The 258,213-nt window shown below is 37.2% G+C and overlaps 2 protein-coding genes and 4 long non-coding RNA genes across 13 annotated transcripts; 3 read left to right on the top strand and 3 right to left on the bottom strand.

Moving 5' to 3' along the window:
• Positions 1 to 76,592: 76,592 nt before the first annotated feature.
• On the bottom strand, positions 76,593 to 79,530 carry LOC148655628 (uncharacterized). The gene is made up of 2 exons (XR_015940759.1): positions 78,736 to 79,530; positions 76,593 to 76,959 (listed from the first exon to the last, which is right to left on the bottom strand). It is a non-coding gene; the product is annotated as an uncharacterized LOC148655628 (long non-coding RNA).
• A 2,149-nt stretch (positions 79,531 to 81,679) lies between these two features.
• LOC148655627 (uncharacterized) lies at positions 81,680 to 85,711 on the top strand. The gene is made up of 2 exons (XR_015940758.1): positions 81,680 to 81,887; positions 84,778 to 85,711. It is a non-coding gene; the product is annotated as an uncharacterized LOC148655627 (long non-coding RNA).
• Positions 85,712 to 95,522: 9,811 nt separating this feature from the next.
• LOC148655626 (uncharacterized) lies at positions 95,523 to 108,631 on the bottom strand. Its single transcript, XR_015940756.1, has 2 exons — positions 102,850 to 108,631; positions 95,523 to 102,715 (listed from the first exon to the last, which is right to left on the bottom strand). It is a non-coding gene; the product is annotated as an uncharacterized LOC148655626 (long non-coding RNA).
• Positions 108,632 to 122,305: 13,674 nt separating this feature from the next.
• Positions 122,306 to 124,758, top strand: bhlhe22 (basic helix-loop-helix family, member e22). The gene is made up of 2 exons (XM_088642347.1): positions 122,306 to 124,183; positions 124,598 to 124,758. Exon 1 carries the CDS (start codon positions 122,864 to 122,866, stop codon positions 123,674 to 123,676), a length of 813 nt encoding a protein of 270 aa, XP_088498473.1. The 5' UTR covers positions 122,306 to 122,863; the 3' UTR covers positions 123,677 to 124,183; positions 124,598 to 124,758.
• Positions 124,759 to 137,193: 12,435 nt separating this feature from the next.
• Positions 137,194 to 210,235, bottom strand: cyp7b1 (cytochrome P450, family 7, subfamily B, polypeptide 1). Of its 7 annotated transcripts, none has more exons than XM_088642341.1 (7): positions 206,250 to 206,385; positions 205,787 to 206,026; positions 152,072 to 152,208; positions 147,547 to 148,146; positions 146,886 to 147,092; positions 141,860 to 142,038; positions 137,194 to 140,839 (listed from the first exon to the last, which is right to left on the bottom strand). In XM_088642341.1, exons 2-7 carry the CDS (start codon positions 205,867 to 205,869, stop codon positions 140,546 to 140,548), a joined length of 1,500 nt encoding a protein of 499 aa, XP_088498467.1. In that variant the 5' UTR covers positions 205,870 to 206,026; positions 206,250 to 206,385; the 3' UTR covers positions 137,194 to 140,545. The 7 variants fall into 7 exon arrangements, with proteins under 7 accessions (XP_088498467.1, XP_088498469.1, XP_088498470.1 ...); XM_088642343.1 differs by lacking the exon at positions 206,250 to 206,385 and having other exon boundaries at positions 137,194 to 140,561; positions 140,718 to 140,839; positions 205,787 to 206,173; XM_088642344.1 differs by lacking the exon at positions 206,250 to 206,385 and adding an exon at positions 192,728 to 192,794 and having other exon boundaries at positions 205,787 to 206,171.
• A 162-nt stretch (positions 210,236 to 210,397) lies between these two features.
• Positions 210,398 to 219,377, top strand: LOC148655623 (uncharacterized). Of its 2 annotated transcripts, none has more exons than XR_015941074.1 (3): positions 210,398 to 210,500; positions 214,989 to 215,229; positions 217,904 to 219,377. It is a non-coding gene; the product is annotated as an uncharacterized LOC148655623 (long non-coding RNA). The 2 variants fall into 2 exon arrangements; XR_015941075.1 differs by having other exon boundaries at positions 210,406 to 210,500; positions 214,989 to 215,030.
• The last annotated feature ends 38,836 nt before the right edge of the window (positions 219,378 to 258,213 follow it).

Below are 258,213 nucleotides of genomic sequence, written 5' to 3'. Positions count from 1 at the left end.
TAGCATGTGTTCACTTTTTTAGGGTGAAGTTTTCTTCAGTTATTTTCCTACTGTATTTTGTCTTCACTGATTTTTTTTTGTTTTTCCTGGGAACAATTATTTGAGAACATGTGGTTTTCTATTCTCTTTAAGTTTGGCAAAAAATTACATTGAAGTAGAACAACTCATCATTATTTTGATATTACAGTTTTTACGAGAATTGTAACTGCAATGCTACTATACTGAACAGTGTATGAAGAGGCCTTTGTAGAAAGAAAATAATGCTACTTAGTAAATTGGTCTACAAATAGAAAGTTGAAAAGAACAGAGTAAATCAGTAGGGCCAGTACTGTAAGAATTTATGTAAGAACAAAAGAACGATTCCGAACAAGAGAAGGCAATTCAGCCAATTTAGCTTCAAACCAACTTTCAAAGTAGAATGTACACTGCATCTGTACCATTTCTGGAACATTCAAGTCTTTAAACAATCCACTGCTGATAATGAAGGGCATAAATAGAGGTCAAAAGAAGGTCAAGGTTATTTGTGAGTCTTTGGATTAGTTCATGGTAATATATTTAGATTACTGTGGCCTTTTGTAAAAAATATGGTCATGTCACTGCATTGATATACAGTTTGAACACTTCAGTATTTTCTTGCTGTACCATCAAGATGAATTCATGTTTCATTGTATCGCCATACAATGTATTTAATCACTTTAAAAAATATACATATGTATTCAGTCATAAAATATTTAAATTATGCAAACTAATAATTAGACCAGCATTTATTTATTATATTAAATCAGAAAAAGGTTATTATTTCATACATGTAATAACATACAGACGAATGCACAGCTGCATCTGTTATTAATTAACATAAAATACATGTTCAAATATATATTCAAATATGTCAAATCACTACTCAAACTTCATGCAAGGAAAATGGCAAATAAATTCAATTTGAGATAAATCAGTAAAAAAAACATTAATACTAATTGAGTGAAACTAAATGAATGTGGCAATAGATAGAACAATACAGTACATATCGATTACAGCATTAAGAAAGCTAAAAAGACAGCTTTGAATACATTTTATGCTCATACTATTCTCAGCTTGTACTAAGGTATTCCAGTAATTCTCAGAATTCTTTATTTAAATGGAGCTTACAATTATAGTTTAGGAGGGAGGTCAGCAGCAAAGTACAATTTGCCTCAGCTGTCTTAATCGTTTCTGACATACTTTCTTTAATTTTAAGTTAACTATAAATACCATAAGCAAGCCTTTTCTCCTCAAAATTGTCTTTGCAAATGCCCCCTGGTTCACTCCTCACTCAGCCTGGGGGTCCCAGCTTCCTCGTCCTACAGCCTAGGGGCTGGACCTTAGCCAAGCGAATTGGTCCACATCTTACTCCGACTAAGCGCTCAATAAACATTTTTCAGTACATTTAATTCTTGGGTGTTGATCTTGGCAAGCGAGAGGCACAAGTCAGGGTACACCCTGGACGTGACTCCAGTCCGCTGCAGGGCAGGCACACAGACACAAACACAGACACACTCACGTTTAGGGCAAGTTTTGTGTGCCACCGTGCTCCCTCATGAAATACACACACACAAACAAATCAAAGGAACAAGTAATAGGTTTATCCCATGCTGAAAAGAGAAGAAAGAAAACACAACGTTTCGGCTATGGAGCCTTCTTCGGGTGTAAAGAAGGCTCCACAGCCGAAATGTGTTTTCTTTCTTCTCTTTTCAGCATGGGATAAACCTACTGTATTACTTGTTCCTTTGCAGCCTACGCATGCTGAACAAGCTACCTACTGTACCTGAACTATATATAAATCAGTTAACTTATTGTCCATAGATTTTCTTGAATCATGGAATTTCCTTTTTTTTTCTTGGAATTACAAGGTTTTTTTTTCTGTGGCCTGGACAAAAATGATTCAATTTCATGTTGCTTCAAAACTGAAGGGATCAACAACAAATCAAAACAAAAGCAATTCCATTGCTTTGTCTTTCCCACGCACGTGCATCACTCACTGGGGGCCTTTAGCCCCACGGTCTGAGCTTTAATATTAGACAATGTATTCTTTAAATATTAATTTTGATTAGAACACTACCTCTAGTTACAGAATTTACAGTCATGGGGATTTTGAATGATTAAAGCACAGTTTTGGTTCTGTGGGGGGTGAGAAAGAGTTTAGCTCATATTAATCTCTGCTGTGAAGATCTATCCTTCGCCTGGTAGGGATTCCTCAGTTCTTATACAGAACACTTATGCATGCTAGCTGCTGTGGAAAATTAAAACTCTTCAGGAAAAGCTTTACACTTAAGATATTAGATTCACATTTAAGAAACAAGTGAAGAAACAAAACAGCAAAGTAATTTAATTATAGTTTTTCTGAATATATGTGGAACGTATTCCATGCCAGTCTCACAGCTAAAGATTCAGGCAGTGTACGTACAGTACAGTATATGTGTATAAATATTAGTCTTAACTGTTCTTCCTGCATGCGTGATGGTTTGACATGCTCCATTACTGTTGCGACCAGCCTTTTTCAAAGCTTATTTTCTATTTATAGAATAATTCAAAGAACTAGCTGTCAGAGTTCCTTCTTAGTGAATTGGAATAAGTGAAGGAATAATTAGCCTTGGCTACCCAAGAAAGGGGTGCTGATCTCTAGCAAAAGAGCTGATGTATACTCCCTGGTATTCTCTTTTTCCTTGTGTTTTTGTGCTTTTGAACACAAACCCTCCCTATCATACCAGGAAATGAAAAACAAAAATTCTCCTTTCTTTACTTGGTAAAGATTTAAGGTGGAACTAGAGTCAGCACCTGGCAGAGTGCGAGTTGGAAATGTAAATTGGATTTCTAAGCAATCAAAAATGATTAGTATTGGACTTCCGAGAAATCAATCTGTCTTTTGGCTATTTTGGACATTTTGTTTAGTATGGACGCCCCTTTTTCTGTATTTCCTCTGAGGTTTGTACTCTGTGAGGCATAACAGAATATCCTTCCTTTTGTAAGGTAGGAATGGACACTGGGATCCTTCTATCTCATCTCCTTCCATGGACTCATGTCGTTTCACCATTTATTTCTTTTCTTTTCAGATCCCTGTCTGCAACTTTCAAACGGAGAAGAGAATGAACCATTTGTGAAGAATTACGTGTTAACATAGACACGTTGTACAGGCAGGCAACATAAAATTAGAATGCAGAACTTAGTATAGCTAAAAGTATAGAATTCAAATAGATGTTATTTTAAAAGTGCGCACGATGCACAAGCAATACCTCATTTACAATATGGTGTACAATTGTGGTCAAAGAAGATACTACAACATATTACAGTTATGCAATCAGTTCATAGAAATTCAACCATCTCCATTTTTGGGCCAAAATCAATGTCCTGTATTTTCTAGCAAAAATAATTAAATCTTTTCATTTTTGAACAGAGAAAACTATTAGTACACATGATTTTAGCATTCAAAATCATCAAATGCATTATACACACCCATTCTATTTATGTCTTCAGAAACAATAGTGAAACATGAAACAAAGGACACAAGTGGAAAATTCATTTAAAACTGAGAATAGAAGGCACTTATTTACACAATAGTTGTCCGGGACAAACTGTCCAGCAATGTTGATAAATTATGATACACTTTTTTCACTAAATGGTTGGGTGCAATTCTTGAAGCAATTCCCTGCTGAAAAAAAATGAAACAGTATTTGTAACCACCTGCGTATTCATAACGTCTCTTATGTATTTAAAATGTATTATTCCATCTGGCATATGTGCAATATGTTGTATATATATAGAAACAAGACAATAAAATAATACCTTTGAAGTATGGTTATATTAAATGTAATAGAGAGAGATATAAATATATATATTGAGACAAAATGATCACAAACAGAAAATGTTTTCACGTTTTTCATTATGTAAAAACCAGAGTGAAACTATTATTGTGTTTTATAAAATACAGTGATTTTCGTATGTTGAACATTTTCTTTCACTAAAAAAATGTAACATGCCCACCTTTGTGGTGTGGTGTTTTTACAGTGGCTGAAGTCCTGGCTGCTTGGTCATTAAAGAGCCAGGGCAGTGTTCGTCAGAACAGTTCACCCCCATGTACTCCTTGAATTCCCCACTGGGATTGCACAGTTTGGTCCTCCTGAAGTTTACCTTAAATTCAACTCGTAAAGCAATTCCTCATTTCTCCAGCTGCTCTGCTGTGTACTAGAGACTGCACAGACATAAAAGCTGTCGTGTGTCAGTCATTTGGATGCTGCACCTCAGAGGCAGGGGAAGTATGGCCTCTCTGATATGTGCAGTGCTTTGGAATTCTTTGGGGTGACACTTTATGAAATGTTGCTTGTAGATAAAGTAATTTAATGGTGGCATTTTGTGGACCTGCCCAGAGTTCAAGAACAAATCTGCCATTTCTTAAAATCCACACGATCAGCACAATAAATAAATAAAAAAATCCTTGTCTTTCTTGCCAGCAGAGGAAAGGCATCTTATACTGTACATATGGGTGTGGGGTGAAATTATTTGAGCATGACTGGAAAGCATATTCAATCCAGAGTCATTTTATTTTCAAAAATATCTTCCTACTTAAAATATTTTCCTCCCTTTACAAAGGGCTGTCACCTAAAAAAACAAACATAAAGGGGGACTCCAACAGTGTGGTCACTGTATCAGGAAGAGGGAAGTGAAGGTAGCATTAAGGTTACACGGATCGATCATGCATCAGATCTTTAAATGGTGCGAAAGAGTAGGGAGAAAAAAGGCTGACTACTACTGTGACTTCTTTGAGGCTTTGTTTTATAATTTATAACAATCTTCCCACGGCAGCCCTTAGTTTCCCTGTACTCCCACAGCAGAAATACAGGCATACACAGGAATCTGCACCTTGGCAAAGCTGTCTCTCTCCACAGTCACTCTTTCATGAGAAGTTAGCTGTTCAGTTCTGTTTCCCAAACGTACATGTTGCATTAATGTGTTTTTGTTTCTTGGCACACTGTGAAAGCTGTAAAGATTAACTCAGGAGTGATAAAAAAATGATAGCGCGAGTCTTTGGCAAAATTCGCCAGCTTTTTGCTGACGAACTTTCTGATTAATGTGGCGATGATGCAGCCACAGCCCTGCAAAGGAATGCTCCAAATAACCTGGACGAAGCTGTCATGACAAGAAATTACTGTCATGATAAGGTTTGATAACTATAACAAGGAATTATACCCCAAATATCAATGTGTAAATATTGTAAGACAAAAACAACAGTTGTGGGAGTTTGCATTGGTTTTTTTTAAGGCCACACCTGTTGCAACGGTTATGCAAATATTCTCCCATAACTGTTCTGAATGATAGAAAACGTTGATTCTTTTAACCGTATAGCTTCCTGGGTTTTCTAAAACCAAACCCAATATAAGCACCCAGGACTGTGAGACGTACTGTAGCTTAACATCTCTGCAGCATTGAAAAAGAGAATGCTCTGTTTTTTATCTGCATTGTTTTAGTCTATTTGCAATAATATACTGAGACAGTTTCTGTAAATAGGAAAGATACCTTGAAACAGTTGTGATCTTTAGAAACCAATACAAACTCACCTTGTGTACAAGGAAAAAACCCAATCACGTTCTCACTGAAACCCAATGCCTGTGCCCTTCTCTCTCATGTGACCTACAGTACTTTATACAAGGAAGTAAATATTATTAAGGAGTAAGGAGATGTGTCAGAAGGCTGCAAAACTAACACATTGAGACCTAAAGTCTACATCAGCTCTAGACAGACTCTTGTTCAGGTGTATTATGCTCTTGTCTCACACTCCAATAACATGGGAAAATGGCATAAAAATAAAAGTGTGATAATAAAACATTTCATAACACTACATTATAATATTTGAAATTATTTGTTCTGGATTGCAGTAATAGTACTTACTGTATCTGCCTGCCACCAACTTAGAATTACTGTAATCTGTTTGATTTTGAAAATGTTTATTAAGAGAAATGGCAAAATTCAACATGCATAACTGGTATCAGTGTTTTTTACTTCATAGTTAAACTAAAAAAATAATTTATTTTTTAAGGTAGAGTAAATCTCATGAGTCAGATCTTAAAATAAAATCAGCAGTTCTCCAGAATCAATCAATACAACTTCTGTTTTTTTATTTTATTTTAGAGGACACAGTTTTATTAAGTATATGAAAATGGACCATTATAACATTTACATCTTGATATATCTCTTCTATATCTTTATTCCCTCATCTTTAATATGAGATTAACAAAATCTCTTATTTCATAATCTCTCCAAGTATTTATTTCAGTTTTTATCATATCAGTACAACTAGTGATATAATAGTTCATAACATTAATGGGAATTTAAAGGAAGAAATCAAATACTGAGAAACTATCCTAAATGTAAATATTTTATGATTTACAGTGGTTTTTTAACACCAACTGAATTTTTTATTTCATCATTGTAAAAAAGAAGAAAAGGTGCTTTAAGGTACATATTTTGAGACAAAGCGCAATTTTCCTTTCATTTAGTAAAGACTTGGATTGACAAGATATATAACATATTTCCCATTTATAAACAATGAACTTGTATCCACTGCTGTGTCTTGCCTTGTGAGAATATGCACATCATACTGCAGCAGCTCTTTAGAGAATAGTTTCCTTTCTATCAGTTTCAGATTTACAGGTATGTTAAATAAGCCAGCCTCTGTGGAGAAATGTTCATTAATGGCAATAAACTGTGACCTCATCTAGAGCCCACCTAGATGAAAATTAAATACAGTAAATGAAATAAAACAACCCCATAAGAATGTTTTTGATAAAGCACTTTTAATCCTGATTTTAGGTGAATATCATCATTAAAGCCCATGCTGTAGTTGTTGTAATAAGTAATAGAAGAGACAGTGAGCAAAAAAAAAAGACAGGAAGCCTTTAAAACCAAAAATCCTGAATAATTACAAAAAGACTGCTGTGAAAATTGTGGAGCAGCTTAAGAGAGTTTTTTATTATAATACATTAATCTATGGCAAATGTCTAATCAGGGTGTTTGAATTGTGATAGTTTGAACTGTGTTATTTACTAGCTCATATAAAGATTTGAAAGGTAAAATTAAATGTGTACTTAGTACAATGAGAATTAAATACATAATGGATGTTTTTTTATGCGATTCCATAGACATATTTCCAGAGATGCTGTTCCTATCTGTTAATTTCAGATGTTCTGTTATATGTTAATGTTAATGATAAAACGTTTTCAGTTTTTAATACTCAGAATTTAACACTTCATGTATAATAATAATAACATTTTGCTTCTAAGCCATAATAAATAAACAATTGTATGTGTGCATACATTTTGAGAATGTATAACACTGTTTCTTAATACTTACTGTTTTAATATCCAAATGACTGTAGCCCCTTGTCAACATACTACTGTATCTGTATTGATATTTGTTAAGTAGTCTTAAGGACGAAATTGTGTTTATGTAAGAAAATGTTTTTTGTATTATTTTCTCATCAATATATTTACTAGTTATATTTGATGTCTTTCCATAAATTCCCATGAATCAAATGATTAATATGACGTTCAGCATATGATACTGGCAAACAATTGCTTACTGTAAAATTCTGCATTTCACTTTCAAATTTGATATCATCATCTTCATCCTTCTTTATTGCTCGACCACAAGACAACTGTCTTCCTAAGATTTTATGTATTTATGAGAATGCATTTATGCATATTATCCTTTCATTTTTTCCCCAACACAATTAATAAAAAAATGCCTTCTTATCTCTATATACGTGTGCAACTGCAGTCTCCAACAAACATGCATGTGTGCATTAATGGGAGGTGCACATTGTCTGCAGCAGTGACACAGCATGGTCTGAATCACGGCACAAACTGCAACAATAAGAAAAATAGCACATATGGTCTTTCTTTCTCTGGTCTGCACAGCATAGAAACAGTATACAGCCTGGTTGCAAACAGAGTGTATAAAAATGTTTATCCTAATCACTCCCTAATGACAGAGACTTATGTCCTTAACACAGTTGATTTGTTTCCTGGGTTTTAAAAGTAGATTATTTCCATGGTACAGATTTAGCATAAGCCGTTCAGAAACCACAAGCACTGCACTTCAGCCTCGGTTTGGGATTTTAGCCAAGGCTAATCTGATTAAAATGGCATTTTTTTCTTTTTTTTTTTTAAACATGGCACACTGCTTTCAAAGTTCTGCTTGGGCAGATAGCACAGGGCCAAAAACAAATTGCTTTTAGTCAAGGCTGACAAGTTGGTCGAGAGAAAATAAAAGGTTGTTTTGACCAGATTACTTCTGCTTCACAGGAGTGCATCCAAAACAACACATTGACTTCAGCTGCATTCTTGTCACTGCGTTACAGAAAATGCACTTTTATTTCTAGAGTAGAGAAGCATTTGGTGATTATTTAGAAGCTGCAATGCCAAAAGCCCCAAAGCAGCAGTCTTGCTCTGATGCAGACAAATAAAGGAATAAAATAGCATAAAGCAATGAATATTGCAAATATCTTGAAGTCTTGTGAATGTAGAGTTTGTAGTATGTAGTATAATGTAGTATCTTCATGCATTTTGAAAATACTTTGTTGAAATCTAACTAAATAAATTGCGTATTAACATATTTTTTCAACAATGTGTAATTGTACGAGAAGTGTCACACTAAAACAATGGTACATGAATGATGTTTCCCCACTCATTCCCTTTGACTATATAGGTTAATATTCCTATATGTACATCAATAATACATACAGTATCAAGGTACTCTCAGTTTTCTTTTAATATTTATACTAAAATATCTAGTGCAGTATCTTTAAGATATAGAAAAACAAATCCACAAACCACATTAATCAAAATTGGCTTGATGGACAAAGTATCTTGGAGAATAATGCCCAATGCCAATACACTCTACAGCATTTATTTTTCACCTTGTTACCATGTCATGGCGGGTAAAATATTGTTCAGTTTGCATGTATTTATTATAAGTCAATAATGCTGTAAAGAAAAAAAAACATTTTTAATAGAACAAATTGACCTAAGCCAGCTCTCAAATACAAGCTTTACAGTTAATTTAATTGATTATTTAGAAAACGTCAAAACATTTATTGACTTTTTCTGTTGAATGCACACATACCTTTTCCTGGTGCTGCCAGCTTAGTAAGTTTTAACATGTGCTGGAGTCTAACTGTAAAGAAAATACAGTACATACAGTAGTAGAGTTATAACAATAAGCACAGTTGTCCCAATAGTAACAGATCTACCAAAAGTCCAGAATACATCTGATTTAGAAACTTTCACACTTAATTATAATCTTGCGATTGTATTACAACATTCACTTAGTATATAATTATATTCTGCAGATTTGATTATCTTTTATGATCTTGTATTTACTTTTTATATAGTTTCCAACAGCACGGTTAATTTAACCAGGATTGTGCAGTACTATCACATACTGTACAAAAGCAATGTACAAACATTCTCCTGTTGGTTCTGTGAATGACTAATTTAAATTCTATAATTAATTTCTTAGAATGTTTTTTCACTGCAGTCTATAATGTTATGTCCCTTATCTGGAAAAATCAAGTTCCTTGTTGATGCATACATTTGTGTTGGTTTTATGCAAGCACAGTGCTTATGAGTCTTATGGCTATCCTATAGCCTTGTGTTCAGTCTTATATGCTGTGAAGCACATTTTTTATGGAGAACTAGTAAATAGGCAACGTTTCTACTTGGAGATGTACAGTAAGTGAAATGCTTTTTACTTAGTGTCACGTTTCCACTGGTTTGTGTTGTCTGAGTGAGTGTCAAAGCCAAACTTCATGACTGGCTCTCAGTAAGACAATGAAAGTGACACTAGGTATTTTACCGATCACACTGACTTGAAAGAAATAATATATAATTCTAATGTCATAGGATAGCATTAATTTTTTTTTGGCTACACTCTCAGAAGAAATAAAGCAGTTCAGCATTACTTTTGCTCATCCAAAACCGGATGAAGGGACTAAGTGTTTAAAAAAGGAGTTCTGAAAAGGTATGACACTAACCTGTGACTCTGGTTTTAAAGACTGACCTGGATCCTTCAGCATGAATTAAGTGAACAATGGTGATGCTGAGGATGATGGCTTTGCTTGCCTTTGAATCTCTGCATTATGAAACAAAATTTAAAAGGGCGGCCTGCCACAGTCTTTATAAATCAATCACATTTACTTAGCCCCAGGGCTGTTGAAAGCTGGATTTAAAAACATAATAATAAAAAATCCTTTTAGTATTAAAAATAAAATAGAAAAAATAATCAAGTCTGCTGTGGCTCTCCAGATTTAGTTGGCATTCATGCTGCAAATTTCATAAATACTGTTTGCATTGATTTGTGACCAAAGAATCTGTAACAAGAAATGGAACGTGGTAAGACTCCTATGGAAAGAGCTGTGATACGTCATAAAAGGCAATTCTTTTCCACCTGAGTATTCATCATTAAACTGACACTAACTGTTGCCTTGCTTTCAAATTTATAGGCAAGAACTAGCTGAAGATTCATAGTTTAGATATAGCAGAAGAAACTCCTCAAGATTGAAAAAATATGAAGTTATTACAGTGTTCATTTTTTTAGAGTGAAAAAATATCAGCTCAAAAAATTACCTACTCTGAACACACAGTGAAAAAAGGATTCCTTTATGGAATAAACCTAGAGAATGAAAAGCTGATTTCTATAGTACACTATAATATAAAGTACACTTGCACTCTCCTTTCTAACATAGTAATAAAATGTATATAATTACAGCACTGTGAAATGGATCATAGAATGAGCTTAGAGTATCTAAATTTGCAGCCAAAAATATAATCAAACAATTAATAAATATATATTTGTAATTATCTAAGATGACATTCCATATTTAACATATCGCTCGGGCCTTTTTGGAGATGAATTATGGAGGTAAATACTGTCGGTTGTAGCATCTCTCCTTTTTGACTGCCCGGTAAAAGAATGTACTAGAAAAGATATTAAGAGAAATTTCGCATTTCACTATTTTTTTCCCCAGAAAACAGGATGTGCTATTGATGTCTTCCAGACTAAATCTAGATATAGTATATTAATCAGTGAATTAGCAGACACACTGGCTTTGATAGAAAAACCACACCTAAGTATATGCCATCTACTGTACTGTATTAAAAATGCAGACAACGCAGTTGTTCATTCAGTTGTTGCAGACAGACAGTGAACAATAGTTCTTAAACCTTGTGAAAGCACATTTTTCATTCCCTCGTAATGGTAAACGCTAACATTAAAGCTAAAAACACCAGATTGTACCACTTGTTATGTGAGGGACTGATTCAGAACAACAGGACAGTACAAAAGTCTCCTGTCAAAAGATAATATTCTTTTCTACTGCTCTCAGCTCTGGGTTACAGCATCCTTTTATGACAGGACTGACAAATACTGTACATGTACTGTGTTTTTAATAGTTGGTGTGATGGTCAGAAAGCATTTTGGTTTTCAAAGTCAACAACAATATACTTAAGCTGGGAAAATGGATCTTTGTACTTCCATTTTGTTGATGACATTTGTGGTTGATTTTCTGTCTGGAAACAAAATGGGGGAAATGTCTGATTTTTATCAGTTTAATTTGGTTAGTACAAACAGGTATCTCAGTAAAACTGAGGACTGGTAACATACTTTAATAAATTAAACGACCAACACAATTATTGAAACTAAGACAAATGACTATAACTCATGAATGAAGTAAGCAATGATCATAAATAAATAGAATTACTCTGATTCATATTTATAATTGTTTTCACAGTGGATAATTGTAGATCGGTGTTTTGCAGTTTACACTATTTCTTAAATTACTGAGACTTTTGATAAAATAAATGCATTGGCATTTTCTTTCATTGCTTTTTAATCCTTAAGCAAAATTAAATATGAATAAATTGTTTTCTTTTCACATCAAAAATTAAGAATATAGCATGTCTTAATATATATCTAAAGAAAAAAGCTATAAGTGGTATAACATACTGGTGATTCAGAAATGATGGTGTAAATATTATACAAGCTCTGTGATTCTGCTTGGGAAACCTCAACTTATCATGTGAAATTTGTTGTCTGTTGTTGTAGCACAATGCATGCAGTAATGCTGTGACTGTTAAGCGTGGATATTCAAACCTGTTAATGTTAATTGCATGCAAATGAAAGGTTATAATGCTTAATCAGTTTTGTAAAGGGAGATTGATATGCATACATATAATAGCAGTGCAGGCACTATCTTGAATATCCACAGAAAGTCAACATCACAAAGAAATATTTTTAAGTGTATTTTACAAAGCAAGCTGGTATATTTCTAGATTATGTGTTTTCTAAGAAGTTTGAGGAAGTGTATGAAAAATTCAATTTTACCACACCTAAATATCCTAAAAACAAAACAATAAATTATGAGAATTCATAAAAATGAGTGGCATCAGCAAATGACACCACTACGCTCTGTATAGGGCAGGTGGTTAAAACCCTAAAACGATGCTCCAAAAACACATCGATTTTCATCACAAAATTATTTAAATAATTGAGGAGCATAATAAATATCACTTATTTAATTTAATTTTTTAATAAATACTCCGGGAGGCCTTATTTTCTGCAAAGATTTACAAAAATGTTAATTTCTTCCTTGTCTCACACAACAAACTATTTTGTTGATCTGCAATATAAACACAGTATAATGTCTCTTCTGCCGACATGCAAAAACATAAAAAAACGTTAAAATAGATCTTGACCCAGTATTGACCCAGTCAATAAGTAGGGATCCCAGCTGGTCAATCTGCTGGCATATTGACTCAGTTCAAATCCATTCTTTTGTATGACCACGTGCTCATTCTTATAATGTCTTCATTAAAATGCATGATTTCTTTTCTTTTGAATAACATTTCTAGGCTGGGTGAAATTCAAATAAATGATTGCTTAAATATCAAACCACATAAGAACACATTAATTTTTATATTTATTTATTTTAAAATATTGTCTATTTTAAAAAGACCCTGTCTATAAGCATTGTAAAACAGCAGATGACAAAAAGCTGGTCTGAATATTTATAGAAATTAATCTAATGTGCTTGAATCTATATGTATGCTATCAGCTTTTAAAAACAAATGAAACAAATTACAGATTTCCTTTATTTTAATTTAGTCATACTTGTTATTTTATTGACCTCTATATACACTCTATACTGTATTCACTGGGTAGATTGTGGTGATTATGCAAAAGACTACAACAACCTCAGAGATACTATGTGACAATTTAAAAGGACCCACAATGTTTCCCTAATCACTAAATGATAGGTATGTTAAACATATGTGTGTTATTTTCAGAATCAGTGGTTGATTTTTTTAAAGGTTGTAGCCCCAGAACATGTTTTTGTCTTATATAAGGATCAGTGCCAGTGGTATATCAAAACTTAAATTAGGAATCTAAAATGCAGAACGTTATTAGAATAAAACACAACAAACAAGTTATTTTAGTAAAAGTCGATAATGTTAATAATCTCAGAAATCATAGTTGAAGCTATAGAGATATTGATTTTAGGTATAGACTCACAGTACTATACTGATTCTTTGCTTGTGTTATTTTTTTGTGGTTTTAATTATCCACCCAATTTAACACAGCATCAAATCTACATCTATTTGGGTCAAAATGGGGGCTTATTTATTTACAGTGCAGCTCTACTTTGAGAAAACAGTTCTGCTCAGTACCTAAGCCTCACAGTCACTCCAGGCCAGTAAGAAACCCAGGGCATGTTTTATCATTTTCTTCCTTTGGTGCTGCTATTGAAGACCTGCTGAGCTCTCAATGTTGACCAGAAACTATCCTCCCGATTCCTGCACTTTAAGATTGCATGGGACTTCTGATGGTGTTTAGTGTAGCAGTATTGTAAATGCATAAATATTGTAGCGTGAGTGATTGAAGTCGACTCCTTGATGTACAAAGAAAAAACCCTTTTAAAGTGCAGAAAGCGCAATTCCCAAACCCATCTGGTAACTTGGTGAGCAGAACAGTCTTTTCTCTGCTGGCCAGTTCTGGCACGAACACATACAGGTCAGTGTGTTTCCCTCAGTGTAAATACATCACCTAGACAAACACACGCTTCCAACTGCCCCTCCTGAAGATACAGTATAACTGCCCCCTGCCACTCCTTAAGCATCCTCGCCGAGCATCTCTCCCTGAACGGTTTGGGTGCATGCAGCAGTGTACCACGCAGATGGTCATCTTAGGTGGCTGCCATGCTGTGCCCTCACCAGTGGGGATCTCTCCAGCTCTGCTTTTTGGTCTCCTCTTCCAAGGTTTCGTGGCTAACTCCTGCAGGGCTGAAGTCTGGCCAAGCTTGGCAGGGAGCCATCCGATCCTGGTGGAGCACCACTGACCGGCGACAGTCTCTTCAGCACAGGGCCCCTTTGACGAAAGAGCTACTTCAGGGCTCAGCCCCTTTATACACTAGGGGTAGAGCACCCACACCTGATCCCGTGGACAAAAGGGCTGCTTCCTAGCCTTCAGGTCGTAGTACCTCTTCTGGTGGACCCCCACCTCAGTCAAGTGCTCCATCGCAAACAGATGGGCTCTCTCCATCCTCTTTTGGAGGTTCGCCAGATAGTTGAGGAACTGGCCTGAGGATACCAATTTGGCGCCACTTTAAATGTCAGGTCTACAGGGGTTTGGAGCTCCCTCCCAAACATGAGGCCCGCTGGGGTTTAACCAGTGGACTCCTGCACCACTGTATGATACGCCAGAGGAGAAAGGGGGAGTTGATGGTCCCAGTCCTGATGCCATGATGTCATGCAGTCAGGGTGGTGAGCTGCGTGGCCAGGGTGCATGGCCAATACACACCTCTGCCTGGAGCACGAAACTGGCCCTTCCGAGCCACAGAGATGTCACAAGTGCAACAGAAGATCTAAATCCTTGCCATTTTCTTCTCACCTGAAGGGGACCCCCTTAATCGTCTGCTGGAGCAGTGGGTCAGCCAGGTCCAGGAACCCCCAGACAAACCTGCAGTAATAGTAATACCAGGCCTTTACTGTGCTGGGGTATGGCTAGGTCATCACTGCCTTCACCTTCTCTGGGTCAGTGGAAGTAACCTGATGATTTACCATGTGTTCCAGGGACAGCGCCTCAGTCCACAGGAGGCTGCACTTGTTTGGATTCAGCTTCACCCCAGCCTCCCGGAAAAACTAGAACAGCAGCCGCACCAGAACACCCAAATGGACCAGGAGGTCATACAAATAGACCAGGCATGCTAACAGTGGCACTTTTGCCAGCACTCAACATCAGCAGCTGGATGGTGGCCAGAGCATCACACAGGCCAAAGGGCATGAACGGTAACTCCTACAGCCCGCTCACTTGGGAGAATGCAGCTCTTCGGCCAGTGCCCCAGAGCCAGTTCCACTTGTCGACAGCCACTTCAGCGGTCCAAAGAACTGAAATAGCAGGATCAGCCAACGTGGTCACGGTCTCATCAGCTCTTGGAAGTGGGGAAGCATCCTTCCTAGTCCATGCTGAAAAGAGAAGAAAAGAAACACAACATTTCAACTGTGGAGCCTTCATCTGGTATTACAGCAAAGACATTGTGTTACTTTTCTTCTCTTTTTAGCATGGAATAAACCTTTACTTGTTCCTTTACTGACATAGCTACCTACAGAACTTGAAATCCTTCACCTGGTTAAAGTCCTGGTAGTCCACTAGGTCAAGAACGAGCTTGCCTTCTTCTGCCAGGTTTGATAATACACTGGGGCTCTTCCTCTGCAGTCTGCCTCTAGGCCATGTCTAAATGTCGGGGGAGCAGGTGGGTGGGTGCAGCCCCTTTATCAATATGGTGTTGCACCAGGCTGGTATGAGCGCAATTCTCATCCTGAGCTGCAAAGGTGCCCTGCAAACCTCACAAGAGCTCTCTAAGCTTCCACTGCTGTCCTGGACTGATGGCGGTGCTTGCAACTACAATTGGCTGTAATTGCAAGTAGTGTTACAATTATAGCATATGTGGATATTCCATAAAGAAGTGTGAAAGCTACATTCATGGATAATCCCATTTGCAACCTTTATATTAGCGCCCATCACCTCACAAAGATAATAGCTAAAAGTGGTTTTAGTGGATATACAGCTTTTAAGCGTTCAATTAGAAACTTATTTTTTTTTATCTTAGTTACCCTGGACCTATGTCTAAACTACGTCTGTTCGTGGCTTCCCGACTAATTTCAGTAACGTTTGACCCCAGTTGCTCATTTTAAAACAGTTTAGTCTGTATGTGGGACACAGTAGAGCTTGTGTCTTCACTTGCTGGATTTTGTTTTGTTATTTTATACAAATCTAATTTTTCTGCTTCTCATTAAATAAAATAAGATGGGACAAGCTCTGCCACTAGCCGCCCGTACTAATTCAAACATGTGTTGTGTTATTGATTTGTAAGTCCTTATTGAGTAATTAAGTGCTTTCTTGAGGCCTTGCAGAGGATTCCCAATTCACCTTCCTTTGGAAGTTTGCTTTTTTTGTAGATAAAGACAATGTGTTCTAGATTGAGCAAGGTGCATTTACTGTTTACTAAGCAAGCAAATGTATGCATACGATTTTACACTATTGTAGATTGGACACAAAGTTTCACTTCAAAGCCTTTTATCCTTTATAAACTGGTCAGAATGACATAAACTTGAAACCAATCATCCACCTTCATTCTTGCAATGATAATGCTAATGATTTGTCGTGACAGTGCTAGACCATGAGAGACTGTCCTACTTATAGTAAAAGTAAAATGATTTTACGTATTTAGCACACATAACTCAACAGATAAAATTAACTTCTTTAAACATAATTAATAACTGAGATAGAAATTCCAAACTGAAAATCCTTCATTTTTACCCTCTGCCCCCAATTTGTATTGAAAGCTTTCAAAATCACATTTTCATTCAAAATTGAATTTTAAGCAAATACTACAAATATTAGAAAATATTGTAAATAGCACCAGTAATCGAGAAAAAAATGTTAATGGTGCGGGTAGCAAAACGTGCTTTTTTAAAAATGTTAAGAATATTAATTTTGGTGTTCTCCAAGTGTAATTTTATACCTGTGAAAACAGACACCATGTGCTATGCATTGATTCTCATTACAAACCTCTTCGTAGACAAAAATTGAATAATTTCTTGATAAATTAATATATTTAAAGCTCTCAGCTTGTGCCCTTTGTGTCATCCCACTGATTTGTTTTAATATGAAAACCTAATCCATGCCAGCAAAGCAGATTATACATGTATTAAATTCTTTAAAATTAGAATATTTTAATACCACATTTGTACTAGAGTGCAATGCGAGTAGATGAATTAAATAACCAAACACTGAGAAAAATGAATTTAAATTGAGGAATACTTTCATTTAAAAGGTATGAATATTTATCACACAGTGAATTTAAATTTAAGTTTTATCAGGATATTGCTGATTTTGACAAATATTTAGATTCCGTTAAAGCGATTGTGATCTCATTGTTTAGTGCAACGGACACTCATTGTTGTGGAAATGTAAACAGTGTAAACATACATACTTTATATACAGTGTAATAATAATTCAGGCTTGGTAACAGAACAGCCAAAATTTACATTTTTAGTAAGAAAAAGTACTTTTGTAATTATATACCTTAGTGTACACATTATACAAAAGCAACATTTTGACTTTTATATACTGACATTGTGCTAACAAGAATACTCAACCATCACTATAACAGAGATAGTCCGTTAATGGTGAATCACAGCTGTAGAGGAAAGTAGAATATTTGCTACATTATAATGAAATTGTATTAGGGCTTCAGTGTATTTGTATTCAGAGTACAGTGCCCATTGCTTGTATTTAACAGCAAATTATAAACTAGAAAATTACATTTTGCCCTTTAATGAGAATGTTCTCATCTGCATTTATACCTTCCTTTTTTTCAAAATTCTGAGTTTTATCCCTCTGTGATAATGCAGTACTACTGCCACACTTGCTATGAATTTGAGACTTGCCTGCATCCTTTGAGAAATGTCCTGGCTTGATCTCACTGACAATACAGAACCAGCAAAGATGCAACAGAGCTGTGGTACTATCTGGAGAATAGACACAGCCCTCCCAAGTCCAACAAGCTTCTTGTCATGAAATGAAGGTGACTGCTGGATATGAGGATTCTTCCTCATTCCATTTCACTCCATCTAAACTTGGGTGTTTTTCTTTTATTCACTTTTAATTATGTGAAAATGTCAGGCTTATTACTTAAGATGTCAGAAAGGAATACAAATTAGAAATACATCCACGAGAGAATACAGTTTGTGATTTTAAACTTGAGGTAGAAAACTACTTCAAAGCAAAATGCTTTGTTTCCAACCCCTCTTTAAAACAGTGTGTGTATATATATACTGTATATGTTTGAAGATGTATTAAAATAGGAAAAAATGTGTATAAATTAAGGTGATGGATTGCCAGTATCGTGGTCTGCAGTGTGACAGGACCAAGCAAATTATTGTGCTGGCCATAAAATCCTATGAGCAAATCATCTTTAAATTAGGAGCTGCAGGAACAACACACTGTACGGGCAGTTAATATTCAATCTCATTTCTGTTGTGCCTACAGGCTGTCCCTGTCTTTGGACTATATTAACCTATATGTCCATCACTGGATTCTTGTAATGGGAAAGCTCAGGTTTATAAGTCAAGCTGTAACATAAAGCTGCACTAATAAACATCTCCTGAATTGCAAGAGTTATTAGATCCCCCACCACACTCGTGATGACATATTGTTAAGTAATGGTTGCATGTCACTTTTCACTTTCAACTAACAACATTCAATTTGTTTAATCAATTCCATAAGACCTATGTTTGTTAAAAACATGGTTTTAAATTATTTCTTTCAGTCCTGGTGATTTCATAAACCATAAAGGTTAGCTCGGGCACCTGCTTAGTCAGTATCAACACAGGTTGTACTACGAGAGGAGAACAGAGGAAGAGGACACTGCCCCAGAGCATTAACATCTGAAAAAATGTAAACTTCACAACACCCCTGCTTTCCAGTCATAATCACAACACACTAGCTGAGACTTTTGGCTAACAGTTCATCTGACACTAGAGCTACAGTAGGAGAATTTAACACACTTCCCTTAAATGGCAAAACAAATACTTTAAATAAATAGGCATGTTGTCACTGCAGCAATTCTGAAGAAGCAGAAACATCACAATAATGAAAAGCATGAGGCCACTTGTCTCTCTTTCCAGAATTAAAATCAAGGAAAAGCCAGGGGAATCAATACTGCAATTTTCAGACTGGTCTTCTTCTTCTAATAATAAGTGGTCACTAGTGATAATAAAGGAGTTGGTATACCCAACTTATCAACAGAACAAAGCCTTCTTGCCGTTGATATGTTGAAGAAACACCTCAGTTCGGCTCACTATGTAAAAAAGTTACAATATAGGCAACTATAGCATTTTTACATAGAAAGCCTTGAGATTTATGTGTAGATTTATGCTTAGGCCACAGAATGCACACAAGATGGCTGCATATAAGAACAGAACAGAGGACACCTTAGTCTACATCAGACGATAGTTGTTCCACGAACAGAAGATTCCCACGAGCTTATGCCCTCAAACATATAGTATATTCATACATTCTGGTCTCTAAATAGAGGCATACATGTAGGTTTAAATCCCACTCTAACACCAAAAATGTTACACCCCAGAGTTGTGTGAAGGTAGACATGGGTGGAGAAAACATATCTGCCTGCTGCAAATGATGGATAAGCCACAAGTAGCATTTGAGTGCAATAATGTTTAATGATTCACAGCTCCCCCCAGAAATAAACAAACATAAAGAAACACCGGGTAACAAAATATTTACAGTGTCGAGTATATACAGTACACACTATACAAATGAAAAGAAAATCCCTTGCATGGGATTTTCTTCTATGTGTAGGTCTTACGTATAGTATTGCATACACTCTGTGTGGCCTCCCACAATTAGATAAAAAAATGTCTATCTTGTGTCCAGAGAGGAGGCTCTTTTCAACACTAGAGCATTCTTTTTAGGCAGGCATCTATAACGACAGCCTACTGCAGAGGCTCTGCTTCTTCGGGGCTTAAGCCAAGGGAAGTAAAATGGTGGAGGTGGTTTGTTAGATATGTAAATATGTTTTGGGTTAACTTTTGCAAAGGTGTGTATGACTAACTACAGTACATGCACCCGTGAAACAAATTGCAGGACACAAAATAGTTAGTGAAAAAAATTAAGTGTTTGTATATTCAAATAGTGACGTAGTTGTGAAGTGCACGTACAGTACTTTTCTGTGGGAGTGCTGCAGTAAGCAGGGGACAGAGCATTCTGTCACACTTACTGTACTATGAGTGACCAACAGAACACTGGTAGAAGCAGCAGGTAATTGCTTTTTCATTTTTAATTGGGTGATCATATTTTTCAAGAGAAGCCCTGATCAGGAGGTTCGAAACCTGATCACCAATTTGAAGTGCAGCAGAACATGTACAGGGAGCCCTGAGAACTATCAGAAATTATTTCAAGTAGGGAGCTGCGTCAGCATGTGTAGGCTTCAAAGGAACAAGTACCAGTTTATTCTGTGCTGAAAAGAAACACAAAGTTTCAGCTGTGGAGCCTTCCCAGAGGACACCCTAAGAAGGTTCCACAGCCGAAATGTTGTGTTTCTTTTCTTCTCTTTTCAGCCTGGAATTAAGCTTTACTTGTTACTTATCAAAGATTATTTCTATAATGCACAGTACAACAGGGAGGCAACAGGAAGAAAACAAGTTTTAATTCCCTTCAATTCTAGTTTATGGTTCAAGAAAACAACAGTAAAAGATACTAGACCTTCTCGTTTAAAAGGACACTGAGATCAGGTTTTCTCAGTCAAACATTGAATCAATATGGGAGTGGCATCAAATAGCACAGAACTTTTCTTGGAACCACCTGAAAGCCTTGATAAGGTACAATATCATGATGTCGTGATATGTGCCATGATTTTAAAAGCTTGACAACAGCACGTGCTTAAAGGAGTTATGAATCGAATGTCGTGCCTGTATGTTCTCCATGAACGTGTGTGACTTCATGACAGTTGTTATCTGTTCAGAGACATTAGATTCATACACAATATACAGTAAGACCCATGCAAACATAAGAAAGTGAGAAAGGTTAAACACAAGGGGAAACTATTTCATGTCTTACTGTTATACACCAGCTTCCACCATTTTACTTACCCTGGCTTAGGCCCCAAAGAAACAGAGCCTCTAGAGTAGGCTGTCTTTATAGGAGCCTCACTAAAAAGAATGCTATTTCTCATAAGAAGGGCCTAGTGTTGAAAGATGGGTGCAAGATACAGTAGATCAGTTTAGATCTGGGGGGGGAGGGGGGGGGGGTGGGGTGTATATTGCGTATACACATTATGGGAATTTCTTTTCATTTGTATTCTAAAGACACCTTGGGTTAATTGTTTCAATTCTAGAATGAAGTAATCTTCTCTGTTCAAGAAAAAAAAAACAGTTCCATTGTTTTAACTTGTAGTTTTAGGACTTTCCTTTAGTATATGTATTGTATCTCACTGTATTGACTTCCATAGCAGAAATGTTTTTCTAACATGGGGATCAAAATGTTAGACAAAATATTTTACTATGTAGACTAATAGTATTGGTCATTTTTGTGCAGTACTCTACTCGTGCACATTTTGCTGCAGTTTGAATGTCAGAATTTAACTACATGTGACACATATGTGCCTTTAGCAACTTGAAAATTCAGAAATGCTCAATAGAATTGTCATATTTCCTGGGATGCATTAAAATTATTCACAAAGCTTTTGATTCTCTTTAGGAAAAGCATCAAAATAATCATTGGTTGCACAATGGCAAGAGCTGCTGCAGTTAGCACCCGGGTTAAATTCCAGGCTCAAATGTTTGTCTGTATGGAGTTTGCATGTTCTCCTTTGAACGGATGTGTGGGTGTCGGTTTCCTGTGGTCCGGAGACATGCTAGCTGTGTTTAATCGGTTACTCTAAGTTCTCTTCTTCTTTGTGGTTTAAAGGGTTTAAAGCCCCTTCTGGGAGGAGAACAGCTGTAAGTGCTCAGACACCCTAAGCTTCTAGAATAGGCTTGTCACATGCTTCATCGAGATAATTGGCTTTGTGATAATGGATGTATTAAAAATTCGCTGATGACTAGTCGGTATAATGCTTCACCTCTTCTTTTCTCTGGTTAGCTTATTTAACTTCATAACACATATTGTATGGTCAAACTGAAATGGTAATTGCAGAAGTACAGCAGGTGCTGCTATTAGCGGTGCTTAAGCTCAAAGTCTTGTTTGGTACAACCTAAGTACCACAGTGAGAGGAAAAATAATACTCTATGTCTATTGTCATACAGCATTTCTGCTTATTTCTATTTTCTTCTTCTGTTTTATGAACTTAATTCTTTTCAGAAGTTAAATAGTTCATTTATAGCAGGTCTCGCAGGGCTTGTGTCTGCTCAATGAGGTCCACTAAGGGATCTTGTCTCTGACATGTCTTATTGAAGAGCAGAATAATAGTAACATTCTTTATTTTAACTCTAACTTACACTCTGTGCTGGTTAAACAGAAAATTCAAGATCGATGCCGAAAAAAATAAGTATAGAAAGACCTTGGATTAAATAAAATACAATTATTAAATTATACAATTAAAGGAAGGAATTACATGTTTGATCTTCAACATTTTCTATTTCAGTTTTAATTTAATGAATCTTTATGATCAGACCCTATACTAGCCTAGTGCCATGTAATACATTTAAATGCAATTACATTTACAGTACATGTAATACATAAAGATCTTATGATGTTTTAAGGTAAAACGCCAATGGGATATGGCACTGACACATTTTAGGACAGTTGTGCCAATGAATTTCACTGATTTGTCTGTTAAAAGTATTTGGAAATTATTGCTTAGAAACAAACTGACATTATGTTTTTGTAGCATTCATAGTCTGAGATAATTGCACAATTAGGCACAATTTGTTTACAGCCAATCCTACCTCACTGTGTTAGGTACTGTATGTTTTGTGGGTCTGCAAAATGAAATTCACAGAGTGTAACGTGAATTTTCTGTGTCTAATAATTACAGTATATCATCTTCACGTTTTCTCAAATGTTTTGAGACTGAGTACTACAATGGCATGGTTATCTTAAAATTATTCCTAAATTAGGAAAAGCAAGACAATGCTGTCATCATGAGAGTATCTCAAATATGTTGTGTTGAATATCTCTAAAATAAAGCATTAGGAAACTAGAAAAAAAGTCATTAAGAAGGCCTTTATCTGGTGATTTCAGCAATGCACCCTTCTATTTCAATGTGTTTGATTAACTTGGAGGGGATATTTTACTTGGCTTTAAAAAAATATTCTCTCTTTCCTGATATGAAATGGGACTCTGTTGAGATAAAGAAACAACTGGACCCCATCTGCCTTTCAGAAAAAAAGATGACTTTGAGAAAACGGATGCGATCACCTTTGACCCCTAAGATAGCTGCTCAGACACATGGCACTGAGGATGGTGATGACAGTGTAGAGCATTGACATCAATGCTGCCCAGGGTGAGATTCAGGGGGTCTAGTGCTTTCATAGCAGTGCATTTCATCAAATATTTCATCAAATTGGTCTTCATACAATTCAAGGAAACCAAAAAAAATAACATGTTGTGTCTTTGAAAAAGGTTTACAGATCTTTTTCATTTTATAAGCAATAGGGAAAATATTTTTGATAGCCATAATGCCAGAAACAAAATGGATATTGTTTTGATGCAAATCAGTTTGAGACATGAACTTACCATGAGAGCTTCTATATGAACAGAAAAATCTGATGACATTATTGTCTGTATCAAAACTGTTGTTCTATTACGGATTTGAAGAGTTCATCATTGAACCTTGATAGCTGGATCTGCTGCATCGCAATGACAAAATAGCATGAATGCGAAGGTTTTGGGGAAAACAATCTGGGGATGTGGGTGGGGTGTCCAAAATCCAAAGGCTCTTATAATTTTGTTTTCCTTTCTGTCCTTCCAAAAGTTCCACCTTAAGATCTGATTTAACGCCGGCCTACTAAACCAAATGCGCATCCTGGGCCATGTCATTTCCAATTTTTACAAAGAGAGATTAAGTGCCTTGTCAGCTTTTTCAGCCCTGCGGCTTGAACAAGGCCTAAACCAATCAGATAGAAGTGCTGCAGTTGCTAGCCCAACACTAGCCCCCCCTACTCCCCAGCTCCCGCCTGCCCCCCCCAACAGCTTTTGGTAAAAATGGTGCAACACGCATGAGCTCACCAGCGGATCTGCATCCGTAAAGAAAGAATAATCCCAGATTACACTCCCCACACGAAAGACGTTCTAATGCACAGCTATCTGTGCACCTACATTTGGGGCTCAGCAGCTCATTCGAAAAGATTGCCGAGTGATGGGAGGACAATCTCGAGGGCGACCGCTGAAAATGTATTATCAAGATTAGGTTAAAAAAAAAATGTAATACCCACACCCATACAAATAACATTCTGTTAATATATACTGATTGTGTAATTTCTGGCTATTATTATGCCTGCAATACCAGCATGCTGTGGTTTTTAAGTATTTTAAATTTTGAAATAAACACCCATGGAATATTAATATTATTACTTCTTCCTATTATCAAAGCTACTATTCTGACAGTTTCTTCACATTCTTAATGTCTCATCAGCAAAATTCTTTTTCTTTTTACTCATTTATCTCGCTGCCACTTTTAGCAAATGCAACTGACGTTTGCACTCATTTATATATTTATTCATACAATGTATAATATCGTTTCAAATATATAATATACTCAACATGTTCAGCAAAGTTATTCAATGATTTAATACAAAGTAGGAGCAACAAGGACAAGGTCTATCAGTGCTGTAGTTTTCACTGCAGTTTCTCACGATTATTGACAATATTGGAAAGAAAATCTTGGTTGCCTTACACCAGTGATGCCAAAATTAATTAATGTACAACTCCAAGATCCATAAAACTGACACTTATAAAGATCCTCCCAACGAGACCAGGCTGGGAATGTTGGCGCATAAAATAGGTACTGTATTTCTTGATAACAGAGACGTGACGTTCAAACACATAATTAACATCTATACATTTAGTATATAAGTATATTTGGTGGCATTTAAAAAATGTAAATAGCTTTGTGTTCAATCGGTCAAAGGCTCTCATGATGAAGGTTTCAATGTTTCCCTCAGAGGAATTTAAGCTGATGGGAACCACAGGGCTCAGGGTCTCCACAGTCTAGGAATCTGCTGCTCAGTGATGCACAGTACAGTAGAAGGACCTGTCTTCTATAAAGCCCCTCACACTATAGTTTTTCATGATCTGTTTAGTCTAGTCTTTATTTAATTAAAACTGTTGACAAAGCCTTGGAAACCTGCAGTAAAGGAAATAGTATATATTTTGTGACCTTTACAATCTAATGACTATTTTACGTCATTTAATTAGTAAAAACCAATTATTTTAGTTTGACAAAAAGCGGGATGTGCTGTAATTTGTAATTTATTTGAGGTAAATATCAGTCAGTACTTTGCCAAATGCACCACACAAAATCTAAGTATATGAAACACATATATTTTTTGCACCCATGTTTCACGTACAGTAGCGTCCACATATGGAATTTAGAAATTAATTATCACAATGATCACAGATGTGTCATTTAGAGAAACAAAGAAATGTAAACATATCATTTGAAGTCACAATTTATGTCGCAGTTTCTTGTTTTTCATGTATTCTAATAAAAAAAAATCAATATGTAATCTTTCCAGGGAGGGTTTTTATGAAAGCAAATTGAAAGGCACTACAAACATTACGACACCACAAAAGCTAAGACTATTAGAGACATTGGACAAAATAAAATACAATCATTGGCAGATCAAACAGTATAGAGTTCAGAAGAGAGGAAGCAATCTTAACTGCATCTTTACATTTTTTAGTTCAGTTTCAATTAAATGAAAATTTAAGGTAAGCTTTGATCAGACCTTTACTAGCCCAGTGCCACTTACTACATTTAACAAAATGAACACAGTTTAAGGCAGTCGTGCCAGTGAATTTAATGCGAATACCATTGATTCGTGTAGATAAGAAGCTGATTTGTTTGTTAAAATATTAAAACGACGTTCATTATATTAATTCATACACCACAAAGTGATGTGCTGGTTGGTAGCTGGGAGTCAACACAAATGCACTGACTTCAGAATAATTAAATTGAAATATTAATGACAAAATGTCTTTGGAAGCCCAAAGCTTGTGATCAATTTATGGCTAATGAGTCATTCATCTCAATAGACTTTAAACCCTTCCATAGCCTCTGCAGGCTCTCAGGGCAAACAATGCTAGAGGTCATCCATCAAGCATTTGCAAATCATCTCTAAAACTAAAGCAATCCATTTTAAAAGTGAATTTTTCATTTGTAGACATGATGTTGCATACAAAGTTTGATGGAAGTGTGTGTGAGAGTGTGGGGCGGGGGGGAGGGGAGAGGAATGTAATTTCATTGTAGAAGTGTGATAACAGCAAAAATCCAATTGCTTGAGTCGAAACCATGTTTTAAATATTGAGCACTCTTAATGCATGGACAATGAATATTCTAATCGATTTCACAGATCGCTTTTCATTTCAAAGCATGTCAACTTGCCTTATCAAATCTTTTGAAGTCCTTACATTTTAAAAAGGGCAGTGCGATACAGTTGCTAAATAAAGTCATGGCAGACTTTTGAACAAACATCGACTAGTTACTGGATACTCCAGGGTTCAATGTTGATAGAGGATGAGGCACATTTTGCCTGCTAATGTTCCAGTTTCCCTTTTTTGATTGTTCTCCCTACTGTATGTTCTTGTTCAAATACAGCAATGTGAATTGGGCATTACCTTATTTTTTTATTTTCTTATGAGTGACACTGCATGCATTTTTGTTAGCTTGAATGTGCCCTCCAACAGGGTTTTCTGATTGAGAAGATCCTTTGAGAAACCTGCTTTGGCAATTATGAAGAAGTCTTGATCCAACTTATTGTGGGAGTTACGGCATGAAGTTGTCACACTGAGCAATGAATTACCATAGTTTTTTACCAAGAATACAGATTTATGTATTATGTTGACAAACTGAAAATAGTGGGTTAAACGCAATGCTCAGTGGCTCTGAGGTTTCAGGAGCTTTGCCAGTTCCATTCATATTGCCCAATCATAAGCATGATCACAATAAGTCTTTTGGGCACTTCTTACCTGATTCCGTATTGTTGCTGTTATGTTTTGCAGTATACTTTGGCTAAACCAACCCTCTGCAATCTAAACAGACTTATTGGAACATCAAAGGACCCTTGAAGTAGTAGTTGGGCCTGCAGCCATGGCCTCTGTGAGCTTAATTACCATACAGGCATGATGGGAGCCCGGAACGTGAGCAAGCAGTTCTGATGTTCCTCTATGTGTGGTTGCTCTCCTGTTCCTACTGTATTGTTCTCTTAATACGCTGATGTTTTGTGGTGTGCAGCACATTCAACACTTTGTTGTTCAGTGTAAATGGGGTACTTCACACTGAGGCAATGGGGGGATTGGTGACTGAGGGGTGAACGCAAATCGCACGATCTGTGGATCTGGGCTGGTGGTTCCTCTCTGATGGAGCTGCAAAGCTAATGCACAATGGCTTTAGCTAATAAATCAGCATCAAATGTGAATGTCTTTGCTGCATCTTTTGTCTGCAACACTGTCCTACAATATGCTCCATACACTATAAGGCAGTGTGTTTACACACTTTGAATGGCCTTAGAGACCACATTTATGCATGAATCAGATAGAAACTAATTTCAGCCTAGGTAAAAACTACAGTTTGGTCCTAATTTATAATACTTACATACTTTATACATAACATAGGTAATTATATGGAATACCTATTTTATTGCATATGTGTATGAATAGGAAGAGAAACACATTTCACATTGATTACACTTCTAACTTCACTGATTACAGATTAGCCTAAGGTAGATCACATTTTTTGTGCATTTAGAGCTATAATATTAACTGCAACTGATTATTGAAAGCACCTAACCTACAGTAATTGCATGCAGTAAACCATTTATTATTGTACATTTATCATACCTCCATGTAATAAAAAATTAAGCAAGCGTTTGCAGCAGAACAGGCAAATCTTTCCTGAATCAACGCATCATGAAACTGACCTTGCAGTGTCTCGCAGTGCTTCAACTTATTCAACTTATGGATCCACTTCTACATCTTCAACTGGCATATTGCTGTGCTGGGCAATGGGATCAATGATCAGTATGCTTATGCTGTTTATTTTTTCACTCTTCTCTGGTGGAAGTTATGTGTAACTTGTGTAACTGTGATTTGTAAGACAGAGTTTTATTATGGCAGAGGCCATCTCGAGTTATATACTGCTGAAGCTCATTAAAAGACACATTAACTCACCTCTGTGCTTAATATCAATGAATAGAGATACAGCATATACAGAAATACATACATCTACATATGTAATATAAAAAGAGATCATACACTCTACGCCCTTAAGCATACTAAATGACCCTGTATTGGACAAAGCAGTTAGAAAATGGAAAAAATGGATGGACACCCACAAAGAAACTGCATGGAAAGGACTACGTACAAAGAAACTGTGTGGTAATGTGTAAATAAATGCACAAAAACTTGAAGGCAATTTCTTTTGAGTTGGTTTCATGGTGACATCCATACATTATTCAAAGCCCTATATTTTGGTAGGGGTCATGGCAACCTGAAGGCTATCCCAGAGGCTTGAGGTGCCAGCAACACTTTTAAGAACAGTGACTTACTTTTGTGCCCATTTATGCACCTAAACATTTTACTGAAGCAATCTAAGTTATGTACCTTGTGTCAGGGTGCTACAATACAGTCTCACCCAGGCTTTAAAACCACAAAATGTCTCGTTACAAGGTCAGTGCCCTAGCCACTAAAAACTGTTGTCTACCTGCTCTCACCCTATTTGACATAGCTGTCTTTTGAAGTGCTACATGAAAAGGACAATTTAGATGTTTTTTTATCCTATCAGACATATAATAGATATATATATATATATTGGCTGTGGGAGGAAACTGGAGCACCTACAGAAAACCCTTTTGAACATAATAGTGTATCTTGGGCTATTTTCAGATTTCACATCAACCACACTGCACTCAGAGGAACGAAGAAGGTATAGATTAACTTGCAGTGACAAAACCTTCCCCTCTGTCTCTCCACGATGGACTGCAACAAGAGTGAAGTCAAAGCTGATTTCCAATGCTGAAAATGTTTATTTTACGTACTGGTTTTCCATTTCTAAACCTGTGCTCTCTATAATCCTAAAATAAACTACATGAAGGCTTCCCTTAACAAAAATTATTCAGTATGGAGGAGATAGATTTTTTTCTCCTTAAGAGCAGGGAGACTTGCTGCTCTTAAGTCTCCCTGCTTAAGTTCCAGCATATTAGTAGGAAAAAACTGCAATCAATTTGTTATAAGGTCTTTTAGTTAACCCTTTCTATGCCTTTATTTGAATATGCATTACATCCCATAGGGCAGACAACTTAATGAATATTCACACTTAACCTATAGCCTAAGGCAGAAATGCATTATTCAGATACTTGTCGTGGTTTCCTGGCACAGACGTGTCAGCCTTGTCACAGCAAATCATTGCAATGAGTGAGTTTAACCCCTTGTGTGCTTCTTTTTTAGTTTCTTTGACTAGCATACACAAACTGTGTGCTCTGGACAGGGGACACTGAAGGCTTGCTTAAAATACCACAGAGATGTCAGATTAAATGTTCCTTACAAATCATTGTGAGCTGATTTTATGTTCCGTAAACAGCAGTCTGTATTATTGGTATACCAGTTCTTTTTTATTTTTTCTGCGCTATATACCTAATAGTTTTTCCGAATTTGGTACAAAATGCTCCAAAACATTAAATCTTTGAAATTACACCCTTTTCCTATGTCAAATTTTACATGGACATTTTTGGGCATAGTCATAAGCATAAATAATCAAGCAGTCTTGAATTCTGTGTATGAATATTATGTTAAATCTGCAAAAGCAATGAAACTAATATTTATTACATTGTTATTATTATGCTGTATGGACATTGTGCATTACAATTGCAATTTATATAATAAAATGCAATTGATATTTTGTATACAATGAATAACATACAGTATATAAGAACTAAATAAATATATAACAACTAATTATAACTGAAATTGCTGAAAACAACAGACATAAATAACACACATCACTGTTGCAAAGAATACCTGTATGATCATCATGCATGTTTAACAGAAGAACAATAGTAAAAATAACCATAATAATTGTTAACTTTCAGTGTTATCATATGTATTGATGAATAAAAAGTAATTCCTCAATCATATATATATAATTATATGTTTAAAAAATACATTAATTGTAATATTAAAAAATCATTATTACCTTAAACATCACTTAGTAAACTAATTACTCACTTACATAATCATGTATTGTACACAGAGCCTTGCCAATATATTCTCAATGATGAAACTGTCCCATGGCACACACAAGTCTAGAGCTCGGATTTGATGTCTTTTTTTATTTAGAAGAAACTTAAAAATCAGGACTTTTATAGGCTTTTAGTTACTTATGTGGTAGAAAAATTGATTGACACTCTAGAAATGGTCTCAGAGTTTCAGTTTTAACCTGCTGTATAGGATCAGCCTAAAAGCAATGTGTAGCCCCCACCTGGATGATGTGATGGCAGCCATAGTGTGTCAGTACGCTCACCACACACCAGCTCTCAGTGGGGAGGAGAACAGAGTGAAGAAGCCAATTTATAGATGGGGATTATTAGGTGGCCATGACTAATAAAGGCTAGGGGGAAGTTTGGCCAGGACACCAGGGTAACACCCCCTACACTTTTCGAGAAATACCCTGTGACTTTTTAATGACCACAGAGAGTCAGGATCTCGGTTTATTGTCTCATCCGAAGGATGGTGCCTTTTTTACAGTATAGTGTCGCCATCACTATATTGAGGCATTAGGACCCACACATACTGCAAGTTGAGCACTCCCTACTGGTCCCACTAACAACTTTTCCAACACTGACCTTAGCTTTGCCAGGAGGTCTTCTATCCAGGTACTGGCCAAACTCACACCTTCTGAGCTTCAGTAGGTTGCCATTTGTGAGTAGCAGGATGATATAGCTATATATACACAATTAACATGAGATTTTATTTAACTAGGATATATATTTATGACATTCCTGAGCACTATTTCCTTTGAATCAAGAAGCTTGTAAAACCTTGATTGTTACATTTTCTGTTGTGGCCATTAGATTAAACATTAGACCTACTGGGTGTTTGTTTCAAGTAATTAGCCTACAGCTCAGTGCAGGTACTTCACTTAGAAATCTGTCTATGCTTTGGTCTAATTCAGGGTTCCAGCAATATGTATGCATTCCAATTTTAAAGTAACAGAGAACATCTCCATCATAATGAAACGGTAATGTTTACACAGGCAATGAGTCACGATTTGACTTCTAAGAAATAATGATTGATAGAAAATTTAACATTTGCATCAAGCCATTTTATATGACAGGCAAATGAAGGAAACTAAGGTATTATTTCCATATTTGAAATTTGAAGACAAAATTAACATTCCAAACCTCTGCCTTTCTATCTACTGGTATATAATTAGAGGCACATTTGCATTTGTTAATTTCGTGTCAGATGAATACCTCCTAATAAGTAGATATTGTTCATCCTCTGGTTTCTTGGGAGGGTAATTTTTTGTATTTAAGATTCCTTAAATTAATTTAAGATATTCCTTTATTGGTGAGAAGATAGTGAAGAAGTCAGCCGCATAAGGAAACAGAAAACATCATAGTAGAAGAGTTTTGGTTTCTCATATATTACATAAGGGGTTACATTTAGATACCATTGTGTTTTCAAAATTGACAAAACATTTCAGACCACCTTGTTCCCAATTAAAATTAGAAGTCTGTTACTGGAACAATTTATCATCATTTAATCGACTAATTATATAATTTAATTAGCCACATTCATTTTGTATTTATTGCCTTTCCACTATTTTTTGTGATTTTAAACCCTCCTCAGTTGTGCTTGGCGAGCTTTTACAATTTATGTGATAATACCAGTGATCTTTGCCTATGTGTCTGATGTAGTTCCAATTGTGTTTTTTTCCTTTTTCTCATTTTGCCTCAATTGAGTGTTTGGAGCAATTCAGATCATTATAGCCCGGCTGTTATATTTGCCAGAACTTGTCTAAGTGTCTTGGGCACGACTTTTCAAGCTGAGCATACCGAGGTCAGAAATTAAACTTCTCAGACGTAGGAGTTGTTATATTAGAATATGAAATAGAGATCAAAGGCTTAGCACAATCTTTTCTCAAACCCAGGCTAAAAGAATCCTTGGACAAAATAATTATTAAATGCTTACTAAAATTTCATTTGATAGGTGATATTCTAAACTCTGTACTCTTCTCTGACATCAAACCTCTATTAATCCACTTATAATTTGTTTTTTCTGTTTTATATTTAAGTTTCCATATTTGAAATTTGTGAGCTTCTTAAATTCACCTGGCATTAATAATGATGTACAGCAATAACCAATTTTACCCTGCTGCAGTAGTATTCAATTGTGATATGATGTTATTTTTTCATCAATACTATTTTAATTGTAGTTCATAAATCTGGGCACTTTTCGCAGGCAGGCATTTTTAGGAGTATATTCTTCTGCAGAATGTATCATTTAAGTGGATTTTTCTACTTGTAGTGTCAATAAATCAATAAACGGATGTGAAGATTGGAGATGTAGAAAATAAAAATAAGAACTACCACTTTCACATCCATCCATTTTCTAACCACTTTATCTGGGGGGGCTGAGCCTACAAACAACAGGTGCCAGGCAGGATACACCCTGGATTGAATACCAGTCCATCACAGGGCACACACAGAGTTACTCTAGGGCCACTTTCCCAGAAGTCAATTAAACTAGTACTATGTCTTTGGATTGTAAGACTTTAGCACCCATAGGAAACTGGCATAAGCACTGGGAGAACATACAAACTCCATGTACACACTGTAGTACACCTGGAATTGAACTGAGGACCCCAGCACTGTGACGCAGCAATGCTAATCACTGCACCACTGCACTGCTAACTGCTTAATATGTTAAATATTATAGCAAGATTATAGATAATCTAAGAGAGACTACAGAGACATAAAAAGATCCTTGATGGAGGACATGAAACAATTTCTAGTTCAATATACACAGATTTAAAACATGCTGTAAAGATCATAACAAGTTCTCACAATGGTAATACATTAGAATTCTTCATGTAAAGAAAAGCAGCAATCTGTTTACAAATATCCTAAACTTGATATACTATTTATAAAATTTAATTCACGTAAATTTGAGGAAAAATTTTCATCACACTTCAGCATTTCTAGAAAAGGGCAATAAAAGATGCGTCTGAAAATTATTTTAATCTGTTTCACAAAAACAATGGCAAAATTCACAAAAGCATATTAAAGGCAAGCACTTAAAACGTAAATATAAAAATTATATGGATCAATCACTAAAGTGATTACAAGAAACAATTTAATTAGTTTATCAATGATCAAAAACATAGCACAATCTTAAGACTGAGAACAACTATCTCTGTCTACATCTTGTCTACAAGTTTCAGATCCAGATTGCAGATACTGCACTACTTTGCTCCAGTTCCAAAGCCATTGGTCAACAATTTAGTCTACTTATGTCTTACCTGTTTTGAAAATAATAGCCTGTTATTAAAAAAATGTCTTGGCTGGGACTGAAACTCTGACATTGTCTGGATTGTGCTTGATAATTCAATAAGTAAATAGTGGGCTATGTCAGAGATATTTTTTTTCCATGTACAGTATGGCATACATTTTAACAATAAATAAATAGTAGTCATATTTTTTCAACATCGTATATTGTTGGTTTGTCTTTTCTTTTAGTATGTTTATGTCATTTAGACCTTTATTTCACTTTATCATTATTATGTCCACTCATTCCATTTTCTGGCTTACTACATATAAATGTGAAAATACTTACATCTTCTGTGTAATACAGATGTTATGGATGACGTATATTTCATAGGAACCCAAGCTATATCATGGTGCCTAATTATCACTCAGTGATACCTGACAATGTTATTTGCATTACGACTCATTGCTAAAATGTCAGTCTGCGCAAACTGGTGCAAATTCTCAGACATAAGCAATTCAGACTTGTACAGTATTGCAACAGACTTTGAAAAGCCACATAATCATTAGTAGTATTAGTAAAAGTAGGATTGTTGTTGCTGCTCAACAATTGTTTCATCCGATATTATATACATTTTGTATTCTCAATTCTGTTGAATTTAATAGCATTGTTTAAACGTAACAAAACTGTTAAATACAGCACGTCTTCAAGGTTAAAAAGAAAATCTGCTAAGTTCTCCAAACCTTGTATAAAAAATCACCGATATAACAGGAATGCAAATCTATTAATTCAATAATCTGATACTTAAAATGAATCATCTTCTTGCCCTTCAAGTAAGATGAAGAGTTTATATATTCTTCGTTTTTAATTTGAAATTACAAAACATCACTTTGTTTTGTATTCAGGATCATTCACCTTGTCCTGAAATTTGTCAGCCATTAGGATAAAGTGGTTAATGTGTCTTTTATAGCCTTAAGCGGTTGTACATTCAGTGTGCTGAGACAAGGACTAATCTTTTCCATTGCCTTGGGTTGGGTGGTGAAATCCCATTTAACAGAAGTACTGTGCTGATCTTGCATTGCCTCATTGAGTTGGGCCCAAAGCCTCAGTCAGCATTCTGACTGTCATCCCACAGATAGCGTCCCTTTGTGGGACTGGAGTTCATAGGTTTTAGCTCTTTATGAATAAATGCCCTTTTAAGAACCTTCCCTTCAGGCATAGATTGAAGAGAAGACATCTCTTTTGTCCTGGAATTCATCTTGAAGCAGGGCTTCAACCAGTCATTTTAGAGTGCATGTTAAATAACGCACTCTTTCATCTATTCAAGTTTTCCTTCCTTTTGTTTGACATGCAAATGGGTGTTGCCTATCATTTGTGCACCAGTGTACAATATATAGATTTAGGCGGCACAGTGGCGGAGTGGTTAGCATTGCTGCCTCGCGGTGCCAGGGCCCTGGGTTTAGTTCCTGGGGGTGCTGTATGGAGTTTGTTATCCCCGCGTTCATGCGAGTTTCCTCCAGGTTCTCCAACAGTCCAAAGACATACTGGAAGGTTAACCGGCTTCTGGGAAAATTAGCCCTGGCATGAGTATGAGTATGAGTATGAGTATGAGTATGAGTATGAGTATGAGTATGAGTGTGAGTGTGAGTGTGAGTGTGAGTGTGAGTGTGAGTGTGTGAGTGTGTCTGTGTCTGTTCTGAGATGGGCTGGTGTCCTGCTTGCTTTCTGGGTCAATCTCCACCTCTGCCATAACCCTGTATTAAAGAACAGATGGAAGTACAGTATGTAGAGTTGTAAGAAACAATATGAGTATATAATCATACATATGCATCATTGTATAGAAACATACACATTTAGGGGTCTTAAAATGGAAACATGCCTGTCATACTGTTGAACTCCATTGTTGGGTATTTGGCACCAGCCATTCTTATGATTGTCAATACTACTATAGTTACATCTCAGAAATTATCTAAGAACTGTATTACTGAGTGTTGGCGGTATCTGTGTGGAAGAAAGGCCTGGCAATCTATTTCCGTATCTTGCCCTGAAAAATTAATGGATAGTGACGGTGGAGCTGTCTACAGGGTCGCCATGAGTCCATACCGACTTGACGGCACTCAATCACCACCACCAACTATGACACCAGAGTGTAGCACCTCTCAGAAAGTACTTTCTTAATGAAGCTACTGTGGTTAATTTAGCTGGGGCTGTATTGCTCAGGTACAGTATACAACCAGTACTGATGTTCAATATCTCTTTCGAATTTTATATAGTTTATATTTATTTTTTAATTTTTTAATGGAATGTTTTTTTTTTTATTACATATTTAAAAGTTCATATCAACAAAGCATAGTGGTACAAAACCTTAAACATCTATTGCTTATTTGAATAAACTGACAACTGATTGAAGAAAAAGGGGCATTTCCAGCATGCTTTAACTACTTTGGGTGTTTATGTTAATTATGTTGGAAAGTTGATTAAAATAAATACTGTAGCTAGTGGGAAATAATACCAATTATAATTCGGTATAATTGGTTTTTACAGAGGTTAGAAATATTCATCTAGGTAATGTTAAGGAGTAACAGATTTTCCACCTGAGGGACACTTTCTTAAGTTTTGTGTGAACCTGGTAATGAAAGGAAAGACATTTCTTCAAGTATAATTAAACACACTTATCAAAGAATGAAAACAACACTCATAGTCAGTCATAAATAAACTTAGACGGGGAGCTAATAAGGTGTAACTTTGAAATTAATGAGAATGAAATATTCTTTCTTTATATTTTCATTTTTTGCTTCCTAATTTCTCGAGTGTAGATGAAGGACTCGATAAGGCTGATAAAATATTGAGGATGAGTGTATGAAATATAGAGTAAGAGTGGAAGTGAAAAGGTAATGTCAGCTGAAAAGCAACTTCACTATAGAGATAATGATTCTGACAATTAGTATGTTTCATTTTAATAAACAGTATTCTAGACTTTTGGATATGTTTGAATTTTTAAATAAATAGCAGTTGCCCAAATAAAGTGAATCATTACATTAATAAACAAAAGGAACAATTTTACACGTAGCTTATTAGCTGAGCATCACCCAGGAAGTGGTGTTAAAGATTTTCTAGTGAATGAAGCAAATTTGTTCTACATAATCATAAATAAACGTGATTTTTTTATAATGTCTGCGGTGATTAGAATTCTCTATCGTAACTTTTGAATTAAAACAACTTCAAGGCTGCTTCTTAATTTTTCCATGGAAATAATGTATGGAAGTATAGTGTGATGCCACGTGAAGATGTGCTTTGTGAGCTGTGACTTTCTGTCTGTTTCTTTTTTAAGCTTCCCCCCACCCGAGATGGCCACACCCAGATCACAGGTCATTTGACAGGGGCAGCAATCAGTTGAGCTGGGTCAGCTGTGCATCCTGATCCAGACAAGATAAACAGAGTGCCATGCATAAAAAAAAGATGATGGTAATGACCAGGAACAGAGGTCAAGGATAAACTCCACAGGATAGCTCCAGCCTCTGCCCTGGAATGGCTGAATCTGTCACCTGGCTGAAGCCTGCCTATGTTTTCCAGTGTGAGAGCTGGAAAAACACTTGAATCTTATTCCCTGCCTAGGCAGCTGGAAAAGCCTTAGCCTGCCATTGCAAAAGGCTGGTATTTTTGCCCAGCATGGGTAACTGCTTAACTTCCCGGGAGTGGACAAGAAAATCATTACCATTGAAATGACTGTGAAACAAGCGAGTTTGTTTACCGGCTACAAGCTGGAATGACTTTTTCTTCTAGAGCTCAGGACTGTTTATTTTCCCCAGTGTCCCACCAGAAGTCCCCCTTCTCTGCCATAGTGCAGGGCTTTTTATTTCCTTTTCTCCCCAGCATCCTGTTGGAAGAGCCCTTTTTTGCAGTGCAAGGCTGTTCAAATTTACCCAGCATTTGTCTGGAAGATCCTTGTTTTTGGCTACTGTAAATTATATTGAATGAAAAGCCTTATTTTTTCCTGTTGTGTGTGCTGTGGGTCTGTGTTTGGGACCCACTTAGAACTTATACCCCTATGTGGCATCACAATCGGTATCAGTGTATCTTAACATTCTTCAGCAGAACAATAATCAATGACAGTGCTTGCACAGGTGCTTTATTGCCTCAACATATTTAAATACATTTACATTGGCAAGTCTTGTCAAATAATAAAAGTAAAACAAAGTGGCCACAGAAGTAATGATCTAAAGATGTGCTTTTAATGGGCAGGTAGGAGAACCTGTTTTCTAAAAGTTCCCTCTGAAAGTTTTATCAAATTTATTTTTAATGATGATGGGTTTTATTAAACATATGCTAAGGGTAAATATTAATTTTACAACAATGCATTTTTCTTTGGGGACACACAAATGTTGAATTTACCTAAGCCATCATCTCTACTACTACTTACAGCATCATTGTTATAAGCTAATACTGATATATGACGTTAATGCTTGACTTTATGTTTTTTATGAAGCATTTCAATACACAAAAACAAAGACGTACTCATTTAAAAACTCCACAGATGGTGTTCCAGGTGTCCAATCAAGCTGTGGTGATAGCTGTTTTCATCTTTCATTTGACTTTTCTCTTTTTAACCTCTTTTGTTTGGATTTATACAAATCAAATCTACATCTTAATTTTTTCACCTTTCAAACAGAACATGCTGGGGATCAGTCTTGCGGCTCATATTGTTCCATGTTAGTAAGTTAGAAAAAAATGAATGCCTCACATGAAAGTGTTTTGACACTATCTACCTCTTAGAAAACAAAATAAATGTCCTGTGCAGTCATCATTTCAATTTTTAACATTATGGATCAAAGGCAAATATTAAATAATTCTGAAAGCTTCTTCCTGATAATTCCTAAGACTCAGGTGCCAGAACAATCAGGCAAATCACAAATCAAAATTTCAAATTGCTTAACCCATCAGCCTGCTAGTACAGTATGTACTGTAATAAAATGAACTGTGACATACTTTAAAGTTGTATAAATAATGAGACTTAGCTAATAAATTCCTTCCTTAAGACTTCAAGGAGAATTGGACCTGGGAGGGTTGTGTCTATTTTTTGCTGCAGAGCACATCTCACAGGTCATGGGTGGCATTAAGCTGCTTTGTTTGGTCATTGCACTTGATAACTGCCAGTGAGGAAAAAGGTCTTTTGAACAAACCACAAAGGCACGTTGATGAAAATGGCACAAGCACACCGAGTGCCTCCTGTGCTAACATTGCATACACAGAATAAAGACCCGATATTTTCTTCCCTGAGAGAGGAATTAGCTTGAGTATCCTATTACTCGAAAACCTTTTCTTTGGGCTTCCAATCAAGATTGCTATCTTTAATCAACTGTTCACAAATACTCTTCACAATAACTTTTAATATATTATAATAATTAACAATATTTCTAATTTTCACATTTAATCCTCAAATCGTGCAAGGCATGGCAATTTTCCCGACCCACCGCTGTGCCCCAACGTACAATATAAAAAAACAATAGACGTTAGAATACAGCCAACAGGACATAGTGCAAACAGTGCAGTACCTTAAAGTGCTGGTGCTAATTTGAGCTGTTTAAGATGCGGACTGCTTGGGGGAAGAAACTGATTTTGAATCTATTGGTCAGTGTTCTGATACTGTCATACCTCCTACCAGAACCCAGGGGTGAAAACAGATCATGGCCAGGGTGAATTGGGTCCCGAAGTGTAGCTCGAGCCCGGTTGTGGCAGCAGTCGAGATATTTCCAGTCGACGGAGGGGAGCTCGGTCCCAATGATTTTCTGCGCGGACCTCACAACCCTCTGTATGGCTTTTCTGTCCTGTACTGTGGCTCCACCATACCGTACTGTAATACCACAAGTCAGGACACTCTCAGTCGTTTTGTAGTAAACATTGGTGAGTGTTGTCTTGCTCATCCCCCACTTCCTTAACTGTTCCATGAAGTTAAGGCACTGGTGGGCTTTAGTGAGGATGGCAGCAGTGTTCTCTGACCAGCTCAGTCTCTCAGTGATCTGGAGGTTGAGGAACCTGAAGGTGCTGATAGTTTCGACTGGAGCTCCATGAATGATGAGGGGTGTGTGATGTCCTCCTTGCCTCCTGAAGTCCACCCTAATCTCTTTTGTTTGACTGATGTTAAGTGTGAGGTTGTTGTTGTGGCACCACTCCACTAGCTCTGCTACCTCGCTCCTGTAGGTGCTTCATCATTGTTCCTAATAAGACCGATTACTGAGGTATCATCAGCAAACAGGGGCCGTTAAATCTAGCCACACAGTCATGTGTAAATGGAGAATACAGCCATGGGCTCAAGCAGCAGCCCTGGGGGGCCCCTGTGTTGAGGATCAGAGGGGATGAGGTTTTGTTTCCAATCCTCACTACTTGGGGTCTGCCTGTCAGGAAGTCCAGGATCCAGTTGCAGATGGAGTTGCTGAGGCCCAGACCCCTGAGTTTGACCACCAGCCTGCCTGGCACAATTGTGTTGAAGGCTGAGCTGAAGTCAATAAATAACATCCTGGCATACGTGTTCCTCTTGTCCAGGTGCTCAAGAGTGGTGCGAAGTCAGACAGCATCATCCACTGAACTATTATTCCTATAAGCAAACTGCAGGGGGTCCAGGGAGTCCGGGACAATACTGTTGATGTGTCCCACCACCAGTTTCTCCTTGCACTTCATGACTACTGAGGTGAGTGCCACCAGGCGGTAGGTATTCAGACATGACACCTTGCTTGCTTTAGGCAGTGGCACGATAGTATTTCTTCTTTAAGCACAGTGGGACAGTAGACAGGGGTAGTGACATGTTAAAAATTACAGCTATGGCAGGGGCCAGCTGTGCTCTGCATGCCTTTAAAGCACAGGAGGGGATGCCATCAGGGCCGGCAGCCTTGTGTGGCTTCACCTTTCCGAAAGCTCTCCATACCTCCTGTTCAGACAGCTGCAGCACAAATTCCCCAGGCTCACTGGGCGTTTTGTGTGAAGGGTCCGTGTTGTGAGCATCAAACCTCGCATAGAAGTTGTTTAGTTGGTCAGGCAGTGAATATTCAGCTGTTGTTATAACACTCATTTGTCCTTTGTAATTAGTGATAGCCCTCAGGCCATTCCAGAGGCACATTGTGTTAATGCCCACACATTGTGATTCAAGCCTGTTTCTGTAGTCCCTTTTTGCATGTCTGATGGCCCTGTCCAGGTCATACCTGGCTTTCCTGTACAGCCCAGGGTCTCCTGGCCACAGAACGATCCATCAGCTTGGTTTTGATGTTATTGTTTTTGATTGGGGTATGACTCAATGAGGTGCCTGAGGTTTAGGGCTGCTATCCATACATTCAACAGCATTAGTGCTCTTGGTTGTCCTTCTGCTTTGAATAGGTATAACATTACTGATGATTACATAGCACAAAGGGAAGGTGGAACTAGGGAGAAGACAGTTAATATTGGAAGCAGGGAAGTTATAGAGAGGGGGAATTGATAATGTGGTATGTTTAAACATTATACTGTATGTATGGCTTACTATACTTAGAGGACTTAGTGAGAAAAGTGCTCACGGCAGCAAAAGTTGTGAAAGAGAAACCCAGACTGGACATGGACTTAGCTACTGTATAGTCCACTTAGGATGCAGAGCAGGAATGAGCATGGCGTGGAAGTTGTGTCCAAGGCATTCAGGTTCAGGTGACATGTCTGGCTTAGAAAAAGATGCATTTGTTGAAGAGACACATGACTGAAGGCGAAATCAATGGCTGGGAAAGTTACCAACAAACCGGTGTAGCTGGAGAAGAAGACAGAGGTCAGTGTTAGAAAACCGATTGTTGGGAGACACATAAAGAAGACAGTGGAGAATTTCAAATCAGGCTGGAGTTTGTTGGCTGGCTGAATCAGTAGGAATGCTGGAGTCCTTTCTGCACATGGAAAAAGATGAAGCCACATATAGTATTGGCCAGAAAACTCTGTATATACCCAGTCTTTTGTTAGAAACTCCATTATAACTATAGCTACGTTTTGATAGTGACAATGATTTTTTTTTGGCGCAATCCAAAACCAAGAAACAGAAATGAAGAATTAAACAGATGATTCATCCGAAAAAAACAAACAAACAGAAATGCTATCATTTCAAAACTATTCAAATCCTGTACTATGGCAAACCTTAATTAATTTAGGTCAATAAAATGACCTCAACAAGCCACATACAGTAATTAGTCGAGTGATTCCTGTATCTGTGCAGTAATAGTGGTTCACATGATTTCACAATAGATATATCTATCTCTGAAAGGCCCCTTGCTCGGGAACTGAATGACAAAAAAAGATTCAAACACAAAGGCTTTCAAACCATAGCTGGAGTAAAGCTGTAGGTAGGCCCAGACCAGAAGAAAGGTATAAATAATTCCCAAGAGACTGGAATACTGCCAACAGAGATATTGAAAAGGGTAATGAGTTCAATGGCTGAAAAGGGGGAAAATGTCCATAAGTCAAAAAAAAGCCTTTATGGGAGGGTGGAAAAGAAGGATACTATTACTGAAAAAAACATCAGATCCATTTAACAGATATTGCAAATATGTGGCACAAAAGATTTTTGGTCGGACAAGACAAATTCTGGTATGAAAGCAAAGCATTACCCCGGAGACATGATGGAGGTGGCAGCCTCATATTATAGCCCTGCTTCTCATCAGCGGGGACTGGGAAGCTAGTCAAGACTGATAGGAACAGGAATGGAGCAAAGTACAGTAAACCCACCCTCCGCTGTGAGATTTCCCCCAGCACGGGGTCGCCATACCGCTGTCAAAAATAAAAAGGGACCCGAAATTCCCCGAACTCTGAAGTTTCACTACATCATGGCGGTGCCTAAACATGACTTTGCAAAACTGGGTTGCATTTCTCATATCGATTTTCCCTGCATGCCATTCTCAGGCTGCATTGTGACACTCCCTGCAGCCCAGTCCTGGCTCACCCTTCTCTTGCACTTGCGGCTGCAGGCTGGGATATCTGCAGCTTCGCTTGAAGCGAATGAGCAGGTGACGGAGAGATTGGATGATTAAGTGAGTGGTTGCATTAAATATTGATTTATCTTGTCGATTAAGTACATGAAACATGAAGGATGCCTTATGTATTTATTTTTTGTTTTCATATGTATGCGTTATTACATTCTCTTCATTTTTTGCCTCCAGAAGGTAAATAAAATAAAGCACTGGGGATGCTTCATTTTGATTTATTATGAACTGTTAGTATCAGATATACTGTACATGCTATTGCTTACATCGCTTTATTTTTTGACTTATTAAAATGTCATTATACATACATTCCCCTGTCCCCAATTTTCCCATAAGCTATTAGTTTCCTCTAGCACAGTGTATTGGAGGAATGTAAGCCCCAGGTTGGAGAGAAACTTACTGCGCTTAGATTAAAGATCTCTTTAGACCTAAAATTGGGACAAAAATTCACCTTTCACCAAAAAAATGATCCAAAGGGCAAAGCCAAAGCTACAGTGGAGTGGTCGAAGAATAAGAAAGTGAATGTCCTTCAGTGACCCAGTCTTGACTTACTGTAAATCCTACTGAGAATCTGTAGAAAGACTTGAAAGCTGCTGTTCACACGCGATTCCCTAACAACTTAAGAGAGTGTGAGCAAATCTAGCCAGAATAAGGGCAAATACTACAACAGGCTGGTATGCAAACTTATTGGAGACTTTCCCAAAAAGACATGCAGCTGTAATTGCTGCCAAAGGTACTTCCACCTAAGGTATTGAGTTCACTGTTTTAAATACATTTTCAATCAACAGTTTTTTTCTCTTTAGTTTTTAAGTTAAAAAATGTGTATGCATCCTTTTGCAATTTCAAAAAATAGAGTGTACTAGAAAGGGTCTGAAATCATTAACAAATAAATAATGATAATTAATTTTAGTTTGTTTTACTATTTTACTATGTTGAGAATGAGAAACGTTTCTCTCTGTGTATATAAAGAAGAAGGTTAAAAGTCATGGAGAGCTGTTTCACTATTATTATGTCTCATCGGCAAAGCATGGCTAACTTTGCCTAGAGAAACAGACAAATATACAGTATGTGTGTTTATAAGGGATGGCAAACTAGCTTTTCATGGGTGCTCACTTAGATTTTACATACAAGAGGCAGAATCAGAAGTCGTAAAATAGTGAGCACTAATTAATATTCATAATTTATTGTGACTGCTTGTTTTTAAAACACATCTTAACCCTGAAATGTGATCCTTCTAAAATGTAGGTATATATAAATTGTGGTACATTTAAAGCATTTATGCAAAAAGCAAATAATGGTGAAACTGTTGCGATACAATGCAATTTAATAAATGATGCAACCATACGAAATGATAGCTTTCGATTTTTAATAATATATATTAATTTTTAAAAACAGCAAATGAACTGCCCATATAATACAATACATTAACAGAAAAATGTAATCACACATGGATTTGCTCTGCAGTGCTCCAGATTTAATCCGAATGCCAACTTCATTGATTCTGACCATCCATAGACTGCATCTGGTCAATCTCACATGCCTGTGGAGGAAATCACAAATACACCACTTATTTTATCTCAGCCTGTTTTGCTTGGGGAATCTATTGCTTTTTATAATGAGATGCTATCACAAATTCTAGCTCATCTAGGTACTACTAAAATTCATCTAATTTCTTGTGCTCGTTGTTTCCCTTGGCTCACAAATGTGCTGTGTTTAATGGAGGAAGCAGGATAATGCATTGAGTGTTTGTGAAAGAAGCTGGACCTGACTATTCTTTTAAAAGCTTGTGAACATTTGTGCCAGATCGACCTTTTTATTCCAGTCTTATCGAGGAGGGTCTTGGTAATCCTACAGTCTTTTTCCACCATCAAGAAAATGTTCCACTTAACATCTACTTTTCTTCCCCTCTACTGAACAGCGTAACACGTTCTCACCACAAACTACACAATATTAACAATCAATCGCTCATCTCACCTTCTGCAATCAGGTCAGCTACGTCTACTCATGGTCTTATAGATTCTTCCATTTTACTGCTATGGATGCTACTCATGTGATGGAGGTGGAAGCTAAAATGAAACTGTGTATTGGATTTGTATACAGTACCATTACTCAAAGCTGGTTTCTCTGCATTTTGTACATTTGTTACTAACCTTGTCAACGTGTTCTTGAAATCAGCTGTTGTATCTGTAGGCTTAAAGTCTGCTGCTATCACACCTGTGTTAGAAAATGGTCTGGACCCTTAACTGCTTAATAACTGCCATTCAATTTTGAATGTGCCCATTGTTGTAAAACCTATGAAACTAGTGGTTGCAACTGCTGTCTAATGCAGTACAGTCTTGCTAATGAGCGGTTTGAATATTTCCAGTTTAAAGAGAAAGTTACACTAGCCCTTGTTAGGGTAGTTAATGGCTTACTTAATATTCTTCTCCTTCTGGATTTAAGTGCAGCCTTTGATACTGTCAATCATGGCATTTTACTGGAGTATATGGACAATTATTTAGGGATTACTGGTACTGGTACCAATTTGTAAATCCTGACAGTTTTAAATCTGCTGATGTTTTCCCAAAAGTTTCCATTGCAATTTTTTCCTGACATTTAATTTCTTTCACCCATCAAAAGTATTCTGTTTGAGCTTTCAAATTCTGATAAAAACAAAATATGTACTTTAAAAGATCTGCATGCTTCATTTCTAATTCAACAGAATGAGCCATCACTGGAAGGGAGTGAATAGTTTTATAAGGCACTGTATGTTTTTTCTCGTGGTCATATTATTCTTCATTGTGATTTCATCTTTGATGCTGGCTTCCTGCATGTTTTCAGCATATTGTAACTACCTGTCTGATATTAAGACATGCATATAAAAGAACCTAATACAAGCGTGTAGAAGTTATACTGGTGTTGTTCTTCTTGGCTAGCGTGAACACCTGTGTAACATCATAAAAAAAAGGTTCTCCAGCTACAGTACATCCAGATAAAACTTTGTTAAAGCATTTTCAGTCACTGAGTTTGGCCCTGGTCTCTAAAACATGACAAGGGCAGAAAGTCCTTTAAGTATTAAAATACAAAATCCTTGGGCAGAATTGTTCTATTTACTGTGCATGTGTTTGTATAAACACAAACACAGTGTGAGTGTGTATGTCTGTTCTGTCCTTTCTTCTTTGTATACTGTACTTTGGTGCTGTTTTTCTTTTAATGTGAGTGGATTCATAAAAATATACAACACCTCAATATGTATATTTGTTTGAAAATTTTCAAAAACTGTCTCTGCCTGGTAATTAAGAAGGACAATTGTTAAAGGACTACACACTGAACAAATTATTACCAGTCAATAATTACAATCATACTGGAACTTCATAATACTTTTCTTACATAGTTTTATTGTGTCCAAATATGTCTACTTATATCAAAGTAAAAATTTGAAATAAAAAATAAAATTAAATGGACATTTCCATTATATGCTGTTTTATCATATATCCATTATTAGTCCAAAATAATAGTCCAAAGTAGAAACTCATAGAAATGTGTTTTACTGGTGCACATTTACAGAAATGCAGATGAAAATGAAAATTAGAACAAGTCATGTCACCTTATGAACAACAATATACACTTAAAAAAATCGAATCTAAGTCATTTTATGACACATTTCACATATGTGTAGCATTCTATATAATAGGGAAACGGCAAAATATAGAAACACAACATACTGATGGAGGGTAATAAGATTGTAAGTATTTGAAAGTGCAGTTATGGTCACCACATTAACTGCTGGGTTAGTATTTCAGTGAACTCTGTGATTTGCTGGTGTATAGAAACATATTCCATTACACATTTACTCTTAGAAATAGTTTAAATTGGCATTTGATTGAAGAATCACATACATACTGTATAAGACAAGAAAAAATGAAACATTTGAACCTTTAAAATTTTCATTTTGTTTAAATTGTTGCAACATGCAATGGGACAATTTCACAGGAATTGCACAATTAACAGTCGCTCGTGCTGATCTTCGACTTGCTCTGGTCTTTTAAAAAAGACTCGCACTGAAACAGATGTTTGAAAACCATTTCTTGACTAAACCAACGTGCCGCTGCTACTGCAGTTTCACTAGAGCGCTGTGTCTCACGCCTGTTTTCTGCCACATTCTCTCTTTTTTTTTTCCCAAAAAAGGGAATACTGCATCAATAAATAGGTCAGAGAGCTTCCTTTTTTTTCTCTAAATGCTTTTAGCCTCAGCTAGGCAAATTGAACATAATAAAGGCCCAAGGCAAAGGTTGCACTTTCCTTAAAATAGCAACCAAAATAATGTGAGAGGCAGAATGGACTGATGCTTAACATTTCTGTTCAGGGCTTGCTCAAGAGGATGAGAAAAGACAGCCATTACAACACCCAATTTCAACGCCATCTCAATATTTTGAGTATTTCGGTTTACCTTTAGACCTTTTATTATATTTTTGCCAGAGCTCAGTATTCACCTTACCCTCTCAATGTTCTTAACCAATTTTATACATATGTACACAATGCATATGGTATTATAAATAATTTGCTGTATAAAAAACCTGTATTATTGCTATGTGTGTGTGAGAGCGAATCGAGTACATATTTGTGTATTTGTGCAAGTGTATCTGCATGGGGCTTTAGTAGAGAGAAGAATGAGCTCCAGGTAACTCAAATACATGGAACTGACTGTAGCTGGGTCAGGACTGTCAGGTTTAAGCATTATGGTAATGACGCAATCAGATTATGGTCAAGCAGGCAAAGCAGGATGAAGAGAAACCTCATGTGCACTCCACAAGCACACCGGATAATCAGTCAGCAGAGGACACAAAGACTCCAAGACATGCAATGTAGGCATCCTGTGCAATCATGCTCCGAACGTTAACCTTCTGTTCCTTCAGATGTGTATTTCAACTCTCTGGCACACCGTATTTTGATCTTTCAAAGATGAGAAAAAAATATCCTTTGTTTAATAATGTGAAGGAAAATTTGATACTGCTAAATCTACTCTAGAAAAAACAATGCTTGAGATTACACCTTGTATGTTCTATAGCTTTGACAACTTTTTTGCACACGGCAAATAAACACGACCGTAAGACCAAGAAATCAACTGATTAGCTGTTAAACTCGTGATGTGAACATACGTTTTTGTTTAGGTAGTGTATATACTGTATATCGCCCAGCACTATTATTTTTTTTTCCATTTCCTTTATGGAGCTCGTGAAACAAATCATTTTCACCCAAAAATGTCCTTTCAGAAATGAGAATTGTACGTGGCTGTTCATATTGATATTCAGGGTGTTTTTATATCACGTAAAGCTGTGTACAAAACCATCACATGCACCAGAATAATACATAAAAAGGGGCCGAAATGATGCCTGAGGAAGACTCCACAGCTGAAATGTTTCATCTTTCTACTTTTCAGCGTGAAATTAACCTCTGCTTGTTCCGAAGGAAGAAGATGCAAGAAATGGAACCAAGAGGGAAACAATTTCAAATGGTATAATGTAAACCTGCCTAAGATACTGTAGCACCAGAACGGAAGGTGGAATATTACAGCAGGATAAAATAACAAGAATATGGGAAGCAGTATCAAAAAACAAAAACTAAGGGATTCATTTTCTTCGTTGAGTCTTGTACAGAAGATGATTTTCTGACTCTTTGAGTTTGTATAAGGCCAGCGATGGCTGATCAGCAGCAAGGGGAGTGCAGGGGATTTTAGCTCTGTTTTCAGCAAACCATGCTCTCCTAAGCATGCAGGGGATCATGAAATGGTTAACCACTGTATATGGATCAGGATAGTATAGATTTAATATAATATCATCAAAATCACTGAAAGAATGGATTGATGCTAATGCTTCACACCTACAGTAATCTCTGCTGGTTTCCTTTGATTTTTTTACTAATGCAAAAATGTTGACTAATTTCAGTGGAATAATACAGTGTGAGCATTGTTTGGATTTATTTCCAATTATATAATGCAAAAATATTCCCTCAATAATAATAATAATAATTGATGATTATTATTAATTAATTAATGTGATAATAATAAAAAATAATAATGTGATTATTAACATATCCTATATAAAGCATATAATGGCAGCCTGGAGCAGCTGGGTTTGTAATGTTTAAGAAATCAGAAAAGTAACTAGAGCATGTGTAATTTATTTTCTCCAGCATGTCGTTTTTTCCTATTTGTGAGGAACCCTAACAGCTGATGCAAACTGTAAATTGTATGCTTTGTATGTTTACATATGAATAAACCTCTGTCTTTCATTACAATTAAGAAAGTGACTTATTTTATTATAACGTTCCTCTAACCCTTTTGAATTAGAAAGTACAGTGAATTTAAAAAGAGAATACAGGAGATATCATTCATTGTATCTTTTAATACCAAATCATATCTGTATGTTTTTATACAATGGAATATTTCACATTTAATTATGTTTTATTATTTTTTATTTACAACTGAATTTCTTATGTTTTGTTCATTTGAGGGGCAGTCCATGCTCTTTTTCAGTACAGGTTTTTCATACAAAACTGGAGGTGGGCTTGTACTGCAAACCATTGTGCCATTGTCCTTTAGCTAGAAAAAATGATTTCCTAATACATTATTTATTTACAGATTTATGAATTACTGCATGCTATAGAAATGCTTTACTTTGAACAAGTGTATGTTAGAATGAAGACACTCATTCAGGTAATAAAGACATTATTTTTATAGTTTTGGCATTTGTGGCCCCTTGTAGATGGGGGTAATTTTGTTTTAAAACAAAGAAACCAGCATTGCAGAATTCCCTGCGAGAGGGAGACCCAGTGGGGCTAAATGCCTTTTCTTCAGTCTCATAAAATTAATGGAGGGAAATCAGAACCTAGCAGGCAATATCCTCCAAGGAGACTGAAAGCCCTGATTAATATGCAACATTATTAACTATCTCTGAGTGTCTGACTTAACACAGCAGGATAAAAATAGAAAAAAAGAAGACTTTATTATTATTATCTTTATTAGTTGCAGTATTTTTAGGAATACAGAAGGTGAACCATGGAGAATATGAAGGCTAAAAAATAGTGCTCAGAGAAACAACAGATTTCCAGATGGGAATACATTTGCTTTGTATGAAATTCCTTTAATGTGGTGTGCAGGCTAACTCATCTTTTTATTCTCTTGGTAGCAACCCCCCTCACCCCCCCCCCCATCATACACACAAACACACCCTTCCATCTTTATCTCTCTTTTCTGCCCTCCCCCCAGCCCCGGAGAAGCAAGTCTTCTTGGGATGATCTGGCAAGACCCCAGCAGATTAGAGCTGTGTGGATTGAACGTGCATCCAGAAAGAAATTAATCGAAATTTAAACAGAATGCAGGATTAACTTAGTAGGTAAAGTCCTGTCATCACATAATCATCGGCAGTGTATTATTTGACTTTCATCAAATCAGTTTCAGTGAAAGCAGTCGGGGATAATGACAGAATAGAGAAACAGCTGCTACCCCCTCCAACCCCCTCCAACCCCCTCCCCATCTCTCCCCTCTAGAATCCCCACCTTCTCTGCCTCTCCTGTGTTCTGCTGCCTGCAGTCTGACACTACATATGTGCTGAAACCATAATGTGACCTACTGTATACAGCCAATTGCAGAAATAGAAGAAATACTGTTGAGAAGACCTAACGTGAATGTTTCTTGCCAAACAGAATATTCGTGTGATGATACAGAACATCAATATCTGGTTCACGGACTTGATGGTAAATGATTGTGTTCAGTCTGTTGAACATCCATATTTATTATATAACATTTTGTTCCACCAGAAAATATTTAACTTGCCCGTACATTATTTTCATTTTTCCAAAGAAACACTTCTATATGACAGTCATGTTTCGAAGATAGAAAATGCATGTGTAGTACCTGTAACCAAAGAATATTTTCTTTTTCGAATTAGAGGGAAAACATTTGAATCCAGTAGAAATCATGTAAATGTTTTTTTTTTCTTGCCTATAATTTGACTAGTCATAACTGGGTTAGAAAATGTCTCCTTTATCTAAAACAATGCATTGTTTTCGATTGAATGTAGATTGCAAATTGTAGATATTTAGGATATGCAGACTGGTACGTTGGTCTTGGAATTTCCTTAGTGAAGGGAAATGCACCTCATTCTGGCATAGTGATCCTCTAAGAAGAAACATAGCGATTGAAGGAGTTCAACCAAATCCTTCAGATTTTTGCGAGATCTGATTATGCTCACAGGGCAAACATTATATGAATAGATGTTTCCTACATTTGCATAAGCAGGAAATCAATCTGTCAGACATGAAGTTCCACTCTGATTAGATTGACCATGTAAAATGAAGCAAATGAGGCAAATGTTCCCTTACCGATCAGCAGTGGTCAGTGAGAGGTGGGGTTGTACACAGTGTGAGGATTTCTACATAGACACAAACAGTGAGGAAGCCACTGCGACATGATATCTGACACACCGGAGCAAAACAATTGACTCCCTGAAAAACTAAGATGCTTGTTGTCATTCTATATACTGAATTTCTTAAAGACTGTGAAATCTCCAAAAATCTATCCTTTGGAAATTAATTTAATTTTAAAAAATTTATATATATATATTTTTTTTTAAATTCGTTTGGAGTTTGGCAAGCTCCTTCCAAAAGAAAAAAAAAGGTTTCACAATGTTATATGGCCCACTTCCGAAAAAGACAATTCCTTTCAGTATGATATGCCCTTTTTAAGTTTTCGAGGACATTTTAATTCCCAAAAATGTAGATTTTATGCGTCAATAAAATGTTATTTAAATTTAATGACAGAAACCAATATAGATTTATACATAGCAGACAAAATGTTGATAAAAAATAAACATTTCTGCAAAAATAATTCTTAGTTCTTACCAGGGGTTTCATATACTGCATAGGTATGTGAGTATGCCTAGAAAACAGTTATGGTAATGATCCCTCCTTAAAAGAATAAATCAAATTGAACCACTTCAATTTTGAAGATACCATCCTTGAATTTGTTACACCTCATAAATGCATACAGATAAGAAAGATTTTTATTGCTGACATGATAATTTTTGTGTCATTTTTCATCAGGTGAGATTTAGCCTTATTTTGTCAGTTTCAGAGATCAAGAAACAGGAGGGTTCATAATGCAGCTTGATTTCATCCCAAGGAAGAATGACCTCAGCCTGTCTTGAGTCAATGTCATCTATTGCCTGCACCATACTGGCTGTTTTTTTTTTTTTGCACTTGTATGTCCTTTGGCAGTTTTTACTTGGATAGTCTGCCAACTAAATTGGCTGCACTGTGGCAGATGGACTCTGAAAGCTCAACAAGTGTGAACTGCCAAAGGAAGGAAAGATCTGGTGTTTCCAGTCAAGAAACACGCTGGATTGATATAGCTCTGGACATGCATGGCATACTTCTGCTGGATGCAGACAAAATGCAGAGGAACATTGCAGGATACCTGCACAGATGGCTAGCATTCCCAGAGGGATATGCTGTCGCGGCTCTTTATGAGCCAAAAAAAGCCTCAACTTCCAGAGACAGCAATGCTATGGCAAGGATAACTGCACCAAATGTGCAACCTGTGTGAAGCACAGGACGAAATGTAGGAAACTGAATTAAGCAGCATTATCAATCTTAACACTTAAAGACAAGGTATGCGTTCAGACTTTCAAAGTTTACTTCAACCCACTGCCAAGTCTCCAAAATTGGGAAGTCCAGAAACTCATATTCATAGTTAGGGAAAATGCTCTTTTAAAACAAGTCACATATCACTGACAAAATCCTGAGGAATTCTGTTAAGATCATCTTTCTGGTCTCTTATTAAGAAAAGAAATAAAAAATAAATAAACAGTTGTACATTTTTCAAAAGGAAATCTAAACGTTGGTATATTTTGCCAGACTTTACTAGATTAGACTGTTAAAGTATTATCCCTTAGAAAATTTCCCTCACAGTGAAAAACTTTTAGAAGCCAAACTGAAATGTGGAAAACCTGGAACGAGGAAGTCTGAAATGAATGCAGTATATGTGGCTTCAGGGAAGAATATACCAATATTAATTCACCCAAAAGAAGGGGCAATCAAGGAGATAAATTGTAAGGAAACTCAGTTTACTTACATTTCATTTTCCTTTGCAGACAGTACTATGAAAGATTACATGTATAGTATTCTGCCTTTGTAAAATACCCTTCTCCCCAAAGGATGTATACTGTAGGTGTGGATACACGCAAGCAAGGCAGCCATTCTGCACCAGGAGCTGCAGCGCACAACAGATCAGGTGGAGAAGTGAGAAATGAGAGAAGAGAAAGACTTGCTTTCAGACCAAAAGTAGCTCTTTAACAGGGAAAGTAAACACCAATAACAGTAATCTTGGTAAAGGTCAGACACACAAAAAGATAGGTGGCAGCAAGTATCCTGAATAAGATGTTTAAGGCAACTAATATCCTATTCATAATCGACCAAATAGATTAATACTCTACACATCCTTTTCAGTGCACTTGTATTTCGAATACTGCTCATATTCTGAATGAGGTATTTCCTGTACAAGACTCAGCTTCGTCTCCGATTCTGATTATTCCGGATAATAACACAATGTTAGCCAGTGTGTCATGGTGTGTGTTATAATTAATGTTCATATACTGTACATGTTCTAAAAATTCAAGAGAATGGAGGTGAATCAAACAAAGTAAATGGGAAAAATAACCCTTGGTCAATGTTTCAAAAGTTATTAAAGTCAGGGCTTCATTGTCCAAGGATAACAATGGAAAGACTGGAATTAGGGATCTGCACAATCTTTATCCCAGAGATAATTATTATCCTAAACATAGCAGGTGCACTCCAGACATTTATGTATGATCAGAAAAAAATGCTTATTTTATTCTGTTTCATACAATCAGTAAAAAACCAAGCATTTTACATACAAAGGCATTACAGGGAAAATTGAGACTTACAGATACAAACATCAAATAATAAAGGTTAAAAAGATAAATGAAAAAGCTTAGATCTTTGGCAACCTATTCAAGTAATTACAAAATTAATATGATTTGCTTGTATTTGTATAGAGAACACATTTTACCGATATAAATTAATTAATCTGGTACAAATATAAAAAGCCAAAATTAATCAACAAAATCTAATTTTAAAAATCAGAGGATAACTTTGGAAAAGACATTTGCAAACCACACAATATTGATTGAATACAAATGTATTTTCTCATCATTCTATCTTCTATCTATCTAGGTCAATACATAAAGGATTATTTTCCTAATCTATTATTCTGTCCGTTCTCTGATCTAATTCCTCACATTTTGCTGAGTTCAGGGCTTTATTGGCTGAGTCTTAATTTATGCATTCTTAATTTGAAAGCCTGGAAGGCAGTTGTGCATCCAAAAATTTGCAATACAGGTATAACTACAAGTGACCTGAAGCCTCTAGGCTAACCTGTCTTTTTAAATTGAGATACTCAGACACAGAAAGTGTTCAATTAAGGTTACTGTGACCATTCTTCTTTATATTTATTCCACATTATAAAGAGAAATATCTTAGTAAACAGTGACACACTGTTTAAACTTTACAGCCTCTCGGTTACAGTGCAATTTAATTATAAAATGCATTTGTTTTTTTCTGGTTTTTCCAAGGCAATTATATTTTTCTTTTTCATGAATAAAAATTATACAATTTGTCCTAGCTTTAAGTGTATTTTTAAATGTTTTTATAATTGTATTCACAAGACACAAGACAGAAACAGTATAACTGCCAGCAAATAATAATCAACAAAATTTACCATTAACAAAAAATTAGCAGACAGAAAAATGTTAACCAGGGGACAAAATAAAGTGTAAGGATCATTTTTAAGGGGACCAGTATAACAGTAAAGAGGCAATTAGTGAAAGTGCAAAATACTGTAAAAAATAATATGTCTTGCTAAAATAGCAGTATCTGTTTATTTCTTGTAAAAGGTCCAACACAGACTAGGTTTATTTCAACGATCGGTAGTAAAAATGTCTGACAAGACTTGCCAAGTCTAGCAGGTTCAACCTAAATTAAATTCTGAGTGATACTGAAGTCTATTACAGGAAATTAGAAAGAACTAACATCTCAGCAAGGTGATCACTCACTTTTATTGAGTTTTATCTGTAGCCTTTTCTTGGTTTGTGTGTACCTGTCGATAAACTGCAATTCATTGTTGAGGGTTGTGCTGACAAATTGCTGCACATTAAAGTTCTCCTTGGCTGCCCAGGGCCACAGCACCAGCAGGAAACAATGGTTTGACTTGTTAAGTTCATCTTCCGCTTGGAACACTGCATGAAAAAACACTAAACCTTGGGCCGACATTTTGAGCCAAGTAAAGCAACAAAAACGAAAAATAGAGCATGAATTACAGCAACAGAATAAACATGATGCTTCTGAATCTGGATCCACTCATTGAATTTTTTGTCCTTTTGTAGATTTTTAAAAATCTTTTGTTCAATTAACACCTCTAATTTTTCTAAAATAACAGATTTTTTTTTCACTTACTCATAAGAGTGTAGTTCAAATTAAGATTCGCTTTGTTGCTCTGAAGCACCAGCTATGATACAAAGATGACTAAAAGAAAAAAAGGAATCATTCAGATTACAAGCTCTCACACCCTTTTTTATTTAACAAGGCGACTGATCGACTAGCATCAGAGTTAAATCGAAATCTGGATCTAGCGCAGAAGGGAAATGTATGACACCCACTCCCTCTACATATTTAAATAAAAGTCTATTATATATACATGTAATGAGTAAATGACCACTTTTTGTTCATCAGGCAGTGCACATCCACTCCCAGCTGTTTTTCTGTGCTCCAAAAGGGAACACAAGTTAATTTCTAAATAAACTCCTTTAATTAACAGAGCTAGTTTATGCAGTGTATCTATAGCACGCTAATTAAGTCTAGGTGTAAAAAAAAAACTAATAAATATAAGCCAGTACCCAAATATATACCAAGCACAAGGAATGGCAAAAACATGCTTTCTCAGAACAGGTAAAGATGTAATTTAATTGAAAAATTAAATTCTTCTGTTTAATGTTTAAAAATCAATTCTCAGAATTAATGTGTGAATTTAACTGTATCTTATTTTACATGAAAAAAAGCATCTGCTTCAGCCACGTAAATAACAAAAGTGGCAAGAATTTCTCACTGCTCCACAGCAGAACCTTTTTATCTGTTGTTTAAATGCAAACAAAGCAAGACTTCCTCCGGGCTCCTCTTTCCAGATAAATTAAAACCCTTACATCCTGGGGCCTAAATCAAGTCTACAGGCCTTCCCCAGACAAATCCTTCATAAACCTGAATCTTTTCACTGCACGTGCTTCTTGTAAGATAATTTTGCTGCAGCTAATCAATAATGCAACAGTAAATTGCATTTAAATAAACATTAGCAGCCCATCTTAATGAATAAAACCTCATCTGCAATTTGTCAAAGTCACAGAATTTTACCCCTTTGATGTACACAGCAACACTGAAAACTGGGGATTTGACAGGATTTATGTACATTACAATGATCTTTTTCTTGTAAGTTTCATCATCATATTCTACCTTGAAATACAGGCTCACTTTGTTTGCTTATGGAATTGCAAGACGTTGTTTTTTGTTACTCAGGTGTGAAAATGATAGACCTCATGAAATCCCAGTTCAGAAAATGTGAATGAAGCAAAAGGAAAATGCTATAATTAAATAAAAAACCTCTCGTTAGGACAGAGCACAGACCAGTTACTGAAGAGATTATGTATATCAACGTGGACATGAAGGGAACAATGAAGAAAACTGCAAACGTTTTTTTTTTAATCCAACATAATTAAGAGGCACAATCCTACTTTAATTATTCACATCCACTAAAACTCCAAATTAATTTTCAAATTATTTTTTTGTTGGACTGAGATACAATGTACAACGTTTTTTTTTCCAAGGGTCCCTTTCTAAAAGTACTGCTCACATATTTCATGGAAACCTTGACATTTATTTACAGCAGTTAATTGGATGTAAAATTGTTTGTTTCATTAACAAATTGATAATGTTCCTTCTACACACAGAGCCTGTTGTATTATTGACCTTGATCTGAATAGGAAACAAATAACATAACCTACATTTTACAGATATTTGATAGCCTCTGTTTTAATTGAAATACTTGTCACAAGCTATTAGTTTCATTAAATCTTTGTTTTCCTTCAATAAATTGTTTTTTATATTTTATCGTATGCATTATCACAGTGAGTGGCATCACAAAGTGAGTACAATGAGTCATACTACAGTAGTCATAATGGGTAACTGAGTCAGTGTGCAAAGGAACAAGTATACGTTAAAAGAGATTTAAAAATGTGCACGGCAGTATTCTTGTTTTTTTTTTTCACTTTTCAACATGAAATGAACTGCTTATCCCTTATTACAAAAGCGCACTGTAAACATTTGGTGGAAAAGTTGGAAGTCAGTACAGTAATCAATAATCAAAACCTGTGAGTCTTAAACAGGGGGAAGAATGATGGAGCAGAAATGTCACAGCAGTTTCAAGAAAGGTAGCAGGAAAAAAGAAATACCCTTTCTTGTTATGACGGGCAGGTCATCCTATCACTCACGATTGTCTACAGAAATTCTTTACATAGTGCAGGGACAAACTGCTCGAAAAAAGTAACCACTTTTTATATTAACTGTAATTTATTTTAGGCAATAATTATATTCATTAATATTAATTAATTGTTATGAATGTTTTACACATGTAATTTCTGTATAGTCGTACACGTACAACCTTTTTTGACCGGAGTTGCACAAGCACTAAGCCAAATTACACTTTTCATATTTTTAATGACAAAATGGTTAAATATATTTATGGGATTTTTACAAAATTAGTATTTCATCTAAGAAAAATCTTTACAGCATAAACAGTGGTATCTGATGTTCAGACTCATTGCCTGGGACATGCTACAGAAAAGGAACATTTAATTTTGTGAAAACACTACACAACAAATAGGTGTTGTGAGGAAAATGAAATCTATTACAAATGTATGTGGCCTTCTGCTACAAATGTATGTCTTTCAAGAATAAGCTCCTACTTTTATTCAAACATAAAGCAGCATTTACAAAATACAGTATGCTCATATTACAAAGACCTGTGAAATAATATTAATTAAACTATTTGTACATTTTTTAAATGCAACAGTGTCATCGTTACACCACACTCTTATGACAAAAAAGGAGCAGATCTCTTTTTTAGCATTGCAGTATTATACAGAACACTATAGCAGGCAACAATGAGGCAGACCTCTACATTAGGCCTACAGAAAGAATGTGGTTCTGTCCTTTTTTGTCGTTCTCATTTACTGTAGTTTCTGTCTGACATACTTTAAAGTGTTACAAAGAAATTCATACTCTAACAGTTAATTAATTCTTTAAAAAAACTAACAGTGATCTTTAAAATAGGCCTTTGTATAAAGTGAGATGTAAATAGATTTTAAAAAATCAACGTGCTACTTTAATTCATTATAGAGGTGGTGGTGAAAATCTTTAGTTAACACTGTTACTAAACTGTGTTTAATTTTTTGTTAACACTGTGTTTAAATATATTTTAAGGAAATGAAGAGTAAGTGTTTTTGATTTGATCAAGTAGAGACAGGAAGGTGGAATCAGTGTGAAAGACAAAAGGATGATGGTTTTAAAGAATGGTAACAGGTTACTGCCACAGGGTGAATATTAATTGCTAAACTGCAACACAATTAATTAAGCATTTAGCTAAATCATATAAAACTATAAATAGCATTATTGACATTTGGTTTCAGATACAGTGTCAATAATTTACATTTTCATGAGATCCTCTAGAGGCAAATGGTTTGGGGTCTTATTGAAACATGAGAAACAGACTGACTATTTTACATCTAGTTAACTAAAAATATATATTTTACATAATGTAAAAAGGGACACAAATATTCGAAAATTGTTACACATGATGTTGTTTTTCTGCATTATTGCTAACAATTTTTTTTCCTTAACTAAATATATCTGACAAGTCTGTTGTTTCAGAGTAGGTTTTACCATTGAATCTTAAATTCAACAACAGATTGTTTTCAACTTAAGGAGTTATTCATATTGAGTTGTTATTATTACAGTAATTCAATTAAAATCATTCTTTGAATTTGAAGTATAACACCCTCATTGAAAATTCACTGAAAAATCAAATCAGAAATTTAAAAGACTAGTTTGCACATTTTAATGAAGAAATTCACTTTAATTTTGTTATAGATCATGTCTTTTTTGGATTTTGAACTACAGTTTTATGAAAATATGTTATTTAAAATGTGCAACGAATACTTTTATTCTAATTGGACGATAAATATGAGAGGAAAAGAGGTTTCTATCTTTTGTAGATGACTATGAAAAGTTGAAAATGCTGGTTTCAAGCAAGAGATATCTGAGATATGACAGCATGAGGTAGCAGCCTTCTTAAGAACTGACATCTCCTATAGTCTGAAGAAGTAGCAGAAGGGATATCAGATTAAAATATTTACATTACTGTTCAATTATCTTAACTATACTGTATAACAAGAAGTCTCAAAAATGAATTAATTGCAAACACTTAGGTGTGTAAACATATTCTTTAATTAATTTGATTTTGTTGGAAAACTTAGCATAATTGGAGATATCATTGGTCAGGCTTTAGTTATAACATCTTTGTGGATTAATTATGATTTAATTAATATACAATATAATAAAATGTAAATATATAATTTGACTAGTACTGATCAAGTTTAAATATCTGTGTGAAGCTGAAATGACATATTTGGTAGGGAATAATTACGAGTGAACTGAAATACTTTAGAGTTTAAATTTGTGAGGACAAAGGCTACAGTGTCAAAACTTTGAACAGAATGGCCAAATCAGGCACAAGATTCTCCTGAAAACAGGAAAATCATCCCCAAAAAGTTACTGTTAAGCAAACAAATACTCATAAAGTGACCTGAAGTCAAAGGTGCATTCAATAAAGTTTATGCTTAAAATGAACATTAGGTGAAACAGGATATTCTGTAAATGGGCATATCTTGCATACTGTAACACAAAAAGCAAACATCACAGTAATTGCAAAATTGCATTTTAACACATGGTGAGCTTATAAAGAGGAATAAGGAAATAAAAGCATATGTAGTCATTACAAATAGATCATAAATACTCGTGACAAAACGTATAAATGTATAGACAGCGTGTCCTGTATTGTTTTACTTTCATTATGACCTCTCTCCCACCAGAGGCGCGGACTTGCTGTAGCCTCTTCTACATCACCTTCAGTCAGGAGGAGGGAAGTGCCTATGGCCAACCTTACCATCCCATAGAGACTCTGACCCACACGAGGGAGGGGTGGCAGTGGTGGAAAACAGGCTTGAAAAGGGAATAAAAGAGATTTTACAACTGCACACACGTGCCTGTACCCCATATTATTTTCATACTACTGGCGATGAATCAACAAAGACTGCAAGAGGGCTCTAACAGCTTTAAGTGTGCTATCATGGGAGTCTCTTGTGCCTTGCTTTTTTATTTGCTGTAGTCAGGTTAATGAGCCCACCAGCCCACTTGATGTTGAGAGGCCTGCAACAAAGAAATCTCTCATTAGAAGCTGCCTGGCACTGTGCGTTGAGACAAAGGGACATTCAGATCGTTGAATGCCTTTATGCTCCTTGTTGTAGCCAGCCTGCGGAGCCTGGCAGTGGCATCAATCCCACACACGTCCTGGCAGCTGTCCAGTGACACTCCGACCCTCTCCCATATGCGGGGCACTTGCCAGCCCAGGCAACAGCAGTGCACAGATACGCAGGGCACACGGCAGCACTGGCACACTGTCAGCCGCAGGCAGCGAAGCAAGGGTTCGCTGTGCTTTAGTGGCATTTTCACAAGGTCTCTTCCGCCTCCATCCCGTGGCGTGTCTCTACTCTTTTCTGCACAGTTCCTTCCTTTCAGTCTACTCAGCAGAAAAAAAAAAATGAAACAAAATTGCAACTGCTTCAGATTATAATTAGCCAGTAGCTTTAAGACCTGGAACCATTCTCCATCGAATGTGGCTCAATAACTAAGGCTTGACAGTGACTCTCTTTCCCATGTCTTGAGAGTGTTATCAGCGAGCTAGCAGGTGTGTCTCTTTAATAAGAATCTTGCACTTAGCAAGGCATTCTGGGTAAATGGACATCATCTTGAAATTCAGCTGGTTTTTCTGCATTATTCATGAGATTCTGTGTTTTTATGGCTGGCGTCCAGCTCTGGGGGCACACGCTTTCTCTTTCTAACTGAATTACTTGGGGATCTAACCTTAACACTATTTGTATAACCTTACAAAAGAACAATTAACAAGGTCTTATTCACACCTGCTCAGCCACAAATTGTCAAAACGTCCTGTTTTATAGCTTTTGTTTTAAATCGATAAGCCTTTCATTTTAGAATGTAAATTCCATTTTCTATCTGCTTTTCTTCATCATAGCGATGAAATCATGGGAATCAAGGACATTCCTTAAAAGAAAACACTAAAACCAATGGCAACAGCGCCACAAATATTTTTATTTATATGTCTCTCTCTCTTTATATATATATAGGTAAATATACCTGCATCAAAGTAATCTCTTTATACGACATCTTTCCTTTCCCAGAATAGCGAGACATTTTTTTGGAATGGGGTCCGAAGAGTTAAATTTTCTCTGCATAAGCAGTCCCCATTTTTCCAGACTATTTATAGAATGTATGGAGAAACAGCTGAGCTGACTGCAGTGATGTCACATTTGCTGATGGAATGCTTTGTTCCCCAGCATGTGCGCAGGCCGCCTGGGTTTGCTGGAGATGCTGTGTGCAGCCCAGAGCTGTAAGATGGCATAAACACAGTCGGTTATTCGGCTACACCAATCAATACCCTATTGATGACTTCCAGATAACCTCTAACCCCCACCACACTGCAGCAGCCACCGTCTTGCACCCTGGCACAAGCGACACAGAGCGAGCATGTTTCAAATAGCAATTATTCTGCCCATCAGAAGTCTTTTTTTGAGATCTGTCAACTGACATAACCATATTTAAAAGGTCACTGGTGTTTTATCTTGTGTGGGGTAGGCTCTTTGGTTGATCCAGTGTTTTCTATAAGTGTGTTGTGGTGGGAAACTTTGTGTGTATATCCTGGGAGGTGGGTGGGTGGGGGGGGGGGGGTCTTACATTCATATATATTTTTAGCAAGCCTTTGGGCATTTTCAGTGTCCCTAAAAGAACATGGTTGCATAGCAACCATTATTGTTGCCATGGAGATTTTACGTGTAAGCAGCTGCTGCAATCAGCATTAACTCCAGGCACATACTCTCGTCATTCCAACACACAGACAGTGGCAGGCAAATAGGACAGCACTGTGCTCTGACCAGGAAGTCACCAAGACGATAATCATGGAGAAACATATGCTCTATTAACTCCACTGTCTTAGAACAGCAATGATATCAAAAAGCGAATCATGACTTTGTGCAGAGATGTCGCTGTTGACAGCATCGCAAAATGGCTGATTCCACCCTCAGATGTGGCTCTGGATATTTCAATTAATTTAAAGTAGACAGTATATATATATATTACTGTATATTTCATTTCTAATACTCTGCCTGCCTTCCAAAAAGAATATGGATTTTTTTCTTTAACTGAAGAGTGCTGTTGTGGAAGTGGAGATAGTAATATAATATGCAACCACGAATTGCATATTCGAACCGGTTCAACAGCTCTCATCCGGACAGCTGGGAGGAGGCTGTTCCATACTCCCACAACACTTTGGGTAGAGAAGTGCCTCCTGTTCTCAGTTTATTAATAGGCTCCATCACTCTGCTCTCCTCCCCACTGATAACTGGAGTCTGGTGAGCGTACTGGCGCACTATGGCTGCCGTTGCATCATCCGGGTGGGGCTGCACACTGGTGTTGGAGAGCAGAGCCCCCATAACCTGTAAAGCGCTTTGAGTGGAGTGTTGTAAGAGTTATTCTTTTTCTTTTTCTGCACTTGCTTGTAGTTTCCATTTACTGTACGTACACCAGCTCGTGTTTCACAGGTTTCCGCAGAAGTCTATTGGGTTGGCATTATCAGTGTCTTTGAGCATCTTGGAATCCTAGATCAGGATCAGGTGCATTGGTAGTCTTCTCTCCTTAAGACTAAAACCGTTCAACCTTGTAGCCTGGTCAGTGCAGGACAAAAATTTTGAGCACAGGGAACTATCAGGTGGCTTTTGTCTATACTGATTCCAGATAAGCAATACCTTTTCTATATTGGGGTAACAAAACATTGTACACACTATTCTAAATGAGGCCTCAGTGCATTAAATATTTTGAACATAACATTTAATCCCATGATTTAAATTCTACACTTTTCACTATGTAGTCTAACATTTTGTTTGGTTTGTTATCACTTCCACACAAAAGGTAGAAGAAGTTTTTTATAAAATATAAATATATAGGTATATATATATATTTCTATAGCAATGCTTTCCATTTTGGATTTATAATTGATGCCAGTCTTAAATTTTATCTTTATCGTTTATGATGAGTTTCATCTCTTCTAATCCTCATAAATTGGTATAATCTGAAAACTCAACTAGTTTACTAAGTAGACCAGAATCTAGATCATTGATATAAATTATGAAGAGCAGTGGTCATAGTATAGATATCTGTGGTACTACACCAATTAAAGTACATAAACCCAATTTGAACATTCACCCTTTATCTGGACTCCATTTTCTATTCATTAATCAATTCTCAAGTCAAACACTTACAGTATGATTCTCTGAATGCTTTCCGTTTGTAGATTTGCAAACTAATAGGTAAATTTAAAAAAAAGGTATTAAGCTGACCTTTAAAATGACAGATGCAGTTATCATTTTTCTTAGTCCTAAGCATGTTGCAGATAATCAATATGTAAACAAAGTATTCATAAGCCCATCATTACCTTCTTAACTTGTATTTGTCAAGAAAATACAAATTCCTTCCCTGACCCTACCTTCAGTCTGACAAAAAACAGATCACATTTATTTGCCAATTCAAAGCAAACTAATTTTGTACTTTGACAAAAGCTTTTTGGCAATCAACAATAATGTTTCTAATTATTTACATCACTACAACTGGGTTGTTAATTGTTATAGAATAAGTAATAACCAAGTAGTGTAAAAACAGACATTTTCAGCAAAAATGAAAAATGTTAAAGCTCAAGAATAAAACATCAACCACAAAATGACACAAATAAATACAGAAGAAGAAATCATCCAAAAAAAAAAGCAGTGTGGTACCAGGTATTACTGACAAATCAGAAAAGGAACTACAGCAGAAAATGTGGTTCCAAGCATTGAACATCAAGCCAGATTTTTAAAAATTGTTTTAGCACTTCAGTAAAATCCCCAGATTAGGGCACAAATATGTCAACAAGAAATTAGAGGAAATACTCAAAGCATTTATAAACAAATACTGGGTTTATGAGGGGACCAGACTGAAGTATTTAAAAGCTGCTACGTTAAAGTCAAACCAATAAACTTCAGAATGAACTGTGAAACATGAGTATTTTTTACACAGAAGGTTGTGGGAGACTGAATCAAGCTACACTTTTTATTGTGGTTGAAGCTGATATTCTGGGTTCTTTAAGATCCTTGAATCAATTAGATGCTCGAAACCAAGCAAGACTACATGAGCCAAGTGACCTCCAAACATCTGTAACCTTTCTTATGGTCCTGTGCTCTCATGTTCACTTGTATACGATGTTTGTTGCAAGATGATATACTGTAGATTTCGTTTCCTTCCTCGAGCACCTACGAGCTCTACTGTATATATTATATATATAGTAGAAAGATCAATGAATTCTGCAAAATATGAAAAACATTTCCATTCTCCTATGACCCAATGCTAGAAAACCCTTAGAATAGAAATTTATATTCCAGAAAATAATGACTCAAACTTTCTTTAAAGCATATAAATTGATTTCTGAAAATAAAAGATGATTGCACGCACGGAATGGAAATCTCAGCATCCAGATTGGAATCCTGTCAAGATGCTTTGGGTGCACAGAGGCAGTTGCAAAGCAGAAATCAAAGAAGACTGCACAGCCCAAAGCTGGATGAGTTTAAGGATGAGCGAAATATCAATACAAATACAATGAAATTGGTTCAAAAACAATGTAAAGGCATGCAAAAAAAACAAGGTGAGATTGCCCATATAGTGTTTTGAAAATTAGAACTTATTTTTTTGCTTACGTTTTATTTGGTGCATTGTTTTGTAAATCTCTAATCTACAGAATATCTTCCCATAGCCCAGCTGAAATTTTCAGAAACCACTTTTTTCTTATTTTTAATAGCCCAATTTTGTCTTTAAATCATTGGGTATTTCAATGTGTGTTTATCTTATTTACATTTAAATTATAAACTTTACAAGTGGCACAAGTACTATGTTGTACAGTATATTCCAAATAACCCATTTTCATTCACAGTAAAACTGATAACTCAAAGAATTCTCTCAAACTTTAATATTAATTCCAATGCATTCCTGTGCCATTTTATCTACCAGGTAATCTGGCATCTTGAAGATATTTTCATTTTTATTGAATCATGTTAAGGCTTTGGGTGCTGAAGCTCCAGTTAGCTACAATAATCTCTTAATATCTTAATATTTTATTATTATCTTAATATCTACTCTTTCTAAATATAAGATGACTCATTAAAATGTGAGATACAGGAAAAATGTTTTTTTCAGGAACACCTTTGTCTCCTTTTTTGCGGACATTAACTTTTCAAATTTTGCAAGATAAATCTAAAAATCTTTTAATAGAGAAACAAATCCAAATCAAGAAAGGTTATTAGGTTCAGTATCAAATGAATCAATACTCCATCTTAGTATCTAAGTGGAAATCGAGATATTTATATTATAAGTAATTTTTGTTGTTACTGTATATAGAAATTCACAGGAAATGTTTTGCTAAATATCACTAATTTCAAAAAGTAGTAATGAAGGGGTTAGAAATAATTTTTGCAATTTACATTTATTTTTTATTAAGGAATCTTAAAAATATGAATGTGTCTGTGTCAATATATGCTTGATAGCAAACAGAAAAGCATGCATGTACTATAATGGATTCATTATGGCAGCATTAAAAGGCTGTCTGAGACATCTGAAATAAAAAAGATCAAATTCTGTTTTTGTAGGAAGACAAAGCCAGACTTCTATGGAACTGTATAATTAGTAGAGGAAGACTGTTAACTAAAACGATGTATATGTTACATGCAGCTCTCAAAATAAATTAAAGATACAAAGTATATAAACATTGAAATGTATGCACTGAGAGCAGAAAAAGATAATCTATTAAGGCTAGAAAACTTTAACACACCATTTTGACAAGATTTTGTGTGACACAAAACATGCACTGAATGAATGTAAGAAAATGTCTACCTATGTAGTCGAACACAAATCAAGAAAAACACGTGTCAAACTTTCATAAAATAATAGGATTCATATTAAGCAGAGAGGTGTTTGTAGTTTTGTGAGAAAATGATTAAATCTGTTTTGACAAAATTACTCTTTTGTTTTATGTGATATTGTTATGTTATGTTTTGGAAAAATTGTAAATGATCAAAAATTCTATCTAGAGCAAATCCGACCCATGAGGACAAGATAAATTGAATTTAGAAGCCCAAAATAATATCAACTGATTTTAGCAATACCATTTAAAGAGGTTTTGTTTATCATTTAAGTCACTTTCTAATGCATAATGTGTTTTTAATGAGATAGGGAGCGGAATGACCTTCTTTAGCTAATGTGGTCTTCAGGATCCTAGGTTTAGTACTTTAAAAATTTGATTAAGAGAGCGACCAAGGTAAGGTCTGTTGTATCAGCAATCACTTCCTTGTTCATTTAGTTTTTCTTGTTACTGTTGTTGTTGCATGCTTAAGACATCCTACATAGCTATTGCAAACAGTGCTTTGCATTGTGTGACTAGATAGTCACTATAATAGGTTTTAGCATGTTGTCATCAGTTGCGTTCATGTAAATTAAAAAAACATATCTTGCAAGGATATGCTACATAATGTAATGCTGCAAGTGATAACATTAAATTAAACAAAACTAAAATAAAATTCCCTTCTCTCAATGCTCATTACGAAAGTAATAAAAATAATAATACATATTCTTAATGAAAAATAAAAGCTCTGGGTTTGACTTTGGGTTTGACTAGTGTCAATAACACTTCTAATTTCAGAGTGCTCACGTGGAGAAGTGAGTCTTTTGGCACATGCCGTTAGTAACGGAGTAGCCCACTGTTAGTGATATGGCAGTCCTCACTGTATGTGAAGCAGGTCTGGCCGCAAAGTCTTATGCCTGTAGACTCAACCTGAATGATCCAGTGTCACTCCTTTTGGACAGCATCCCCATAACTCTGTAGATTCTACATGCTGTCAGATACCTGTCAAAATCTTTTCAATCATGCTCTGTGGTCAGCAAGGCTGGGCCATAGGTGCCAAAGCTAAACGTGAATATTCTTCCTGGGGAGAGGCCTATAAGAATCATCTGCATGGACAGTGTGGCTGCAGAAATCTAATGGATAGCTCAATGCAGTCACCTTTAGATATTTACTGTGTAATATGAATATATTGATTTCCACTTAAATACTGAGATTTAATATTGATTCATTTGATAATGAAACCAGTAACCTTTCTTGATTTGGATATGTCAAAGTCAAAACGTTTGCACCATACTATCTGTTCTGGTAAAAAACAACAACAAAGTTCTCTATTTCGTTTACACATAGCACCTGTCACCAAAAACATGAACATTTGTATTATTAGGGGGCACACACAGAGACACAATCAAATCTTATGTGTAGGATGTTTCCGTTTCAGATGGATCCACAATACAAATAGTTTTATTTTGTTTAAATAATGCATTTTTTCCTCAGTACAGCAACCAAAACAATTTCTTTGTCACACATATTTCAAGAGGTCCATTGAGAGCTTTGACCCTGTCTTGGTAAGTCCAATCTACAGTATATTTCATTTAAAAAATGTATGCCAACCCCTGGAGTGGGTTAAAGACTAATCAGGATCTAACTAATCCTGATAATAATAGCTGATGGCTTTATACAAATATATACATTATCTCCTGGTTGCAGCCCACCTTAAAGTATCTTGGTTTATATCTTCCTTTATAATAAGGAAATGCAGGTCATATAATGCATTTCTTCTTTTTGAAAACTGGCTGTGAGAGCAATGGAAATGCATATGTCCCTTCCCCCAACACACACACACCTCCCCCATTCGAATGTGAGGGATGCAGTTTCGGCCATTGGATGTAATTGAAAGTACATTCTATTCTTTATCAATATATCGAAGATTCTCCCACAGAAATGTCTGACTGTGTATACCGGCTGTGCAGCACAAAGATACAGGAGGGGCCAGGGTGTCACACTTTAATCCTAAATGAGCACAGGCAAACGCATCCCTGGAAACCCTTCAACAAGGACTCCCATATACACATTTTGTTCTATTACCGGGCTGCAATCTCGTACACTAGCCCTGCTGCGTTCATTGACTAAAGGAGTTGCTGTCTTGTATGTGCCATTAGTTCCCTGCATGCTTTTAGAATACAGCAGCATTCCTTCCAGTCTTCAGTGACAATTTATACGGGTCTAACCTGTGTTTTTCAGACTTCATTTCGTGGGCAGGGTTAACTGAGGCCTGTATTCCCTCCTGCAACTAGAACAAAATTAAAAAGCAAACAAACAACCATGGCAAAGGTCTTGCACCAGTTGAGGTTTTAGGTTGAGACAGATGTACAGTGGTTTCAGGAAATTCAGGTCCATAAACCTACAGTAGGTTTATGTTAGGTTTTTCTGTTCCTTAAAAAATAATCTACAGTATTTACCCAAAAAGAATATGTGCATTTTTTATAAAGCATTAATATATATCATTAATTAATCTTAATACACGTCTGTCACTCTTTTTTTCTGGATGTACTCGTCGGTTAAAAATAAAGCACGACAGCTTTCAGGTGCCCACCTTTGGTATATATTTATAAACCTTTATAAAACCAGGTTTTGATTTCACTTGATTGCCTAGCTATTTAATTCAGCTACCTATTGCCTTAATGGGAACTGTAACAACAGAAAGGCAGGATCTTAAAATGTTTCTGATTTGAGGAGACCGTACAGCCTACATGGAGTAGTACTGTGAAAATTAGACCCACTCTGCATGTTAGCATTTTTCAACAGTGGATAATTCCTTTCTAATATTAAAAGGAAATTGTTTTACTTGAAAGAAGAGCTGTAAAAGAAATAAATGGAAATGGAATACATTTCCTGGTTTTGAATGAGACAGGTAAGGTCATCATACACTTTTAAGGGAATTGTACATATTTCAAAATCTTTAAAATAAAGCTTTCAGGGTAAAATCATGGAAATTAGTGATATGGCTATTTATCATAAAGCTCTGGTAAGATTCTTTACTGGCGTGTCTTACACCTGTGTGTTGTGTTATTGGATATTGACATGTTTCTGGCATTTGGCATGTAGCTCACTATATCCTTTCATTATGCATTCTTGTAGTTGCTATTAAACAAATACTACACACATTTGCACATTCATTTGTATTTAACTTAAAAGAAAAATGCAATGGGATTCACTAATTTCAAAGCAGGCATTCTCTTTTCTGATGGGCACAGGGTTTAGTTACTGGATCTCACAGTTGAATCATACCTCTCTCTCGGTTCATCAGCTGCTCCCCAGCCTAGTCATAAAATACACACAACCCCTGCAGCTTTAAAATAAGAACTAAAGAAAGGGCTGCAAATGAGAGGGGTTGGTTTTGTAGTTTCACCCATCATGCTTGTTTAGTAGTTTAGTAGCTGAGTGAATCTAAAATGTTGTCTAGCTCTTTCTTGAAGGTGCCCAGAGTCTGGGCCTTGACTGCCTGTCTGGAAAGCCTGCCTGGGTTACCCACTTATTTTTCAGTAAAAAGTGTGTCCTTTTCTCCATCCTATATGGTATCTCCTTTAAGTTTCCCACTGTGATCCTGTGTCCTTGTTTCACTGTCGAGTATGAACCAGTCCCCTGGGTTGAAGCTATTTGTAGCCCTGTAGGATTTTGTATACATATATCAAACGTCCTCTTATTCTCCTCTGTTCTAGACTGAAGAGATTTAGCTCCCTCAGTCTGTCCATATACAAGAGTCCCTTAAGACCAGGAATAATTTTGTTGCTCTTCTTTGAACTCTTTCTAAGGCTCTGCACTGCTTGTTGCTATGGTGTTGCTAAGCAGTGGGGAGGTAGACTATTGGTTTTGAAATGTAATGGTGCAAGTTTAAATTCATGCGTTCACTGACACAAGAATACGGTTGTCGTTATGCTAATCGGTTCAGAAAAAAAAAGTGGCAGATTGAGATGGAAGAAGCTTTTGAAAGAACCAAGTCAGTTAGCCAAGTTCAATTTAGAAATATAGTATAAGAGAGAAGCTGGCGAAAGCTAATTTCAGAATGTGGGTCAGAAAATATGGAGGCATTTTCTATGAAAATCAATAGCTTGTATGAAACACACGTAACGGTAATATTTTTTTTTTCTGTGGGTCTGAATATAAGAATAAGTACATAAGAAAGGCTGCCAATGAGAGAAATTCATTCAGTCTATCTAATACTTTTACATCAGAAGTGGGACACGACTGGAATAAGGTCAATGTTTTTTTTTTCTCCACATGATCTAGTACTGTGTAGAGGTTGTATGTTCTCCCTGTGTTTGTGTGGGTTTTCTCCAGATGCCCCGTTTTCCTCCCACAGTCCAAAGACATACTGGTGGGTTAATTGCCTTCTGGGAAGGTTGGCCCTGCTGATAGAGTGAGAGAGTTGGTGATGGTGTGGGTGTCTGTGTGTGCCCTGCAATGGACTAGCATCCAGGGTATTTCCTGCCTAACACCCATTTTTTTTGGCAGGATAGGCTCTGACTCCCCCACAACCCTGTATTGGATAAAGCAGTTTAAAAATGTACACTTACAAGATATTGAATACTGTTTGTTTTCAAATAAATAATGTCAAAGCACCATTTATGTGTTATTTATCAATTGAGGCTAGTTCTACCTACTATTAGGACTTGCTGAAGATTCGGTGAAGGTCAAATACTGTATGTCTAAATATGTTAAACCACATAAATCTGAGAGGAGTGTATTTTTTTCACCACACTGTACAAGACCAAATTCTTATGACTGAAGAGTGTTAACACATAATAAGATTGTCATACAGAGGGAATTTACCATGGTAAAAACAAAGACCTTAAAACAGCTGAAACAGTGTTTTTCCAATGGAGACACAAACAACTGATGGGACACAGTTTGCTTAATGTCTGGGAACACACAATACTGTAGGTGGAGACGGTAGGTAGTGGACGGAAGACACTTTGAATGCTATTATTCTGTGCTTAAGTAACATCTCTCATGTCCTGTCTAAATTAAACATTTAACCATGTTTGCTTATTTTGAGCTGCCTTTGAATTAATTAATATGTGGTGCACATTTTTGTTCAACTCGTTCAATGATGAACTATACTCATGTCCCGGACAAAGGAATAACTTGAGTAGATTCTATTAATGAGATCTGCCAAGAGTGTGAAAAGTGATGATTTATGACGATTTTTGTTCTCCCATATGCCAAAATAGTCTCCAAAAGTGTGTTTAGCATGTAGCAGTTGTAAATACTGTATGCAGAACTGATGCAGCTCTTGTTGTGATCTGACCTGGGATGTAACAATACATTCAGTCATAGGTTCCTCCTAAGAACAAATAAGGCCACTATGTAAAAAGGCTAACCTACAGTACTACCACAGAAGACTTGCGCACCCCTGGGAATTGTAAATACCCATTTTTTATGACTAGATTTTCAGTTCATAATGTCAAGTCTTAAAAATGGGGGACTGAAATGTAGTATAGTTAAATACTAAAATCATGGCTTTTACTAATACAATGAAATACGTACTGTATAATCATATCTAGAAGTCAGTGGTCGTTTAACACAGCCAGAGGTGTTGAGTGCAATCATTTGTGGATTTTGTATTGTATTTTACATTGCTTGACATACTCAGCATTAAAACTCCCACATTTCTTTAAATATGTATGGTTTGGACTTTCACTCTCCTGGATCTGTCACATGTGTTGTATCACATTAAAAAAATAGCTGAAGACTACACTTTGCCAAAACAACAACAACTAAAAAAAGATTTTCAGAACTGGATTTCCTACACATTGAATCTGATATCAGAAAAGATCTCTGAACCTGCAGGATGTGTTAAACTTCATGCAGCCAACAGAAACAGAAAACACATACTTCAACAAAGCATGTTTTACACTATTACATGGAATGAAGAACTGTACTGAATTGTCTTTTTCTAAAATGAACATTTGTATAGTCCAATGACCCCTCCCTGTATTAAAAATGTGAAAATTAATTGCGAAATTAAAGCATTAATTTATAAAAAACATTTTTTTCAATTACTTTGAAAGTAATATGTAATAATCAAAATTAAAGAATTAAGGAACACCTCAAATAAAAGACTGGTCTGCCAAACACTGTGGCCTTGAGTCTTTGGGGATTCTGATATCAGTCATCTACTGAAATATGTGACCACTCATGGTTTTCTCACAAGACACGAAATCTGCAAGTTATGGATTTGACTCAACAGCTGCTACTGGTCTGAATTTCTCATTCTGTCCGTGTGTTACTTCTGCTATTTGATGAATTAACACATGAGACAGGTCTGCTGTTGCTTGTACCAATGCACCAAGGGCAGGTGTATCAACAATCACGTTCCCTGTGAGGTCAACAGCACCAGCCTATGTTTAAAAAACAAAGTGCACTGAGGAAACGTCCTGGTTTGCTGCTACTTTATAATTCTCATGGTTCATGGGTCATACCATATGCTGGACTATCCCCTTTACTTTAGACACAGTCTATATCTCCTGTGGAGGATAATATTCCTGAATATGTTAGTAAGGCAGCGACTTGAGAGGTAGACGTGGAAATGGTGCAAATGTGAACTGCTTCATCTTAAAGAGCTAACCATATCACGCCCCCCTCCCCCCAGTCAATATAATAAAAAACTAAAAAAAAACTTAAATGTACATAAAGACTTAAATTGTTATTATTGCTTATCTTTAAATATCCCACATTTCTGAAGTAAAGAAAAAAATAGAAAGTAGAATGGTCTTCATGTTTCTGTTTCTGATTAAATTCATACTTAGCTAATCATCAGAAAATGCAAAGCATATTTGCTGAATCAGTGATTATTAATTTTTCACTATAAAAAGTACTGGATCATTTTATAACATTTCTTGTATGTGTATGTGTACTCCTTAGGAACTGTATGTGTAAGAAAAGTTAATAGCGCAAATATATATTTAAATTAATTTAGAATAATGGACCTTTCTGTACTAAGAAGTATAGGGTCCTGTATGTTTAAATAGAACAAAACATTCTAAGAAATTTGAATCAATCATTTAAAATATGAATTATTAAAGATCATATTTTTGTAACTTTAAAATTATAAATTAGACTTGTAAAATGTGTATTTTAAGTATACTTCTGGCCTTTTAACTAGGAAATGTAATTTTGCCCATATTATCTCTCACATTGGTTTAAGATCTCTTTTAAACGTAGCACACAAGTTACAAGATAGTTAAAAAGTAGCTAATATACAAAAAATGTAAACTACAGTAATTGCTTGTGAGGTCACTTACATCTGCCTGGGTTTGTTAATTCTGATCATATGTCATTGATGGTAAATGAGTGGCTTGACTGGAGACTGAAGGTAATCCATAGAATTGAACCTGCAGCGATCAATTGGTTTTCATTTGGCTTACAATTTGACTGACCATCTGCATAGTGCCAGGCAGAGAACCAATTTTCCAAGCAACAAGAGACAAGCAGCATGGTCAAAGGTGAAACAGCACAGAGGGAAAGTAGACAACATTTCTGTTAACACCATGAGCTATAAAACCTTCACTTTCAGACTTTGAAATGGACACTGCTGTGACTTTCTTTTGTTAATAGCTCCATACATTACATTTCCTTGTCATGTCTTTAATTGCTCTACAAGAGAAGAAATGGAGCTGGCAGACCTGGAATCCTGGTGAAAATCTTATAACTCTCCCCTTATTCTTGCCTCTTCTGACATTTAACATCACAGTGTGAGAAAAACTGGTGTACCAGGTGCCATACATGCACATTTGACCCCCAAGGATGTTAGAGACAAAGTCCCACACACATGCCTTGTTTCTCTACCTCTGTAGATCTGAAAGAAGAGGGTATGAATAGGAAAGCTCTTTAATGGATAAAAGTGTGGGGCATTATTAAGAAAGACTGTAAGCCTTATTCTTTTCACAGTAATGATAGGATCAAGCTAGGCTAATATAGGGGCCCGTTGCAGCAAAAGCAGGTTCACCCTATTTAATCCTCTTAAGTCCTGGTGGTAAAACTCTACTGTTCTTTGAGCAAGTGTAAATTTGTGTAATGTGGGTTTGGTGTAAATTGTCTGAAAAAGATCACTTTCAAAAATATGTGAAATATGGGGTTACTGATAACCACTTGCCTTTCAGGGTTTATTTTGATCATCATTTATCTCTTCCTTTCTGAAGAAGTAAATACTAATAATAGAAAATTAAGGAGTCTCACCTTTATGACTTGTTTTTTTCACCAAGGGAATGAAAGAAATGTTTATTTATTACTTTCTGAAGGTGGAAGAGTGTTCGGTTACATCCCATATATTAATATTGTAAGGTTGGCAAATGTTTTAATCACTCTTTTTATGCTAGTATTTATATTTACCCTCTTGAATAGATTGCCTTACCTCAATGCCCTGCAGGTGATAAATGTACATTTTGTGGCGATGGCTTTTTTTAAGTACATAAGCAGAAATGTACACTGGGATTAAGGTTGATTATCCATATAAATGATTTATTATAATGAAAATACATTCAAATCACACTGTCCCTAACATGTCAAAATAAGAATCTTGGTTGAGGACACCACATTTTATTCATTTTATTTTCTAATTAAAACAATCCTTGTTTTTGTAAATGTCCTTGGCCATGTCTTGCCATTAAATCAAAAGTATCCATTCTCTAGAATATTTAATCAATGTCAGCATGATGAAGTTGAAAAGCAAGGTACTTTTTGAATACTGTATACATGACAATGAGAACAAAATACATCAAAATAAACATACTGTAAAAACAGTGAGAGAAAAGGCTTCCATAAACTTAATCTCCTTAATTATTTATTGGTTATTTCTCACACTGCAAACCACTACAGGAAGAATACATGAATCTATGCACAACACCTCAGATTCTCAAGCGGTTTAATACAGTACAGTATATGAGCATTACCAAGGGAAATTACGGGTTCACCTGTAAATCTAACTGAACTTCTGTGGTGTTCTTTTTTGCTCTTTCACAAATATGCCTTTTATTTTTACCGTGCCTTCTTTAAGATGCTCCAGGCCGTCGTGTCATCCTCCTACCGGCACTTTTGTAAGCGGAGTACCACATTTTGACAATGCCTGACTCCTGTTTCACTTTTTATATACAGAACTGTGTGTTCTCAAAGCATCCCTGTCGACACTACACACTCTCTCAGGGCGCGCCGTCTGAGACTTTCTTGTTTAAGGCCCATTTTCAATGGGTTCGCCACCAGAATGTTTCTGCCTCTTGAGAAAATATGTTCTTTTGATGTGATGAGATTTGGTGTGAAATTGGAACCACCAGGAAGTTGAATGCTGCTTGGGAAATGATCAGCTATGGGCATTCAAACAATCTGTCTTTCCTTAGATGTCATTTCTACTTCTGTATGTATAATGTATATGATATATGTAATGCATATGTACAATATATGATTAGCCGAAGGCATGACTTCATGTGGCACTAAATCAGTACAAAATAGTGATGATGATAATGATTATGATGAAGGCTATGATGATGATGATGTTTACATAAACTAAAAGTACCATCATTCCAAAATGAATAATTCATGATAATTCTTTAATAGCTAAAGTCTTTATAAAAGGTCTGAATAAAACACAACAGTGGACCTTTCCTTTGTCATTAATAAAGCATGCTGCTGAATAATGCATTTAAATCTCTGGCAAACATTATGAATTTCACTTTGAATTCATATAAAATCAGTAAGTGTTTTAGACACCAGAATGGCAAACTTTCAATTCCATGAATATTAATGCATTGCCCGCCCTACAAGGGCACCATGTATTACACACCATTTCAGTGCAGGAGAACACATTACATCCAGATGAAATAGAACATGATAAATCACTGTCCTATATATATAGCATGTTGACCAAAATATTTAGACATCATATACAGACATGAATTAATATCATACTGATATCACATAATATAATATAAATATTATATGACATTCAAAAATCTAACATTGGTATTTAATAAATGTAATGGGTAGTTTTCATCATCATCATCCTCCCACACCTAAAACAATATTTCGTGTTTTGGAAATGATGCAGAAAAACCACCAGCTCTTTACATAAATTAGGAAACAAACCGGCATATTTTGTACGTTAAATAACGCTAAAACTGTTCTGATGAGTTGTTAACATGTTGTCTATTTCAGACATAGAAGCCTCGGTTGTAACCCGATACACTACTAACAAGCTACTGAAGGCGACTCTCGTGTGGATATCGCTCAACGTACAATTAAAATGTTAAGACCAAATACCCCATGGTTTACAACAAAATGGTTCTCAAACTTTAGAATACCACTTTCGCAAAATACTGATACAGTTTGTGAAACAAAGGAGTTTATTTTCAAATGGCCACAACATGTACAGTAATAAAATTTCAGAAAATTCAACGTTTAAATGTGCATGTACTGTAGTTTGCCTTCCAAAGTAATATGTTCAATGTTGCTTCTGAGGCTATTACAGTTGTGTAGCTTTTTTTGTCGATTAATGAATGCTAATCAATTTATTCTACAATACAACATTGACTGTTAGTGTCCGGGTTCAGTAAAAGGTGTAAAGATACAGTATGAGCAGCTGACTCCAGAGCGATAGAAACATTTTGACTTGCTGGGAAGACATCATGTAAGGAATGACCTCCCATACAACAGCCCAAAATATAAGTACAGTTGAATATAACACGATGTATCCTGAAATTAAAAAGACAGATAACACTTAGAAATATCCCATCTCAGAGGTAGTTAAATAGCTACATTTTATACCTTGCACAATGAACAAATAATATTCATATCAATATTTAATAACGTCGAGTGTAATGCAAAAATGCTCAGTTCACCTGTCTTTTTGTGTGTGTGTGATAACTATGCCAAAACGTGAAGAACTATTATCCGGTTTGTATCCACCATACTGCTTATGTAACGAGTATATCCTTTAGGTACAGTATCTTCGCAGAATCCGCTATAATACGTGTTTTTTCGGTAAAACGCGTTTTGTTTTGTTTTTAAATCGCACCTTTTACTACACAAAGTACAGTAAATAAACACATTTAATCGTATTTTGTTAATCGGTGCTTATTGAAAGATTATCCTCCTGCGACTCGGAATTAAGCAATGATTTTAAAATCAATATTATGACCATGGTTATGACAGATGTGTAACGACATATTATATTCAAATTTATTCTTCTTGACTTACAAATTGTGTGACAAACTAAATTAAGACTGTGTTATACCACCACTAATAATCAAAGTATAAGAATATGAGTGATAATTTATGCGTCGGTAAACGGTATTAACATGTTAAAAATGTTTTCAACCTGATAATATTAGCTCTAATGTTTAATACCTGGTATAGTCCTATTAGAATGTATACAACAAATATCTGAATTTCGAAGTTAGAAATTAATATCAAACTTTACCATAATAAAACATTTAAAAATTGATCAATAAGACGGAATGTGGATATGTCTAATATCGCTTCCTTTGCATAGAAACTATAACGCTCTAAAACTACGGACTATTAGAAATATAACCCTATATTTAAATAATAAAGGACATACAGTATATTACGTGTAGCTAGTGTCACACGACACTCGGAGCATATCCTCACTTTTTAAATATTGCTTGTTCTCTAGGTGTCAGTAGAAGCCATGACGATATTCCAGCTCTGCACCTTATGCTGCAGTTGTCTTCATTGTCATTTTATATAGGAGTCCCTCTATGTATTATTGTGTATATTATTACATACAGAACACATACACGTAACCTTATAACCACAAACATACAAATGCTAACTCACAATATCTACCCACCAAGACCGGATATATTTCGTTGTGCTATCGTGACGTTGAATGAACTGTGCGTTAACCATTGAAAATAGGTCTAAGACCAAAGGCCTTATGAACTGAAGCAAATCTGAACATTAATGTGAAGCGCACAATATGTACGCAACATTAACGAACCCAGTTCATCGTAACTGAATTAACTGTCGTACAGTTTAATACACATCTTAATGTTTATTTTAAATGTAGAGGCCACTCTCATTGTCACCGGGTCAATCTCATACTGTAGCAGCAACGCTTATAGTATGGTGAAAAGAGAGGCTATAACAAAAACATCTTTGCAAATGTTACTTGGTTTTTCCTCGAAGGAAGGCACTCGGTTTCAATTCGTTCAACATAGATTATGCTTTCTACAACTTCTTAAAAGTCTCAACCCATCTTTCTGCAACGTTGTAAAATCAACATCAAATGCTTTGTGCTTGGGATATTATGACACAGTATACACAGCTAGACTTTGCCTAGTTGTCGGGTTTGATATTGACTTGAATGTGGCTTTATGGAACATGTATAACGTTATCTATACTGCATGATCTATACGAGGTACTGTACAGTATATACTGTACATACAAAACAATCTTCGACAAAACAATTCTTGCTAAATCAAATTTCCAACACAAATATGCTACCTTGTGCATTGTTTTTGGTCCTAAAAGTATTCCTTACTTGACGCGGCGTTCTTCTTCATCCTCTGTGTGAGAAGGAATCCCTTTTAACTTGTAAAATGTTTTATAACAAACTTTTGCTAGCCGAACAAGTGGCCCTAATGATAGCTCTCGCATCTGGAGTGGCTGATGAAGCATTGCTTTTTTTTTTTCTCTCACTCCGTTGTAGTCTTCTCTTTTGGCCGAGGGGCTTCTGGTCAGTGCTGATTAATAAATGTTTTTTTTTCTGTTCTGAAGTACGGCACAATGGGGGTTGCCCTGTGACCCCGCCGAGCCTCGACCTTGTGCGTGTTCATTGTGGCGAGCTGGGAAAAGGGCTCTGGGACGAAGACCCCAGGCAATGACCCGCACACATCCTGTGGCTTCCCCATTCATCCCTAGACCACTGCAGTCGGTCACAGCTCCAATTGTTTCAACCGCAACAATGGAGTTTTTTCCCAGGGAAAGTAAGCTCTTTAAAATTCCTTTAATGTTGTTTCCCTACATTTAGCTAACTATCATTCATCCCGCTTAACACCTTAAAGTATTTCGCTTGCATCTCCGTGTCGATGATGGCATTGTCTTGAAGCATCAGGTTTCTTAGTATCGAGATCAAGAGTGCTAGTGTTATTTAAAGCAATTGCGGCGGCAAAGCAACTGTGTGATCGCAGAATTTTAAAGTGGAATATTGAGATGTCTGATGCTTCAGTAAATACAAAAATGTCGTATTTTATGAAAAAAAGCAATCATGTCAACGTCTATTGAGCGAAATACGACGGCCTTCCTAGAAGACAGCCTTCTAAATACTGTACATGTAGTCCTATAGCCTGATTTAATTTTGAAAGTATGCTATTGTTGGAATTGGGTCTGTCCTTAACTTATCTGGTGTCGTTATAGGCATACCATAATGTATAAATAAGTATGATATGTTTATAAATAACTGATGACACCAGGGTCCAAATGACAATAGTACAGCACATAAAAATCCATGGTAAGGGTAAAAAATGAAATCAGAACTAAATATAAAAGAACCTCTTTTACCTAAAAAAGTGAAAATATTGTATGAGTGATAAATGTATATACATAGGACCCAAGTGGAACAGGAAAAACTGTGCAGTAATACATCTGACAAACATGCAGCCCTTTTAAGTTATCGCGAGGTGTCCTAGATTGGTTTGGTTTATAGTCGGTCAGAAGTCTCCTCACAGAATGCTGCGTAAAGAGCAGTTTATGATGCGTCAGTTGTTTTTTTTTTTTCAGTCGCAGCATAGCGATAGGCTATGTGTTTGCACTAAAAACGTTACCCATACGAAACAATATCAAGCAGTAAAATAAAAAAGGTACATTAAAAGAGCCGATGGTGGCAGTTACATCAATAAATTATTAATTCACCGCTGCGCCGGCTTTATTTTTGTCATTTTTCAAATCCAAAGCATTGCCCTTTTCCCATCTTTTTCTTTATAAACGATAACGTATATTACGTTTCTTTAAATAGCCTTCGTTTTATTTAAAGAACTGTTTTGCTTGCGGGACATCTGACACGCAATATTTTCTGTTTACAGTATAAATAAATATACTGTATTAAAGACAGCGCGAGCGTATACTTTGATACACGTTTGTTTTAATCCGTAAAGTGACAGAATTCTTGTGTCAAAAATTAATGATGGAATATACAGCATTTCACCACTTCTCTTTTACCGGTTTTAGCATGCCTCTAAAATCATGGGCTAGTAATGTTTTTGTTTCATGCTCGTTGACTCAGTTTTAAAATTCCAAGACGGCAGTGTAACATTTCTAAATAATCCTAGCAAAGATGTATTTTCTCAAATCCTTTGGCGAGTCAAAAATCGACTCTTTTAACGCTGATTTAAATTAAATTCAGTGTTTCTTTTTCAAGATATAACAAAACATGTTACATTTGTATTTGAAATTCCTTTATGAAAAGTAGTGTTATAAAGACAAACTGTTAAACTGCCAATTGCATTGAATGCATAATAATACAGTTCAAAATATGTACTGTATGATTGAAAAAAATATTATATAATTTGGCTACTTTAAACGGAACAGTTCGGAAATGAATTAATTGAGAGAACTTTTGTTAATGAGAAGGAACATATGACATGAATAAACATGATATAAATTGATTTATATATAAAAACGATGATTCACATTGATATGACTCAACACAGAGAAGATCATAGTAGAGATTTATACTTGATTTACGGGTCACTCTAAACAGACATACTGTTATAGACTGTGGGGTAGGTAGGTGAGATGGTAGATAGAAACTGATTTAATATACTGAAAAAGAGACTTTATACACGTTCATAATGATTCTGACAAAAAAGTATAATAGAAATCTGTGTAATCGCATTGGATTAGATTCTTTCATTTCCTTTACTAATCCAAAATAAAATGCTATTTAGATGTTATTAATCTCGTCGAGCGCAAGATCTCAATCCTTTTGGACAAATTCAGTTGGATTTAACAAATGTCCATCAATATTTAGAAAATTTTCAAACACGGCTAATGGAACTCGAAGAGGGGGGTGAATTGTTGATTGACAAATTCATTTCTTAACCAAATTATGACATATCGGGATAGTAAAAGGTACTTGACAAATTACCTACAGAATTAAGGTGCAATGATATCAGATTAGCATTGGTAAAAGAGACAGACCGATCATCAGGAGGCACAAATGAAGCACTTTCACAAACTAAGCGAATCTGAAACGTTCAATGACTTCACAGTTAGACAAAAAAAAATCACGAAAAATTGTTCAAGTCCATATAGACAATAAGGGGTTGATAGCTCCACCTCACATACCATTTTAGTGATGTGTGTGAGTTTGAGGGGGGTTAACTCATTGTAATGCATGCAACGACCTGCCCTCTTTTGGAAAAAAAAGCAGCCATGCTTTGCTGAGCCCAAAGCTCCTGACTCAGAAGCACAATCTGCAAGTCGCAAAACCAGGGGGTTTGTCTTTTATGAATGTGAAATGTGTCCGCAGAAGACGTAGGAAATGCAATTGATTCTCCCGAAATAAAATTTATAAGAAAACGCTATGGATATGGGATAGACGACTACGCAGGATTAGCTAGATGGGTATGGAAGATCTAACTACTAATCCACTGCCCGTAAGTACAGATTATTCCTATTTATATTATTTTCAAATCGAGCAAATGCTCAGGCGGTTTCTTCGTAACTGTGCGTCCTGGTTTGAAATTGCATTCTTCAAAACGAGACAGACACCGAGCTTTGATGAAATATTTGACCTTTTACAGATTTGCGGTGTGTTGCATCGAGGGTAGACCGCCCACGTTACACTTGTCCCGGTTTTCTAGTTCCACGAAAAAAAAAAAACGAGATTGGCGAAATGAATGCTTCAGATGTGCAATTAACTGGTTGAGATTAATTAACGTATGTTTTCATATTCAACGTAAGGGAAGTCCATGAATCGGTTTTGTAACTTACCAATGTGGCTCAATGCATGGTCCTTCAGGGTGAAGTATTTCTATCGCTTTTAGTTGGCGGACAATAAGAAAAAAAACATTACTCGGCCAACCGAATTTCTTTCAGTGCGTTATAAAATTTCTGACATTTTTTTTTTACATGTCTGTTTATTGGAGACCAGCTAGTGATCTTTAAATCTGTAGATCGGCAGGTTTGTCTTTGTGAAGCCTGAGATGCTCTTTTTTTAAAAAAAATGGCGAGGGCTATTGTTTTCCGACCATTTTCTTCCGGTCATCTCATTGCCTATCAATATTTCTGTATTACTTATCATTTAAAAATATTACATTCGAATGTGATAAAGCGTATTCTGTTTTGTAATTATCTAACAATACGGTAATTTGTTCACTTAAGTAAATATACAATTTTATCTGTGCATATATATACCTTAATTATTTAATTGCTGGTACCTCTTTGTGGAAATGTGACGATATGTATCTAAAATGTGGGAACATAAATGTAAATCAAAATGCAGATTTAAATCAATGTACTTGAACTTTAATTTTTCCATCTTAATATATTTGATTAATAAATATTTAAACTAAATAGGTTTAAATAAGATGTATATGGCAAAAATAGTGAATACTAAGCTATATCGTTTTAAAAATGGTAGCCAATAGTTTACCAATAAACATAATAAGTAGACGCTCAAACATATAGTATACGTGCTAATCTTGGTTTTCCCAGAAGACTGCCGCTTGCAGCTTGGCTATAACAATGTCAACTTAAAGTGATGCAGTCCTTCATCCCACATGATCATACTGGAGAAGTCTTGAAAGGCTATGTACGCATACATTATTATTTTTATGATTATTATTATTGATCAGAATGATACCCCAAAAATATATGTGTATTTTCACCATCTTCTCTTTTTAAAAGCATCTCATAAGTTATACAGCTGACGTATGAGCTATCTTAAATAACACATTCTCTGTGAGATATAAATATATATGTTTTGCTTAGTTTGGACCTTTTTCCCATTTCACCGAAAGTGTTGCATTGTTGTTGTTCTGAATGTCACGGGGAGCTTTTCAAAACCATGGACAGCGAAACGCAGTTAAACGAAAAGCCAGGTCTCAAATGTACGTGAACGAAAATGTTTCGTCGTGGACAGTTGGGTATTCAAATAATTATCCATCTGAATCATTTAAAGTCCAGTGCAATTAAACATTTTCCATGTAAACCGTTAAACCAAACCATATTATATATGGAATGCACTATACCGATATTGCTATATAATACATAGGCTGCGGATGCAAAAAACACCACTCTTCCATGTAGTTTTCTGGAAAAAAAAACCATCCACTCTCCACTTGCCACACGTAAAATACGTAGCATACATTTAAGCATGGCTGTTGAATTCGTCACAAACACAAAGTTCAGGGGTGGTCATTTTGTTTTTGAATTCAGATACAAAACGTTCTTTGTGGCCTTTTTGATAAGCACAAAAAAATGCTGAAAAATTGGCGTTTTGTGGGGTTGGGGCAAGTTCGCTGTCATTTGAAAATCTACTTTAATTTCCCTTTTCTATGTCTGTAACATCGAATTTGCCCGAAAACTGTTAACTTTAAATGGATTCCTTTTACCTCCAGTGCAGCCAAGCTGAATAATTGCTGATTTCACATTTCTGATTTTTATACGTGCATAGTCACGTAGACATACATTATTCTACATAATGTTAAAATGTTTAATTTAATATGTATCTGCATACACACGTTACCTTAACCTTTTGCAAGTATTCTGGTCTTTGCATGGGTTTAAGAGTACCCTGAGCAGGTTGAAATAAGGATTTGGATGAGCTCGCTTTAGTTTCAAGGACACAGGGAGATGATCGGGACTTTGGTAGCAAACATCTGTCTGCCCGGTGACGTCACCAACCCCCCATGTAATCCTCTTGTGCTGAAGGCAGATGCCTTATTTGTTTGCCTGGAGAGCCATTAATCCCAAAGTCTGGATCAGCAGGCAAGGGGAAAAGACGGGACAGAGACTGAGCCTAGTCACATAAAAAGGTCTCCAAATGGATAAGACGTTAATGTACTGCCTCAGTGCGAATACGGATTGTGGGGAGAAAACGTTGCTTTGAGTGTTTTATACGCCTTGTGGATGGAATATTTGTGGAGCTGGGTCCGCGAATGTGTCTAATTTGAAGCAGAAATGCAGAATGTTGCGTTCTTGGCAATCACAAACCCTTGCTCGGGCTCTCGATTTCATTTCAAAATGATTTTCCAAATTCCTCAACTCGAAATTGCCAAGTCTTATTTAACGCGGTGCTTTCGTGCTGATTTTTCGCCCCGCACAATGTGGCTCGGTAATGAATTCGGATTTTGTGATTGACGTTTTTCCAGGATCATTAGGAAAACTGTATTTTTTAACCCATGAATGTCTCATGAACCAGTGTACTGTATTTGCGTGTAGGTCATAATGTAATTCTTGCTAACGCTGTTTACGGAAGCAGTTACATGCAACGGGTGCTTTTCCGCCTTAATGAAGCTTTTTTTTTGTCTTCTTTTTTTGTAGGTCCTTTATGGGAAATACACGAGTGAACCGTCTCGCTGATACTTCTTTGCCGGAGCAGCCATCCTTTGAAGCGCATCGGCTGGACCGCCCCCTTTCCCCCAAACTGGATTCGGGGTGTCTATAATTTTCAATTGAGCTCCTAAGATTCAGTACTGGTGATGATGACTTTAACTCTTCAACACTTGGAGCTCAGCCTGTCCGGCCCCAATTCTACTGCCTATCATTAATGGTCTTTTAAAACGGGTAATCCCCGTCTCACATCTGTTTTGCTTCATCAGACACTTAAACAAAGTAATAGTGGGATATAGCGGGGAGTTTGACCGTTTATTGCGAAGTAAAACAAATGCGAGGCCAGATGGGCTCTTGGTAGCCCCTTGGGATAGAAAAGGGCTATTAAGTTTATTCTCTGCATTACAAGGAAATATGATATATCGGTTTCCTTTCGTTCTAGAGTCTCAGGGAAATAAAACGAAACGATACGGATTGACGTGACTCTTTTCGTTCTTCAGTGCCGCAGACGGAAAGCTTGGGACACCTCGGACGTTCGAGAGATTTCGTGTTCTCCACAAACTCGGGGATTCGTGTATTTCCCACTCAATGTGCTGTATAACTGTGCGAGACCTCTCTGACCCCTCGCACACAAAGAGGCAGCACTTACTCTAATGACGCAGAGACTTGCTTTCATGCCTTAAGATTTGAGACTCTGGCTCTCCGTGTTCACAGCGGACCTTGATTTAATGTCATACAATTAAGGCACGCGGTGAATGCCAAGAGCGGAGCCTTCACCCTCCACCTCGGGCTCCTTAAAACTTGCCACCAAAGAGACACCAAAACGCCTTTGAAAGGACGTGAGACGATAGTCCCGGTTTTTTTTTTCTTTCATTTCTTCTGTAAGCCATGGTCTCTCTAAATAAAATGAAGCATGGAAATATGACGATTTTTTTGTCTGCAATTATTACGAGTAAGGTATTTTAAAATGGGCGAGCTGTTTTAATGCCCTTGAGAATTAATTCATTCAGTCCCATGCTGCGTTAATGACAAAATATTCATGTGGTGTTCATGTGTAGAAAAAACAAGGACGAGGCAAATATGTGTCGCTCGGCGTTTGTTCGGCAGGAGGCTGTGGCCTTAAGATCTGCAAGTGCAAAAAAATAGCAGGCGTGATATACAGAATAGAGAGCTGTCCCCGTCTCTTGGTGCTGAAACATTTATCGACGAAATGTTTCTACCGTGTAACCATTTTGAGCAGGATGCAGTAATCCGTCTGAGAAAAGAAAACTAACATATACATGTGATATAATTCTAAACACTAATATATACGAAATGTCTGAAAATATTTAATGCTTCAAAGGAGCGTATAATGCGCTTCGCAAACCCACTTAATAAGAACATGGTATCTAAGTAGATTTAGATTTTGCCGTTTCTGAGGTTTACAGGTTTTAATTCCCGTTATATAAAAACATTTTTGGGGGTGTATTGTAACATGTAAATATATATTAAATGAAGTGGAATAAACAGGAGTACAGCTATTTTAGACTACAGTGGTAGTACTTGTTAATTTTAGGATTGCAATCTGCGTCAGTTTATTAAACATTTAACCACGTTTAATCTAAATAATTTTAGATTTGTTTCTCTTAGAAAGGTCGCATCTGAGGAGTAAAATATAGCTTATGATTAAAAATAGAACTTTAAATAATAATACTATCCACATCATGGTGTACAGATGCTATAGTAGATAGTATGTTTGTTACAGACTTACACTTATATAGCGCTTTTTTGGACACTCCACTCCAAGCACTTTACAGGTTGTTGTAGGGCATCATTAAAATATTCCATTGTAAATTCGATTATTTTAAAATACTGCAGCTGCTCTTGCATATAAGTGTTCAGTATCTGTGACGTAAGTGTCAGACCAACATGCAGGCGCAGGCCTTGTTATTGGCATCGACCAATGCATAGAATATGTAGGATCAAACAGATTAATATGTTTTATTCGTTGTATAAAAAACATCCCCCGTATTGATCTGTCCTGAATGAGTGTGGAACATATTGACTCCTCGCAAACCCAAATTCCATTTCTCAGCAGTACTATTGCTTATTCGATTAGATTTATGTTGCGAAGCAATATATTTTAAACTAAATTGCTCAACTGCAGTTGCTCCGGTCCTTGCAGAGTAATATTGTAACCACGTCTGCCACCTTGTGGCAATTAATAAAAAGCGGAAGAAAGGTGAAGACGGGCCTAAAGTCGCAATGACGGTCTTCGCCAACGATGATCTGGGTGAAATGATTCATTACAATCATTAAAATAACACAAATATTCAACTGACGATAATTATTTTTGTTAACATTAATCAATTATAATTATGCACCTTTATAATTAAACCATATTGCAGACTACACTGTATTTTTTTATATAAGCTTTACATTATCGGAAAGAAAGCATTAAATATTTCGTTATTATAGTGTTTTCAATAACCATATCAACACTTATAATTAAAGAAAATGGGAAAAATGCAGTTACTCTAGGATACACTTTATAACGGGGAGTCTCTCCAATTTATATTAATCTGTGTCGATATGTCTATAAATACAATAAGTATTTTGTCGCTTTTTATTATAAAATAGCATTGTGGAAGTGGCTTCGGTATCTGTCGAACCAGCCTCCCCTATGTGTAGTAGCATTGTTTTGTTCTGTAATTTAGTTACTTAACCAATAAAGGAAAACCAAAAAATATTCGATGTACTAATTGAATTGTCTTAGAACTGGAATCGAATTTTGCAATCCACAGTTGTTATCTATTATTATTATTATTATTATTATTATCATCATCATCATCAGTCATAAATAACACAGCCGCCGATTGCCGTTTTCTGAGGTTTAACAGATTTTGTTTTACAAAATGTACTATTTGTGATTTTCCATTTATTGTTTAAGGTCTGACGTACACAAAGCAGCCGAGATCATTTAATGAAGTTAACATACAAAAGAAAATAAATCAAGAAGTCGAATATGTCCTGAAATGTTCAGGAAACAGACCGCTTAAATTCCGTGAAAAGGATAAAAAAATATCTGACTTAATCAAGGATTTGTTACGCTTGATAAAAATGGTTGTGAACATAACGTGGACTGAAAAAAACAATTCCTGGTCATTGTATAAGACGCATATTTTTTAGTAATGCGTTGGCTTTTTAGTGTAGCGGTAAGACACCATTATCCGTTTCATTTGTGACAACAAGCAGCATATTCATTTGAACAGCATTTTGTATTAAATTATTATGATGATTATCGTTATTACTATTCTTATTACTCCAACTACTCACGGAGATGGAGGCCGTAAATTGAGGTGTCGAAGGTGCTATAATACTGATTAATGTTTTCATACAGATTTTTTTAAAAAAAGCTTTGAAGCGGTATTTGGTTTTTAAAGTTAATCGCTGCACGTTTTCATTACAGTATCTGACTGAATCGTACACGAGAATTTAGAGAATAACCACAACACGAGAAAATATCCTTCCTTTCCCAGTACAGCTATTTGAAATGTAAGTATCACCGTCCAAAGTAATGAAACACGTTAAAATGGATACATTCAAAAGAGACATCAGAGGAATATAGACTCTGCTTCCAGAAGGTGCACTGAGTGTCTTATTCCGATTTTCCAACAAGCTTCTGAATTCCATTTTTGTCCAGATTTTGTCATAGTTAACGGACGTATTCTTTAAGGGTGGTCTCATTAGCGAGAAGTAGGTATGTTAATCACAGCTGCCAATCAGGGTGTTGTCAGATGTGCTCTGTGTGATTCAGGTTCAGTCTTTTCCAGAGAAATTAAAGATGCTCTTTTGTCACATCCGGGTAGTTATTGTTTTGGCAGTATGGCAGATGGCATTTTTCGTAGAGTTCGTGCATTTCCTTAAAAAAAAATAACTTGATGAAGCAATGATAGCAGTGTGTCCTGCAGAAGAGAAATGGTATCCTTGTGAGTAAAGGAATTGCTTTTTTATTACCAAGCTGGTTTTGAATGGACCCAGACAAGAACCCTAGAGAGTACTGAATACCCACATATGAAACCTCAGTTAGAACGTTCATGACAAAACGCTGTGCACACCCTGAGGGAGAAAAAAAGAAAAAGAAAGAACCAGTGCTGTAATTTGAAAAGTTGCTGAGAACGAATGAATTTCATATTACCTATGTTTCTCAATGTTCCTCAGCCTGAGTGATCCAGCAAGGACAAGCTGGGCAAAACCTCAAACTCTTTGGGATATGATTGCATTTGCTCAGGCGACAGGAAGTGCTGACGTGAAAATGGAGTTATTTGGGTTCATCTTGCAGGGTATATAAAGTAAGCCCTGGAGTGGACTGAGAGGAAACCAATTTGAAATATTTCAGCCCTACAGATTGTTCATGGGGGACAGGGATGGCAGGCAAGCAATGTCTCTGTTACACATTGAGATCACCCCCCTGTGGTGAATAAAATGTGCCTGTGATTCTCGCACCTTTGGTTCCTGCACTGTGCTTCTCTTCACCTTGGATGGGCTCTACAGTTGATTCTCAGGCCAGCTTTGTTTTGTGAGGTGGGGGAAGGGCACAGGAGCTATGGAAAATTCCTTTATTTTTTTACTGAACTGCAGAAGGAAAAATGCAATCTTGCAATGTTCCCACATTTCAAACTTTGCATTATCACAATAACAACCTGTTTACCCTGCTTCATCCGAAAACCGTGATTACCAGCAAAAGATGAGCTGCACTGCATTGTGTTCTGCTATCAGCAGTAAACAACATTCTGCATGTCTTCAAAAGCAGTGCAACAGATTGACAACATTTACAGTGTAACAAATCCAGTATGTGCTACACTTAAAGTTGTAAAATACCAAGATGTACAGCAGACAATAACAAAAGTCAAATAGCCAATGAGCTGGCATTGATTCGTCAATCATCTTTTCTATAGTAAGTAAATACTAACTTCCGCTGTGTACTAGGAGTTCCAATGGTGTTCTAAATTCTAGAACTGTTTCAATCTGTGTGCAGTGGGACCCTATGTAACACATTTCGTTTGGAATGGCCATTATCTGATCCTCATGAAAATGTTATCTTGTACATCGGAGATAACTGTACTCTTAGTAAAACAGTCCAACGCTATTAATTCTGCCCTTACTAAGAAGTTTCCCTGATTAGGTACTGCATATTGACTGTAGTAGTTCAGGTGGGTAGCTGCTTCAGCATGCGTAGGCTGCAAAGGAACAAGTGATAGGTTTATTCCATGCTGAAAAGAGAAGAAAGAAAACACAACGTTTCGGCCGTGGAGCCTTCTTCAGGTGTGAGCACACACCCTCACACCTGAAGAAGGCTCCACGGCCGAAATGTGTTTTCTTTCTTCTCTTTTCAGCATGGAATAAACCTATTACTTGATTTATTGACTGTTTGAAAATATTACCTTTTGTTATTTTCACAGCAAGGTAATTCTTTGTGTTTCTTAACAAATTGAAGATATTAGCCAATTTAATGTCTTATGAATGATCAGACATGATTTTATAAATTATATTAAAAATAAAGTGTAAAATAAGATATAATAATATATGAAGCCACTGTTTTTGTATTTAAAGTCAAACATCTGACCCATGTACACAGTTTTTGTCTACAGATGTCTCGGGTGTATAGGCTTAAAAAGCAGTTATTTTTTCATATCACACAAATGTATAAATCTATACAATACCATGAGTTTTAAAACTTCATGTACATTACATAGTGGATGGTAGAGAGAGCAGTAGAATTCATTCTTCTTTCCTGTACTCCCTAAATTCACTGTTATCTGTGCAACACTGAATAGATATCTGTCTCCTCATTTATAATGTACTGCAGACACTGATGAGGATGTTGTCTCAGTGTAACAGTGGTCCAATCTATTCTCCTTTTACCAGGAAAGAACATAAGAAAGGTCACAAATGATACACGGCTATTTGACCCATCTAACCTACTTTGTAGTTAGCAGTTAATTGACTTCAGAATTCCTTTCTTGAGAGAAGACAGGGCATTGTTTTAACAACATGGCTGTATCAGACTCCATAGGACTTCCACAGGAGGAAGGGTCTCCTGGTCTTGGTTTTAATTCATGTCCGCATAACGTAGGTTCCACTTACAGTCAATAAAGAAAGTTGTTCATTTTAAGATAGTGTGGGAGTGTGTCTTCATAAATTATCTGATGATACTTGCAGTATTTTAAATATGTTCGTTTTGCTAAACATGATTCCTGCACTGTGTCCTATTTATTGTAAAGGTTTGCAAACATCATGTACAGGGTATCTAGGGCAACAACTATGCCTTTTCTTCAGTAGACTAAGAAACATGACAAATCACAAGAAGGCAGTTCATCCCATCAAACTCATAAGGTAAATTCAAGGATCTAATCCAGTCCTTCCTTGAAAGAAGCTCAAATTTAATCTAAGACAATGTTCCTGAATAACCTGTTGCAAATCCCTCCAAACCTTGTGTGAAGAACTGTGTCCTGAACTCAGTTTTAAATGCTTATTCCCACCTGTGTTCTCTGGTTCATGATTCACTGTTTAGTCTGAAGGAGTCCAGTAGACATTTGTGGATTTTAATTCTTGAATCAGGTTCCATATCATTCTTCTCTATTCAAGAATAAAAGGGGATCATTTTTCTTTCCTTCAGTCTGTCAGTTAAGGGCATTCTCTTAAATGCCTGAATGTATCTGGTCACTCATCTTTGAATGAATTCCAGAGACATTATATATTTTTTGTCACATGGTGACCAGATGCTTATAGTGCTTAAAAGAGTCTAAATGAGGCTGTGTCAGCACATTATGCAATTTTAACATGACATCCCTTGATTAAAGTCTATGCTTTTGACAATATATCCTAACATTTTGTTTGACTTTGCTAATGGCACCCCACATTCTCTAAAAGAAACAAATGTTGTGTCTACAAAACATTAGGTTTCTTTTTCCGTAAGTACCATTTTTAACTCGGCATTTCCTATTTTATTCTTTAAAATTATGATATTACTACCTGTATGCAAAACTCAGTCTACATTAAATATTATCTTCAGGTGTTTGTCCAGTCTTGACTTTTATCCAAATCTTTTCTGATTAATTTTAGTTGTTGTTTCTGGTGTTTGATCATTTTTGTCAATATATATTTTTTCTAAATTCTACAAACCTGACTTGTTTACTAACTTTATCAGAATCAAGATAATTGATATAATATATTAGGAAGACCAGTTGTCCACATATAGATCCCAATGGTAACCCACTAATTAAATTACCTCAATCTGAACATTCATCCCTTATCTGTATGCTCTGTTTTATATTAACCAATTCCCAATACGAATATATGCATTCTCCTGAATGCCTACCTCCTGTAATTTGAAAATTAATCTTTTATGAGGACTTAATCAAAAGCCTTTGGGAACTATACACACCAAATCAAATCTGTGTGTAACCAATATTGTTATTGCTTGTTCAAAGAATTCTTAGTTGGTTAAGAAAGGCCTATCTTTTCTAAATTTCTGTTGACTGTTTCCTAGGATGTCATGATTCTCTAGTTCAGCTCTAATAATCTAGTTAAGCTCTTCATAACCTTATTGTAGTTGGCCCCCCTTAACTTGTATTGTGACGTTAGATGATCTATGCACCTTAAGCGCCTTTCATATGGTCAATGCTCCTTATTTGCTACAGTATATCCTGAATATTACAAGTCTGTAATTGTGAAAGTTGGTTTGAGGCCAGGCCAACCCTGATGTAAAATCCTTTCCAACCCTAACTTGGCCTGTGCCTGTTCTTGCCTCACTGGAATCACCCGAAAACATAACCTTAATGAAGGGAAAGCAGTACTGTTCTTCTATCATCTAACCTATAACCAAAAAGGAAAGCAAGCCTGCTTTTCCGTTTTTAACTATGCAAGAGCTAACCCGCTTTTCTCTTCTTATTTATGTGTGTCAGTGCTTAAAGTACCTGAAACACTTTTGCCTCTTCTATGCCAAGACTGTTTAATAAAAAGAATCCTTGTTCTTACACTACCTTAGGAATGTTGTTGTCTTCACCTGAGTGAAATATTTATGTAGTGCATCAGCCATTTCTTTCTCCCATTTCCCATTGCTGTCTCTGATCCATTTTGCTCAATCCTTAATGGCTGCTCTAGTAATGAAAGAGAAAAATAATGATTTTTTTTTTACTTGTGCTTACAATTCATTGTACTTATTTTCTTTAGCTGTAATCCTGCTGTTTATTAAGCATGTTATGTGTGTCTTCTTTCTCCTTATATTTATCCTAATTGATATGTTGAAATATTTGGAATGTTGTGCTTTAGTTTTTGATTTACTCACTCTTGTGCTTCAAGTGGAATCTGCTTAATCTGTTGACATCCATTCTCTTCTAACTCCATATCCATGTTATTCCATTTTACTTCTCCTAATCTGTCTCACTCCTTCAAAATCAATTTTCTTGAAGTTGCAAAGTTTTGGTTTGGTTTGCTCTTCTGTAAGTATGGAATTATTTCCTTCTACATAAGCAGACAAACAGTTTCTGTAAACTTCCGGTTTCATTCTGGTGTTGCCTTTATTAGTGACACTATTAATAAAGACAAGAGGCTCAGTTCCAGAAGATGCCATGTGTGCCCACCCCAGGCCTGGCTTCACAGATGAGGTGCTGTTATTTGGAGCACCTCCAGTTCCTTTCTTTCTGCACACTTCAAACTTTCTGTTGCTTTGGTATTCATTTATTTTGGTCTCATCCGTCCATAAAACTCCTGGCTCATCCCGGTACTGTCACGCCCTCTGTAGCCAGAGGGCGCTCCTTCTCTGTCCTGTCCCTAGTTTCCGGTCTGCTGTCCTTCCGGTCGCTCTCTTTCCCTTGGGTTATATATTTCTGGGTCTTGCACTCTGTCTTGGCTCAGCATTGACGTTCGGATGTCCTGAGACCCGCCTAGCACCGGGGCGCCCCACGCCCTCTCCCTGAGGGCATAGGTTTCTATACGGCATTCCTGAACTCTTTGCACTACGAGCCCGGGCCTTTTTCCCGTCTCGCCGCTATGCATATGGGTCTTTTCCCGCTCTCCTGCTCCCCACGGTTAGTCCCTTTGGACATCCGTGACAGGTACTTATATAACTGAAGGATTTACTATTTTTCTATAGCAAAACAATGCCTTTTCGATACAACAAAGCTGTTTAATGGACAGTAACCTAACCTATCTTGAATGGATTTATTAGACTAAATATTGTGATAATAATCATATAAATCTTGTATTTTCAGTGGACATGATGCTTTGGGTAATGTAAATAATTATTACTAGTTCATAGGAGTTATTTCAAACACTTAATCTCTACATCATACTGACCTACAAACCTCAATATAGATTTTCAAAGATTCTTATAAGTCCTGAGCACTATGCTGGGATAAGTCCGTTAAATAACTTTAAAGATATTATATCTTTATTAAATATAAAGTATGTTCTATGTTCATTGAAATATTAACATATTGTGGTGGGCAGCATACTGGCACAGTGGTTAACATTGCTGCCTCTCAATACTGGGGCCCAGGGTTCAATTCCAGACCTGGGGGGCTATCTGTGTGCACTTTGTATGTTTCCCCTGGGCTTGTGTGGGTCTCCTCTGGCTGCTCTGGTACAGTACCACAGTACATAAACATTCTAGGTTAATAAGCTTCTGGGAAAACCGGCCATAGGTGTGAACGTGAGTGGGTGTGTGTTTGTGTCTATGTATGTGTCCTGCAAAGGTCTGGCATCCATCCAGGGTGTATCCTGTCTTGTGCCCGTTGCTTATCTGCTCCCCAGCAACCCTCAATTAGAATTAGTAAGTGGATGGATATCTCAAGGTTGATATTTCTCTTCCATCGGACGGTGATTGATAAGTCCAATACGGACCCACAGAATCTCTGGCAGGTTGAGCCATTGTGGTCCCACACAATATTAGAATCAGTAATGTATTCAATTGAAGGTTCAACACAAAAAGTCAATAAGACCTTCACAGTGCTTGGACAAACCGAGTAATAAAGCGATCATTAGTCATGTCTACAATTTCAGTCGGAGCTACTGATGTCCCTGATGATGATTTTTCCCCAATCTATGTGGGGAATATTAAAATTTCCCATTAAATCTACTTCTCACATCCTTGGTTCAATTATATAAACGTGCTTTATAATGGATATCTGAATCTGGCGAACTGTAGCATACTCTTGACACTAAGCACTTTGAATATTGTTTATAATTTCTTCCCTAGATGAGCAGCCAGTACCTGCAGTATCTTTTAAGAGGAGATGATTAGATGAACATGCAAGTATGTTTTCCAAGTGGACATGAGAAGCACTGTGCTAAGAGACCACTAATAAAAACAGGGACGCTATTGCAACTGGTGTGATGAGCTATTAGCTTTTCTCTGGATCAGTATGGTTACAGGAGACACTGCTGTAGGAGGTGCTATTCTTTGAATAAGACATTAAAAATGATGTTTTGACTACTTGGTATATGATCTCATGCACTGTATAGGTAGTGGTATATTCCACATTTTATTTGAGCTGATGAAGTATTTTCTCACTTCTCCAACCAATCTGTTGTGTAGTGGGGCTACTGGCACATATGGCAGCCGCGAGTGATCTTAGTAATGGATGAAGTTAGTCCCTTCATGCAGTATATGTGAAATGTACTGGGATCTTTTCGGATGAAAATCCATATACAAATTCATTCTATTCTCATTCTTGAAGAAGAAAAATTATTAGTTTTTGGATCCCTCCTTCCACTTTTATTTCAAGATCAGTGCCATTGAGCTCAGTTACAAATATCTTACATACAAAACAACAAAGAAATATTCTTTGAAATGCCCCATACAAAATCACCTCCAAAATTGTCACCCTTGATAAAAATGAGCAAGAAACAACAAGTTATAAAAAATCCACACAGATAATGGGCTCTATAGCAAAATAGAATAGATTTTAACTTTAGTAATGATGCATTGGAATCAACCAAAATTACATATTTCTGAAATTATTATTTTTTTTAATTCCACAATTGTTGGCTCCCCCATTTTCAGCGCTTCATGCAACCTCCCATTGTTAGGATAACAGCACAGCCTTTTTTAGAACATTTTACAAGATTGGAGAACACAGTGGGTGTGATCTTATACCCAATAAGATCACACACAAACTTGGACTGGAGCACATTACGCGGAATCTTATACAATACTTCCATAGAGAATCTTTACAGATCCTTGATACCTTTTGGTCTGTGCTTATGGTATGGTCAGTACCTGCATCGGAGGTTGCTGCTGGAAGAGGTGTTAGTGGGGCCAGCAGGAGGCGCTCACCCTGAGGTCTATGTGGGTCCTAATGCCCCAGTATAGTGACGGGGACACTATATTGTAAAAAAGGCACTGTCCTTCGGATGAGATGTAAAACTGAGGTCCTGACTCTCTGTGGTCATTAAAAGTCCTAGGTTGTTGTTTCCCAGGTGTAACCCCGGGATCCCACTGAGAGCTGGTGTGTGGTGAGTGTTCTGGCGTACTATGGCTGCCATTGCATTATCCAGGTGGGGCTACACATTGGTGGTGGAGGGGAGTCCCCACTACCTGTAAAGCACTTTGAGTGGAGTGTACTTAGTAGAGCCAATGACCTCAACAAGGGGTCTAGGACCAGTGGAAGCAAAACAGCTCCATAACATCAAAGACTCTCCACCCCTGTTTTACAGTAGGTATAATGTTTCTGAATTCACATCCTACTTTTGTATGAAACCCACCACTGGTGTACATGGCCAAAGAGCTCTTTGGTCTCATTTGATCATAGAACCAGGAGGCCAAAGCCTTTTAGCAAAATCCAGACATGTATGTTTACTGGTTGCTCTCAATAGAGGTTTTTCTCTAGCCACCCTTCCAGAGAGACTTTTCTTTGGCTCACAAACCATCCTCCACATCATACTGTATATCAAATTTTCTTTTTCTGAGGATTGTGGCTGTTTCTATTGCATACTATTCTAATGGGTACACACTCTTACTGTTGTCATTTAAAGTGCAACTAGAAGAATAACTGCAGCCAACATTTAATGGTTCTTGTAACCCCAACACTACACTGGCCTAGAACAGATAATCGATTAACATTTTAACAGTGCATTATATTCAGCTGATTGAAAATTGGCCTAAAGAAGATAGATTATTGAAAAAGATGAATTCACAAGAGTTTTGACTATTTTACACTCATATTTTTGGTTTGAGAAAGATTTCAAATCTGAAGACTGCAGGACTAAAGAGACAGCTTGCAGAACTGCTCAGTTGAAATCATAGTTAGAGCTAGAGTTAGGGTTATCATTCCCACACTACTTAGACATTTTTTTACACTCGGTGCTGGAATTGGGGGACACAGGTCAGCTTTAGGGTGAGTGAAATTTGCTCCTGTTTTTTTTTGCATTTCCGCAATCTATATCTGAGCCTCTCTGGGCATCAGATTTTGACGTCTTCTGCAAACCAAAAGCTGCTAGTGGGAAACAATTCAGACCATTGATCAAAACTCTTGCAATCAAATGAGATTCGATAATGCTCGGTGACAACTTTTGATCCCACGACTCAGTTTTGGGATACAATTACAGCACACTTCACTGCGCCACCCAGACCCCAGAGAGTTTCTGGAAAAAAAACAATTCAGATAGGACTACAAAACCACCCGTCCTAAACCTGACTTGGGGCCCCAAAATCCAGCACTGAGCTTAAAAATTGTCTAAGTAGCGTGTGAAAGCTAACCTTTACCCTATCTAGGCTGTCAACTTGAGCAATTCCGCTTTCTGTATCTGAACCTCTCTGGGCATCAGGTTTTGACATGTTCCCCAATCCAAACAGCAGGAGTGGGAAACAATCGAGACCCTTGACCAAAGCTCTTGCAAAGGAGCTAGTGTCAAAAATGCTTTGTTATAAATTTTGATTTGACCGTCTCAGTTTTCAGATATAATTACTGCACAGTGCACCGCACCATCAAGGACCCTGAGGGTTTCCGAAAAAAAATAATTCAGAGGAGAGCAAAATAATCAGCGTCCTGAACTTCACTTGGGACCAAAACTCCAACGCCTAGCTTAAATTGTCTAAGCAGTGTGTGAATGCTAACCCTAATCCTACCTGGGGCGTCAACTGAGCATTTTCACGATCAATATCTGAACCTCTCTGGGCATCAGATTTTGACATGTTCCCCAAACCAAAAAGTATGTGGGAAACAATCCAGACCATTCAGAAAAGATCTTATAAGTTAATATGATTCAATTCTGCTTGGTCACAAATTTTGATTTGACAGACTGTTTTAGGATACATTTACCATGTGGTGCACCACGCCATCCAGCCCCCTGAGAGTTTCCCAGAAAATATTCAGATATGTGTAAAAAAATAAAAATAAAAAAAATAATCACTCATCCTAAACTTGAATTGGGACCAAAAATCCGGCGTTGAGTGGGAAACAGTCGTGTGTTGTACATTTATAAGAAAAACCACTGGGACAATGCTGCCATGAAGGTGTGGCATGAGTTTGTACATAATAACCAAAGCTTTAATTACTGTGATTTGGTCTCATTTATTCATGCATTGTTCCTGGAAGGCCTATACAAAGCTAATTGTGTAAATACAGTGGCCCTGAAGTTGGAGTCATTTATTAAATTGAGATTGAATTAATTTGCGTATGCAAATGAGTTTTCATAATTAATTGCCACTTTCAATAATCAGAAGCCTTAAAATACATCTCAGCAAGTTACTGAAATATTTTGCTCTTTAACACTTACTAATAATTTACAATACAAAAGTACAGTATGTCAAACAATATCTTTACCTTTTCTTAACATTAAGTAATGACCACCACGTCGTTTGCCATTGACAGGCTGGGGATCAAACATTACCATTTATATGATATAAAAAAGTAACGAGAAAATAATTCTCCATTGTTGTTCTCCAAGGTTATAACATACTGCACTAAACATCAAATATCTTTGTGAAATAACCATATTTCCTTGTAACTGTATAACAGTTGCAACTTGTTGTAACAGGAGCCGGGCTTGGCTCCCATGTAGTGCATAGTTTAGGACCCCGTGCAGACGGTATAACCTGGAAGAGACTGGAAAAGGGCTACTGGGAAAACACGGATAGGAATGGAAGGGATGGTAAACGGGAAGGTGCTGACAGTGATCAGGTGCAAGGGGGAAGCGCAGGCCAACAAGTCAAAAACAGTCCAAGGGAGAAGTACAAAATCCAAAGCCAAGTGATCCATACAAGACAAGACAAGGTTAAAATCCGGAACGGGATCCAGAACGGGAACAGGGGGGTCAAAACAGAATAATGAGGGCAGGCGCTCCGAGCCCCGGACTCAGCTGGGTCAGGACACCGATCAGAAGCCTAAATCTTCAAGCCGCAGATGTAGGGCCACTTGATGCTAGGCAGGGCCTCCATCTTCCAATGCAGAGCCCTGAGCTTCCGGAGCACCGGGTTTAAATAATACAGTGAATCCAAGGTGTACGTGATCATGAAACTAAAACATAAAAGGGTCGGAGCGCCGCCTAGAGGAGGGATGACGATCGTGACACTTGTAACATACATACAGTACATCTTACCATTTTCAGAAACTTCCTCGTAATAAGAGGACACTGGCAAGCCAGAATGAGCCCTGGGTTTGACATTCTGTTGTGGGGCACATACGCTAGCACACAGCAGGGCAAAGTAGAGTAGTTAATTAATTTAATTATCTATGGCAGCATGTCTTTGGATCATAGGTGAAAACCAGAGGACTCAAAGAAAACCTATGTGGATAATAGGAGAGTCAAAACAGAAGACACCCCTGTCTAAAATCAAAATCAGGACCCAAGAAATGTGAGACTGCAGGACTAACTCCCACAGCACAATGTCACCCAACGTGTGATAGAATTCTGAAAAACAAAGTATACATAATGAGCATGTAAATAATTGCATGCAGTTTCAGTGCACTAAAATATTATTGGTTATAAACCATATTGCAATGTGTGTCAAATATAATCTAGACTTCATTGTAACATCGTCTTTGTACCTTTTTAACAATTTATTAAAGGACTGAAAATGCATAAAATAATTTGCATTTAATCTTGAATGACTTAACGAGGTCCTACTGGGTTCTTCTTCACCAATAAAAATCTCCAATTTAGAAGTTTAATGTTGAGAGCAAGAAAAGAATGACTGTGAGAGCTTGTAACACGTCTGAAAAAGAAATAATAAAAACTAAATGATATACTGTAGAGGTTCCCCACTGTATTTGCAGTCCTGTATCAACCTTTAGAATATTACAGGAAATACTGAGTTGAATATTTGGTTAGGGGTATATACTCCTTTGGCTTCTAAATATAAGTTTTTAGCATGAAAAAAAAATTGAGACTAGAATTGCATTATTCTTTAAACTATTGTTACTTAAGCATTGTTACAAACAGGTGTGGGGAGAGGACAAAAAAGATTAATAACAGGGAAATGAATGAGCGGATTAATCAATAAGTAAAACAAATAATCCTAACCCAATTTGTAAAGATTTAGCCAAGATTATACCTAAGCAGTTTGTATAGTAAGAGGCATGTGAATTCTTTATCCTCTAGCACAGCTTTTGTGAAAAGAGTAATAATTAAGGCACACTTGGTAAAACAAAAACTTATTAAAAAACACTATACAGTACACAGACTAAACAACACACATCACAAAAATACAAGTTACTATATCTACAGGTTTACAGACAAGGCTTTCCACTAGCCTATGTCTAGACCAACCAGAAATGTCCCAGACCGCTACCAAGTATTCAAACTCATAAGGTCTACAAAGACCAGAATAAGATAAAGCAACTTTCTACAATAAATAGATACAGTTTGTGGTTTATTTTGTCTCTTCGTAAACCTGGATGCCACAAAATGAAAGGGAACTTGTCTCCCTATTCTAAAATGCACCCACAAACCAGGAGAGGCTTTATTTAAACCAAGGGACTTTTCCCCGATTCCCTAACAAACTCTGAATAGCAATCTCGTTTAGGAAGGTTCAAATACTTAGCTCTAATCTGCTCTTTATGGATATATCTGGATGAGGACATCTCTCCTGGAACATATTTTATGTTCTGTCCTCCTGTCTCCTCTCTGTTCGCTTTAAGATAAGATCACTTTATTAGCCCTATACAATTTCTTGCATTAGGAATCTGTCTTTTTCGCATACCCCAGCTTGTGCTCCATGAGATGCAGACACACTAATAGGGGGAGAGAAGCCTGGGATCAGAGCGCAGGGTCAGCCATTTATACAGCGCCCCTGGAGCAGTTGGGGTTAAGGGCCTTGCTCAGGGGCCCAACGGAGTAGGATTCCTCTGCCGGCCGCGGGATTTGAACCAGCAACCTTCCAGCCACAGAGCCACCACTGCGCCGTTTCTTTTTCTAAAGACTTTCTCTGCGTCTCGGTCTTCTATTCTACCTTTTGGACACACTTAATCATTTACTCAGAACTTAACTAACCAGAAGATTCTTTTGATCAATGTATCTCACACACAGTACAACTAGCAAACCCTTGGATTGAAGCTCTAAGAAGTGGAATGTTGACACTAGTTAGGACCTACCCACTGTCTCTAGATACCTTGAGACACTTCCATGGTTACCTACGGTACCATAGTCAGCAAAAATCCAGTTGTTGTTTTTGTCTTGTGGAATACATTATCATGCAGTTCACAATTCCTATTTGAATACAACATATCTTACCTGGTATGTGCAACTCAAATATCCAGTGCCTAAAACGGACACACTACATTTGTTCTTACTCCAGAATCCTCATTCATCAATCCTGATGGTTAGACTAAATCACTGAGAAACAGATTTCAGCATATGAAGGTACATGTGGTTTCATGTATTTTTCATGAACTGTATTAAACCAAGCTCATAAACAAAATCATTCATATGTTTGTCCCGTAGTTGAATTTTCTGTGTGTTATGTGCCATCATGTGGCAGCAGTTGGTTATTGCCATGAGAAAGGTCTATAGGATTACAATTTCCTCCACGTAAAAGTGTTGGATTTTTTAGACAAGCATAATTCATTTGAATCATGCTTCATTAAAATAGAACAGGAAGCACTTCAAAGTGTTGTGGGAGTATGGAGCAAGCTAACAAGCCATTTGGTTGAATCTTTTACTTTGGCTTTCTTCAAGAACCAGCTAGGTGACGTATTTAGACGTTGAGGCCTTTTGCTTATATGGGTTATCAAGCTTAATTAACTAATAATTATAACTTACAACACTAATATTTTTCAAGTTCACTTAAAATACCTTAACATTTATTTTTCCTATATACTGTATATTCCTAGGAGATAAATCTACTTCCTTCTTGTTTTCATTCTTTTTGATATCTTGTAATTCACTTTGGACCTTTACTTTTTATTATATCACCATTTTGTCATTTAGCTATGTTCATGAGAGTGCTAGACTGTTTTGTCTATTTCCAATCATTTTGTCTTTCATGTGCTCCAATCAAATTGTTTGAGTGGTCACTGCATAATGGGTACATATACTGTATGTCACTTGTGATGAAATGCATACACTGTAAGCCAAGTACATTGTTACATTGCTGTCAGTGTTTGACTGGTGGACGTGGTTAATATCATTTGGGGTTTATAAACCCACCCTTACCTCATGCAAAACGGAAGTAGGAAAGCAGAAGAAAAAGAAAATATCCACCAGAGGGCACCAAATGCATACCTTGAGGGAGACTTCATGAACCCTTCTGTTCTATAAGGAAAAAGAGTAATATCTCCTTTTTTAGACAAGATGCTACATGTAAACATTTTAACATTTTCTGAGTTGTATTGATTTTCAATAGTCTGTAGTAATCAAAAAAGAAATTACCGGCATGGGCATTTGTCCTCTCTTTCAAGCCTAGTGAAGAGAAATTGACCTTTCATTTTGAAAAAGGGGAAATGTACTTAAGAGTTCAAATTTAATTTCACTCAAGTCAGTTCTGGACATGACCATATGGGCCAAATAGCCTCCTCTTGTTTTCTAAACTTTCTTATGTCCTTATTTTTATCCTTAGTTTTTTCTTGTCTGCTATTTAACAATCTCAGTGTTAACAAATACAGAGTTGTGTATCAGACAGGAAAAGTAAATAGTACATTTCAGCCTATCAATTATAAGGTCAGCCTTGCAAATTACAGACAGACCACAATATCATACAGCATGAGTAAAACTTAATATGAAAGGCAAAGCCTGAAATGGAAACAAGATGTATAGTACATAGTCTCTTATTCCTTTTTAATATGCATGAACCAGTTTGAAACTATTTTTTCATTGTTTTGTTTCAATTACTAAAGTTAAAACAAAGGTGATATATATATATATATTTAAATCGCATTAACATCATTTACACAGATTAAAGTTTTGTAAGTCAATCTATATTTTTTTAAAGCAACTGTGATCCACTAAGGGGACTTTCTGCAGCAACAAGAACATTATAAATGTTAATATCAGGGGTTTTAAGGTTGACAAGGGTGATCTTTTACCTTTCTAATGTTGTATCAGAAGCATCTCATCTTTGTATAAGTCTCACAAGCCTAAATACTTACAGTCGGCCACAAATCATGCTAAATACAGTCACGGATAAAAAGATGCACCTCAACATTTGCTTTCAAATACAAAAAAAAACTACATTTAAATATTTCCATCTCTAATATTGAAAGATGCATTAGAAACTTCACGAATGTGAGACTGTCCTTTAACCCATCGGGCACGTTTGGTTGCTACAGTAGGGGAGTGGAACCTCAAAGAAGAGAGACCGACCAGCATCAGGAACAGCAGTTAGAGTCCAGATTGACATACTGATGTAGAGACGTGCTTAGATCAGTCATATAAAGTAGTTCAGTCAACAGTGCCCTATAAACAGAATAGTCAGCATGGGATTTTAAGCTATTGCAACTCAGGGGCCAGATGTTGGCAGAATGGGGCCAAGGGTGAAAAGAGAAGACATCGGGGGCAGTGTGAACAAGAGGCTGTATCTTAATGGAACTATTTCTTGTGCTACAAACCTTGCCTGCTTGTCTCGACTATGATCGTGGAATGCCTTCACTGTGCTGTACCTCTGTCTCTCCAGCTTTGTACCACACTTTGCTTTTGACCAGAGATCTGCACTATTTGCCTACATCACAGCTTACCTGCATGCACATCACCCCTCTGCCTGTGTCACAAACGTCACGTAGAACATAATTCACAGCATCATTGTAATTCTTCCCATGGCACAATGCTATGCTACCTCCACCCAGAAACCACTTACAGTTGCAAGAAAAAGTTTGTGAACCCTTTGGAATTACCTGGATTTCTGCATTAATTACTCATAAAAATGTGGTCTGATCTTCAACTAAGTCACAATAATAGACAAACACAATCTGCTTAAACTAATAACACACAAACAATTGTACTTCTTGTCAGTACTGAACACTGAATTTAAACATTCACAGTACAGGCTGGAAACAGTATGTGAACCCTTGTATTTAGTAACTGGTAGAACCTCTTTTAGCAGCAATAAGCTCCACCAAATGTTTCCTGTAGCTGCTGATGAGACTTGCACAACAGTTATGAGGAATTTTAGACCATTCTACCTTACAAAACTGTTTCTGTTCATTGGTATTTCTGGGATTCCTTGCATGAACAGCTCTCTTTAGGTCATGCCACAGCATCTCAATTGGGTTGAGGTCAGGACTCTGAGTTGGCCATTCCAGAACACAAATGTTCTTCTTTTTAAGCCATTCACCTGTTGATTTACTCCTGTTTTGGGTCATTGTCTTGTTGCATCACCCAACTTCTAGGCGCTCCGTCACCTGAAGCTATCTTGAAATTCTCCTGTAAAAGTTCTTGATACAATTTTGAATTCATTGTTCCCTCTATGATAACAAGCTGTCCAGGCACTGAGGCAGCAAAGCAGCCCCAAACCATGATGCTCCCTCCACCATGCTTCATCGTTGGGATGAGAATTTGGTGTTAGTGTGCAGTAGTTTTTTTCCTCAACACATAGCGTTGCACATTTTTACCAAAGAGTTCAACCTTTGTCTCATGCGTCCACAGAACATTGTCCCAGAGGCGTTGTGGAACATCCAGGTGGTCTTTTGCTAACTTGAGACATGCAGCAATGTTGATTTTTCTAGAGCAGTGGTTTCCTCCATGGTGTCCTTCCATTAACACCATTCTTGGTCAGTGTTTTACTTATAGTGGACACATGAACAGAGACTTTGACAAGTTCAAGAGATTTCTGCAGATCCTTTGCGGTTACCCTCGGGTTCTTTATCACCTCCTTCAGCATTGCACGCTGCGCTCTTGTCCTGATCTTTGCAGGACGCCCACTCCTAGGGAGAGTGGCAACAGTACTGAATTTCCTCCATTGGTAGACAATTTGTCTTACTGTGAATTGATGAACACCCACGTCTTCAGAAATGCTTTTGTAGCTTGTTCAAGCTTTCTGCATCTCTACAATTCTAAGATCCTCTGATATTTCTTTTTGATCAGGACATGGTTCACATGAACAGCTGTCTTGGGTAACATTCATCAGAATCTGAATGTAAGAGATCTTCGAGATGTTCTGTTTGTAACTTTGATCTCCTTTTCTTAGAAGTCGGTTATCTTTGTCTTCTATTTCATATTAATTTTGCTTTGCAAATGCCCTTATCCAAGGCAAACAAACACCAGTCTCTATTATCTGTGTTCTCTTTCTTCTTTTTTTCAGCATGGAATAAACCTATTACTTGTTCTATTATCTTTATTTGTATTTCATCCTTTATTGCCAATCACAAACTAAACATATTTTAGAAGTGAAAGTGATATGAAAATCAGTTCTTCACCTGTGTAGTGTCTGACTACAGAGAACAGATCTGCAATATAAATGACAGGTTTTAGTCTATAGTCCTGTTCAGAAAAACTCCATACTCCAAAGGTTTTTAAATTGTACTTTTGAATGTTGCATATCCTGTTCATGAGCAGACAAAGCATAAAATCATGTGACAAACTCATGACATTTGTTTCCTGGTAATACAACTTTAGAAAACTGGAAGGAGGTGGAAACCTACAAAAGGTGAATAAAAGAATTAAGAGCAACAGAGGTGTGCAAAAGTCTTTTCAGTGGCCACGGACACAATAATGGCAATGCAAAAAGCCATTCTCAGGCCAAACTAATATCCCAGATAAGCAAGTTCATTGATTAATAACAGACACATGATAGAGCTGTAATGCCTGTGCAGCAGACAACAGCTGAATCCATTGAGTGGAAAGCAACATGCATAGAAGGAATCATTAACTTACATTGATTTACAAAAAAGAGAGAATGCCATTATCCAGTTGATGGTAAACATTCACAGCATTATGAAATAGTTTAAGGATACTTTATTTAGTTTCTAATTTTAAATTCCTTAAAACTGTATATAACCCTTTTTATCCTGAATGATCAGGAAACTCTTTACATGTAAGGGGTGACCCATTTCATCCCATACTGATTGATGTACAGCATCCATCAGAGTGATGGATGGTTGTCTTTCTGGTCAACAGCTTTACTACACATCAGATGAGGAAGAGAGGTGAGAAATGTCTTGACTGAATTAAAAAGTGGACTACAGGTATTTCATATTGTGCAAGTCCAGAGTGTACTTTAGCCATCTCATATCGTATTTTTACTTTGTAAAAACGAGAGAAGACAGCCTTACTTTCGACCACTAGATGGCAGCGTAATCAAGACAGATTTCAAATATGCAAGGAAAATAGTTTTGTGTTTTTTCTAAAAGGCAGAGGAAATCAAACATTCAGAGAGGCCACCCTTCACTATCTACTGAAGATCATTTTCATGTTTTTCATGACAATCAGATTTAATCCGAAATATTTTAGCTTATTATCATGATTTGCCAAAAAGAACATGTATACAGTACCCCAGTGAATACATTGGACACTTTGTAAAATACACTATCAATTTCTGAAATCAATTCAAAATTAAAATAATGAAGATATTTAGACAATTTATCCTAAATAAATCTAAGTGTGGAAGAAATAGCAAACTTGATTTACATAAACATTTTCTATTCTGATCAACGTGTTCTGCTTGGGTACATTAGGTCAATTGCAAAGATAAGCAGAAAGCAACATCATAAAATGATCAAACTAATTGTAATAAGGAAAAAAGAAGATGTAACTTCAGACTCGTTGGATGCCACTTTACAGTGGTCTATAGCTGGATTTGCAGTAAGGAGAATTCATGATTTTGTTAAATTGGCTTAATTCATAGTGCTACTGCTTCCAGGTGCCTGGGAAAAGCTGTGAAAGCACAATCTTTTACCTGAATGAGGATCATTAGAAATGTAGCTAGCATTGCTGTTATGTAAGATTTATGTTCACTTGGAATGAACTCAAGGTAAGAACTGCTACCCAGTCTAAAGATTATTAAACAAGGGGATTAATGTAACTCGGCAGGGACACACACGTACACAGGGAGCCCAGATAGACACACACTACAGTACAATAGCCTGTAATGTAAATACAGCAATGCAACCAATAAATCAGATTCACAGCCAGTCTGCGAGCTGACAACAGAAATCATGCGCACGCTTACTTTGAAACCGACGATACACAACGACGAGATCAGCACAGCAGAGACCAATGAGCACCCTGTTCGAGCGCATTATTTCAAGAATAGCAGGACACTCCCGATTCGCGCAAGTCCATTGCAGTCAATAGAGTCAAAACAGTCCATACACGGCATCGACGATGAGATATTTCTCTATGTGGGTTTTCAAGAAGGGATCAAACTCGCTGATAACTTCGAGGACACCCATGAAGTTCCCGTTGTCCTGGCGCCCGAACGTTTCGCTCTGCTAAAAACTTCCAACACTGCAACCACCCTTTCCAAGACGTTAGTCCAATATTCATATTCACTGTCAAACGGTATTCTTAGTTCTGAATCTATTAGACCATTATCAGCACAGCGCATAACGTATGCAACCATACCCTTTCTATGGCGCTCCGACACTTCGTGTTCAGCCAAGCGTGCGGCGGCGGCATTTCTCCAGTCACTATAGCCTGCGGTCAGTCCGGACTGATCATCGCTGTCCCCAAATAATTTACATGCGAAACAAAGCACTGCACCTTTCCAAGGAGAATATAGCAGCCATTCTCCTGACACACTCGCCATTTCCGAGTTTCCCTTTGAAGAGGGCTTTAGAGAAATACCTCTTTTGGAGTTCGTCGTCTTTCCGACGCTGCAACACCAGCGTCTTGGTTTTGACACGATTTCGGGCCCCATCTAGCCCAGTATGCCCGCATCTGTCCATCTATTGTACCCCAGCATGCTGGGTCCGAGCCGTAGGAAGCGGCAGCTGCTGTTGCAGCCTCTGTTAGCTCCACGGCAGCAGGTGCAACAGCCATGGCTCCGACTCGGACACGGCTCGTTGGTCTTGTGGGGATGGTGGTGGCGTTTCAGATGGCTCTGCCTCTGACTCATGTTCCTGTGATCCCGTTGCGGGAGCTGGCTCGTCCTCATGAGCGGCGTGGATGTAGACTGCGCCCAGGCTCGAGTTCGCTGCAGCTCACTTTTTCAACCGCGGTTGTCGTAGCACTGGCCGCAATGTTAGCCGTAAATTCAGGATCGGGGTCCGGCTCAGCAAACTTGAAATAACCAGTCAATCTGGGGATCTTTTTAAGTAGATCCTGCTCTTTCAACCGCCGTGCTGTTCGCACATTTTGAGGCTGGCTACCGTAAACTTGCACCAGAGATCACTCGATGAATCCGCCAAAATAAATTTGAACTGCAAACCCATTGCATCTAACCAATCATTAGTTCACAAATTATTCAACGTTTTTATGGACCAAGGGGGGCCCACAGGTCCGTTTAAAAAAAAATATCCCGGCCAATCAGAGGCCCCTGATCAGGCCCAGAGGTCCGTTTGAAAAATACTCTGGCAAATCAGGTGCCCTGATCAATCCGGGGCCCCTTGGCTACAACCTATGTTAACCTATGCGTTAATCCGCCCCTGCCTGTCAGTTTCCCCTGGCAGAGCTCTCTTTTTAGCCAGATAACAGAAATTAAAATTCTCCTTCCCATGCAACTTACTCTTCCAGCAGCTGGATGACTTTCCTTTCTCGTCTTTTTGTTATCAAAAACTTAATTTGAAGGTGCTTGCAGTCTCCGTGTTATGCCAGAATGACAAGGGCATACATATTGTTAACACAAGATGTGATGCAAACAATTTTTTACAGATGCGAGGTCATCCTTGCTTTGAGTAACCACTGGGATACACATCAAATGCAGGAATAAGTTTACAAGTAACTTGATTGCTATAATTTTAAGATTATCATGGTGGTACATAAAATATATTAAAAAAACAATCCTTCACTAGAAAATATGTTACATGGCTCACTATGTAAGAAATAAAATCTGAAATTCAGCTCCAAATCTCACTGTGGTATTCACTTAAAACAGGTGAAATGCAGTCTTGAGATTTGTTTCTTGTTATAATACAAAGGACATCATTCTGATCATAATACCATCACCTGCCTTTAAAAGAAAAAAGTACAAAATACAAAATAGGATAGAAATCTATTCCAGGTGTGATGAAAGTAACCATTTTTTCATCATTGGGAATGTCAAACAAGAGTCTTTGTAACACTGCAAACATGAGTCCAGAAGGTTACGTTGACAATGACATTTAAAATGGTCGTTTACTACAAAAAAACTCACTTATACCCTAATCTATGCTTCCTAAAATCTTTCTGTAAACCCACAATTACATGACCAAAGACACACTTTAAAGAGCTCCATATAGCTACAATTTTGGTTTTTGATTAGTTTTAAATTTTTTTTATCTCCATTTTAAGATAATACCTGAAGCTCATCTAGTCCGTCCAGATCAGTCCCACTCCTGCCTGACATCCCATTTTTTTCACTACCACATATTTATTGTTCTCTACAGCGTATACAGTATATTGTTCTGGCTGTTACTATTTATTATGTACTGTAGCATTTTGTAATGTACTTTCTACATTGTGTGGTGTTGTCCATTGTACTGTGCATGTCCCAAGAGATCGGCACATATAAGAATTCTAATGTATATGTACATATACAGTATATGCCAATAAACTCCTCTACCTCTATCTCCAACAGGCATCGCACCTCACCCCCATCCTTCACCTTGCGGGCAGCAAGCCCATTAAAAGGCTGGGTTGAGGATTGCTCTCTCCAGGTGAGGGGGGAACAGCTGCCCCAAGAGGAGCAGTTTAAGTACTGCAGGGTCTTGTTCACGAGTGAGAGCAAAGTGGATTGTGGGATTGACCAGCGGATTGGTTCAGCAGCTAAAGTACTGCTGACTCTGTACCAAACTGTTTTGGTGAGGCAGGGGTTGAATTTTCAGACAAAGCTCTTGGTTTTCCAGTCGATCTACGTCCCTATCATCACCCATGGTCACGAGCTTTGGGTAGTAAGTGAAAGAATGAGATTGCGGTTACTAGTGGCAGAAACGAGGTTTCTCTGTAGGGCTGCTGGGCTGACTTTCTGTGATACGGTGAGGAATTTGGTAGTCCAGGAGGACCTTTAGAGTAGAGTTACTGTTCCTCTGGATCGAGAGGACCCAGCTGAGGGGAGATGAGTTCTCCAGGGTGCCTCCCACTCGAGATTTACCAGGTATGGTCCACTGAGAAGAGACCCCAGGGCAGACCCTAGAGACTCTGGAGGAATTATGTCTTCCAGGTGGCTTGGAAGTGCCTGGGAATCCCCCCAGGAGACTTTTGGGGAAAGGGAAGTCTGGTCTGACCTGATCAGCCTATGACCTCTTCAGCCCTCATCAGGTATAAGCAGTTAAAAATGAGATGAGAGGTTTTTACCATTTAATCCAAAGTACTTACATAAAGGGATCAAGAATTAGAATTTGCTGAAAATAATCATTTGTATACTGACATCACTCAGTATTACCTTACCCAGAAGCTCCAACAGTTGGATCCTTGTTAATATCATGCTACCAGGATATAAAATCAGGATAAACATTTCTATAAAGGATATAAATTTGCCAGCAGCTACTGTATATCGCCCCGCAATTCACAATAATCCGAGTACAGTTAAAGACTTGTTTTTATTAAATATTGCTCAAATCACATCCTGCTTATTTATGTCTGATGATGAGTACTTATCCACATCTTTGTTTTTTCTAGAATCAGTCAAAAGTCTCCAGTGCGGGCTCATGTCCTCACAGTCAGTTTACCCTGTCACTTCTCTGTTGCAATCACTGCACTAGTTACCTGTAAAACAGGATTCTAAAATCTATTAATTTACCAAGGCTTTGCAGAGAGATCATTTGAAGACATATGCTCTGTCTTTCACACCTTATGGTGAGCAGCTGCTATTCAGCTGTTCGTAACACAAATTAGGTTCAAAACTATGGGTAAGCAAGAATTGTTTTCTGTTTATGTACATAAGCCATGAAATTCTTGTCCAAATTTAAAATCAGTAAATATTTTTAAACTCATCTACTTTTATTTTATGAAAAATCATTAAACCAATCTTAGTTTTCTTGTTCTATGTAAATACACATTCTGTTGTTTTAAATGCATTTTTAATTACTTTTTATTTTCTGTATTCCTTACGGCACTTTAGGATGCAGGTTAGGAAATGCCACCTCACAAACAGAATTTGATTGGAATAAACTTACAAGATAGTCCAGGATAGTAGAAAGGAAAGCATTAAAACCTTAGGACAAAACATATGAAAAAGCAAAGACAAAAAATGATATTGTTCAGATTTATGTTAAGGAACTTTTAAAAAATAATGATTTTGATAAATACAAGAAAATGTTTCTAGAAATTATTTTGCTAACAAGGATGTTTAAATCCCCACTGCTGATTATTGAGGCATTATACAATAGTTTTTAGTGCTCACGTTCCTGCTTCATGCACTGCTGTTATGCCTTCAAACAAGGTGCTTCACTCTAATTGCTCCAGTCTTCTCAGCTGTGTGAGTGGTTACTGGCATTGCTGGGAAATCCACGCTTTGTCCCTGTACCACATGGAGGGATTACACCATGCATTTATTAGTTAGCTTAGCTTTGAGATGAGGTCCAGCCTGAGGTGCCTGGATACTTACTGTATGCATGAAGAGTTATTCTTATCAAATCGGAAGAATTACCATATACCTATATTCAAGTTTTAATTTACATTTTTGTTGATATAGGTAATAAAACCGCAACAGAACACCAAAACGCACACGAGAATGCTGCCAGCTGTTAATTATTCTGCCCAGTGTAAAGGGTCTTTGTACAGAAACAGTTCCTTGAAATTGGACTGTGACAAGATGGAGAAACTTTGCTCTGGAAAATGCTTCACAAATGAGATTTTTCGGGAAATCCCCAGGAGATGTGTAGAAAATTAATGAATGACAAATAATAAACCATGTAGCACCACTCAATTCTTAGAAAAATAAAACAATGCTTCAGGGAACCAGATAAGGAACCATGATAGAGTATATACAGTAGTTATATAATATACATTCAGTAGTTATTCATTGGTTTAATTAGTTACTTAATTTTCAAGGCTTTCCTGTGTTGTGGTCGCCACGATAAATCGCTGCCTCACAATTTCATTTTACAAGATTTTACAAGATTTTCATATTCTTCTGGCTGACAGTAAAATGACTCTGTGACTGACTTTAGGTGCCGTGGAGGTGCAAAGATAGCAAACAGTGTTGTTGGGACTTAATTGCATTCATTTCCTACTGCTGGGGACCTGTGTTAAACCTAAAAAAAAACCTCCTCTAGCTCATGTCATTCAGTTCCTTGTGGTTTGTGATCAAATGTTGCTCCATATGGCTAGGTCACATTGCATCATTTCTAAAAGGAATGATGAACTGAAGGAGCTGAATCACATTTTGCAAGTCAAATATGATGTACTTTTCATTCTATAATCTTTTCTTCATCACAAACCTTTCTACAAAATGGAAATATACTTCTAAAATTACTTAAAAATCTGCAAACAACAAACCCAGTAAATATGAGCTCACTGCCAAACTTATACACATATCAAAAAGATAAGCGACAGTCTGTATGCTGTTCACATCCATCCTCCGTCTGTATTCTCTCGCTCACGGACCCCAGTTACTTAAAACCAGTGTGCCGAAAGAGAAATCCAGCATGGATATTCTCATGAAACAGGTTACTATTCTGTCCAGTAACCCGGTGGGCCTCCGTCTCCAAAAGTGAAGAAAAGGATGGAACTACATCCATGGATGGTCCTTCATTTTGCCAAAGCGTCCTCTCCTGTCACGACTGCCTCTTGTGTTTCCCCTGTACCCTGTTTCTTGGAGTCCAAGTAGGGGGAAAGAGGACAGGGTGCATCCCCTGGACTGTAGCCCTCTAGGTCTGGTTAGAGGCGCTGGTTATAACAGGAGCATCGGAGGCTTTAACTAAAAGGTAACTGAAGACACGAAAGGAACACATCAAACCTGTCAAAAACAACGGTCATTACAAGCACCCTCGAAGTCAGTTTACTCCCCACGCTGCTGCCTTCCGAACTACAAGCTACTGCTGCAGCCACTCTTCTGTTTTATTGAACTGTCTTGGTTGAATTCTGGTTCAAAATGAGCAGTCTGATAAAACAATTCGTTTTGACAGGCCTTTTTTTTTTAATTTACATGTCGTCACAGACTTTTAAAATTACAGATATTTCTATTTAATAAAATGCTCTCTAGTTTGTACCAAAGCATAAATTATCTTTCCTAATAAAGCATTAAGTATGGCACTAATAGTTTCCAGGCTGCTAAGATGGAAAAAGACAGTTTGCCTGTGACTGCTGTTTCACCATCTTGCCCCATCTTGTCTCATTAGCAGGGACTGATTGGGCATGAAGGTGTTCCTTTGCTGTCAGTAGATAAAGTAGATGCCTTTGGCTCTCATCTGTTCATAATTCTCTTTATCTCATCATCTGTGCAAGCAGAGACTTTCACTACAGACACGATATTATACGATTAATTCAATCTGTTATCCTCTGACTAAAAGTTTAACCTTGGATATTCTGTTTAAGATAATGATTAGCACTAATGTGCATGAAGAACACTTAAATAAAGAGGACTGCAGTTCTGAGAGTGTATTGAGGGGAAAAAAGAAAGGGGAAAATGTTACAGTGATCATTAGTTTCACAAGCCTTAGGAGTCTCTGCTCCACGTCATAATAACCACGATGTTCAAAGCCACAACAGGCACCATCATTGCCTTGTCATATACTATAGTTCAGGTGGGGAGCTGCGTCAGCATGCGTAGGCTGCAAAGGAACAAGTAATAGGTTTATTCCATGCTGAAAAGAGAAGAAAGAAAACACAAGGTTTCAGCTGTGGAGCCTTCTTCGGGTGTAAGAAAGATAAGGCAGTCAGCAAAGATAATATAGGATGGAAAACAAAAGCCAGGAGAGAGGAGGAGGTGGGAGCAGGGGAGAGAAAGAGTGGCCAATCGGGTTGTGCGAGGTCGAGAGAGGTGAGGAGAGGTGTGAAACGAAACCTACAAATGAAGAGAGAGAATTAGAAGCAAACAAGTCTGTCGTTGAGAGAAGGGGGAAGGTGTGAAACAAATTTCAGGATAATTTTAGTTTCTGATGTCTTTCTGCTATGGGGGTTAAGAAACCCTTGTTTGAGAACGCAGACGGAGAGATCAGTGTGATCATGATTGTTAGAGGTGAAATGAGAAACTATGGGCTTGGAGAAATCTTTAATCTTCACAGCCCTAACATGTTCTCTGAAGCGGTCTCCGAGTCTCCTTCCTGTTTCCCCAATGTAGATGGCTAGGCATTTACCGCAGGAAATACAGTAAATAAGGTTTACTAACTCCAGTTTACTAATTTTATTCTCATAGGTTAATCTGAGGTAATTCAAATAAAATATATTAAATAAACCAGTTATATTAACAAATCAGACGCCAGGGAAATCAGCTCATTTAGCTTGTCATTAGCCACAAAACCACAAAAGAGAGTCCATAAGAATAAAATGGGCATTACTAAGTTGAATTACTAGGCATGGATAAGGAAGATGATTTCAGTAGTAGTGCGCAGTAATATAAAACTTCCATCCTGTTTTTCCACATGAAACATAGAGCTAATAAAACATGTTTTAAAATGTATAGAACTATACCATAGGTGTGAGTCTTTGTGGATATACTTCCCCAATTTTTCCACAGAGGGCTGATGCAATTTACACACATTCGTCTCTGCAGTCTTTCTCAGTCTTTGTCAGTTTGGTTGAGGATAATTGATGGACAGCAATTTTCATGTCTTGCCACAGATTTTCTATGAGATTTAAGTTAAGACATTGGTCAGGTCACTCAACGACATTCGCTTTCTTGTTAAGCCACTTCAGAGTAGCTTTGACCTTGAACATTTATCTTTCCACAGATCAATGGTTTATTGTCCCGTGGAAAGATCAATTTTCTTTCCCGTTCTTGGTCTTTAGCGGACTTACGCATAATTTCCACTACGATTTGCCTGAACAATATTCTGTTTTCTCCTTCAGTAGTGATAAGCTTCCATGTCCCTACTGATGAGAAGAAGCACCATAACGTCACACTGCCACCATCGTGCTTGATAGTAGGGATGATGCTGTCTTAGTGATGTGTGGGGTGAGGTGACTGGGTTGAGTTTGTGTCAGATGTTACACTTGCGACAGCCCAAGAAGTTCAGATTTGGTCTCATTTCAACATACAGTACAACCTTATGCCACATATTTTTTGTATCCTCAAATGGGTTTGTCATTCCACAATTGAGGGTAGATGTGTGGGGTAACCAGGATATTGTTAACTCATTGACATTTTATCCAAACCCAGTCATTGAACTATGCAACTTCTGTAAAGGTATTGTTTAACCTTATAACCTCCCTAACCAACCAGTTTCCTCCTTGCCTGGTGGCTTGGTTTGGAGGGATACTCTGATCTAGGCTGTGCCTGATTGTGGCGATACACCCTCCACTTCTCAGTGATCGATTTCACCATGCTCAAACAGACAATCGGTGTTTTTGAAGTTTTTAGACCCTTCTCCTGATCTTAGCCTTTCTGCAACATAATAAATGACTTGATTTGAAAGCTCCTTGGTCTTTGTGGTTAAACATGTGCTTGAAATTCTGCACAATGCTACAGGGAAAGGTGCGTTTATTCCAAAATTGTGACACACTGTTTCTGCACACAGACAGAGGCCATTCAAATAAGAGTGTGACTTATTTTTATGCACCTGAACTAATTTAGGCTTACTGTTGCAAAGGGGCTGAATACTTATGCAATCAACATATTTTATTTATTTTTATTTTTATTTGCATCTTTTTCTAATATTTAAATAATTTCACTCATAAAAGTGTTCTCAGGTTCTGCTTTGAAATATTCATGTTAAATTAATGTGTACACTTTTTTGTCATTTAACAAAATGGGTAGGAGAATTAAACACAATTCATTGTTTTAAAATAAATCAAATTAAATTAGGCTGTTATGTTTCCAGATACACTCAATTCCATGCTTGATGCTAACGCCAAAGGTCACATTTTACTAATTAAATCACTATTAAGTGATGGCGTTTGATATATATGTAGCTGGTTGAAAATTAAAGGTTGAAAATACCTTATTAATAAGATCAGAAACACATGATATCCCTGTTTATCAGATGCACAGGGTAATGGAAATGAGCTTCAAACTATTTTAATTGTAGTAAAAAATGTAATAAATAATATAATGGTGAGTCAATAATATTTTTCTTAACTGTCACTGTTGGGAGATTTCAAAGCTTAAATTATTTTGATTGATTTATGGAAAACTCAGCTCCAACACTTGAGCACTGGATTTGAGCCTGAAGAGATGCACTTAAAGTCGAAACTCAATTGTCAAATAATACTGTGTGTACAGTAGCTCTTCTGCAGCCTGGCTCTCATAATTGCCCAGAGAGGCTAAATATCCTTCAATAGACAGGAGGGGTAACAAGACCCTGAACAGTTCTATATTGTTAAATCACACAAATATAAAAACGACAAGGTTGTGCATTACACTCTGTAGTAACAGACAAAAGCTAGCTTCCTTTACTGCAGGACCCATGATCTGAGCTATGGCTACTGGGAAATTGAAGTACCTTCTACATAGGGTGGAAGCTGGGACAGATGCTGTATATCAAACCCCACCACATTTGAATTCCTAATGAAATGTTGTTGGTTAGAACGCTCTGCAAATATTTGTTATTGACCGTGTGCTAGTATATACAGTATACTGTAACCACCTTCAATGCAGTGCTTTTGCAGTCCACAAGTGATGCTGTAGAGACGCGGATTGACTAGCCTGAGTTCATCTTCAACAGTGTCACTACACAGGCAGTTAAGATTTCAAACCCTCTTCCGTATCACTAAACATTTGTGTTTCTGGGACTCATCTACTCTCCTTGCTGCTTTGTGCAGCAGTTAACTAATACCATGATGAACATCTGTCGACGTCTGCAAAAAGACAACCCCTTCATTTGGAAAGGAGACACAGACATTCTGATGCCACAAACCACTGATCAGGATTTGCTTCTAAACATCAATGCTTGAGATAAGCTGAGCGCGTGCTTCCATCTTTGCTTTAGCTTGATGGGCTGTATAACATACTATAGCTTTCTACAGAGCAGATCTCAACAAGGACTAAATACAGTGGTGCTGTATCACTTACACCACAATCTTTAACTCTCTTCTCCAGCAAGGCTTTGGGAAATAGCAGAGATAGTGTGGAGAATAGAGTGACCACCTGTGCATTTGGCACAGAGTCATAATGGGTCTCGTTTATTCAGAATCTCTTTTATACCAGCCTTGCGTGACAGAAACCAGGGAACTGCTCTCGTCTGTGGGAGACCCCTGAGTGAGACATCTGGGGAGGGGGGAAGCAGGCATAACAGGAGGATTTAGACCTGATCCTAGCAGGGTATCTGCTTTCACAAAAAAAGATAAGACCCACCTACTCCAAAAGAACGAAGAATGAACACATCTAGATGGCTGAGAGTTGAGCTGGAATGAAATCCTGCAAATTCACTGACCCTTGATGCCCACCATTGCAAAGCAAGGTTGTAAGCTGTCTGCAGACATCTCTCTGAAAAGAGCTGATGCTGTAGTTTATGGGAACAAAAGGAACAACAGACCTAGGAGGGGTGGCAATAGCTGGGAAGAGCATTCCATTTGTGATTCCTCACCTCCCCCAAAGCTGTCTGTGCAAAAACTGGACACGTCTTCAGCAGTGGCACTAGAGGGGTGGTGTGCTGTAACCAGGACTTTGGAGTTCAGCCCTTGGGAATTCATTGCTTAAAGTCACAACCACCATTGTGCAGAATGTTTCAACAAACAGTAATACATTAGCCAATGAAAAACCCCCAAACTGTACTATTCCTGTACACATGCTTGCAGACTTTAAAATTAAAAGCCATATGATACCTCTTGAGTCTGTGAATTGTCTATACCAAACACATGCAGACATTCACTACATTATTATTGTATTAAAATACAATAAATAAATAAGTAATAATTGTCTGGGTCATACTGTTTTACAGCAAGTGTTTAGCTTGTAATGTTATAGCACTATTTTGCAGCATCCTTTGCTCAACCAATGCTGTAGCTGAATAAACAATTCATTAGAACTTTGGACTTTTTTTCAATTTTTGCTATTTGAAATATTTAAAACATTTCTCTACATCAATACAAAACGACTCAGTTTGAAAGAACAATTTCAATAACTACGACTGAGGTCATTCCTTGATTTTTTTTTTGCTTGAATTGGAAGAAGCATGAGAAACTGAATTGATGGGTGATTACTGTGTAGCAACTTACAGAGCCCAGAACGTTTATAAGTTTGCCCAGAAGGAGGTGCTATAATTGCAAGAATACGCAAGACAAAAATATTTCAGTAAATTGCTCGTCATGTAATGCATTCTAGTTTTCACTTTTTGGACTAACTTTTACTTTGTTTCTGTATTTTGTGCAATGGAATGAACTCAAGCAGCTCTTCTATCCTGGCCTTTGAGCACACCGACATGAGAACTTACAAATCTAGAGAAATAAAGTGTTAAAATGGCCTAATTAACCAAATAATGAGTTCCCTGAGTTCAGCTCGGTGAGAAAATAATTAGTAAAATCAGGCAATTAAAATCTCAGGTGGAGTGGAAGTCAGAAGTGTCTGCAGCCCTCAGGGATCAGAGCTGGGGAAAAAAACTTAGTAGATCAATTTAATGTTTCTACTTTTAAAAAAGCCTTTTCCTGGGGGGAAATATACTAATTCTGTAACAAGTAGATCACAGGTTACATGAGCAAAAATGTTTCTTCTTGTCAAGAATGAACGAATGACATTTTGTTGATTTTTTTTTCCTTAGGCAAGTCAGTTTGCAATAAAGAAGGATTTCAATATTTCTGTTACTCATTTAGGTTACTCAGTAAGTTCAGAACTTCAGCAGGTTGTTAACATATATTATTTGTATAGCCCAGGGCTTATTAATTTGTGTTCATGTGACATAAGAATGTAAAAATGATTAATCCAGCCGCTTTTTAAAAAGACCCTAGTGTCCCAACAAGCTGGGATGCCTGTTCACAAGTCTTTGGGTAAAGAACTGTTTCCTGTTCTCCGTAGTAAATATATTTTTACTTTCCTGTTGTGGCCTTTGTTACCTGTTAGGATTTTATATACTTCAAAAACATCCTCTCGATTTATTTGTGTGGAACTGAAGAGATTTACCTCCCTTAACCAGTCCGTATGCGACTCCTGCTGAGACAATTATTCATTCTCATTCCTCTTTATTATAACCCCCCCTTTATTATAACCGTATCTGCTGGTTTTGTTGAGATAATTTAATTGAATTCATGATAATGTATGAATTAGACTTTTTTATTTTATTAAATCCTATAAATTGAATTTAAATGTACATATAAAAGCATACACGAGTAACTTAAAGACAGCAACTTTTGAAGAAGGAAAACAGTTAAACAAGTCGTACTGCGTCAATTCCGTTAGTTCAATTGAGCAACCGACAGACCAGCTTGTATGAAAACCAGCTGATACTAGGGTAGTGAGGACCTACCTTCCTTAGCTGGTAATTACGTATTTCAATCACCGCTGACCTGCCGTGTACTGTTCTTGCCATTAGATGGCGATATGGGTTTAAATAATGGAAATTTTAGCATCGTACCCTCTTGAGTTCTTATTACAAAGTGCAGTAAAAACTATCAGTAAAAGCAGTGACCAAAGAAAAACGTTTCTTTTGGTCCGAGATGAAATATTTTTGGTTACATTGTATGCTTATTGTTTATCTCGAAAACTGTCCCTAAATTTCCACACACACACAAAAAAAAACATCAAGATTTTAAACTGAATTTCATAACAAGAGGAGATAAGAAAGGTAACAAACGAGAGAAGGCATTTTGCACAAGAGATTGAACTAGCAATATTGGTGTTTTTGCTCTCATTCAGCCATATCTTGAAGGAATCCGGAGTATGGGCTTCAACTCCATGCCTTGGCATGTGTTCTATACTTAACCACCCTTTTTCAAGGAGTAGTGTCCTTTTAGATTCACTTTAAGATTCACTTTCTGGGATTTTCCACTTGTGTCCATCTTCATCATAGTAAATATCAGTTCTTCTTACATTTTGTATTCTTTTCAAAATCATTCCTTTAGCTTTGTTCTACAGTACTTCTGCCACGTAATAACAATTTTAAAGGTCTGTAGTAAGAACCCCTTTGGATTTGCAGACATGAGAGATGGCCTTAACACTCGCTTTTCAAACGTCTGTTACGTTTTGCAACTAAATACGTTTCGTAAATATTCAGACTTTTGAGAGAACAGTTTGTTTCAAATGCAATTCTCTCGGTTGTCAATATTTTCACCTAAGTAACTGTAGAAGTGGCAACAATTATCTATTTAATGTGTTGTCCCTTAAGAATAAGAATATCTTTAAAGATATAGTAATAATTATATTCTTTTCCAATACTTATTTTTATTTTAATAGTTGATTTTAGCACGTAAAAATGATCGTTTTACTTTAAACTAAACAGACAACCAATGATTAATAATCTTTTTTATTTAGTTTTAAAATATTTCCACGCTTACAAATGTATCTATATCTATTGTATTTTTTACACTAAACCTCGAACATCTGGTGAGAACAAAAAGTATACTCCGGGTATTTTGTTAACTGACTTCAAGTACTTGTAAACTTTTTTAAAGCTGAATAGGACATCAATGTATCACATTGTGACTTTGTAATTATACACATTAAAGTACAGACAAATCAACTTTTCAGATTTCCCGATACATTTTTACGAAATTAAACTGCTAACCACACGTCCTTTCCTATGATACCTCCACATAGAAATTTAAAACTTCACCCTGATGCTATGAAGACAAATCCATCCTTCTGTCCATCCACAGAGAGAAGTTATTTTGCTCGAGGTAATCTTTTTAATTTGATCAAGTAAACCCCTCCCCCAATTCATATATACTGTATACACACACACACACCACCTCCTCTCCCCTGCCGGCCAGCGGAGACGAGAGAATTCTCTCTTTATGAAGTTGAAGCCGCAGTAACAAACGTTCCTGTTCAAAGATGGTCATTCCTTGATCAAACGAAGCACCCAACTGTTATGATAATACCTTTCAAAACAGGTTCTGTAGCAACTCTCATTTGTGAATCTATTATAGAGATTAATAGATTATTTCTCCCCCTTCAACCAATTCTCAGCGGAAAAATTTAACCATATGGTAAGATGAGAATTAGAATTTCATCACATTAGAGTGAAGTGTAATGAAAAGAGCCTAGCACCTGGGGCCAACACTGAAACACACAATTAAAAGATTTTTAATGAAATCAGGGGAACAAACACTTTCACGGGGGCTCCTCTTCTCGTTCGGTAGAAATGAATTTGCTCGAGGTGCTACGAACTATTTATTTTACAGATGTCAGAACAGAAAGACCTGCTTCAAAATGTCACTCGTTTAACGGTATAATTAAAATGCAACAGAAGACATAATAATAGTGTACGTACCAGTATGTTATGGCCAGATAAAAACCAAGAGCGTACCCCGATTTTTCTTCAGTTCAGTACTAAATATAGCTAAATAAGTAAATTCAACAATATCAAGATGAAACTGCTTACTTCGTGTAATGCAGCGAAAATTTAAAATCTTCATCGGTAGCCTAAACTGTCTTGGGTACAGTGACTTTTTTTGCTCCACGCAACACATCTTTGGGTCTTTACGAGCATTTTAAAGCGTTGTCATCCCATCATTTACATTTTACACCCAGCAGCACTTTACATATTCTTGCAGTTAGGAAGTAAAAATTGTATCTGTCTTGTAAACCGCTCTAGGAAGAAACTGAACAACAACAAAAAAAAGTTGATCTTTTTACATCTGTTAATAAGAGTTAAAATGTTGCAATCAACTCGCACATCCCAGCCGTCAATAATTCACTCTTCTTTTGGTCCTCAGTATTAGAGGCGTTATGAAAATCCTTATTTCCAAAGAGGGCATTTAGTGTGCTCACTGAGGGGTGAAAGTCGCCACACATGTCAAGCTAAAGGCAGTTGTTGGGTTACTAATAGGACACAACGCCTTGCAAACATATGTATTAAGTTGTGTATACAGATGGCAGTGCGAATAATAGACCCGGCGCCTTTTATAAAGCTGTAAGCAGTTCCCTCTGATCAGAACAGGGAGTAGAGACCATCCAGACGGAGGGGGCAGATAGCGCCCGGGATTGTTTGTTACCGTTTTAATCCTATTAATTAAAACGTTAACCTGATTGGGTAGAAAGCTCCGTCCCAATAGGCGAATCTTCTTCATAATAATAACCTGCTTTGAGATAATGATGTAAAAGACTCCCCCGTCTGCTGCTGCTGATGCTGCTGCTGATCGCTTTCGAAATCTCGTGAAGGTGAATCGAAGCAAGATAAACGCCAGAGCAGAGCACTTCGCTGCGCGCTGCCGCCTCCACAGTTTAGTCGACAAGTAGAGCAGGCGTCAAGATCAAGTTATAAGACAGAGCCTTACAAACATTATCAGATCTAACAACCCGAACTGTGGCAGGACAGAGGATCCCAAAAGGACTATGGACAGGAGTATGAGCATGAACGGAGCAGAGGGGGACCTCTTTCACAAAACTCTCAGCGCGGTTTCCAACAAAAAGATGGACTCTTTCAGATCAGCTGCCAGTATCGATCTGCCTTCCCGGGATCGCCAGTCACCGATCAACTGTTTCGATCAGAGTGACTCAGACCCACTCCAGCCTGGGGGTCTAGGTGGCGGTCGAGGAGGCGGGCTTGGTCTTCCGACCGGATCTTTGTGTGTGAAGTACGGGGAAAGTGGAAACAGGACTTCGGCAGCCGAGAGCAGCGGCGGGGAGCAGAGCCCAGACGATGACAGCGACGGCAGGTGCGAGATGGTACTCATGACGGACGCGAGGACAGCGGCTTCTGGGGGCAAATCTGAAGGCTCCTCAGGTAAGAAAAACAAAGAGCAGAAATTACTGAGGCTGAACATCAACGCCCGGGAGAGAAGGAGAATGCACGATTTGAACGATGCGCTGGACGAACTGAGAGCTGTGATCCCCTATGCCCACAGCCCCTCGGTGCGGAAACTCTCCAAAATTGCGACTTTGCTACTAGCCAAAAATTACATTCTCATGCAGGCGCAAGCCCTGGAAGAAATGAGAAGGTTGGTGGCTTACCTCAACCAAGGCCAGGCTATTTCAGCAGCCTCTCTGCCAGCAACGACAGCCCTGCCCCCCGGCTTGGGTGCCTATGAGCAGCCGGCTGGTTACCCCTTTCCCGCTGGAGTTGCAGCGTCCTCCTGTCCCGAGAAATGTACCATTTTCAACAACGTCACCTCCAGCCTCTGCAAACAGTGCACTGACAAGCCTTAAAAATCAGCAGAACTGCAAGAGGTAAACCACAGTAAAGCACAGCAAAAAAAAAGTGCAGAGACGAAAAGAAACGTTACATTGGGTGAGATCAAAAGTCCAACAACCCTGTGCATACGGAAAAGGATGCCGAACGAAGCTGAGAAACTTTTTGTTATGATTCACAAAAAGGCACCCGAAGTGAGAGCCTCTATAACACACGTTTTTTTTTCTTTGAATATACTTGATTGTGTAAATATAAATTATGCTCCAAGTGCTGGCGAGAATGGAAAACAAAACCAAACAAAAAAGTTTATGCCTGGTTGCAAACGTTAAATTATTTGAAAATCATTGTGCACTTTGTAACTGATCACTTACCATGATATGGACCCGAAGGAATTACTTGTTTTAACGACCTGACAACATTCAGCCATCTCCTTTTTTCACTTTGAAAAGACACATAACCCTTATGAACAGTTGCTAATTAACATTAACAACAACGCTGCTGCTTTTATCCAATTTATTCTCAAAGTACGTATTTTGTTTTTAAATCGAGGTCATTTCTGGAACTTGTAAGAAACAGTGCTCTTTAAAAAGTACGTGATTAATTGACAAGACGTCATTGCTGTATGACAATAGGAAATAGGACTTAAGGTGAATATCCTAGGTTTGAAATTTGGAATTTGCAGAGTACATAACCGCTTAAAGAAAAAAACCTGTACAAAATACTAGTATCTTTCACGGTTCTGTATTACTTGCCTTGTCGGTTATTTTTTCTGTGTATGGACATGCTATATTTTGAAGGCCCTGTTAAAGGTGAAATTCTTTCACTTCCATTGCATAATTTATTTATTTTATGACCGCATGACACTGTATATTTTCTTCATCGCGACCTAGACTGGTGTGAAGTATAATTCATAATTTTCCTTTTTCGCACTCTTTCAGTGAGGCTGGAAAGATAACCTTTGATCAGACTGGTTGCCAGGTCAAGGATACAGTACGTGGGGTAATATCGATATCCATTAGAATTCAGATTATGACTGCCATTTGGGCCATTTGTATGTGTTGCTGTATTGGAAAGCTTTATTAAAATATTTTGAACAAAACTAATTATTCTGTGTGCTGCTTTCTGGCTTTAAAGTGGTGCAATCGCGTTTTCTCATTGTTTGTATTAGGGTAGGGACATACTGTATATTTCTTAAGTTTTCTTTGCAGAAGAAGAGAATGTAATCTTAAAATTTACGTATCTTAATTTTCTGCTTACTCTCTTAGATTTCTTATAGAAACAATAAAACTAGTAGTTTTCAGGGACCAGAAATTATTGTTAGGAAGCGTCTTAAGCCGTTGGTCTTGTTAACTAAAAGGGTGTTTTCCATAGAGCTGGAATGTAGGTTCATTAATTAACTGGTAAGTAACTTAACCAGCAGTTTGTATTTTTGTATCCTAATATCCACCTAATTGAACTGGAGGGGTATGTAGCCACCTTGTCAGTGTTAATTTGTGTGCCCTTGGTGTGCTGTTGGTTGTAGTACAGGGCTTATTTTAAAAATATCCAGCGTAGTTGTCTTCGGAACTTCACCATATGTCCTCGATGACGCTAAATGTGGAAGAAATAGAATGAATATTCTCTGCTCCACTTGCCATCGGAAAGATTAATCAGAACCTGTAACTTTTCATGAAACATAATTGTGAAGTGCCACAAAGCCCAGCGAAGACAGGCCAGACGGGATGGAAAACTGAAGCCCCGAGGCAAAGGAAAAATGTCTCTTAGCGTTACATGACAAAGCCTGGGTGCACCTAATTATGATTATTAAAACAATTTCCATGACGATGTCTAATATTATGTTAATTCGAAAACAACTGTGTATGAAAACTGTCGACTATAATACCTAAATTCATTTAATGAAACACATCGTTAAGGCAATTAAACCTCCTGGATGTGATTAAGGAACATAATTACGACACTGTTCATTGCCATAATTGGGTGTCTTTAATCACAGAGCGGAGTGATCAGCAACACAGCCATTAGTTTGTATTGTTCTGTCTCTGCTGTCCATCACGATGATTAGGAATTAACCACGGCCAAGGGGCAGCTTTCTAAAATGGTGGTGGCATTAATTTTAAACAAGAGTCGTCGCTTTTTCGCTTTAATTCAAACGGATAAATGTAGATCATGAAAATCGAGCTGGCCTCCTATAAAACAACGGTTAGAACAGCAGTCCTTCTAACTTCACAGCGGGTGGCGTAATGTGCTAATTATTAAGTAAAAATATTTAAATAGGTTCAGAAAAAAAACAGGCTCGTGATTGTGAATTTTATCTGTACCTTATGCTTCCATTATCACAGTATCTATTTATATCCAGGGTCTTTGTTTTGATGGTGGAATTATAGTTTATTGATGTTGATGTCTCAGATATCAGGAAAGGTGATGTGCAGTGTCACCGTTTTAACCTTATATATAAGCTATAATTATACAGATGCATTAGAAATTAGACCCCAGGACAGTCTGGGACTAAGGCTGTGAAAAAGAAGAAGAAGATTAGAAATTAGAACAAACAAGCGGTGTCTTCAGATAACTTTTATATTGTAAACTATACTAAATTTAAATTTTACTGAGCATTAATAACATTTAAGCGTTGCTGTTCCCAACGTAACATACTGTACATCGTGAACAAAATGCTACATTTTCTGACAATTTTACGTTAAGTATTTTGATTGCAGTTTCATGGCAACAACCAATTAACGAAGTCAAGCAAAGAAAATATAGAAATTATAGATATGTTGTTTTCAGCTGTTTTTAATTTACAGACCTCATACTTGCACTGTAGATGACTCACCTTACAATCTAGAAGGACATACACATTTATTTTAGGATTGTCCCAGCATGAGTGACATTCCATAATATAGTGAATTATGAAAATATAATAATGTGCTAAATAGAATCCTCTGTTTAACTGTTAGTGTTATATTCCGGAAACCTTTATGTATTGGATGCTATGGTAATGTAGCACCATTCATAAATGGATAATACGCTATCAGTCTAAAAAGTAATCACAAGATTGCACGCCCAACTTGATCACAGCCAAAAATACGCTGAAAACACAGATGACTACTAAAATTAAATAACAAAAACGATCTTTGGTTTTCTTTGAACCAACTTTTGGTTTTAAATAAAACGTTTTTATGCGAAATGGTTTAAAACACCAAGACGTTGTTTCTACTATCGTATAATCAAAGACCAGTAAAAACTTTCTCAGCACCGCACACTTGTGACAGACACTGTCTAAACTAGTATTTTTCTGAAGGTTCTACAGAATAGTGTGGGAAATGAACTCTTTATCTCTTGAACTCTTTGTTTTTAACTTACCTGTCTGGTACAATGCTTTTTGATTTTCTTCATAACCTAAAGTCCACTGGGTGATCTTTATGCTTCAGATAGGAACAGGTCGTACTGTATATTAGTGTCATAAGTAAGACTAATTTTCTCCAAGACCTTGATCCAGCACATACACAAACTTCCTACAGTTTGTTTCCTTCTCGAATTATTTCCTTTGGATTTCTGCGAGTTTGTGTGGTTTTTACAGGGAAATAAATAACTTAAATCAACAGACCACGGAAGTTAAAAATAATTCACATTAAATATTTAGAAAAGAATAATGACGCTTCTGAATAATACGAAAGCTAACTTGGCTTCTTAATTGCAACTGTATTACCTTAAATTTTATCTACCTTGTTTTGTTCGCTATCAAGAATCTAACTTACATTATCATATATTTCAGTATGATGTAATCATACAGCATATTGAAGTGCAGACTTGCCTTTGTTATAAGAAACATACTCAAGACATGATGTTTCAAAAACAATTAAATTTCTCAATGTGTTAATACGGATCTAATTTTCATATCTTAGAGAAGAGGATTTAAAACCTAATGTTAACAACCCAGCAGCTCAAATTGACCAAAAGATAGATAGTCGAACGTTTAAAAAAGTACTGGTAAAAACTTTACAACTATGGTCTCCGGTTGTCTTATGTGCAGCGCACTTTTTAAGTCGTTAGTTGGGGACGCCTTTTTATACAGTACGTGGTCTTTAACTATAAAAATATTTATTCTGACCTATTGCGCTTAGCTGTACGCCATTCACCCCAGGCGACAGTTAATAATATCATTAGATATAACGGAATATTGTAAATGTAAAAACATCAAATACATTGATGTGAACATGTCTAGGGAAAAAAACAGCAGTATACAGTACAGTAAAGCAGTAAAAAGCAGAAATAGTACAAGATACGATATGGTCAACCATTGCTATATACTGTACTGTGTATAATCATTACTTCACTATGTGTTCTCTTAAATGTTCTCATAACCTCTAATGCAATTATACCTGGGGAAATTGCATAAGAAATTATACCAATAACCACGGCACACCTTGTCAAATACATGAATGAATGAATCTGTCAACCAACACATCCGTTTACTACATGCAGGTTCAGGAGGTTATGAGATAGTATAGCAATTTCATTTACGAAGGCTGGTGATGCATTAGAAGCTACATCTTTCTGACTAACTTGTGTTATGTTTACGGTATCAACATCGCTACGATACCATGTGCTAGACAGCATTAGGTATTTCAGTTTGGGACATAACAGTTGTGTGATTTAACACTGTCTAAGCCACCTGCAAAGCGCATTTCAGCACCGCGGACAGCGGACTCCAGAGCAGCGCCTTGAAAGAGGAGGGGGAGCAGTCCTGTTCACTTCTGCTTAGGAAGCCTTTCCTTGAGTTTATATTCTCACTGTTTCAAAGCTCTTTCGGTTTTCACTTAACTAAGCATACTATTACTCCTTTTATGAGTTTGGCTGTTGTCAAAATTGAGAGGTTTCGAAAGTTAATGATACAAGCCAAACAACCAAAGTTGTTTCGGACGAGATCTTGTCCGATTCTGTTGCGTACCGTAACGAAGTACAGTATTAACGAGACACAATAGGTTCTAAATTAAACTTGGTGTGTTAAAAATAGTTTCAATTTTTCTCTTTTTCTAAATAACATATTGAAAAACATTTTTGTAACATACAGCAGGTTCAGAAAACAAACACTCTAGAGAGGGAGAAGGTGAGGCCTTTCACAGGAAGCCAGTTATTGCTAAAAACTTACTTAATCGACACTTAGAATGCCAGTTTCATACACATAGTATTGTTTTAAAACTGCAGAAAAATTATAATAACACACATATTACACTACGTATGTTTGTATGCATATAAAAGACGGGTTCTCGTACAAGACGTCAGCAATAGTATGTACATTTATTACGTAATTTTCCTTTCATACCGAGATACATGTATGATAAATGTATGTACAGTACTTCACTTTTTCTGATTAGGATACCTATTTGCTTACACGCGTTTTGATAAAGAGCAATTAAGATATATATATACAAGTATATATAGTGTATGAATGTATCTGTGTCAGGCGCTTATAGAAATTACGGATGTACAGCAGCCACCAACATATTAACATTGGTGATAACTTAAGTTGCAGAAACATTTTATCTGACAACACATTGAAGTTGAAGTGAAGTGAAGTTCATAACATCTTTTATGGTAGGACTGTAGCTGGATCTAATTCAGAACATACAGTATACCCAGTTTAAGGTATTTCTAGTTGTGAAAACTATTTTTGTAAAAAAAACAGGACATACAGTAGCATAAAAAGTAAAATGAGACTTTAAAAGGAATCCCTTTTTTTACGAAAGATTTAGAAAACTACAGCAAACAATAATGGAGTCAATGGAAATACAGTTAAAAAGTGTTCGTATTAAACGAAATGATTGAATTAATATAAGTTATTAGTTAATATTAGTTATATATTAACTAGTTATATAACTAATATTAGTTTATATTAGTTTCCTGAATGAATAACTAGATTAAGGCCAATGTAAGTCTTAAATACATTTCAAGAATATCGTCGTGTAAATCGTATGTTTAGCAATTTTGATCCAATGGTTTCATCATATTTTTACTGTATATTTTAGTTTCTTCATTTGTCCATTTCTGTCTCCAGAGACTGAGCTAATACATAATTTAAAGAACTATCCAACTCGTTGTCATGGGGTATTTGAGACTGTATGAAATCCAGACAGAGGCAGAACTTTACAAAAAGATACTTTTATTGATTTGGTAAAATTGTGAGACCCTGCTGTAATATGTGAAATGTTTCTGGACTGTTCTGCAAAGGAAGCTTTGTTGCCATATCACAATTCATCTATCCAGCCATTAATAGAAAGCCTATTCCTGTTAAACTTTCTACTACCCAGAACCTGGCCTGGAAATCTAAAATGCAAGGCAGGATATACACCCTGGATGAGACACCGGTTCATTGCAGGGCACACTAATGCACATTATTGAGGGACACCTACCTGTAGATGCAAACTAGACAAAACTAGTTTAAATCTCCTAGATTCGGAAGGTAGTAGGAATCTAAAGCAACTGGTAAAGACTCACAGGAACGTGAGAAGAACATACAAACTCCGCACAGAAGGCACTCCAGTTGGGAGTTGAACCCAGAATGCAAGAGTGCAAAATGCAATAGCAACACTAACCACCTCCCATATCACTATTAGAAGGTAAATAAGTAAAACTGTATAAGCATTCAAACAAGTCATAGAATAGGGAGTCTGTAGCAGAGGCAGGATAACAAAAAATGATTTTATCATCATGTAGAGTAACTGTAAATGTGGAATCTGGGGTTACAGTGCAAGGACCCCTTTCTCTTTCTCCAGAGAATTTATACATTTGACACTTTGCTGTAGTAACAATTTGTAAATCGGTTATTTGCAAGCTGAGGGATACCTGCATTCCATTCGGAAAGACTCTCTTGAAGATGGCCTTGATGGCCTGCTGAGTGATCTCCACAGAGAATTTTAGGGGCGTTCTTTAAATGTCATTTTCTACACTTCATTGTCTACTGTGTGATCCCTTAACAAGCAGCAATTCAGGTTGTCAGTAAAGTCATTTGTACTGTAATACCAACACCCACGGAGTTGGGGGGTGGGCAGTGCAGCATAATGGGTCAGACTCTGAACTCTTAGCTGTCGGCTTGTAAGCTGAAGTCCCTGCTGCAGACGCTGCTGTTGTACCTTCAGCAAAGTACAGTATGTTAGCCTGATTGCTGCATTTCAGTCAGCAGTATAAATGGGAACCAACACTCTGATCACTTAATGCCTAGAAACTAGTACAAGCTCTGGCCTGATGAGCCATTGTGTGTGGCTCAAATGGAATTTCCCTACCTATTCTTGGAGTAGAAAGAAAATAATAGTCATCTATAAGAACACAACAATGGTTACAACTGAGAGAAAGTCATTTGGCCCATCTAGCTCATTCTTTCAGTATCTACTGTAACTGATAAAAGGATTTCGCCCAGGAAAGCAGAGCATTCGATTCAGATGGCTGGGCAGCTTTTTTCATACTCCTACAGTACACCCCTTTTGTGTAAAGATATGCCTTCTGTTCTCAGCTTTCCATACAATAATCAGATTATGTAATTGATAGCTTTTTGCAATCAAAGACTACACACCTTTTAAAGTAATACCTGTCATTCCGATTACGTGTAAGTTCAACCTTTAAAACAAGTATTAACCTGTTTCAGCACAAGTATTAAAACAGTATCTTACATGTGTGTTCTGTCTTCCTTTGGCGAGAACATCATCTGTCAGATGGTGATGCAAATACAGGACTTTCCAAAAGTACCGAGACTGCCAAGTCAAAACTGTTATTTTTGCTTTACTGTCAAGCAATTTGTATTAGTGTTCATGTGATAAATATGACAGATAATATAATATACATTAATGTTTGGTTGATTCCATGTATACATTTGATCATATTATATTATATGAAAATACATACTATTCATAATGGGAAACATTCCCTTTAAGTAAATTTCCTATGGTAAAAGTCAGGATTTTCTTGTATTTGCTGCATGATGCCTCTGATCCATTGATCTCACCCAAAATGTTGTGTAAGATGGTTTTCCAAGTCTTTTCTGAATTCCTCTTTAAGTTCTAGTTTGTTTTTGGGATGTTCTGACTTCAGTCTTCTTCAGCATGTAAAATTCATGCTCAATTGTATTTAAATCTGATGTTTTACTTGACTAATCTAAGATTTTTCAGTTCCTACTGATGCACTCCTTGTCTGTTTGTTTTGGGTTATTTTCGTGCAGCATGACAAAATGTCATTCACAAATTATGGAAGCATTTAGGCTTATTCTGTATTGCAGGCTAGGCAGCAGATTTAATAACCTAGGAAGCAGTTTGTTCTAAATAAACAAACAAAATGTTTCTGGAAACTTCAGAATTTATTCTGCTGCTGCCATCGAGATAACATCATATAAACCTATTCTAATTATAAACTACTACCTGCTACCTGTTCATTCAAAGTATATGATAGCTTATGCTCTACCTGATTAAGTCCATTCATTTATTTACTATAAGGAAATGTTCAAAAGTGTTTGCTGTTTTTCCTGTAGGTGTCCACTGTGACAAGTGATTTAGGTTTCTTTGTTGTCTGTTACACATTTTGTATAAAATGCCAGTGTAGCCTTCTATCAAAATCTATGTGGCAGAATGTCAATTTATCATACACAGTAGGGCTGTACTTCATATTGTACTGCTGTGCTTTCTTCTGAAAAAAATGAATTCTTTTTTTCAGATGTACTGTACATTGTAAGGCTATATACATTTGTACTTTCATGAATATCCTCTCTCTAGTATTCTACAAAGTCTACATCTATATACTAGAATAATTCAGGCAAATAATACCATATCATAATGACCAAAATATTCCAGATAGTTATTTTTTCTGTTTTATATATACATATTGTAAATATGTTCACAGCTGTGAAATTACTATAGATTATTATCTTATTTTATATTATTATCACTTACTTTTGTTTTATATTTACAGATATATAATAATAATTTCAGGTTCATTTTAGTTTTTTTTTAGTCATTTCACAGAACATTACAAGGGGCATTCTAAAATCATGTGTATATTTTCTGAAAGGCTGAACATAAAGTATTGGCATTATCCCTTCACAGTATGTGGTGTCCACATTCCCACAAAAGCCACTTACCTTGGCTCTTTGGGTATTGTGTAAAATTCTGCTTTTATTGTTATGTGATTATTAAAAAGGCTATAATGGAATACCTAGACACAGATGGGAGATTTTGCCTGTTAGGTGATGTGTTATTATCCTGCAATACAAAACTTGATTGATAGCATTTATATTGCTTGTCATTCTAAAGGATCCCTAAGTATTTTCCATAGGTAAAACAAACCCATGTAATGCACCACAGATCCTTCTGTAGCCTGGATCTCACCTGGATGTTCAGGAAGTGCTCCATTGACTTACAACTCATAAAACTGTGACATGTGCAAACACCAGAGACCAAAACCATTTTATCCTGTGAATTTACTCTAGGTTTCAGCACTGTTGTGTAATTATAAGTTATTTTGCATTCCCATGAATTACACAATGATGATGCCCCAGAACAAACTATTGTCTTCTGTTTGTTATTGGTCCAGCAATACTAAAAAAATCTTTATTTTAGACTAGTCCAAATAATGGCACTGGCAGAGGGAATTTTTTCTTGAATCTTTTCCATATTTCCCTCATGACGATTATGGACTACAACTCAACTATGACTCTATATCTTCTACAATTCTGCTATGTCCTCAGCACACAGAACGTCATTCAAACTCTGTTATATTTTCAAACCTGCAGACAACTGTTTTTAGAGTGTCTAAAAACAATTTAATTCAGACTGCACTTGAGGATCTGAAAAGCCATCATTTAACTGGTAAGAAATCTCAATCAGTGCACATCTCTGAGTTTCTTTAACCTTGACATTATGAAGCTCTGTTCAGCTCACGTTGTAAAATCTGCTGCCTAGCCTGCAATACAGAATAAGCCTTGTGACCTAAAACCCACTGGTCTGAATCCTGGCTGTGTCCGTGGGAGTGGTGACTGGCCCTTAACCCCACTGTTTCTATTCCAGTTTGCTGTGTGGAAAGAGGCAATTAATCTAACAACATGCACGTTTGAAGAATCTGTGTGTGTGCTTTTTTGCTCCCTTTAGGTTATTTCAGGTAGTTGTTGGAGAATAAGAATGAGTAACAATCATGACATTAATATTTGAGTATGTAACAGGAAAAATACAAGACCTATATTATTAGAAATGAGATAATCTATATAATTTTATTATATATTATTATAGTACTGTATATTGTGTCACCTTGCTTTCTTTTTTTCTGCACCATTAACTTAAAATTTCTAGAGACTAGATATCTCTAGTCCTTAAGTACACATTTTCATTGTTCCACACTGTGAAAAGAGATTTTATGTTTCAGTGTTGTTTTTTTTTACAAGTTTTAAACAATTTAACTTATGGAAGAAGTATTATAACACTAGACAAATGCATTTCAGCACAGAAGAGTTGTCAACCACATTGTTTTCTTACGGTGAAAAAGGAAAGCATTAAAAAGGAACAATACTAACTACAATTGTTGCCTATTTTTAATATTTTCCTTTTTATCTACAGAAATTGCAACTGTTTCTGATTCAATGTGTATTCTTATAGTGTTTGTTTTATAGTTAGTTAGTTATAGTTAGTTGCAAACTAACTTGCCAAGCACTGATATAGGTTGTTATACAAAGCCAAAATTGTATTATATTTTATCAAAATATTGCAGGAAACAAAATAAGGTATATTACAAGACAGGTAATTATATTGCAGAATATACGACTTTTAAAACTCAGTATATCTTGTATACAGAAACTATTGCTACAAAAGTAAAAAGCAGAGTATGAGTAGACTTAAGGATTAAAACTGTTGTTGAACTAAAGATTTCTTGGTAAGAGCAGACCAAGAAAGCACAGTGCATATTCAGGGTTCAAACCACCTCAACAAGAGGGGCGGTAGCTCTGTGGCTAAGGATTTGTGCCAGTGGCTGGAAGGTTGCTGGTTCGTGTCCCGCGGCTGGCAGAGGAATCCTACTCTATTGGGCCCCTGAGCAAGGCCCTTAACCCCATCTGCTCTTGGGGCGCCGTATAAATGGCTGACCCTGTGCTCTGACCCCAAGCTTCTCTCTCCCCACCTGTATGTCTCATGGAGAGCAAGTTGGGGTATGTGAAAAAGACAAAACTCCTAATACAAGAAATTGTATATGGCCAATAAAGTGATCTGATCTGATGATTGATGGGATCTCTATAGAACCCCATCAACCCACTTTCAGGACACCAAGGAAACATCTACTTTACACAGATTTTTCATACGACACTCATTATATTCCAAAACAAAAAAACAAGAGTTTCATGTTTTGCCTTTACAGCACCATCTTTACAGCAGTCTGACAAAATTGTACGATTATTCGCATTTTGTTCCAAAGGGAATGGAATTCTATAGTCCCACTCTTACATTAAAATAATAACTTTTTTCATGTATGTATGTTTTAGAAAAATAAAATATAAGGTGTTTGGATAGTTATTGAATGTTTTTGACATCATTCGTGATGGGCCACAGTAATGTGAGAATGAGGACTGGGACCAGGAGTCAGATGATTTAACCTGAGGAATGTCAAAACTGTTGAAAGTAAGGAGGAAAGACACATAAAGAAGTCAGTATTACCCATTTTTATCAAGAGAACAATAACTTTACGCTATTTATATGTTTGAGACTGGACTTAGTCAACTCAGTGCAGTTTCCACCCAAACACAGTCCATCAACGTTAAGGCAGGATCTGAGAGACTGGGGTCAGAGCACCTCACCGAGATCAATGGGGAGGCCCAGATGTGAAGGTCTGGCACGATGAAGGTCTTTTCACCAGTGAACACTTGCAGTGATTGATGGTAAACTGACGGCACGGTGCTACATTGATCAAGACCTGAGATCTCATTGCTGCTCTTTCTGCAGGCTCATCAGCACATGACAACATTCCAGCAGGACAACACACTATCTCACGCTGCTTGTGTAACATCATCTCTTACGAGATGAATGACCTACTCACGAGACCCCAGCCCCGTGCTGAACACTAGTGAAATGAGCTAGGACACTATGCAGCATTTAGGGCTCAGAGACCAGTGAACAGGCACAATTTTGACCTGGTTTTATGAGAGGAATGGGAAAGAATCCCACAAGACAGTAACTGTATTTGTAGCCTGGAGCAAAACATGCATTGAAGATTCACAGGCTGTATTGGCTTTAATGGCGGCCCCACACGTCACCCCTGTGACTTTAAAGAAAGCCCCATGTCAATCAACTTTGCTGATGACAAATAACAATCAGCAGACTGAAGTTCTACTGTATGTTAAGATAACCATTATATGTGATGTCTGCAATAAAATGTCACTGTACCTAAGTCAAAAAAGATTGTCATTTTCCAGATAATTCTGTCATTTTGTTGCAATTGTGATGTTTCCTTTGATGCTCGGTATACATACAAATTATTATTGAGATAAGTCAAATGAAATAAATAATTTCATGATGCAAGATGACAAACTTTAAAAGGCCAAGGATGTAAAGCAGGGATCTGAAGTAATCCATTTGTTGAAGATATCTGCAATATGTTTCTTCTGAGGCCCACTACAGTATATTTTCCATTCTTTCTGCCTCTCACCCAGCTGTTCCTAATCACAAACATTACTGAAATTAAATACACATCTATATATAACACAAACATTTCCATTTGTTTTTGTCTGAAGCATCTCTCTTGCCCATTATTTCTTTCCTCTTGCTTATCTCCTCTCTCTGAATGGGGTTCAGGCCTGCTCATCCTATGGCCGGGAGGCAGTGCCAGAACAAAGCAGGTTGAGCTCAAACATTCACAAAGCATCTGATTTTTGGATATTGTTGTCCCTTGTGAATTAATCCAATGAAACTTCTGCTGAAGGTGTTACTGTGTTAAAGAAGTGCTGTCACCTCCTGAAATCTAGACAGTGCAGAAGTTTCCCATGGCAGAAAGCTGCTGCTGTGGAACAGGTAACTGCAGTCTGTGGTGGTGTGTGGGCTTGGAGCCCATGAACGACCGTGACTGAACCCTGACAGTGAAGGGAGAGCCACAAAAGGCAAACTGTTCATGCTGGTACACTTATATTTCCTTTTCCATTACTATTATTATTGTAGTAGGAGTGTTTGTTTTTTCATTAAAACCTTACCTTGTTATTCCACACAAAGTCCCTTCAAAGATGCGAGTTGCCTTTGCCAAAGCCCTTGAGGATTTTGAATATTCAGATCAAGTACCCTCATAATATTCACTATTTAAGACTGAAATTGTTCTGTTCTTTTAGTGTGTTAGTTATAATATTCCCGTAAACACTGAATTGTACCTGGTTGCCCTTCTCTGACTTGTTTCTAGAGCAGTAATATAATTACTGGAAGATCACCAAAACTGTACAATCTTAAAAACACTGCAAATGTATCCTACCATACAACATTAGTAAAGGTACAAAAACTTTGTTACTTTAATAATAAAACAATCAGAAAAAAGCCAGTTTTTTAGATTTTATTAAAACACAAAAAATACTTTTTGTATTAATAATGAGGACAACAGGCAAAGAAACATAATCAGAAACCTTTTCATGGCACACAGACTTTACTGCAATTACCTCACTTGAATCTGATTATATTTTTAAATGAAATACAATTTGCCCCTTTAATTAAAGGGCCTAAACATGAATGATCTCTCTGGAATCTTCTAGAATTGTATAGTACTGATTGTGTAAAGTTCATATGTACAACCTACTGACTGACAAACGTATTAATATTTCAATAAACATACATTTAAAATAATGTGGTCCAAGGGCTCCTTTTCTCTTTCTGTTGCTATTTTGTATTCTGTTTGTCTGCTGCTTATCTCATTGGGACCACATCAACCTCCAGTCTCTAATCCACAATCCCTTTTTAAAGATCTGCCACATTTCTAACTTTCAATCACCAGTTAAGTTCTAGTTTTAAATTACTTCATCTGAGTATAGCTGTATTACTCTGTCGTTTCCAATACACAGTACCTAAATTATCTGAATCACCAGAGATGAATCATGAAGCAAGAAGGATGAAATAATTTCCTCAGAATGATATTAGAATGTAAATATTGCCAGCAATTAATGTTTAGATGCCTGAGCAACAAAAATGTGAATCCAAGGGATATAATTTCCCAGTATGACTACTTTTATTCCATTTTTGATTAAGGGAATATCTCAAAACACCACGATCTAGGAGTATATGATCATATTACACTCTCTAATTGGAGTTTTAACTTGCTTAGAGAACAGATTGAAGTCAATTAAGAGAGATGTAATACCAGCCTTTAATTTCCTATAGTGCCTTTCCTGCTATATCATTTCACAATGCTGATTTTGTGTTGTACATTTATTTTTAACGTACTGTAATACATCCATGCTTTCCTACTAGTAAGCTTTTGGGAATTAAGTGTAATAAAATGTTAAAATGTCTGCACAACCTTTGTAAACTGGGCTTCAGAAATCTAAATAACAAATCATTTACCCATGTTAAACAGTTAGGTACAATAGCTCAGGTGTAATGACTCCTATTTCTTAATTCCTAAAATCCAATCATGTCTTCTTAAATGACAAAGCATACAGAGCAGGAAGCAGCTCTGTTACACTGAATTCTTATCTTCATTTCAACATTGTAATTAGAAACATTTATTAATATTGTATTCCGTATTTCTATGTTGGTATTACATGGTAACCAAAACCTTCTCAAAGGTTATAAGAAGAAATACAAGATCTATATAATTTGAAATTAGGTAATGCTTCTAATTATATTATATATTATTATAGTACATTGTGCCACTTTGCTTTCTTTTTTATCTGCACCTTTAACTTTCAATTTATAGAGACAAGAAAGCTCTACTACACATTTCATAGTTCCACATTATGAAAACAAAGATTTTTGTCCCAAGGTTTTTAACAATTTAACTGATGGAGAGCTTGATTTTATAAATTGTTAAAAACTTGGATTTAGAGTTGATAACAACGTGGGTTAAAATATAAGTTAAACGCTCCTAAAAATGTTTTACAATTTGCTTTCATCTGGTTGTAATTCAAAATGAGAACAGCTTGACAACTGTCTTTTAGAGATTCACAGGCAGGCAGGCAGATCATAAATAAAACAAAGATAAATATCTCCAATCATAAACCACGAAACATCTCTTTCAGGATATCAGAGGTTTTCAGGACCTTGTTTAATTTTGAAGATTAAATGCATGTTATGGGTAATAAACAGCGAAACTCAGTGAAATACCCAAAGTAACAGCCCCTGCAATATTATGAAAGACATAAAATCAGACTCGGGTAATCCGAGAACAAAACTGGTCATAAATTTTAGCCCCCCCTTTTTTTTTATCCAACAATGTGACAGATTTTTGCTTTGTTTTTGCTACAGTATGTCCCTTACAAGAGAGTTTCTCTGCAGATGATTAATTTATTCTATAAGGTTGTAAAGACATTACAACAAAAATGAGATACTCCAGAGTACCTTAACCTGAAACTCCTTTGTTTCGGCATCCATGCAGGCTGCTCATAGACACAACCGCTCATTGCTCATACTCACTGGAGGAGTGCTGAGCATGATGGTGTGGGCCAGAGTGAGGCAGCTGGATTTAGCCCAAGGATCAACAAGCTTTTGGGGCCTTTAAAATTCAAGGGTAAATCATTCACAAGTGCCTCTCAGGATACAGCTCTAGTTATTCCACTCAAATAAATGCATCTGGAGAGGGAACAAATTAAACCTTAGTCCTGATGCCAAAGGACTACAGATGTTTTATTAGTCCCATTATTTTTTTTATTTTCTCATAACAGGAAAAACTCATTCAAAAAACATCACCTTCCAAGTCCTAGGAAGATATACAATCAAATATCTATTAACTGGCACTGCTGTGTTTGACTGTAGATGTTACATTTACATCTACAGTCTGTGAATGATTTACCCTTGAAATTTAAAGGTCCCCAAAGCTCGTTGATCCTTGGGCTGAATCCAGCTGAATTTTAATTTATTTATTTACGGTCAAACAAAACTTTGTAGCTCCATAAATCAAACCACCAGTTCTGTTGATTATTAGTTTTCTCTGTTTGGAAGAACTAACATTTTTTTAAATGACAAGACGTCAAATATAATTATGACCTTTAATTATATAGGTTTGTCCCTTACAAGAGAGTTTCTCTGCAGATGATCAATTTATTCTAGAAGGTTGTAAAGACATTACAACCACAACTCTCTTGTAAGGGACATACTGTAGCAAAAACAAAGCAAAAATCTGTAACATTGTTGGATTAAAAAGAAGGGGCTAATTATATAGGTTTTTTTAGTCTTGTTGAGTGCTATTTCTTTTTTTGCAATTCGCAATTTGGACCTGACAGTCATACCTTTACATTTCGTTGGATTTCTTTCGGAATGTTTATGACATTCCTGTTGCGGCAGCAGTCATACAATCAGTGTAGATATTAACTCAGACAATCGCCAAAATCTCACATAAATTCAATCATTCAAGCATGTTCACCTTAAAGGAAGCCATGTTAGTGAGGCTAAAGGGAATTTCAGACTCCAGAAAAATAATGACTATTAATTCTAGCATCAGATCATGTGTTTTCTCTCTTCAGAATTAAACGGGGCCAAGTGTACTTTCACTCGATAACAAAAATGTTAAGTCTTTCTTTTCCAGTGATGTTTTCTTTGTGGGATAATCAGATGATCGCTTCTTGAGGATTACAATTCCCATCAGACACAGGAGTAATTTGCTGCACCGTTAAACTCCAGATCAGATGCACAGCTCAGAGTATGCGCATATTGTGTGTTGAAGAATATGTGGCATGCCTCACCTTAACAATTTCTAACCCTGTAACAAAAATGGATGTCAGAGTCAGGTAACAGGATTCCGAGACCCGCGCGACTGTTGTCTAGCTTCACTTGTGCCTCTCCTGGAACTTCTTCAATCTCAAAAAACAGCAGCAGCAGAGAGAGAAACTGCTTTATCTCGTTCACTGCTAAATACCTGCCAGGACATTTGGTAGCCCCAGAACCAAATGGCATCCAGTAATATTTCAGTTTCTGGCCGTGCTTATAGAAGTTGGTCTTCTCCTTCCCACCTTCAACAAAACGGTCAAACTTGTAGATCTGTTTGGGGGAAGGAAGAAAATCAGTTCAACATGTTATGTTGAGGTGCTTCGAACGAGCAATACTGAATAAAATCAATTTCGAAACATGATACATTATTTCCATTCATTTAGAAAGCTTACAAAACTAGGAAACACAAGAATGAATTTAATTAAAACAGTATAATTACATTATTGCATTTTAAACCAAGGAAAATGCTAAGCACTTTACAAATTGAATTTAAATTGTTCATAAGAGAAATTAGACATATATTTCAATATATAATTGGCATGCAACTCCTCTTATCATTTTAAAATTACAGTATTTCTATTGCTCTAGCTAGTTGTTGGTGCTTGAAAGTTTATAGGAAGCCGGGAATGAAAATGATCTGAAATCATTTGCATGCAGGTGGTAACCCTCTGAAGCCACATTAAAGCCGAGCCAGGGTGGATTAATTTCTAGTCTTTGATATTCATTAACTGTGGCTTCAGAAAAATACAAGGAGATGACACAATTACCCTCAGAGCTTCACTGCAGTTCAATAGATCTACGATTTCAAGTTCACACTGCCATACCAAATGATCAGAAAGTCTTGGGGAAGGAATGTAAATTTCACGCAGCAATGAACAGTACTCTGATTTCAGCAGATTTATTTAGTCCTGTTTTTAATGATGGTTTGGGGAAAAAAAAAATCCTTCGTGATCAAACTAAAATGCCATTTAAATGCATCCTTTCTGGGGTCCTCAACCGGCCCATTTGCTTAACATTGGAAAAAAAAGGTTTCAAGGGAAAGAAAGTTTCAAGGGAAGGAAACAGCGTGTTTAGGGAACTAAACAACAGCCACTGTAATCCAGATATTTTGTTTTATTCAAGCCTTAAATGATGTGAATTACCATTCTATTGTGCTGGAAGAGTAAAATTTAGTTCCAAAAGGAAGAGTTACTGTATGATTTCGTTATTCTGCCTAGAACAAGTATCTCAGCAGCGAGAGGTGACTGAAGCACACAACTGAAAACACACTGAATGCTGCTCCTACAGTACCTCTGGATCCTCAAAGATCTCTGGATCCATGTGCATGCTCTGGGGATAGAGCGCTATGATATCTCCCTTTCTCACGCCAACGGACCGGTCTTTGTCAAACTCCAGAAAAAAGTCCTCCTGGGCAATACGGATGTTCATAGAGGCTGAAGACAGACGCAAACTCTCATTTATCGCGCTCCCTAAATTGGGGGGAGAAGTACATCAGTGATTTGGATTACGAGTTGCTTAACATTTCTAGCCAACGACACAAAATACTAGCTCCACTGTCTTCTCGCGGGTTTTCCAAGGGAGGCTGCCAGGGCTGTGAATACCTGCCTCTGCCACCAGAATGTGTGGTAACCCATAAATCAAGAATACATGTCATTAAGTAAACGTGAGCAACAATAAACAGCAACTATAAATTAATTCATACAAAGCATGTTATGATTTAGTTCAAGTAGGGAGCTGTGTCAGCATGCGTAGGCTGCAAAGGAACAGGTAAAGATTTATTCCATTCTGAAAGTGTTCACACCTGAAGAAGGCTCCACGGCTGAAACATTGTGTCTTTGAAATGCAATCATCAACTCCGATTCTTTCTGACCCAAAAATATAAAAATAGGGTTGCAGTTCCTCACAGTTTTTCTGTATTTGTATAGGACTTTATGACTAACCAGTATGAATACTTATAAAAATCCATAAATTGTGTTATCCTGTTTCTCACTGCTTGTTTGAATTGGATTACTTGTGTTTTAATCAACAATGAATTTTCTGGAGTAAAAAATAACCCTGAGTATAATCTCGAGTGATTAGATGCATTTACATGATGCTAAAGTCTGCTACCAGTACACATTCCTAATCAGTCATTAAATGAAGGTAGGAACAATATAATCCCACACATTGCTTCAACCATAAAAGACATTAGCCACTGAGAAATTATTCAATTAAATCTGTAGATACTGTTTATCCCTCTCCCATGCCATAAAATGCGCAAAGCCTTGATTTTACCATCTACTGTATAAGCCAGATAAGGCAACACCAATCTACTGAACAGTGTTCAAAAATAAACAAAAGAACATGGGCATCAACCTAGAAAGATCAATAAAAATAGGACCTTAAAGCAATTTTATAGAAACACTCCCAAACATAGTCTTTCCTTTGATTAAATCAGACTAGAGTGTATAATAAAATACACAAATTATCTTGGTTCGAAGAATGCAGAAACCAAAAAGTAAATGACGAACGGAAATCCACATCCAGGTCTGTGCATAAATCCAAGTATCACCCTAGGTTTATAAGCACCCAGCCCAGTGTCCTTGGTTTCCCTGTGGCCTTCACCTTGTGCTCCCTGCACAGTGAATTTTATGGTTAATTTCCGGCAATTTATCCTGGCAGTTTCAGAAGAAATTCCTACGGGAATAATGTGCATAATTTGCATAAATCATTCTGATAGAATGCATATCAGCATGTAGCTCCTGTCTAGAGCTGCAACATTTACTTTGTAATCAAAACTGACTTTTTTTTCCACCAGCACATCTAGAAGCTGTGTTATGCTGCTTGATTCTTTCTCATCAGTCCTGTGGGGTGGGGGGGGAGAAAAAAAACACACACAAAAAAGGGAAGACATAAAAATCGTTAAGAAATCGTCTTTTAACAGGTGACGACTGATCGCTGTGCTAATCTCTAGAACTGGATCCAGGAAGGTGCAGGATGGCCCAACAGACACTGTGCCACCAGCCATGGTTCTTTTTTTATCTATCAGCATAAACACACATAATATAAAGAAAACAACAACTGTTCTCTCTGTGAAAATTAGATCTACTGGGGTGTGCAAAGAAAACAAAGTGGCATTCAGCACACTCTTGCATGAGGCTTTTCCTTAAGCGTGCATTTGTCTAAAGAAATGAGGTTGCGGTCAGCTTTGTGTGTCCAGCGCAGTGATCTAATGTGACGTACAGTAAGTCTGTGCATATTCTTTTCGACTGCCTTCGTTACTATAATCAGGAAGAGTCAAATCGGTTTTGTTGGTGACGAAGCTAGGAAAAAAAAAATGAACCTTTTGCAGAACGCGGCCCGGCGCATGGCGTGGCGCATAGCCACGAGGCACCTGACACGATAAATTTCAATTGGCAGAAACTTTGCTGCGTGCTGGAAAAACAAACGGACGAAAACAGGACCAAACCCCATCCATGCGCCAGCCACAGAAACACGCACGGCTACAAAGAGAAAAAAAACTGAAGACCCTGCCATGTGAAATAAATATGGTAGGTGACACGTTAAACTTTGCTTCATTCCAAGCAAATCAATTGCACAAATAAAAAGAAAATCCCCAAAGTGCAATTATGAGCAGGGTTTCCTCCAGCAGCACAATAAACACGGCTGCATCCTATTGGTTGACATCCTTTCTTGCTGCATGGCAGAGTCTGATGCAGTATCACAGATGACAATTGGGCAAGCATCTCTTATGCAGAAGTTAATCACAATAATAGAGCACAAAGTGTAGCTTCACGGTCGGACCATAAATGACAAATCTGTTTTACCATCCAGTACCAGCTACATGTGGGAGGTGAAGTTAACACAGGCTTTGAGCATTCCTGATGATAATTATTCAACGACAGAAGTCACATTATGTTCATCTGCACTGGGAAAATACAGTGTGGTAGAATTGTTTTTCTTCCTTAAATGAAGATTTTTTTTTAACAGAATGAATGCGTGGCTTCCATGCACAAGCACGCAGATTCACATGTTATGAAATTGCCTGTTTTTTCTTTCGTGTATCTCATGTTGGAGGAGCTGTTCCGTGTATCTGGCAGGCTAGCTTGCTAACATGGGAGGTCTTCCATTATGTACCAAGAGGTACAGTAAATTATCCAGTGCAGTAAAGCAACATCTGTTTCCATGCAAGTGCCGAGCAAACAAGGCATTTTAAGGAATACCAAGGGATAAGCAAATAAACAGCCTTGATTCATCTCCCTCTTCCACGTAAGAATCAGATGCTCAGCTGCGATTTCCATGCATTAATAGCACAACCTTTTGATACTGCTTAGCCAGGGAGGTTCAATGCAACACTCAGTACCCATCTGTCTGAAATCTGTAATAATTTATTTTTCATTGACCTCCCAATAATACAAATTAATGTGGGTCAAACATCCCGTGAAATAAAAAAGATATTACTACAGTATAACGAAAAATGGACACAACGATGGCTCGATGGTTAGTCAAAATGTTGAAACATTTTTAACATGAACGGAAAATGTACAACAATTACTAGACGTTCTTGTAGATTTTCAAACACAAAGAAGGAATAATTTACAATTATATAACGACAAAAACATCCATATGGGCACTGTTGTTATATTATTTTCATTTTCAGCATGATTCCAAGTAACGATTCTGAAAAAATAGCTGTGTTTCTTATAATATTTTCTATGGGTATTACAACTTTTTGATGGAGCTAAGCTAGGATTTTGAGAAAATTTGTTTAATTCTCCTTTTAAAATATTAAGTCTAAACATTAAAAGTTGGTGACACTACGACATGATTAGGGAACGCACTGGCCCACTGGGTCACACTGTTCTGATAAAATGCACATCTTAAACAAAACAGTGAGAGCCGGAGGGTGAGGTGGTGGCACTGATTCATCATGATACACACAGGAGGCTGCCAGAGTTCCTGGGGTAAAGCAAGTCTTTACTCAAAGTCAGTCCTGGTGCCTTTGTCTGCAGTAATACAGCAGCACCACAACCGTCTGCTAGGCCTTTACTTTTTGCAGAGTTTTGGAGCATATTTACTACATACAGTATGCACATCTGTATACAGCATTTTGGAGATTATGTGTTGATTGGAACTAAAATTAGATGATAAAATAAGACGAAAACAAATGATTTGAAAGTAGCCAAGTCTCGGTAGGGCGGAAAGAAAAAGAAAGTGAGGGAAACACAACAGACAGGCCAATATCAGCAGAGCCAAAGAGCAAATCGAAGCAAACTTGCAAGGTCTATCCGAGTCAAAGCTGAAGTCATGTCGATCCACTTTAGTGTTTCTCGAATTTTCTCAATACACTAATAAATATTTCATCTTTAATTCCAGTTTGCTCCCCTCTGCACTCGTGCCTCCAAGCAGTTGTCTTCAGATTTCTACTGAGTAAATGTGCTCTAATGAGAAGAGGAGCTGCCCAGGCAAAGCGGAGCGACTCGAGCAGGGCCCGCCACCATCTCGGTGATAGGCAGGCAAATTGACTTAAAATGAAAAGTCTTGTCAGATGAAGCACAACATGGTAGCCCAATGCCCAGCTGTCAATCACCACCCACAACAGGGAACTCTGAGAAATGAAAAGGTCACTATAATCATTTAGAAATATTAATGTAAAAAATTGACTCTTATTTTTCAACAGAAATTAAGGAGAGATGGTTTTTATAACAAAGAATCACATACGTTAAGCTATTAAGGCACCGTTTTATATGTTAATATATGAGTATAGAATCCTCATATATTGTCTGGGTACATTTTAAAATCTGGTGCACTTGATATGAAGATCTTTTCTATCATCCAATCAAATTCTGTAATTCGTGTTGCACCTTCATGACAAATGAAGTACACAGCCCAAAAAAATTGTTTACAATTAAAACCGACCCACTCTCCAGAACTGTACTATTTTATACATATTTAACTGCACCCTAAACTGGATTACTTTATTTCTGCTTAAAAAAAAACATTTTAACTTTTGACTTCAAACATTGTTTTTTTTTGTCCTTCTAAAATAAATTGAGGTCGATTAACACATTCGCTCCCGGACTGGCTGGACTCGGTGGTCATCTGCTTCCCATTTTCATCTCCCACACACACAAGGGATCAAGCAACTCAAATAACACAAACGGGCAGTTTTCTAACTTGTGGAGAACTAGCGAGTCTGCGAGGCGCACAAGTACCCGCGCTGAATAAAATGCAGAATTCCTCCAGTGCTTAGTTCTCACACCCAAAAATGCACTCAGGCAGGACTGAAAGATTCAGCTCTATCCATCAGGAGGAAATGAAGAGATAAATAAATTACCTAAATAGAGCAGGCTGTCTAATTGTTCTCTGGTGAGGATAATGTCCTGACCACGGCCTGATTCTTCACCTGTCAGCTGGAGAGCACAGAGGATCTCGTCACGCACTGCTGCAAGGGCTTGTGGGTGCCTCACTAGGTAGTACATGGCCCAGAAGGTGGCCGGAATGGTATTTCCAACGGAGGCCCACAAAATGGAAAAATGATGTGCTGGGAGAAATAAGTGAAAAGGAAGATTAATAGCATTTATTACACTGATTAGATTTGCAGTGTGCTAATTAAAAGATGTTAGGACACAGACCCAGCCAAGGATCAGTGAATGCTAATGAGGACCAATAGGCTTCTGAAGTCTAATTTTCTGCTTAATGAGGATGGTTTAAATGTAATGTTTTGTGGGAGGAAAGTGGGGGAGGGGGAGAGAGGGTGAACACAGCTCTATTGCGATCTTTCTCATTATCACCATTAAGCACCGTGTTTTACAACCTCAGCAAAAAAAAGAAAAAAATCAATTATCTTAAGGGGTTGTTACAAGTTAAAAAACATTTTATCATTAGTCAATTAATAGGTATGTTAAAAGTCTCAAGGTCACACTCTCTCGCCTTACAACATGATAACCGAGCAGCAGAAAAGCAGAGAGATGTTCTTGAACGGAAAAGTACATTACCTGCTTTGTCAACACTGCCAAGTAGTTCGTACTGCTCAAAAAGCTCAGCTCTGACCTTAACGAATTCCGATGATTCTTTCCAGTGTGCCATTCTTTCTGGCAAAAAGATGTTGATCAGGTCTTCCCTGATTTTTTTGGTGGCCCCCAGGAATTTAATCGGGATTCCAGCAATCAACAGCGGGAACATGGCGTCAAACTTGTCAAATTTTTCTCTGAAGGAAGCCATATCTGCATGCCTACTGGTGTGGCCGGACTTCCCAAACACAGTCATGAACGTGGCCTCGAACATGATCTTGCTGCAGAAGGAATACATCTTCTCCGTCCTCCACTGGGGTTCCTTACTCAGGTAGTCTTGCCGAAAGAGAAACAGCAGGTTTTTCATCATGTTCTCAGTAAGGGGGTTCAGATTGTCGCCCTGCAGTAGCTGGTAGCCCCTGTGTATGTGCTCGTCTATTCCAGGGAATTTCGGATTCCTGATGGGAGGATAGCCAAATGTCACGGGCGCAACCTGGTCAGAAAAGTCACGGAAATCCAATTGTTTTCCGTGCTTAATGACACTTGGATAAAGGGTAGGGTCCATAATAAAAGTTATGTATTTACCTGAAGAAACAAAGAAAACAAAATTACTGTGTGGGGAATAAACAAGACATGTAAGTAAGCAAACAAAAAATAGTGGAACCATTACGAATTAATTGAGTGATATAGCAACAAATTGTTCTTACTGATGGGTCATTAAGCATCTATACTGTATATCTGCAGATGAGATGCTTATCATTTTCACTCACACTAATTAATTATATAAATACTGAACTGATCTGACAATAAAGCCATTTTAGACACAGGAAAAATACAATCTTGGAAAACTGACTCATTACACTTCTTGGTAGAGCACAGGTAAAAATGTCTGACAACTGGAAATGATTTTAATATTTCATTTACTGATTACTGTTTTAAGCCTCTTTTTGATTAAAAAAACACCGTGGTAATGCTGTAGAGGACGATGCTAAAGAAAATAAATTTGAAAAAAATCACTCGATAAGAGGAATCCAAGGCAATACTAAAAATATTGAACACAAAGTTGCATATTTATATATACCTTTTTCAAGTGTGGAAAGATTTAAATAAAGTTGCACACACAAGGTACTCAGGGGGAATTTACATACAGTAATGCAAAGCAGCATATTATGGGAGAGTATTATCATCAAATAAAGCATGTGTGGTTTATTGCAACTGACTTGTATAAACCAGCATTTTATGCCAAAAGTGCATATAAACTATGTAAGCAAACTGGGTTTTCATACCAAGTTTATGGAAAATGTGTTTTTGAAAGAGGCTAAATAAAAAACTCTTATACACAAGAAGCTGAGTGTAGATTCCTGGTGGGAGTAATTCACTGTGTATAAAATGTCAGTGGTAAGGTCTCAAAACATGCTTGAATTTTTAGAATATGTTCAATACATTAAGTAATAAACACGTGAAAATTCAGCTTCAATGGGTAGCACTTCACTAAAAATTGCTTTAGACCAGAAGAATATTTATTAAGATGCTTGTGCTTTCAAAGGATTTTCATTGAAACATTCTGGTTTATACACAATAGAAGAAAGCAGCAAACTGTAGACAATCACTTTTGACACTAATCCCCTGTAATTTTTTGTCTGTGTATGTGATTGACAGTTTATAATCCTTTCCAAAGCTCTTGGTTGCAGAATAATAGAAGTATAACAATCATGGATTACATGACAATACAATAATTTATTGTTCTGCAGTGTAACAAGTCTCTTCATTTACCAACATAACCGACACAGTTCATGTCAATTTAATTTAAACCACTATGAACTGTAATCTAATAGCAATGGCCAGGGACAGTCCAACACCAATTCAAATAATTACTGCCAGGGTACTTTAAAAATCTAACACTAATATGTATAACTGTAGAAAATGTGGTAGGAATGCCCACTTTATTTATGACAATGTCCGTGACAAAGGATCCCCTTAGTATAGCTGTGAAAGATGAAGCAGCTACAACAGAAATCACTTACTGTATGCTGATGGTTAGCAATTTTCATTTGCCTTTTCTTGTGCCATTTTTGGAGATGACTGAACAGCGTACAAATTTGAGAAACTCTAGTTTACCTCGAAAGAATTAGTTGATATTCTAGAAAATCTCCCAGTGTTGTAACAGGGATTTATTCCTTAGCATCCCTTAACAGTAATGAACCTGCAAGACTGTACCGAATTATGCATGTCTAAATCTTGTATTAGAAAACACATATTAATGTTGATATTTACCAAATCATCTGTATAATTCTAATTTCAAGAAATTAAAAAAATGATAGCTTTTCTTTTCTTTTATTTTCACTTTTCATTCACTATATTTTGGAGCCCTTAAGAATTTGTTTAATAGTAATTAAAGGATGTTCTTTTTCAAATCCTGCCAGGACATGCATTATGTTTCCAGGTACTGTACCTCTTTGAAGAATTTTGGCATGCAAGCATTTTGCAGCATTTATTTTAATATCAATTTTAGAAAGAAATGCAATGCACGCTTCTTAAAACTGACTCCTTAGCGATGCTGATAACTGGACCTCTACAACCTAATGTTGGTGTAAAGTTTTGGGAGCTCTGAATTTACTCCTTGAGGTGGAATGTGTCATTGTATGTTCTTGAATCCCCTCTTTCACATTACATGTTTTCTTACTTTTAGGTGCAAGTTCTGAATTGAAATTCACGTTCAGCATGTTTCTTTCTCAGTCCCTTCAAATGGAGTCAAAATTTCTACTTGGGCTCTGTCGCATACAGAGCCAGGCTTTCTGTATCTGACGGAACTGAGACTTGGCATCTTAGCATGGTTAATATACCACACACTATAACACAGAAACCTTTTATTCCCAGTCAGTAAATGCTTACACAATTAAGATGAGAAGGCTCCTCACATTAAAACAGCACATTAACAGTAAAATGTGATGCTGATTAAATGCCAGTGACAATATCACTGTCCTTTAAACCCTTCATAAGCTTACAGCAGGGCCTTTTAGAGCCCATTAATCCAACCAATCATTTTCATGGATATGTATTTAATAAAGAGCGATGCTCCTGAAGAGTAACTTTTTCCCATTTTGATTAAGAAATGAATACATATATATAAAAAACCGAATAAATTATAATAAGAACTACTCATTAAGCAATAAAAATGACAAGTGTTTTAACAAAGTAACACTTAAAAAGTGTACTTCATTTTGAGCAGCTGAGCACAATTCTTAATAATTCATGAAACCTTAAGTGCTAAAAACTGGATTTTACACAGAAACCTCTCATTATAATGTGAATTGGAAGTAACAACTGATTTAATCTATATCTAAATCAAAGTTATACTGTACATATGAAACACAATATGCATTGGATTTGAAATTTCCTACATTTTATTCCAAAAAGATATATACAGTACTGTACATTTACCTTCACCCTCAGATAGAAAAATTGTCCATGATAATATACAGTAGCGCATGAAACCTGCAGATTCCTAAAGAATGAATTTCTTCATTACATTTCTGTGGTCTAGTCTGGTGGGGTTTTTTTGCTGGCAGTGTTAGTTTTGCAAGGCGAAACTGTTTGGAACATCTGAGCCTAGTTCTCACCTCCGCTACATCAAAATTAGAAATGTAATATTAGTCTCCTTCAAAGTTTCTCTTTTCAACCTGGCAGACAAATTTTGTTTCAAAAAAGCAAGCGAGTGCCCAGAAGAGGTCTGTCGGTGGATGAGCATTAAACTGTTTTTTTTTTAGATGAACACGTTTATGTAATCTTTATCCTATTAGGAAGATTCATCTGAACTGTTGACAATGATGTACAGTGGTGCTTCACAGAAATGACGTCTGAGGAAAATGATTCTGCTGCACCACCACACAAAACCAATTAGAGAACTATTTTCTGCGACAGGTCAGGAATTTACATTGTTTCTCGTGGAAAGATGTGCCTTTTAATTTCTTTATTAAAATGACATCCATGTCCCTACGACTTTTCAGCATGGCAATCATTGACTCGTCACGCTGGAAATGGCCATCAGTGAAATCGCAGTACGGGTACAAGTTCATGCCCAAAACTATAAGCATCGTTTTGCATTTTCCAAATGAACTGCTTCAAAAACTAATAATTGCAGTCGACCTAAATGATAGGACTCTTGTCATACACTGACAGAACAGTTGGGATGTCCAAAACCAGAAAGCAGTACAGTACAAAACTCTTGAAAAAACCTAGGTACCTTTGGCTTTTAATGGTTTACTGAGGACTGATGTTTTTGTTATCTTATTGTTTATTTATTTCTTATGGTAAAAGTAAATCTTTGTTGGGTGGTACAGTGGAATCTACTGTATATAATAGTCTTAAAAATTAAATTAACTTGATGTTTGTCCACCTCTACACCCCTTACAGTCTGTGGAGTTATATGTATGCGGTATATCTTTTATTCTTTCAGTCAAAAGTTAAAAAATAAATGACAAATAATGGGAAGAAGAAATTAAATACCTACCAGCAACATATACAGTAAAGATGTCCCCATACTTTTCCTTTTGAGCGTTGAGAAATTTATAGGGATTTTTACAAAACTCCAGAGTCTTCCCAACATACGGAATCCATCCTGTAATTAACGGTGGCTCCCCATTTCGCCTATAAAAAAAGTATATCACATAAATATTTTAACGTCAAGGGAAAATGGTCCTGCTTGCTCATTTTTGAATGAAACTTCTTGAGTTCAGTGTTATGCTACTGCTTTTCCAAAGATATACAGTACACATATTCACCAAATATGAAACAAAGAAAAGAAAGAGTACATTAATTATTATTTTTATTATTAATACTGTGTTAGTAGTATTTCTAACTAGAGTGGTACTTATTGTTCCAGATTTGAATTAGATTATATTACAACAAAACAACTACAAAACTTATAGGAAAGGTTTCCACTCTTAGTCTAGCAAATAGCTACTTCTTTACTGTGTAAAACTGCAGTATTTGCATCTGATTTAAGCTCGCTAAGATGGAATAAGTCTGCTGCAGATGAGAATGAGGCAAATCTCTTCAAACAACACAGACACTACATCCCATCTGTGAAGGTGACTTATAGTACATGCAGAACAACCCATTTTGATTAATCACAAGATATTTACTGGCTCAGATCTAATCAAAGATCAAGGGATCACAAGCTTTAACATCATACAAGGCATGGGAATTTATGCAGTGGGATTCACCTGTCATGTTCTGTAGTTGTGTTTCTAAGTGTCTGTTTTAGGGAAACATAATATTCAAATTACTTCAAAAATTGAAATTAAAAATTAAAATTGTGCATTTATCATAATGTAGTGTTTGAAATGTCTCACATGTAGAATGAGTATCACGATGCATTAAAATAAGAATGATATTAATGCTATGCATTATCAGGTTTGCCACAAAAGCTGCTTTGTTTTTTCGGCTTCCGACAGATTTACAAGGAATCACCTCTGCGTGTTTTCTGTGCTCCTGAACCTGTTATCTGTCATTCGCCTTGAAACGGAACACAAACGTTTTCACTTTAGTGCACCCCTAGCATCTTAATTTTCAGGCCACGAGCAAAATAAGACAAAGACTAATCCAAGATTATAGAGTATATGATCAAATCTTGACCTCTGACAGTTTTCAGCATAACCTTAATTATCCTCTCTAAGCTTGTGAAGATTTCCCATTTGCAAAAAAACATACAAAGTAAAATCAAGACAAGATAACCAGTGCACTGTATGTGGTTCCACTGCTCACTTCAAGGAGGGTGTGTGTGTATGGGGGGGGGGGCATCCCACATACTGTACAGTAGGTAGCATTGTGACAAATTTAGATAGTCTTTTTGTCATATTCTAATTTAATGCATCTAATTTCACTCTCCATGCTCTGTCATTTGGTCAAAAGATGTATTCTTCACAACCTTTCCGCGGGGTAAAAAGCAAGCATCTCAGAAATCCAGGGGAAAATTAACTTAATGCTCCTGGTCTGTGGGCTCACATCAGGAGATATTTTACTATCACCCAGATATAAGGTTCATCACTCACTACAGTCATGTGAAGCTTAGGAAGCAATAAGCAGACCCCTGCTAAACACCAGGTCAAAACCTTGTCTACTTAGGGAAGCCAAAATAACGCAAATTCAATTGAAGACTTACTGTGCATGCTTTGAACACAATCTACCTTACCTGAACTCCTTCTGTTTTAGAAAGAGAGATTTTGCAATAAAAGTCAATTCACGCACTCCAGCTACAATAGAACCAAAAATAATACACATTTTCTGGGTAAACAACAATACCTTTACACTGTAAAGTGTATGTACCGCACATACATTATTTTTGAATTGAATCTAAGGAAAACGAATAGTCATCCTATTTTTTGGTGATATCATTTCTGCCCAGTGTAAATTCCAGTTGGTTTTAGTAGTGAATAGTATTTAGTATTTATTTTGTTTTAATTTTCAAATTGGTATTTATCGGTATGAACTCTTGCAAAATGCTCTTTAAAAGTGAAAATGTAATAAAGGAATCACTACCGAGTTTCAAAACATTGGTTCAACAGTAGATGCAGTATATGTGAAGTGTTAAGCAAGGGTAAATGGCTAAAAGAAATATAGCTACTGTATGTAACATACTGTATCACGAATTCTGATGGTGAGGTGGCAAAACTACCTGTATCTGAAGAGACATCTAATACCATTGATTATAAAGTCAAAGTTAACAGTCTCTTCAGATGGATTCATCAGCAAGGAGATACAAGCAGTTTGGCTTTTCTATGGGTTCCCTTATTCTTCCAGTGTTTTGTACTATTTCTTTTTATGTTAAAACTTATTTGCATAGTCATTGAAATAATACACTTAACAGGCACACTAACAGGTTTTACACTTCTATTACCAAATCAATTAAAAATAAATGCTGACATTTTGAAGATTAACCGTCAGCTTACTATTGTCATCCCTTCATTTGGACAGCTTTATCATTAATTTCTATCCTACTTATAAAATATAATCTATGTCTACCAAATTTATACAGCATATTGCCTTGAGTAATCTTTGGTCTGATCTCTACATAATTTATATGCAGCAGCTATGTAATCTTTAAACGCAAAAACAAAGACGAAAGAAAATCATTATTTTGTCGACAAGCTGGTAAACATACTGGGTTAACCAAGAACATTATTATTCCCTAGATATCCATGGAAATGTCACTCCCCAGGATTCTGTAGTGATTCAGCTGTGTTTCGTTTATTTTTACACAGCTAAAATGGATTCTTAAGACCCCCAAGAGGGGTTTGTTATTTCACTGAGTATCAGTGTCTTGAGTGTTTTAAAATCCAATTGTTCCTGAATTTATGGGAAGTTTAGAAATATTATAACAACGTTTTATAAATGTTTGTGTTTTAAGGAGACTTCTCAAATGAATTACTTATGCATTTTCCTGCCACCAAATATTGTGGAATAAATCAGACTTTTTACATCCGCTGTCATTGTCAGTACCAGTTGCTGTATTCCTAGCTTTTTCCATCCGTTTGAATCTAACAGTAATGGGGAAACCTTGTTTTTTTATAGTAATACTGATATTGAGGAATAATATTGTATTTAAACACCATAAAAGACCAACAATTACCTGCACTTTGCATGAAAGTACAAGGGAAATAAATAAATGACTTTTTTTAAAATTAATAACTGTTGTGTGGTGCTCAATTATCCAAAGTTTGATAAGCATATCATTTTTATTATGAAACAAGTTAGTGTTGGACAGTTATTATAACATCCAGTCATTTTCTAACTGCTTTGTCCAGGACAGGATCACAGGGAGCCAGAGCCTTTCCTAGCAAGCAATGGGCGCAGGGCGGGATATACTGTACCGTGGGCGGGATACCAGTTCACCGCAGGACACACATAGACACAGACACAGACATGCACACACCCATTGCAGGGCCAGTTTTCCCTGAAGCCAATTAACAAACCAGTATGTCTTGGGATTGTGGGAACATATCGCAGCACCCAGCGGAAACCATTGCGAACATGAATAGAACATACAAACTCCACGCAGAGGGGTCCGGGATTGAACCCAGGGCTCCAGTGCAGCGAGGCCGCAATGCTAACCACTGTGCCACCCATGACGTTTATTCTTCCGATGAAAAAAATGATAGGGAAATAAAGCCAGCTCCCACGTGATGGAATCTTTCTTTTAATTCTGTCACAATTATGACAAATTATCATTTTTAACTGTTTTGATAAACATTCAGGTCCTTCAAGTACGTTTTCACTAAAATGACTTTGGAATTAGAGAAACACGGATAGGGCTCCATGTTGTCTGGTGCCTGTATCTCTGTGAAACGTGAGCCTTTCCGTCGTCTTCTGTGGGAGATGTTTTGCCACTCTGGCCAGTCAAATCAAGAGCAAGGGCTCTAATTCCGGTGGCGTAGCTGTCATCTGTCCTATCACTCAGCCGCTTGCCGAGAGTTTGGTGTTCTTGCTGAAATGTAACAACGTTAATTACATTTGCCTTTTTAATGGCAGTCCCCAAGCTCTTGCCAAGGATTCACAAAATCCGTGCCACTTCACAAATTTCACTCTAAAAAAAAATAAGGGCAGAATTCAAAGGGTATGTCAATATGTGCTCGCATCATTGTGCAGCTGCCTCATGTGTATAAAGGCAGGCACCAGAAGGGTCTGGGCACAGGTCCCTCTGCTGTAAAGACTCCAGCTCCATACAGTCGAGCACACGCTACACAATTTCAGAGGATCTGTTTCCTCCAACATGGCCGTGGAAAACGAAAAACACAGAAATAAATGCAACTAAATACAAAGGGGTGATTTGCCTAGTCAAAACAAGAGAATAAATGACATGCTAGAACGTAAGAAAGGTTAAAAACGAGAGGAAGCTGTTGAGCGCCTCTATCCTCATTAGTAGTCACTATTGTTATAATAATATTTATTATTAACTAAACAGCTTTAATACATTTAACATTAAAAAAGGTGTTTTTTCTCTTAGAATCTCCTCTTATCTTTAGACCTTTAGTTTTGATTTCAATCTAAATTCAAACCTCAATAACTGTGAACCCAGTCTTATTATAGCCATATGTTTTAATTAATCTGTTTTTTATTATTTTTGTGTTAATTATTATCCTCATGCACTGGAGGATTCTGGGAAATACAGTTATCTTCTCAGGTTGATCTGAACATCATTTGTTGCTTATGTAATTTTTGTATCCTACACAAAAATAGATTTAATTTTTTTTTATCTAAGACCATGATACTGTACATTCCCGTTAGAATTTGTCCGATATTGTATTCCACTTTGTTTTCCACCTGAAATATTATATATTCAGTTATGATGGTATAACTATTTGGGGATTCTAAATCTGGTATGACAGTGACAGCAGATACTGCTAATTGGCAATCTAACTAACTAGTTATTCCTTCTAGAAGGTCATTTTATAGCTGATCTGTAGGACATGAATCTACTATATATTAAAAGATCTTCAGTATTTTCCAGTTAAATTACTTATGAAGCTATTTTCAACTACATTCAAAATTTTTCAAACTTGATTCCCCAGAGTATATAACAGGGTAGTTTTGCCTGCAGTGTATTATGTTTATCAAGAATACATAAAAAGCACAGTTCTGATACAGTACACAGACTAATTAGTATGTTTCCATTATACACATTCTTAGCCCTAGAGGTAATTTTTCTTTGTCTAATTCTATTCCTATATACCATACTCCTAAAATACATAAAACATATCCGGGACAATATGGAGACATTTCGAGACAATGAAAGGGAAATGGTTCATTTGTAAATGAGTGCATGACTTAGTCAGTCAAAGGACACACTTCTGTATTAAATAGTAATAACACAGAAGAGGACAAGTGTTTCAAGTGCTATAAATCCATATTAAGATTACGTCTATAACAAAATGGCAAAATCTTAGAAACAAGTTAAAAGCATGGGATTTAAATCAGGACATCTAATGTATTAGTGTAAGACAAGTTAGACTACGGTGCATAATTGTGGTCACTGTGTTACAAAGAATATAAAGTATTGCTGCTCTGGAATCAGTCCGAAGAAGGGCAACAAGATGCATACACAGTGAAGCATAAAATAAGTCTGAAGTCTGAAAGTCTGAAGGCACTGAACATTTTTTAGTCAGGGAAAGAGTAGACTGCAAGATAACCCAATCCAATTATTCAAAGGCACTTACAATGTCAACCCAGTGAACACCTTTAAAAAATGTGTATCACGAAGCAGAAGCAGAAGACACAAGTTTAAAAGGGAGTTTGGACCAATCTGCCTAACCACGTTGTTGAAGCCAATACCCTCAATACTGTAAGTTATCAAATGGGCTATATGTGCCTTCTCATGACTAAAACCTTTCTTACATTCTTACTCAAACATTATCATCCACATTGTTGTGAAATGATGTGTCCACGGAACAATCTTTCTCTATGCTACTTTTGATCTATAACTGTACCGTACTAAATTATCCACTTCAAGAAATACTAGAATATAGGAAACAAGTAAAGGTTTATTCCATGGAGAAAAGAAAAGAGACACAACATTATGGCTGTGGAGCCTTCTTCAGGCATGAGGAAAACCAGGAATACTAGAATATGATTTTAAAAGTACACTGCTCATCATTACAGGAAAAATATCCCTCTGATTTTCAAGTTAGGTTACCTGGTGCATTTGTTAGGATTTTTTTTTTCTTTTTTAATATCTGTGACAAAACAAAACACTTTGGACATATATTGACAGAATTTAATGATAATTTTTTTCTATTCCACTTAATATTTTGTTTCAGTTATTTTGTAATCAATACATTACCTTGACATGTAATGCTCATTAATTTCCAAGCGCTGCCTTGCCACAGTGCTTAAATGATGTGACAAAAAGATTTTACATATGAACTCTGAGAAAAGTTGTGCTGATTGTCTCTCCTTTTCAACTCCACAACTGTGTCATCTTTACTTTAACTATTTATGGTATTAGAATCAGACAAAGTACTTAGGTCAGGAGTCTTAAAACAATGCTTTAACCTTCATAATAGTGTTTTATATGCATTCATGTCTCTCCCAATCCGATACAGGAGATCTAGTGTGTGCTTTTGTTTTTCTCCATGCTTAATTCCATTGATGCAGTATACAGTACCTACAGTATATGCTAGTGTATCTGAGCTGGTGTTTATTTTTTTTTGTAAATAAACCCAATGTTCAAAGCCAATTTCCAGCAATGCCATTATCCTGAAGCAGTAGTGTTAACCACCACATTACCATAAAACCCCCTGTACATGATATTCACTTTATAACCTCAGAATATAAATTTCATGGCAGTTGCTATTGACAGGTGTTTAAGGTCAAAGTTAGGGGGGTCCATCTTACCACAATAAAGTCAGTATTAATGTGTGCAGCATTTGCCGATATGTTACAGTCAGCATTCCTTTATTATGTGTATACAGACTGCATATAAAGGCAGTATATTTGAAACTATGTCAGACAAGCATATGTGTTATTAGTTTAAATCCTAGATATGAAACAGGGATAATTAAATTACTGTAAATAATTCAATAATAGAAAAGTCTGAATTTTCAGCATACAGATGTATATAAATTATAGTCAAAGTGCTTTAAACCAACCTTCATCCTATTTATTGTGACAGATTTGTCATGCGTACAGTGAAATAGTTCAGAATTTTTCAAAATGGTTCATTTAAATGTTGAAATTATTTTAGACCCACAGAATCCTGAAGGTATCCAGCTGCACACTGATATGAGAGTTTAATATAAAACAACTTCACCTTTAAAATAAACTTTGAAAAAAAGAGTTTGTATTGCAGAGGACACAAAGGACAATCTGTTTTTAAACATGCCTGTTATCAAACTTCATTTTATATTTAATCGTCCTTCAAGTGTAATGCAATTCAAGCAATGAGCCTCTTTTCTCCTGACAACATGTTAATATTTAAACAAACCACAGTTTTCCTTCAACTACAAACATCCAGAAATGTAAAAATGAAAAAAACAAAACAAATGACTTAAGGTCGATTCATGTTCTAAAGAGATTCTGTCAAGTTGCTTGTTTTATACATTTTCAGTTTTAAGCTAAATGTTGTAACTGCATAAAAACCTTTGACATACAGTAACATTGTTGGGTCAGAAACCACATTCATTTAAATAATGGATTTGCAATATGTTAAACACAGCTGTCTACACACCAGAAATGGAAAAAAGTGAATTATAGAACACCCCTTTGTGAAAACCTGCCTCTGCTTTTTATTTTAACACAGACGTTACGCTTTGCATAGGAGAACATTTATAATAATAGAATAAATATTGATAATGATAATATATTCTTGCACATAATGACTTAAAGAGAAAATTAGGCTCTTTCCGAATGACAGCTGCTCATTAAATCCTGCACTCTCAGGTTATAAGATATTATATTTAATTCAGGATTTGTATACTTTCCTCTGATTGCAACATCTGTTTGATCCCACTGCCAGTTTCTTGCATCACTTGTTCTGTATTCAATAATTTCTGTTCCCTCCCTCAAGAGATAATCCAGATGAAAACATAGCGACAACCAAAACTTCTTCATATACATTAAGGATTGTCATTATGCAATAAAATGAACATTTTAACCTTTAATCACAATTCACAAAATTAAAACCTATCTTACATAGCATATAACGTATCATATATACACAGTATAAGGTATAAACAGACAATATATAAACAGTGGGTATAGAAAGTATTAATCCCCATTGTATTTTGCCACATTTTGTTGTGTTACACCCAGAAAAATTGATAAACCTGTATATTTTCCCTTTCATACAACAATATGGATCTAAAACATCAATGTGTTTAAAAGTTTTTAGCTAAAGTTTATCACTGAATAGCAGGAATATTATTCTGGGTATCTGGCCACACTGGTGGTGTTTTCTGGTCTTCCTAAATACTCCCCTTCATTTTATTGGTAAATTTATTTCTCATTTCTCCATCTAAAGTTCTGTGTAGTGAGGCTATTGACATATATTGACCACCAGGTGGAAGCTACCGATCAGTATCCCTTAATGGCAGTCTACAATGGGCTAAGCACTGCTGAGTTTGGGTGGGTTTGGATCATGCAGAGTATCATGGGTTTACCATTCAACAACTGGAAGCCACTTGACTGGCAAGGAACCTGTGAACTCCAGTATAATAAATAAGATCTGCATCAGTCTTTCATTCCCTGTTAAATGGAGGGAATCACAGTGTGAAAACGGGTGGTGAATACTTCATGGAAGATGCATACATTGCCTTCATTCCTCCTGTGCTGGTGACAGAGTGCTGATCTAAGTGTATCAATAATAGGCAGGGCTATGAGAAGTTCTTTTTTCTATTTGTCCCTTTTTGTCTTACAAATGAATTATGTTTTAGTTCACCACGAGGCTGATTTATTCAGTTTTCTTTCAGGTACATTTTTATAGCAAGGTCTTAACATTTGTGAAGGTTCGGTGCAGAAAACCATCATAAATAGCTAAATTGCATATAATCATGTCCACCCCCATACTGTCATGTAATACTGTCGTGTAATGCATGGTTAAAAGACATAAGAAACTCACACTTATATGAAAAGTACTAATGCCTTGGCTTTAGGTTAAATTTAAATAACGTTGATCAACTAAAAAAAAAACAGTAATCACAAACTTATTAACATGAATCCCTCCATCCAGTGTCTGGCGGAAGCCCACACTTTCGCTCCCTGCCTCTGTGATTAGCAGACCGCCCTGTGATGAAAAGGGCAATGAAACTCTCAGTGAGCCTGTAAAGTCGTTTCCAAACTGTCATTCCCCACACTGCTGACACAGAACCTGGAGTGTTCCCTATAACATATAGACAAAACCAGCTTTTCTAACATAACATCACTTTATTAGCCCTATACAATTTCTTGTATAAGGCATTCGTCTTTTTGCACACCCCAGCTTGCTTTCCATGAGACACAGACACACAGACGGGGAGAGAGAAGCTTGGGGTCAGAGCACAGGGTCAGCCATTGTACAGCACCCCTGGAGCAGTTGGGGTTAAGGGTCTTGCTCAGGGGCCCAACAGAGTAGGATTCCTCTGCCAGCCGTGGGATTTGAACCGGCAACCTTCCAGCCACAGGCACAAATCCTTAGCCACAGAGCCACTGCTCTGCACCTTGAGATTCTGGAAGCTGGGTAGTGGATACCTGAGCAGGGGATAGGGAGAAGCTCACTCACTAATTAGATACATCTCTGATCTCTCTCTGCTGTGCGGATAATTTGAAAGTTGCGCTTCACAACCTTCGCATGTGAAATTTGCAGATGCCGAGACCCTCCCATATATTAAAAAACACCATTCATCATTGTTTTATTTAATCTAATAAGTGTATAGATGCATTTATTATTTTAAATCTATATTAAATTATGCATATATTAAATAGGTACATCCTTAAATATAACCTTATCTGTTCTGCTTTGGAGTTTCGCATACTGTAAAGGTAATAAGTCAAAATAATTTAGGAAGGGAAAGTGTAATTTCTCACAGAAATGGTCATATGCAGTGGCAGCCCCCACTAATTTGTAATTAATTCCCTATTTACACTGCACATAGCTTAAACCCTCTATAAAAATGCCACTTACTGTAAATCAGCATAAAAAGTATTAAATCAGCAAAATGCAACAAAAAAAAAGCTTTGGAATGTTGTAAAATTCAGCAATAACTCAAAACGCAGGCTACTGAAAGAGGTTTTATGTGCATATTCATAAGCAGCTAACACAAATACCAACTCTAAACTAAAATCAAGCATTTTGTACTTGGTGCTTTAGTGAAAATTGAACAAAAATCACATTCAGTAGAAACCACAGATTTCATTGGCAAAGTACTGTATACCGTACTCCACTTTAGCTATAAACTCTACTCTAGTATATCATGTATATTTATATGTGCTCTCTACCTGTATTCTATTCTATGCTAATTTATCACACATTTTGTTTCTATCTTCCCTGCACTGAACATGAAGGGGATGCAAAACAGTTTTGCCCTGTACAATAAAAACATATTTTCACTGTGACTGTAATTTATACAATTATTGATAACATGTTTACAGCACATCTAACTGTTAGCAATGGAGGTGATAGAAGCTTCTTTTTGCTGTCAAACTAATCAAAGACATGTTAAGACAGTATCTATAAACAGATGCTGTCCAGTGACAAACCTGTGAGGACAAGACATTGAGGCCAAATGTTTGAGTGACCTTCGCACCGAAGAACCTGCTGACATGGCGTTGATTTAGATGGTTGTTGGCAGTGGCCTCTGATCCAGTGGATCCAAAAACAGAAGGTATAGAAATTTAATTTTTTCTTATCTTTCCCCTTCAAACACAAAAACTGAGACTACTGGTCAGTAGGGCTGATGGCTGTCAAAGACGCTGAATTCACAACACAGCGCTGCCAGTAGGCATCACATCAAAACAGAGTTACTTGAATGAACACGAACATCTCCAGGCCCTGCCACTTTGCATCGCTCTCAACTTTCAACAGCTGTTTTTTGAGAGAATACAGATGCAAAATAATGATAATAGCAACTACTTACAGCCCTGTTTTTAAGAAAAGGCCCCACCCAAAAAGTATATCTGTGTATGATTGCTTATGAAGCAGCGAGCTGGTTGTTCTGTTGCAAATGGAACAAGTTATTTTTCATTGTAAAAAAAATATTGAAAAAGCATGAAAAGAGGCTGATTTAACCATATGCTACATATGTTCCCACTTTTTAATAATTACAGAGCAACAACAACAAAGCAACCCAATGAATATACATTAAGAAAAAAATGACTCTCAAGATAAATGCAATCCTTTCTGAGAAATGAGAGCTAAAAACACTTAAATCACAACCCTGGAAAAAATAGCTCAATGTAATTTTCACATTCACCAGTGTCCTCTGTACTATGGATTATGAAAGGAACAAAACTATACCATCATAACACTGCATGTAATTTTCAGCCTGCTAGAGCTCCATTCAGTGCTGGATATATTTGCATTGGCGAGATTTTAAAAAGGAGTATCGACACCATATGTCACCCAAGCCATCAGTGCACAAATGAGACTGCAGTATGGAGTGCATCCAGATGATACCATTGAAATGTGATTGCTGTGGAAGCGTGGCATGTCACAACTACAGTACCAGTAAAATGGATAAGCATTTAAAAGAAAAAAATACAAGTTTTAAATAAATACAATACAAAACTTGTTCTGAATTGTATCCTAAATGTATATTATAAATAGAAGAAAATTCATTTTCCACACTTTTTCCTTTTAACCAAAGTTCATACAAAATAGCTGGAGAAAAAACACCGCAACTTCTGAAAATGTGAACTCCAAGGCAAAATACACTACTGTTTTCAGCTGATGACCCTGTATAACAAGAAGCCTAAAGGATTCTTGCATTATTGTACACTTGAGGTAATTTAAATAGCTCAAGGAAATAGTTTTCTTTCAAAGCTGAACTCTAACATACCCCTATCTGAAAAACAGATACAACATTATGCATGCTATAGATGGCCAAATGCCCTCCTCTCATCTGTAACCTTTCTTGTTTTTTTACAGAAACATTTTTGTGCTCATGTGTTCTCTAAATAATTTTCATAATGGATCAGGTAATGTTCATTAATTTATGTTCATTCTTATTTAAACACTAATGGCAAAACAAATAGTTAAAAGAATCATTGGTTACACAAAATAATGACAAAGTGGGTAGATGAAAACACAATTTCAACATTGTAACAGAGAAATTAAAAAGTTATAAAAAGAAAAGATGTTTGCATGGACTATAGTATAATCGTTTGTATATAGATTCAATTTCTGAATGTTTTGTGTCATTGTGTATTGTTTTAAGTCATGTTGCATTCTCTTAATATAATTTTCTTGATAAAATTGGGCATTTATTAGAATTATTTATTCTGGGTTAGGATATCACATTCAGCCTGTCTTTTATGGTTGATATAAAGCCTATGGCATTTTGTTGTTTGATAGGTGAATGCAGGAGTTTGTTCCAGTTCATACAGTCGCCCACGGTGGAAATACACACTCTGCCTCTACTCTGAGCTCTTAAACCATTGTCCATCATGTCCTGTGATCCTGAGTGCTAAGGGAAAGGCTGACAAGACCAGTCTTAAGCAAAGATATCCTTCTTTCCGTGACTATGCGGTTTCATTCATTTCTTTATGACTTTCACAATGTTTGATTACTGAACCTTGGTATCATTTTTTCCCTTTAGCTCATTAACACCAGCATTAAAATAAATGCTTAACAAAAATTAAACTTCCTTGTGAGGGTGATTTCTAGTCCGAAACCTGTTTCAATGGCCATAGATTGCTGGCACTATAGGAACCACCCAATTTAGTACTAAGTCCTAAAAAATAATAAAAATGCCTTCTAGTGTAATAAAAATGAAAATAGAAACAAGAAGACTCCAAAACAATAGCACTTTCACTCTCATTGAGTCATGTAAGAACGAATTATGTAAAATACTCAAAAAGACTTAAAAAAGAAAGAATTATAAAAATCGAATACATATTTATATAATTATTTAAAATTTTTTACAAAGAAGTCATCTGACAAATAACTTTTGAGAGTCCTTGAAGCAATATACAGTATATTCAGGTATATTCTGTATGCTCGAGTCCAGTTTCTATCTTTCACCTAAAGACCAATCACTTAGCAGAGCTTGCATTCTTTTCCTGGTCAGACACAGCTCCTCCTCAAGTGGTCAGAAAGTAAGGAGATGCACAGTACTGAGACGCCATAATATACCTCAGTAACTCATTCACAAGAGAAGGCTCAGTATTTTAAAGTACTGTACCTGCTGCTACACTCTGGTCCTTAGTATAATGTGAACCAAGAGCTTTCAAGTTCTCTTAAACACTCAAGAGCAAACTCAAAAAACAAACTGCTTATTAGAGTTGTATAATAATGATCTAGGCACAAATCATATTCTTTTTTATTTTATAGTATAACATAGTATTCACGATGTTTACAATAATTGGCTAGTGAGTACACAATCCCCCTACAAATAATTTTCCATTTAATTTCGACCATTTCACTTTAGTGAATACAACCTATCACACACAGTGCCGTTCCAAGCCCAGAAGCTTCTGGGCAAATAAAGAACATGAAGCAAAATTGTATAATCAAGTTAGAAAGAAGTCTTAGGTTATATACAGTAAAGGTGAAAGAAACAAATGCAATTTCTTATTGAAATGTACAAGAGAATGGATGCCAATAGAAACATACTAACATATGTTTCATAAGAATTGTATTACCCTATTTATGGATGTTTTTAATAAAGAAAATTGATTTTGGTTACTACTTAAAACTTTTGGCATCATTTTTATTAATTGATCATTCGTGGCTGACAACGATATAATAAAATGCCTTTGACAGTTATAAAGTACCTGAGTGCGAGAGTGGTTTGGACACTGGTGATGAAGGTATCTGAGCTGCTAAATGGCAAGTCTGCTGAAAGTTATGGAAGAAAACAAAGCAAGGAACCACTTTACCCTGTTTATTGAGAAAACAATACTGGGTTGCATGTTTGTGTCTGGGGTTTTCACAACCAGTAATATTTGAGTTCATAAGGCTTTATACTGTAGTCTGAAAATGATCATCCAGGTGACAACAAGTCATGACACCTTTCCAAGATCAATGAGGATGTCCAAGTGTTACAGTAAAGGCAGGAGTGTCTGTTGCTACAGAAACCCCCTTTCAATGATTGATGGCAAACTGACTTCATACTGTTATTTGATCAAGTCCTGGTACTTCACCTGCTGCCCTTCCTGTAGGCTCGTCCTGATGTGATACCACTCCAGCAGGAAAAAGCACATCCTCATGCTGCTCATGTAACAACAGCTTGCTTGCAAGATGAGAATGTGTCAGTTATGTTATGGATGTCCTGCTCATCACACTTAAGCCCCATTCAACATCTGTGGGATTAGTTGGCCAACACGTGTCATCTAGAGTTCAGAGGCCTCCAAACAGGCACATCTTTGAGAGGAATGGGACAGAATCCTACAAGATAGCAATTTGAACCTGCTGCAAAGCATGCTTCACATACAGTATAGCCAGTTTATATTACTACCAACAATTAACATGTATCTTTCACAAAAGACCCAGTTCAAAAGCCTTGGTGATGACAAATGCTAATTATTAATATCAAATGTTAACCTATGTCAGTTCTGTTCAGTACAATGTCATTGCACCTGCTACAAAAATTTTCCAGAATTTTCTTGATAATAGCTTTATGCCACCTTTTCTTCTGACAGTTAGTATACACATAGTGTATTTTCATTACTGAAATCTGGAAGACCAAATAAATTGATACTCTTGATACTTGGTGCTCAAAACGTATCTAAAAACTCTAAAAGCCAAAGATCTAAGATCCTAGATTGCAGATCTAGGTCTTCACTCATTTTGCCTCATTGGTCACCCTAAATCATACATTCCTAAAGACTGGGAACCCTTTAAGTTATTGAGTAATTAAGTAAGTTATTTGTTCAATTAAGGGAAATATGGTCCTTGAAGGCAAAAGGGTATTCAGATTTCTGTTCCAAATAATCTCTTGTGTGAACACCTCTGATTTAACTGGTTCTGGTGAAATCAAGATATATAATTGCGATTAATTACAAAAAAAAAGAAAACTGGAGCTTCCTAGGATTGCTTGCTTACTTACCACAATCATGTCGCAGGTGCTCCTAAACTCTTTAAGCTTTTTTTTTATCTTGAGCCAACATCCATAATAAACTGACAGGTATTATTGTGCTCTGAGAAAAATAGCATGTATGAAATCCCAGTTCCGATCAACACTGGAAATTAAGGATACCATTAAGGATTACAAAAATTGCTGACCTTGATGACATAGTCAAATGCAATCCATATTATAAAATAATCAGTTTTACCCAGACTCTTATGTACTATTTTAGAAGTTTTCTTCTCATATCACTTTTTTTGGAACATCAAGTTTCTGAAGTCTGTGTAATATGGTTGTGTAAATTTTGTTTCCCCATTGCTCCTTTAATTAAAAGGATAACTTTACAATCTCATGTCTTGCCTACAACAAAGCAAGAAAATTCACATTTGTCTTCACATTTCTGTTGTGATACTGAAAGGGACGTGATTCCACCCCCTAACTAAGATGGCAGATTGGATGCAAAGCTCACAAGAGACTGGACGCCAGCAATCATCACGGGAGCAGGCATCAGATGTACACCTTGCCACAGGCCACATAAATAGAGTTCCCGAAACAGGAAGTATTAGAGTCAATCAGGAGAAGAATTTAGTAGATGAATGATAGAAGACCTCCATCTTGTATTCGCCTCCACACAGGCCGAGAAGCCTCTGGGCTGAGGACTCCAGCTATCAATCCCAGCCTCTGGGCTGACGAAAGGCTTTCCTGTTGCCACAACAGCCAGTTTGACGCAGAGCAAGCTGTCTGTATACTTTTCACTACAGCTTTGGAGGTGTAGACCTCAGTCTATAGGTTCCTTACAGTCGTTCTTCTCCAGGCTGAAGGAAGGCTTTACTGTTGCCACAACAGCCACTTTTACATAGCGAAAGTTGTCTATATTTCCACTACAGATACACGGTTGCAGACCCAAGTCATACAGCTGCTCTGCAAATGTCTGTGCTGAAGAATGGCTGTACCACTGCACCAGCCACGGTAACACAGCTTAAGCTTCTGAGTCCACAATAAAGCTACCGGGATGAAATCTCCAGCCCCTTGACTGGTTTCACCAACCTCCGGGCTAAGGACTGGCTGTGCAACCACTATAGCAGCCTATTTACAGTGCAGGCTGCTGGCTCAGCAACTCAGATACAGGGATTTAGGTTGCAGTCTCAGGACACTTTTTGCATGCCTCTGCTACCCCTTGGCTGCCTTGGACAGGATTCTGTCCACCCCTGCTTCTACGCTGTACACGAGGCATATTATATAAATTTCCAGTCAATAAACAAAAGCCACAGATCTAATGTAGGGGTCTTCAATCACATAGCCTCACTGGTTGCTCTAAACTACCTATTTACCTTTTGCTTACTGCCTTGTCTTTCTCACACCTGAAGAAGACTCCACAGCCGAAACGTTGTGTTTTCTTTCTTCTTTTTTTTCAGCATGGAATAAACCTGTTACTTGTTCCTTTGCAGCCTACGCATGCTGACGCGGCTGCCCACCAGTACTAAATTACCCATGCCTAAAGACAGGTAACACTTCATGTTATTGAACATTAAGTAAAGAAGTAAGTTATTTATTGAATTAAATTAAATTTAAGACATGTACTGTATGGGGTGTGTCTATGATTGGGGTCCCGCCTAGAACCTGTGGCTTGTTGTGAGCCGCCCCACACAGCATCACACCGTACAAACAGTTCAGCTCAGGAAATTGCTTGCCAGATACCCTGGCAGTTTATTCTAGGAATGCAACTTGGAAGAGAAACTTTAAAAAATAAAAAGAACAGTTCTCAATGACATATTAAAACAAATGTTATACAGTTTAGAAGAAATAAATACACGAATCCGATATGCTCAATGCCCCCTCGTCTGACACCAATTAAGAAACTGTTAATTTAACGATGTACAGATTTCCTTTTAAAATCTATTTTACTTTTTTTTTTTCATGCCTAACTGACCTCATCGCCTTTCACAGATTTTCCCATCGCTCAGAAGCATCTGCTGCTGGGAGACAGGGCTGGAGTTGCTTCAGGTTTCTGAAGGCTCATGTTCCACTCAGTGTCTCAGTATAAAAGAGCAAGAACCAGAAAGGAATTTTAAAATGCGACTCAGTGCTAGAAACTTTTTTTTCTTTTTTTTTTCCCCAATTTTAAGTAGGTTCTTACCAACCATTACTAACTAAAGCCCCTGTCTCGTTGTGTGTGTTGCAATTGATTTATAAGAATACCTGGAAACATTCAGATCATTTTTTGTTTGTCTCATTAGCAGTTCAAAGAGAGAATAATGATATGGACTCCAGATTCTATATTCTAGTATATTGCAATTTATAATTAATATAAGTCTTCTGAGGAACACTGAAGGCACAGGGTAGAATAATAATGTGAATTAGATGCTTTTAATTAAGTTTAAGTTAGTATTATATACTTCTTCATGGAAAAACATTTACGATGCCAATGGAATACATGAAAAACAGTGATAACATGTACAACAAACTGGTTCCAGTACAAAAGAGAATTCTAAAGACAAGTACTTAAAAACCATCACTGTAACACATACTGTATTTGGCCAACCTCAAGAAATGCAAAAACATGAAAATGTTTCAGAAAGAGAAACCAAGTGCAGTAATCATTTACAGGATTTTTTAAAAACTGAAAACTGAAAAATTTAGAAATTAGAAAAATAGAACTTGTTTTTGAAAATAACTTTTCTGTTATATCCAATTCACTAAAGACCTCTCCTTTTTCACACTCTTCCCAATGGCTTGAAATCTTAAGGAGTAATAAACAAAAGGTTCAGACCACATCAGTAACCCAGAGAATGTGGACATTGTACCCAGTGACTGCCAGATTTAAATCCGAATTACCAGACTAAAGCCAACAAAATGCCAACAGCACCATTTTCAGAATCTGCACTTTTGTTCTCAACTGTGCTATCAACAATTTAAGATACATAAATGAAGTTTTTGATGTCTACAGACTTTCCTTTAGCTCTCATTGTTGGATGCAGCCCAAAGACAATGTCGATGGAGCACTGAAACACTGGTCCAGATGTGGGCTGCAGCTGGAGAAGCAGGAAGCTGTCTCTCTACGGAGATGTGCTTCACTGATTTGTCAAAGGTACAGCTGGCTTTAGCACTCTGGACAGGAAACAGCAGCATAAAGTAGGCTAAAGTGCCCAATTAAACTACCAAGGAAAGAAATTAAAAGAAATATAGTGAAAAATGAAATCTGTCATTTATATTGCAATCGAATAAAGGTAAAATAATAATAAACAATTTGGCCGGCATTCATATTAAAAAATAAAATTAACCTCCTATAATATTTCTTAAAGGTCTTAATGACTATGGGTATTACAACCAATAAAAATGAAATACATGAAATAATATTATGTGATTGCTGATATCTACCTTGCATATATTGTATAGTGAAGTTCACATGTGAAAACGTTAAACAAATGAACAAATCTTATTTTCTTTTATTCAGCATGCAACAGTATTTATTTAAATGGAGCCAGTTACAAATAGTTATTTCAAGCACCATTAGAAGTCTAGAAAATTAAATTATTTAATGTAAATTGATACATTCGCTTCGGAGGCTTTTATCTGGTATTAGTAGTACTATCTCCTCGTGGTTTTATTCTGAAGCATTCGACTTTAGTAAAAAAAAAATTCTGTGTCAAACATCACTCATTTTAATCACTTAATTTTAAGCTTCTCGTGAGTTTTAAAATTTCAAATTTGGCATTTAACTCATATACAGTATGCAGATCACCAAAGTGCTTTTCTGTGGATTGAAGGCCCTGTGTGCCTATTCACATTACAGACAACTGATATCAGTCTTTAATGCTTTCGCAAACTCCCCCAGAACATCAGTCAAACACTCCCTATCTCCTGTTGTGGAAACTGGCTCTGTGCCCTTGGCTAGATGATTTCAGGTGAAGTGATGACATGTGTACATATGGGGGAAACTTGTGAGATTGCTGCCACTGGCCACATTAGAGAACTACTGTATAGAGCCCGATACAGTTGATGCTATTTATATCTGAGGTTTAGAACACCAATCTTTATACAGACACCAATTTCACATGAAAATGCTAATTATCTTGCGAAAAGGGAATGGATAATTTACCTTTGAGTGTGTCTGAAGACCCCCAAATCTTTAACCATTCACTCTTGCTCTTTCATATTCAAAGCCTATAGGTGGCTCAGCACACAAGCAGCGAAACCCCATATACCCAAAACTGCCCTGATACTGGGGATTATTAATGTTTACATCTTCCACCAATGGACTTGCATTACTTGTAACTGCATTATTCTGCACTTTAAACATCAAAATATATTATTAAAACATCAAACATCAAACATTATTTAAAAATCAAAAATATATTAAACATCAAAAGAAACTAAGAAAAAATAAATTTCATAGTTTTGGCAAAATCAAGACCACTCACCAGTATGTAAAAAGAAATAGAATTAAAACAGCATATGAACAGCGTGAATACAAAACAGTGAAGGAAACAGTAATGGAAGATGGTCTGTCTTTCATGCTTAATGTAAATAAGTGCAATGAACAGATGACATTACTAGTTTGAGAGTAAAAAACATAAATATTATACAGTGTAGTAGTGACTGAAGAATGTAATGAAGAGCTGAGGGATTGCAGATGGCATCTAAACAGATGGGCTTGAGCAGGTGCCAAAAGGTGGCTCTGGACCGAGCACTTCTTATGTCTGGGGGTACTTCATTCCACCACTGAAGAGCGAGGGTGGAGAGTGAATGGGCTTTGGATCTGGGAGAATGGAGAAGAGGTACAGGAATTCTGGCAGACGTGGAGGAGCAGGGACGACATGAGGGGGTGAAGGATAGGCAGAAGAAGAGTGGTTGAGACAGCAGCAGGTAAGAGCTAGAGGTTTCAGACGCAGGTATCACTAGGGAGCCAGTGGTGGGATTGGAGTAATGTAGGATGAGAAAAGTGAGGAAGACAAAAGATCCTGGATCGCGCCCTAGAGGAGCCAAACAGAGAAAGTGTGAGGAGCAGAGACAGAGGTTGAACTTTGTGATCTGTGAGTCAGAGGGAGAATCAGTAACACCAGAAATTCCAATGTCAGCAGCAAGTGGTGAGAAAATAATAGACTGATGCAGCATTCAAGGTGATAGAAAGATCAAGAACAATGAAGACAGAGCAGTGTCAGGCAGCTAGAGCCGAGAAAGGAAGATCAGTAACAAAACTGCAATGTAGCGTGTTGATCGAAAGCCAGACTGTAGTTTTGCGGGTGGAAAGTGTGGCAGGAAGAAAGCTGACAGCTGGCTGTGCACTGCCCGCCCCAGGGTTTGAGACAGAAGTGGAAGAAAGGGGTCAGGGCGAGAGGGATCAAGGGTGTTTTCTTCTTATGCAGTCTTGTTTTAAAAAAAAAAAGAGGAAAAGCAGCTGTGAGTATAGAGGTGTTAAGGAGAGAGGAAATGCCCAGAAGAAGTGAGCAGGCAGAGGGCAAAGAGCAGCAAAGAGGAGAAATCAGCGTGAGAAATGGGTGCGAAGGAAGAAAGGAGAAAGAGTTTGAACTAGTGGGGGAATAGGAGGAATAGAGGAAGGTGCTACTCTACTACTAGAAGCATCAGCAGAAGTGTGTGGAATGGCCTGACATTTTCATTATGTCGTGCTAGTGCTCATACAACAAGAAACACATGATGCGCAAAAGATCTTGAAGCTTCAAATAAAATAAAGGAAAAAGTTGTAAGATTGTATTTGCGTTTCATAGAGACATCAGTGACGTGTAGGTTCTTAACAGACGTCACCTAGCTTTTGGTGAACATTTTCACCCCTAGGACTCCATTTAATTAACCCACTGTGGAATACCCTGTTCTAAGGGGAACATAAAATAATTTAGGAGATACATATAGAGGAAAATAATTGACCGGGGAGTAGTTTCAACATTTAAACTGTAAAGAACAAGAAGAGGTTCATTCCATGCTGGAATATGAAAAGAAGGCCATGGAGCCTTCTTCAGGGGTGTGAATGTACTGTACATATGTACATTTACTAAACATCAAAAGAAAGCATGAAAAAATATGTAATAATTTTGTCAAAATCAAGACCATCTCCCCAACGAACATGCTGATTCTTCTTGAAGAGCACAAAGTTACCTCTTGCCTCTCAGTGGTGAGGTACTGTACACCATTACGTTACAACTCACCATATACCAGTCATATACCAACATATACTGTACCAACATATACCAACATATACTAGTCATGTCACTTCTGAGCTCAACGCTAGGAACTGCACCATCTCAGGCACCCTGCGAACTTCTTCAGGTCCCGGTCCTGAGCAACATCCTGCCCTCTCACTTAAGCAGAGGGGATTACACCAGAGAGCCAACGGGAGAGGTTAATTTCCAACCCCAGCCTGCTGCTACTGTATATGAGCATCTTTCCAAACCTCCAGCTCCACGCCTTAGGCCAAGTCGGCCAGCTATAATCACAATGTCAAGGAAAAACTGCAGAGGCCCTATGGCAGCAGGAATCAAACCAGGTAAATCCCATCTAAAGCCACGCTCGCATCGCAGATCCATCTCCATCCATCTCATCGGGGGCCTGTCCAGCAAACTGACACAGATGTGGCTTTAAGGGCCACATCAGAGCTGTTGAGCAGGCTAATCAATGACTCGTGCTGTTGAGGAATACCCCCTGACAAAATGTGGTGAGCTGCTGCCTAAGCATAAGTAACAGCACCAAGAAAATAAATCTAGAGTTTCATACCCAAAGAAATCACAACGAACTGGAGGAAACATGCTGTTGGCAGTGGTTTTGTTACTTATGTCAAGTGATAATGGGATTGTAAGAGTGATTAGGCCCCTTGGTAGCCATGGTATATATAGCACTTGGCATCACCAAGTCTGCTCCTGGAGAGTCCCACTCAAGCAGATTTCATAGTTAACTATTAAATCAATAATTACTAAAAGCTTGGAAAAATTTACCTGCGGTCGACACTATGATTTTAAAATGCAGTCATTTACAGATCAGTTGGAACAAGTATTTTTAACCCTCTAGGACAAGAATTTAATTTGCTTAACTGATCTACAGTATAACTTAAAAGTCATCCCAATCTTATCAAATGGGTCATTCAGATACAGGACAGGGAATCTCCAGGACCTGGGCTGGCTATGTGAATGATCATGAGATGATGTTTAATCAATTTGAAGCTTTTATGTTTCCATGTTTTTAGATACAGTATGTATGTAATGGTATATAAATATAGTACATTTATGTAAATGTAAACAATACACACACAAATATATACATAGCACACATTACTGTCACCACTAACCAAGCAGATAGATAGTTTCCTCATGTGTTTTTCATAACATATTAACTCTACAAATCACAAATGACCCAGGTGAACCTCTTGTATTTAAAAGAGAAAGATGATTCAGAAAAAGTTTGCAATTGTTTGTCTTTCATCTAGATGCTTAGGCACTTCACCTGAAGAAATACGCACTGCCAGCCCTGAATTGTGGCTGATGTCCAGCTCTTGTCAAAACCGTTATGTGTCAAGATCATCACAGAGAGTAGCAAAATGACAGCTCACAATGTCTGCATAGATGAAGCCCCGGGAAAAAAAACTGAACAGATAGGAAATTCATGCTTCTAAAGTACATCAAAGTGACTCCTGTCAGCATCATGTCAAAAGGAAGAAAAAGAACTGTTCATTTTTACAGCTCACTGTGCATTCTGTAGGGAAATGTGAAGGCAGAAATATATTACAAGAAATAAGTGATGAGGGCTGGATTTGACTGAAATACCATCAACCTATCAAAGAAAACCACGAGGTGTTCCGATACACGAATGCCCTAATGTTTAAAACTGAAGGAGTAGGTAATTCCATTAAAATACAATATATGGATTTTATGTTCATAGACATAACTAAAAGTTATCCCAGTGTTGTCTTGTAGGATTATTATACCTATGTTGTTTGCAATCAGAGACAAGTGGTCCCTGAAAAACAAGCTTTCAGGCTTGCACTTGCACTGATCGCAAAAACAGCACAGGTTTTATGCAAGTTTCCTCTTGCCTTAATTACAAGCAGCATATTTTGTATGAAAAGGAACAAGTAAAGGTTTATTCCTTGCTGAATAGAGAAGAAAAGAAACACAATGTTTCAGCTGTGGAGCCTTCTTCGGGTGTGTCACACCCTTTGCAGCCTACGCATGCTGTCACAGCTATCTAATTGTATTTTGTATGAGTTGCACACACTATATATTGTATATCTGTATTATTTAAACAGTGCTAGTGAGTAATAATATAGAACAGCTTCTTTAAATTGCATATTGATCACATTTGCAATTAGTACTCATAATTGTAGGGTCATTTAATTATACAAAGGCCCCATTAAACCTTCTACTCGAAATTACTAGAAATCTGCTCATTCTCTAGTGAAAATGTACATACATGAGAATTTAATGCGAGATCTATAAGTATATGTACACAAGAATGTTTTAGAAATCATTGTTGATAGTTTTAGAAACTTGTTGTTTTAGGTGGTGGAAACTTCTGAGGGAAAGTTCACAACATGTATGGTCAGTTGCATTGTTAAGCGCCTTGGGTCAACCTTGTTGTGAAAGACGCTATATAAAAATTATCTGAATTGAATTGAATTGAAAGTGCTGTCATAAAGAGGCATTGTAGCCCTGGCTTAGGCTAGCTGAGGTTGCCGTCTCCCCCCGTAGAGCTAGGCTGTGGATTTAGCCCTGGATACTGAGGTGGGCTAGCGAAAGGAAAGTAAAAATAATAAAAATTAAGTTGCAAAAAAAATCTGCCGATTCCAAAATAAAATGAGATGCTTTTCACTGAAAATCACCGCCACTGGGTGGTTTGACTCATCAATCGCTCAAGGAGACTTGTATAAGTAGTGCTGATCACTGACCCCAGGGGGCCAATTCAACTCTCATTTCAACCATTTAAACTTGGATTGTGTTTGTTGTTGTTTTTTAATTAAAAACATAAATCTGCAAACATTTCAGCTTTCTATATGTCAGCCAAAAGTGCTGACTGCTATTCAGCAAAAGCAAGTATTGCACTTTTCAAAACCTGCTGTCAAGCTGGCTAATTATTTTTACATTGAATCAGAATGCAAATACTGTAGCAGATCTTAAAAAATAACAAAACAAAGTCAGACAGGCATGCTTGTCACTGTAACAATACAGAAGGATTTCCCAAATGACCTAAACTTACCTTAAAATGGCAGCACTTGTCACTTTACCAATTGTGTGCTTTCACTAGACCAGATTACAAGCATCAGTCAATATGTTAATGTCAGTTTCTAGGATTTTTTTGCTGGAGTAAGCACACGCAGGCTCAAGTTGTTATCACTACAGTATGTATTTTCTATATGTATCTGTTTTATACACACTATAGTGACAATAATAGTGGAATGATGTACACCCACCCCTATTTATTATGAAGACGTAGTTTATGAATCTTCGCTATACAAAGCAAGCATTTTCATACTCATGTTTGTAGTTAAAAAGAGATATTTGCTACCATCTGGGTGCTTCCTTTCAACAGGGTTTCAACAGAGAAGAAGCCTGACACCTGAGACTGATACTTCTTTTGAAAGGTGTCAGGGGTTACAGTCTTCGGCAGACTATCTGAGACTATGTTTGATCTCAAGAGACTGAGGAAGAGAACAGGCTCACTTCAGTCTCGCAGTAAGCCAGCAGGCAGCTATCAGCATTCTGACGCTTCAATTCAGAGTGCCCTTAGGGACAGGCAGTTTTGTGGAAACTAGTCCCCAAGAAATAAAGTGTGGTTCCTCAGCAGGGAGCCGAGAGGTATATCCCCAGTTCCTCAGCAGGGAGCCGAGAGGTATATCCCCAGTTCCTCAGCAGGGAGTGGAGAGGTATATCCCCAGTTCCTCAGCAGGGAGTGGAGAGGTATATCCCCAGTTCCTCAGCAGGGAGTGGAGAGTTTCCCAAGGAAGAGGATCAAAATAAACAAAACTCCTGGATGAAAGTACAACAGCACATCAAGCAGGCGCTTGCTGCTACAAAGCTATATTCCCCAAGGTAAGGGAAAGCCAGGAGTCCAGTTTCTCAGAGACGAAGTCTCTGGAAAAGGGTTAGAGATGGTACTGTAGGTATACCCTCCCCAGAGACTGGGGTGAAACAAACCCTGAATACATTCCACAGAAACACCACAGTCATGAAATTCATATCGGTCGATTACTATCTTTCATGCAGACAGCACAAAAAACAGCGTCTGACTCAGTAACTCAATAACAATACTTTAGCCCAATGTTTTTAAATGAAATTCAAATGAAAGTCTTCATGAGATAACATTATGCAAAATATTTTTGTGGACATTTTGAATTTGGAATTGATGGAGCATTTTTTTTACACCATGGGCCATTTCTGTCATATACTTCAATCCCCAGACTTATGGATTAATATAAAATAGAAAAATGTCTGTACATGGGGTTTCCTGACAGGTCTTTAAATCACAGACTTGATGTGCACTGCTACTGGTTTTAAATCCTTAAATCTCTAGATACATTACTTTGTTCCATTATTTATTACTTTAGGGATTAAAAATATATAAAAAATCCCAATTAAAGCATTTTAAAAGCTACAGATTTCATTTTTAGATCTCTGTTGTATGAAGTGCTTTCAACCAGTGTATTGTTTCGTGAAAACTTGTGGTTTAATGTGACTTTAGAACCTTGAAGTGAATTACAAACATGAGAAACAGTGATTAAATATGCTGAATTAAGTGCACGGCTTTATCATGAATCGTGGTAAAAAGAAACATTACCTGCATGAGCAATAATTGATCATTCTAATGGAATAGTCAAAAGTAGAAACAGATTGGGAGGGGCTAGTTAAGAAATAAACCAATTGTCCAAGACAATCTGCCCTATCGGTGTTGAAGAAAGATATAAGATGTGAAAAGAGGGTTAACTGATTTCTTTCTGCACAAAGACATTCCATGCTCAGGCACCTTTGAGTTATGGCTGGGATGGGAGTTAACCGATATGAAATTCCAAGTGCAAGATGGAGACTCCCTAACTAACGAAAGATAAAACCGACCGTTAAAAGTGTTCAAGGTCTTGGGAATGTCCAAACACAGGTGCCCCCCTCCCTTTACCATGGTAACAGGTTGTGTCAGAAGCGTCTGAAATTTGCTAAATAAACTGGAAGATTTGAACCTATATTTTGAACAATACTTTGGTTTTATTGTTCCTTGCAAACAATAAACTCAGGTGTTTAAACTTCGTCTCGGGTTCTAGAACTTATTTGTCTGTGACTACAGTGTAGATTTCACACACTTTCTGCATCAAATGGCATCATCCTAATGATTAAAAGTAAAAATTAATCCCATTATCATACTATTACATCTTTGTTGTAACATCAATCCATTTCTAAATATGCTAGAACAAATGGTACAGTATAATTACTAATAAAAGTATCATGTTAGAAAAAGATTCTAAAAGAAAAAAGAAAGAATATTAATCGGAGCAGAGGCATATAGTGAAACACTTAAAAAACATAATGAAAAGGGAAAGAACTACACATACTTTATTCTTCTGTTTTGGTTTTGCTTGAAATATATATCTAATGTTGGAAGGAGGGTCTTCCTTGTCCTAGAGGCCCTGGAACAATAATTCATCCATAAAGTAGTTTCCCTGAAGAAAAATTCCCAACCTAAATCTACACATCCTATCACAGACAATATAACTGCAGGAGCATTAATGTCTTGTAATGGTGTGAATATGTGAGGATATAATGTTGATAAAGACACAACTCCTTAAACATTATAGTAAACCACAAGGAAAGTTTTGACTCTCTACTCAACATGAATTCAAGCGACAACTTTATTGTACATAAAAAGTGTGAAAAGCACTAGCTTAACTATCAAACTTTCTTGTGCATGCTATCACAAAATCATGGGATAAATTATTACTGTACTTTAATGCTAAAACAAATGACTGGACAAACCTTTGCAATGTGAGCAGAAGGAGGCAGAAATAATAGAATTTGAAAACCTGAATTTGGACAGATTCTTGTTGTTGTGCTTCCTGGAATGGGGCTTGGCAACATAAAGCCTATCCTGACAGACAAATAAAGCCTATCCTGGACAATTAACCCAACAAGAATCTTGTCCAAAGGGGCAAATACAAATACAGGAAGACCATGCAAACTCCTTACATAAAAACCTCATGATGGAATTTAACGCAATTCCAGGAGGCAGTAGCATTAATCACCATACAATATTGTTCTGAAAAGTTCTAAGCACAAACAATATTAAGAAAAATGTACATCATACAGTATATTATGTATAATTTATATAAAATATATAGGCTATTTTAAAACATACAAGGGCGTATACTTTAAAATTTAAACAGGAGGCAATTCCTCACATAAAAGTTGTAGGAATACAAGATCAAGATTCCCAACCATGTTGTTAAAGCTGATGCCCTGGCTTCTTCCAAGAAACCACTAGATGAGACTCTCTGATAAGTCGCCTACTAGCAAACAAAATCGACTCGATGGGCTGAATAGCCATCTTACATTTTCTAACCTTTCGTTTGTTCTTTATACTATTTTAATGATCAACAGTACCCCCATGCCAATGTGTTGCTGGGTGGTTTGTATATGATGTATTTCAGAAATTGTGAGCTTAATATTGTATAATGGAAAAGCAAACACGAAGCTAGAAAAAATCAGATTAAAGCAAATACGTAGGAAAGTATAATGATAAAACAATGTGAATCAATATGTAATTAGTAAATGATAAATTTACTACTGGAAAAAATAAAAAGGGGAAAACTATTAAAGACTGTAAGTACTCTGTAGTAACTAAAATGCCTTGCATATTCCAAGGTATGACATACACATTTCATTTCATGGTTCAAGAACAGCAACTGGATTTGGAAAAGCAGTAGGTGGTTAATGAAACAATCTGACAACATAAGCTAATACATAATCATACAGTGATCTGAAATGGAACACCTGTTTCTGGTATGCCAAATCTAGCTTTTTTATAATTTGTTAGAATATTAGAATCTACTGTATAGGATTCACTTGCAACCCTTCAGAATCTGTCAGGAAATTTGAGAATAAAATGCTAACAGGAGTATTTCAGCAGCGCAAAGTCTCTCGTTACCATCCTAAGAGTAATGAAAACTTCACACATGCATGAAGCTCCAATAATTATTTTAAACTGCCTTCTGTTTTCCCCCTGAGGAACGCAGTGGTATTTGTTCGATGCAGTTTAATTAGCATCATGGCAATTAATGCTATACTTTTGCACAGGCTGAAAATCCTCATCTTAACACAATTTAACTCACTACACAGAGTTTCACTTGCAATTTTGCTGATCCATTTACATACAGTAAAGGGATATGGGGAAAATGTATTAATGCAATAAACCTCTTTCTTTTCTTTCAGGAGAGAAAAACAAAACACTGATAAAAAATAAAACCATCTATCTCATCTCTTAATATTGTAATCGATTCTTTGACCGTGTAAACAATAATAATAGCCCTACATGGGCTAGGACAATAACTGTGTTAAGTAGCAGTGAAGAGGTGAGCAAATTGTTGTGTCAATTACAATACAAGCTATTAATACCAAATTATACACTAACAGAGTGGGAAATACTACGCTATTCATAGTAAAGATTGAAGGTTGAATTCCTAGCTGTCTCTGGCATTCTTATCATGATATGTTATTACACAAGCAGCAGATCTTACTCACTTGCATAAGTGATATACTTAAAATGGCTATAAGGTCTTGGAGTCACCTTCAAGATACAGTACATAACACAATACCTCCACAACTTTGTTCTTCCAAAGTACTTGAATTTCGTAAGGTACTCGCATAGAATCATGGGCACATGAATGTTAAACAGTGAGGAGAACTGCAACTTGCAGAGCAGCAGGAAATGGTTACAGAGATAATATTATCAGGTGTGACTGCAAGATATCACAAGCTCATTATGTAATTTAAAATTTCATTTTTAGTACACGGAATTTCCAAATGAAACCATTAGCAACAATTAAGTTAAGGCATATTTTATACATGGATGTGCTTCTAGTAATTCTAAATTATGAATAAACCACTATGCTGCAGAATGAACAAAGCATCTTCTGCAAATAAGTCTGTAGTTAGGGGTATGGCTTAGGCTATGGTCAGAATTAGGGTTTTGTTACTAACACAGTATACATACTGTACAGTAGAGGCTGGTTGTTATCACATTTAGGTCATTCTACTACAATGATAGAATGTCCAATTCTGGTTCTGGAAGGCCAGTGTGTCTGTATGTTTTCAGGGTTTCACCTGAAGTTATTAAATTGGTCCAGGTAAATCAATAATGGGTTGATTTAGATTGTTAAGGGCTGGGCTGGATTGAAAACCTGCAGGCACACCATCTTTCCAGGACAGGATTGGATATTTCCACTCTAAAACTTTATTGATATTCTATTTATAAAGAGTTAAGCATTTGTTGAAGAGTAAAATTTGCCTAGCTCGCAAGTCTTTACGCCTTTATGCCTACATAAATCTGGTCCTATCACTTCATTGTTTGTCGTTAACAATTAACATTGGCCAACAGAAATGTCAGGCATGTCAATCTCTCCTGAATGACTGTGCCCTTGTGATCCTAAACACAGGTGACGCACTGGGGACAAAGCTTCTCTCTCTGATGCCTTCTTGAATTTCTCTCATGGCACCCCAGGTCCTTGCAATGAAGCAATTCACTTTAACCTCACCGCTTGCACCCAAGGATTGGGTTTTAGAAAGAAGTACTGTACATCACACAATAACAATGCAGACAGTGCAAATAATTGTTACCAAAAAAACAAACAAGGCAGGCCTACACATTGCAATTTGCACACTTGTAGCTTTTTTTTACCTTGCAGTACATGGATTTCAGTCTATAAAATACCATGTTATTAATAAATTAAATATTACATAAACATACAGTACATGCAGTGTATTCTGTAAAATACAGTACTAAGGAATATGATGTGTGTTTGGGTGTCTTTTTTCCTGGTGTCTCATAAGAAACCTGATATGCACAGGCAAACCAGAGCTCATAGCCCTTAGTTTCCACGGAAACCGAGCACATTTGCACGAGGAGTTGAACCCCTCTTGGTGCAGTATGCACTCACTCAGGCTGATTGTCCGAACCTCCTACCCCCAATTAATGAGTACTTAATTCCATCCACACAAAATATTCAAACTCTGATCTGCCCCTGATCCAGTGCTCTGCCATTGAGCTACCTTCAAACCTGGGTAGTGTTCGCTGTAGGAAAAGCGCACTTTTCAGAAGGATACTGAGCCTGAATCCCGCCAAAGAATATCTATGTACAAATTTTGTTACAATGTTGCAAAAAAGGTGATGCTCTAATGGAATCCATCCAAAAAAATGACCTGGTATATTCCAAAGCTCAAAGAAATGTCCTTCGCTGAAAGGCTAAAAGAACTGTATGTTTTTAGTCCTGATGCCATGATAAAAGAAGACTGCAAGAGGAAACATAATGAAAATCCTCAAAGCCATCTACAAAATCGAGAACATACTGCCGCAGTGCGCCAGTATGCTCACAACACATTAGCTATCAATGTGGAGGAGAACAGCGTGATGAAGCCAATTCATAGATGGGGCCAGTTATTACGATTGGTAAAGGCCAGGGGGAAATTTGGCCAGGATACCAGGGTAACACCCCTACCCTTTTGAAACACCCTGGAATTTTTAATAACCAAAGAGTCAATACCTCAGTTTTACAGCTCATCCGAAGGACAGCGCCTTTTTACAGTATAGTGTCCCCGTCACTATACTGGGGCATTAGGACTCTCACAGACTGCAGGGTGAGCGCCCCCTGCTGGCCCCCACTAACACCTCTTCCAGCAGCAACCTTAGTTTTTCTACGCTGCCATATTCTTGAGGCTTATATTATGTCTGATTTCAAGAAAAGGCTTCATGTCAATCATATACTAACAACCAAATTAAGTAAATTGTCTGAATTCAGCTAGCTGAAAGGTCTCTTCTGATTGGGAAAAGTTTCTTAATTTCTTATGTTCTAAATTAATCTGGGTGATGAGTCCTGGCCTCAGTGGACACCTACACAGTTGGAATTGCTGTTGTACATCAAAGCTAATTAACTCTGACCATTTACCCTTGTAAACAGTAGTTCCAGCATGCATTTGGAGAACATGTTTTTAATAAGACACATTTCAAACACATTTTGTGTTTCAACAGTGTTTCAGTACCACTTAATTAAAATAAAAATAGCTTCAAAGTAATCAATAGTCTCATTTATCAATGAAAACAAGAGGCATTTTATTCTTAGAAATCATTATGGTAGTGAATACAAATTAGGTAAATGTATAAAAGTATAAGTGAAATTAAAAGAAAATGTTTTAATTATTATTTTAAGCAGTAATAGAGACTGCTGGCAGCCATTTAAAAAATATTTTTATTTATGTAAAGAAATGGAACATAAAATAGTTACATTAGCGGAATACACAAAAATAGGACTGTAGCAAGCACAGCAACAGTGGCAAAATCATAGATGGCACAAGCACCTACAAATTAAATTTAAGTTAAGTAGAAAATGAAAGTATTGTAGGATCATCACACACTGTGTGATTCGTTGATTCAAAGCTGCATGGAAGGGATCCGGGTGTTTAAATTTAATCTTGTCTTCATCAAAACAATGTGGGTAAGCAGTAACAAAAGAAATATTAGACTTGAATATACTGCAGGACCACTTCTGGAATTTCAATCATTGGCAATACTCAAGCTTTACAACAAAATACTAGATAGGATTTAGAGTACTGAGTTCAGTTTTGGTATACCACAAAAAGCATATTATGGCTATTTAAATACAAAAGAGCAATCAGAATGATTCCTGGTCTAAATGAAACTTAACCAGTTAAGTAGCTGAATCTCTTCTGTCTAGAACAATGGAGACTGACAGGAGATCTGACACAAGTACAGTATACAATATCTGAAGTGGTATAGACTCGGTCAACCCAGGTGACCTTTTCAGGCTCATAGGCGAAACAAGCACACAGGAAAACTACACAACTGGAAACTACAGAAGAATTCATTTAAGACAGATTAGAGCAAATGCTTCTTTATGCATTTAAGTGTTGTGAGCATCTAGAATCTGCTTCCCAGCCAGGTGGTTGAGGCCCAGTCTTATAAGAAACATCTGGATATTAATGTTAAGCAAGCCTTTTAGCCCATCTGGCCCATTTGGCAGTTTGTAACCTACTGATCCAAGGCTCTCAACCAGGAAGCCAAGAGAAAGGCAAAATGGATAAAAAGGAACAGGGAAAGGTTTATTCCAGGCTGAAAGGAAAAGAGAAGAGACAACGTTTCTGCTGTGGGGCCTTCTTCAGGTGTGAGGGAGAGAGGGAAAATAGCAGTCAACTAAAGCAAAGGAGAACAAAGGACAGAGTAGTTAAGAAGGAGCCGGGAGAAGGGAACAAATGAAAAAAAGTACTTGTGAATTAAAGTCTTATCAATAATGGAATTTGATTTCTACTGTAGCAGAAATACTGTTATTGTCATTCCTTGAAATTACATACCAAGAGAGTTAGTAGACATCTGAGAGCCATCTCAGCTAATTTAGCTTATTAATTCCCATCAGCACCTCTAGCAGATGTACAGAGTATTTGTGAAACTATTACGCACACATGTTTACTACTAATCTGTGTGATGCTGAAGATGAACCAGGACTGGATCACCAAGATGCAGATGCCAGTGTTGCTAGCCAAGAACTTAAAACAAATCAGCAACAGACCAGACTAAACCTGCAGACACACTGGTCCCCCAAGACAAGGACTGAAAACCCCTGTTTCTAAGACAGTAAATCAACTTCTGTGCATCATTTAACTCTAGGAAACATTGTGAAAAGAAGTCTACTCACAGTTCTCTCTCCTTGACTAGTAGAAAAATAGAGTAGGTAGGTCCTGTACAGAGAACTGTTGTGAATAGCCAAATTCACATATAACACAGTCTACCCCAATACCGTCAGATAATGTACTACAGTATACGTTGTCCAGTAGCACTATTGTGAAAAGACATAAGTAACCCTCCCTTTAATAATAATTAAAGTATTAAAGCACTATTGACTTAACGCTAATTTAACTAACATTGACCAACTAAAAGAAGCAACAGTGATCACAAACGTACAGTAAATAGTTCAAATAAACAACATGAATCACCCCTCTGGTGTCCAGCGGATCCCTGCACTTTCCATGCCTTCATGATTAGCAGACCCCACTGTAATGAGACAGGCAATAAAGCTCTCAATGAGCCTGTAAAATCATCTCTAACCTGTCATTCGCCACTCGGGCGACGCAGACTGGGAGAGTTGGTTACATGTCATGTCATTTGCCAAACTGCTTTATACCATACGGTGTCGCAGGAGGCCGGAGCCTACTCGGCAAGCAAGGGTACACCCTGGACAAGTGCAAGCAAATCATACATGGGGACAGTTTGGAGGCCATGGTAAAGGCCGAGGGGGGAAATTTGGCCCGGACACCGGGATAACTTCCTACTCTTATCGAGAAATACCCGGGGATCTTTAATGACCACAGAGAGTCAGGACCTCGGTTTAACGTCTCATCTGAAAGACGGCGCCCACTGCAGTATAGTGTCCCCGTCACTATACTGGCATTAGGATTCACAAACACTGCAGGGTGGGTGCCCCCCACTTGTCCCACTAACACCACTTCCAGCAGCAACCACTGCTTCCCAGGAGGTCTCTCATCCAGGTACTGACCAGGCTCAACCCTGCTTAGCTTTAGTGGGTAGCCATTTGAGAGCCGCAGGGTGATACGGCTGCTGGTGTGTTGGTTACAGAATACAAAACTCAGACTACGTTGAGATGCAGATGCTGGCTGGGGGGTACCTGGGCAGGCAGCGGGGGTGGGGGCTCGCTCACTGGCAGCTACTGTACAGTAGATTCCTTTCAACAGTCCTAGTCTGTGGTGCCACTAATTGGAAAGTTGCGCTTAACAGCCGTGAGCTAGGTTTCATCCCACTTTGCTCTTCCGCCCTCCAAGACCCCGTCGGTCAGACTGGATTGCAAATAAGCGAATCTGCGAATGTAACATTTGCAGATGTCAAGACCCTACTGAAAACCCCAAAACCGTTGCCCTGTGATCGCTCTGATGCACTCCCCAGTGATCATGCCTAGAGGATGAGTTCGCTGTTACAGCAAAGGTGGATGGTGCTTGTCCCAACAGAACCATTCTTCTTCTTTCACTTCACCCTGACGTACACTTAAAAACATCTCATTTGATCTTAACGCAATGAGGCTGTGCCAAAGCCAGCGGTTGAAAATAGCAACCTTAATCTCACTGCTGGAAACACAGCTCTGTAATGAAAGAGAAGGAAAAAAAATGTTTAAAAAATTCTCAAACAATATGATTTCAAATCATACTGTACATAACGTGCATTGGAAACAAACTGAAACTGAGATTCTGCGTCTTAAGTTTCAGCTGTGTACACTCATTTTATAAACCGCTGAATGCAAACAGACTGAACATCTTGCATTACTTTAAAAAATACAGAAATGAGATACAGAGGAATTGTGGAACTCTGACAAATTACAAAAGCTTAAGGGAATAAAGATTCCAGGGAAACAAAATATGTTTTTATCCCAGGGCCAGAGTGTCCTGACCTACAGGCTATTTGTAAATTTAGCATTGGCTGGTACTGCAGAAGCACAATTACCCTCGAGAAATGCAAAGACTCTTTCAATCCCATCAACAGCAGTGTTTCTATATATACTGTATAATATATAGGCGCACATATGTAGTACTGTACATGCACACGTACAAACATTAACACTCCATACAGATTTAGAATCCCTTTCGGTTTTTTGTTTCTCTTTTGTGCATTACTGCATGCGTGCTTCATCTACTCAACTACCGTTTCCCCCCTTCCTACACAGCCTCTGTGATGCTGCCATTTCTCAAATGAAATGATTAATGAAAAAGAAAAACCTCTCGCCAAAAGGAAAATTCTGGCATCATAACGTAAATGCTGGTATCCCACTTAAGGAACTCCATGCAAAGTTCAACAACTGTGAAAGAACTATTAAAGAGGACACACAAACGAGTGACCTTGACTGACAAGCGCACTTCATTTTGGCAATAAACAGCGGTAGTGCTGATAAGTGTTCATTGGCGCAGAGAGTAATTACCTATCTGTCAGCGTTGCTGGTGTGTGTGAAGTAGTATAAATGAAACATACATAATGTACAGCAATAATACCGTGCATGCAGAACCTAATGTATTATCATCATTCTTGGGCTCAGGTTTATGCGGCTGCCATCATTGGGTAAATGCCTTCAGGCCATGATAATTTCATTCTAATCTCTGTTCCATATTATAATTTTCATAGCCAGAAAAATACTGGGAAGCAATACGTTTCAATCAAGGGCTAAATAGAACACAACCTGTAACTAGATATTTTATATACCTATATATTTTTTTCTTTCGCAGAACTTCAGTCCATTTATGATAAGAAGGGAATAAGCTGTAAATTTATGGACGCCGACCGGTCTCTCTAGCAATGTCACAAGAAGACAGGCTCCTGAGAGGCACAAACTCCCCCACCATTGTCAGAAAAACAACACAGCACTGGCGCTGGGTATTACTGTTCTACACATTCTGATATTGAGCTTGTGTGAGTAGCTGCAATTTAGTGGAAAACCCCAATATAACAGAACACACAGACATCTATATACTGTAGTAGTAAAAAAATTACACTATCCAAAATCAGTATATTACATTTTTTTTTACTTTTTGAAATGACACAATGGGATGAATTAACAGGCATAAAACTGTTCCAGCTATGGAAACTGTTATACTTAATCTATACAATGTTGCAGAACTGCTGACCATGATGGGCCTAAAATGAACAAAACCACCAAATAATATAATTTCAGTTTTACCTTTTCTTTTTTAATCTGTTCTTGCTCTGTACAGCATTGACGTTTTATGTCTGATGCATAAATTAAATGCAATTTTCATGTTACACTAAAGAGATATGGTAAATAGACATCTCGATTCTACATACCAGACAAAAAACATACAGTATTCAGTCCTGGAATTACTACAGAGCTGTTATGCTGTGTGGGAGAAAGGCTTGGAAAACTAGAGTACCTTTAAGCAATTTGCTGTTGAGACAGTCCTTCTGAGTGGCAAAACCCAACCTCTGGGCTTGAAAAAAAAAAGTTCACTCACTAGCCAAAAAAAACCAGAAACACAAGCACAGTAGGCCAATTTGAATATCCAAACTGTGTAGTGGTATTTATTAAAAAGACTTTCTTAGATTTATTAATGGTTTCCAAATTGACACCACTGGGCACCACAGTTTTCAATTCCACCTTATCTCAGTTTGTATTGAACTGCATTTTGGACAATGCCGGGAAAAAAAACAGGAGTTCCTTGGTATATCAGGTATTAAGGCATTATACTTTAATCCTGAGAGCAGTGTACTATTGGAAAGTACGGTGGCAGCAAAAGTAATTTAATACTGTTGTACTATACAAAGAGTATCTGTACCCAGATTAGTTATATGATCACGGTCATGTTTGCATTAGGCAATCTTGTTACATTTCCAATATATTACAGTAATTTAAAAAAAAATAGATAACAGCCAGATAGCTAGGAGATCTCAGAAAAGAGATTTCAGAGGCTTCTGGTGCCTTAGCATACAGAAATGTCCATCCATCCATCATCAGAAAGCTGTCTATTCCTAGAAAGGATCTTGGCAAACTGGAGCCTATCCCAGCAGCACAGTGCACGAGATCAGTAAATCTATCCAGTTTGTGTTTAGAAGGTAGGAAGAAACAATCAGAACAAACATGAAAACAGAAGTAAACTCTACACAAGAGGAGACCAGGTCCAGAATCGAACCCAGAACCCAAGACCTATCAAGTAGTGGTACTAACCACCAAGTTGCCAAATACAGAAAATGATTTTAATTAACTACAGAGATTTTAGAATTCTACTTCAATCCTTATTGAAGTAACTCTGATGGAAGCGCTTCGTGCACTGAGACAGTAATCTTCTAGTAGAGGTCAAATATAAACTGGCAGTTCAGTGTCTGACAAGATTGACAGCCTGAAGAAATACAGCATACAAGAAGAAACGACAGTAAACAACTCCCTGGGAAAACCACGGTTAGCTTGGTTTACAGGCTGTCTGAATGCACCATTTGGACAACTATATTCCCTTTACTGACAGTCTTTATCAATCCTTGACATTTTACTTTAAAAAAAAACAAGCTCCTTATTCTTCCCTCAGCTCATGGAAAATATATCTTCAAGAAAAAATGCATTCCGCTACATTCAGATACCTCTTTGAAAGCTTATCGGTGAGAATTTTCGCTTATCACTCTTGCAATATTTGTTGTAACATGACAATGGTTGCTGGCTTTATTATGCCTGCGTGGCAAAATATTTTATTTAACATTTATCTACACATCTAAAATTATTAGGTCACATTTCAACAAACAGGAGGTTCTTACGAGTCTCATTCATTAAATGCCTACTCTCAGAGTGCTGTGGCAGAGAACTAGATCATGAAGTAATACAGTAAATATAAATTTACAGGGACACAGCAAATGTAAAGGGCACAAGGAACGTACAAATAATTCTTTTTGGAATATTCTAGTCTGGTCTCTCCTTGTGCAGATAAGAAAAGAAAGTAGCTTTCAGTCTACAAGTCTCACACTAATTGAATAAGTCATCTTGCTCACAGTCTGTCCTCACCTTTTCTGCAATTAATTGCATGATTATTTATTATGAACGATCCATTTAAAAAAGCATGTAAACATACAGTAGTGTCTTACTTTTTGGCTTTGTAATTTTGTTCTTCAGTTAATGAGGCCTTGTGAATGACTCTACGCTGATACTGCCTTTTCACTCTTGTTTTGTGTTTGGGAAAAAAAAAACATCCAGACAGTGAGGAAAATTCATGGCTGCCAAAAATCTGCTGTAGATGTTAGAAAAGCTTCTTTGGCTTGTTCAGCGATAGACACTGAGTCCAGTAGTAGGAGTCCCAGATTTCCATAACAGGTGGCCTTGTCTTAATGCAACATACCCAGAGAAATTATTTATTCCATAAGTTCTACATTTAGCAACTGGTGATGCAACATGAAGAATTAGTAAAAGAATGATATCAGGGTTAAAACTAAAAACTATAACTACATAATTCACTACTACTGTTACATTAGTTGACCTTAATGATAATTATGATGTTCAATACAAAGAAAAGGTCCAGTGAATCAAAAACAACCTTGATAAAATGATATCCTAGGAAGTAAGAAAAGTACTCACAAACGTCTTCCATACGCATTGCACTTTTTTCAGTTTATTCACTTATTTATTCAATAACTGGAACCAGCTACGTACAGTATGATCAATATGCTGGAAGATCAGTGAAAACACAGGAATTAGAATCAGAGAACCGGGGGAAAAATGTGTAATTCTGCTAAAAATGAAATGGGTACCCAGCAGTATCAATATACAGTACTTAGAGATATCAGGGGGATTTTTTTTTTCCAATTTAATATGTCAGAGATATAATACAATTGAAACCCTCTGTGGATGAGGAAAACCAAAAAGGTTTTCCTCATTTTCAACATTTTCAAAGTTGTTTGAAAATTCAAAAGAGATGACCTAGCAACATTTAAAAAGGTACTGTATGTGACAAACTCGAAATGAACAGCCTTATAAGCTTCAACACCACTTGAAAAAATACTGGCAACCTGTTTAAACTTTGCAGAACAGCAGGCTTATACATACCTTCTATTCTCCAATAGCTTTTGGCTGGATGAAAGCAATACAGATTTCTTCCCCAAAAATGGAGGAAGAATATGCAAAGCATTTAAAGAAAAAATCCAGTGCCTACTGACATCCTGTACAGGGAAGTGGGTGCATAATAATTCGGTCTTGCTTCACAATGCAGTGCTTTGGAGTGGCATGTTTTTTTTTTTAATTTCACCTCAAAAAAGCCTACAAATACCAAAAGGAAAACTAGGTTTCATTTTATCAGTTAATAGGCTGATGAGCTAGACATTGACATCAAGCATCAAGCATAAACACACAACATATGACAATGGTTAAAAATCTAAAGGAACACAAAATAGCTATTCCTGTACACATCTATACACACATTTAAGTATAAACTGTCTAAATTTCAGTATGTATGACATAAGTATGACTTTCTTTCAGACCATCAGCATATACTACAGTATATGATGTAAAGGTGTCTGTGTCTGCTCTGTTCTGTGCTCTGTGTTTTGCTGCAGTTGGACTTTGTCTCACAGATCCTTATCTGAATATGACAGACGTGCACAGTGTTTGATAACTTGGCACTGTGCATAACACAGGGCCTTATGCAGATGGTCACACAGAAGGCTGATTTTTGCAACACGGATGTGTACGCGTTGGGATAGACAAATTTAGATTTTGGTCCTCATTGGCTAGCTGGGGATTCTACTAATGAGAGTAAAATAAATTTAACCTCTTGGCTAGACAGAGAGGACCTTTTGTAGAACAGTGTTCCTTCTTTGTCCCTTGTTTTTTTTTTTTAACCGACGTTTACAGTAATTACGACTAACCGGTCGACGTAAAGAAACGCACTGTTTTTTTTAGTTCAACGATGGGAACAACTGACAACTGTGCAAAGACTGGATTCTCAGGATGAGAAACCCCTGGCAGTCACTGGCGAGTGTAACAGCTGACAACACACAGCCTCTGCTTGCCCTTTGTCGTGTGTGTGCTTCACCTCAAGAGCTGTCAGTGACTTGTCAGAAACAATCAGAAAATCTGATGGTGTCTGCCAGCAATGTACAAGTTTGGACAGGATGACATCAAATTTCTGGCGCTGCGTGTCAAGTACCATATGAAAACAGATGTCCTCATTACTGCATTGCAAATGCTTAAAAGAAACCATTCCCTTTTTTAACACAACATCAGATGCACCACATTTGGGGAGCATTCGGAAAAGCCTTCCTTTATTTTTAGGTATTCCAAATTCTTCATTATAGAAATGGCAGCCGCAGAATCTCTATCAAAAGTTGTTAAAGTGAAAACACAACAACTCATTGTTACCTTTTCCTCAACAACTGCTTCCACACTTACCTTGAACTGACTCTGGAAAACCTTCCCTTCAAGCTAAAACTGTCACATTGGATAAGCTAAACATAGCCCAAAGGCCCAGCCTTATAAAAGTGTTTTATTTCAATAATCATATTAAATAGAAAATGTAATACAATTACACAAGGGATGAATAGATTACCCTTATGTTAAAAATGTGACAAATCACAACCCCCTGTGATATCTGAAGCCCTCAGATCCTAAATGACAAAAGTTACTTTATTAAATAGGACAGATTGCTGCTTGTCTGACTTACTTAATCTGTGTGATTGAGCAATGAGACGCCTTCGGGTTCACAAGTCCTTCAAAGGCAGCAGATTTCGCTAATAAAAAAAAAGAAAAGCCTTTCACCAATATGCTCCAAATGATCGGTTTTAAAGATTTATTCATTGGCTTTAAACATCCTTATCCATTTGCTACCACCCAAGCCCTTTCACTTCATCAAGCTTCAACAAAGACGGTTAGCTTGGACAATCTGTCAAGTGTCATTGTCATTGATTACAGGACATCCACGCACACAAAATGAAAACTTACTGAAATAACCCATAAAAAGCACAGACTTCACAAATTCAGAGGAGCAGCCCTGCTTCCCCCTTTTCAATAGAATCCCATATCACCAAGCCCTACATTCATTTGCCTATAGTCTGCCGTTTCATTATTGGGATTTAGCTTACATCTCCACCCACTGTCTTTTGAGAGATTTACAAAACACAAAGGAGTTGTGAACATCATTGTGCTTAGTTTGAACTTTATTTTGCTGCCCATATGGTTCTCCAACTCGTCTTAAAGCCAAATGTTTATGCTTAGCATCACTTAGCCAGCTAACCGTTAAAGGAAACAGGACTCTATAACTACACTTTCTTTTGTGCATCTTAAAGTCAGAGACAAAAGACCAGATCATGAATGCAAGCTTTTCAGTCTATAGAACAATAAATAACCTCGCAATTCAAGTGAAACTCTACATCAAATACAAGTGGTTTCATTACAGCAAGATAATTATATAACATTTCACAGCAACCAATCCAAAGAGCCTTAACAATTTCTGAAGAACACAGTTTCAGACACTGAACATCTCGTTCTCATAATAAAAAAGAAACAAAAAGTTGGGTTTTTTTACAAGCATTTCTAGTGAGGTACCAGCCTGAATGCTCCTAAGAGGGGTTTGATTCCCACAGATATAATAAAAAAAGATCCAGATTCTTTTAAAGAACTGAACATTAATGAATAATAAAAATGTGTAATCGGTGTACTAAAGGGCCTCTCCTCATGTCTCCATAAAGCAAATGTATAATCACATACTCTGAACATTTTATTTACATAAGACATTAGCACGAACAGTACAGTACAGTGTAACATCACTAACGTTTGAGCAAAAAAAAAACACATTAGCACTAACACAAGTGTGCTAGAGTTCTGACTTTTACTTTTAAAAGCTATGAGAATGGTGTCTTCAGCTCAGCCCTTAGTGACAATTCGTCCACATCACAGACCCATCGCCCATAATTAGCTGTGACTCCTGACAAGCAGCTCAGCAGAAGATCAGCAGAGAGAAGTAGCACGTTGATGTCTATGTTCCCTGAGGCTAAGGCACAGCAGCATTAGCAGACCAGTGTGTGAAAGCCCAGAGCTGCATTCTGCCATCCTGTACCTGCATTGTCATCAACCTTTGGAGGAGAGAATCTATAAAAATAATGTCATTGTGCAGCAGACATAATATGCTGTACTCCTCCAAAGGCAACGTTTAATATGACTGATCTACTACTTGTTTCAAAACAGCAGCACATTACAGATCTAGTAATATAGATACTGAATATATGACATATTAGACTCTATATTCTTTTACTGGTTCTCTTAAATAGTATGTAAGCTGTTCATATCCACTATGTAAGGACAGATTTTAACAACAAAATTCTAAAATTAAAACATTACATCAAAGCCATTAACCATGATCTTGAAGGAATTACCGCAATGTCTGTGGTGTGCACAAAGTCCTAATTGTGAGGACAAATTTTACAATTTGAGTGACGCAGAGTATGGTAAAATAAAATTCATCCTATTCTATGCAAAAAAAATAAAAGTTTTCACAATTATAAGCAGAGCTACTAGAACATTATTACATGCAAAATAATGATCTTATTACTGCCATTTGAAAACTCCACTATTAATGCTAAATTGTGACAAATTATTTGGTGTTTAACATATTTCTACATTTGTGGTGGGGATTGGGAGGAAGTTATGTAGAAGGGAAAAGAATACAAACAGACCTTGTTTTCAGTAATAATTTTAAAAACATCTGACAAAAAACTGTAAAGACCCTTTTCATCAAACAAACTAGATAAAGAATACTTGTGGCAACACATTTTTTTATAATGCAGTTACCTCATTACAACATGAGCTTTATCAAGTCCCCACATAGTCGGCAATTTAACCTCTGTGATTCCGGAATTAATTAAGCAGGAACAAATGAATAAACTACTTAATGAAAGTGGCAAGTTGAAAACAAAGTCATAAACTAAAAAAGATAAATGGATCACTAACTCTCTTTTCTTCCAGTCACCTGGAAATAAGCCCTACATTCAGCTTAGACCCTCTACTGCTTTTGAGTCCCCAGCTGCTCTTTCAGCTAGTAAATAAAAGTGTTCATGGAAACAAAATCATTCTACACAGTGAGCTGAAATAATCTGGAGAACTGCAACTCTTTTTGAGCTGCTAAAAATAAGTGCATACACCCTTCCTATTCAACAAAAGCTATGTTACTTTATTCTCTAGGTATAAATGAGGCATCCAATTTTGTGAAGAACTGTGAAGATAATAACAGCAACCTCTGACTTGTTAAAAAACACCATCAGCAAATTACCAAGTTTTTCTCCCACCTTGTTATATGACTCAGTATAAGGAACAGTTAAAAATGAACACTAACAGTTTGATTATTTTCAGATTTTTTATGATTTTAAAAGTCTAAATAGCTAAATAAGTATGGTTTCATTAGTAAAAATAACCTGAGTCAACTTTTTACAAGAGAAAATATTTGTTCAAGCAAATTTATGAATGAAAGTCACAGGCTGGGCACCAGTACACAACCTGCTGGGAAAATGCAGCTACTGTGTTATTGTTTTCATGGTGGAGAGCAAACAGGATGTTAATAAATCAGCAATAGATGTAAACTGAAATGAAGCCACTAGCAGAACAGGCATGTTGGCTAAACGTGCAGTACAAGGCAGAGAAACAGCCTGATGTGCCCCCTGTGAGGATGTTTAAAATCACAATCACACTGCAGCCATATCCTCACAGTATTACCAACAGTTACACGATTGCAAAGGGATCTGTTCTCATTTTGTTCATCATTCTACTGAAGCAAACAGAAGGCTGATTAGTACAGAGCTCACAGTAATTCAAAAGAAACGCCTAACGATGTTTGACTTACTTTAGTCATGGCAATGTTTTATTAATGTACAAAACTTATTTTGGTTGAAAGTTTAGAAGATAAAACGTTTGACAATGGATAATCACAACAATTTGTCGGTCTATAAGTATACCCAGAATGCTGCCACTTCATGAATATAGAGCACGCACAAAACGTATATCCCACTTAAACAATTATTGCTGTCTCTTTTGATTTTAAGATGTCACTTTGAGTGGTTTTTCCATTCTATTTCTTCAGTCCACTAGAAAATGACTCCACGCGTCTGGCGCAGAAACACGTATTGCAGCCAGAAAGGCTTAATGTTTCTGTGATACACGGACGATAAGGCATAGAGATCTATGTATACAGAGACTCAGGAATGAGCTCCACAGAACAGTGATCTCCGACCAGCTTCTCGTCTCTTACACATTCATCAAATCGATATTCACATCACTTGAGCCCTCCGATTCCAAATGAAAAGATGTGCAAAATTAAATACACAATAAGCCTTACAAAAGTAGATGTTTTACTCTAAGGTCGGGAGGAAAGCATGTCACGCAACAACATAAGTCAAGGAACAAAAAATTATGGAATTAGCACAGACTGCATATAATAAGAAATAAATCCCTCCCCAAAAATGTGTTATGCCTAAGACTCTGCTGGCTTTTTAATTTGGAAATATGCTGCCAGATTGTGGTCACACTGCCAGGACATTATTATATTTTAAGTGTGTCATATTCTGCGCTCCTCGTCCTGCACACTCTCACATGCTTTGCTGGCTGGGCTCACCTTTATTCAATCCCACTGGCATGCAGAGAGCCCTCTGGCTTCTAACAACCTATCCCACTGTGGTACATATTGGAGAGCATACAATTGCCTTAAAACCTATTTGCATCCACAATAAAGTCACCATCCACCTTTTCAATGCAATCAATCTGACTGGTACAAACAATAGTTTGATTTTGATTGCCCTGCAGTGTGAGTGGGCAGCTCTGTTGAATACAAAAGAATCTCTTTGAAAACAAAGGTCTGGTTCATCATTCAGGCCAGTGCTATTCAGGCAGCTGCCTCTGCCACACTCACGCTGACAAACGTCCAGAAAAACAGATGGTTTGTGCATTCATGACCAGTTTAGTGGAAGCCCAAGAGTCAAGACTATTCAGGGGAGTTTTTTGTCATCCATTTGATAATAAAGCTTTTCACTCTAGTAGAAAATTAGAAATGCATTTTAAAATCGTCCTTTAATTATTGAGGTCAGCCAAGCTCTGTATGAAAAAAAGGGGGCTCAAGTATGAGCTTTTAGTTCACATGGCTGATGTGAAAAGATTTAAGGCGGGATCCTTCATTTCACCTTTTAGAGCCGAATCACAATAAATTTACATAAATTGCTCAATTTGCAGAAAAAGGCAAAGTTTCCTGCCGGTAAAAATTCTCTTGAGCTTTTGATTTTTCGGTCTTCCCTGAAATACAAGAGTTTCGCCATTCTAAAACAGGATAAGAATGATACAGTATACAGAAAAAAAAGAGTTGTTCAAAAAAGCTGTGCATTCTTTGCAATTTATAATGTAATGCATTACAATTTATTTTATTCACTGACGCCTTTACTTTTTTCCCCAAACCAAAATAAATAACTGGATGGATATGTCACCATACTGTTTTAAATCGGAAAAGCCAGACTCCATCTAAGCGTAAAGGGAACATCTCAAAAGTCAAATAAAGCACATACAGTATACTGTAAACAGCATACAAAAAGCCAAGAAACGTTCTCAGCTCGGAATCTTAACATCCTAACCTTTCTGTAAGCAAAAATAAATATCTTTCTGGGAGGTTTCTCTTATTTGGACATAAAATCAAAGACAAAAAGAAAGCATTCCGAAAGACGCCATTGACAAATATTCTGCGAAATTCCACTTCATCACTTTGACCTTTTATTAAATAATAAAGGTGATAAAAAAAGGGAAGGCAAAGGGTTTTACAGCACAGTCTGACCATTACAGCACTGAATTTTTGCACATCTGCATTATAATCGATAACAGATGAGTAAATCCCAGCCGCTAAATCATTCATCAGCTCGGCACTCTTAAGTACCAGATGGTGATGCCATGGTCCTCAAACTAGGAATATAAAATTTGCGGATTTTGGGCTCCGATCTGTGGCAAGAGGCATAAGAGTGCCTATAGGGGAGATGCTCCTATCAAGTGTCACCAGCTTCTCCGCTCAGAATTCTGCTGCAGCTACTGACGCTCAAACTTTTGGGCTGTAGCCATTATTACCACAGAGCAATCTTGTCAGTTACTGATATGTAAATCTCGATGATGGAAAATAAAATAAGTCACTGGGAATTAGATTGTCACTAAGCATAAAACTATGTAAAACTATGTAATTTAACAAATTATTTATTTTTTGGCATCATAAATTCAAAAGTGATATTAGCCTAGATCAATCAGAAAGAATGTCAGTTGATGTAATGCTATATATATCTACACACTTAAGCTCCTATACAACATCCACTGCCTTAGATAACGAAAGCACTTCCTAGTATATTGATGATAAAAATACGCAACACTAAATTTCTTTTATTACAAAGAAATAAAACATGTTCTCACATTAAAATGGAATTTCACATCTTACAAAAATAATCGCAGGGATTTATAAAATGTTATTAACTGGTAAAATTAAAGTTCATTTTTTAGGGGAAAGTTGTATATACTGTATATATACATTATATATTTCTTGCTTCTACATTATTTTTCTGGAAAAACATATGATTTGAAGAACAGCCCCTCCAATCACTTTTGTAGAAGTCAAAAGTACAGTAATTTTTATTTTGGTACAGTACAAAGCCAGTTCTATAATATTATCTCAAGAAAATGTTAGAAAAAAAACGTAGATCCTAAGATGATATTTGTGGAGTGGTGACCCCTTGTAAGAAGGTTTGTACTGAAGGAAAATAAAAAAGAAACCTTCAGAGTTTAAATTAAGCATTTAATACATACTGTATAAAATAACATTTCAAATACTCATTTCGCTATTCAGTTGAGCAGTTACGTCAATAAAAGACGGGACAAGCAAAATATAATTTGAACCGAATCAATTAAAAAAATTCATACCTAACTAAATTTGAAATAAAGGAAACACAAAATTATTCAAATTGAATCATCCATCAAGCCAGTCTTTGATCAGTATTTACAAGATAACTGAGAAACCTCAACTGCTAGACTCCGCCACAATCCAAAATGTACGCTTACTTCTTAAGCACTGCCCTCTTCTGACGATAAACAGAACTGCATAAGAATTTCTCACAAAAGCCAGCAAAGTGCCTCAAAAGCACAATATGCGTGGAAACGTGCCAGTTTTTCCTTTACTTAATGGGAAGATATTTGTCTCTCAAAAAATACTTTTAAAATTAGGAGCAATGATGCTTGAGATTTAAAAAAGGATCCTGACATAAGACATATATACCTCTGGAAGTATATAAACCAAAACATATTTAAGAGGGAAAAAAATCACAGACTTTCAGAGTCTTAAAGAAAATGATCTTCTCTGAGTACACCTATGGGAGTATAACAATTCATTTCCTGTAAGCTCTCCGTACAAACAGGAAAAAAACAGCTGGAAAAGAAACGTCAAGACAAAGTACGAAAATGAGAAGATTGAAACAAGAATCCAGAACAAACATGTTGTGCTTATTTCTCCATTCACAGTTACTTTGAACAACACCACAGACAAGGCCTTTCAGGCTTTTCAGATTACCAAACCTCGATGTACAGTATGCATTAAGTAAATAAACTAGTATACATTTTGACCTGCATAAGACACTCCATGTCTGCGAATGGGCTCCTGGTTCTTTGACCACCACCAGAAATACTTGATTTCAAAGAAGCTTTCTGTATAAGCAATGTAAATGAATTTCTGCACACTAACAAAATATTCCTCAGTTAGTCAGGTTTATCTCCATAACAGTGACATGGCTGAACAACTGTGAGAAGTATTTCTAGATTCGTTTTTGATTATGTTACCCCCTACACCCTTTACAATTTCAGGACTTTTTTTCTTTCTTGATTGTGCATACAATGCTCTTTTCCACTTGTTATTCTGACACAAAATGTAAAAAAAAACATTTCATTAATATTAACGCAGACTGGCAGAAACTGTGCTACGAAAAAAATCAGGAGTTATACCCAAGCTCGAAATTCTAAAAACATGTAATATGCAATCTTCTTTACACTTCCTCTGTTCCTTTCACTCTGCCTTTTTAAAAACTCTCTCTAGCAAGTGGCTGATATATCAATGGAATTCCTTGCATTTGTATGACGTTTTCATCTCTAAGATCCTGTTTCACATACAGGAGGGGACCCACTTCACCCATCACTGAAGTGCAGTCCCATTTATAGCAGGTGACCAGTGGAGCTGCTGCACATTACAAATTGGAATAACAAGACCTTTGAAATTCAGAGGCTATGGTGAAGAAGAAACCGATGTTCGAGACAGGGCGCAAAAATACAGGAATGCTTTTATTTCCACATTTGTATTTTGGTAAAATCAGAATTAATACTGTACAATGATGTGCTTCTCCCCCTAATGTAAATTATTACTTGCAAATGAGTAACCCCTCAAAAACGGGAATGTGCAAGAAGCTGTGTGTGAGAGCAATAACTGCAGTAAAGACAGTTAAATCTGGAAAGCTTATTATTTTTGTACTGAACAGCAGTTTTGTTTTTCTAAGCAGACATTGGCAAATAGCGTAGCAATCCTGGGAGAGCAATGCTCTAGGGAGACCACAGTGAGGGAACGGGTGGGTCAGAGGGCAAAATCCATTTAATTGCACAGATTGCAGGCCGTTAATTTTTAGACAGACAACAACATTTCAATTTTGCAATAGCTTGTCCAATGTTACATCCCCTCTCTGATTTCAGTTTATACAGAGAGAGATCAACAAACAGTTCCTTATATCCATCTTACGATGTGTGCATCCGGTTCTGTTTGGCCCCCTACCTTACTCTTTCCTTTTCTGAGCCACAGAACAAAAATGTCTGATCCTGTAAAAAAAAAACTAACAACAGACAATACACAAACAAGCTTATGAAGAAACATTTGTGATCAACTATGAAACAAAAAGAACCCAGCATCCATAAAACCACAACACTTCTTTCCCGATCATAACACTGTTACAATATTGCAACACAGACTGTAGCACTTCTGAAGTAAACAATTCACCATACAGTCAAACTCTCTGCTAGAACTGAGTTTCAGAGGTTAAACTTATTGATACAGAGGATTCAACCGAGCCATGAAATTTACAGTTTTAACTGGCTGTGCCACAAAATTTACAGTTTTAACTGGCTGTGCCACAAAGTTCTGAGGGGCTTTGGGTCTATGTGTGTATGGTTAGGATGGAACTTGGGATCAGAAGAATCACTGTTGTTTTAGCAATAATTGAATACTGCTTAACTATTTTACCTAATAAATATGTTGGTGTCCATGTCCTGTATAGGTTACTGCATGGGATTAAAAATAGCATCTGCATGTTCATGGGTTTTTGTATTGGTAAGAACATACTGTACAAAATGTTACAAACAATAGGACGTCATTCGGACAGTTTCGCCATTTGGTAGGTAGTACTTAATTGATCTGAGGATCTCATCTAGCTACAGTATATTTTGAAAGAAATGAGGGTGTCGGCTACAACAGCATGGCTGGGCAGCTCGTCCAACACTCCCACTAAACGCTGTCCATGCTCCCCCACAGTCTGTGGTGGGCTGGGCTCCTTCAAGGATGAAAACTGGAGCCCTGTGTCTCAAGCACAGATTGCGTGTGGAATTCCTTAGTAGAATTCCTCTTACAGACAGACTTTGTTTTCTGAGAGGTTATCACATACACACAATTTCTAAACACAAGCGGTAGTCAAACCAGGCAGAGTAATTCCAGACCCCAGGCTGTGAGCATAGTAGCATGCTAAAACATGGCAGGGGAATGTGCAACAGCTGTAGATATGATCGTCTGTTTATTCTGGCATAAGTACTTTTTCACCCCCACTGTAAAGCTGCTTGAGAGGTCTTTGAGAGGTGCTACAGTATGTAAAACAAGATAATAAGAATACTATGATAACAACGCAGGGCAAAAGGAACAGGTGCACCTCAGTAACACAATAAGACAAAATAACAAACGTCACCTACGGTTACAGTGATGATAATAACTGCTAACATTTTCCTCACATATACAGTAAGAGAGTACCTATCTCATGCAGCGCTAAAGTGCAGCACCTACAGTACCTTGGTGACACACAGCAGTAATTACGCACCAGAAGTCCCACTGCACAGCACATCAGCTGAAGGAATTAGAGTTTTCATCATCAATTGTTTCGTAGACCTGATGAGATCAGGCTACAAAGTGGAAATGCTGCTGCCTTTGTATGTAAACAACCAATAACCAGAGCTTTTTGATCCTTTAAGAATATATTGCTTGTGACAGTTAAAAGGCTAAGCTGTTCATTAGTTCAATGAACCCGCAAGAGTTACCTAACCGTCTTATTAAAAAATCCAGTGGGGACCTTTTCTGTGTGATCTATTTTTTCTGTCACTGGACTATTAAGGAATACAGAATATAACAAAAGGTCATCTGCACTTTCTTTTTCCTAAATTAATTCAAAATCACACTTGCACACAAGGGTCTGGAAACCCTTGCACAAAATTGTCTTTACCAAAAAGAGACACATTATAACTTATGCTAACCTACAGTATTTCAAGATCTTTAATGTGTTTCCTGGTAGAATTAACTGTCATAATATGCTACTAAATATTTGTTAACGTTTGTGTCTGTAACATGTAAAAATCATGAAGTCTCACCTGAAAATTGTCATTTTGTAGTTTACTTGTTACTTGTTAGCAAGACAGCATAGATGCGTGTCTTGTGGAATGTAGCTTCAACCTCTGCATCATTGGCCGATTTGAAGGTCGAGTGGCGAAATGCTTTGCAATCGATAAACTGTGTATTTACAATGGGCAATCTTAAAACAGTCAGTGCAGTAACCTAAATACGCACTAAATATAAACGTTAATGTACGACCTACTGGATATGAAAAGGGGGTTATTCAATTGCTTGAAGTTCATGTGGAAGTAGATGAAAAGGCAAATCCATATACAGCAAGCCATGCATTTTGACTCATGTTTTACTCATTTGAATCCTTCAGGAAATGGCTGGATGAGGTGCTGGGATCAATAAGCTGTAGGCAACCAAACAACCAACATAACCTGGAGGTAGTTTGAAACCTTTTTTTTTAATGTTCCAACAGCTGCTGAGCAAAGTTCAATGCAACTGATTACTGATTACTGTGACTTTGATTACTTATCTGTCAGTGCACTAACACCAGCTAAACTACTACACTGTTTTCATAACAAGGGTGAAACACAGTGGACAACATTTAGACCTTATTATTTGCAATTTGTTTTAAATAAAGTTTTATTTAAAGGGGAACCGCAGTCCCAATTTCTCAGACAGGTTATTAAATCTTGGTAACAGAATAAATCAATTCATAATTTTACAAATTCCAAACTAAGCAAGAAATCATGAACTTCGTAAAAGTACTGTATGGTCTCCATTTTGTCACAAACCACTGGTCTCGCCACAAACAAGAGCAAAAGTTTGTGCGAACTGCGATGCAAAGCGGCCCTTCCTGCTCACTAATCAGTGTAATGACTACACGCAGAGTTATCAAGTCAATTGTATTTGTTAGCAAAACCGTCTCAAAGCCCAGAGCAGTATTTGTATTGAATTAAAAGAGATGTTTTCACAAGCCTCTTTGTTTACAACGTAACAAGGTCACTTTACCCCGCTGAAAGTTATGTTACCTCGTTCTGAATCCCAGAATGTGGCGCTGGTCATACTGTACCTGGAAATATAGTCTATTTTGTGATGTAAATGAGAGGTTTTATACATGATTGTGTATGTTGGGTTTATAGATACAGTATGTGATTGGAGGAACTAGTTGTTTTGCAGACATTTATCACTTCATTGTTCTTTTAGTGTGTGTGCACATAGATCTAAAAAAGATTGATGAGTCATAGAAAGGTCTGCTAAAGACGCACTAACTGCAGCCCCATCTCTTATTGGTTTTATATGTAGATATGTAAGCGAACATAACAAATTGATGACGGAAATCTTCCTTGATCTGTCGATGAAAGGAAGCAGCAGTCCTGCTGTAAGAAAAGAAAGAAATAGACAACGGACCGTAACGAGAAACGTCAGTCACTGACTGACCAGTTGAACAGAAACCTGCACAGCTACTGGCCGATGCAAAGGACGCATTTAGGCAAAAATGGAGGTTTAGTGAGATGGCTTGCCCCAAATTTTAGAAGGCACACTCTACCATATGCGATTTGTCCTGAGGCAATGGCAGAATCACAACGTTTTGAGGAAAGGAGAATCTCATCTAAAACGGAATGGAGTGAGTGGGCAACTCCAATAATTCCAGTCCTGAAAAGAGAAAACGCTGGCGACGTGTGCAATTGTTGAGACTTTAAGGTCAACGTAAGTCCTGTACCCCACAGTGTCTGTTACCCTTTACCTCATATTGAAGACATTTTTGCAATGTTAGCAGGGGGTGAGCACTTCTCCAAGACAGACTTAGTCCAGGCATATCTTCAAAAGGAGATTGAAGGATCATCAAATAATTTATTTTGATCATTTATACCCACAAAGGCCTGTTTCCATACAATCATCTAGTTTTTGGGGTGTCAGCGGCCCCAGCTAGATGACAGACGGTGACGGAAGTCCTGCAGCGAATTCCAGGTACAGTACATAGTGTAATCAGGACAATATTATTGTGACAGAGACACTCTGAAACGGAAAAATAGAATAGAAACATTTGAAACAGTGCTTAGCAGGCTCAGAGAGTGTGGAGTGGGAGCTAATGAGGCCAAGTACTGTATGAATTTCTTCCAAGTGAAATCTCGTATCTCATATACAGTATGTGGTTGGAGGAACTAGTTGCTTGTCGGATATGTTTGACTTTATTGTTCATTTTGTGTGTGCGCGCACTGATCTAAAAGTTATTGATGCGTCATAGAAAGCTCGGCTAAAGACGCACTAACTGCAGCGCCGTCTCTTATTGTTTTCTTCATGTAATTGTAAGTCAACAAACATAACGGTGTACGCTTAACTTTCGTTGTCTTCTGAAACGCACTCGTCAATGCCGATTCTTTCTAACCCCGAAATACAAACATAGCGTTGCAGTCCCTCTTTAAATGAGTTGGGGCTTCAACCAACCATTAGATACAGTACAACCAAAGACTGCAGACTTTGTTAGTGCTTCAACAACAGAGAGGTCAGGCATTCAATTCACCTTCACTTTGTTATTAAGTGACTTCATAAATATATCGAGGTTTTCTGCTCAATCGATAAGGTACACTGGAGGTAGATACCATGTCATTAAAATCAGCCCACACCTCTGAAATACACTTCAGCACAATGCTGAAAAAAGATGAAGGAGCTGCCAAATACTAAGCGTTTCCTATTATATTTCTAAATCAGACAAATAACTACTCGCCTGACATTCGGCTGCTCTGTACTGTGTTAAACTGAACTTCGTATACAATTCTAATAGAGCAGAAAAACGTCCCGTAGTTTTACGGTCTACACATCGATACCTTTTACCTTTAAAACCTGCGAATACCTGTACGAAGAGAATGCTTCGTTACTTCTTCAGCTTTTTATTTTCATAAAAAATCGCCTCATTCGGCGATATAACTACCGAGTAAATGAATAGTTAACGATTCTGTTGCTGGCAGAAATAGGCAACAACTTGATTCAAGCTTCACGGGTTATCTGCATGATAAGCGCTTTGACGACAGCATTCATGTTTTTTTTTCCCAGAAAAAAAAGTAGTGCGCAGTAAATCACTTTTCTTTTACTTACCTCTTCCTCCCGAGGAATGTGCAGAAGAGGCAAAAGGAAAAAAAGACGAGACACATTGTCAGAGCAATTCCCAGCAAGTCCATGTTGCCTGTTGCTTCAAATTAAGCCTTAAAAAAAGAAGTTTCTGCGTACCCAAGTACTCCAATTTCCGGATGCCTTGGGAGCAATCGAGAACTGTCAGGCGAGGTGATAGCTGCAGCTCACCACATTCAATGCAATGTATTGTAAAGCCGAGGTTTTCTGGACAGAAAAAAAAGTTTCGGAAACTGTTATGTGGAGCCACCCAAATAGTCATTAGCAGTAGCTTACAGTAAGTTTCCTGATAGAAGATGTTGCCATTATAAAGCCACTGTACGTCGTGACGTTAGCGAGGAGATGACTTCGTTTAGTTTACTAGATTTATTACGGAGAGTACAAATTCATTGTGTACAAAAGTGACTGCCCTACAGTATCATTCACTTACCAGTTTCTAAAAGCATTATGCATTGTACAAGAAATTGTCATTTGCTTAATTCGTCATTTTTGTGTTCGCTAATTCTTTTAAGCAATGTAGTGTATTGGAACTTCGTTCAAGAAGGAGCCTGTGCCTAAAATGACTTTTTGTAGTTGTTAAACGTGTTTAAAATTTGAAAGCTATTAATTATTAATTAAGTTATGACAGAATCTATACAAAATATAATTGACTTTGCAACTTTCCTACTGTATGTTTTGTATCCTACACATTTTAGAGTTTAACCCCAGCAGCAGTCTGTCCAGGTACCCTTTGAACTTTGACATTTCCCCCCTTTTTTTGCAAGCTCAAGCCCCCCCCCCTCGCCCTCTATAAAAGAGACCCCCTTAGCTCCTGTCTCTTTTTTCGTGCTAGCCCATGCTGCGCAGTAGTAACCGTTTCTCCTCTCCATGCGAAAAGAGTAATAAAGACGGTGAGCTGCAGTTTCTTCTCCTGTCTTTCTTCCTACACCAGCAGCTCTGCAAGTGGAATTAAAGTCGCTATTTTCATATTTCGAGGTTAGAAACAGTCAGCGTTGACGAGTGCATTTCAAAAACCGCAATGAAAGTAAAATGTACACAGTAACTTGTAAAACTTCCAATTTTCATCACAAAATAGACAAAAAATTGGCTTTCCATTTCAAGACAGTTTTGCTGATAAATGCTTCTTATTTAACTCTGCATGCAGATCACATTGCAACATTTCTGTGGTGAAATGACTGCTGCACAACTTATACTTACTGTACTTGCTCATACAGTACATCACATTACCTTAGTTCTTACAGTGACTAGCGAGCAGGAAGGGCCACATCACATTGTGATTGGTGTGAACTTGAAGGCAAGGTTGTGACAACATGGCGACTTGCATCGCTTTCACAACGTTTATGATTTTGTGCTTAGTTTGAAATCTGTAGATTTTTTTGTAATGCCAGAGAATTTAATAACCGGGCAGAGAAATAGGGGCTGCGGTTCCCCTTTAAGGGGGAATCACGGCGACCTCTTACGAGTGGGGGAAAAAGCGAAGCAAGGTTCTCTGGCGTGAGCTGTGAAAACCTGAAGGTGCTGCCAGGGGCAAAATCAAGCTGTTAAGGAAGGCTCACAGTCATGGTGTCCGACCACGTGAGGTCCTCCATTCTGCCACCCGAGACCTGTCTGAAAGTGGGGCAACAGGGGAGCTGCAGTCGCCGTATGAACGTATAGGTAGGTCAGTGGTCAGGACAGTCTGGGAGAGGAACTCGGAGGGCCCAAGCAGAGAACAGAGCAGGCACATGCGGGAGTTCCTTCAGCAGACCTAAGCTGAACCAACAGCTGGTATCACATGAACACCAGCGCAAACACTCCCCACCCGACAGCAACGTCACAGGCCGACTCCAGCGAAGCGGGCAGCTGCAGAGCGCGCCGTAGCCGAGATGTGTGGAGCTGGGATTCTAGAGCTGCCTGATGGATCGTGGAAATCACCTGCAGTGTTTGTCCCGGAGAAGGATGGAACCTGGAGGTGTCGAATACTGGACTCCTTTTTGTTACCCTGGATTGATGAGCCCCTAGACCCTAGTATGTCGAGCTGGATCCAGACGCACGCCCTAAGATGGCTTTCTTCACAAGCCAATGACTGTGGCAGTTCAAGGTCATGCCCTTTGGTCTATGTAACACCCTTTTGAATGCCTGATGGAGTGGGTCCTGGCACCAATATCCCCACTCAATGCCTCGTGTATCTAGATCATCTGATTTGGTCCAAAATTGCTCTTTCTAGGATGCCCTCCATGCTCTCTGCCAGGTGTTAGAGAAAATAGTAGGAATGAGCCTTAAGTTGCACCCTGAGAAGCCAAATGCCTTGCCGCAAAAGTCTAGTTCCTATGCTACCGTTTGAGTGGGGCTGGATTCCCCACAGAGGAAGATATGGTGGCTGTGGCGTGAAACTGGCCAACGCCAAAGGAGAACACAACTGCTGTGTCACTAGATAGGAGCTGTTGGCTGTGGTGAACACATTGGAGCACTTCATGCACTACCTGTGTGGTCTCCCATTCACCATCTACACTGACCACTCGGTGTTGCGCTGGCTTACGTCTTTAAAGAAAATGGAGGGGTAGGTAGCCTGGTAGATCAAGATACTTCTGTAGTACTGTACCAGTACTCGGTGCAACACCAAGCTGGAGAGAGCAGATGCCCTGTCCGGGACAACCTTGTGCAGGTTGTGCCCACTGCAGGTTCTGTGAGCTGTGGGAGGCAGAGTGTTGTGCCTCACCTGTTACAAGCTGTTACAATTCCAAGGCTGCTCCCAGAACTGCGCTTGCCGTCCTGAGCTGGCCGCCAAGGAAGAGGCACCATCGATCCCGACCCTCTGCTGATGAAGGAGAGGCCCCACCCTTCGCCGTGTTCCTGACCCTCAACGCCCAGCCTACGTCTCTCCCAATCCCAGCCCAATCCCTGCCCCCGTCACACCCAACATCCCTCCCTAGAGGGCGCTCCACTGCTCCCATTATTGTCCTTGTGATTAAGCTCCCCAAGTGTACCCTCTTAGGTGTATTATTTAAAGACGAGCTCCTCCAGTCCTCGGGGCTCATCATTAGGGTAAGGATGTCGTGAGGCCCGCCTGGCACCAGGAAACCCTGCGTCCGTCTCCTGAGGGCATAGGCCTCATCCCCGATACCTCCCGCTTCCTGAGCCCGGGGTCTGGAGGATCTCGCCCCGTCACCTTTGGACTACCGTGTTTAGTCTGTCTGTGTTTTTCCCCTTCCCGGGGATTTTAACCTTGTAGCGTCCCAGGATGGATTACTTGCCGCAGAACTCCCGGACTGTCCCCTGACCTGCCTTTGGGCCTGTTTGGATTTGGATGCTGTTCTTTGTCTCCCCCGTTCACTGTCTCACAGATTGTCACTATTATTTTGTTGCACTATTAAACCCCTGTGTGTTCCCTTTTACCACGCCTCCTGTTTTCTCCAGCTCTTACCGCATCGCATAGGGTCTACTACAAGACCTGACACGGATCTCAGTCCGTGTTCGTAACACCCCCATCGACAGAGAAGGCTCCCATCCCACTTCCGGGGGTTCGAAGTCACCCTCGGGGCGAGGGAGACAGGGAGGTGTAGGGATTGTCTGTTCTGTCCAGGCACCCTCTGAACTTTGACCCTTTTCTCCTTTTTGGAAACTCACTTTCCCTCCCCCTGCTCTCTATAAAAAGTTCAAGTTCAAGTTTGTCAATCCAACCATATACTGTACAGTACATGTATACAGAGGAGCAAGATATCGTTCTCCAGGTCTAAGGGTCTCCTCTCACTATTTTTTCATACCACCTTGTGGTGCACAACACAACAGTAGCCGTTTCTGCTCTCCACGTCCCCCTTTCCGAGAATAGCACACCCGTGTAATGTTGCAAACTTCAGTTCCCTCTCCTGCCTGTCTTCCTACAGTGTCGACTCTGCAAGGGGGACTATAGGGGAATCACTGTAATCTTACAAGTGCATTTAAACTCGTATCCTAAATCTAATTACAAACATAACAGAAATAGGTCACTTTCAAAAAGTATAATCTACAATACTAGATGATTTCCTTGGGCCGTGCACTGGGTGTACACACATTTCTGTGTTTACAGAGAACTTAATTTTTGTTGTGTGATAAAGACTGTGATAGACTTCCATGCCATTACTGTGTAACGAATAGAGTCATTCTTCTCTCTGTTCAATTGTTACACTACCCATCATGTAAAATACCCTAGACAATGGATTACCAATCACTGTAATTTTTATAATGACTAACAACAAGCACAGTAAAGAATTAACTTAGAGACGTGATTAAAAATGCTTATTATGTTTTTAACAAACTTACCTCAAATCTACAAGAACATGTCAGTCCTTCTAAGTGCATTGAAAGGCACAGGAGTATCCTGTCCTCCTTATAAGACCATAGCCTATTCATGAAAATACAACAATCTTATCATCAAAAAACTATAAAATAGATTTTTCTCATTTTCTTCCTGTCTGGTTTCTCTCTACCTGTCTAGGTACGCCCAGCTGTTGCCCTTCAGACACACCACACCCCCTCGTCTCCAGGCAACAGCTTTTCAAGTCAGCGAAAGGAGACAGATAAACATTTGATAAGTTCTTAACCTTTCTTTCTAAGGCTACCCTCTAACCTGGAACAGGTCCACCTGTCTAAGACTTAAGGAAATACACAAACCACATGGTGGACTGGGGTTTTACTAACAGGATAATAAGAGTGTAGTGGACAGGTGAGTCTTTTTTGCCAAAACATTCTGATCTTCAGTATAATTTTCTCCTATATGTATAACCTGCTGTGATGGACTGGTTTCCTGTCCAGGGTGTATCCCGTCTTGCGACTGCTGCTTGCCAAGATAGGCACTGGCTCACCCGCCACCCTGTATTGCATAAAGTGGTTAGAAAAAGAATGGATGTACAGTACCTAAGAATTATGCTTCAATTTAGGAGTTTAAATATTAACTTACAATCGCATTTTACATTAGCATTCCAGTGCAGGTCTTTTCATTACAGTCACCTCCTTACCTACAGTACACTATGTAAGAGCTAATGAATGGATTAGAGTGCCTGTTCATGAAATGTGTAATATCAGCTGTGATATACAGTAGCTAATTTTCTATTGAGATTAAAAGAATTTAAGCAGTTTTGCTGAAATGTGGAGCTGTGAAAACTTTTTAAGAACCTATGGATAAAATAAAAGAAAACAAATAAAAACAAATACAGATCAAGCTCTTATCTGCCTGCAAAATAGATCAAATTCATTTTCTTCACACTGCTGCTGATGAAACATCCAAAACGAAGAGCCTTATTTTCTGTGGTTTTCTGGAGCATATTCAGCTTTTTTTTAACTCTGTGTAAGACAAAGGCTTTTTAAAATTGTGTATTTCAACGCTGTGACAGCGTGTACCATGACAGAAGCAAAAAGACAAAGGGCATCCTTGATTTCGCAGGGCTTGTGTGCTAGATGACTCTTGTCATGTGGTTTTGTGGTCCGGGTCTTTTTCTGTGGGTGAGAGTCAATGGGCCCTTTTGAGCACGTTCTGTTGCTTTCTTATGTTTTTGAGCTTATGCACTGCAAAATGGAATTGCAGCCTTAATATTGCCAGTTGGTATGATTATTTAACTTTTCTTTTAGTCAGGAGACAGATGACAATGTATAGTGTATCACCTTCCTCATAACACCTAATTTTATTTAGAACCTCGGGGGTTGGTTGCATAAAACACTTAAGTATTACATAACTTCAGCATTAGCCCAGGAAACATTTCTCCATGACTGCCACACTGATTATATGTTTGGCTACTTTGTGCAGCAGCTGTGAACCTAAGGATCTCACTGTAAGTAGTAAACTACTGAGGGGAGTTAAATCTAAGGTGTCTCTTTGTGGGTGGCAGCAGATCTTTTACCAGTCTTATCTGAGAAAAAATAAGTAACATGAACGATTTCTAAGTTCCACCTTCATCTCTGTGGCAGAAGCTTCAATATTTATGTATTTTTAAAAATGTGCTCTTCTGCACTTCCAAAACAAGAACTAGATATTATATCCCTAACCTTAAAATTAATGACTAATAAAAGTCATGGTTAAACTATACAGAATACCATCATGGGTAGAACATGTTAATGCCTCTTACTTTTTCATTTTAGGTACTGCCATACTTTTCTGAGTCACAGAAGATAATTATTGCTAACAACATATCACACATATTTAAATGCAGTCTGACACAAGCACATCATTGCCATTAAGATTTTCTTGTTAAATCGTATCCTACAGCTGTGCAGAAATCCACTTTCTGACTATTTGCTGATTAATGAGAATCATTTAGCCCCAAGGAAACCACTGAGCAATGTAGACTGAACCATGCATAAGCAGAGGACAATAATGTGCCTTGTCTGTACAGTCACGAAATGACTGCTGCTTGGTTAGCTGTAAGCTTCATTTTGGGACCTTTTGCTCCCATATTTAATTAAACCATCGTTATCACCTTTCCTGCGTACTGAGCTGTAATACTGCGGGCACAATATAGATCTGTTTCTTAATTGGTCTAAAATGGGTTAATTGTATTTCACAGAGGCAGTCATTACCAGCATATTAATAAAGCATTGTGACTCCGAGAGTCACACTGACTTTAATTCCAATGTTCATCAAAAGCATCATGTTGCTTTTTTTTACACGACTGTGTGGTTAACAGACAAAAACAAAATAATACTCTGCTACAGAATGGTTAAGCTAAATCCGCAAAGAAAGTCTCAGGGAAGGTGTGAGCCCCCTGAAAGAAACACAAAGGGTCCTTTCTGTAGTAGCAGCTACTGTAGTGATCAATTTTAAGTTTACTCAAACAACATAACGATAAAATTCTTCACAGGTTGGTTCTTTCTTATTCCAGTAAGCCACACCTTACTGGAGTGCTGCAAAACAAACATAAAATGTAGACTATACTGTCATAATTTGTATGCCCAGAAATACAGAACAAAATACAAAATAATTTGTTTGCAAATCAATCAGGTATCGAATTGCAGCATTTTACTAGGTGATGAAAGAGAATTTGCAGCAATCTCTTTATTATTACAATTCTATACATACACCAAACAAACAAATGTGATATTTCACTCTTTCCCAAGATGAGTCCATTGCAGGGCACACACAGAGACAATCACACACACCAGGGTTCATTTTCCCACAAGCCATTTGACCTACCAGTCTTCTTTGTACTGTGGAAGGAAACCAGAGTAACTAGAGGAAACTCCCACGAACACAGGGAGAACATTCAAACTCCATGCACATAGCACCTGGGAATTGAACCCTAGTGCTCCAGCACTGAGGGACAGCAATGCTAACACTGCTCCACCATACCACCCCAAGTGGGACATTGGTTTGCAGACTCTGGTCTAGCACAAACAGTGCCACCTACTGGCCCACAAACACCACCTACTGCAGCAACCTGCGTTCCTGAAACGAGCCGTCCCTTGACTTGTTCAGCTTCTGAAATATTAAGTTCAGTTTACAAAGTGGTAACACAGCTGTTAGACTGATGCATTGCTTTTCCTTTCTCTGTTTCGAATTGTTTGTGCCAATAGGTCTTTTGAAGAATTTGCATGAACTTCATGTGTTTAGAGCATGTGCACTTGGGATAACTAAAAATAATAAATATATGCCATACAAATTCCCACCATGCTGGGATCAAGCGAATGGAATCCGTAACTGAGTTCTTCTAAAGTCTCAGTGTCTTTGTATTGCTCCACAAAGAGCCCCTTTATTTGTTGGAGGAGTTATTGAAGTGAATTCAAAGACCTGTTCTTCAGGGGGGTCAGTGAGTGTGTGTGTGTGAGAGAGAGAGTGTGTATAGAAGTGTGCATAGGTGGGGGGTTTAACAGGGAAAGTGTCCAAAAACGCCACACCACCAGTGGCCTGAGAGTAGAGATATAGGTGAGACAAAACTGTTTGTTAGGAGCAGAGGAAGCTCAGTATGTTGGTAAGTGTGCTGGGAAAGCCATGAACATCACAGCAGGGCTACCCTCTGACAGGAGAGTAAACTATTAATTAATCGAGCCTGATTGTAGGGGTCTGTTTTATCATTGCGGTGGCTGACAAGCCAGGGCAGCAGTGAGCCTGCTAGAGAATCCTCAGCATGTCTGCAGAATGAAAAGGAGCTCTAAGAGAAGAAAGCTTTGAGATTTTGTTTGCCCATACAAAAAAACACAGACTTCAGTCATGAATTATGGATCGAAATGCTAATGTCATGGAACGGTACCTTACCAGAGGACACTGGGACGCTGTGTTCAAGGGTAAAGCTGAAACACAGCCACAAATTTGTAACCAGTCTGTTTTGAAAATACTGGGTTAATATGGCACTGTTGAAACATGTCACCAAAGGTGATAGGTGGGTGACAGACTGAAAAATGCATTAGGGAAAGGAATGGTCGGAGAGTGGGTTTGAATTTTCTTATATTTAATAGGCTTATGCTATAGGTACTATATATAGTAGAGTATAGATAGATATATGAATATCACAACAATACAGAAACGTGATTGAGCCTTTCTTGGTATGTTTTTTTAACTAATTATTTGTGTGGGCTTCCCAGTGCTGTGTTATACATGCTAATGCCAAGTGTAATAGAGCCACCCTCCCACAGGTCAGGACAGGTAATTTGGTTAGAGGTCACTGTAGCTTCTCTGCAGGATAGGTTTCACAGGTGTTTAGCTGACCAGTTGGATCAAAGACCAATGGTTTGTCCAGCTTGCCCACCCAATAGAAAGTGTCTGGTCAGGCTGTTTGCCCGAAGGATTGACTTAAATTGACTTAAAAAACCTTGAGCCGCTCATGTAAAGACTTCATTTGGGTGTGGGCTAACTCCTGCTGGGCATCTATTTAGGGTGGTAGGTTCTTCTGTACCCCACTGGCCTCTTTTTGGGCAGCGTCTCTCTGCACTTTCCCCACATCTTCCATCAGGGGTAGGTTCCTTGCTGGAGGTGGAGTTTTATGGTTGTAATTTGTTCAAGCCATCAAGATGAGTTCTATCTCGGGTAACGTGAATGGGCATGTTGCAGACTCACAACCGGACCTGTGTTTTGCCTACCAGCTGGAGCTGGAGGCCAGTTCACGCTGCCTGCTCACCCAGCTCTACTGTGTACTTGGTCTGATTGCCAAGAAGACTGACTGGGAAGGAGAAGGCTAACCACTACTGGGCTGCCCTCACCCTCTGTTCTGCCCTCCTCACTTTTCAGATTTACAGGACTGGGGCTTCACCCGGAGCACGTGGGCTTGAGGTAAACCATCCTGAGAAGAAGGGTCAGAAAGCATGCTGTCCTTGGGGTGTCCACTAGCCCAGAGAGTTGGGTTCAGTGCCATGCCAACTTCCTTGGAGCTCTTAAACATGTAAAAGAAAACTGAGGTTCTCCTCTGAGTCTCCTACTGTAATTACTGTACAGGAAGTCATTTGCAGTTGAGAGTATTATAGGATTTCAAGTGAGTGTCCATTTATTGTGCTTTTGCTGTTGGTTTCTTACTTTTGGAAGAAAGGAATTTAGTTGCCAAAGACAATTCATTTTAGTGTCAGTGCCCTCCCACGGCTACAGTCAAACCTTTTTTTCCCCAACTAGTTACAATGTGTATGCAGTTAAATAAACTCACCACTCTTACTATTTAGCAGAGCAGCTGTAGAAACACCTGCTCATCTGTTTACAAGAAATAGTACAGGCTGCATTGAATTAAGATGACATAGAAAACCATCAGCAGTCATATCACCCTGCAATAGCCAGCAGTCATATCACCCTGCAACTCACAACTGGCAACCCACTGAAGCTAAGCAGGTGTGAGCCTGGTCAGTACCTGGATGGGAGACCTCCTGGGAAAAACTAAGGTTGCTGCTGGAAGAGGTGTTAGTGGGGCCAGTGGGGGGCGCTCACCCTGCGGTCCATGTGGGTCCTAATGCCCCAGTATAGTGATGGGGACACTATACTGTAAAACAGGCGCCGTCCTTCGGATGAGACGTAAAACCGAGGTCCTGACTCTCTGTGGTCATTAAAAATCCCAGGGCGCTTCTCGAAAAGAGTAGGGGTGTAACCCCGGTGTCCTGGCCAAATTTCCAATTGGCCCTTACTGATCATGGCCTTCTAATAATCCCCCTCTATGAATTGGCTACATTACTCTGCTCTCCTCCCCACTGATAGCTGATGTGTGGTGAGCGTTCTGGCGCACTATGGCTGCCGTCGCATCATCCAGGTGGATGCTGCACATTGGTGGTGGTGGTGGAGGGGAGTCCCCATTACCTGTAAAGCGCTTTGAGTGGAGTGTCCAGAAAAGCGCTATATAAGTGTAAGCAATTATTATTATTATTATTATTATTATTATAGAAAACATGTACAGTACATAACATGCATCAGGTAAACACAGAAATTTGTAAAACAATTGAGCTATGAGCATAAAAACAGAATCTGCCTGAATCAACTGTTTATCAGAAGCAAATGGAAATTAATTTCAGAAATGGAAGAACAAAAAGGCACCTATTTTTAAAAGAGCGGACTCCTGTGGTTCCTGACCTTTCATTTTCACAATGTTCGGTCAAGGATGAATGCCAATGGTTCTAAAACCTTTAACATCAGCTTGTTACATGGAGTCCTCAATCATAACCTTGAGGCTTCTTCTTGTTCCATTCATGTGGAACAGCGTTAACAGAAATCACCCTGCGACAAACATCCACACTGCGCCAACAGTTATTGCAACAGAAAAATAATTCCTCTGCATTTTGCAATTGACCAAAAATGACCAAATTAAAAGAGTCATTACTCTGCACTTTTAGTGTTAGCATAGTGCTGAAAAAATAAAGCGCAAAGTGAAAAATGAAAATTGTAAATCCACCCTACTTATAATGCAGAATTTATTACTGTACATCTTAGGAAAACTAAGTTAATTTGATCATAATTTCAGATGGCTTTTATTTTTCATGTAGTTTGATAGTGTTTTCAAGTGGGTTATTAAACACCCTTCAAGGGACTGAACTGGGATTCATGTATGTTCCTTATAGTTTGTGTACACACACGAACTCATGGGATTTGAAACTCCCACGTCTACTTGTCTTTGGAGTTTTGCCATTTGCTATTTTTGAGAATGTGAAATTTTGTTTCATGTTAGATTTGTGTCCCTTTGTAAGTTCCCGTGCACTTGCTTTTAACATCACCAACCCAGGAAAAAGGAGAAAGAAAAAAGCAAGAACCTGGCATCCCTTCATCTGAGTGTCTGAATTGCTCAACTTGTCTTCAAAAAAGTAATACAATGGCTCATGTGAAGTAATGCAACAGAAAAGAACAGAAATTGTAGAATAGGAAAATGAATCGAATTATGTTAAAACTGAATGCAGGGGTAGCTGGTGTTAGTTTGAGTACATGAATCTTTGCAATGTACAGACAATGATGTTTTTAATTTGGAAGGGATTAGACACATTTTGATACACAATATCATTTGAAAGGGAAAAGAGTCTGCTCAGCAAGGCATTTTTGCAACAGTATTAATAATGAAATACCTCAGCAGCTTCTGCCACACAATTGTGAAAAGAGGCATCTCTACAGATCTTCAATGGTCCAAGTAAACACCAAAGCAGCAGAGTCTCACTTAACATTTAAATTCTCTTTACTTCATTGTTACTTCAACTAGTGTAAATGTGGCTCCCAAGGCATAAACTAAGTGGCTTGCTGGCATATGGTACCACCTCCATTTGCGCACTAAAAGCTGGATACTGTTTTTGTGAAGCAGATGTTGATGAGCACAGAAATGCGCAGCTGACTCTATCTAACAGCTGGGAATGGTTCGTGACCCATATAGATGGAGGTAACCGTGTGCATGTGTCTGCCAAAGAGGGATGCATTTTCTAAAGTTGGTTTATTTGTTCCCAGTTGTTATTTTTTATCTTGGCTTTTCTGGAACAGGTTATTGATCTGAGGGCATTTTAGAACGCTACAGCACATTTAACAGACATTTGTTAGAGAACCTAAGCAGTAGTAACACAGACAGAAGCAAAAATGAAGAGTAGCTATCAGCGCTGTAATTTAATTAAAATGAATTGAAATTATTCTGATTAAGCAGATAAAACAACTGTTTTGTATTTGTGTTTTTGAAGTCAAACTTTTGTACTGATTTCCCAAAGGTGACCGAGGCCTGCCAAAAACGGACAAATGAAGTTTCTTTGGAGATTTTGTTCAGGATGCCAGACCCATTATCTATTCTATTTTGACAAATGCTGTGGCATGAACAAAGCAGATGGGACCTTGCTTTTGGATCAGGAATCTGGGATCTCTTCCATCACAATCTCCGTGCACTAGTATAGGTGCTGGTAAATGAAGTATGATCAGGCTACTTAGTACAACACAGATTCATCTGTAGTTTGGAATGTTTGGGGATTGATTCAGTTTTGACTCATTGTAAGCATGTAAATAACAATTTTATCATAAGCAAAAAAACTGAATTTCCAATTATTATTTCTTTCTTCAAGGTCTTCCAGTTAGGAATCACTAATTAAAATTAACTTACTTGCCAGCTACTCTTTCTGCATTACTGCAGGAGCAAAGAGGCCAGAGTACAGGTATCCTCTGTAGTTGTATAGAAGTCTACTTCTGTTTCACACTGTCTACTTCTTTTTCACACTGCGGGCTCCATTGAAAGAGCTAGGACATCAGAAGGTGAACAGGTGCATCTCCTGCCAAGAATACAAGTACTGTACCTGATGAAGAACTGTACTGGGCTTCCTGTTGCTCTGGCTGTTGTCTTTCAAGCCAAGAAAGCTGAGCCTCACACTCACCCAATGGGTTGTCAGTAATATCAGTCTGAAGATGTGATGGTTATTTTAATCTAGTTTTATCCCACGCTCAACAGCAACAAAACGGGTGGTTTGGTAAAGTCTTTCTCATAGATGGAAATTCAACTACAGAAATTCACTGGGGCCAAAGTGGCACATTGGGGATGCTTTCAGTGCATTAATCCACTATTCTCATCATTTAATAAATTCCACATAGTCCATTAAAAATGGTCCCGGGTCTCTCCACCTGGCTGAACCAGCAAAAGAATTAAGACGAGGTCAAGGGTTCTTGACTTCACTTGATGGCTGTGACAGGGACCGTCCAAGAGTGCATGACTGGCTGAGCGCCATCAAGATGGACCACTAGGGGTTCTCTTGGATTTTAGTGACACAGCAGTCTCTGTGTCCTCCTGCAGACCTGCCTGCAGTCAGGCAGCGCTGTCAGTGAAGGATGCATCTCTCCTTCAACAAGTGCTGAGCCTGTGACAGGTTAAACAACAGTGACTGAAAGGTCAGTGGGTCGAGGAGTCTGACTACATTCTCTCATTCTTGATCTATAAATATTGATAATAACTGCTTGATGCTTGACCTGAATATTGTTTTAAAAACAACTGAATTTGTAGTCACAATCTCATCACCAAATGATCATGGTATATTCATCCTTCCCACGAATATGGTTTGGATAGAGATAACTGGTTTTTGGTGGAGTTTGTGTTCCTTTGTTAGAACGCAGATTATCGTGATCTGTGAGAATCCCTTGCATGCTGTTAATATCCACAGATATTTAAAATATCTCCTTTTGAATTCTCCTTTGATTTTAAGTCTGCTTTTGTAAGACCATTAATTCTTTACAACTTGAACCTTTATTTAATTAAACCAAAAATAGTAAATTAAAATGATTAAGCTGTGGTGCAATTACCCGACACTTTCACATTTTCATTCATTATTTTTTGTTAATGCTCATCAAGTCATACCCTGAAGGAATTCCATTTATTTTACAGTGCAAATGTGTTGAAAATGTGATGTACTGGGCCAATTTAAAGCAACAAATCTGGGTTTTAAAAGAGAAACAGAAATAATTGAGTTTTAAAAATCTATTACTTTTTTAAAAAAATCAACTGCCTAAACTGTCATAGCTTAGATCCTTTTCCCAAAAACATGATTGGGTTTTCTTTAAAAATAAAGTAGTGCACTGTATTATTCTGAAAGCAAAAAACAGCAACACAGCTGAGGTAATAAGAGGTTCAGGTGGGTAGCTGCGTCAGCATGCGTAGGCTGCAAAGGAACAAGTAATAGGTTTATTCCATGCTGAAAAGAGAAGAAAGAAAGCACAACATTTCAGCCGTGGAGCCTTCTTCAGCCTTCTTCACGTCTGAGGCCTTCTGACACATAAGAAATTGATCTTATTACTTGTTCCTGAGTTAATAAGAGGTAATAGGAGTCAAAAGTGAGGGTGGGCAAAGAAAAAGAACAACCAGACTCCCACACGTACATCCACTGGAATACAATGTATTCCTGAAGACAGCACCCAGGGAAGCAGCATAAGGCAAGAGAGATGGATTTTTTAAAGTAGAACAGCGAAAAGAAATATATTGATCTTCAGGTGCACCTGTATAACTGCACACCTCACCAAAACTATAAAATAGAAGGTAAACACGTGATCAAGGAAAAACAACAACTGAGGTGCTAGCAAAGGCAAGTCTTGTTATCCATTATAATAAAATTGGATTTAATGGACAACACCAGCGCTGTTCTGCAGAAACTGAAAAGGGCTTAGGCCAAACAAAATGTTTACATGGACTGTTTTTCTGTGCATGTGCTGGAGATGTCTTATGTTTGTCCAAACATTTTAAACCCTAAGGCCAAGGTTCTGCTTTTTCCTTTCCTTGGAACAACATTCTCTCAGAACAAACAATATTAACCTTACCATATCCTGGAAAAGTTTGGATATACAGTACTTTCTCCACGTCGACATGTATGTTGATAACATAAATGAGTGAAGCATAATTTGTAATTAAGCAAACATTGCGCACTAGGTGTGGATGTAATATTTTAATTTTGGTATGTGGTGCACCTAGTTATCACATCCTCTATGTGAGTGTCACAAAAGTGTTCAGAGGAATGTCTGTCCCCACTGTCTGTCCCCACTGACCCTTTAATTTTTCTGATGTGTGCTGATGCATAAAAGAGTGTTCAGTTGGGAAGGGGAACTTAATTATAATAGTATTAAATTGCATGCTGCTGGCAGTAATAAACAATGGGGACAAATGCTTATTTTTTAAAATATTCCTCCTGTGAATAAGATTTGAAAAGACCTGCCTCTCAGCAGGTTACTGCCTCAGAGAAACAGTACTTAAAAAGTAATTTAGAAAATTAGGATACTCCCAACAGAGTAAAAGAGCTGCAAAAGCTGTAGAAAACAACTAATGTGAGCAGTGAATGCCTAGGGATAACCTCAGAGTCACCTCCTTCAAACCAGCAGTAACTTTTAGTGTTATTAGACTTGAGGCTAAAACAGTCAACATTGTTTAAAAAAGCTCCCTTATGGTGTGCTCATTAATTAACTGAACTGTTTGTTGATTCTAGATTGATTCAGAGAAATCTCTAGAGAGAGTCACGGGACGACCGCACTGCCTTGATGCCGAATTTCATCTTCAGGCCTTCAATTCCCAAGACATTTCTGTAGCATTACGTATAACAGATGAAGCGAAAGAATTTTGTTAGATAAAAATGTTAATGAAAATATTTTAAATTCAGATGTAATTTTTGAAGGTTCTCCCCAAAGGGGAGTAAAAACAAATCTGTAGCAATTTTGCACTTGACAGGCGGCTCTTCGCAGGCAGAACAAAACCTAAACACATAACATGCGAAGAAAACGAGGAAAAGGTTCCTGCTAATTGCTCAAGAAAGTGTTTTTATTAAGTTGTTCTCAAATTATTATCGGCACTGCTTCTTCCCCACCATTCACTAGACAAATTGAAAAAGTTGTAAACTTGCCTAAACCTAATTTTTTAAACATTTGTTTCCGATTTAAAGCAAAGATTAACACCAACAACAGGTTGGGTTTCAAGAGCTGTTGGATTAATTAAAACGTCAATTACAAAGCAATGCCTTTTTGTCTCAACTGAAACATAACCAGGGCATTTGTGTTCAGAAACTCTAGGGCATTTTTATGCATTAACAGTGTGATAGAGGGCACTATCTACTGAAAATGCAACAGAGGATCAAATAAGTCTGCATAGCATTCATTTATTTGGGTGGTGAAAAACAATCATAACTACATTTTAAGATCCCCAAAACTAACATTGAAGCATTCAAAGTAGCAAAAGATGAAACAGAGAAAGAGTTTCCATGTGGACGCACTTGGAGACAGACAAGTTAGCACCTAGATATAGTACATGATAAGCTTTGAATACACAGTAGTTTACTTACAAATCCATGTTGTATTCATCTGCACTTTTGAACAAAAAAATAATAATTATGTTTTCACTGAATTCCCATTTCTTCTGGAAGTCAGAGCATTGGGGTCAAACACATCATTATCCCAGTATATACTGTATCTTTCTGTGTATTAATACTTTGGATTGTTCAAGTATTTTAATAAATAAACCAGGCCTCTGTTAAATTTTAAAACAAAGTGCAGCACATTGCCCTTTCTGTAGCTCATTTCCGGAGTATGACAAATAAATTCCTTTAAAAACAGCAACCTAGATCTAGCTGATGTTTAAATCTTCTGGCAGTGTCGTCTCTCAGTTGACATCATTTAATCATGTCAATGTCAGGAAGGAAGTCTTCTCAATTCCTTTAAAACATTAAATAATATACAAATAAATGGAATAAATAGCTGCTGTAGGGGCACATATTTAGAAATGATATATTAGAAAAAAACAGTATTCAATTTGACATAAGGATGACTGTAGGACAGTAGGATTAAGAACATAATTGAATATATATACTGTATATATCGTATATCTACTTATTTTTACTTCTGGCTTGCTCAGAAAATGCAGAACAGTTCTAACACTTTGCCTCTAATGCAGTTTTGCCAATATATCTCTTTCCTCTCACTCATTTGTTCTGACTATCCCTTAAAATGGTTTGAGGTCTATTTATCAGCATCAGTTACACGGTTTCACACCCTCAGAAACATGCTAAAAAAGGAATGCTCATAAAAAGAAAATCAGAATGGATTGTTGCCAAAGTAGTTCTACTTTGTAACTTTAAATCCTGTGTCCACGGGAAAAAAATAAACAACAAATAAGGTTGAATAACTACAATCTTATTACAATCTACAATCTTATTTCAGGCATACCTGTACACTTGCTGTGATTTTTTTTTTATAATCTTTGAAGATTCCAGCCCTCCAGAGACTATTTCCACCTGGAATACATCTTGCATTATCTTGGAAAGTATAGACAGTACAGGCCTGGACGATGGCTTCAATTCAAGGTAACAGATCAGTGACAAACAGAAAACAGGCTGAAACAAACTACAAACACATTAACAATGATGCCTTTTAAAGATTAATTCTTAATTTACATGAGGAATGCATGTAATTGGTTTGAGAACTAGTTAATAAACAGATAATTCAGATAAAGGGGACCTGGTGTAATTAGTGGAGTACCACAGAGATCTGTACTAGGACCACTGCTATTCCTAATTTACATCAATAATCTAGTTTCTGGAATAGTTAGTAAACTAGTCACATCTGTAACTGTTGCACATGGAGACAATGTGGAAATGCATTTGAAATTTAGGACAGGAGGGAAACGTTACCCAGCCATGTCTTTGTAGTCAATACTATGTCATCTTTTAAGAAGTGGCTGAATGAGATCATTGGATAAATTATACTCATAAAAAGGGTTAGATGGGCTGAATGGCCTCTTCACGTTTGTAAACTTTCTTATGTTCTTATATGCTCTTATGAGACAAGATAGGAGCTCTCGTGTCTTAACAGTTATTGCCACCTCTGAGAATACTGCAGGAGCATGTGGAATGAGAGAGTCCGGAGAAGCCTTCTGCTTTCCTTACTGCAATTGCAAGACACTGGCAAAAAATTGCAGTCTTCTTGCAGTGTCCATTAGTCAGGCAACTTTTCTCCCCTGGACACTTAAATCTCAGCATCAAAAAAAAAGTCTGCCCTAGTACAATAAATTTACAAGCAAAACAGAAATCACAGAACTTAAATTGCATTATTGCCATAGTGTTCTTTGGCTTTTCCTAATCCTTTTAAGTCTCTCTGTTTTATGTAAATATATAGCGTGGCTCTGAAACTTATTTAAACAATTGTATGGTCTTTTTCTGTTCGATATTTTATTTTGTTTTTATTTTGTTGTACAAGGGAGCTTGTACAAACTTTATCTAAAATCTAAGAGCCACTTCTAAGTTATATTTCTAAAGGGTATTCTTTAATAAACAATCTAGCTTTGATAAAAACAATGATCTCCAGGGAATTTGGTTATAAAATGTGTCATTAGAATTCCCACACTTAATGTTTTAAATGAAAAGAGTCAAATTGTTTCACTGCTGTCCCATTGCAGTATTTACTCTTTTCGTGTGGTTAAAGTACCCCTGTCACATACTGTACCAACATTAAGCCCTAGATTTGCCCCACTTAGCTGTTGGTATAAGACCAGGGAGTGAGTCTGCACTACTCACACCTGTCAGTCTGTACTCATCATGTTTGGTTGATGTTAATCTGAGCTTGATTGACAAGTGGCCCCAGAAAAATGGCAGGAAGTCCATCTAAAACAACACAACAAAAAGAGCATCGTGATAAAAAGTGCTCTCCTTTCTTTTCCCCCAGCCAATATCCTTGGAGAAGGTGTGTGCATCAGAAGTCTCGGTTTGTCCTATTAATCTAAGTAGGACTCTTCAAATTGTTAGATTAAACTGTCATAGTTGTTGAGGCTGTCTGACAATTGAGATAAAATAAATTTAACCAGCCCTGTAAAAAACAATGTATCAGCATCCTGAACCATGTCACTATAGCACTCATTTTAAAAATATTTTTTTGTAGTCATTAATATTAATGAGTGAAGTTTGTAAAGGAAAATATTCAGGATTGTGAGTTTAAGAATTAACAGTTATTCAAGTCAAAAGATATTTCATTAAAGAAAATAAAAGTAATCCTAAACTCTATCAATCAAATTTTATTTTATATAGTATATTTTGTGGAAAGCATTTTTCACAGAGTGCAGTAAAAATCAAATACAAAAGAAAATATTTTAAAAACATAAAAGTAGACAGTAATAGTTACAGTAACAGTCACCTGTAGATAGGGTCTTTTACTGTTGTATTCTTAGGACTGTATGTGTTTTGTTTTTTCTTTTTGCCTAACAGAAAATTTTATTAATTAAATAACATGAATTTTTGCATTTGTAAGTCATGTATAATTACTTTGATTACATGTCTAATTACATACACTATCTATAGTCAAATTAAAGAAGAAAGGAATGAAAGTGTTTTATACTGTATTTGCTATTTTGTATAACATCTAGAGTCAGCTCTCAACCCATAAAGTACAACCATTCAGTTATTTAGAGATAAAGTTTGGTGCAAAGGTACTGTGAAGCCTTGTTAGATCAGTATTAAAGAAACTGAAGAGAAAGATTGCACAAAGACAAAAAAATGTCTATTGTTTATCTGGTCCGGACAGATTCCAAGATGATGTTTAAACATTCTATTATATCCACTCTGCTGCGTCTGGCCTTCAAGGTAAGAAAGACTTCACCTGAAATGACAAGTGACTGGCTTCAGGCATCTCAAAGCTGACAAAGGAATCTTAACCTGCCAAAAATCTGTCGCTTACACAGGTCTTTAAGACAAGCTCAATCTCATCCCCATGTCTGTGTTGAATCACACTGACATCTCAAGTCTATGCCAGAAAACTGCATCACAATAAAATCTGATTCCAATATTGAAACTACTGTATGAGAGAGTACAGTAATGATGAGCAATAACGATTAGAATGCAAACTTGACATGTACCAGATGACATTGCGTCATTATTTCTGTAGTCTTTTTAATCAATATAGTTTTCTTCTGTTTCTAATTTTTCATCATAATAACCTTCTCATAATTGAAGTGCATAATCTTCTTTGCTTCAGGAAAGACACTTTTGAAGGGAGCAATCTTCCAGGCAAAAAGGTTGACATTTTTCAAGTGCCAAGCATGTTCAATCAGATTTTTATCCGATTTTTGACAGTCCCACTGACATTCATTTATTCTTTCCACCGAGATACTAAACAAATCAAATGTAGCTGTCTCAGATTCTCTCCAGGGAAGGCAATATGAATACTTCACGTGGAGGGTACTGCACTGTACTCACCTTTTAAGCTCTCAAAACCCCATTATGTCTAATGATAATCAATGACCCTACAAACGTACCACACCATACAGTATGTGGAATGCTTGGCTCATCCCCAGCGTTAGGATTCATACTAGGGATTTGGTTCCCATCCAGTAGTGAGTAGGCATCACTACTTTACACTAGTGGATATATTCCACTTCTCAGCTGCAAATGCATTTCTACATTATTTTCATTTCCAGCAGTCGTATCACCCTGCAGCTCACAACTAACAGCCCACTGAAGCTCAGCAGGTGTGAGCCTGGTCAGTACCTGGATGGGAGACTCCTGGGAAAGTTAAGGTTGCTGCTGAAAGAGGTGTGAGAGGGGCCAGTAGGGGGTGCTCACCCTGCAGTCTGTGTGGGTCCAGTATAGTGATGAGGACACTGTAAAAAGGAACCTTCCTTTGGATCAGAAGTAAAACCAAATTTTGACTCTCTGTGGTCTTTAAAAATCCCATGGTATTTCTTCAACAGAGTAGGGGTGTTACCCTGGTGTCCTGGCCAGATTTCCCTTTACCAGTCATGGCCTCCTAATAATCCCCATCTATGAATTGGGTTCATCACTCTCCCCATTATATTCTCATCACTATAATGTTCTCCTCCCCATTATATTTAGGTAGGAATAAGAATTTAACCTATATTATAACCTATAGGTATTTAACTGACATAATTTTATGTATGTTTAAGAATAAAAATGGTAGCATTAGAATAATTTGAGTTCTTAGAGCTTTCTCTTCTTTGAACAAATATGTGAGGTTAAACATCGAAAGTATTTTTTTGTTTATTTGGAATTGACGGCAATATTTTCACCTTCATAGACCTTGAAATTATTTTAAAACAATTACAGTATATTGTACAGTATATACAGTACACCACTGAAAAAACTACAGGATTATGTTTGCACATTTTAAAGGTTGCGCTGACCTAGGATTGTGGTCTGCTATTATTTATATGTGATGTAAAAAAATGCCATATGGCCAACGATAGCATTAATCAATCTAGTTCAGCTATCTTATCATAATTATTATAAAATTATGCATCACTTAGTTCAAAGAAGTCACAGTTTCCATGACATTTCTGGACCCCATTTGCCACTGACACTAGTCCACATCGGAATTTCATTTCACTGACAATTTTTTTTTAAAGGTTCACGTTTTGCTGATTGATTGAACGGAAGCTATTATTGGTCAGGCTTTTTCCGAATGGAAATTAGTAACCTTTAGGAGGCCTGAGAATGGAAACAGCAGCAGATGGGCACTAATGGTGATGGGGTTGAGATTGGCTGGAATAAATCACAGGCAGTCTGGGCTAAGGTTTAAAGCATTTAGCAGGACATATATCAGCACATTGTAACAGGACGAGGCTTGCAATAATGGACAATAAGAGAGTGAAATCAGTTGGATTTCCTAAAATGGAATCTCTTATCATGCTTTGTCTTATTTATATTTACAATTTGTCGACCAGCATAATCTGTGGAGACGCAATATGTTGTTTTTCTTGGCTGTTGTGGGAACTCAGTCTTATACTATCCACCCAGCACATTACGGTGCATTCCTGAAACATCGGAATACAGCGGGCATGTTCTTTCCACAGTCATGGGCTTTCACCTAGCCACTACATGTATCATTTAAATGAATCTTCCATGTTCTTTTAAATTGTTTCAGAGCTGTTTGTTGTTTAGCACCATATGAAAGCTCATACAATTTATCTGTGGCTAAAGAAGAAAAGCCTCTTCCCAAAGCCCCAATAAATTCTGTTTAAGCGTAAGTAAAGCTTGATTTGTCCATTCACAAAAAGGAATACTTGCAACTTACAGCAGTAAAAATTGAATACAAACAAGGCACAGGAACTCTGCAGTCTGCTTGGTACCAATATCCTTTAAAAGCTGCTTAATAACATACAATTATGCAATTACATAATTCCTTCATTATGAATACAATGATTTGATTTGAAGTTGAGTTTGAATGTTTTAGTTACTATATGTGTTTCAAAACACAGAAAGTTCTATCACTGAAATATTATGATAAAAAATGACAGATGCCAAAACCCCACCATATCTATCAACATGTATCCAAATCTCCATGTATCCAAAAAGATTTTTCTATTCTTCTGATTCTCTATAATATTGTAAAACGGTTTCAAGGAATGCTCCTATATGTATATGAATTGTCAAATGTATATTCAAATCCCCTCATAACAAGCTCAGAACATAACTTAAAAGGTCATAAACTAGAACTTGACTTAGGAGTCTGTAACAATGTTACAATGCGTTAAAAGTACTCATACAAAATGTGACAGAGATACTGTATACGTAGATCATTTTCACCTATCGAAAAAAAACTGTAATAAATAAATAAAAATGTTGTTTATTATTCCCCTCGTTTGTAAATTTTCTTGTGTTCTTAAATTTTATCTGGATTATTTGTAATTCATGTGTAGATCCAAGAATTAGATATTGTCTTCTTCTTCTTCTTCTTCTTCTTCTTCTTCTTATTATTATTATTATTATTTGTCCAGTTTATATAGTAATTCATTTCAGTTGGAGGTATCAGATTAACTAAACAGACACAAATAAGGTTTAATCCTTTGGTTTTCTTAAATATCTCAATCATTTTTACTACCATCAGGAATGAATACAGATAGCAAGATAGGCCCTAAGTAAAACTAGTGAAAAGATGCAGTCTTAATAGCTAGTTGAAACTAAAGCATTGGATTAGAGACACAAGTAACCTGAATTAGTTGTTAATACAATAGCAAAGTAGTTGTACAGTATCGGCATAATCCTGATTCTTTCATTATGTGGAAACCAAAATTGCATAGAATAGAATTGTTGAAATAAATAATTATATTCTAAATATCATCTTGTACAAGTGCATTGCAAAATTTTAATATAAGATTTTAACATATGACATGCTTCAGAAAAATGTAGAAAAATCTATTATTCACTACCAAAAAAGAAGACAAGATATGTAAATAACTACATCGAAATGACAAAACACAGTACAGTACGTTCTTTTTTTCTGGATGTAATGCAGTAGCTGCAATGCCTCTTTTATGCTGTAACAGTGGCCGTGGTTGATTTTATTAGCTAGTTTCTGTTGGGTTTCTGGGTAGGACAGGTTATACACAATAGGACCAAGGAAAACTTTGTGGAAGTGTAGAATTCTGCTCAGAACTAACTCACACGACACACAAGCTGGCAAAGCAACTTCTGTAACTGGGAGCAGAGAAAACTTCTCAGAGATAGATGGAAATAAGAGGCCAGAAATTCGTGCCAACCACTGCTGCATCACCAAAAGAGAAAAAAAAATGAAAGACGCAGCCAAATATAAGAGGCATCTGACTTTCAGAGCTGAAAATAACCAAGTATTCGGGAAGTGTTAAAACGGTAAAAAATGGAAACAAATTCCGATGGAAATTAACACGCAAACTGCGAAAAGCCAATTATTGTTTGTTCCAAGATTCAACCATGGCATTAGTTACAAGCGCTGCTGCATTGCTGTTCTGTCGAAGTATTAGGTTTTTCTGTTAAACTACTTGTTTGCAGTATGTTGTTTGTGCTCCTTCCTGAAGATCGACCAAAGCTCTGTGTGAGCTTGGGTGGAACATGAAAACCCCACAGAGACAGCGCAGTCCGGAATCGAACCCTGGACCCAAGAGCTGTGAGGTAGCAGTTTTAGCACTGCCACTGTGCCACTCTTAAACATACTTTCATGCATCATGAATCATTTGAAGGATTATACTGTTACTACACTGCTTGGATTTGCATATAAATGTTTGACTTGCTCACTTGCAAGTGATCAAACCACCCAATCCTTATGTTTGATAACAATTAAGCCCTCTGAGAACACACAGCTACCTGTATTTTGTCACCAGATTTACTCAGTTAGCTTCCATCTTATGTACTAAAAATACAGCACTGTTAATATTAGTACAGTATATGATATATATATATATTAATTTGAAGTTGAGACATTCTTTTGGAATTGTTTTCTTCGTCTCGTACTGTAAGAGGAAGAAAGTTCATGATCTCATGGAGAGGAGGGGATGACAAATGTCTAATTCTGTAAAAAGCCTCCATTCTGCTAACTGTGTGATTCCTGCGAATATGCTTTATACAGTATTTGTAACTGTCTGCTTTCTTGCTGCCAAAAGCAACATATTAATAGCAGACTAAAAGGATACGCACAACAACTGAATATTTGCTAGATCTGATACCAGCAGGCGAGTCCTCTTGTGCACTGTGCTCCAAATTTAAAAACAACTGGACAAGAGAAAAAATGTTCATACTTCAGGAAGACCAATATTTGATGAAGGATAAAGGATTTTGCAGAGGGAAGAGAAAATAAGGCTGTCTTTACCCTTCATTTTTTACCTCCAAGCACATAGTGAAGCAAGGCCCCACTATCTGTTACAGGAGCCGGGTCAGCCTCCCGTTGAGTGTTCGGTAAAGACCCTATGCGTGACGGTTTAATCCGGAAGAGGCTGGAGACGGATATCGGGGAAAGACACATGAGGGTTTTTAAGTGAGAACAGCGAGCGGTGACAGTCTGTGATCCAGTGCACGGGGAATAAATCAAGGCAACCAAGTCCAAGGAACATCCAGGGGGGCAGACGAGGAACAGTCCGAGAGATCCAGGATCCGAGAGGCCCATCCGGGGCGTAGACAATTAAAATCCCCGGGAAGGGGAAACAAGAACATTAACACGAAGAGGATAAAACCTTGACGGGACCAGGCGCTCCGAGCCCCGGCCTCAGTGGTCAGGACGTCATGGAGAAGGCCTTTGCCCTCAGGCTAGCTCCTGGCCTGGTGGTAGGCGGGCCTTCAGATGTCCGTCTTCCAAAGCTGAGCCAGGAACTGCGAAGACGCTAGGCTTTTCAACCAAAATACAAACGAGACGCAGCGGGAAATAATCTAACCTAACTGATAACGGAAAAAGGTAGGAGCGCCCTCTAGAGGAGGGATGTGGAACGTAACGCTAGCAAAAAAAAATACTATCTGCACACAAAGCATACATACCGTACAACATCATCTTGGGAACAGATTATTTATGCGCTATTTATGCATTTTCCTCTCCTGTTTTAACATATCCAGGACAGCCTGTACCTTTTCCCTATTGCGAACTGAGTGATTAGTATTATCATTTAAATAGTAATTTGACAGTTAATTAAAGTGACCTTGGTTGTTGGGGGCATATCAGAAAGCCGGAGTCATATTTGGGCCTCCTATGCATGTGTTATCAGTGGGCCAGTTACAGGATTAAGCCACCTTACTGACAACAGTAAATTAAGCAGCTGTCACCTTTTACCTGCAGAACCCCGCACAGATCAATTTACGATCAGTTAGCGCTCAGATTTTCCATTATTATTGTTTTCGCGATTTATGGTAAGTTTTAATGCTTTCTGAAACCTTCATTAAAATGGTGATGTAAAAACTGGAGTGCATGAAATCATTGGAACTGCGCATTAATGTTTAATGAAAAGTCTGTGGCAACATCTTTAGAGCCCAATGGAGTGTGTTTAACAATTAGATGTGTGGATTTTGAAATGAAAATTGTTAGCTGTATTTATTTTGGATCATATTTTGGAGATTGAGAGTGTAATGCATTATTTAACACATTAGTTAATGTTTCAGGGCTTTTTAAACTGCATCCAAATTATCTTTCAGATAAATGTTAAACCAGCCAATACACAATAAATTTAGATTGCAAAAAAGTACCGAAAAAAACAAAGAAAACGTAATGTTTTTATCTAGTTTCCCTTTGCCTTTTCTGAATAACACATGTACAATCTAAAAGCAGCCAAAGACTTTGATACTTGGACACTACAGTATGTACTGTACCAATAACTGAATAAATATGTAAAAGCTGTCATTCTGTCACTGCCTTTACCAAGATCAAACAGCTTTTTGATTATGTACAGTATTCTTTCTCTGTTCTTCTGAGTACATTTCAACAAACTTATTTTTTTATTCAACAAACTTTTGCATTTCAACATTGAAATTGCATTTGCCCTACAATATTCTTGTATTCTTCTATAGTCATCCTTATTTTACATATTAAAGATATCAGTAAAATGATTACAATGAGTCATTAATGCAGATACTTGACCATCTGTGTCTTGGAGAAGATCTATTACAACTTATAAAGCATAGAAAACTCCACATGTACACAGAAATAAGATGTCGTGGTTCAGGTCAGTCACTGGAAACCAGACCACACAGGAAATGCAACTGAGAACAGTAGGCCCATTTTAATTGAAAAAAATATATGAATAGCTGATTTATTTCCATATCTCATAATAAATTTAAATATATGTATACATTTTAAATATAAACATATATTTTATTTAATCCAATAATGATATATAGTTTATTTATATTTCAAAGGCTTATGAGAGCATGGAATAAGCTGTCCAGCCTTGGCCTCTTTCAAGAAACTGTAGGATGAGATCCTTGGATCAATTTGTTACTGAAAACAGAAATGTGTTGAATGGGCTGAACGGCCTCCTCTTGTTTGTAATACTGTAGTTTTTAAAACTCACTATAGTGAAATGACTGTTCTCCTAGCATAAGTGCTTCAATGGCCACTTTCTGGATATACTGTAGCAGCTATTCCAAACCTACTGTACAACATAAAGTGATTTCTTAAACCGTTACATTGGCCAGTACTGGTAGGGTGTTGCGGAGATGATTCAGGAAGCTGAAGACTTCTTGCACTAAATAAAAAGATCGCAGTCATTCTACAGGGAGAAAGAGAAAGAAAATGCTCGATTAGTTCCTTTATTTGCCCAGGTACAGTAAGTCAAACGAGGACAACTTTGGATTTACACAGGCTTGAAATCTAATTTAATAGGGCAGAGCATTTAAAGGATTAATCTATTCCATGTACTTTGTTCAAGGGTAAAACATCAGCATCTTACATAGGGTTTGTACCCATAAGTCTTCATAGCCCTAGTCACTGTACCACACTGCTGTAAATGCTATGCTAAAGTATTAATATACTGTAGCTATTTAAAGCTATACATTTAGGCATTTAATGTGCTGGACAAAAGTGTCACTGAAAATAGGTTAATGTATAATTCAGAAGCTGATGTGATAGAACGCCAGTGAATTTTATGTAATACTCTCTGACAAAGGGAATTGAAAAGGAATTCCTCCAAACAATGAGAAACAATAAATTGGGTCTTTTGGCACACTTGTCTTTCTGCAGTGTTCTGATTGCCCTCTATCCAAAGGGAGAGAAAAAAATGCAACCGAACATCTAAAATGATTACATGTATAATCTGATGCTAGTCATCGCGTTAGCATCGGTAAACACTTCAGATTAATGCCTCTAATCAGAAGCCGTCTCAGTCATAAAAATAGCAGTCAGGGTTCTATTAGAATGACTGACATCTGATTCTGTGAGCTATTCACCACAGAAATCAAGTTATTTGCCTTGCGCATGATGATGTCAGCGACTGTGAGTGACACCCTCCAATTTGTTACTTCCTGTCTCAAATTGTCCTTAATCTCTCCTGCTAAACTGTACACATGTGTGGTTTTAAAAGGGCTATCACAACAAGTACCCAGTAATGCTGCTGGACATGCAGAGTGACAGAAGGTAAATTGCTTGTCAGGAGTTCTGTATTTCAATCCTTGCATATTCCAAACAGGGTTCTGTGCAAAGCTCCCTTCAACAGATGCTTTCATTGCTAACTATTTTTGATTTAAATGTCAATAAAGCTCCAGGCCCTTTCACTTTTTTTGGATGGAACTGTCCATCTTTCTGGGGATGGCCTGGCATGTTGAACACTGTTTATCTACTCCTAGGAGCATGTCTTGTGATAATGATTGTCTCTGGAGACCATTTAGAGTGATAGAAATTGCTGATTTGGACAATAGACTGCTGAATCTCATTTCTGCATCAGTGTGACAGGTGACTGCTGTTGTAAACACAAATTTCTCTTGGGAACTGAAGCAGTTTTTTATCTGTCTGACAGCTGCTAAGAAAGTTTTGTTCTATTTTTGAAGAAAAAAGGAAAATAACAGCAAACAACTGTGTGTAACAATCATTACAGTGAATTTGTAAACATTTGCCTTTTATAAACTCTTTAGCTCAGTTATCATGAGGGATATTTTAACAGAACACAGCTCAAAAACATAAAACTTTCTTATATTATACAATCACAAATATAAGATTATAAAACTGTTTTTCAAGCACATTCAAATTAGCATGCCAAAATGTAAAAATGTGATACTTTGTTTTTGCAGTCTCTCTTAAAAATACTGAATTCACAGATCAGAAACACAGTCAACATTTCATTGGGCAATACTACAGAATACAGCAGATTTGGAGCTTGTATTAATCACTCTTTTATTGACCATTCCTGACCTTTAACAGAGGCTGTTACATGGGAATTAAAAGACAAATATATTGATATTTTATACTCTAAACCTGTACACATTCAATTTTTAAACAGCATAATTTCAATATCATACAATAGTTCGCACTTGTATTTTGCTGAAGATATTTCTCCATAATTTATTGCATATTAAACAAACCAACATGTGCAATGTGTGTGCTGTGCATACTGTATACCTTGCACAGTTTTTGTTGTCGTAAGACTGTGTTTCTATCATATAAAAAATTGTTTGAATATTGTGCTCTAACCCCTATATTTTATTTTCAATGTAGGGACACAGTATAATACTGTATACTGTAGGGACACAGTATAATTCAATATTAATTAATAAGAATAATTGCTTACACTTATATAGCGCTTTTCTGGAGCTTTCTCAAAGCGCTTTACAGGTAATGGGAACTCCCCTCCACCACCACCAGTGTGCAGCATCCACCTGGATGATGCGACGGCAGCCATAGTGCGCCAGAACGCTCACCACACATCACTATTAGTGATGTGTGGGGAGTGGGGAGGAGAGCAGAGAGTAATGAAGCCAATTCATAGATGGGGATGAAGCCATGATTGGTAAGAGCCAATGGGAAATTTGGCCAGGACGCCGGGGTTACACCCCTACTCTTTTCGAGAAACGCCCTGGGATTTTTAATGACCACAGAGAGTCAGGACCTCGGTTTTACGTCTCATCCGAAGGACGTCACCTGTTTACAGTATAGTGTACCTGTCACTATACTGGGACATTATGAGCCATGTGGACCACAGGGTGAGCGCCCCCTGCTGGCCCCACTAACACCTCTCCCATCCAGGTACTGACCAGGCTCACACCTGCTTAGCTTCAGTGGGTTGCCAGTTGTGAGTTGCAGGGTGATATGGCTGCTGGCCATAATTCAATACACTGAATTTTGTTTTTAGTATTTTAAATATTCTTTAGATATCTGTTACACTACAAATTGTTAAGCGCATAATTTATGCAGGTGAGCAAACTTTTCTGAAATTGTATTGTAACAGTGAACATCCATATTTTCTGTGACACAATACGGTATAAGGATGTGACCACAGTACCTTCAATTGGTGTCTCACAGTTCAGTACCACTTAGGTTGGATCATTCTGTCTGGTGGGATTTTCTTGCCTTGCAGAACTGCCAACATATTAATATGTGACTTGTTTGACCTATGACTATGACCAAAATGGTGGTGGTTCTATGGATTCCATGTTGCAGGTCAAAGAAACAGCCAACAGTTTAACACACCGGAACAGCTTTCAAAGCCCCCTGTCCACAATCATAGTGATTATCGGACAACAATGTGATCACCAGCCACAGTCTACATCAACACAACTGGCTGAAGAGACATGAACAATAAAGGTCATTCTAATCAAACACAGAAAATGATCATTGAACACCTGGTTGGGGAGGGTTGTTACCTCACCATCATGGCCATTGGCTTTTACCAGTCCTGGCCTCCTGATAATCCCCATCTATGAATTGGCTTCATCACTCTGTTCTCCTCCCCACCGATAGCTGATGTGTGGTGAGTGTACTGGCGCACTATGGCTGCTGTCGCATCATCCAGGTGGTGGTGGAGAAGAGACCCCATTACCTGTAAAGCCCTTTGAGCGGAGTGTCCAGAAAAGCTCTATATAAGTATTTTTATTATCTCAGACGTCTTCTACAGGTTCTCAGAAGAAAACAAACATGTACATTTAGTTTTTACTTTTTACGTTACGGCATTTTAAAACTACTGTATGCCTGCTGTCTTACCAAAAAGGAATCATTTCAACTAACAATTGCAGACATGTTATGGATGCTTGTTTTTCATTCTGAATACATTTTTTCCCGTTGAATTGGGATCAGCTTGCTTGAATCACTGGAATCGGGTTTCTTTGTTCAAAACCACTCTTTGCACAGAGCTCACCACAACACACTAACAATCTCATTATCCAGTTTGCTTGTGAATCCTGTCTACAGTTTTTTCCAGTACAGCAAATTGCATCGATCAGAATTCTAATGTTCCTCAATTATTGTTGTTAAGCACAGCGTACATGAAGCAGAGATAGTGTGATCTATGTACTTGTATTATCTGCGGAGGTTGGAAGGTGCAAAACATCTTGTGTGGTGAGGATTTTGTAATCGGCGTTCTATTCAGCATGGCCTAATTTCATATGCAGGTTCATCTGTCAGGGGACCCAGTGGTCCTTGCAAGCAGACCAGAGCAGAGCTTTCCCATGGGTCCACAGCAGAGCACAGGGACATCTTTCCATCGGCTACCTGCTTCAACTCATCTAAGCAACAATGATAGCCATATGTGAAGCTGCAGGAAAACAGATGCTGTTTTTCCATTTGTGAAATCAAGTTGTTGGAAAAAAGTCAGGTTTATGGGCAGCAACTAAAAAAAATTAAAGTGACAGTATTATCCAGTTTCAATGCCAGTATTATTTTAAGTATTTGGCATGTGGATATACCCATAAAAGCATACACAGCACCATGATTTGCGGCCAATGTTAAAAACTAGTGGTGAGATATGTACTTTTACAGTATATGCTATGGTGTGACACAGAAATATATACAGTATACCGCATATACAGTACAGTGCTTAGGTAAGCAAACCCATAGAGTGAAATCCGCCATCTCCAGACAATTGCTCACACCTGAATGAGCATCAACTATCAGAAACAGGTCTCTAGTGGTGCGTAATTTGCGGTTCATTAAAAGAAAATGTTTACATACTATATGAGAGTAAAATGGTTGTCAGAAATGATAGCTAATGATATTTGCTTTAGCTGAGTTGATTTAAATGGTTAGGGAATTTTGTGATGTTTACGTAAGCAATGTATAGTACTATAAGAGCAAGAATTACCTTAAATTACAACAGTAAAAAACAGTAAAAACTGAAATAATGCCCAGAGCATGATACAGTATATATAGCAATATCTACTATGTGTTGTACTGCATATTAGTATGTATACTACTTCATATACAGTATACCATATACTATACTGCATATATTTGTTTATATAGAAATAAACATTTGTTTAATTACATGGAAAGTGTCCCAGAGTTCACAAGAGGCTAACCCTGATTGCAAACAACCACTAAGTTCAATATTACACATGCATGTTTAAACATATACTGTAAATTACCCTTTTAATTAAAATAATAAACTTGCACATGGATGTGGTGCTGTAATAAATGGATACACATATAAAATGCGAACTCCTTTTCTTGCTCTTTTTTGAAACACAATCAAATTATTACAGAATATTGCACAATTATACTGTACATGCAGGCTATTACAAAGAACACAATTTTCTATAATGACAAAGCCCATACAGCTGTTAAACATACAATAACTGTTCCTTAATGGAGATGTATTTGCGTTGATATCTATAACATCTACCAGATGAAATAATTTAAAACAAAAGAGAGAGAATAAGCTTCTGCAAGAGACTTAGCTTCTTGATGTTCTCTGTACTATTCAGTGTGGCAGGAGATTAAACTTCAGCCTATGATCTTAGACACAGTACTATTTTAATAACTTTCTCAAAATGGTATTATCATTCTCAGATGACACAGTGATAGAAATTGTATGCTGTTTCAATGATTGCTGGGTGGTACAGCTTCGTGTTGTTATGATTCCCACCCAACCTTTTCAGCTGTCTGAGTAAAAACGTTTGCTGTTGTACTTTCTTCATTGTGGTATTTATGATACAGTAACTCTCCACTTGAGATTGAAGAGAAGACCATGAAAGCTGTAAGAATCAACAGTCTTGGGACTGACCAGTAAAGACAATGTCGACATCTTTGCTTCAGGAGGCTGAGGATGCTTGTCATATTTGTCTGGTTAAGGTTTTCAGCATGGATCATCTTGTCCTGCCACGTAATTATAAGAATGTATCATGGGCGGTGGGAAACTATTCTGTTTCTTCTTTCGGTTGTTGTCTTTCAATCACATCTCAGTGCCATACGTTAGGATGCTGAGAATGTATGCTTGGCATACATTTTCGTTGACTTGATGGAGTTCCAAGCCCTGTTGGATAGTTGGACAAAAGTGGTGGCTGCTCACTGTATACACAGATTGAGTCTCTCATTCAGTGATAACTTGTCAATCATTGTTGACCATAGCTGAAAATGAAGTGAACCATTTTGAGAAGGGTGTTATCCAGGATGATTATAGGCTAAATAAACACTCCTCGCCCCATTACAACTGTTTTGTTCACAGTGATAGTGAGAACTGGGCAAACACGTGGCCATCTGTTTCATAATGTCTTGAAGCTCACTACCCGTGTTGGTGATAAATACTAAAAGAGTCCGATTGGAATGCACCAAACTTTGATCTAGGACTAAAAGTGAACTGAGCTGTGGAACTTGCAATTTAATTTTCTCTGAAGGTGTATCTCTTCTGTACAAGTGCCGAAGGTGCACTGAAACATGAAAACTGATAGGCATGTGGAATGGCCAAAGAGAAACTGGTAAAAGTTGTAAAAGTATCGCAAACACTGGATTTTACATTCATTTCTGTTACCAGGATGTTTATTCATTCTAAGGACAGCTAGTTGTACAGAATGTATTCTCAGTGCTAACCCTTTTTCATTCACAGCAAATGTGTCAGAAACCGTGGATATTCCATCTGCAAACATCAAATGTTATCTGTAAGTGTCACACCCCAGTGTTAGGTGTGGGTAGATCTATTTGGAGGCATCTCGGATCAAAACTTAGAAATGGTCCAGCCGATAGTAGAACTTGAGTGCAATAATTTTAATGGCTCCTACTCCCCTGCCCCCCCTCAAAGAGAAACAACAAATGATCCGAAAAAAACAGGTGGCAAAATATTCACAGTAAACAGCAACACTCTGTGACCTCTCACATTCAGATACAAACTGATCGGCCTTGTGGCCAGTGAGCAGGCCCCTTTCAACACTGAGCCCCAGCCATGAGAGAACATTGTTTATGTGCAGGCACCGACTGTATAAAGAGGGCCTAGGCTAAAGGCTGTTTCCTTGGAGGGCCTAAACCAGGAGATGCAAATTGGTGGGAGCTGGTTGTGTGTCAGTATACCTATAATATGTGTTGGATTAACTTTTCCATAGTAATGTTTCTAGTGTACAATTAATTTACATGTGTGCTCTCATGAAATAAATCGCGAGGTAGAAAGCAGGAAAAGAGTTAGTGAGATAAATTAGATGTTTGAATATATAAATGGCGGCCTTGCTGTAAAGTAAATGTAATTGTGTGTAGGAATGCTGCAGTCAGCAGGGGATAGAGCATTCTATCACTGTACAACACACAAAAATTTGTTTTGCTTTTAAAATAAATTATTATAGTTAATCTTTTAACACCTCAAAGCATGATAGGAGAAATGTTTGGCCCTTAGACAATTATAGGACATAAAGACAAGCTTACACAGTTGTTCTTTCAGGTGTAATAATAACGTTTGGGCAAATCATTTCCATTACTCAGTGATGCTGACGACAACAGGGTGAAGCACAATCAAGAAAAAGGCAGCAGAGAACTTCATGTGCTTTACGAGGCACGAATAGCACATCACTGATTGAAACAAATGTAAATATTTCAAGGCTGACACCTGTCATTCAAAATAAAACAAGACAGAGGCAAGCATGCTGACAGTACAGGGTGGACAGCTGATGACGTTGAAGTCATCTTTTACAGCTCCATTTTGCTAGGACAATGTAATTGTGTTTGAGTTTGAGACACATAAATTCCATTTCATTCAGTTAACTACAAAGAACTGTAATTAATCTTAAATGTGTCAGTGAATCAGGACAATAAAGTGATGCGATTACTATGACAAGAGGAGGTTGCTGATTTTTGAACACTGTTCTGCATTTCTTCATATTCATTTTGCTGGTGATGTGCAATACTATCCTTTAACTTTGGAAAGCTTAGGACAAAACATTTGACAAAAAGGAGATGGAGCTGTTCCTTTAACATACAGTATATGATACATATTTTTTACTCTTCTCTTTCTTAGACTTTGAAATTAATTTTATAATCCTCAACAGTTCCCACCTTCTAAGCAGCAGGTGATATTTTGAAGAAGAAATGCTTCACAAGTTGTAATAAACAGATACCATATTGAGAACAAATTAGAAATGGAGGACACAGACACATTTCACTGAGCTGAGAAATATTTTTGGAACTTCATTTGCGTTCTGGATTTTAGACAGTGTCTTGTCCAAGCAAAAACCTCAGTGGTATCACTGGGAAGGGTATCTCAGAACGGAAGCATGAGTCACTAGCTCCTTTTTTCGTGACAAATTTCATTAGCAAAGCTTATGTATACAGCAGATAGTTGCCATCCTAATGAAGGACATAAATTTCAGACCATGTGTGCCTGTGGTCATATTAGAACTAATTACTGGTCGTTTTCCTTTATCTGTTTCCAGGAAAATCTCCCCTGGTTAGGAGGGAGAAAAAAAAAAGAAAAAAAAATATGATGCTTTATTTCTAATCAGCATAAATTACATGCATCAATCAGAGGAAGTTGAAATTAAAAACCCCATTTGACAAAGCAATATGAACAGTGTGATCTCATTCATGAATCAAAATGACTTAATACTGTATCTGACCCCCTACAGCCAATCATTACTGGTGGTAATAATCAGAATTCTCTGTTCCCTTTTCAATGTGTCTTTTTAAAAGAATGTACTTTTCATGAACAATAGGTGTACAGTACTGTATATTGAATTCCCTAATAAAAAAGTGTGGATTTACAGCAATTCCAAGTTATTTGACTTCGTCATTCTCTCTATTTTATTCGTATACAGTATATGCTTTTTCTGCAACTTGTGTTCATATTTATTAGGGGTTTTTTTTTGGTTCAGATTGTGTCTTTGAAGAAATCAGTGCGTTAACACTGTACCTATCAAACATCAAAGGTTAAAAATTGCTGAAGGACCCCCCACAAAAATGTTTGAAGAAATCATGTTATAAAAACAAAGGTGTTACAGAAAAGTAGGAATTGTTCAAGATATTTCATTATTTTAATGATTCTGTGACACTGCCACTAGGTGCAAATTATCATATGTTCTTCAAAATTGTATTTAAAAAAACACTCAAGAATTTTTCAGAAAATGCTCATTTTATCATGAATAAGACATCCTCTAAATTCACTTATTTTAAGTTTCATATTCATTCAAGAAATTAAGTCAAACAGCACTGGCAATAGACTTTATCATAAATTTAATTTTAATGTACACCCTACATTTATGTATTACTTATCTACATGTACAATTCTAACTAACATAAGCGTCATTGTTCTTTTTTCGTTGAGCATTATTTTACATAGATTTTTATCCAACACATCCACAATAAATGTTAAGATCACGTTTCAATTGCTGTTTTAATTTTGCAAAAGAAATGAAATAACACTTATGACAAAAATGACACTTATCAAAATAAATGTTGTACATGTAGGCGAAACACTTGATTGCATTATCATCATTCAATTGTGCTAAAACCAATACAATTAAGCAAAACGTTAATGATGACCCCGCTGTTCAATATACAAAACGTTATATTAATAGTATGGAAGACAGTAAGTTATTCATCAGCATTCTTCTTATACTTTTAGTTTAGTTCACTATTTGGCAATTAGTAAAGAAACGTTGCATATGGTAGTGATATTATTCTTAGAACTGGGTATGAATTTAGGGGTAGAGAGTATTAAATTAAACATACTGTAAGTATTGATGCAGCTTTTTGTGCAAGATGATTGCTTCTTTCATTTATGTAATGAAACACACTTCAGAGCACATCTGACTAGTAATCCTCATCACTGTTAGTGATTTTGTTGATAGGGTTTAAAATCTGCAAGGCTTCCTCCCTTTTAAAGGCTGTAATGAAAAATGTTTATGTCAATGAACAAACTCAAAATAAGCCGTTAATTATTCCAGGAAACACTGAATTTTAGACATTCTTTCTGTTTCTGTTACCAGCATGCATTTGTGCAAGAGTAATTAGTCAAATCCATCCATTTGTTTTTGAACGGCTTTATCCAATACAGGGTAATAAGGAAGCTGCAGGCTATCCCAGCAAGCAATGGGCACAAGGCAAGATAACACCCTTGAGAGGTAAGCATCATTTTTCAATAGATTTTGAGAAAGACAGGAAGTTAGGAATTCCTTAGATAGATTTTTATTTAATCAGTAAATAAAGTATCTTTGTATTGTACAACAGGATTAACAGTGCCTGTAGTAAGTAGAAATAACTATTTGTTTTCCAATGTGGTCTCATATGGAGTGGTAATCTCAATTAGATTATATTCATAAAGCAATTTGGGCATTGATCAAGGCTGATTCATTTCTATAATGCCATTGTATCTGTGGGCAAATCTGTAGGATGTGTGGGACCTACTCAGTAGGAGGCTATGAAGAGTGCTATGAAGTTAAGCCTCTGATGAATCTTTTCTTTGGGCAGTTTACGGAATTGAAAAACACATTTTTGACACAATATGTCTGCATAATATAATGCTACATACTGTACAAAGAACTCTCATTTGCTATTTTGGTGAAGCAAAAAGTAAGTAAAACACCCTTTTTGCCTCACACAATACATATTTTAAAATTATTTCAGCAATAATTTATCTGTATAAGTTTAAGGCATGTATTTAAACATTTAGGATACATTTAAAGGTTGGGGTATGCTGTTGTTTTTTAAAAATGAATTATTTATCTGTATAATTTGCAGACAATTGGCATACAGTACTTATGAAAGACTGTTTTCATTCCTCTATTGGCAGGCTGTTCTGACTGATACGTATTCCTATGTCTTCAGCTGTCCAGAACTCTGTTGTTGTTATTCAGTTCATCGTTAGAAAGCACTGTTCTGAGAAACCCTTTCTTTTCAACACACAGTGGTTCAGCCGGAACTTATTGCTTCAGTTTACGTCTCTATTGACTCAGAGTTTAACATGACCTCTATGTTCCTGATCATGCCACAGCTGGAATCAGATTAATTTGACCTCATCAAATGCATCATTAGATATGTTGTTCTTTCAGAAGAATCCAGATCAACCACTAGTACAATATGTCTGGTTTGCAAGGCAGAAGGAGCTATGTCAAAATGAACATTAGCAAACGGGATTGTGTTCCTTTTAACCCTCTGATGCAAGTCAAGTTAAAAAATATCCTTATTTAGTACTGATGATTTTGTTCTTTTTTTCTGTGATATACAATGTACATATCCAAAACAACATTCAGTGCCTTCTAAATGAATTGGGATAGAGAAGTAAAAAAAATATTATTTTTATTTTAAAATCAAGCAATTTGTATTTCTGAGTGTGAGATTAACATGAATGTAGAATATATGTTTTAATTTTTGGTAATTCCATGCTTACTGTATGTTAATATTAGAACAAAACATTGTGCTCCATGCAGCGATTTCAAGTGATCAAAAGTATTGGTTCAGTACACATTCACTTGAAGACAATATCAGAGAATAAATGATATGCGTCATATCATCACAGTAAAGCACTGTGAAGATGATCCAGAGAACATACTGTAGCAGCAATCAAAGATCCACACTAAACAAAAGAAAGGACACAAAGAAAACTCCAGGACAAAGCTGAGAAGAAATAAAAAATGACCTAGCCTAAGCCTGTTACCCAAATTTAAGAAGGCTAGGTGTTCATATAATTTGTATCAATACACTAGCCTCTGTTAGAATTAGTAAACTAGTCACGTTTGCAGATAACAGGAAGATTATAAAACACTACAGAAGCATCAAATGAAATTTAAGAAGATTCAGATTCAAGACTGGGCAATCATCTAGCAAACGACAGAAAAAAGTGGAGGGTATTTCATACAGGTAGCAAAGGGCTAAACTGGGAACCACTGTACTTGATATGCTAGATGTGAAAAAAATGTGGTTTATTAACACATCGGCCACATTGTCTAGTTAATGTGGGAAAGCAGTAAAACAAAACAGAATCTATGGAAACCCATCCATTCAGTTTTTATCCACTTCATCCACTTCAGGGTTGCGAGGGAGCCGGATCCTATCCTGGCAAGCAACGGGCACAAGGCAGGATAGAACCTGGATGGGCGCCATTCTTTCACAAAATGTCTAGATCTGTACAATTGAAATGGAAGAATAGGGTGAAACGCTAAGATGTACTTGTAAGACAACACTTTGGATAATGTGTACAGTGTTGGTCACGTGCTCCTTAGTTCATCCAAAGAAGAGCAGGCAGTTACTTCTGCACTAGAAACGAACATCATACAGGCTTAAAGATCTGAACCTTATTAGTTTGGAATATTTAAGAATAAATATTCAGAATCTGCAAAGGCGTTGATAAAGTCAACCCCGTGGACCTCTTCAGAATGAACTCTAAAACATGACCAGAGGCCAAACAGTAAGTAGAACCTACCTGGGAGTGCATTTCAAATTCAGAACAGAAACCATTGATTTTGAACATAATGTTTCAGGACTGTGGAACACGCTGCCCCGCCAAGTTGCAGATGGCGTTACCCTGGCTTCTTTGAAGACATGGCTGTATGCTTGAGATGCTTGGATCAATTAGCTTCTGACTTTCAAACAGATTAAATGGGCTGAATGGCTTCTTCATGTCTGTTACCTTTCAGAGGATCATGCGCAATTCTGTTACCCCAGCGGCGGATGACCAGAACCCTAAATTAGGAATAATGTGTTGGTGGTTTTCTAGTCCGAGGAGCTTTGAACAGAAAGAAATGTGCCTCATTTTATGGTAATCAGCTGGAACAAAGACAAGAAGACACTGGTTGCTTTTAACTAATCACATTTGGCCTTACGCTTTTATTTCAACGTAATATTAATCTTTACCTGAAATGTTGCATGATTTCTAGTCCCTTCACCCACAGATATTTTTGCATGTCTCTCCTGTTTTTTTCTTTCTCCATTCCCTGGTCCCTTTGCAACTCTCGGCATGTATCAGTGTGAAGCAACCCTTCTCTTTCTTCCACTCATCCTGATTTACGGTCTCATGTTTTCTCGTTAAATCTAACTTTAATCTAGCGCCTCTTGAAAACCTTTGCACATAGAGTTGTAAATTGTAATTTAATTGTCTAGTTGTCTGTTTTCTAATGCTAATTTAGTTTAATATGCATGAAGAGTTGATATTTTCACCGGAGTTTTTTGTTCACAGTTTCCATCTCTGTTAATAAAAATGAAACACATTCCCTCTTATTTCCTTTACCTTTAGTGTTGGAGCATTTTTCCACAAGTCCTGTGCTGTACAGGAGCTTCGCCAGTGTTAGCTCATCTCCTAAAAAAAATCCCCTTTAATTCAGATGTTTTTGTTACAAAAGTGTTCGTCTCTTGTTCTTTTAATGTGTAGATTACACTGCAAGTATTTATTTGATCTTTATGCACAGTATTGCACATGCTGTTATTAATTGCAATTCTTCAACTACATCCCTGTTTCTTTTTAATTACTTTCCTGAATGATCATGTCTTGTAGATCTAGTCTTACACACTGCAATCTGCTGCTTTTTAATACCCCAGCTACTTGCTGCTATCTCATGATATCCCATGCCTCCAGCACGCCTCATAACAACTCTGCTCGTCTTTCCCATCTCCTCTTCCAGCTGACTCAGTTCTTTCATCCGACTTTCCAAATGCTTCGCAGCTTCTTCTTTATTCTACCTACTTTCTTTTCCCCTCAACATTAATACACTTATCTCTCGTCCTCTCTCATAAGTCTGCTTGACTTGCTTGTTGGCTGCATCTCACAGCTGTTCATTAGCGCAGAACTCACTCCCTTCTGTTTTATCTTTTTTTTGTAACACAAAACCAGTAACTGTTCTATTTCCACCAACAGTTGTAAAAAATATTTGCCTTTGTCTTGACTTTTAAAGCTTTCAACACTTCCCAGCTATAGCTGTTGTTTCTTGATTTACGCATTTAACCAGTCCTCACACATGTCTGACGCACAGATGTCTTTTAGATGTCTTGTGTACTGTATAGAGATATCTCCATATCTTTTGCAAGGGTACTGTAGTTATTTATTTCCTCAACTCTCCTTTTTGTGAATTCACTTTTTGTTGCACGGTTGAATGGATCTACACAAAGGGCTGAAAAATTATCCAAGTGCACAGCATAATGCAATGATCCAAAATGTTGTCTTCTTTTTCCTACCAAACTTTGTTGTTCAGGATCCCATCACAGTTCCCCCCTGGTCTTCATAATTGTATCTTTAGATTTCACATATTTCTACAGTAAATAATTAATTACAGTATGTACCTCCCAATTGGCTCAGCTGGTAAGGGAGCTTGCGTTAGCTGGCTGAGTTCTATGAGCACAAATTCAGACCTGGGCCATATTACTAGTTGATAGTGACAAGGACTTCTCAATAGGCATTACTGGCCCTCAATAGGCATAACCCTACCAAGAGCAGGGTTAGTCAGACAGCTCTCCATGAACACATGATGCATGAACAAAAGGACAAGTAAGCTCTTTCTTACTTTTAGAGGGTCCCACACCTCTAAAAAGTACATCTTTGTGTACTCAACATAGACTATGATCATCAAAAATCTGTCCTCAGGTCTTTTCAGATGGAGATGCTGAATTGTATTGAAGATCCTGAACATGTATCTGACAGGTATCCACCTGTGTGCTGTCGCTGTGTCTATTTGAATGAACTTTTGGCACTGAAGTGTCAGTCTATTGTGAAATTTTTGTGAAAGTTTGGGGATTTAATTATTGTCAAGATTCTAAATAAAGAATGTGAAAGTCATGCTAAGCAAGTTAGTAACTGTCCTAATTCAAAAATACCTATTTTTTAAAATGGAAAAGGTTGAAGTTACCATAATACTGTATGGTATATCTACAGTGATGACATGAGCAGAAAAAATAATCCACGTAAAGCTTGATGGCTCTTTGGCACTTTCAGATTCTATGTTCTTGCCTCTATGCATGTGAAAGGTTGGCCTGAGCTGGTTTTGGGCATCTTTTCTAGCCCTCTGCCCAACAGAGGTGAACAGAGTAGATATTAAAAAGATCTGCTGGGTCACAGTTACTGTGTAACACATACTTCACAACCCAGCTCTGTGAAGCTGTCCCCCTACAAGCAGTACAAACAGTGAAACCCATGACATTTGATTTTGCTACCTTTATGATGTTAAAAGTCTCTTCTGTGCTGCTTTCATTTCCCGAGATACATCAGAGTCATGTGACTCTGTCTCCAAGGAACTTTATAGTTAAATTGAAATAGAACACAAGGATCTGTTCCTGAGGAGACACTGCCCACAGTTTAGCTATGCATTAGAAATACACACTGAATAGTTAATGTAATTAATAGTTTACTTAATTAACATGAGGAGGTTAGTTACTGTTACCTTTTTCTATATTTGCTGCACACAAATTATTGTAACAAAGCATTGACACAGAAAGGGAATTGCTTTGTTTTAACTGATGACAACGTCTGCAAATTCTTTCATCAGTCAGTCCAGGAGGGGGATCTTTTCCATGTGAATAACACATGATTAGCTGCGTAATTTTTCTTGTGCATGTGCATGGTAAAATTTAAACTGGCTCCAGTTTCTTAATCTAACCTCAAGAGGAGGGCTGCCATTAGGAAACAACAAAATGTTCTAAAAAAATATGTAACTGCTATGTCATACAGTAAAATTTAGAATCTGTGTTAATATTTTTTTAGAACAAAAACAGAGGTAATCTAAGGAGTTTTTCATTCTAACCTTTTTGAATCAATATGCAATTCAGAAGGCGTTTCATATAGTACCACAGACCTGCAGAGGCAATTTCTGCCTGGAATGATGTTCCCTCAAACATTTTGTAATATCTCTGGAGTAGGGACAGTAGGGACAGTAGCCTAGTTTAGGGCTTAATTTAATTTAATTCTGAAGCAAACCATCAGATTTCTTACAGGTCTTACTGTGTCCACTCATCAGACAGTATTATCAAGGAAAAAAACAACACAATTAAAACAGGTAACAAAATTTATGTTTTCGTCTTCAAAGATCGATTTGTCAAGGTTTGGCCCTGCAAAATCGCTGAAAAAGCTTGAAGTCCTTGCCCTATGTCTCTACTAACTTGAATAAAATTTTGAGATAAATTAGACAAATCTAAAAATTCTACATCAGTTTTTGTGAAGACAGGACCTGGAACAATATTTCTTGCATACCCTAAACCATGATCACATATTATTGAAAAATATTAAAAAGCTAGAGGATTTTTTTTTTTTCACTGACTAAAGTTCCTAGCTTAGCTCAAGATGTGAGTTGTAGACCACTGATAAGAAATTATTACTACTGTAACGGGAGCCGGTCCAGGCTCTGGTGAAGCGTAGTTTAGGAGACGTATGGAGACGGTATAATCCGGAAGTAAGTGGAGAAGGACAACAGGGAAAACACAATGAGATTCAGGATGGGATGACAGACAGGGGGGCGTGACGACGGTGATCCGGTGCTCGGGGGGCGCGGTGCAGGCGAACGAGTCCAAACAGGTAAATTGGGGTGCAGTCCAGGGTCTGGGTGCCGGGAGAACCATCCAAGACAGACAAAGTTAAAATCCGGAACAGGAACAAAGAGTTAAAACCAGGGTAACGAGGCCAGGCGCTCCTAGCTCCTATGCCGTCGGGTCTCTCCTGAACCCGCTGGTAGACGGGCTTCCGGGCGCCAATCTACCAATCCTGAGTGAGGAATAGCGGGAGCGCCTAGCTTAAGGAGTAGCAGGCAAAACAGGGGGCAGGTGCATGTAATCGACTAAAATATGTAAGGGTCAGAGCGCCCTTAAGAGGAGGGATGACGATTGTGACAACTACGGTACTGTATGTAAACAAAGGAGAGCCCTTGGTGTTACAAAAGAATTCCTTTCTCCTCTGTAATGGTTGAAAACAAAAGGAATGACAGCATTTTGAACCAATTAGACCGACTTTTACAGCCGTAAGAACTGAGATACTCAATTTCTTCTGAGCCAGCGATCGATTAGTAGACATGTATTGGATTTTTTATAACTTTTCTTCAAGTCTAGGGATTTTATATATCTTGGTGAGCTTTTGCTTTTGCCATTTCACTGCATTACTTCACTGTAGTATTTCATTGTGTTATTTTGTTGTTCTTATCGGTTTATGATGACGTTCTTTAAAAAGCTTTACTACAGTGAAAAAAACAGACTTTTTGTGTGTTCAGCTTACATGATTTGATTGGAGATACTTTGCAGCTAGTTTTAGAAAGATAAACAAGTTAAGTAAACAATGATTAGTAAACATTAGTGAAAGCAAAACGAAATATATGTGATATGCATTACACATTGTATAACCTTTTTGAACCCCTCCAATCTGGCTTCAGTCAACTTCACAGCACAGAAACTGCCCTGGTCAAAGTTATTAATGATCTTCTAATAGTTTCTGATTTTGTTTCTCTTTCTATCCTCATTCTTTTTGATCTCAGTGCTGCTTTCGACACTGTTAACCATGACATCTTACTTTCTCGTCTTGAGACTGTATTTGAAGTTTCTGACACTGCTCTGGTTCAAGTCTTACCTCACTGATCGCTGCCACTTTGTCTCTCTTATTTAGGTCTGAAATTGGTCTCATTAAGTCTGGTGTTCCTCCGGGCTCGATACTGGGTCCCCTACTTTTCAGCATGTACATGTTTCCTCTCGGTCAGCTTTTAAGATCACATAGCCTCAGCTATCATTTCTATGCTGATGATATTCAAATATACCTGTCGGAGCTATTATCACCCTACTCCCCATCTCACAAACTTTGCTCCTCTAATTCTGCTCTCCTATCTGTCCCCCAAGCCCGTCTACACTCTATGGGTGACAGGGCCTTCTCCTGTTGTGCCCCTAAGCACTGGAACTCTCTCCCCAAGGATATCAAAGAGTCACCTTCTCTAAATTCTTTCAAATCCAGACTCAAAACCTTCTTCTTTAGAAGAGCCTTTACATAACTGGTTCCATTCTTTACCCCTCTGCTCCTACTGTATTTACTGTAGTTCCACCATCTACTGTCTCCTCTGTGTGTTCTCATTGTGTTTATCTTGTGTAGGTTCTATTGTTTATTTTTAATTGTTGTTGTTGCTGTTGTCATTCTATAAAGCGCTTTGAGAAGCCACCTTTAAATGTGCTATATAAAATAATGTTGAATTTTATTGTTATTATAAAAAGTGCCCCTTCAAAATGGAGATACAGTATAGTGGGATTTCTCCCTTAATTCCATTAGCCACCTACACTGGCATCCACAGAGCAAAAGAGAGAACTCAAAGGCTGTCCCATTGCATTATCAGTCTTAGTTTCTATTAAATTGTAAAGCAATGTAATTATACTGTACGTTGCGAACATACAATCATGTTTTGCTAAAATAGGATTATATTGGCAAATTAATTCAGTATACGTGTTTTTGGGGACTGTGTCAGTGTGCATTGGCTGCAAAGAAACAAGTAAAGGATGATTCCATTCCTATCATTTCTGAAAATAAAAGTAAAAAGCAAACACAGGACTACACTTTTTTGTTTCGGGGATCTTTTCCTTCTATCCTCAACTATTTGATTTATATTTTACACAGATTTCAACAAACAATACACAGCAGGGCAGTTGTTCCGATTGCCAGTTGTGCCAACCTATTGCATGATTCTTAACCATCCATGTTAAGAATTGCATGCCATTTATTTCTTTTCAAAAACACGCATGTCATAGCAGAACATCTTTCTTCCTTCCACTGCTTATTAAATGACTACTGCCAACTGTTAGAAAGGCTTCAGAAAGGAATTAGCCCCTGAGCTTGTTTTTCAGGGTTTTGAAGACTCTCGTGTTATTATTCTCTATCTTGTTTTGTGGAAGCTCTTCAGATGTCTCGTTCTCACATGCCCTCAGCTGTCTCTGTGTTTTCTCAGCTAGGTCTCTCTGGTCACTGGCCCTCTCCTACTTTACTTTCCTCCTACTTAAGACTCCAGTTGTAGAAATTTACACTGACTGGTACTGGCCTTTAACTTCACTCATCCCCCACAGGTTATGCAAAGTTCACTTTCAAGTTCCCACAGATGCCTTTAGTCCCCTTGTAGCTGAGACTCAAGTGTAAAACTTATGCAAGCACATCTGGAGGACTCTCTGAAACCACAAGCTAGGCTTTTAAATTCACTGAAGATCATATGGATCATAACAATACAAAACTGTTTCAAGTTTCAACCAACAAACTTTTCCTTTATACCTAAATAACTCTTTTTCTTGTAAAGATAAAAATAATATGTACTTTATAGTGCCTAAAGTGATATTGCTAATGATGGTGGTGGTGATTATTATTATTATTATTATTATTATTATTATTATTATTATTTCAGATAATTGTATAGTTAAAATAGTTCCTCACATAAAATTGGTGTGCACCCACTGATTAATAAAAGTCATTAGTTTGCATAAGATAATAGAAATTGTGAAGCAGTTTCACATGATTGCCTATTAACATTTTATTTATTATGGAAATTATATTTAATGACTGGAAAAAAATACAATCATCAATCTCACATTAAATCAGATGAAATACATGAAATCATTTGCAAGATTAAAAAGTGTTTTAATCTAGTGAAGTTCATACTCTCATTTACCGGGAAAATATACATCCAATTAATATGCAATTGCACATTTATGTACAGTAATGTATACAGTTTATGGAGCATTGTGTTAATTAAATGGGTTTAGGTGACACAGTAAATGCTCTATAAGCAAGCAAAATCTCTAGTGTTGGAAGTGTTCAGATTTTGACAAAGTTGATTCAACTTCCTAATTTCCATATTTTCATATCTTCCTGGCTTTCCATACAAAAATGCATCTCTCTGTTGTAGTTTTGTAATGTCACCATTCAAGACCTCTGTCTCTAACACTAAGCCCAAGTGACACCATGACCTTTATCAGTCCTGACTGGCACAGGCAGACTCACCGTATGATATCATAAGCATATCAGCGTCCATTGGAAATAAATGCTTCAGTGTACTGTCCTTCTGTATTTTTTATTGCACTGAAGGATCCATGTGGGACATAGCAGGACATTCTGCTGCCTGTACCTTTTAACAATTAAATCTCAGACTGAAGATGGTTAACAGAAAGAGAAACAGGACTGTAAAGGGCTGATACACAGGCAGGACCCATTGTCTGTAAATTGTTCTTTTACCTGTAGGTACAGACACCCTATATACTGTATATATGGAGATATACATTAGATACTCTTTAAATAGGGACAAAAGAATATACAGTCACTACAGTATCTCTTGGGTACTCCATTCAAAAAATCAGTTATGTCTTATTTTGCTTCTTCGTGTCTTAATACTGCAAAAAGAAAAGTTATTAAGACAGGATTGGTAGATAATAAAGCCATTACATTTTTCATTATACTGTATGAGAACAGTGGAACAGTTATTAATCACACAAGTAATCATTATCAAGAATTAATAATCTTATGAGATAATTACAGTTATTAAGGCTCTGTTAATCTTTTACAGGCTACAAACAAATAGTATTAGTAGCCTCAACTAAAGATGTACCCTTTTCCTTTTAAATTTAGTTAATTGCATATGGCAAAAATTGGTACTACAACTGCTCAGAGACAAACTCATCAAATGCCATAGGAATGCTCCTTGAAGAACAATAAATTGTATTCCATTCAAAACCGGTCAGAGAATCAGTCCCCTTCCCTTTAAAAATAATTATCCTACTTGCTGACGTCGGGACCAGATGGCAGTGTGCTTGCTGCCAGTCAGCGGAAGATAATTAGCGGGAGCAGTCAAACCCTGGGTATACTGTCAGAGAGGGAGTGAAATGTCACAATCTACACTTTCGCTCTTGTCACCATTGAGTTGAACGGGGGGATTTCAAGACATAATCTTACAGACGAAGAAGCCAGCAGACCCCTGTATCTCCCTTCAACCACAGAAAGGTTTCTAGTATTGAAAGAGTATTGTCTTATCTTCTAAACTGTGTACCCAAACATTTTGAAAACCAATAATAGATATATATATACTGTAGCATAATGTATATGGATAAGAGATAATTATCACCACAATTGTTTTTCTAGCATTAATAATTGATTTCAGGATACAAAGTGAATGGTTTGTTTTAAGGGCTGAAAGACAGCACTGAACTACTTAATATAAGGATTACAAGGTTACAAATGAGAGGCCATTTGGCCCATCTTGCCAATTTGGTAGTAGCTAATTGATCTAAGGATCTCACCCAGTCTTTTCTTGAAAGAAGTATCAGCTTTAATAACGTGGCTGTGCAGCTTGTTCTACACTCCCACAACCCCAGTGTAAAGCCCCTGTTCTTGGTTTTAAAGGTGTGGGTGTATGGGGGATTTTCATCAACTGCAAACTGTTAATAGTTTATGGATTTCGAAATGGGTATTGGTATGCAAATTCATGTATAACGAATGTTGATTTTGGCTGATTTTCTTGTTTAATGCCTGTTCTTCGTCGCTTAATGCTTCTTATACTGTTGAAGTGTTCCAGCAGAAACAGAGAACACTTTTAAAAGAAAACTCATAAGAAGATATACTGGAAAATAGATTTGAATGGCAGGCTGCTATTTAAGCAGAGCACCCTGCAGTAAACATCCAATAGAATATGAGAAAGAAGAGAAAACATCAGTAGTATGAATTGCTTTTTAACAGTAAATGTGCTTCTTTTGGTTTGAATGGTGAAGAAATGGTACATCTAAACAAAGCAATCCAATGCTAGAAAGCACAGGGCTATCGATTTGTGCACCGCTGAATGCAAGTTTGCTTATGATACAGGGGACTTATAAAAAAGGTACAACATCAGTTTAACGATGAAGCCCACTGGTGTGACTAAACAAAACAACCTGGAGTGTTAAATTCCCATCCAGGAATGACACAGCGTCTTTGGGTTTTCACTCCAGTTGCAGCACTCAAGTTAAGCTGACTGATCTCACACATGAATCAACTTCACAAATTGATCACGTTGAACGTTTTGGCAGCTTGATGATTTAAGAGACACAGCTGATTCAAGATACTGTACCTACAAAACACGAAAAGTCCCGAAGAGACGGCCTAAACTTCTCCATTCAATCATAGTAGATAATAAGACCCTTTATATGAGAACTAAGGTTGAGTGAAAGTCTTTTCACATTGTAGATTATCAGAGCACCTGTGTGAAGGCAACTTAAGCAGCTTATTACAAATGGATGGTTTACAGTGGGTGGGGATAAGAAAGAGAGCAATAGCAAAATACCCAGAAAAGAAGCTGATGACAGAATGGAAATAATACTGTATAACTGTAAATATACCGTTTTGAAGACTGAATGGTAACAGCCACCTAAAAGTGACTACTGAAAGGAAAAGATAGTGACGGATTTATTATTCTTTTACTTAGATTTCAGTAAAACAATTCAAAAGGGAATTAACTACTTCAGTCTGGGTCCGATGCAAATATTAACAAGCATCACATTTTCTTTCTGTTCCTAGACAGATGGCATTATAACTTTTACTGCATTAAGAATGTCCAGGTAATAAGTCAATTAAGTGAATACCTTGTATGAATATTTGCAGTTAGATTGCTCAGTGTTGATCACAGTAGAATTCGGTCAAATAAGACAGGAACAGACATTTGTTCACTTTTATCGTTCTGTTGTTTTTTTTTTCCTAGATGCTGGCTGAGTCCAACACTTAGCAGATTTATCTGCCTTCCAATATATCTGTTACTTTGGGGAAATAGAAATGTGAAAGGCTTCCTTCCAAGTTTTAGCTTACAGCTTTACTTCATCCTACAAGTGCTGTGTACTTATAGTGAGCTAAAAGGCATTTTAAGCTTTGCAAACAGCTCCTTGTGTTGGTTCCCCAGAGTTTTGGAAAACACTCTTTGAAAATTCTGTCTTGAAAGATGAGTTGGTAAAGTCATTATACTGTGACATCCAGGTATAAAAAAGAATAAACAGAGTGCTTCCTTAATTGTAATCTTTGTATTAGCTTTATTAAAGTTAGTCCTTGTTTTCAACTTGGCGTAACATTACTGTTTTTTAGACATTTGTACAACAGATATACTGTAGAGTGCAAACAAAAGCCATAAGACGTACAAATGATATTTTTTCCTCAAATCCGGTGTTCTATTAGTTAGTTTGAACTTTATTTAGGAAGGGGTAGAAACCACAGCATTTTTAATTATATATGCAAATCACGGTTGTAATAAAATGGTTGTAAAATGGGTTAATTATATAATGATGATGTATGTATTGTAGTCATTTCTAATGTTATGTTAGTATCTATTACAAAATATGTAAGAGAAAATACATGATATATTTAATTTTCTGTTGCTGTGTAACAATTATTTGCATTCTTTCATTAGGGAAATAGCTGTCAGGCTACCTTTTAAAACCACAAAGTTCAGAATGTATTTTGAAAACACGCTACTGGCTTTTGTCACTGCTGCAAATGTTCACAGAAGTAAAAATATTGTTAAGTTCCTAAAATCATCTTGGTCGAAACGTTCGAATCAAGTAAATCATATGCTGCTGTAGAAATGTGCTTTAACATCACTCAAAAGAAAGGACGATCTCTCCTGTGTTAGAACATGAAAGAATTTTGATTAAAATCGTAGAGGAAGAAAGGAACAACTGTCCAGTAGATCCAGCACCGCACAAGGGAAAAGTAGCTGCCAACAAGCCTTTGCAATTGGGTTATGCCTTCACACAAATCCCTGCAACACAGTGTGCGTTTCTTTCTCTGGCATTATATTTCCTGGTTAAGTATGAGCATGTTTGCTTTTTGCTGATATATTATTCAAGGACAATGTTTAAGGTACTGTAGGTCCAAAGTTCATTCCTTTTGCTGTACATAATATGACTGTGTCCTGAAAAACCAGTGGTGTAATTCCTGGCAGTCCGTTTGTTATTTTATAGAATTTATAAAACAGCGATAATCCTCAATTCATATTTGTTGTAACTAGATTAAGATTTAGTTTGAGACGTAGTCTCAGATTTCACAATATCACAATGGTGCAATTATTGTACCATCTCAATTAATGTATTACAATTTGCAAATAAAATGTCACTACAAATACTACAAATATTAAAAAATACAATGCCTGAAAAATATGTGGGATTCTAATGTTTTTAACTGCACTGTAGAAGAACATAACATCATATTAGGGTTCTATAAAGACTGTCCTTGCATTTTATTTTCTGAGTTGACAAATATAATGTTTTGTTGTTGTAATACGATAATGAGATGAAGCACCAATTGTTGAACTGGAGCTTTTCGTGGTCTCTAAGAATGCAAGTTGCCACCAAGATTGGAACCCCTTAATTGGAAAGTAAGGACATTGCATTTATTAACTATGCCATTAATCAACACAAGGACCAAAATCCCATCCTTGTATTTTGTATGAAGAAAAATATTCAGGTTGGCTTTGAATCAGCCAAAACTCCTGTAAAAAGCCCGGAGCATGACAAAATGCAGCTCCCCAAACCTCACACCAGCCCAAAATGTGCAAGGATCATTGCTACTTCTCTTGAGCAGGCTGTAATTGGAACAATGAGAGCTCCGGACTTGACCTCTATTGAGCATTCTTGGGGCATGTTATAGGAAACAACAGAGACCCTTCCAATGTAACCAGGATACTTATAGAACATCCAAGAAGGTCTCACCCAGGAATGGGCCCAACTCCCACAAACTAACACACACCACCTGATTACTGGAACATGTACTGTACAGCCAGTTCATGTCGTTGCTATGTCATTTAACACACATTTTTAATGTATTTCTGTTTTATATGTTTTTTTATAGGAACAACACAGCTATGCTTTTGTGCAACACTCAGAATTATTTAGGTTTTTTATTACCACATTTCCTATGTCCCCACTGTATAACCACTTTCACTATGGTTACTTACAGAGCAATGGAGTTAGCGAATCTCCTAATATATGATATATGGTATACAATTTCAAATGGCACTCATACAGTATAGCAGATTTTTAAAATAAATTTAATAGAATTGAAGGAATAAAGTCTTGTTCTTTCATATTTCTGGCTATAGGGAAGGTGGTAATTTTTGTTGGAAGTACACTAAAAACATTGCCAGGATACTAGCCAGCATACATTTTTGTGAGATAGAAAAGAAACCCATAAGTTTATGAAACCAGGAAGATGCAACCTTTGAGATTTTCCATCTTATTTCTTGCTGAGTTTTCTTACATTGACAGATGGTGTTTCCATTCTGAAAAAAGGACAACTTTTGCACTGGAGGAAAAAAAAGCTTTGAAAACCAGAGTGTTATTTTCACATCGATGACATGAGTTCAGCCCCACATTGGCGAAACATGTGTGAAATCATGTTAGTCAGATTATAGTCTTTCTTTTCAAACATAGAAACTGCAGCTACCAGAAACATGCCAGAGGTACTGTATGTAAATGGTTCAACATGCTCTGTTCAGAGTATTTCTAGAAAAAGTAAATTTTTAATATGGAATAGCTGCTAACGTTTAGGTGAGGTGATCCAAGTGTCAAAGTCAAGGGGCTGTGACGTTCATTTATTAACATTTTCTCACTGTCTGTTCCTTTGAGAATGATACTTAACCTCAGTCTGCCCTGCCCTTCAGACAGGACATAAAACTGAGGTCCTATTGTAAGGTGGCAACAGACATTTGTGATGCATAGTTTACCTCCAGTCTCTGCAAATGGCTTGGATAAAACTGTCTGCTAAATGAGTAATTATTATTATTACTGTGCCAGTATGTTTAGTACAGCTGCAATACATTAATTAATTCATGACTTCATTATAACTGTAATGACTTCCAGACTTCATTTCTAGCTATTTTGTTCTCAAGCACGTGTAAAGTGAAGGAGAAAACAGATTCTGATAAGCTATAGAAATCACACAACAACAAATAAACAGCTTACCTTTGCAATTAGTATTTTGTGTAAGCTTCAGGGGGGGAAAAAAAGCATAACCACATAT

This window comes from Lepisosteus platostomus, chromosome 8 (genome assembly GCF_059453375.1).
Source record: "Lepisosteus platostomus isolate fLepPlt1 chromosome 8, fLepPlt1.hap1, whole genome shotgun sequence".
Lineage (NCBI taxonomy): Eukaryota > Metazoa > Chordata > Actinopteri > Semionotiformes > Lepisosteidae > Lepisosteus > Lepisosteus platostomus.
The sequence above is the reverse complement of the archived record's forward strand: the minus strand, read 5'-3'. Positions and strand labels throughout refer to the sequence as shown.

Excerpts from the sequence above, each read along its gene's own strand:
- bhlhe22 (XM_088642347.1), top strand. The coding sequence starts at position 122,864 with ATGGACAGGAGTATGAGCATGAACGGAGCAGAGGGGGACCTCTTTCAC.
- cyp7b1 (XM_088642341.1), bottom strand. The coding sequence starts at position 205,869 with ATGGACTTGCTGGGAATTGCTCTGACAATGTGTCTCGTCTTTTTTTCC. Across the intron at positions 152,209-205,786 it reads ACATTCCTCGGGAGGAAGAG|GCGAAATGGGGAGCCACCGT; the intron begins GTAAGTAAAAGA and ends CTTTTTTTATAG. Across the intron at positions 148,147-152,071 it reads CTTTACTGTATATGTTGCTG|GTAAATACATAACTTTTATT; the intron begins GTAGGTATTTAA and ends TTGTTTCTTCAG.